At 46.8% G+C, this 283,110-nt stretch overlaps 7 protein-coding genes, 1 long non-coding RNA gene, 2 other non-coding genes and 1 pseudogene across 25 annotated transcripts; 3 read left to right on the top strand and 8 right to left on the bottom strand.

Moving 5' to 3' along the window:
* The first annotated feature begins 1,266 nt into the window (after window positions 1–1,266).
* OST4 (oligosaccharyltransferase complex subunit 4, non-catalytic) lies at window positions 1,267–2,587 on the top strand. Its single transcript, XM_025454416.3, has 3 exons — window positions 1,267–1,438; window positions 1,562–1,699; window positions 2,354–2,587. Exon 2 carries the CDS (start codon window positions 1,563–1,565, stop codon window positions 1,674–1,676), a length of 114 nt encoding a protein of 37 aa, XP_025310201.1. The 5' UTR covers window positions 1,267–1,438; window position 1,562; the 3' UTR covers window positions 1,677–1,699; window positions 2,354–2,587.
* On the bottom strand, window positions 2,454–20,570 carry AGBL5 (AGBL carboxypeptidase 5). 9 transcript variants are annotated; one of them, XM_035700268.2, is made up of 16 exons: window positions 20,419–20,566; window positions 18,643–18,905; window positions 18,223–18,394; window positions 17,758–17,921; window positions 17,028–17,205; window positions 16,586–16,764; window positions 15,706–16,162; window positions 15,024–15,193; window positions 14,560–14,695; window positions 13,740–13,942; window positions 12,930–13,144; window positions 5,421–5,576; window positions 4,233–4,339; window positions 3,889–3,935; window positions 3,349–3,479; window positions 2,838–2,977 (listed from the first exon to the last, which is right to left on the bottom strand). In XM_035700268.2, exons 1-15 carry the CDS (start codon window positions 20,452–20,454, stop codon window positions 3,431–3,433), a joined length of 2,532 nt encoding a protein of 843 aa, XP_035556161.1. In that variant the 5' UTR covers window positions 20,455–20,566; the 3' UTR covers window positions 2,838–2,977; window positions 3,349–3,430. The 9 variants fall into 9 exon arrangements, with proteins under 9 accessions (XP_025310186.3, XP_025310185.2, XP_025310188.1 ...); XM_025454401.3 differs by lacking the exon at window positions 3,889–3,935 and having other exon boundaries at window positions 2,454–2,977; window positions 16,586–16,632; window positions 20,419–20,570; XM_025454400.3 differs by lacking the exon at window positions 3,889–3,935 and having other exon boundaries at window positions 2,454–2,977; window positions 20,419–20,567.
* TRNAA-AGC (transfer RNA alanine (anticodon AGC)) lies at window positions 20,553–20,625 on the bottom strand. Its single transcript has one exon. It is a non-coding gene; the product is annotated as a tRNA-Ala (tRNA).
* A 341-nt stretch (window positions 20,626–20,966) lies between these two features.
* On the bottom strand, window positions 20,967–21,056 carry TRNAY-GUA (transfer RNA tyrosine (anticodon GUA)). Its single transcript is given in 2 exon segments — window positions 20,967–21,002; window positions 21,020–21,056. It is a non-coding gene; the product is annotated as a tRNA-Tyr (tRNA).
* Window positions 21,057–26,591: 5,535 nt separating this feature from the next.
* TMEM214 (transmembrane protein 214) lies at window positions 26,592–35,091 on the bottom strand. Its single transcript, XM_025454408.3, has 17 exons — window positions 34,902–35,091; window positions 33,803–34,002; window positions 33,107–33,257; window positions 32,675–32,809; window positions 32,123–32,205; window positions 31,572–31,677; window positions 31,378–31,459; window positions 30,981–31,082; window positions 30,452–30,593; window positions 29,976–30,067; window positions 29,651–29,699; window positions 29,343–29,456; window positions 29,008–29,125; window positions 28,354–28,450; window positions 27,992–28,160; window positions 27,730–27,875; window positions 26,592–27,527 (listed from the first exon to the last, which is right to left on the bottom strand). Exons 1-17 carry the CDS (start codon window positions 35,044–35,046, stop codon window positions 27,401–27,403), a joined length of 2,058 nt encoding a protein of 685 aa, XP_025310193.1. The 5' UTR covers window positions 35,047–35,091; the 3' UTR covers window positions 26,592–27,400.
* A 4,215-nt stretch (window positions 35,092–39,306) lies between these two features.
* Window positions 39,307–93,242, bottom strand: MAPRE3 (microtubule associated protein RP/EB family member 3). Of its 3 annotated transcripts, none has more exons than XM_025454412.3 (7): window positions 93,085–93,242; window positions 43,883–44,010; window positions 43,061–43,206; window positions 42,234–42,435; window positions 40,801–40,955; window positions 40,525–40,677; window positions 39,307–40,250 (listed from the first exon to the last, which is right to left on the bottom strand). In XM_025454412.3, exons 2-7 carry the CDS (start codon window positions 44,001–44,003, stop codon window positions 40,182–40,184), a joined length of 846 nt encoding a protein of 281 aa, XP_025310197.1. In that variant the 5' UTR covers window positions 44,004–44,010; window positions 93,085–93,242; the 3' UTR covers window positions 39,307–40,181. The 3 variants fall into 3 exon arrangements, with proteins under 3 accessions (XP_025310197.1, XP_025310196.1, XP_025310198.1); XM_025454411.3 differs by lacking the exon at window positions 93,085–93,242 and adding an exon at window positions 50,798–51,058; XM_025454413.3 differs by lacking the exon at window positions 93,085–93,242 and adding an exon at window positions 50,798–51,057 and having other exon boundaries at window positions 42,279–42,435.
* Window positions 93,243–112,980: 19,738 nt separating this feature from the next.
* LOC125752723 (tumor susceptibility gene 101 protein-like) lies at window positions 112,981–114,052 on the top strand (annotated as a pseudogene).
* A 2,009-nt stretch (window positions 114,053–116,061) lies between these two features.
* Window positions 116,062–212,806, bottom strand: DPYSL5 (dihydropyrimidinase like 5). 2 transcript variants are annotated; one of them, XM_025454409.3, is made up of 13 exons: window positions 212,461–212,806; window positions 170,056–170,320; window positions 142,490–142,648; window positions 139,987–140,166; window positions 139,055–139,123; window positions 137,073–137,117; window positions 135,045–135,120; window positions 133,992–134,148; window positions 128,790–128,931; window positions 127,449–127,591; window positions 126,390–126,597; window positions 120,988–121,156; window positions 116,062–119,096 (listed from the first exon to the last, which is right to left on the bottom strand). In XM_025454409.3, exons 2-13 carry the CDS (start codon window positions 170,314–170,316, stop codon window positions 119,011–119,013), a joined length of 1,695 nt encoding a protein of 564 aa, XP_025310194.1. In that variant the 5' UTR covers window positions 170,317–170,320; window positions 212,461–212,806; the 3' UTR covers window positions 116,062–119,010. The 2 variants fall into 2 exon arrangements, with proteins under 2 accessions (XP_025310194.1, XP_035556166.1); XM_035700273.2 differs by lacking the exon at window positions 212,461–212,806 and having other exon boundaries at window positions 170,056–170,452.
* A 79-nt stretch (window positions 212,807–212,885) lies between these two features.
* Window positions 212,886–245,425, top strand: LOC118351093 (uncharacterized). Its single transcript, XR_007403305.1, has 5 exons — window positions 212,886–213,183; window positions 216,189–216,279; window positions 219,316–219,374; window positions 233,273–233,337; window positions 245,286–245,425. It is a non-coding gene; the product is annotated as an uncharacterized LOC118351093 (long non-coding RNA).
* On the bottom strand, window positions 230,841–253,258 carry CENPA (centromere protein A). Of its 3 annotated transcripts, XR_003139867.3 has the most exons (6): window positions 252,955–253,246; window positions 247,210–247,319; window positions 246,368–246,445; window positions 245,915–246,066; window positions 231,664–231,834; window positions 230,841–230,993 (listed from the first exon to the last, which is right to left on the bottom strand). XR_003139867.3 is itself a non-coding variant. In XM_025454415.3 (5 exons), the coding sequence occupies exons 1-4, from the start codon at window positions 253,037–253,039 to the stop codon at window positions 245,932–245,934; spliced, it is 408 nt and encodes a 135-aa protein (XP_025310200.1). In that variant the 5' UTR covers window positions 253,040–253,243; the 3' UTR covers window positions 244,345–245,553; window positions 245,915–245,931. The 3 variants fall into 3 exon arrangements, 2 of the variants coding, with proteins under 2 accessions (XP_025310200.1, XP_048952038.1); XM_025454415.3 differs by lacking the exons at window positions 230,841–230,993; window positions 231,664–231,834 and adding an exon at window positions 244,345–245,553 and having other exon boundaries at window positions 252,955–253,243; XM_049096081.1 differs by lacking the exons at window positions 230,841–230,993; window positions 231,664–231,834; window positions 246,368–246,445 and adding an exon at window positions 244,345–245,553 and having other exon boundaries at window positions 252,955–253,258.
* On the bottom strand, window positions 244,345–270,940 carry SLC35F6 (solute carrier family 35 member F6). Of its 3 annotated transcripts, XR_007403304.1 has the most exons (10): window positions 270,719–270,939; window positions 262,041–262,113; window positions 261,128–261,299; window positions 260,661–260,873; window positions 259,748–259,858; window positions 254,757–258,453; window positions 247,210–247,319; window positions 246,368–246,445; window positions 245,915–245,982; window positions 244,345–245,553 (listed from the first exon to the last, which is right to left on the bottom strand). XR_007403304.1 is itself a non-coding variant. In XM_025454410.3 (6 exons), the coding sequence occupies exons 1-6, from the start codon at window positions 270,793–270,795 to the stop codon at window positions 257,984–257,986; spliced, it is 1,116 nt and encodes a 371-aa protein (XP_025310195.1). In that variant the 5' UTR covers window positions 270,796–270,939; the 3' UTR covers window positions 253,803–257,983. The 3 variants fall into 3 exon arrangements, 1 of the variants encoding a protein (XP_025310195.1); XR_007403303.1 differs by lacking the exons at window positions 244,345–245,553; window positions 245,915–245,982; window positions 246,368–246,445; window positions 247,210–247,319 and adding exons at window positions 253,803–253,941; window positions 267,736–267,852 and having other exon boundaries at window positions 270,719–270,940; XM_025454410.3 differs by lacking the exons at window positions 244,345–245,553; window positions 245,915–245,982; window positions 246,368–246,445; window positions 247,210–247,319 and having other exon boundaries at window positions 253,803–258,453.
* Window positions 270,941–283,110: the final 12,170 nt, after the last annotated feature.

Below are 283,110 nucleotides of genomic sequence, written 5' to 3'. Positions count from 1 at the left end.
ACTCTGTGAGGGACATGAGGAAGTACACGACTGGGGTTTCACTATTGTGTGGAGGGGACATGGGCTTGGGATTCTAAATAGGAAACTTCTGGGAAATACTGGGTGGAGGCTAGGGGGTGAAATGGGGGAGGCCAGGGGGATTACAGACTGCTGAGACTGAGCTTAGAAGTCTCTGGGCTGGAGCATGGACAAACTGTTGATGGTGTCAGGCCAGGGAAGCCAGCTCTGGGCTAGTGCACCCCTAGCTCATGGTGCACACAGGCAGCAAGACAGTCCCCTGCCCCAGCTGTTCCAGTCCCATAGCAGCTCCTGTAGTTGTCCTTGGCTCAGAGAAGCAGAGGCGTCCCCTGAGCCCTGGCCCCCCTCTACCGCAAAGCAACTGGCTTCCATTACCCCTGACAGCTCCAGAGCAACAGCCCAGCCCCCGGCCCCAGCCTGGCTCCGTGCCGTTCCCTTTTATGGTGAAGCTGAGGGAAAGTAAGCAGTGAGGGGGGGCGGGGGGGGGGAGTAGGATCTCCCTGGGGCAGAGGGCTGTAGAGCTCCAATACTTCTCCCCTCACCAGAGACCCTCAGACATCTACCCAGAGTTTTCTTTCTCCCCAGCGATCCACTCTGCTCAGAACCCACAACCCCTCTGGCTCGTCCCAGCCCTTCCCCCCTTGCCCCTCCCTCCCTGCCATCCGGGGGGTGATTTCCCACTTGGCTCAAGTCCCACGGTTTGGGTTTTGATTCCCGGAGGGTCCGCCCTATTTCCGACGCCCACCTCCGGGGGTGGGGTGGAGGGAGCGAGCCCGAGTTAGGGAGGCACCGGTCAGATCACAGGCGGGATCGTTCCACTTGGCGGATGTGGGGGCAAAAAGGGGCGCACCGAGGAGAGGAGCACCCAGCCGCCCCAGCTCTCTCCCGTCTGCACCTCCTCTCACCCCCCTCTCCGCTGCGGGAGTCAGGGAGGGGACCCTGAGGGCAGGGCCCAAAGGAAGCACCTGGCTGGGCCGAGCCGGGAAGCGGAGGGTGGGCAGCGGCGCGGGGGGCCAGGGCAGGAAGGGGGTCGGGCCGAGCGTCTCACGCGGCCACGCCGCCGCACCCTCGCCCTAGCCGGCCGCTGGGCTCCGGGGAGGCCGCCACTGGCCGGCTGCGTCCCCTGCCGCGCCAGCTGCAGCCAGCTGTGGCCAGCTGCGCTCCGCGGGCCCTAGACGCGCGTCCACGGCTCGCCCGCCCCCTACGGCGGGCCGTCCCTCCGCGGCCCCGCCCCTGGCCCCGCCCCTTGCGATGCGCCGCGGGGAGCAGGCGAGACGGCGGGGCTAGAGAGCCCGTTCCGGCCGAGCGGCACAGCCGGAAGTGCCTGGTTTGGGCTTGCGCTCGCGCTACCAACTTCCGGGCCGGGACTCTTACCTCGAGCTACTGCGCAGACCGCGTCGCCGGGAGCCCAGCCGGTCAGGTGAGAGGCACGCAAGCGCGCTCCGCGGCGCCTTGGCGGTGGCTGGTCCTGGGGGCGAGGACGGGCCCCGGCCTGGGCGAGGAGTGCGCCGGCTTCAGGCTCAGCCCCTCGTCTTCTTCGCAGGATGATCACAGACGTGCAGCTCGCCATCTTCGCCAACATGCTGGGCGTGTCGCTCTTCCTGCTTGTCGTTCTCTATCACTACGTGGCCGTCAACAATCCCAAGAAGCAGGAATGAAAGTGGCGCTTTCTCCGCCCCAGGTAACGGTCCGGGGCAGTAGCGCCCAGCCCCCGGAGAGTGGAGTGGCGAGGCCGCGCCAGGGCCTGCAGGGTTCGAAACTTCAAATCAGAAAGTGTCGGGCCAAGCATGATACAGTCCAGAACTGAGCCCCCTTATCCGCACACGGTAGGGAGTGCCTTTCAGTGCCCTGCCCTCTACCCGTTAAACTGCTCCCTGCTAGAACGGGGGCGAGTTTCCTAATCCTTCTCAGCCCCCGTCTTCATGGTACCCTGATGCCCAAGTTGGGGTTTGGATACAAGGAGGCACTGACACCAGTAGGAATAAAGGTGCTGAGGATGCTGTCTATCCAAGTATGAGGATTTGGGCTCTTCCCTTAAGTAGCCCTCACTTCTCTAAGGTTGTTTAGGCTTTTATTTAGGCAGAATGTGCGTGTGTGTGTGTGTGTGTGTGTGTGTGGTTGTAAAGATGGAGAATTCTGGGGCAAGAGGCACTGAGTGACGGGTTGGCTACTGTAGACCGAAGTCCTAGAGAGAGGCGGGGGTGTGGGGGAGCCTTAAGTGTGGGTCTGAAATGTAAAGGGGGAACAGGCTGGATGGGAGTTGATGCCTGAAGGATTTCTCCAGAGGAAAGTTGCAGTATTTTCCTTACCTTGGGTCTTTCCCCCTCTTTTCTAGGGTTCCAGGACATAGTCTGAGGCAAGATGGAGGGTATGAGGGGCCTTCCCACTTCACTTCATCCCTCTACCCATCACAACATACAAAGCAACTACACCTGGATTTTTCCAAACAACTTTTATTTCCTCAAAGTCTTCCTTAACCCTATGGAACAAGAAGCTGCCACTGAGTAGGGCCCAGTATAGGAGCTTTCTTTTCTACTCCCTACCCCCAATATAAAAATATAGATATATATTTTTTGTGGTCCCAAAATCTTGTGCTGTGGGGGGGATGGGGTAGCAGGTTCCTGCTTTGTCCTGTCTCAAGGTGATGCTCTGCGATGCCTCAGAACAGCGTGGCTGGCATCCAAGAAGTTATGGTTGTCACATGGAATCAACAGCTGAGGGAGGGGACTAGCACATTCCTCACTGCGTTCCCCATCTTGGGGCTATATCCTGGACATCAAGGTTGAGGCATCAGACCCGGGGGGAGACAGTGAGTGGAGGAGATTTAGGGACAAAACAAACCTCAGGTTGGGCCAAGGGCCCCCCGCTGTAACAAATCCGGGACTGGGAGTCAGATAGACTACAGGAAATAGAAAAGGCAGGGGCAGAGCGGGGCCGTGGGGGCCCAGTCTGAGGCAGCCTGCAACAGAGAAGAGAGAGGAATCAGGGTTGTGAAAACTCTGCCCCTCTTTTGGTCTGTTTGCCAGGGGATGGGAGAGATGAGATGGGTAAGGATAGAGAGATTGAGTACTGCACAGTGGGCTGATGCTGGAATGAGCCAGCTCCTAGGCCTTAGGCCCTAACAAGAAGTTGTTTTCTTGTCCGCTGGAGTGAAGACAGGCCATGATGGGAAAAAAAAAAAAAAATCAGGGACGAGATTCTTAACGAAAGTACCTTTAGTCTTTGGGGGGTTAGAGGGTGTAGGGAAGGAAGAAAATTATCCTGAATGGCAGAAATGGGAGTAAAGGGACAGAAGTGAGGTGGGGTGAGGGACTGGACCCGGGTGCTCACCCTGGTGCAGAGTGGGGTCCCGGCTCCGGCTCACTGCTCTCCCTGGTCCGGGGTATAGGGGATGTGGGGCCCGCAGAGCCGCTCATCCCTCTGCAAGTCGGCGGTGAGCCCCGGCCCAACCTGGGCCTAGCCTGTATGGATAGGGGGTGGGCTAAGAGGCTGTATTCTTCCTTTAACTGTTTTGCTTCTGAGTTTGCTTCTAGAATTTCCATGGGTAAGAGTGTAGTATAAGTGTCGACAGTCTGACTATTCACTCCAAGTCTTACTTAAGTAGGGGAGGCAGAAGATCCATCATTTAATCTCCACAGCTGTATCATGGCTAACATTTGGCTAGACAGAGAAGCAGTGTATGGAAAGAGGTTGGAGAATCGGTAGATGCTCCCTCAGAGCCTTGTGTCCCTCAGCCCCTGCCAGAGCAGCTTAGGCTTCACCCATCCGGCCTCTGCCTCTACCCAGCTTAAGCCAATTTAGCTTGGGGATATGGACTGAATTGGAGTTGATGGCACAGCTGTTCTTAGGAGCAGCAACCAGATGTGTTACCTGGGGAATCCGGGACCCCTCCTGGCGGGAACTCGCCTCGGGCAGGTCTGGGCAGAAAGAGAGGAGAAGCTAAGGGCAGGGGCAGGCAGAGCCAAAGCTAGCAGGCTGAGGTTGGGTTATATCTGGCAGGGACATGGGTGGAAGCAAGAGACCTGGCTGAAGGGACTGGGGACACTGGACAGACAGAGGCACTCAGGCAGCAAGGTAGCTTTCTGATATGGTTGAGGGGAGAGGTTGTAAAGCAGTGCTGAGCATTTTCCCTCCCACTACCCAGATGAACAGTGCCTTGCTAGGCTCTGCCAGAGTTGTTTTGCTGGGGGCTGGGGAAGACCCAAAGATGTTACCTGCAATCGTGTCCTGATACAGGGGATCCGAGGTCCCAGCAGCCCTTTCCCAATCACCATGACAGCCTCTGGCTTGTCCCCTGAGGACATGAATGAGCAGCTGCTCCCTAGGAAACAAAGGAAACTGCTATCATGGGTAGTGGACTGTGGAAAAGGAGAGGTAACTTCCTCTAGATCAGGGTCTCTCAGTCCTGGCAATATTGACATTTGGGCTGGATAATTCTTTATTGTGGGCGGCTGTCTTGTGCATTGTTGAATGTTTAGCAGCCTTCCTGGCCTCAACCCGCTAGATAGCATATCTTCTTCTCCTGCCTTGTCCCCATCAAAACAACCAGACATGTCTTTCAGACCTTGCCACATGTTCCCTAGTGGGTAAAAGGGCCCCTGGTTGAGAGCATGGCATGCTCTAGTCTGGTCCAAGGGCTGTAGTAGCAACTTGGAGCTTGAATCAGAGCCCACAGGGCTGAACTTCTCTGTGAATTTATAGACCTTAGAGCCTATCCCATCCAAATGAGTGTTTAAGGATCATATTAGTACCCAAGACTGGTGGATTGAGGGCTACCCATTGAAGACAGTTGACAGGTTGGGAGTAGCAGGCTCTGAGGGAATTAGAGGATGTTGGACTGGAGTCTTATGTCTCATTCCTTATCCAGTCCTTTACACAGCTAGGGGTATAACTTAAAAGGAGACCAGGCAGCCTAGGTTTTATGTGGATGATATGGTTACACAGCATTTGCCGTGACGACAGGTGAAAGGCCTATGCCTTTTTTCGTTCTTCTGTTTTGTCTAATGTTGCCCAACTCCTGGAGTCAGGAAGCTCAAAGTAGCAGGTAGTCAGGTTGTTCAACTTTGAAAATGAGGATTAAGTGAGGTAATGTGCTTAGAGCAGTGCCTGCCACATAGTAGACACTCAAGAAATGGTAACTATTATTTTATTATTCAAAGACAGTTCCAGCTTCCTGTACAAGGACATAGGTGCTTTAGGGGTTTAGGATAATCCAGGAGGCTAACTGATGCTCCTGGTGTGCAGAGGGCCACCTTACATCAAGTCAAGAAAGATGTCCAGGTCAGGTAGCAAAGGAGCTGAAGGGACTGATTTAAGCCTCGTAGAGAGACTGGTCTATACCCTTGGTGCTAGGGAAGGAAGGAGGCTGGTCAACCTAGATTTTGGTGGCAGTGGGTACAGACCTGATATGCTGAGTGAGCTGGGCAGCAGACAGGAGCCCATGCTGTGTGAGGAGACCGGGCTAAAGCTAGCAGGATTTGGGGATGGGGCCAGGCTGCTTGAAGTAGGGCGATGGGTCAGTGGCTGCTGCCGCCGTCTCCTGTCCTGGCTTCGGGGCTCTGAGCAGAAGGGACACAGGAGATAAAAGGGCAAATAGATGAGGCCCTGGCACTCCACTGCCCTGCTGGGGCCCCTGCTCAGAGGATATCGGCTCTCAAGCTTGTCCTCATACCAGCACCCCACTTCAGAAGTAAATCTAAGATGGGTAGAAAGACCTCTGACATTTATCCCAGTTATCCAGGCCACAGCCAGCTCTTACCCACCTCCTTGTGGCTAACCAGCCTACTCACTTGCCAGTTCATTCTTCTGGCAGAGAACTCCCTGAGCTTGGCTTCTGAAACATAGCTCCTCTAGGTTCTCCTGCCTCTTAATTGCCCCTCTTCATCTCTTCCTGTCCCCAAATGCCAGTGTGCCCCCGCCCCCACCCCTCTGCCTCAGCCCAGTCTACCCTTGGTCCCCTCCTGCTCTGGTATACTCTAAACTCCCAAACTGCTTTCTGGCCCTTTCCCTGGAAAGGTCAGAGGTCTACTGGCATTTCTACTAGGTAATCTCTCATGACTCCAGCAAAACTCATTTTCTCCCATCCTTTTTTCTGTTCTTATCTTGGTGAAAAATGAACTAGAAACCTTGTTCATCTTTTGACTCCTTGCTTACATTTAGATTTGTGTTTAACCAAATCTGGACAACACCACCTCTGCCTTTGCTTGGATTTCTTCTTCATTCTCCCTTGCCATGGCCAGTGTCCAGAAAGAGGTCTTTATCTCTCATTCAGGCTTTTAGGGAAAAAAAAAATTCCTGCTGGTTGCCCTACCTCTTTCCTTTTACAATCCATCTTTCACACAGGTGCCTGAATGAAAAATCATTTGGTTTCAGGGAAAGGGGAGATACTGAAGGTCTTTTAAAGGATAAATTCTCAACCTTTTCATTTTAACATGGCCTTTGGCCTTTAACATGGCTCCATCCATTGTGGATTCAGTGAACCCATCATTGGTAGGATGCTGACTTGATCCTTCATACCTTCCACTGTAGCTCCATGGCTGCTAGTTGTGTGGCTCATCTGCAATGTCTGTCCCCTCTTCTAGTCAAACTTTACACGTCCCATCTCAGATGTCACCTCTGTGAAACCTCCTTTACCATCACAGGTAGAATGAACTGTTCTCCCCCCTTCATTGTCCTTGGTTCACTTGGGTAGTAATTGTTTTATGGTTTTTGTTTCCTTAATGAAATAAGTTAGTACATGTAAAGTAGTTATGATAGTGCCTAGAAGTAGTACTCAATAAATCTTAAGTAGTATTCTACTTGGAGCTTGAACCTCTTGAGGATAGAGACTTTGTCTTTTCCAGTCTATATGTCCTGGTGCCTACAAAATTCTGCCTAGAGAACTAGAGACTTTAGTAAAGTCCTGAATAGCAAATACCCACTGTAGGCCACAGGCTGACTCAAGAATCTCTCTGAGTTTAAGGACATATGCTTATAACCTGTGTGGCAGCTCTCTCTGGTTCATATCTTGTGGCTAAAGTCTCACTGCCACAAGCTCTGAGAGCAGATGGTGGCTGGATGGGGTAGGGAGGCTTTCAGGTTTGGCAGGCCCTTCCTCATCACAGAGGGACAACAGATGCCAATTGCTCTCAGACCAGATGAGCTGTTAACCTTCATGGAGCTGAATTCAGTGGAGGTCCCAGGATGCCAGGTGGCCCCCAACAAAGCAACATGTATTGGACAGAAAATACCTCTAATTCAGAAAGTAGGTGACAATAACCATCTTGTCCAGCTATACTGTGCAGTAGCTAGCAGTGACAAGGCTACTTTTTGGAAATCCCCAACCGGATTTTTAAAGATTGATACTGAAATGAATAAGGAACAGAAGAAAGAAAGAGATTTTAGGAGAGAAGCTATTTTGGCTCTGAAAAGTTTGTTGAGATGCTGAGTCAAGAGTCAAAAGTAGAGCCAAGAGTCAAAATAACCAGACCTGTCAACTTTACATCAATAATAAACAAACCACAACAATAAACAGACTGTACGGTGCTAATAAGAGGTGACATAGCAGTGAAGGACAAGAGAAGTCAGAGATTCATGGCTTCAGGCAACCTGAAGCCTCTAATCACCACCAATGACTGAGAAATAATGTAGAACCCAGACCTGGGTAATTCTTTAGTAAAACAGTGATAATTAGGATAATGTCCAAATGACAGCGCATAATAGGCAGAAATGAACGTGAACTGGATGGAAATGTGGGTTTCTAGAGGGTCTGAGGAATACCTATACACAGAAGTATGCTGAAATTATGTTAAAGGATGAAGCCTCACCCACCCAGGAAAGGTAAGAAAGAGGGCAAGTAAGAAAGCAAGTGGAAGTTTTTGGAACATTTGTAGGTTGTAGCAAGAACTGAGTAGCGCTCTAGAAGTTAATGAAGCAAAACAGGCGTGATGTAAAAAATGTCCGCCTGAATGTAGGTATTCTGGGAAAGATACTATGGATACAACTCAAGAATCCTGCCCCTAATGAGAGTTTAAGGAAGGGAGACCAGTCTGGTTTAGGAGAGAGGCCTAATTTTGAAAGAATAAGGTATTTAAAGATAGCATTTTAACCCACACTTAGACTGTCTTAAAACCTGGCCGGGCCTGCCTGTAAATTTGGCAATGTGAGCACACAGCCTAATTTCTCATGTTTTGACTTTTGTCCCTGGTATAATCCAGGCCTACTCAGTCCTCAAGACTGTTTAAGGGAGGAGCCCTAGCTCTGTTTTATTTCTTGGTTCTAAGGTAAAGAGTCAGTGGCTTAAGGCTGAGTGCAGTGATATGTGAATCAGCTTTGCTTCCAGAGGTTGTGAGACTGTACTTTATTGTAATCAGCTAGAGATTCCATTTTGGAATAGTTCTAGGGTGAAGGTCTGAGGTAGAGGCAGACTGCCCTCACTGGTGCAGGAGTCAGAATCAATATTCTAAAAGTCTCATGACTTAGAAGAGTGGTTTTTCTGGCTTGGGCCTGGGTCTTGCATCATCATCCTGAGACATCTTTGGAACTGTCCCTACGTGTAGCACCTTAGATCTTCCCGAATTGCTGGGATGATCACAGACCTGATTTATGCTCTCTGAAGGGTGGAAAGGTGAGATAAGTATTTATTTGGCCCCCTGCTTCTTGCCTTTTATTCATTCAACATATATTTATTGATCATTTAATAAGTGCTAGGTGCTAAGGGAATAAACATGTTAGGAGACATTACCTGCCCTCAAATAAGCTTTAATCTGCTCTCTCCCATGAAACTAGTGATGGTGCTCAAGGCATTCTTCCTATGTCCTCTGAGTCACTTTTCAAAGGAACTTCCACTCCACGGTGGGACTTGAGCTGCTCTGCCAAGAGTGGCCTGGCAGCTGAGCCACGGCATGGAGGCGGCCAGGGAAGAGTTCTAGTAACTACAGTGGATGTGCCAGAGCTGAGAGGGAGGACAGTGGCGGTGGTAGGATGCCAACTGATGGCCTCCACTTTGACGTCATCCCTTGTCGTTTATACCAGGATCTCGCCAGGTAGGCCAGTTTCAGTTATTGAGTGAGACTTGGCCTGAATCCAGGGCCAGGACGAGAATAAAGTACCTGGGGTGCACGATCTGAGAAGGCCTTGGCCTGACCCTGATCCTTGGGCGACCCACTGGCCTCACCTTCATCCTATGCCCTGCATAACTGCTAGGAGAAGCTGGCTGACTTAGCTACTCTCTCTCCAGCATGCCTGCCTTCGAGCTCTGTTTGTGTCTCCTTTTGTACCAGTATCTTAGGGGCTTTTGGCTTCCCTGACTCAGTCATTGGACTAGCTATTCCTTTGCCCTTGCCCTCTTCTGCAGCAAGAGCTGCTGCTAGCTCCTGCTGGATGGAAGCCTGACTGCAGAGCCAGGAAGGTTGCTGCTCAGGACCTGTTGTGCAGCTGGGGGAACTAGGTAAAGAAGCTCCTGTCTCTGCGGTCAGAGGGTGGTGGGGGTCAAGGCTTCATCGGAGTCTCTTGCAGCCTACTGTCCCAGGAATATTCCCGTTCACCTGGAGTTCCCTTATACGTTGGCCTTCTAAAATGCCACTCTCCAGCTTTGAGGATAGGGCCTGAGATGATGAGACTAGTCTCCTGAACCTCTACCTTAAGCTTCTGGCTGCTTAGATCTTTTCGGAAATTTTCTGGATAGCCCAGTCTCACCCTCTGTTTTAGCCAATAAAGGACAGTCATGAATTAAATGTATAGTTAAGTGTGATATTATTTTTATACATTAGTGGAAAAAAATATACTAGTTTACAAGTCAGAAAAAAATTTTTGTTAAGTCACAATCTCAATTTTGGGTTTGGAAAGTATAGCTGCTTTATAGTTAGGTCTCAGAGATAACGGGAGTTGTGTTCTTCCTATCTTAGAAGACACAGTGCCTGGGTGTGGCAGGGGCTAAAGAGCCGGATATGTTGAACCAGGAAATAGTGTAAAGCTACAGGACTGATCAACTGGACAAAGTTGTTTTTCTGAGGGTTGGTTGAAGATGCCAAGTCCAAATACAGTCTGGTCCCTATCCTAAGCCAGGGCTAGTCTATTTTGGAGTCCTATTAGGGATTGTAGGAATTGAAGCAGCAAAAATTGTAGCACCTGAAGTCAAGATTCCAGCACTCTGACCTTTCACCTTCTTACAGTATTCCTGTTTGGTATCATTAGTAACCCCCTTTCCAACCCTCTATGACTTTAGACACATAGTTTGTCAGGTCTTACAAATATTTACGCAAGTCCCCACGTGTCTCTTATTCAAGCCAGCTCTTTTTTTCTGCTTCTTGGCTCACTGACCTGGGGGGACATTGCTTATCACTAGCTTTACTTGAGTTTGTTGATGATGCCTAGATCCAACCTTTTCTGCAGGCTGATTTTTCTGCCTGCAGGATATCTCCATATAGAAAGCCCACGACATCCAAGCATGTCTAAAATAGATAAACCTAGGGGCACCTGGGTGGCTCAGTGGCTGAGTGTCTGCCTTTGGCTCAGGTTGTGATCCTGGGGTCCTGGGACTAAGTCCCACATCAGGCTCCCCACAGGGAGCCTGCTTCTCCCTTTGCCTATGTCTCTGCCTCTCTCTGTGTCTCTCAGGAATAAATAAAATCCTTAAAAAATAGATAAGCCTCAGCACTTTATTTCCAATGTCCTAACATCACCATGATTCTTTCCTTTGGCCTGTAGCCTTGAAGCTTTTAGTTGGCCCTTCTTCCACCATCATTGAACCTTGCCGCCTCTATTTCTGATACGTATATTCACCTCCTTGCCCGTCCCTGGTACAGCCATTAGTCATCTCATATATGAACTATGGTGAGGATTCCCCTCCCCCTGCCTGCCTGATACATAGAGTTCACAGGCTGCTCTTCCATAAATCTTTTGTTCCCATCATCCTCTGAAGCACACAATCATTGCAGAATGTCTTAACTCATCATCTTTGTTTTCAAGACATTTCAACTTCTTCCTCCTACCTCTCTTCACCTACTTTCTGTGCTTGAAGGGCTTGGCCCTTTGAGCCAGCTAGGTATATTTGCTTCTTGTCCTCTCTATGTAGCAGTGCTGGTCCTGGCTACCATTCTCATCTCTGGAATGTTTTTATCAGGCTGTATACTACCACACATTCTTCAAAACCATTTCTCAACTGAATGCTCTTTGCCTGATTACTTTTGAGTTTATCTAGGATGGTGGCTCCTCAAGTCCCGTGTTATAATGAGTGTGTGCTTCTCTGTTCTGTATACTGTCTTGGGTCTGTTTCCTGTAAGGAAATACTTAGTCCCAAATATGCCACTTTCTCTTAGCTATTTGGGGGAAGTAAAAAAGACACGAATACATGTCCCTCACTGAAGGAGCTTCATACAGCACTCTGCATTGGGGTGGGGGTGGAGCTGATAATAAAATACTGATTAAAAACTGCCTAGAGTCCTCCGGTGAGGACCTGGACTTGGAGAGGACTCTTTCCTATTTCTCTTTTGTAGTCAGGGAAGGGGAATTTAGGATGCTGACATTCCTTACCAGGAACTATGAGTAGAGAGATATGAGAGATTGACAAAAAAGAAAAAAAAGAAAAAAGGACAAGAAATTAGAGGAAGTTTGAATAGTAAAAAGTATGAATAACTCAGCTACTGATAGCTGTGAAATCCTGGACAAGTGACCCTTCCACAGCCTCTGTTTTCTCACCAGAAAAATGGAAACACCATCCATACCACAGGTCCTTGTGAGGATCAAATGAAATATATACGTAATACTGTTTTGTTCACTGTTTAATGCTATTTAAATACAGGGCATTATTCTTTCATACTGTCCTTCAAACACAGTGGACAAAAGCATCCTCTCCCCATGGTGGGGAGAATCTCAAGGAATGGGGCTTGGAACATACGTGGGGGTAACTGCGTTGCTTATCAGGGCTAAAACGTCTTCCTGGTCAACGATGCTCAGGACCACTGCTCTCTCCCCTGTGGCTGCTCTAACCAGTGCAGTCAGATTGCCACGCCCACTGGCCCAATGTGTGCTTCTGGTCTGTACCAGGGGAAGTGCTAATGAGGACAAGTGCAGCCTGAAGACCCTGCAGGACTCTTAGCTCCAGCTTACAAAAACCTCCATGCTCTTGCAGGATTTCTCCAGCCTAGAGGCCATGTACAATACTGACTTGGGAGTTAGTGTTCTAGAAGTGGCACTACAATGATCTCGCTGCACCAAAGTCAGAGTCACTCCCAAGGAATGGTTCCATAGTCCTTCCTCTTCTTTTCCCCTAAGGCCCACCTGTTTCTGTTACACATTTGAACCCAGAATCTCTTATCAGGCAGGGTGTCCTCAAGCCAGGCCTAGGGGTACTGATACCCAGTTGAGTGGCTGTGGCCACTGCTGGATGAGGCCAGACTGTTGCTTTGTAAGCCTCAAACAGAAGCTGTCTGTAGTTGTTCCATTTTTCTGTGGAAGAGCTGGAATCCTCATACCGCTGAGTAGGCTCTGAAGCCAGGAACAGTTTCATCCCAGAGAGACCTTGAATCGGGGTCTCCGGCTCTATATCGCTGCAGTCTGCAGTGTGAGGACATTTCCTTATACTGCTCCCTACAAGACAGCCTTGGCACCATCCCTGATGTGGAGGCTCTGCACTGGAATGTGGCCCTACTTCAGCTTGTGTTTTGTCCCTGGGGATCCCCCTGCTCCCCAGCATGTGCCAAAGCCCGGGTGCCCAGGACTCCCGCCTGGGCTATGCACAGTACTGCTCTGGAGCTGGAGCTCATGGCGCAGGGAACACCAAGGTCGCAGGAGAGGCTGCAGGTTCTGCTATAAACTAATTTTATTGATTCACCCCTTGGTCCCAGCCAAGCGTATATCTTCAAGCTCTCACTTCCCCCAGCAGTGCCCCAAACAACTGAACACCTGTTGCAGGGGCTCCCAGACTGGCTTACCTCTGACGGGGCCCAGCACCCGGTGGCTGACCTTTTGAGTGCTAGAGCCCAGACCTGGCAGCCCTGTAGGCCGACTGCCATGAAAAGGAAAGCTGGGGGAGTTCTTCATCTGTGGAGAGTTCTGTTGGCTGCTGCTGCTGCCACCAGCACTTGTGCCAGTGCTAAAACTGCGTGCTCGGCTCAAGGGATTTTCAGAGCAGGAAACAGGCAAGCCGCTGCAAAGAAGCAGATGCCAGTTAACCCTGGGCCAGGGAGGTTGTGTCCCAAGGCTTTCCCCATGGTCTGATGCTCAGTAAAGCTTCACCCCTGGGGTAATAAGCATAGGGACTCACTGCAAGGGAGAAGGGAGAAATTTGTGTCCATGATAGTGTCTAACCTGGGGCATACCAGCTGATCTCAGAATGCCTCAGAGCCCTTGTTCACACATACCTGTTCTGCAGAAAGCGTTCTAAGAGCTATGGGGCTCTCTGGGCAGCTTTAACTCTCGGTGAGCTCCCCACCTTATTCCTTCAGTGTCAGCCCTTGGACCTGTCGTCACTCCCAACCGCTGGAAGCCAAGACCCGCCCCCACTTCCATCGCAATTAGATTTAATTCTGTGCAGGGCTCTGGAGCAGGAATCCCCTGACCTGGTTTTCAGATGCCTAGGAAGTATGTCGCTTGAGGTAAAAGGGAAGAGGATCCCAGTTTCAAAAAAAAATGCATTAATCTTACCAATTATAATTTACTCTGAAAATATTCCTTGGAACTCCTTGCTCTAGAGCCCTGTTCCACTTTCCTACCCTTTCCTCCTCCCGCCCTGCGGGTCTTACTTGGTACTTTTGGGTGGCGTGCGAGAGCCTCTCCTCTTGCTGACACTCACGTTCACAGTGCTGCTCAGGCCACGGCTGCTGCGCACGTGTTTCAGCATCCAGGCACGGAGGTTCGTGAGGCTGCTGTGCTCTGACAGTATGATTCGGGGCCACGGATTGCATTCAGCCATGTCCAGAGCTGCAATGGCCATAGCTCGTCCCACCTGTGGGGAGTCCCACATGGCTCAGTGTCCGGGCTCCCGCCCCAGGCCGCGGTGCTGGGGTGGGTCGCAGCGGAAGAGAAGGCCAGGCCAGGCCTCCATTGTTCTCAGTGGGTAACCTACATTTTTGTGCCAGTGCTGTTTATCTCAGCAGAGCGAAAGCTGCTTCCTGGACTACTGCTCGTTTTGGGCAAGAGCAGGTAGGTTTTCTGGCTGGTACCAGGAAGGGGTACTCCCAGCAGGAGAAGCCGTTTCCATCTCTTCTATAACCTGCAGCTCTTTCTACCTTTCTTGTGTGCCCCAGGACCCCAGAGGTCAAGGCCAGTGTAGAGGTGATGCTTGTAAGCCCAGGAAGCAGGAAGATAAGCTCAGAGGCAAAGAATCTGACTCAGATGTGCTGGGGGTTCTCTGTGGTATAGGGTGAGAAATAGTGCCTGCTTGTCCTCTCAGTACCGTACGGTCCAGGCCTGCCCCTTAGATTAGCTGAAGAAAGTTACTCAGTGGTGAGATGGTGACAGATGGGAAGCCTCTCTTCAGAGGACTGGAGTCAGGCCACAGGAGTAAATGCCCTTCTGGCCTTGGAGGTTCCCCCTTTCACCACGCACCCCACGTATCCATACCTGCTCGAACAGCTCCACAGTGTATCTGGAGGGGAAGGCCGGCGGGGGAGGGGGGCTGGCACGCCCGTTGTCATGGCAGGCGGCAGGGATGCTGTTCACGGAGCGCCCCGTGTTGTAGTTGCATTCAAGTGTGTAGCTAAGACACAGAGACTTTATTAGTGTCCTGCCTGGACAGAGTCAGAACAGAACCATCCATGGGGGACAGCCTAGGTGGTCTAAGAAGTAATCGCTTGGAAAAAAAAAATGCATACAAACAAAATGCTAAGCCCTAGCCTCAGCACTGTTATCACATACCCAGGAAGTCCCCAAAAGACCAGAGTCCCAGACTAAGGACAGTGATGCTAATGGCAAGCCTGGCTTTTGAGAAGGCTTGGGCTACACCCCTGCTCTTCAGACAGTCCAGACTGGGTGTTGTTTTCCTTAGGGAAGGGGCTTCATCAGCTGCATCCCAGCTTCCAGCCAACCTGTGGATTATCCCTGAGGCTTTGTAGATTGCAACTCGGCCACTTCCCTCCTTAGACTGGCCATCTCTGCGGTCTCGGGCATACATGTTCTTCTCTGAGAAATTGCAGCCCTGGAAGTCGAAGTGTGCTGAGTTCAAGGAGATGAGCTTTGGATACAGCATATTTTCCACCTGTTTGGGGGAGGAAAAAGGCAACTCAGGAGAGATGGACAGAAGGAAGAAATGGGCAAGGAAGAGATGGCAAGCAGGGGACCATGTGACTAAACCCACGGCGGATACCATTACAGCCACTGGCAGTCGGCAGTGTTCTTGGAATTCTCACTGTATGCCTGATGTTATTTCCAGGTGTTGGAAAGGTACAAGTCCACCTCCTTTTAAGCCCTTAGCTTCTTCTCTCCAATAGTGCAAATTTTTTCCTTTTCCCCTGGTTTCCTAAACTCTAGAATAAAGACTACAGCACTGATAGCTTGACCTTCGTTCAGAGGTCATGATGTAATACCTGAGACACAAAGCCCCACTGCCATCCCTTCTTGGCCCTTTGAAGCTTGTTCAGAGGCAAGAATACCTCTTGCAGCCGCAGGCCTTCCTGCCAAAAGGCCACCTTCCCTCTGTCCGTGGCCTAACCTTTATCTCTTGACGTGCAACAATCCCCACACTCACATGATACTCTGTGGACCCCCTACCTGGGTGCTCTCATCACTAAAGTTGTTTCCATACATGAAGCAGCCCCTTTTGGATGCATGTCCGTGCAGGTCCACATAGTAAGCGACACCACTCTCTTTAGGGGGGATGGTGTCGGGGGCTGGCTGCTCAAGCTCAGCAGACTGTTGTGGCATAATCCACACACCGCTGGGCTTCTGCTCTGCTGGCTTGGTCTGTGTCCAGGCTTCAGGGTTGTCCCCATCAGATGCATGGCCAAGGTGACCTTCGTTTTGGAGATTGTTGGCCTTCTCGAGGTCGGAAAGGTGAGCATCAGGAGGGAGCTGAGGACTGTGCTGGTGCTCAGAGGGACTCGGGGGGTTCAGACGGGAGTGCACGTGGTGGTAGAGAAGCACAGCTTTGGCCCCATAAATGGCTGGGTGCAGGACCGCATCAGGCTTCAGGTACTGACGGTTCAGATTCACTCCACGTGAGTCTGTGCTGTAGGAAGACAGGGACTAGAGCAGGGTCGAGCCAGATGGGCCAGGGGGGAGACGTGAGAGTGGATGAAACGGGGGCCATGGTAGACCAACTTACAGAATGAAGCTCAGGTTGCATTAGGAAGGAAAGAATTGAGGACAGGCCCTCTCCTTGATCTGCTGTCACCCCTCCCCTAGAGACCTAAGCACAGCTCCCTCTATGCAGGTGAACCTGCAGTTATTCTAATTCTACTCCTTCCAGAGAGTTCCTCATGTGCCACATTCCTTCTCTGGTCCCTGGACAACGAGATGGGCTTGTCCTTGTTTGGATGCAAGAAGATTGGGAATACAGAAGAAGTTAAAGAAGAGGCTGACAGTATTTCACTGAGATAGAGGACACGAGGAGGGCTGGGAACAATCCTGACGGGCTGGGGAGGCTTCTTACCGGTAGTGGCCCCGGACCACACCATCAGGGTTCAACATGGGAATCAGCTTAAAGACAAAGAGGCGACGCAGGGTTTGAGCCCGGGGGTCATCAGGTCGAAGGATGAAGTCCAGAAAGCCATTGAAGACAAAGCTAGATGGAGTCTCCCCAGGGTGTACCCTACTGCTTAAGAAGAATATCTGAGGTGGAGAGGAGAGCGGTCATTAGGCCAGTTACTCTATAGGTCCACTCTAACAGGATACTCTGGGCTGAGGGGAGGCAGGGGCGGGCAGGAATAGCCACTGGATTTCCAGCTGGCTGAGTCTGCAAGTGGAGTAGAAGCGGCCATGCTTGCCTCCCAAAGCAGACTAAGGATACCCAGAGATAACATGGCCTTAATCTATCAGCAGGGTCTGAAGCTAAGGAAAGGCCAAGGTACTATCTTTAGGCTATTCACACTCACCCTCTTGCCTGTGAAACAGAATGGTCGGGGGGTGCCGGTATCAGGAAATAGCTGCTCTAGGCGGGGCTCTCGATCTTCTTGAAGCCCATGGCAGGAAGTGATCGTTAGCAGATCTACACGAAGTCCATCCAGAGAATAGCAAAGGATCTCCCGATGGTAATAGATGGTATCCAGGGGGCTGTGGGGACAAAAATCATTAAGCCAGGAGAAGTCCCTAAAGTCCTAATGAGGTGAGCTTTATCACCAGCCTAGGCTTTGTAGGATCTGGTCTTTTACCCTACCCTTTGGGACCTTATAGTCCCTTGTGATGTTAAATGAAGCTGAGGATTCTGCGTTGCTAGAATGCAGAATACAGGACAGGATGAACTTATTGTTTTTTCCCCAGTTTATGGCTCCCTATGATAGATCACTTTGTGTAACAAGGGCTTGTCCTCTGTTGGGACAGAAAGAAAGGTGTGCTGAGCAATGGCAGTGCTGAGTTCTGGATAGCTGATGGAAGCTGGGATATTAATAGGCTTGAACTGGGCAGGTGGATGAGTAGAATGTAGGTAGTGATATGGTGAGATCAAGGTCATATACATATTTGTCAAAGGTACCCAAAGTCCCACATTCTGTACAGAAAATAGAACTGGTGATGTTTTGTTTTAGGGCTCCTGGGGAAAGTTCCAGAAGTAGTAGAGGTGCTGTCTGGTCTAGGACTGTATGGCATGAGTAAGGATGGGGTCGGCACCTGCTATGGGTAGGGTGGTTCTCCAGAAAGCGCTGGTCTAGCTGGTTTAGCAAATCCTGGCAGTCACTATAGGAGAAGGGGTAGCAGAAGGCGAAGAAGGTGGTGGCCCCACGGCCCTCCACGAAACGGTGTACAAAGGATAACACAAACTGCGTCTCTGTCATCTGAGAAGCAGAGAAGGAAGAGGGAGAGGCCATTGGTGTGAGAACGAAGATCCCACTGGGATCACCAGGAACTGATCTTACACCCTCAGCACAGTGACCAATTTCCCTCCCTCTGGGACTTTCCATATGACAGTTGGCTCCTTCTAGGCTTCCTGAGGCAGGGGCTTATCTTGGACTCCAGCAGATACCAAAACCTGGTGTGCCGTCTGCCTGGTACTCCGTATCGAGGCTCACTCCTCTTTCCTTTCCCTCCTCTACTTTTAGCACCCCAGTCTGCCTGTCCTCCTCATGGAGAACTTACCTCGAAGGTGGGCCGATCTCGAATGCGTTCCCAGCGCGGCCGGGTGGGCAGTGTGCGCACGAAGGGAGCCATGCCCTGGGAATACAGCTTGCTTTGCTTATTCATGTTCATAATGTTGATCTTGATGAGTTTCCCTGGAGTTCCTCCCCGGACACTGAAGTAGAACCAAGACCTGAGGGCCAGAGGAGGAGAAACGGGTTACTGTAGACTGAGGTTTGGAGTGAGGATATGTGGGACAGCTAGAGCAAACGAAATTGGGGAAGGCCTGTTCAGTTAAGGAGGAGGCAAGGAGAGAAGGAGTGTAGGGAGAGGGAGGGTAGCGATGGTGTAAGCTGTAAGAGAGCTAACTGAGCATGGAGTTGGGGGGACATGACATCCCCTCTTTTTTCCTCCTTCCACCCTTTACTGCTTTCTTCTTACCTGTTCCCATTCTCAAATTCTGTTTCAGCACAGTCTGGTCGGGTCCACACGTTGAACTCATAGTCAGGGGAAGAGGCAATGCTGCTGATGGGAGCTGATGCCCCCCCACCTGCTCCTCCTTCCCCATCGCTAGACACAGATTCCACCTTCTCCACGTGGGCTAGGTTCCCTGAATCAAAGCGAGAACTGAACAGCAATCCCCCACAGCGCAGCTCCATGGTGAGGCTGGGAAAGCATCCTCCTGCCCACTCTGGCCCTGAGAGCTGGGGGAAAATGGGGGGTGGCGTAGGAAGGAGAAGGAAGAAAAATGAAAACAAGTGTTTTGGGTCTCCCAATAAAGCTGTTCTTAGGGAGTGCCCTGAAAAGCAAGAGGCTCTTTCCACCTCAGAAAAGGGAGACGTGGCCTTCCAGCAAAGGCTAAGAGAAACCACTTTTCTGTCCTCACGCTAAGGGTTATAACTGACCTAAAAGGACCCCATTTTACTACAGCTTGGCTGTTCCAAAATGAACTACTCAGTGGCTTAACTATGTTGAGAAATGCTAGATTCGAAGCTTTTTGCAGCCCGAAGGTTAGAGAATAGTATTAGAGAGGTCAGATTTTCCAAACCTAGCCCAGATACACCCACCATAACCAATGGCCATCTTGAAAGTTGGGCCTTTCTGGATCTCTGGTTCCTAGAATGGCTCCTTGCTCTCCAGCAGCGTGGAGCGGAGAGAACCAAGTTCCAAGTCTCTCCACTCCATCCTCACAAGTACTGACCAGGCATTTGGTCTGTTGCTCCCCTGAGCCCTGGAAGGGCTGGTTCTTTCTTTTCTTTTGTTACTACCTTATGCCTATTATGGAAGAAAACTAGAGAACGGCGGCCTCTGCCAAGACAAAAGAAACCGGGCGGAAGGCACCTGCTCACCTGGAGACCGTAGCTCAATTCCAGTTAGGGCATGGGTCTGTTTCTAGCCCCCTCCCGCCCTGCAGAGCCCCGGAGTCCCTGAAAAAGCTACGAGGGCAGTAGCTGTGGGTGAATGATGGGTATTCTGAGCACCCCTAGAAAAGCGGCTGGCCGAGACCCACTTGGGGGCAACGGGTGAGTTCTCGCCCCTCGACCCCGACACACCCTCGCTTCACACTGACCGAGCTCGCCCAGGGCAGGGTGGGGCTCGGGGGCACGGAGGGGCGAGACAGACTCACACTCGAGGCGGGGAGCACCGGGGGCCAGGGCCGCGGCCGCGGGCGTGGGGGCGGGGTGGGGGTGGGGGTGGGGCCGGGGAGGCTGGGGCTCGGGGCGCGGGGCGGGGCGGGGCGGGGTGGCATTCCAGAGGGGCTCCGGGCTGAAAGGGGCTGACAAGGGGGCGGGGCCGCGGCCGGCGGGGCCCGCGCTCCACGCAGCGCCCCTCACCTCTCTCGGGGCCGGCGATCCCGCTCCCTCTCCCGCTAGCGAGGCGCCACCTCGGGCCCCGGCACCCGGGTCCTCCACCCAGGACCCAAACAAAACCCGAGCGCCGCGGTGCCGGGACCCCGCTCTGCCAGGAAACAAGAAGTCCCTCGCCTATTGGCCGTGGGTGCAGCTGGCTACCCGCCCAGTAAGGCTCGCTGCCATTGGTCAGCGCGCGGGGGTTCCCTCGCACGTTAGCGGGTACCTGAGCCAGTGGCGCTTGGGGGCTCGGCCGGCAGATTGGGCCGGAGGGTTCCATCGCATCTTCTCGGAAGACGGTTAACGGCCTGCCCGCCGGGAGGAGAAAAACACAAAGTGACCGGGAAATAAGTTGTAAAAGACTCACCTGCAAAATTAAGGGACAGCGTGCGAAGCTAATCATCGAGCACCGTGTTCCTCTGTGTATCACAAAACACCTTCCTGGGTCCGCTGATCTCCCACCGTTCAGCGATCCTCTGATGCACGGGGCAAAAACCTGAGTGGAGGATGCGGGCATCGATCCCGCTACCTCTCGCATGCTAAGCGAGCGCTCTACCATTTGAGCTAATCCCCCGCCTGCTGCCGGTCCTCTTCCCTTTGCCTTACAGGCTTCTCTGGGCTGGCCGCTGACCCAAGGATCGACCGGAATTCAAGACGTTCATACAGCAGAGTATAGTAGGATCATGGGCAAGATTTTTGCAACGCAGACATGTAATAATCACACGTAAGCAATAGTTATACACAACGTCGCATCTAACCCGCAGGAGCGCTGGATTGGATCCTGCCCACGTTACAACTGCACTTGGGCTTTACCGAACATCTGCAGTGCTTCTGCAAATGCACAGCGGGCCTTGGAGTGAAACTTTCTTCCTACGGGTAACTGAATTAAGCGGAAACTAAAAATATTGTACGAAGTCCTTCGAGCCGGAATCGAACCAGCGACCTAAGGATTGCCGCAACTCACACCACTACAGTCCTCCGCTCTACCAACTGAGCTATCGAAGGCTCCGCTGCTCTCGGCACCTGCCAGTTCCTCTCTAATGCTCACCAAGGCCGCACTATGACAAGCTCGGAACGTCTCTCGGCATAGCTGCCCCCCCGCCCCCCTTTATAAAGGAGCTCGCTCCGCGGAGCCCCTCCGCGCTGCACAGAACAAAGGAAGCCGGGAACTGAAGAGCGAGCGGAGGACCCGCTTCCCAACTCTGGACGAAGGAAATGGGCAATACACTTCCTTTCCATTTCCCTGCTTTTTACCAAACAAAAAAGCGAGCGCAGCGCCCTCCTGCACCTCCTCGCCCCCCCCCCCCCCCCCCGCCCGTGGCTTTTATAGGGTTGAGGACGTTTTGAGATCCCGCCCGCGCCCCCTGGCTGCTGGGCAGCCTTCGCCCTGCGCGGCGCGGGCGCAGTGTGCTCCCCGGTTGCAAGGCGCAAGCCCAGCTTCCAAAACCGAGGGCTTACTTTCGTTATTTGCTCTAATTTTCCCTTCGGGCGCCAATAAAATCCTGCTGCTCTCCTGCTGTGAAGGACATTCATTCGGTCAGTTAACCGCGTGTCGTCAGAATCTATTCGTTCTGGCTGGAGCCTGAGCCGTGTGAGCCGCCGAGCTGCGGGCGGCGCGCAGGCCCCGGGCGGCGGGGTCGGACTTGGCGGCCGGCGCCGAGCAGCCCCGAGCGAGATGCACCGGCGCCGCCGCCCCCCCACCCCCCGGCGCCCCTTCGCGCCTCTTTCCAGGGGCCTGGAAGGCCGGCCGACCCTCCTTTGCCCACCAAGTACCTAGGGGCTCTGAAACCTAACACCCCCACTCCCCCGTGGAGCCTTGCTTAGGGGTGCGGCGGAGTGGGTGTGCGGGGACCCGGGGCGTCTCCAGCCCTGCGGCCCGTGCCACCTGGAGCCACAGTCGCCCTGCGCAAATGCAGGTGGGCGGGGGATGGTTTCTGGCCCATTCGCAGCTCTGAGCCTTATCTCTCAGGCTCATCTTTAAATCCGAGGTCTCTGAGGTCACTGGGCACAGCTCGGCTTTCACCCTTGCGCCCACCCACAAAGCAGGAGGTTAACTTCTTCCCACCAATTTCCCCGTTTAACTTCGCTCTGTTGCTGCAAATGCCATCATTGTGTCCCAGAGCGTTAACTTGGGCAGTTTTCTTGGCTCGGTGTTTAGCGTGCTGGCTGGCTGGGTTTCTTGAGGGGAGGGGATGCTGGGAAAAGGAACATACTCAATTATGTTGCCATTTTTTTTTTTTAAGGCGAGATTCACAACGTACAATTTGCCATTTTAAAGTATGAACAAGTCAGTGGCACTTAGTGCATTCACAGTACTGTGCAAATTATCATTTCTCTCTAGTTTCCAAACTTTTTTTAAAAAGTTACCCCAGAAGAACACCCTGTACCCTTTACGCAATCATTCCCTGCCATCACTTCCCCCGTACCCAGGCAACCACTAATCTGCTTTCTCTCTATGGATTTGCCTATTCTGGAGATCTCATATAAAAGAAAAAATAAAATACGTGACCTTTTGTGTCTGATTTTTGTCACTTGTCATAGTATTGTTGCAACTCATCCATGTGACTCGGGATCAAGTCCCACATCAGGCTCCCTGCATGGAGCCTGCTTCTCCCTCTGCCTGTGTCTCTGCCCCTCTCTCTCTCTCTCTCTTTCTGTGTGTGTTTCATGAATAAATACAATAAAAAAAAAAAAAAACATGTTGTATCATGTGTCAGCACCTGCTCCCTTTTAATGGCTGAGTAATATTCCATGTACTAATACACCATTTTGTTTGTCCATTCATATGTTGATGGGCATTTGGGCTGTTTCCACCTTTTGGCTTTCATGAACTGAAGTGCTATTCTGTTCTATTCGTGTACAAATTTGTGTGGAATTGCTGGGGTTTCTGGTAACTGTTTTAACTCCTTGAGGAACCACCAAACTGTTTTCCACAATGGCTGAACCATTCTACATTCCCATTAGCAATGCAGGAGGGTTCCAATTTCTCCACATCCTTGCCAACACTCTTCTGTATTTTTTTATTATAGTCAATATTTCAACAAATTGAGCTCAGTTATAAGAATTTTTTTATGTCATTAAAAATTCTTTGAAAAAAAATAAAAAAATAAAAAAAATAAAAATTCTTTGAAACCGTCATTCAAATAGCCATTTTCCCATTTTGGTTGTAAAAGTGTTACAACAATTTTATTGTAATGTTCATCTTATTATTAGACACAGTTTACATCCAAATTTTAATTTATTCATACTACTATAATAAATGCTCTTGTACATAAATCTTTGTCCATATTTCTCTTCTCTAGTCTCTAGAACATATTTTCAGGAGTGGAATTCTTTGGTAAAATACTACAGAACTTTTAAACCTTTTGATGAATATTACCAAATTACTTCCCAGAAACATTACACTGATTTCTAGCACAACATTCACTGAGTATATTATCACTTAAAAATCTTTGTTAATAGGCAAAAGTAAGTGGTAACTTATTTGAAATTTGTACTTTACCAATGAAATGGACTTTATCGTTTATTTGCAGTTTTCAATGAATTGTCTTTTTTTTTTTTTTTTTTAAGTAATCTCTGTGCCCATGTAGGGCCTGAATTCACAACTATGAGATCAAGAGTCACATGCTCTACTCACTGAGCCAGCCAGGAGCCCCTTCAATGAATTGTCTTTTATCCATTTTTTTATTGTTATGTTGAGGCTTTTCTTGATTTGTAGGAGTTCTTTAACATTAAGGATGTTTATGTGATAAGCTCAGTAAGGAAATGGAGGCCTTGATCAATGCACCGAGACCGAACAGACAGGCACAGAACCTTCCACCCAACAATAGCAGAATACATATTCTTTTCCTGCACTCATGGAACATTCTCCTGGATGGGCCACATGCCAGGCTACAGAACAAGTCTCAATAAACTTAAAAAGACTAAAATCATACAAAGTATGTTTAATGTAAACTACAGACTTTGGGTGATAACAATGTGTCAGTGCCAGTTCACTGATGTTGACGGTGGAGGGCTGTGTGGGTGCACGGGACAAGGCATATGTACTTTTTGCTCAATTCTGATGTGAACCTAAAATTCTAAAGTCCATCAAAAAAGTAATAACTGATGTGCTAACATAATAAAAATACATATATCAAGGCACATCCAACAATGTGTCTGAATTCAGAGTTTTTATTAATAAGCAGATTATTCAATATTCAACAAGTATTCACTCATAGCCCGAATGGTGGAAGCTCCCCATATCTTGTCTCCAAATTCCTTCTTATATTTCAAGCTTGGGGTGATGGAATTGCCCAGTAAAATGGAATACCACATGGGGAAAAGCAAGCCTTCATCCCCTCCAACCCATTAGGGAGCAGACCCATGAAGAATATGTAGAAAAGGATGGATCACCTTACATGTTCACTTAAACCCAAAGTCCTTTAGGAGAGAGAAGATTAAGATGCTCAGAGGTCAGATAACCACTGACATTTCCATGTAATTGTCAACTGGGTCCTTCTGGAATGGGGCAGGGCAGGCCTGTTTGTCTCTGTGGGAAACCCTCCACCCCAAGGGTGATGGCATTTGAGAGTGTACTGGTAATGCGGCAGGTGAGTCTAGCAATGCTCTCAGTTCCTGGTAAGCAGATCACCCATCAAGCTGCCCGGCTGTAAAGCTGGAGCTGTAGACTGGGCTCAAATCCAGAAACGTGCTTTGACTTTTGGAAACAAGTGGTTCAAATGAGTCATGTGCTATGACTTGCAGGCCCATACAAGAGTCGGTCATAACTCAAGTTGGTAAGCGATAACCAGACTCAAACATGCCAGTTTTCTGTGGAACTCCAGCTGTGTGAAAAGTAAAGTTACAATGTCCAGATGTGACCCTCTGAGGTGTCAGGTTACTTCTGTTCCTCCAATCAAGAGTCCTACTGTGAGAGCACACCTGTCAGTAGGAGTCTACTCTACTGGTCCACATTGGCTCAACTCACTGGCTCAGCTTGGATTCCTGGGCTTTGACAGGTCTGCAAAACGTGAAACATCTGCTTTAAAGGGCAGCGGGTGCAATGTTGGGACTACTTCTCTGACCCAGGAAAAATTTTGGACAGTTCCAGTATTGAGTCAAACAACTGTTTATCAAATAAAGCCAATTAAGGTATTGGTGTCCCCGAAAGAGGCTGTAGAGACCCCAGCTGACCAAAGTTGATCAAATGTTGTACCCCAGGATTCTAGGTCAGAAGGTTGAAGGAACCCAAGGTAAACTTGCTACACACACTGGAAACCAGTGCACACGTTAGGCAACATTCTTGGAGTCACTGGATTGTAGCAGTCCAGCAGCCCTGGTGATTCAGTGTCATCAGGACAGGGTCCTCATTTTCCTTGTCCTGTGCTGTTGCCAACCAGACTCACTATTCCTAAGCACTGAACCTGTTTGTTCCTGATTGGGAAGAAGTGAGTTCTTGGGACCCTTGCAGTCCCACCCAGCAGCTCCAGACCTTAGTTGCCAGGTGGGATTTTTCATTTTTTTCCGGGACAATTGTCATGGTTACCTGCCACTAGGGGAGCCGGGGTTCAGTCCAATGTGCGCCGCTTAACTCTCAAGCGGTAACACGGTTCTAGCCTAACAAGGAAAGGGAACACAAATGTGAGACGCTATTGTACTCATGACCTCACTTTGGGTCAAGATTTTTCTACACTTGCTACTTTATAGTCTTCCCACTGAGAAGTCAAGGCAGTCTCAGGGTGACAAGCGAATGGGAAAGTGGTAGCTGGCCATCATCCTGCTGTCCCCTCAGGCATCTGCTAGAAGCAGGAAGTAACCTGTGGGAGCTGGAGTGGGCAGTGCACTGCCAGTACTGCTTAGATTTGAAACATTCAAGGAAAGAAACCTGAGGTGAGAGCTGAGTCTGTTCAGTTCTTAGAGTTTCAAGTCAAACACAAAAAGGGACTTTGGCCATAGACCTTAGACTCATGGGTCTCTTAGAGTCCTAAATCTTTCACTCATTGCCTTGTAAAACCAACTAACACATTAAGGTCCTGGCAAGGAAGAGGACACTATGGGTCACAGAACAAGTATTCCCTTGGTTGACTCCCTCCTCTTTCCAGCTTCAAATACTTAAGCTAGGGGAACCTGGGTGGCTCAGTGGTTGAGCATCTACCTTTAGCTCAGGGCGTGATCCCAGGGTCCTGGGATCAAGTCCCATGTCAGGCTCCCTACAGGGAATCTGCTTCTCCCTCTGCCCCGTGTCTCTGTCTCTTATGAATAAATAAAATCTTTAACAAGAAAATACTTCAGCTATCAAGGCAAACCTTGGGACATGAAGCACAGTGACAAGTGAAATGATAGGATTAGGGGAGCAAAAGGAGTGTCTGGAATCCTCAACAGGCCAGCATTTAGAATGATGGGTGTGAGCTTTCCCTGCCAGAAGCTCACCTGCAGCCAGTGGCTACAACCCCCAGAGGGCAGGGGGCCAAAGGAGAACATGTGTGTGCCCGATATTCTGTTGTCCTGTTTACAACTATGGGAATTCCTGCATGGGGATGCAGAGAGGAAAGCTAGCAATCAAATCTGTGTCCTTTATTCCACCCAGTAGGTGTACCAAGGAGCCATATGCTGAATCCTGTGTCAACAGGCTGCTGGAAGGTCCACTGGGCCCAAGGCACACAACTACTTGGGCTTTGCTCCCCAGACAGGTGGTAGGGGCAGGCGGCGGGGAGAAGCTGAACCCGGAGGGAAGGTCCCCAGGCACCGAAGGGGGAGAGGGGAGAGTAAAGAAGTAGGATGATGACGCAGAGGGCAGTGAAGCGCCTCAAAGGACAGATATTGGGCGTCCAGAGGTGAGAGGTCCTTTGGCCCAGCCCTCTGACAGGCCCATGCAGGCTGAGGGCCGAGGTGAAGTTGCCGTTGCCCACTATGATGCTATGTTCTTCTGGAGGCCTCTTCCCTTGTTCCACTGTGGCTAAAGTCTGGGAGCAGGAATCATTCATCAGAATGTAGCTGTCACTCAGTAGAACCCCACCTTCTGGGAGATGAGCTGTCTGGGGCTTTGGGAATGAGATGGAAAGAAGTGGAGAGCAGGAGATGAGAGGGGCCTACAGAAGGTTAGCAGCCTGAGGACAGAGGCTGGGAGCTACATGCAACAGGGCCCAAAAAGCGTTCAGTGGGATCAGGGGTAGGAGGAGGCTGATGTATCTCTGGGCTCAGTCCCCATTGGAGATGGAGGAACTGGGGCAGAGGTAACCGGTTACTCCCTAGGAGGCAGAACTTAGGCACCAGGTACAAGAAGACTTCTGCAGAATGGCTGCCCTCTGCCTGCCAGCAGTCTCAGATGGCCTGCCCCAAGACAGGCCTGGTGGCCAGGGAGGCAGGGCCTATTGCTGGGATATCATGGCAAGTGCCCAGTCCAAGAAAGCCACGGTGATGTCCTGTAGGCAGAGCCAGACCCAGCGGGCAGCCTCACTGAGCTGTGTCTTCACGCAGTCCCAGGTCACTTCACCCCTGGGAGGAAAGCAGAACATTTGTGGGAGTTGGGAAGCAGTGCTGGGTCAGGTCACAGGATTGCAGCTCAGACCCCTATCCCGCATCCCAGAGTGGCCGAGGGCTGGAGTAGGGCTTGGTGAGAGACTGGACAGAGCCTTGTCTCTGGGGAAGGGGCATGGGGCTCTCGGGCTCCTGCTGGAGCTTTGGAGGAGGGTCTCACCTGCATGCCTCATGGCAGTGCTCCTGGGCCCGGGCCAGGGCTTCCAGCAGTATGTGCCACAATGGCAGCAGCACATTCTGGTAAAGAAGCAGGAGCAGCTCCTGCAGAGACTGGAGCAGCTGGATCAGCGTATCAGGTACCTGTAGCTGGAGCACAGAGAGTGGAGAATGCATCCTGGCCCTGAGGACCTGTTCCATGTGAGGATGACATTCCAGCCCCTGGGGAGGCCAGCCCTTCTCTGACCTCCCTATCTCCAACTTACCCTCTGGGAGAGGCTAGCAAGGCTGTCACCAAACCAGGCAAGGTGGGAGGCACAGTGGGAAGAAAGAAAGCTGATTGTGGCATTGGTGTGGGCCCAGGCCAGCTGCAAACTGGGCCTCAGCATGGTCAGTAGGTGGGAGCCCCAGGCCGGCAAAGTCTCCTCTAGCCAGCTGTAAGAGGCAATCGGGCGGAGAGAGGGAGGCTGAGTTTCCTCAGATGGCTCAGCTCCCCAAGAACAGCTGTGGGGAAGGGAGGCCTTGAGAAGGGGAAAGTGTTATCATTTCCCACTGATGCCGTCACCACTCTGAAAACCTGGCCCTCTCCCTCCTGCCTCGCCCCGCCGCACCCCCTACGAGGGCTCACCTGTAGCCCTGCAGGCTGTAGGAGTAGATCTTGGCACACACTTGCTGGCCAGCAGGCAAGAACCCAGATGATCGAAGCAACCGGCCAGAAAGGGAGGCTGAGTAAAGGGGGCCTCTGGTGAGCTGGGGGGTGAGGGGGGGCAGGGAGAGACACTCCAGGCCCCAGAGCAGGTCCAGGGGAGCAGAACTCATGTGCTCGCAGGGCTGCAGAGCTGGCTCCGATCCGCTCCAGAGCGCGCTTGCTCAGAGGGAGGGATGCAGGCCCGTGGAGCTGAGCTCATTTCTCCTGCTGGGCCAGGTGTGAACTGGAGTGAGGTAGCCAGGTAAGTGTCAGGGAGCCTTGGGTCTGAGGGTCCACCCATCTACTTACCAGCTGTGATCTTAAGCTAACTACTAAATCTGACTCTCAATTTCCTCAGGAGTTAAAAAGGAGGTAACACTTACTCAAGCAAGACTATGACTATGCAAACATCTCTACGGCAAAGCAGCAGTCCAATCTGAAGTGGTAACGTCATAGTTGTGGACAGAAAAGCCTGTCTGAAAGAGTCTCTTCTGTAGTATCAGGGCAAAGCTATGTGTGAGGGCCAGGGGGTGCTACACCTAGCTCTGTGCCTCACCCTCACGTTATCTCCCTTGCCTGCCAATTCTCGCTTACCCTGGAAGGAGCTGTGTGACTGGAAGTCATGGCACAGGAAACCTATGGCAAAGATCAGCACCAATAGGAGTAGCCGTGTCCAGGGCAGCCGGTAGCCCTGTGCCTGCTGCAAAAGGCCCTGTGAGGAGAAGGGGCAGTGGAGGGGAGCAGTGGTCAGAAGGAGGGGGTGGTCCTTCATCCGGAAGGAAGGCCTCAAGCCAGGCCTTCCATTCCAGGAAGAGGATCAAGCCCTCACACGACCCCAGAGACAGGGCGGCTCCACGGACAGGGGGGCCAGGGGTGCTGGTCAGAGGTGTAGGCTGGTGTGTGGGTCAGGGAGGGCTGGGGGCTGGCACCTTGCAGGCTGTGTCGCAGGTGGCAGCATCCTGACTGTTGCAGCTGCCCTTCCTCAGCAGCTCCTGGTTGGTAAGCTTGAAGGATTGGATGGTTTCCTGCAAAGACTTCTGTGTCTGCAGGATAAGAAAGTCTGGGTTGAGAGGTTAACATTTAGTCTGTGAGGGAACTCTGAGCCTCCACCCTGCTTCACTGTCCACGCCAAATGCATGAGTACAGCGCCTTCTCAGCAAAGGGAGGGCAGTGGTTGAGGGGTACGAACCCAGAACCCGGACGAGGCTCAGCCTGCCATGTCCTCCCAGCTCCTCACCTTCTTGGGAATCTGCTCCCAGGACCTGAGCAGGTGTTCCAGCAGCAGGCTATGGGGAAAGCACAACCCCTTCCAATCAGGGGGCTCACTGGGCCCCTCCAATCCTCCTGGCCCCCATTAGGCCCTGGCTCCTTCACTTCCCTCCCACAATGAGCAGCCTCCTAGAGGCCAACCCAGAAATGTTCCCACTCAATTTGAGAGGCACAAACTCGAAGGACAGTGACAAATGTTCCCCTTCTGCTTCTAGGCCAGGGACAGGCTGGGAAGCATGGAATAAGGCATTTCCCTATGCATCAGAGGTGGGCAGCCCCCCACCCCCACCTGCCTGGACTGTGACAAGTGCTTGGGGTACAACTGCCTCCAGACACTGGCGCTGAGGGGGTCCACCGTCAGACACTCGGTCAGGCTGCTCAGGAGCTGCACAGGGGAGAGGGGACAGGAGAGGCTGCTGGGGCGGGGGGATGCTGGAGGGAGACAGTGCCTCCCAGGCAACACTCCCACCCCAGAGGACAGAGAAATTGTGCCAAGACCCCAGAAATCTGAGAGCCCACAAGGGGGAGGCTGCGGCTCTCAAGCTAGAGCTTGAGCTTGAAGATCATCTGTCAACAAGAGGCAGAACATCAGAGACCAGCCAGACGTGAACGTGCGTCCTTTTAGCTCTGTCCCTGTGAGGGTGGCCCATGAGTGGTCAGGTGGCTGTCAGGAATGTGCTAAGGAGAGGCCCAGGAAACGGGTTCTGTGAAGGCAGGGCCCCTGTCAGCAGGTAAGGACCTCTGCGGTGGCCTCCCATCATTTCCTCACCTCTTTCTTCATCTCAGGAGGGCAGCTAGGGGTGGCTCTGGACAGGAAGGAGGGGAAATACGTATGCAGGGTGGATTCCGGCTTCGCCCCAAATGCCAGCACCTTCAGTCGAGGGTAGAGCTGACACAGCTGCTCCTGCAGGCTGGGGTGGGGGTGGGAGGAGAGCCAGGCACCAGGTCTAAAAGGAGCTACGTGATATGTCCCTTTTGCTTGGCTGACTTTCTGCCCTGCCTGTGGGAGCAGAGTCACTAAGGGCCTTATAATGGCTCAGAGTCTTTTTAGACTCAACGACTCCTTGGAAAATCTGTTGGAAGTCATGGATCTTCTCCCCAGGAAAATGCCCATATGCCAATCACACCTGAGGGTCCATATAACTTCAGGGGGTTCACCGATCCCTTGAACGGTCAGGTTCAATGGGCAGGTTGAAAATCTCAGATTTTGGGTGGTTGGAGAACGGACAGGAAATATACAGCCTGCTCCAGCCTCTGCTGGGATCCTTCACAGCAGGTGTGCCCCAGGGTAGTCCTACCTGGGTGTCAGGGAGTTGTTGGGCATGTAGGCAAAGTCCAGAAGCGGGAAGAAGTCCTTGGGGCCAATCATGCCAAAGCCCTTGGTGAGGTTGGGGTGCATCCTACGGGGGAAAGCAGGAAACAGACTTGCGGAAGACTACCAGGCAGGCTGTGATCCCAGCTGAGACCAACATCTAAGAAAATGGGCATACACTCAGCCTCATCCCTACCCCTTAATGGTTTCCTCTCTTTCCTTCCTCACCATTGAGTTCTGACTGGGAGGAGCTGGTCCTGGTTTCCCCACAGCTATGGAGACCAGGACCACAGCATCTTGTTTTGCTCAAACAGCTACTGTGGACACCATGGGCCCTCCTGGCTGATCCCCTACCCCCACCCCACCCCCCACCAATTACTCACAGGAGCAGCCGATCCAGGTACGCGATGGCAAAGGGAGAAAGAGACTTGATGCCCAGCACAGGCAGCATGATCCCCAGCCACACTAAGGAAACAAAGGTCAGGGAGGGAGCCTCAGGCTTGGACCCACGGGGGATGTTAAAGAGGAGCTCCCTGCCCCCAAGGCCATCCCTTTTTCTCCCCTACATCTTTCTTACCTTTCAGTCCTTCAGCGAGGTTGGTAAAACCTGCTTGACCCAGGGCCCACATGATTGTCAGACACTTTGCCGGTCGGCTCTGGTGAGACCTTAGCAGTTCCAGGAACTGAGGAGACCAGTGGGAAAGGCAGGTTGTGACAAGGCAAAGCACCAGGAGCACCCCCAAAGCCAGGTAGGAAGAGATGCCAAAAGGGAGAGAAGGGACAGGCCATGGGGCGGTGCAGCACTGGGGTAGTACAGGGTAGTGATGCAGACCATGCGGTCCGGCACTGGGCTGTGGCCTGCACCCGTACTTGCCACTTAAACTAGTTCACTAATTAGGAAAGTTACTGAATCCCCCTGTAGCTCCATCTTCTCATCTATAAAGTAAGCATAACAGTAGCATCTACCTCATGCCTATATAAAGCAGACGCGGAGCAAGTGTCAGCAGTGTTACTGGTCTCACAGAGCTTCCACTGTCCCCTAATTAGGTTCAACGGTATAGAATCTGCCCAGCCTCCCCAGTCCCAGTGGCCCCCCTTCCGGCGTTCCCACCACCACCCTGAGCTCACCTTGCCCAGGTTCATGGTGGCAATCTTGGGCTTGTCTTGCAGAACGGCCTGGATACAGATGCGGTATCCATGTAGTGACTCCCCTGGAGAGACAGGTGTTCTCAGACCTACATATGTTACTTGGCATCCCAAAACCGAAATCTCCCTTCTAGCAGCGGTGAGCCCAGAATCCAGGGCCAATGACTCCTAACATCTTCCTCTCTTTCCTTTTTTTTTTTGAAGATTTTATTTATTTATTCATGAGAGACACACACACACAGAGAGAGAGAGAAGGAGGCAGAGACACAGGCAGAGGGAGAAGCAGGCTCCATGCAGGAAGCCCAATGTGGGACTCGATCCCGGGACTCCAGGATCACACCCTGGGCTGAAGGCAGTGCTAAACTGCTGAGCCACCCGGGCTGCCCTCTTCCTCTCTTTCCAAAAGAATATTGAGATTAGCACATTTCTTTGCTGGAATCAGAACTACCCTGGCAATCTGGAAGTAGGAAAAGGGAGTAGTAGGTTCCCAAGATGGGGTGGGGCTATCCCTCACAGGGGGGCACCCCCTCTCACCTGGTGTCTTATCCAGCTCTTGCAGCATAGTGAACAGACAGTGGTCAAAAAAGAGCTCCAGAGACCCCGCTGCCTTGGCCAGCAGCCCTCGGATGATCCCACGAAGCTCCCGGCTTACCAGGCTGTAGGGATAATCTGGGGCCGAAAGGTTCCACATGTGTCCTAGCATCAGAAGCCCCTGCCAGCTTTGAGAGCTCGGCTGCACTCCCTGAGATGGCGAATGCACGCAGAGGTCCCTGCGCTAGGCTGGCATCCTCCCTGTCCCAGTGAGGCCCACTTCCCCAGCTGTGACGATTTGAGAACAGCTTGCATGACGCACATAAATCAGGACAGTGGGGACACTGGGCTCTGTTGCTAACTAATGTGTTTACATATGGCCCTTTCAGTATTTTCTCAAACTTGTCTGATTTTGAGGGAGGTCGAAGAACTAACCATGTGTATGCTGGCTCAGCGTGGGCTCACTTAGAGGCGCCTGCAGTTTGTAGTTGAGATAGCTGGCCAGGTCCTTCAGCCACACGGAGGGGTTCCCAGAGAACACGCTCTGGCTCTTGTCCAGTTCCTTCTGCAGAGCTGCCACATCCAGCTGCCGGGACACAGGCCCCCACCGAGGTCAGTTACGAGTGAGTTTAGGGAAACAGGGTGGAGCTGGGAAAATGGGTGAAGGGTTGAAGGTAAAAGAGGATTTCTGCTTTTAAATGTGAAGTATGTGGAATGCCACAGTATCGCTGCATCCAGATATTTAGAAAACACAGCACAGCTGGGATTGCTGGTCTCAAGACCCTATACTCTCAAGCCCTTTACATGTGCAAGGGGACCAGATGGAAGATGAAAGATCGCAGCTTCCATGGGGCAAGGAACCACAGGTGTTTCTTTACCCCCACCCTGGTATCCCCGATCTTCGAGGCTCTCCTCGTACTAATCCAGGTTTCCCTACAGACTTATTTCCTGTCTGTCTCAAATGCAAACGTTCTATCCCTTGGGGTTTCTGCCCTTTCCCGAATGCCTCCTCCCAGTCAGTGGCATCCCAAATTCCACAGGCCCCCAGTGGCCATCCCCCACCTATGCCTTTCATCTTCTCTATACCTCATGCTACTCTTGTCTCCCCACCTCAGGTCTAGGGACACTCACAGCTTTCAGCGCCTCTTCCAGGCTGCGGAAGCGACCCTGCTTCTGGTTTTGGTTGGTGAGGGTCGCCACCTTCTTAGTCTGCTTCTTGTTTGCTGGTTTCTTGGGCTCTGCAGCAGGAGGTGGAACTTGCTCCTTATTCTGTCGCTTGAGGATTCTTTCAAAGCCCCGCTCATAGAGGGTGCTTGTCGTCTGGATTGGAGCTGGGGTAATGACAGGCAGACAATGGGCGGGGGGCGGGGGGCGGGGGGGGGTATCCTTGAGTCATGAGGGCCTCACAGGGACAGCGGTCCCTTCCCCCACATTGTCACCTTGTTCATCTTCAGTGAAGAACCTGCCTCAACACCCCTTCTAGCTGTCCTGCTCAAGGAGCAGGGCAGGGGAGCCCTCCTGCTTCTTTCAGTCATGGCAGCATCGGAGTTCACGGGCTCTTTCACAGAACCGGGCAGAGATTTCTTTAGATAAACCAGAGTATGTGGGAACTAGTGGAGATGCATACAGAGGGCTGGCTTCCTTGGTGAGTGGCTACCAGTTCTGGAGGGCAGGACTTTCCCATCTTGGCTCCAATGGGACAACTCTCTAATCAACAAGTGGCAAGCTTTCTGCAGTCCCCCAGGAGACTTTGGGGAAACAGGCCCCGCTTACGAGGCTTGGTGGGAGTCGGGAATGGAGAGTCAGCCTTCCCTCTGCCGGGCCTCTGGACGGCCTACCCGCACCCCACAACACTGCGGGTCACGCAAGGAGGCAGACGGTGTACCATGAAGGCGGTCTCTCCCCAGCTCGCAGACACCCGCCCTGACAGGCCAGGCTAGGGCCGGGGACAGCCGGTTGGAGCGTGTGTGCAGACCGCAGTCCGGTCCCCTCTGACATGGGATCCTGCGAAAGGCATCTGACACCCCTGGGCCTCAGTTTACTCCTCTGCTAGGCGAGGGCAGCCCCCCTCCCAGCGCTGTCCACCTCCTGTGAGGCTCAAGAGGCAGGGCGCGGTAGCCGGGCGGCAGGAGAGCCCGGGGCTCCGGGGGCTGCCCGCTACCTCTCCGGAGGGGCAGGCCCGGGGCCGGTGGCGGTGGCGGCGCGGGCGGCCGGCCGGGTGGGTACTCACGGGTCAGGTCGTACTTCCACACACCGTTCGCCTCCCCGAGAGCCCGGCGGTCCCCTCCGCCGCTTCTACCGCTGCCGCCGGCCCCGGGCCGCCGCCCCTTCTTCACCACCTCCCAGCGCCCCCCACCAGCCCCCTTGGCTGCCATGGCTCCGGCCCTCCCGCCACTGCCACCTCCCTGGGCTTTCCGGTCCGGCGCGGAGGCGCCGCGCTCTGCCACGTCTCCTCCCAGGACCTCGCGGCGCGTGTCGCCCACCGCAAGGCAGCCTGGGACTTGTAGTCTTTCGTTTTCGCCGGGTTATCCCTAGCGACGTCGCGTAGGGGCTCCTAGTGAAAAACATCCAGGCAGAGGTGCTGCGATGTGAGGCTATTACGTTGGGAAAATTTTACCTGAGCACCTACTGGGTGAATCACTGCATTAGGTGACTCGGAAATTAAACTGTTCTGGGGTTTCTTTTCTTTCCAGTGGTGCTGGAAAGATAGAATGGAAAGTTCTCCTTCCCTCCGGGGAGAGTTTGAAGATGAAATGCTTTTGTCCTGCCAGGAAAGTGCTAGCTTAGTTGTTGCTCACTAGTGGTTAAACTTTGAGTTATTGGGCTATAAAAAAATCTATTGTGGAAGAACAAGGAAGAGGACAGAGCTTGAGGGAAGGGGCAGTGTCCCAGGGCAGGAAATGGAGAGTGGGGACCCCCTTCTGATAGGAGACAGAGAAGTATGGGGTTCTGGGACAGCCAGGGCTGTTTCCCCTTCCAGGAAATGGGAAAGAATGGCTCTGACTTTCATTGCAAGAGGCAGTCAGTCCCAAGTCCCAGATGTGACCGGGAGAAATCAAGAGCTCCAGACCTGGGGAACCAAACAGGTTAGTGCTGACATTCACTATCCCTGGAGGGCCTTCCTTGTAGTACTCTGTGAAACCTCAAAATTTAGAGCATTCCAGCAGGGGAGGATGAGGGGAGGAGAAATGAAGGTACTTTATTACAATTAAGGAAATGTGTTATTTCATGTACGCTCCTACATTTGAGGATGAGATTCATACCTGCCACACTTAGAGGTGCAAGACAGACAAGCCCTTGTAGTAAGAACTAATAGAGGCCAAATTCCTACAGGATGAACAGCTTGAGGAGTGAGGAGTTCCTTAGAAAGGAGATTAGAGAAAGCGTCCTGAAAGAGGTGGCATTTGAGATGGGGAATGGGAGAATTTTCACTGTTTAGGGATCAGGACAGCTGGAGAGAACAGGCCAGTTGTGTGGATTTATTGATTTAAACGAAGACCTAGAGGTGAGACATGACAGGGTAAAGCTGGGAAACTGGATAGCAGTTCAGTGGGGGTGGTGCTTAATGGGATTTGGGAGGTGAAGAAGGTTAGAAAGGGATCAGAGCCCTTGTGCTGTGGTATGAGCCACTATTTTGGAAAGGTAAGGGGGACTATGTGAAGGAGGAGGTGGGGTGGGGGAAAGGCAGGAGATGGGAGGTGACCAGCTCTTGCTGCCTCCTGCCTGTCCTTATACCCCTTCTGGTCTGATTGTGTCTGACTTTGCCTCAGGTCACTCTGAGATGGAAGTGCTTTGCCACGGACCATAACTGAACTGGTTGTGATTCAATTCATTTTTCAGATCACGGGTTTACCTACTCAGAGTCACAACAATATCCCTTTGCTCAACCTTTCGGTGTCATGTGTATGGTCACAGAAGAGATGCTGTTTTCTGAAGAGAAACAGAACAAGCTTTCCATAGAGGCAAAGAAGGGGTCTGCTCCAGGAAGATATATAAAGGGTGGGAGGGACTTCCCTTGCTGGCTTTTCTTGCATTGGTCTGACAAGTCATTGGCTGTACCTTGGCATCTAGGGGATAGAACTAGCTCACTTGTTTCTCCTGCAGCATTTCCTAAACACCTTCTCTACCTAAGCACCTGGCTCTGGGCTAGGTAGAGCTGGAGTATTCGCCTCACTTGCTTGTGAGCAACTCTAAGCCTGTGTGAGAGACAAGTGTGTAAAGAGAAAATTACAGTTCACCATCCTAAGTGTTCTGTGAGAAAGACACACTTAATATGAGGGTCCTGGGAAGAGGTGGAGGCGGCTGCAGTGGCTTTATGTCTCTGAACTTTGGGTGTTCCAAGAGCAGCCTTAGACACTAGCCATGGATGCGGGCTGGGGCAGGTACCCACCCAAGTGGGGTCTGAGGGAAGAATCAAAAGACGTGGGGTCAAGGAGGACAGGTGGGTGTCTAGTGTGGGAGAAAGAAGGGCTTCAGTGAGCTCACTGAAGCACAGTTTGATCTACTGCATTAGCTGCTGTTAACAAATCACCATAAACTGAGTGGATTAAAACAATACAAATTTATTGTCTTACAGTTCTAGAAGGCGAGGGTGTGTCAGGGTCTCATTGTGCTAAAATGCCATGTCTGTAGGGCAGTGGCCCTTTCTCGAGCCTCCACGGGAGGCTGTTTTCTTGCCCTTTTCAGTATCTAGGGGCCACCTGTGTTTCTTTGCTCAGGCCCCTTCTATCCTTGAAGCCAGCAACACCTTATTGAGTACCTTTTCACATGGCATCACTCCGATCTCCTCTTCTGCACCCCCTCCTTCCACTTTTATGGACTCTGTGATTACATTGGGCTCATCTGGATAACCTACCATACTCTCCTAATTTTAAGGTCAACTGGTTAGAGACTTAATTCCATTTGGAATCTTAATTCCCCTTTGCCATGTAACCTAATATATTCCAAGTTGGGGGAATTACAATGTGGATACCTTTGGGGGGTGGCATTAGTCTGTCTACCATACCCACTTTGCTGGCAGGGTAAGGTCTTGGGCTGAAGATGAACTTTGGATAGCACAGAGTAACTACTTTATCCTCTTATAGTGTCTATGTGGACTAATGGAGGAAAGCCCTTTAAACGTAGGCAAGGGGGGCGGCCCGTGGCTCAGTGGGTGAAGCGTCTGACTCAGGTCATGATCTCAGGATTCTGGAATGGAGCCCCCACATCGAGTGGAATCGGGCTCTGAGCTCAGTGGGGAGTCTGCCTGGGATTCTCTGCCCCTTTCTCTCTCTCTTAAATAAATGTATAAGTCTTAAAAAAAATTAGGCAAGGGAATTAAAAATCATTAAGATCAATAAAAGCAGGCAAGGAACCGGTTGGGGGAGAAAAACAGAACAGGGGCAGAACTATCTATGTTAGGGTGGGAGTCAAAAGGAGGAGGTGAAGTGAATGAGAAATGAACAGACATGAATTACTTTTTAAGGCTTCTGTCTGGGGTCACCAGAGAAATGGTGGTAGTCTGGAGGCGGCGCCCACATGGAGCAGGGTCACGGAAGAAACACAGCCCCAATTCAGTCATATTCAGAATGGTGAGGAAACACCTACCAGGACTACCAGCCTGCAGCTAGAGAACATTCTGGAGGTCACACCTTTGTGGTCTTTGGGGATGAGCACTGAACCAGGAGGTCTGGATTCTAAACCAGATTTTTACCACCATGAGCAAGTCATGTCACATGCAGGCCTCGGTCCCTTCATCAGTAAATGAGGGGGCTGATCTAGATGATGGCTCTGTTTGAATGGGCCTGGTTCCCACATTCATTTCAGGGTCCTCGGTCTCTGCTGGGCTTCCTGTGGCCCTTTGCTGGGGCACACACCATGAACATAGGGCTGTGTGGGTCATGTGAAAGGCTCGCTGACTCCTGGCTCCCCTTAGAGCTTGTTGCCCAGAAGGAACCCCTCAGGCATTACTGTCCTGGGCTCCAGCACTCAGAGCTGCTTGCTCTTTGTAACCCACAGTTCTCCTTGTTCCCAGCTGGATCACGATTGTGAGGTATGTGAAATTTGACAACGGGTGGGGGGCAACACGTGGCCTCACTGGCCCAAAGGAGACTGAAAGAAAGCACCTCGGACGTCTGGGTGGCTCAGCGGTTAAGCGTCTGGCTTCAGTTCAGGGTGTAATCCTGGAGTCTCAGGGATTGAGTCCCACATCGGGCTCCCTGCAGGGAGCCTGTTTCTCCCTCTACCTATGTCTCTGCCTCTCTCTCTCTTTCTCTGTATCTCTCATGAATAAATAAATACAATCTTAAAAAAAAAAATGAAAGCACCTCTTGGCCAGGCCACCCTGATACTTCCCCCACCCCCAGTCACTTTACTGGGCAGCCCATCGTCACAGCCATGGCTCCAAACTTTGTTCCTCCACAGGGACTGGGGGCCTCCACAGCTTCCTTCCCTTAAAGCCTTCGTACCAGTGTGGAGAGATGGGGACGAGATCAGAGCTGGGCTCTGAGGCCAGGCGCCAATGGCAGTTTCTAGGCCTGATAGAGGGTGGTAGTGGTGCTGTGTGCTCTACACCATCTCCTCTAGAGAGGGGAGTGCTCAGGAGGAGAAAAGCATGGAGACCCAGGCTGTGGCTCAGTTGAGGGAGACCGGGCATGGACTTTTACCACACAAGTTTATTTAAATAAAAGTGAACACATATGCAGGCTAGGTGGCCCGAGGGGATAGAGGTCGGGTAGGAGGGCAGATGGGAGGCAGACGTACAGGAGGGTCCAAGCAGAGTCTGTGTGGTATGAACCAAGCTGCAGGAGGAGTGGAGGGGGCCTCGGGGCAGTGCTGGGCTTCAGTGCTGGGGGCAGGGGGCCAAGGGTGGGTGAACCTGGTGCCAGGAGGTCACTTTCATCCCTCACATGCTCCCCTCCTCCCTGACCACCAGGGCCTAAGGCACCACCCCCCTCGGTCCCCTTATCCCTCTCCTGACATCAGCCTTCCCCTCAACTACTGGAAAGTCAAAAGACAAAATAAATAAGAATGGGCGAGTCCTGCCACGGCTCCTGGCAGCGGGGAAGGGAAGCCAAGCCAGGCACACTGCCCCGGAGCCCCGTGCTGTCGGCCCTGGGAAAAGAACAGGTAAAGTGCAAGGAAAATCCAGTAAGTAAAAATATACCAATGACTTTGTCAAATATACAGCTGCTGGCTGTCAGGGGAGCAGGCGGCTGGCTGGGGCGGGTGGCAGCAGCGCCCTCCGGGGAAGTGTTGGCCGACACAGCGTAGAGACAACGGAAATAAATAGGGGTACGGAGGAGTGGACAGAGGCCTCACCCGCTGGGCCGGTGCCCACAGGACGGGGCCTCTGCCTGCGCACCTGCCCCATCCCCACGAGCCCCGCTCCTTGCCTGACTCCCCAGTGCTGTGGGCACTGACACAAAGCACCCGGCCGGCCGACAGGCTGTAAGGAAAGGATTATAATGTGGGATGGGAGCAGGGTGGGGGGCACGGGCAGCCGTGCAGTCAGCCAGGGCCCGAGCCGCCCTCAGTACTCGTCCTGGTCTTCCTGTTGGTGTTCCTCGATCTCATCGTCCTCAGGGGGTGCAAATCCTTCCTGGAGAGTGGGAAGGAGAGGGAAGCGGTGAGTCTGGCAGGCCAGGCAGAGGGGGAGACACTGTCAGGAGCTCGGGGGTGGGGGTGGGGTGGGGAGGTGAGGTCTAGTCCCACTTCCCCTGCTAATCTCTCTGTGGCCTTGGGCTCTGACTGCAGCTGGCTCTCCTCACCGTGTTCCTCCGGCCCCTCGGGTGCTACCCCTCGTGGTCTTCACGGGGCAGGATGGGGTGGGGCCCAGGCGGCCTGGGACGTGAGCGGGTGAAGGCAGGGCTCACCTCAGTGGCATAGAGAATGCCAATGATGCCCGAGATAACAGGGCTGTTCTCACTTTCGTGTTCCTGGCAGATGAGCTCAATGTCTCGAAGTTTGCTGAAGTAGAAGTCACGCTCCTTCTCCAGCCCATCCACGGTCAGCTTCAAATCCAATAGCTGCTTGGGGACACGGTGTTCAGGCCAGAGTCCTGACCTCAGACACCCCTTACTGCCCTGATGGCTCAAGGGCCTGGCTGTTTGTCAAGCGCTCTCTCAGCCACCATCACCCACCCTGCTCACCTGCTGGTTGAGTTCAAGAATCTGGGCATCAGTCTCATGACCGCCATTCCGGGCTGACGGGGGATTCTTCCGGAGGATGCAGGGTGGGGCCACATTGCTCAGCCGACCAGAGGTCTGCATATTTTTGGGGCCTGTGGGGGACGTCCTCTGTGGAACTGCCCAGGGGAGAAAAGCGGGATGGGACCATGTGAGCCCACAGCTCACCCGGCATGAGATGGCCTGGTGTGACGGCTGCGGGGGCAGGCCCATGCGAAAGGCAGGCACTCTTGCCCTCCCCTCTTCTCCCACTCAAGAGGCAGCTACATCTAGGCCTCAAGCCATGGCCACACTGACACCACAGCAGCTGGACAGCTCTTTGGCAAGCCTGGGAGAGCAGGGACTTCGGGGAAGTAAAGAAGGTATGAGGTATGGGGAGGGAGGAGAGCTGGCCTGAGGGAGAGGTGAGGGGAACTGGGAAGGCGAATTTGGGAAATGGGGCTGGAAGGGTTGGGCCTCTTGTACTGTCAGCCAGAGTCTGAAGAAAAGCAGCTGTTGCAGGGTCGCAGATCTGGCACTTGCTGGGTCTTTCCTACCAGAGGCCCCACCCTCCCCGTGGGTGACCTCAGAGTCTCAGGGCCCCTGCCTCAGGATGGGCTCTGTGTTCTCCGCTGGGCCTGACTCAGGGACCAGGGCTCCTCCCCCGCAGGCCGGGCATGCTGTGGCCACTTGTCTTCTAGCTATGGCCGCTCCCTAGTCAGAGCCGGCTGCTTCTAACGCAAGCAAGCAGGTGAATGGGGGGCAGGCCCAGGCGGGGCAGCAGCGCAAACGGAGGAGTGGCTCTGCTATGACGGGTTCAGATGCTGGGCTGCTCCTCTCTCTGCCTCTCCCCAACCCTTTCGCCCCCCAAAGGCCCTACTGCTTCTCTCCCTTCTCCTCTAGAACCTAGACAAAGCCTCCTTTCATAAGACTCATCTCTTGAGGACTTGGGGCTATGGGCCTTTGGAGTAGGGGAAGATGTGATCCCAATGGGGGAAAATGGGCAAACTCCTGTCCCCAGGTGTCCAGTGGGCAGGGGATAAGGAGGGTGTGTGGTGCTGGCACCAGGCCCTTGGCCTGGATGGACCTGGACAGATGAACCGTGCCACATGCCTCCCCGTCGTCTCGAGGCACACAAGTTAGCTCATGCTACCAAAGCAAGTGTTCTGGGCCTCCCACCGCCACTGCCCCCATGGCTGGTGCCGGTGTCTCTCCGTCTGTAGCCATGTCGGCAGCCCTGTCCTCCCTACTGTGACTCCCCCTGGTCTAGGCGGGCAGCAGGCGGCGTCATCTGAACTCCGTGATAACAGTCTCCTCTAGGCTGGCAGGGCCGGGCCGGTGGCCCAGGGGGCGCTCCTGGCTGTGGAGCCCTGCCGGCCCGGCCCCCCATACTCCCTCCCCCGGCTCGGGCACGTTACCTGCTGTGCCAATGAGTTTCTTGGATTTGTTGAAGATCTGATCACCTGGGTTAGGAGGTGGTGCTACGTCCTGGCCCTGCCGCGCCAGCAGAGGGTTGTAATCCTTTCCATCATAGTTTGCGTCAAAGAATTTCTTAAACCACTGAATAAACTCAAAATTATCTTGGAACTTTCCTTTCACTAATTTCTCTACGGGAATTATCTGAAATAGACCACACAAGCAGAGAACTTTAGCCACCTGCTGCTGTAGGGCTGCCTTCCTCTGTGAGAGGGCCACTGCTCTCAGGAAAGCCAGCCCCTGGGCTGCCACATCTTCCGCCTTCTCCATGGGAGGGGGCCCCCTCCCGGGGCACCGGAACGAGTGGACAGCTGGTTGGGGCCTGGGCCCGGGATCCAGAGACAGCCATCTCCTCCAGGTACAGGAGGCACCGAGGGAGGAGGTGTCCCTTGGTGCTGCTGTGTGCATGGGGGGCGGGAGCTGCTGGCACCAGGGCCTACAGGCCGCTGAGGCAGTATAGTGAGCCAGGAGACTTTTCTCAGGCCCTACAGAGAAGGAACTTAATAGAAGTGGTGGACTGAGCCTCAGGTTCTGAGACGGATAGGGTCTAGAGAGAAGGAAGGGGCAGGAAGGTAGTCAGGAGGGGATGTCAAGTGTGGGGGTTTGTACCATGCTTTGAGCTGGGGGGACATTCCCTCTGGAAGGAAGGTGGGTGGAGAGAGGCATGAGAGCTGGAATGACCCCAGCAGCCCCCAGCCCCGGCTGGCGGGCCATCTTCTTCCCCAGGGTCACAGAGCTCCTCAGGGCCCCCCGGAGCGCAGGCACCTACTTTATCAACACCCATCTTCTTGAAAGCTGCTTGCAGCACTTTGAAGTTGTGGATGTATTCATGTTCTAGTTTGGCCTGGAACTTCACCTTCCTCAGGTGCACACAGCCGGGGAAGAGCATGTCCATGAACTGACAGTAGGCTGCCCCTGTGGAGAAGCACAGCTGCCTGAGGGTGCCCGGTGGCGCCTCTGCCCAGGCACCTGCTTTCCCTTCCCAGGCCCTCTGCTGGCCCACTCCCCCAAACCAGCCAGTCTCTCCTCTCTCCTTGTCCTACGTGTAGGACAGACACAGCCAGGATGCCCCCAGCTCAGCTCTCCAGGAATAAGAGCAGTCACTCCCCATGGATGCGGTCACGTACCAGCACCATACCACACACTGCATATACAGCGTTCCATCCTGCCAACAACCCTAGTTTGAGAGGCCACAGGATCTCCATTTTATGGATGGGAAAACTGAGGCCTAGTGACATGCCCAGGGTGGCACTGCCAGGAGAGCCGAGGTTTGGGCTCAGTGGCTACACTGGACCTTGTGCTGTTGCCCTCTAGCTTCACTGCCTCTCCCAGCTCTGGATACCCCACTGCCCCTCCTGTCCCACAGCCCTTCCCTGAGCCTCTCTTCCTCTTTGCCTCTGAGTCTTTCTATGCCATGAGACCCTCATTTCCTTTACCTCCAAATGCTCTGACTGGTTAAGGGCTCCGCAGCTCTCCTCAATCCTAATTACAAACTACATTTTCTGCTGTGGCTGTTTGGCCTCCCCCCTGCCATCCTCTTCCCTCCCCTCCCCTTCAGCAGGGTCCACTCTCCCCACTCCCAGGCTCCTACCTGAACAGAGCTGTTCTATCTTGGTATAGTTGAGGTGCAGGGAGTCATTGACCCATGCAAGCATATCATGGCGACTCAGATTTTCACTGGTCACGGATGTGGAGTACACATTGACGGCCATTCCCCAGCTGCAGAGAAGGAAGACAGGCACGGTCAACACCTGGGGGCCTTGTGCTGTTCTTTAACTGTAGGGAGAGAAGGAGCCAGAGAAACCCTGGGGAGGTGGAAAGCATCTTCCTCTAGACCCCCTTTGCAGTCTTGCCTCCTGGAAAACTTCAGGTATTTCCCGAGTGGCCACTCTATGCCAGCCGTGTGCTGAGGAACTGGTGGCGCGGTAAGATGTGGTCTCTGCCTTCGAGGAGTTTACAGACAGGCAAACCCTTACCGGGCGGGTGAGAGGGCAGTAAAAGCACATGCCCTTATAGACAGCACAAAGGTGGGAGTGATCTCTTCAGCTTGACAAGGTCAGCGAAGACTTCGGGGCAGAGACGGCTGGAGTCTGGGAGAACTCAGAGTTTTCCAAATGTACAAGGGACAGGGTAGAAGGGTACCGCGGGCCCAGGGACTAGTGAAGACAAAGGCATGGCTGATTCTGGGACTCTGAGTTGTTCAGCAGGCCCGGGGAGCAAGTTTTTGTGTTGGGGTGTGGTACAGTGAGGCTGGCAGGGACAGCCTGCAAAGGGCTTTGTTTTCCAAGAGGAGTCCAGACTTTCTGTTCAGACAACAGGAAGAAGCCATGAGAAGATTTTAAGCAGGCGGTAACCTGACCAGATTTGTGTTTTAGAAAGATGATTAACCTTTGTCTCTCCTTTGACTTCCAACCCCGTATTTCTGTGGCAGGTGGCCTGCTGGTTGACCCCTAGGCACCTACATTCTGCTTATCTAGAACCTCCCCTCAATCCAGGCTTCTGCTCTTGTCTTCATTATCCCAGTGGACATGAGCACCAGTCACTTAGTCACACACTTAGGAACCTGGGGGCTGCTTCCCACCACCCTCCGATCCAATCAGTCATTGCGTCCTGTAGCTCTGCCTTCTTAGTAAGCCTGCTCTTCCTACCTCTCCTGCTGCCTGGGGGGTTTGCATGCAGGCTCTCTGGCCAAGGCCAAGGCCAGCAGTAACCTCCTATAGGCCTCCCAGCCTCCAGCCTCTCTCCTAGCGCCCCCCCCTCCCCACTGCTGCCAGCAGAAGCTACAGAAAAGCAGCCTGAGCCACACCACTATACAGAGCAGTCATGAACGAGACACCCACTGGCTGAATTTGCCTTGCAGATGCGAACTGCTCAGCCCTCACAGTGTTGGAAACATTTTTGAATTAGTGCCCAATATTTTAACGTGAGGACATTTCACACAAATGACTTGAGGTTTCTGGCTTCTTTTGGCAACCCTGGGCCTTTGTTTCCTCGCAGCAACCATGGTGGGATCTGGGTAGAGGCGCCCCCTTCTGGCCAGCAGGTGTGAGTGCCTCCTTACCCTGCCCCCAGAGGCACAGGGAGGCCAAGTGTCAGCTGCTGTTTATCACTGACTTGCACTGTTAGGAGGGAAATGTATCTTGTAACTAGGTCTTTATCAGAAGTGGAGAAATAGAAAATAGACAAAAGGACAGTGTATTTTGAGAATTCTGAGAGTGCTTATTTCCGGAGTGAATAATATTTCCCTAGGTTTAATACACAAAGTGTCTCTGTGAAGGAAAAATATGCCCAGACCATCCCCTGTGCCTGTAGGCATCTGCCTTTATCATGTGACCCTCCTCACCACTTATCAAACTCCTAAATGGGCCCCACCTCTCCAGCCCTCTCACTTTGCTCCCCAAGTTAGGAGCCACCAGCAGCTGTCTGGATTGCTGCCCCCTCCCCGAAATCCACTCATTCTCTGCTCCCATGGTTTTTAAACTCTGGTCCCTGGAGCAGCAGCAGTGGTGCTGTATGTGCTTTAGCTTGCTAGAAATTCCAATTCTTCAGTCCCACCCCAGACCTACTGAGTCAGAATCTGCACCTACCCAAGATGCCCAAAGAGTTTACAGGTGCAAATTGGTGAAGCCGCTTTAGAGAGGAGGCTTGGCTGGCATTCACCAGGCTGTGCTCCCCTGCACCCTCGACCCCAAGGATACATAGTAGAACCTCATTAGATGTGCATGTAACTTCAGTTTTTGAGAAAAATTGAGAGAGAAACAAAAATTATTGTCTTGGGACCTTCTGAGAAACATAGCCTGGCCCTTGAGGAGCTTACATTAGGTGGAAGGGACAGACCTATAAGTGATTTCAAGAGAATTGACAGGCTGTGACTGAGCATGCTCAGGGTGCTATAGGAACAGAGAGGGGCAGGGCATGTCTCCATGCACGGGGTTGAGAGACAGTGTCTGGAGGAAATGATGCCCAAGATGAAAGTTTGAGGGGGAGGAGGAGGCCAGGCCAGAGGTGATGAGAGATGATCAGGAAGAGGAGAGGCACATGAAGAAGCATCATTCATAAAATTGGCTGAGTACCTTGCCTGTGACAGGCCTGGAAACCCCATTCCTGGCCTCAAAGCTCCTACTGCCAGGGGGACAGGCATCTAAACAAATCCTGTGGTGAGAACAAGGGTCACAATACAGGGCACTGGGCTCAAAACCATTGTGTAAGAGGACACTCAGTGCAAGGAGACTCCCTCAAAATTACCCTCGGAAATCTCTGGAATTCCTAGCTTCTGAATCCTCAGAAGCTCCCAAGATGGTAATTTTTGTTTCTGTTGGCTTTTTGGCCTGCCTGGCCTCCCTTCCCCTGGGCAATGAAGGACAAAACAAGAGCGTTTCTCTCTCAATTTTTCATAATTGCAGAGACAGGGTTTAGGAGTTTCTAGGAAACTCACCTCAAGTAACATTGGTAAGTCAGTGGGAATAGATGGACACCAAACTTGACAAAGAGATAGAATGGATGGGGTGGAGAAAAGTACAATTTATTTTGATGAGTATTTAGTTAGTGAGAAATAGGAAAGATTTGCCCCTGTCCTTAGGGTGTTTGTAGTCTTACTGGGAAGACAAACACAAAGGAGAATCGTAGAACCAAATACCCCCAAAGTGTGTGGTGAAAACAGTAGGTGTGACAGGAAGTCAGAAAGGAGAGCATGTAGAGTTAGAAATGTGCTTGATTGGCCCCTATAGGAGTGGTCAGACCCTGCCAGACCCTAGGGGGCTTGCACAGTCCTGCTGGAGCTGAGTGCAGAGGGGACAAGCTATTATGGATACTGTTGGGGTGTATCCAACAGTATCCTTCCATGAGCTAGGAGGAGGATTATTTCTCCCTGAGGCCCCTGGGAGCAGGGTGATTTGGGGTTAGCAGGGGAGGGCTATGGCTTTGCATTCTGCTAGGTTTCAGAGGGTCTGAGTCGGTCAGGACTGGTTCTGGAAGGTAAAGGGGGAGGGGGTCTTAGGTTGGCCCTGGGAGTTCTGAGTCACTTTAGGGATTTTTTTTTCTGTTTAGCGTATATGAGTTTCAAGGATTGATTATTGATAAAAGCAGAGGCATTGGTCCAGGTCAACATTAGTCCTTCAGGTTTTCACTGAAATCATTTTAGCTTCAAGGGTCTTCCATCCTGAAGGCATCTTCTTGGGATTCCACAGGACTGAACAGGTGATGGTTCACATTCTTTACTAGAAAAGCACATCAGACTTTTGGGCAGAGACTTTCTAGTAGGCCAGAGTAAAGCCCAAGTGCATGTGTGTGTGTGTGTGTGTGTGTGTATAACTATATACATATTATACAGAACTATATTATATATTATGTGTATAACTATATATAAGGTACTACGTATAAAATTTATTAGTATGTGTTTATATGTAACATATAACATATGTAGTGTATTATATACAGTTGACCCTTGAACAATACAGGGTTAGGGGAACTGATCCCCTGCATAGTTGAAAATCTGTGTATAATTTTTGACTCCCTCCAAAACTTAATAGTCTACTGTTGACCAAAAGCCTTACTGATGACATAAACAGTTGATCAACATATATTTTGTATGTCATATGTATTATATATGTATTCTTACAGTAAAGTAAGCTAGAGAAAATAAAATGTTATTAAGAAAATCACAAGGAAGAGAAAATACAATTTCAGTACCGTATTGTATTTCTCAAAAAAAAAATCTACATATAAGGGGACCTATGTAGTTCAAACCTGTAGTGCTCAAGGCTCAACTGTATATGGTTACACACACACACATACACCCACACCCACACATACACTCCAGGTGATTCTGGTGCCTAGTACTAGAACACCATCCTCACCTGACATAGGTGGGTGCCTGGGACTGACTGGCCTACACTGCAGTGGCATAGGCTGGGATGTTGACATATTTTGCTACCTCCCTGGGGGGAAGTGTTAGCCATCTTCTTTCTTGATGCATAGGAAAAATTTCCAGTTTTCCTTCCAGAATACAACTAAAGACCTTGCCATCACGGTTCTAAGAGTCACCAGGAGCTACACAGGTATTTTAAAAATGCCAAAGTCTTCTCAGATGGGCTGGAAATTCCCAGTTCTGTCTGTGCCTCACGATGGGGGGCATTTTCCACACCTTTGATCACTCTGAATCTAGGGTTCCCCAAAGTGGCAATAGGGCATATAAGAAGGAAGTTGGGGAAAGAATGTCTCCTTTCAGGACAACAATCATGTTGTTACCTCTTATTGGGCTTTTTGGAAAATGGGTGGGGATGGGGTGGAGTGAGGTGGGAGGGTAGGGTGATTATGGGTGGCAGGCTGATATTAGGAACAAAGCCATTATCTCCACTCAGGACTGGCTACTCTCTGCCTTGGTTGGGTCCATTTTAGCTCAGGAGGACTCCTCTAAGGCACCCAGGGGTCGCTGCAAAGATTTTCTGTCACACTTGCTAGTGAGACACAAAGAAACAATCTCCTGGCTCCCTTATCTCATCTTTTTTTTTTTTTTTTTTTTAAAGTAAGATTTATCTATTTGACAGAGAAAGAGTGAGAGTACACAAGCAGGGGGAGTGGGAGAAGCAGGCTCCTCACTGAGGAGCCCAATGAGGGGTTCCATTCCAGGACCCTGGGATTAAGACCTGAGTTGAGGGCAGGCAGACACTTAACCTACTGAGCAATATTTCATTATCCTTTCCTAGATTTGGCTCTGTAAATACAACTAAATTATGGCCAGCAGGTGGCACCCAGGTCCTGAACAAAGCCTTCTCTTAAACATTTCCCGGTCCCCAAATCTCTCCCTAAATCAATTTAGAAAAAGAGCCCCTGCCTTTGATGTGGCCCTCCAAAGAGGAAGCCTGTTTTTGTCAAAAGTTCATGGTATCAGGGCACAGGGGGTGCTTAGTCCTGACCTGGACATCCTATAAGAGCTGGACCAGATGGAATGGCCTGGAACGTTAGGTCTAAGAATCTGGACTGAACTATACTACCCTCCCTATTCCTCAAAACCACACATTAAACTCATCAACTGATCCAACTTCTGATGACTTTTTGTACTGGGTGTTAACTCAGACCTAGACGCAAAGTGGACCAGCTTCTGGGGACAAAGATATATAAAGCATTTACCCAAGCATCCGGCTCTACATGGCCCAACTGCCTTCAGTTATAGCAGAGAAACAGTCTGAGAAAACTCTTTAAGTTAACACACCCATTACCAAGGGTTGCTTTCCCTCTTCCGAGACAATGGCAGGCAACCACACAAGGGGTCAGCTTCTGTTCCAGAAGCTACCATAGCGGGGTCTTTCCTATCCCTTTGTTCCTACCATCATCTTTGGCACATAGTAACCCTCAAGAGAAACAGTCCCTGACTGGATTTGTGGCATGTCCCTTGGAGTGACACCTGAGTCAGCTGAAGATCCTGTTCCAGGATCAGACTGAGAATGTGGCCTTGGGAAAAGCCTGCTCTTCAGAACCTTGACTCGGGCTACCAGGTTTGGAGTCATGGGATAGACAAGTTGAGGAGGTGTAATCTGGTGATTTTGCTAAATCACTTCCTGTGCTAGGACCATAAGGTTCAGGGTGCATTTACTGGCTATGGGAAAGGTGGTTACAGTTCTCATCAGGAGAGGCAGAGTTGCTGTCATTCTGTTGCCTAAGGCCTTGAAAGTGGTCAAGACTAAATCTTAATATCTCATGGTCAGAAGAGTTTCTAGAAACCATCCACTTCCTTCCCAGATACCTAGGACTACATTAAGTCTAGGGATTTATATTCTTAAATCATAAATAAGTCTGTATAACTCTGAAAGCTCACACACATTCCAGTATTTAATAATGGTATCACGAGCCTAAATCTGATTTTGGCTTTTTGTTTTCAGGTCTTCAGTGGGAATCTATCTTCCACAAATATATCTTAAAGATAATTAAGGGGTCTCCAGTTCTTTGGCCCCTAGGAGAACTCCCTGCAGTTCCCAGGACTCTGCCCTCTGTCCAGCACAGCTATGAAAGACTACCAGGTCTTCCAGTTCTGCAGGGTACTGGGCATGTCTTCAGCAGCCTCTAAAAAGATGCTATGTTAAGAATACTGATCTCCAGTCAGCACAATTGGATTCAAATCCTGGCCCTAACATCTCCTAGCAGCTTGGCTTCAGGCCTCAGTTTCCTCATCTATAAAATGGGGACAGTTCCCACTTCATAGAGCCTTTATGAGGATTAAGTGAACCACAGATACCAAGTGCTGTGCAGAACCTAGCATATCATACATTTTCAGTGTCACTGGGGCAGACAGTGAGAATCCAAGGGGGTTTGAGAAGGCAGGTACCCAACACATATCCAGCTTCAGATCTCCGAGCCCAAGAAAGGCAAGTCCAGGATGGGGAAAGACCACAGAATGCTCCCCTTTCTGTCTGGGGACAGCCATCTGGGCTTCCCGCAGCTGGGCCTCTGACCACAATCCCTCCCCAGCTCTGGATTTCCCATCTATTGGGCTTTGTAGATGCCATCCTACCGGCCAGGAGAACTGGAACAGATGCTGTGAGATCAGAGGACAACTCTGAGGAGTCTGCCAAAACGTTTCCCGCTCCTGATGTGGGGCTATGCCCATTGTCACTGGGCTAACCCTTCCTGCCCAGGCCCAGGGGGGCTGAAGTCATCTGTCTGGGGCTGAAATCTGCAAAATCGCTACCCCTTGTCCCCCTGGGTCACACATCCAGGTTATTCTGGGGTTGCATGGAGGCAATACATGCAGGCAAGCATGGAGGGTTCTGAGGGGGTGGAGGGGCTCTGCAGGCGGGTCACAAAGCCCTGGCAGACCCAGCCAATCACCTTCTCTCATGGGGAGGGGGGGCGGGGGACAAGGACCTGACTCATAGTGAGGCTCAGCCTCTCAAAGCTGAATTAGTCAAAGGTAAAGAGGGTGTAGGTGGCCTAGTCCCAGGGCTGGTGGGGACGAGCTCATGCCCACTCCAGCACACTGGGCCAGGGATCTGGATGGTGTTGGTTCTGGTAGGGACTGGAGCTTTTCCAGGGTTCTGTTCTTATAATACTTTTAGGTCATGTGGCTATTCTCTAAGGTCCTGAACCCTGCTGAGGTACCAGCTACTAGGACACATTGTACTGAACAATGATCTCAACTCTTAAAGAGGCTTCTCCAGGCTGGTCTGGGTAATGCTGTCATATGCCTCATAGCTACTGTTCAGCCTCCCTCTCCCTGGCCTACTCTGGAGGGGTGGACTGCTGGCCCCTCAGTGGCTAGCCTGAGGACAGAACAGGGAGCAGGGCTGCAGAGGCTGCTGTAATGTGTTAAGGGGAGAACATTTGTTTCTGCAGCCCTCGTGTGCCTGATGTTTCCTTAATGATTCTTCATGCTTCAAAAGCAGGTCTGTGTCTCAGAGGACACATATAAGCCATGTCATTTTATCTTCCTTCTTTAGGCTGTGTGGCTTGCCCTTGTCATTGGCCAAGTGGCATGTTCTCCCTACCTCTGGAACGAGTGGATCTGACCAGTTGTTTAGCTACTTTGCCTCAATCCCAAGCTCAGCCCTCCTCTGCTCTCATACCTCCTCCTGCCCCGCAGCCAATCCCTCTCAGAATCTTCCAGCTTCACTTCCTTGCCTTTTTGACAGACTGCTCATTTCATCCTCTAGCCTTGCCACCAGAAAGTCTACAACAAACTTGACATGCGTCGGTGTTGGGTTTTCTGTTTTCTCATGCAGACCATCACTCTTCAGGTCCCCTAGACTCTAGCTGCCTGCCCTATAGGAGACAATGGGCCTCTCAGTGGGATATGCACTAGAGAGTTATGATAAGGCCTACCTTCTTTCAAACAGCTTTCAAACCCTGGTCTACCAAGGTTCCTGAAATTCCCACCACAAATGACACTCTTATGGATTATAGCCTTCATCTCCAAAAAGCCTTAGTAATTCTCTCAATTTTGAATATGAGGAAATAAAGGCTCTGGGTTCAAGTGACTTGCTCAAGCTCAAGCTCAAGCACTGGCAAGACCAGAGCATGAGCCCACCTAAAGCCTATGCTCTGACTATGCCACCACACTGGCAGGAAAAGCTATTTGATCTTGCACAGCCCCAGTGTGCGACACCTTGCTCTGATTTGGGCCCCTGAGTATTGAAAGAAGGGAAAAGAAATTTCTTCTTTGTGTTTCTTTTTCCAAGCTACTGCAACACTGTCTTTTTAAAGATTTTATTTATTTATTCATGAGAGACATAGAAAGAGAGGCAGAGACAAAGGCGGAGAGAGAAGCAGGCTCCCTGTGGGGAACCCAATGTGGGACTCGATCCCAGGACTCCAGGACCATGGCCTGATCCAAAGGCAGACACTCAACCACTGAGCCTTCCACATGCCCCAGCAACACTGTCTTAGTTTCAGTCACCAAGGATTTACAGCCTGCTGACATATGGTGCTAAACACTGTGAGGCACCATAAGGGCACAGGATCATTTAAAGACAAGGATCTTGTCCTTAAGGAGCCTTTGTTTGACTGAAAAAGTAAGAGTAATTCATAAAACAATAAGAGATCCCACAAGCCAAAACATATGAAATGCTCAACTGTGAAAGTACATTTGGCTGTTAAATGCTCCAAGAGAGTGCAAAGGATGAGTGTGGGCTCAGTCAGATGATTTCTGGGGGAGGGTGGCACCTAACTTGGGCCTTTAAAGATGACACGATATCAAAAAGAAGTGAAGAGAAAATGGGAAATTAGAGCCGTGAGAAGTAAGTTTGTTGTTACTTTTATTTTTTTAAAATGGGCCGAAGACCAGTGATTGAATCTTAGAGTAATCTTAGGGGATGTGATCAAGAGAGGAGATAGGAGACATAGGTGATGTGTCAGGAGCCAAGGGTGGGACTGGTTTCAAGGAAGGGTTATCTGCCCTGTTTAATGAAGTTTCCAGACCTCTGATGGAGAAATGGTCATTAGATTGTGCAAGAAGACATGACGAAAGTCTGTGTCATCTTGCTGGAAGCTGGAAACAGAAGTTACACCTGAAGACAGTTACGGAGTCCCAGGTTATTTGCCCATGAGGATGCTGAGCGGGAAAATCAGGAGTCTGTCATCCAGGGCATTTGTGTCTGCTGCCACGGCAAGTGGGGTGGAGTAGCAAGTGACTTGCCTGCAAGGCGGGGACACTGTGCTGCTCTTAGTGAAAGCTGGAAATGGTATATATAAGATTTAACATAGACTTGTGCTCTTCATCTTTGCCAACCTGCCCATCCTCCTTCAGAAACCATATCCTGTTCTTAAGTCCTAGATGGTAGCTGTCCAAGGAGGCTCACAAGCACAACCTCGCGGTCTTTCTTTTTTTGTTCCTCGCGGTCTTTTTCTTTTCTTTTTTTTTTTTCAATATTTATTTATTCATAGAGATGCAGAAAGAGAGAAAGAGGCAGAGACACAGGCAGAGGGAGAAGCAGGGCCCATGCAGAGAGCCCGACATGAGACTCGATCCAGGGTCTCCAGGATCATGCCCTGGGCTGCAGGCGGCGCTAAACCGCTGCACCACCAGGGCTGCCCCCCTCACGGTCTTTCTAAAGCTTCTTACAACACTGTGTCATGAATGAAAAGAAAGAATGGTAAAAATTTTAAATATAATAATAAAATCTTAACCGAATTGAACGTTTGGAAAATATTTTAAGTATTCATTTGCCATTCCGTTTAACTGTAGCTAATTCAGAACCCTCTTTGATCTTTAGTTTCGTTGAAAATCTTGTTGAAAAGCACTCTATTGAGGCAGGATGGAATGCACAAAATTTATTACTAAGGACTTTCCAGAGCCTCTGATTCACTCACTTGCTTATCGCCATTTATGGAGTGTATGTTCTAGCACTAAACCCAGGTGCAGGGCCTATAGGAAGGAATGGGACCAGCTCTGGGTGTTCACGGACCGGGGTCCGAGCTAGGCCAGTGAACAAATAACCAAAGGGCTTTACATTATGCTACAACCCACACGAAGGAAGGCATGCTGTTGGAGCAATCCTGCTTCCTGGGCCAGGGAAGGCTTTGTAGAGGAAGCATAGTTTGATGTGGGTCTTGAAGGAGAAGGTAATCAAACAGAGAGTTAAGAGGAGAGAAGAATGGACTGGGAAGAGAGAGAAAATTACAAATAGCTCACCCCAGAATGCATGCTGGGAGCAGGAGATAAGGTTAAAAAGGTAGACAGAAGTTACACACCAGGAGCTCTGTAAAGAGGTTTAGAGGGGTATTTAATCCTGGGGGAAACCCAGCAAGGGATTTTTTCCCCCTCCTGGATATAATATATTTGTAACAATACAAAAATATTTATAACAATACTATAGTTAAAAAACTGAGTGTAATTTCCCAATCAAAATTACAGTAAATGAAATTACAGTGATTAGAAACTGCATTAAATTTATAATTTTTGAGGCTTTATTTTATATAATTTTCTCAGTAAAAACTGAAGAGATCCCCAAGTGCTGTTTGCAGAAATCAGTGCCCTGTAAATTTTTGGAAACTATTTTGAAATAATTTTAGACTCACAATTGCAAAATAGGACAAAGAATTCCCATGTATCCATATCCAGCTTCCCCAATAACATCTTACATAATAATTGTGAAGGCTGGGAAGTTGACATTGGTACATTATTAACTAAGCTACAGATGTTATTTGGATTTTTAAAAAAGATTTTATTTATTTATTCATGAGAGACACAGAGAGAGAGGCAGAGACACAGGCAGAGGGAGAAGCAGGCTCCATGCAGGGAGCCTGATGTGGGACTTGATCCCGGGACTCCAAGATCATGTCCTGGGCCAAAGGCAGGCGCTAAACCGCTGAGCCACCCAGGGATTCCCCCATCATTTAATCAGTTTTTATGTGCGCTTTTTTTTTTTTTTTTTTGGTGTACAGTCTGTGAAATTTCACCACATGTGTAGATTCATGTAATTACAACCCTACTAGGATGCAAAATTGTTCTATAACTTCAGGGAAACTCCCCTGTGTGGCCTCTCTGTTGCCACACTTTGTCCCCAACTCCAAACCCTGGCAAGCACAGATCTGTTTTCTATTGCTATAATTTTAAGAATGCTGTATAAATAGAATTATATAGTAATCTTTTGAGATGAGTTTTTCTCCCCCTCAGCATGATGCCTTTGGGTTCTATCCAAGTTGCTGCATGGATTAAGAGTCCTTTTTGCTGCTGAGTAGTATTTTCCAAGCAATGGTACAAATATGGATTACCACAGTTTATCCATTCACCCATTGAAGGATATCTGGGTGTTTCCAGTTTTTGGTGATTACAAAAAACCCTATGAGAACTTTCATCAGTCTTTTCTTGCTTTGTCTATGAAGGTCTGGCTCTGGGAGAGTTCTCTCTCTGTTTTTCTGTCCTCTGGAACCACAAAGCTGGTTGGGATTTGTAGCTGGGAGGCTCGGGCATTAGGTTCGAGGGAGAGTCTGAGACACAGGTGTACAAGCAAACTCTTTGGACTGATTGTTTCCCAAACTATGGGTTTGCTCGATCTAAAGCCAAGTCTGCCCCTGTAGGCCAATTTCTTGCTTCTTACATGCATTCTGTAACCCAAATTTGTGAACTTATTTCATTATAGCACAACTTTATCAAGGATAATTTAGCATTATAGTGGTCAATTTGGGGAACCTTCGATATGAACAAAGTTGAGAGTGCTTTAGAACAAAAAGGGGACAAAGTTTCAAACATTCAATTGTTTGCAGGATTATTGGGGCTGAATCCATTAAGGTCCAGAATGGCCTGTCTGAAGTTCTACCCAAACTTGCACAATACCTTCTTAAAGTTAAAGGAGGACTAAAATAGTTAAAAGCATAATACAGAAAGGACTCATCAGGCCTTGAGCAGTTCTTGTAACACTCCTATGCTTCAGTCAAAAAACTCAGTGGGTGAGGATATGGATTTACTGGGCCATAAACAGAATAGTTATTCCCTGACCAGAACCAAATACTCTCTTTTTAAAGATTTTATTTATTTGTGAGAGAGACACACACAGAGAGAGACAGAGAGAGTGTGTGTGTGGAGGGAGGAGCAGAGGGAGAGGGACAAGAAGACTCTATGCTGAGTGCAGAGCCTGATGTAGGCTCAATCCCAGGACCCTGAGATCATGACCTGAGCTGAAATCAAGAGTGGGATGCTTAACCGACTGAGCCCCCAGGTGCCCCCAGAACCAAATACTCTTTTATCTTTAGTGCCTCACAAAGCTGTATATATTACAGTTGCAGATAAATGTTCTGCTTTCTTTAGTGTTCCTTTAGACCAAAAGAGTCAACATTTGCTTGCCTTCTTCTGGAAAAATCAACAATATACCTGGACTGTTATGCTCTAAAGATTTTCTGAGGTAGCACCTACTTTTCACAGATCCTCAACCACAAACTCAAGGACCTTAAAGTTCCACATGATTGTTTATGTGGATGACCTTGTGTTGTGCTCTAAAGACACCTAAACTCTAAGACTGATTCCAGGGATCTACTGATTCCTGTCTTCTTTCAGAAAGGGCACAATGTTTTCAAAGAGAAGTTACAATTTGGCTAAAGTAAAGTTCATTACCCAGGACATGATTTATTCCAAGGAGGTAAATTCTATACTTTCGACAGACTATAGGCCAGTCACAACTTTCCAACATTTCTAAATCATCACATTTATAACCAAGTTCTCAGTATGCAGTTCTCTTCCTTAGGAATCTAAACATGAAGAGGCCTTTTTGTGGATTAAATTAGCCCTTCAACATCTTCCCACTCTGGGCTTACCTAATTATCATAACCTTCTCTACCTATTTGTACATGTGAGGTCTCGACAAACCTTTGGTGTTATGACTCAACCTCATGGGAATCATCAGACATCAACAGTCTACTGCCGTGTCTCTTCTCCTGTGGCAAAGCCTACTCACCTGTCCTAAGGGCAACAGCCCAGCATCTAGGCTAGTGGAGGTTTCTGCACACTTGGTTCTAGGGCCTCCTTTATATCTGATGGCCCTTCACGGTGTACAGATTTGTAGTTCACTAAAAATACACCACATTTCTCAGTAAGTAGGCTTACCACTAGTGAAATCTTATTATTTTCTCCCTTACAGATTTTTCTATTCATTGTGGTAATACTTTGAATCCTGCTACCCTATTTCTAGATATCATGTTTTCAATGAGGTGAATGGTTTCTGTGGTAGGAAAAAGAGATCGTTAGATAATTCAAGAAGGAGAAAAACTGAGCCTCGATTTAAGAACTAAAACCCTAGCCACTCAAGGGAAATCAGGATTGCTTTCTTTTCTCCTCAAACCTTTTCAGTTCATGCTTTACAAGAGGCCTGGAAAGTAGGGCAAATCTTACTGAAGGTGGAACTGACAAACTGCTGCAGGCCAGCTGTGGGATGTGAAAGAGAGAGGTCAAGGAGAACCCCACAGTTTCTTGCTGCAGCACTGGAAGGATGAAGAGAAGTACAGAGGAGCAGGTTTGAGGATGAAGTGAGACCATACACGGATACTGTGAAGAATACCGAAGGGTATTACAAAACGTCATCATTAATGGGGCATAATATTCCATGCTTTATTAAATCAATCTTCAGTAGGTGAACATTTCTGATATTGAGATAGGGCTAGAATTCATATCTGTGAACAATCTAGTTTTGTCTAAAGGTAATACTATCCTGTGGGGAGGGAATTACTATGTCAAGAGGAGTGACATCTTTTAAAGCCTAACAGCTTTCCAAAAAGATGGTTACCTTTGATTTTTCTTCCAGAAGCTTGAGAGCTCATTTCAACACACTGTCACCAACATGGAATATTATTATTTTTTAAAATATGTTGATCTAAAAAAATGTGTTGATCTAATAAAAAACTTTTTTTTTGTTCTTTTAAAAAGCATTGCTTTACTATTGAAGGAGAATATTATTTCTACATTTATTACCCACATAAAAGTATTTGTCTGTGAACTGTTTGGGCTGTAAAGTTTGAGGAACCCATAAGTCATCCATGTGGTTTAACAAACATCTGGAGACTTTTGATAGTAAATTCTCACTATTCACACCTTTACTGAAGATCTAGGGTCCTGGAATGCATTTTTCCTGGCCCCAGACATAGTTACTTTTTTAGTAAATGCCTGATATTCCATGTAATTTATTCTGAGCATGAGATATTAGACTATGTCCTTATATGAAGGTTTTGAAGATTCACTTAAGGAAATTATAAAATGAAAGAAAATTTTGTTGCTATACTGCACTTATGCTAAAATGTATTTTGATTTGGAAAAAGTGGAAGTTTGGTAACAATGAGAGAAAATGCATATCACCAGGGAACCAAGAGAAAGCTAGATATTACCTAATATATGTGCCCCTCATATTTTTGCCTCATACTTTGGGGAAAGAGGTTAAGAAAGGGAAAATGACTTAGGGTTTCCTAAGATTCTGCAAAAGTGGGAGAAATAGAGAATTAAGAAAGCACACTTTAACTGCACCACCAAACTAGGTAGCCTTATGGTGTATTTTCTAAGAAATATATTGGCATGTTTAGCCACATGTAGTCAGGCAGCATGTATACGTCAAAAGACTTGCCTTTCATAATCTTCTGGGCTCTGGGCAAAGGTTGGCGTCTCTAGGCCTTGGTTTCTTCTTATGAAATAGAAATGCCTTTTGGACATCACTATGTGTATGGCTTATGGGCACCCAAAACACAATGCTCCAAACAGACAATTCATGGAATAAGTGTAAATGGCTGGCATGAAATAGGAATAATGTTTAAGTTTACCAATGATTTTTACGTAGTTATGTTGCTGCCTTATCATGAAGATTGAGGCTAACCTACGTGGGGCACTCACACAGAACCTTTATAGTTAGAGCTATCGGTGAGAGGTTGGTAATGCAATTCTGACAGAATTTTTAAGTCTTTGACATAGAGCCAGTAACAATGGAATTTGGTAGGGAGAGGAGATTAGAGACTTTTCTACTATTAGATAGAGTAAGTTGTGAGTGGGATCTATATAGTAGTAGGTATCTTATGAGGCAGCATTCTGTAATCAGGAAAAGGGAGGGGCCTTTAGCAGTGACTGGGCCGGGTATCATGATCCTGGCTTTAGCTGGATTTGTAATAATGGGTGCTTCATAAATTTTAGTTTCTTTTCCTTTCTTTTCTCTTGTGGTGGTAATAACTGACAGTAGCTCTGAACTGTGCCCTATATGGAAGGCTCTCAGATAACTTTGTTTCCTTCAGATAGTGCTTCTCACATTTTAGCTGTCACCTCTCCAAAGGTCACGGTAAGGTCCTAGGACCACCAAAACAGAATCCTTATCATTTCCTTTCTGGAACCAGAATTCTGGCATTTTCTTTTTTTTTATTTTAGAGGAGTCATAGTGTGGTACTGAGATGTTCCTGCACTGAGCATGAGGGTTGCTTGGATTCATCATTTGGTCATTTATCCACATGTGAACATATGTCTATACACATGAATATTGAAGCATCTACTCTGTACAGAGATGATCAAGCCAGACGATTCTTCTCTCATACATGGATAGCTCCTTGTTTAATGAGTAGGACTGTTCATAGTAGCCAACTGCTGACTAGTCAAAAACTGTTTCAAAGGGTAATGATGTCTCAGATAATTTACTCTTTTGACCACCTCCCTAGAAAGTTGCGGCTTGTCACAAAAGCAGCTTAATATGATGAATATGCATCCTGAACCTACTGATACTGTATTCTCAACCTTCTCTCAGTTCCAGATTATGAAGTAGGCCTGTGAGGCTACCCTACTTGAGGTACATCAAGTAAGAGTGACGTGTGAGGATATAGGAGGGCTGTTTAAAAAGAGGCCAGATACCAGGTGCACCTCAATTCCAAGTAAGCCAGGATGGTGTTGACTTAGGACTAAGATGGGACCAGATGATGACTTCATAGTAGCAGAAAGGACGTTCAAAAAAGAGACAGATGAGTGAGGTATATGCTCACCAGAGACAATGCCTGGCAATGCCTATCAAGATGAGGGCCTGCAATGGAAGCCTGGGAGCACAGGACACCTTACAAACCCACATGTCCAGGCAGCAATGGAGGATGGGGAGCTGGCTAAAGCTCTCAGGGTCCCTGCTCTGGGCCCCCATAGGCTGCTGGGCACTTCAGAATCTGGTCAGAGCTAGCTCAAAGTTAAATCCACACAATGGTCATAGGATAATAGCTTGATGATGAACAAACAAACAGAAACTCATTGTTGAGAGTCCAGGGAAATGTACTCTTTTAGACACGGGTGGTAAGAGTGTAATTTAGTAGTCTTTCTGGAGGGCAATTTCATTTAAAAAAAAAGATATATATATATTTTTTTATGATAGTCACACACAGAGAGAGAGAGGCAGAGACATAGGCAGAGGGAGAAGCAGGCTCCATGCACCGGCAGAGGGAGAAGCAGGCTCCATGCACCGGGAGCCCGACGTGGGATTCGATCCCGGGTCTCCAGGATCGCGCCCTGGGCCAAAGGCAGGCACTAAACCGCTGCGCCACCCAGGGATCCCCCCCCCCAAAAAAAGATATTAAAAGCCTTTACATTTTGTATATTCTTTGACCTTATTTCAACTTCTAGGACTTTTGTACTAAAGCAGTAATTATGGGTACATGTAAAACTTTAGATATAAGCATATTTATAATGAAAAACTGGGAACATCCGAAATGATCAACAATAATGAACAGTTAAATAAATCATCGTCTAAACTACGTAGCTGCTTAAGAGAGCATGCTGCAGGAGAATATGTAATGACTCTGGCACCGCTGGCTGGCTAACTCAGCAACTATTCCCTGCACTCTTGTCCAACAGAGGGATGAGAAACATGAAATATTTGCTTCCCAGCTTCTCTTACAGCTCAGCCACGTTGAAACATGAGGTAACACTCGACAGGCTAAGGAGGTGGAGTGTCCTTGATGATGTCCTTGAGCCATTCTACCAGCCTGTATCTCCACTTTCAGACTCCTGTCATGTGAGAAAAATGCCCCTATTATTTGTTTAAGCCACTGTTAGTTTGGATTGGGGTTTGTGCTGTTAATCAACAGTGCTAGTTGTCCTCCGAGTTTACTTGTATCAAAACACATCCCAACTGATAAAAACATGGAAAGATGTTTACAATATATTAAGTGGGCAGTTTTATGGAGCAGAAATATACCAATAGGCTTAGAAGAATAATGTGAGGATATGTTCTAAAACAACCATTGTGCAGCGCCTGGGTGGCTCAGTCCGTTAAGCATCTGCCTTTGGCTCAGGTCATGATCCCAGAGTCCTGGGATTGAGTCTCGTCTGGCTCCCTGGTAGGCAGGGAGCCTGCTTCTCTCTCTCTCTCCCCTCCCCCCCCATAAATATATAAAATCTTAAAAGAAAATAACCATTGTGGTTTTTACCTGACAGTAAGGTCATAGGGGATTTTTATTTTCTTCTTCAGGTTTATCTGGACTTCCTAAATTATTTTACAATGAACGTATATGGCTTTTGTGACAAGGAAAAAAATTAAAAATATTTTTAAAAAACGGGAGAAAAGTATGGAGGAAAGCTGTGGTCAGGCAGTCAAAAGTTCTTGACAAAAGTTGCCAAAATAACCACTTAAAGGTTTCTGTTGCTTTTCGTCTGGGCGGTTCAGACTTCTTTGAAGTGGTGGTTCAATACCTTCATGCTAGTTTGTCTGGTTTTAAAAGGTCTGCGCTAGCTTCTCACCAGGCAGGGCACATCCTCTGGGATGCCCAGGAGGCCATGAGGGGCTCTGAGCTCTTCTCAGCTCATCTCTCCTCTCCACTGTGGGCCTTGCTTCCCATCTCCCCTCTGTCTCTCATTTTTTGCTTTCTCATAAGCTTCTTTGCAGAATCAATTAAGATAACCTATCTGAAAGCACTTCATACATTACAAAGTACAACAAAGGGTAAGGTATTTTTCTTTGTACTTCATCTTTATACTTTGTCCTTCCTCTCTTCCCTCACTGCTTTAAAATCTTTCACTCTTCTCCCTCCTCTTTCTTCTTCCCTCGTTCCTTTTTCCATTCCTCCTCCTGCCTCCTCTGGTCATGGCATAACAGGAACACGATAGGCCTCCACAGCCCTGTACCTGTGCTTTGGTCACAGTATACTTCTGGTGAACATTTGTCTGATACTGTGAAGTACATGTTTTATTATTTGGATATGATGCAGACACACACACTTATGTGTAAAATCAGCCATCCATATAAATGAATGGAAATGTGTTACTTGCATCTCAAAAATTAAGGTCTTGTGAAACCTTTATTTTTATGAATCAATAACTGAGGATTGGTAGAAAGATTAGTAGGTTGGAAAAATGGCTGGCTGATGGAGTCAGGATCCCAAACTGCTGTGATAGGTTGTGGCAAGAGGCTAAACCATTCAAAAGAAATACACATGAGGTTCTGCACTTGGATCTTAAAAACCAAATGGAAGGAAGACATGTGGCAGAAGACATAAGGATTTGCAATGGAGTATGCAAAGTACAGAAGGCTTTTAGATGGATAGGAGCTTCACATGAGTTATCTTTGTGGAGCTGACAGAGGCTGGGGAAGGGGCCACCACTGACTGAGCCCCTGGCATGCACCTGCCCCTCCTGTGCATTTTATTGATCTCATCTGCTCTTCACAACTTGGGGAGGTCTCACTGGCACCATTTTACAGGCTTTATGTCTACTTCTTTACAGACTACTGATAAACCAACCCCTGTTTCAGTGTCTTCCACTGCCCCTCATTAAACTTCCTGTGACTGGCACCCGCCTGCCTTTCCAGCCTCACTTCCCATTGCCTCACCCCCTTCCAACCTCATGTTCCAGCTATAAGACACCATACCAGCAGACTCAAACTTGAGAGATTTTTTTTTTGAAGATTTTATTTATCCATTCATGAGAGACACACAGAGAAGCAGAGACATAGGCAGAGGGAGAAGCAGGTTCCCTGCAGGAAGCCTGACGAAGGACTCGATCCCAGAGCTGAGCCAAATGCAGATGCTCAATCAGTGAGCCACCCAGGCACCAAAACTTGGGAGATTTTTATTCATACTTTTCTTCTTTGGAAACGCCTGCACTTCCTTGACACTAATCTTTATCTGAAAAATGCCACCTAATCTCAAGATTCATCTCAAGTGTCAACTCACCTGGAAAGTTTTCCTTAATTCCTACCTCTTTCTACTGGGCTGGGTTAGGTTGGCCTTCTAAGTATTTCTGTAATACTGTGTGGGCATATAGCTTATGCAGACAGTACTTACTACATTTATTTCTTCTACTTTTCTATGAGCTTTTTGAGGGCTGGCATTAAATCTTTGCATCCTCAATGTTTAGTATGGTGCCCAGCCCATGATATGCTTTCAAATGTTAGCAGAACAGAACTGGGGCTCAGAGAGATTAAGTAACCTGCCCAAAGTAACACAGTTGGTTAGAACTGGTTTGAAGCCTGATAATGGATTATAAAGTCCTTCTAGGATGAGGAGGGTGATAATATTCCCCCTTGGAATACTGAATTCAGTTTATGGGCAGCATACTTCTAGAATAACGAAGTGATCATGATGGTGAATGTAATGAATATACTCCTACTAGGTCCTGAGAGGATCTGCTGGAGAAACTGGGGGTTTAGCTTAGAGATGGAAGAAAAATTCAATGTGACCCGAGAACTATCCTTAATTACTTAAAGGGCTAACAGTGGAAAAGTAAGAATTAGACTTCTCTGTGGCACAAGGGGTAAAACTATGATCAAAATGTTGAAGGTACAGAAAGACATATTTTGATCCACTGAAGAAAAACTTCCTAGCATGCCTAGTTAAAGGCAGCAAGCCTATTCTAGGAAGGGGTGAGGTCCCATCATGGCAAGTTTTTAAGCTGAGCAACACCCAATGGGGATGTTCTAGTAATGTCAAGAACCAGCCTGAACACTGAACTAGGTGAGCTTCTGTTTTTCGGTGACCTCTTCAGGTCTCTTCCATTAGATGCTGATTCTATTACTGTTTTGTATGCCCTCTCTGGCCCTTGGCAATCTCTTACTCCTCTATATTAAGTGAATTTTAGGAGTGTACATAGTTCATTTGGTGATTAAGTATATATGTAGCCTGCTGCACAATATTTAAGTTACCAATTCTTTAAATTGTCATTTAATTTTTTTCCCCAACATATTCCCAAGCAGATACATGCCTCGAAGCCAGGGATCACATATTACATATTATAGATCTTTGGTCCTACATATTTACACTTGTTCAAAATAGAGTAAGACTGTTTTAAATGCTCACTTTGTAACTTGACTTTAATTTGTCTGTTAACAGGCTTGTCTTTTATCTCCTGAAAATTCCCTGGAAAGTAAGAATTAATTCTTCATTAGATACTTTTCCTCCAGGTATTTTGCTATTCCTTTCAAGAGCTTAAAAAGGAAACACTGCAGGGGGCAGTCTCTGCTAGTTAAGGAAACTCCTGTCCTTTAATGTCTTGTCTGTTTCTTATGGCTGCCCAAAGACCCTAGAGGCAGGAGCTCCTCCTTTTAGATCCACTAAGTTCCAAGAGGACCAAACACAGATAAGGAAAATAGAAGGAATAGAGGTGAGAAGCAGGAATGATTGGGCCAAGCAGGCTCAAGATACAACACTCCCATCTGCTGTCTTTTCATTATCTTCAGTGGCCCACATATCAGTGGTCCCCAAACAGGGAAGGCCTAGCAGTGTCTCCAGGGGAGCTTTTCTAACATACACAGATACATGTACACACACACACACACACACACACACACACACCCCTCTTAAAAAAGATGCAGATATGTGGAAAAGCTCACCAAATTTTTTTTTTAAGATTTTATTTATTATTTATTTGGCAGAGAGAGAGAGAGAGAGAACACAAGCAGGGGGAGCTGCAGGCAAAGGGAGAGGGAGAAGCAGGTTTCCCAGTGAGCAGGAGGCCTGATGTGGGGCTCAATCCCAGGACCCTGGGATCATGACCTGAGTCAAAGGCAGACACTTAACTGCTTAGCCAACTGAGCCACCACCCGGCACCCCTGCCCAAGTGGCTCTGATTACTCTCTAACCTGTTTGAGAAACACTTTTTTCTCCTAATCCTATCATTAAGGAAGAGCTTTCCCTTCCTACCCCATTAATTTTTTCATTTATTTCTTTCAATCAGTAAAAACTCAGATTATTTTATTCAATGGGTTATAATACATTACTCTCATTTGTTTTGAAGCTCAAATTGTCCTGGTATTGATCATTGGGAGCCGTTTCCCATGTATTTTTCACACATTCTCATCATTCTTGAAGTTCTTTACTTTCTGGAGGTATAAGATGTTCCAGGCTCAACTTGTACTTTCTCTGCCTCAGACTTGAAAGAAGCCATTTCTTTCTTCTTTCTTTCTTTCTTTCTTTCTTTCTTTCTTTCTTTCTTTCTTTCTTTCTTTCTTTCTTTCTTTCTTTCTTTCTTTCTTTCTTTCTTTCTTTCTTTCTTTCTTTCTTTCTTTCTTTCTTTCTTTCTTTCTGATAGTCACACAGAGAGAGAGAGAGAGAGAGGCAGAGACACAGGCAGAGGGAGAAGCAGGCTATAAGATGTTCCAGGCTCAACTTGTACTTTCTCTGCCTCAGACTTGAAAGAAGCCATTTCTTTCTTCTTTCTTTCTTTCTTTCTTTCTTTCTTTCTTTCTTTCTTTCTTTCTTTCTTTCTTTCTTTCTTTCTTTTTCTTCTTTCTTTCTTTCTTTCTTTCTTTCTTTCTTTCTTTCTTTCTTTCTTTCTTTCTTTCTTTCTGATAGTCACACAGAGAGAGAGAGAGAGAGAGGCAGAGACACAGGCAGAGGGAGAAGCAGGCTCCATGCACCGGGAGCCCGACGTGGGACTCAATCCTGGGTCTCCAGGATCGCGCCCTGGGCCAAAGGCAGGCGCCAAACCGCTGCGCCACCCAGGGATCCCAAGAAGCCATTTCTCTAAAGATTCCTGGTCCTCTTAGGGAGAGTGAAACAAACAACTTTTGAAGACTTAAGCATCATATTAATGACAAAAGAGGACCAAAGCAAGTCAAGAAAGGACAAGAAACAGCCTGCTCTGTGATTGTGACTAATAAGCAGGGATCAGCAATCACGAGTTAGAGCCCCCTCATTCTTTTTAAGTAAAGTTTCACTGGAATGCAGCGATGTTCATTCACTGATTATTATCTATGGCTGCTTTCATATTACAACAGCAGAGTTGAGTAATTTTGACTGAGATTGTATGGTTTGCAAAGTGTAAAATATTTACTATTTGGCCCTTGCACAAAAAATGTCTGCTGATCCTTGCTAGCAAGTATTTACATGCTATAGATAGGATACTTATCAAGAGGAATAGTGTGACTTGGAGATATTGTAAAAAGATTAATATCTTTCCTTATGTCTCTCTTAAGATGTCACCAGGCAGTACCTTTATCAATGCAAAGATAAAATACAAAGTTGGAAAAACTGTCATATGGCATGCTGTAGAATCTGGTTGTAAAGGCAATTATAAACATCAGGGTTGGTTATTATGGAATCTAGAAAAAATGATGGCTAGAAAGTAAAACTAGGGGTGCCTGGGTGGCTCAGTTGGTTAAGTGGCTGCCTTTGGCTCGGGTCATGATCTTGGGGTCCTGGGGTTGAGCCCCATGTCAGGCTCCCTGCTCCGTGGGGAGCCTGCTTCTCCCTCTTCCCCTCCCCCTACTTGCTTTCTCCCTCTCTCACAAATAAATAAATAAATAAAAATCTTTTTATTTTTATTTTTATTTTTTTATTTAAGAGGGATGCCTGGTGGCTCAGCGGTTGAGCGTCTGCCTTCAGCTCAGGGAGTGATCCCAGGGTCCAGGGATTGAGTCCTGCATCGGGCTTCTGGCAGGGAGTCTGCTAGTCCCTCCGCCTGGGTCTCTGGCTCTCTCTCTCTCTCTCTGCGTCAACGCAGGAAGACTGATGTGAGACTTGATACCAGGTCTCCAGGATCACGGCCTGGACTGAAGGTGGCGCTAAACTGCTGAACCACCCGGGCTGCCCTAAATAAAATCTTAAAAAAAAAAAAAAAAAAAAAAGAAAAAAGAAAGTAAAACTATTTTAGTGCAATTTTAACATTGTCCAATAAAGTGGCACTCTGTTTAGTTAACATTGGTATTCTGATCACTAGGACAGCGTGTCTTCTAGTGGAGAGAGGAGAATTAATCAAGCTTGACCATAGTGTGGATGATACATCATTTCTTAACATTTTCCAATTCTACTTGTTCTGATTTCATGTTCACAAAGCAAGCTTTGATTACCTTTCTGATTGTCAAGTCACCATGACAGGAAAGAAGTATATTCCTTCCTATATTAAATTCACTTTCTGGTAGAAATATGCCTGAGCAAAATGCGCGTTTTTTTTTTTTTTTTCAGGGATCAGTGATCTTAAGGAGAACTGATCATTAAAGTATCACATCTAGGGGCACGTGGGTGGCTCAGTCTGCTAAGCATCTGCCTTCAGCTCAGGTCATGATCCCAGGGTCCTGGGTTTAAGCCCTACATCAGGCTCAGTGGAGAGCTGCCTTTCCCTCTACCGCTCCCCCTGCTTGTGCTCTCTTGTTCTCTGTCAAATAAATAAATAAAATATTTTTATTTTATTCTTTTTAAAAAAGAATTAAAAAATATATCTAAAGACCTGAGAGGGTCTGGCTGGCTCAGTTGGTGGAGCGTGGTGGAGCGTGAGACTCTTGATCTTGGGATTGTAAGTTTGAGCCCCACGTTGAGTGTAGAGATAACTTAAAAATAAAATCTTAAAAAAATATCTGAAAGGCTAGATCCTGAACCGTGTCAGTTCCTTTAGAACAGGTACACAATAAAACAGCCAAACAGCCAGATCATTATTATATTTCTTTCAAAGTGGGCAGATGCCAAAGTATGCTGAAATGTTGGACAGCTCCCACCCACAAAGATTAGGGCTCCAGCCAAATCCTGGGGGTATCCTGGGAGGGTTCCTTAAAGTCAATGCTCCCAATAAGTCTCTGTCTTTTGGGGGAAGCCCATCTCCTAGTCATAAGAGCATGGTTCTCAAGATGTCCATTATAGTCCTGGCTTTCCTGCTAGACATGAACTTATGAACCTGACTAGTGGCCAGGACCAAGCTGGGCCTAGAGAAGTAGGATAAAGGACAGGAACTGCCTTATCTTCTAAATTCAGCAAATAGAGTTAGTAAGGCTGAGAAGGGAGCAGAGGGCTCACCAGCTGGTCCTCAACTTGGCCATCTCACTAGCCAGGGACTCACACCCACATGCACTGAGTAATTACAGCAGAATGTATTAACATAAATTCAGTGGCAGAGGCAGCGTCTCATATTTGTATTTTCAGTTCCAAAGCATGGTTCAAAATAGGTGCTTAATGTCTGTGAGATGACCTGTCCTCTTTTTCCCTCAAACAACCCATCCCCAACTCATAGAAAAGGTTCACATTAAAAAAAAAGAATCTGAAAATATTACTTTGTGAAAATAGTGTCCCGTTTCCCCTACATGACCTTAAAATCATATTTTTTGATAAAAGTGAATTACTGTGCAGCCCGGGTGGCTCAGTGGTTTAGCACTGCCTTCAGCCCAGGGCCTGATCCTAGAGACCCAGGATCAAGTTCTGAGTCGGGCTCCCTGCATGGAGCCTTCTTCTCCCTCTGCCTGTGTCTCTGCCTCTCTCTCTCTCTGCGTGTGTCTCTCATGAATAAATAAATAAAATCTTTTTTAAAAAATAAATTTCTATAACTTTAGATACAAATGTAATAAATACAAACATATCTCATTTATTCTCCCTTAATTATAGGAGGAATAGGTTTTTGATTTCTCAAAATATTGAGATTAAACAATTACTCATATCCACTTTCTCATAGGAAGTTGGCAGAAAGGAAGGATGTGTGTGGGATGGTGGTGGTAGTGAAGGATGAGGAACCAATTCTCACAAGTATAGCCTAAGAAGGTCAAGGTTAAAGACCAGCATGGCTTATGATAGTGAGTTGTTTCAATGAGGGAGGGAAGGGAAGAATGCCCACTAATTCTGGTGGAATGGAGAAAATATGGACACAGTTGTTACCTGTCTACATTTGGCCTAATTTAAAGTTTAAGAATCTGATCTAGAAGTATAAGACAGGGAGTGGACGCCTAGAAGTTGCCAAGGCCTCCCAGGGAGATTGTTTAGGCAATCTCATTATTGCAGGATTCTGAAGGGACAGAGGTAGAAAGGAGATACTGAGGACAATGTGTAAAAATTAACCCATTTCTTTTACTTCTGTAAGTTCTACAGGGTGAATGGGGAGTTTTATTGTTTTAAAAAACAGTAGAGGTTGCTTTGGAACTAGCGGACATGGATCATAACTATGGAGTAGTGACTTTTAATGAAGTGAATAGCAGTGACCCACAGACCTTTTGTAGCCAATTACCATGTCCAAAGTCCTCTTCTCCCTACCACCACTGTCAAGCTCTTTATATTTATAGTGATCAAGGCTGTAGGCAGTATTGGTTCAACCACCATTATCACTTCCATTTTGCTATTGTCCTTCTACTAGGACTAGACATGCCAACTGATAGGCTGAGCCTCAGCTGCAGACTTGACCATCTCTGAGGTTGATCAACTAAGCTTCCCTAGATTCTGTTTTTAGATCTCTTAAATTCAGTAAGTATGCACCATGCCTGCATTGAGTAGCAGGGACAGTGCTGGGCACTGGTGATAGGCAGATGAGTCCCCTACTATCAAGGACCTCACAGCTAACCTATGGAGAAAGACACACACAATGATAATGTCATATACAAGAGCTATAACATCAATCAATTCTTCCCTAGTAATTATTTGAGCAATTATTCTCTTGGTAATTACTTCAATTGTTATTGAATTTGAAACATTAAAGAAGTGATATTCAAACTCAAATAACATGGATGGGTACAAAATTTAAAAGTAGAGCTTCCTGATACCAAGTATATGTATTCTTCAGACTTTTGTCTTTTTTTTTAAGATTTTATTTATTTATTCATGACAGACGCACAGAGAGAGAGAGGCAGAGACACAGGCAGAGGAAAAAGCAGGCCTCATGCAGGGAGCCTGATGTGGGACTCGATCCGGGACTCAAGGATCACACCCTGGGCTGAAGGCAGGCGCTAAACCACTGAGCCACCCAGGGATCCCTCTTCAGATCTTTTAATATACATATCCAAACCATAAACATACATATTTATTCTATTGTTTAAATAAAATATTATTAAAATATTGTGATTTTTTTTCCTCTAAAAATACCATGGTTACTTTTCTATGCAGTGTACAGAGATTCACCTCATTCTCCTTGATGGTTGCCTACTCTTTTGTATTCAGGAATAGTTAATTTCTTTGAAAAGGTTAGGGAAAGTTTTGGACAAAAGGTGATTTATAATTGGGGCCTTGAAGGAGGAGTTGGAGTTCATTTAGTAGTAAGCAAAGCCAAGAAAAAAATGCTTGTGATAGATAAAAAGTGGTTCAGGGTGTCTGGACAGCCTGAACATATAAGAGAAGTTGGAAATACACAGTTTCTTTGGAGACCGCCAGTGGTCTGGTGAGGACATGTTGTCTCTCAGACTTTGGTGTGCATCAGGATTGCCTCGGGAATTTCTTAAAACTGTAGCTGCTCCATCCCCTACCTTGAGATTGTGATTCAGTAGGTTGATATCCCCAAAGTCTTTGTTCTTACCCACTACACTAGACTGCCTTTCCCTCCATGAGTGTGTATTCACCTCATCCCTCATAAGGCAAGGAAGACAACTGGAGGCCCAGAAAGTCCCCACAGTAGCAGAGTAGAAGATCCTTATATCCTTATATTGTTCTTTCACTTAGCCATCTCATTCTTAGTCTTGTAGCATCTTCTCCTACACCAACTCTTCACTTTGTAGTTTTATATCCTCTTTCATTTGAGAGTTCAAAGTATTCCCAATGCTAACTCCATGATTGGACAATGGGAACTGGTAATAACCTCATTTTATAGTAGGATAAGCAGAGGCACTAGGGGTACTCCTACCATGTTGAGTCAAAACTGAAGCTGAGAACAGAATTCAAACCTGTTTCCTCTCATTTTGTTCATGATATTACTGCCTTTTCCATTGAATTATGCAGACCCTGGATCACTTTTCTCATTAATCTAGGTGATGTATGAAAAGCATCCTACACAGTGCCCAGCTCATAGCCCAGCTCCTTGACCACAACCAAGCAGGGGCTGCCCAGGGGCTCTTGAGCTTAGTGGATGTTTCTTGATGTGCTGCAAAACAGCCATCAGAAATTCCACATAGGTTTTTCTTCTAAGGGTGTTAAGAAAAGCTTTCAAATGCCATCAAACAATGAAAAAGACAAAGATAGTTGCATTTCAAGGCTTCACTTCTGTGTCAGTTTGGGAGACAAGGATGCTGTAATTACAGAATTGTTTATAAAAAAAAAAGTTAAAGAGGTGAAGCTGTCTGCCTGGCACACAGCAAGAATGAATAATAAACCTGAGACTTCACCGTATGTGGTGGTGCTGAGCTAGAGCACAACTCTTCCCTAGGTCCAACGAGATGGAAAAAAAAGAGTAGGGTTATTCTGCTAAGGAGTGCCAGGGTCACATTTGGCTTTGTAGCCCTGAAAACCAAGATTGACCCCCATGCCTCAAGAAGGAAAACTCTCTAAAGCAGAGGTTCTCTGCTTTACAGTGCTCTTTACAGTGCTCTAAAGCAGAGGTTCTCTGCTTTACAATTTTACAGTGCAGAGGAATCATCTGACTGGTCTATTACTGATGCAAATTCTTGAGTCCATCCCCTGAGAGAGACAGGTGTGGGCTATGGCTCAGAAGCCTGCATTTTTCATAGGCTTTCCTTATGGGTCAGTGGCAGGACAACACTAGAGACCACTCTGCTCTAGACAACACATGCAAGATTTTTCCATTTACCAGTTCTGAGGCAGCACTGCTTTGTCACTGTGAACTATCAGTGGCCTGACCAGCATTAAGCTGAGTCATGGAAAAGCATAAATTTTTACACTGCAGTTTACCCTCATCTCCAAAAGCTTCAGTCTTTTTTCTCGTTGGATTCTAGAATGGTGTGATGGAATGAAGCAACTTTGGAAACAAATGTAAATATGCTGACTTCTATATGGATGCTGAAAAAAATTTCAGTGAAGGGTCACAGCTATTAATGTCCACTTAGCTAATTGGTTTCTTTTGCCAACATTTAAAAAGAAGCTTAATGTACACAATGTCCTTTCTTGAAGATCACATATACAAAGTTTTAGAAAGAGCTAGAGACTGGGACATATATTACCTCACAGCATCCCAGAATGCTGAGACACTGGAAGTCCTTGCATTAAAGAATCATCCAGGAGAAGCCTCCCTTTCCATCAAGTCAGGATGCTTGAAAGGTCCTATGAAAGACACTGCTGCCCCATCACTGTAGCTGCTCAGACCAGTGGGCCAAAAGACACACCACATAACAATGGCCTCAGTCATTAGAATCCAGCCTCCAGCTGGCCCACCTGCCCACAAGGTGGGAGTAGGGTTGATTACAGAGAGATGCTCTGGGATGATGGGCTCTTTTTGTCCCCTGCCTTGAGCTTTATGTTCTAAACTAGAGCAAGTAATCAACAGGCTACTGTTTTCTAAAGTGAAATTCATTAATTGGAGTCTCAGACCTCTGAGTTATAAAAAGAGGAGCTGAAGCAGACTTAAGCTACTAATTATTTGGCAAGGTTCCAAGGCATTCACCATAACTTCTCATCATGTTTTGCAAGTATGCAGGGCACCTCTGTCTAATGCCTTGTCCTAGAAATGAGTTTGAGTGGTTAGGAACACAAACATTTCTATCTTAAGAGATTCTCCCTTGGTCTCTTAATTGGTTGTCAAATTTTTTTAAAAAATTCTCTAACTTGGGATGCCTGGGTGGCTCAGTGGTTGAGTGTCTGCCTTCAGCTCAGGGCATGATCCCGGGGTCCTGGGATCAAGTACCACATCGGGCTCCCTGTAGAGAGCCTGCTTCTCCCTCTGCCTGTGTCTCTGCCTCTCTCTCTGAGTCTCTCATGAATAAATAAATAAAATCTTTTAAAAAATTCTCCAACTTTATGTTCAATCATGAAAAACTTTCAAAATAGTCACAAGTGTTTTCTAGTAGATAATTTTATTTTATTTTTTTTTTTAATTTTTATTTATTTATGATAGTCACACAGGGGGTGGGGGGCAGAGACACAGGCAGAAGGAGAAACAGGCTCCATGCACCAGGAGCCCGACATGGGACTCGATCCAGGGTCTCCCAGATCGCGCCCTGGGCCAAAGGCAGGCACCAAACCACTGCGCCACCCAGGGATCCCTAGTAGATAATTTTAATGCTGAGAATTAATTCTCTTCCTCAGTCCCAACTCTACTTCTTTGAAGTTGGCATGCCTTTCATCTGTAAATATGAAAATGAACATTAATAATTAATGCCTTCTCATCCTTTCCAAGTAGGAAGTTTTATTTACTTAGGAAGAAAGTATTCTTTCTCAGAGCTAGAGAGAGGCAGAAGCAGAATGCAGCTCTGCTCGTGATGGTCTTGATGTAGATTCAAACTGCCTCAAGTCACTCCATCAGCCTTCAAGAATAACTGCTGAACTGTTCTCTCCTGAATTCTTGCCTGTGGATGGAGACATGTTCCAAACAGTGGCTCTTCATCTCACTCTCCCTTCTGACCAACACCCTGCATGAAATGCTTCCATCTTTTATGACAGACCCATATATTTCTCACATGCCCTGTAACTCTCCCACTACAATGACCTTGCCCCATTACTTCTAATCCAAGTACCATGTACACTTCTTGTGACTCATTCTTTGGCTCATTTTCAGGGTGCTGTGTCTCCACAAGCTGATGGCTACATGAAATACCCTATAAACCCATTCAGCTTAGTCTGCCTGCTAAGCACCAAAGGTGGGTGCTATAGAAGACCACTCCCCAACACACACATCATCACCTTGAGAGCTTAAAGGGAGAAATTCATATTGCCTAGCTCACATCCATACCCCCCTTCTTTTTCTTTTTTTAAAGATTTTATTTATTCGGGTAGCCCCGGTGGCACAGCAGTTTAGCGCCGCCTGCAGCCCGGGGTGTGATCCTAGAGACCCAGGATCGAGTCCCACATCCAGCTTCCTGCATGGAGCCTGCTTCTCTCTCTGCCTGTGTCTCTGCCTCTCTCTTCGCTCTCTCTGAATAAATAAATAAATAAATAAATAAATAAATAAATAAATCTTTAAAAAAGAAAAAAAGATTTTATTTATTCATTCATGAGAGACACACAGAGAGGCAGAGACACAGGCAGAGGGAGAAGCAGGCTCCATGCAGGGAGCCTGATGTGGGAATCGATCCTGGGACTCCAGGATCACGCCTTGGGCCAAAGGCAGGCACCAAACCGCTGAGCCACCCAGGGATCCCCCATACCCCCTTCTTTTTCCTACAGTTGACCTCAGCCCTTTTACGATTTCTGCCTAGAAGAAACTATGGGGGGGTGATGCATTCCATATTTCTTACCTCTGCTCAAAGAAGCTTTCCTTGGATACTTTCTCACTTGAATGAGTTCATCCAATTTGAACACATGGGGATGTGGTGAATAGATCCACCATTCCTATTCACACCCTTTAGGATTATGTAGACTGTGGTAGGCCCTCAAAGATGTCCATGTCCTAAACTCTAGAACCTGGGAAGAGGTTACCTTAAGTGGCAAAAGCGCTTTGCAGATGTAATTAAGTTAAGGGTTTTGTGATGGGGAGATTATTTTGGATTATAGGTGGGCCTAATAAAATAAAAAAGGGTCTTTATAACAGGGGAGTGGGAAGGGTAGAGAGAAGATGTGATGATGGCAGTGGAGGTCAGAGGGATGCAGGGCCACAAGCCAAGATGTGCAGGCAGCTTCTAGAAGCTGGAAAAGGCGAGGAAATAAATTTTCTCCTAGAGCCTCCAGACAGAACACACCTTGATTTTAATTATTTTTTAAAAGATTTTATTTATTCATGAGAGACAGAGAGAGAGAGAGAGAGAGACAGAGAGAGAGAGGCAGAGACACAGGCAGAGGGAGAAGCAGGCTCCATGCAGGGAGCCTGACGTGGGACTTCATCCAGGATCACGCCCTGGGCTGAAGGTGGCGCTAAACCGCTGAGCCACCTGGACTGCCCCACACCTTGATTTTAGCCTACCATAGTAGTTTCCTATAGCTTCTGTAAAAATTACCACAAACTGAGTGGCTGAAAGCAACAGAAATGGATTTTCTCACTGTTCTGGAGGCCAGAAGTCCAAAATCAAGGTGTCAGTAATGCTGCAGTCCCTCCAAAGGCTCTTGGGGGAAATTTGTTTTTGCCTCTTCTAATTTCTGGTGGCTCCAGGCATTCCTTGGCTTGTGACCACATCATTCCAATCTCTGCCTCTAGTCACACCATCTTCTCCTCTTCTCTCTCAAAACTTCTTCTGCCTTCCTCTTATAAGGATACATGTGATTGCATTTAGGGCCCACCCAGATAATCCAGGATAAAGTACTCCTTTCAAGATCTTTAATCACACCTTCTGTCATAGAAGGTGATATTCATTCTTTTATCATATAAGGTAACATTCACAGGTTCTGGAGAGTAGGACTTTTTGGGAGCTACCATTCAGCCCACTACGCCACTGACACTGATTTTGGACTTCTGACCTCCAGAACTATACAACACATTTGAGCTGTTCTAAGCCACTAAGTTCATGGAAATTTGTTGCAGCAGCCTTAAGAACTTGTTCCACAGGCTGATCCTATCTGCCCTCACCTGCATTCTAAGCTGTGAGTCCCTCTTTTCTCTCACTGGTGGAGGTTTCTCTGGGTTATGTTGATTGCTCAGTGGTCTTGGCACTGGTCCTGGCCAAACCTGAGGTGGTGGAGTGGGCCTCCAGAGTCTACTTCTGCCAACTTCCTTCTATGAGAATGGCTTCACCACTCAGACCCACAGTCAGAACTCTCCTTGCCTGTGTTTGTATATGGAGAAATGAGATGTACAGAAGAGAATTGAGAACGAGAATATTGTAGAACATGTCATGAACTGGAAGGATGGCACAGGTGGGATTCTGATTCACTGAGGGAAGGCCAAGATCTTTCCCCAAGGGAGGAAAAGAGTTTCAATGGCACATGTCTAAACAACCTGTCTCAGGGCTGAAGTACATCAATCTAAATGGTACTAAGCAGCTGATATCCCGGCTGGCAAAGGAAGAATTCAGGACCTAGATGTGTCCCTTCTACTTCTTTCCAGAAGTTTCAGCAAATGCAGGCAGTTCAGCCAGTGATATAGGGGCATTTAGACACCTGTAAGTAAGTTGAGCTAAGCCAGAGATTTATCTTGATAAAAAACTAGTCATTGCCCCTATGTTTCCACTTCCCTACTAGCACGTGAGGGTGTCTTCCAGGGGAGAGTTCAAAACAAAGTTCCCCAACATGTTATGTCAGTGTCTTAGAAACAGTGTTACAGGGTCAAAAGCAAATGTAATGCTATCTGAAGCAATGGGAAGTGCTTTACATGTGTGTCCTGCACTGGGATTTAAAAATTACTGCTAGAAAAACTGCAAATGGACAGGATTCTAATTTAGTTAAAAACTGGGAGAAAAGGCAATGATACGGTCACTTTAGTGACAGCACCAAAGCGGGTGGCTGTAGCGGGTGGCTTAGGGCTGGTGGTCTGGTGGGAAGGGAGAGCTAGAAGAGGGTCTTAAAGCTGCCTTTGCAGAATCAGTACATCTTTACATTGGGGTTGTAGGTTTCCCCAGGGTGGCTTTGGGAGAACAGCAGTGCCTAAGCCACCCCGTGATGCCACTGCCATCTGAGTGGAAGAATTATTATTTTAAAAAATATTTTTTTTATTTACTCATGAGACACAGAGAGATAGAGAGAGGCAGAGATACAGGCAGAGGGAGAAGCAGGCTCCATGCAGGGAGCCCGACATGGGACTCGATCCTGGGTCTCCAGGATCACACCCTGGGCTGAAGGTAGGCGCCAAACTGCTGAACCACCCAGGGATCCCTGAGTAGAAGAATTATAAATGGCTTTCAGTTTCAATTGCTCTTTCCTATTTTTTCCAATTTTCTGGTATATGAAAAATAGCAAGATCCCATGTTTTTAAGAAGAAATAATATGTGTGTAGAAAAAAAGTTGGAATATTCAACAAGACAGCGGTAGTGATTATCTTTGGGGACAAGGTCATGGAAGATGTCTACTTTCTCTTAATGTGTTTCTGTAATGCTTTAATTAAAAAAAAAAAAAGTAGGCTCCACACCCAGCATGAGCCCAACATGGGGCTTGAAACACGACCCTGAGATCAAGACCTGAGCTAAGATTAAGAGTTGGATGCTCAGCCAACTGAGCTACTCAGGTGCCCCCGTAATGCTTTAATTTTAAAATACTTTTAAAGGCAATTTTGACTTATACTTGCTATTCAAAAAAGGCATTTTTGATGACTACTGTACACTAAAATTATGAATTAAATACACATTACTCTTAGAAGTTTCTCTGAATATAAGGGCAAGTTAATAGTGATTTTCAAGAATTATTTTCATTAATGGAAAAGCTAATGCATAAATACAAATGAGAATGTATGGATTATGAGAGTGAGAGTAGGACAAGCAATCTAAAATTCCTGAAAGCGGGGATCCCTGGGTGGCGCAGCAGTTTAGCGCCTGCCTTTGGCTCAGGGCGTGATCCTGGAGGCCCGGGATCGAATCCCACGTCGGGCTCCCGGTGCATGAAGCCTGCTTCTCCCTCTGCCTGTGTCTCTGCCTCTCTCTCTCTCTCTCTCTCTGTGTGTGTGTGTGACTATCATAAATAAATAAAAATTAAAAAAAAAATTCCTGAAAGCGTCCTCCAGAGAAATAGCTGGTGAGCCAGCAGTCATAGAGAGATGCCTGTCCAAGCCCCTGCATCCCTATGGGGAAGGGACAGGGGGTGAGAGGCTTCTTAGTTGTTTCTCTTAGCTGGCTTCCTGCCTTCAGCAACCCAACTGCAGCTCAGATACCTGGGAAAGCTTCTGAGAGAAGCTGACAGGCAGCCTCTTTGGAGAGGCAGTTAGAAGGGGCTGCCACTTCCAGAAAATCAAGCTGAATGCAATGTCTACATTAAGATGTTTCAGCTAACAGTTCTGGGAGTTCTAAAACAACTAGTTATTCCCTTGCCCCCACCCCCTATCCCCAGTCCTCAACCAAAAGAGATCATCTGTTCTAGGCAGCAAGTAATATAATTTTCACAAAACAGCTAGAGGATGGCAGGACCATCTGAGTTCCAATGATAAGCTTTAAAGATAAAGGGGCAAATTGGAGCCTCTTAAATACTCCTCACAGGGACTGTGTTATCACTGGGTTCCTAGCACCCTCAAGAATCACAAGTCCTCTTGAGTTATGACCTTTAGCATGTCTCAGAACAGCTCTGAGCAGAGCGGTGCCTGGCTGGGTCTTGCTAATGGAGGCTTCCTGGCCATTGGAAGCTCTTTGGGATACAATCAGAGGCTGTTGCATCAGGAAAAGCACAGTCTACCTGCTGTTAGACTGGCTAGCTTCAGAAAGATGCCCTGGGAAGTAGATCAGTTCTCTGGAAGCGTTGGTGGGCAGGGTAGAGGAGCTGCAGGGAGAAAAGGATTTCTGAAGCCTACCCTTGGAACCTACTGGACTCCTAGGTCAGGGTCCGGTCACCCCACACCCAGGAGAGCCAGAAATGCACCCTTGGGAGAGGAAGTGCTAGACCAGTCAATTTTCTTTTTATGTAAGCACAAATTATGTGGTGGGTTTTGCTCCCTAAATGTCTCTGTCTTTACCTTACTGGAAAGTTAACTCTGCCCAAGTGAGGTCATATTGAAGAGAGTGATGGTAGTGATATCTGCTACTTATTTCCCGCTGAGAGGAGCTGGTTTGAGCCTTCTTGGTTTCCAGTTCACTCCCAACCTAGAGAGGAGCACTCGGAGACCTGCTCTTTCCGATCCTCTTGTCCATTAGGGATGAACGCGAGGGTTTGTTAGTTTATCATTCTGGTCACTGTCTACTCACTCCTAGGAATGACTATGTAAAACTAAGAACTGCTGGCCACAAAACACACCTCAGAAAGCCACTCATTCAGTGATTACTTGTTGAGTCTCAACTATTTCTGGGTCTGATGGGAATGAGTAAGTCAGTCTTGGTCCTTGACTCATAGAGCTTGTTGTCGAGTGAAATGAACAAACAGTAATATAATAATCATACAAATAACTCTATAATTATAATCACATTAAATGCTGTAGAGGAAAAATACAAGACTAGAGAGCTTTGAAAGCAATGGCTTTCAACGTTTTAGTAAAAAAAGACATTTTATATTATAATCCAAGAAATATATATATGCATATAGACATGGTTAATAACAATTCTTGCTCTTACTATGAACAATGCAGTCTGACATTTTCTGGCTTATTCATTTACAAAATTCTGGTTACAACCCAATAAACTGATGTCACAACCAATTAGTTTGGGATCCACAATTTGAAAAAGCCTGCATGGGGGCCCCAGCTTGTAGTGGAGCTGGGGTGGAGGTCAGGAAAACACTTCCCTTAGGGAGTGACACTTAGGCCCAGACATGTGAGATTAAGGAGAGTTAGCCCAAAAAGGCCAGGAAAGAATGTTCCAGGGGAGATGGAACAGCATATGCAAAGACCTCTCATTTTACAGAAAAGGAAATGAGATCAGGAGAAATGTGATTTGCTCGAGGTCACATAACTCTAAACCCAGGTGTCCTAACTCTAGGTTCAAGGCTTTCTCATGTACTGCAGCTGATCAGTTGTCCTCTTCCTTTTCATTTAATAATTATAGGCCAAGGACTAATTATTCTCAACTAGGCTGCCTAGGAGAAAAGAGAAAAGAGGGTCGGCAGGAGGCTGTGTTTACAAAGAGCCCATTAAATTCTACATGCACACTCATTCCTACCCCACCTGGCTTGAGGCCTACACGGCAAGCTGTTGGTCCCTTTCTGGTGGGGACTGGCAGGGAGCCATACTCCTGCTCCGTCCTGGCTTTAACAAAACAGCATTTACAAAATGGCCAGGCAAAGTTGAGTCTTAGCTGAAGGCCCTGGAAAGAGTACAGAGCACTGCCCCCCCCCCCCACATCCCCCTGCTTTTCCACCTCCCTGGGTTGCTGCCAGCACCTGACTTTCCACGTGTGTTCCCTCCTTGCTCAGTTCCCTGCCATCAGCCCCTGTGACTGCTGTGTGCGGTGAGCTGTGTAAATGGCTAGGTTGTGCAGCCTGAAGGTAATGTGAATCTGGCAAGTAAAATACAGGCTGCAGTTATGGGTGTCAGTCAGGGTCAGGGTCAAAGTGGACAATCCAGGAGAATATGAGAAAAAGAGGGGTCAGGAGAGAAGGGTCTTTTTCAAAACAGGCAAGAAGAGAAACAGGGCTGCTGTATACAGATGTACGGTTTGTATACTGCAGAAAGCAACCGGGGTGGGGGGGGGGTCTGTGAAGATGACATGGAAGCCACACACCATTCACAAAACTGTGTTCCTGGCAAGGGGCTGGATCTGCCTAAAGGAAGGGCCCTCACTGACAGAGGCCAGACAGGAAGGGCTCTGTAGGGCACCTGGTCAGAGGGTTGGAAACAGCCAGAACTACACACACAACATCACACTGAAAATGCTGCCAGGCCTAGGGAAGGTTGATGTCCTCAGGTCTGAAACACTACTGACATGTTGGTGTTTACATGCTGGTGGCTGAGTGCCATTCAGTAGTGACGAGCTGTGACCACAGGAGCTCCTGACTGACAAGCAGAGACACCTCACAGTTTTAACACTTATCAAGTCAGACCCTGGGATCCTCCTCCATCTTCATTTCTCCTTCATCAATCTCAGAGTAGTCCAACCATACCCTGAAGGCACAGCTCTACTCCTGAGATTTTAAATTAGTTAAAAAAAAAAAAAGTTACTGAAGCAGTCATTGAGTGGCTCAGTCAGCAAAGTGTCCAACTCTTGGTTTTGGCTCAGGTCATGATTAAAGGGTCATGGGACTGATACCTGCATCAGGCTCCCTGCTCAGTGCAGAGTCTGCTGGACAGTCTCTCTCTCTCTCTCTCTCTGACCCATCCCCGCTCACTCTTGCTCTCTCTCTTTCAAATAAATAAATATTTTCAGAAATGTTACTAGTAATACATGCCCACACAAAAACACTGCAAACATTACACAAAGGTAAATAATTAAAAGTAAAAGCAGTCTCTTCCAAATTTTAAAACTTAAATCTTCTGTCAATAACCTCCTTACTACTTATCTCTCATACTCTAAACCTGCTTTCTGTTCTCACTTGAACCTGTAATTACTCTGCCCCTCCTTCTGCTGACAACCAGCATTTCTCTTAGATTTGTAGCACTTCCCTCCGCCTCTGACCTTAGGGCCAGCTGCTTCAATGCCATCTTAAATCCTGCCTCCTCAGAAACCTTCCCGAATATGCCCCCGGCCCTTGCTGCTTGCCACTCTGCTGCTTCCCCAGGCTAGAGACTCAGAGACTTCTTCCGCCCGTTAGGAATCCCTGGGTCCAAGTCAGCCCTTGGCCCTGAACAAGACATTTATTCATCTCTCATATGCTCAGGCTCATTTTTTACAGCAGTTAATTCAGACCTTCAAGACCTTATCCCCTACCTCAGCATGTGGGCTTGGCTCCATTTCACTGAGAAAAAAGTCTTTTCTTAGAAGGAACTCCAGTCACCTCCCCTGGGCTTCCCCCTGCAAGTCATGAGTAGAAAGAGCCATACTCTCTCCTCCTACCAGTCTCAAAGGCAGCCCTTGCCTCCTCTGTAAAGTGATCCCTACTGTGGTGTCCACAAGATCTTCCCCCGTTTTCTCCCTTTCTCTCTTGCATCCTAATTATTTTCCTCAAATAATTCCTTCTCCCTTTTACCATTACACATGTTCAGATCTCCTTATTATCAGGAATCATTCTAAGTCAATGGCAAACTCTTATTCTAATTGTAAGTTAGCTGGATCACCATGAAGAACAATGCATAATAAGACTAGTATAAATGCAACAACAACACAGAAGCAACCTAAATATTCACTGATGGATGAATGCATAAAGAAAATGTGATAATATATAGAATCAAATATTACTCATTCATAAAAAAGGAGATCCTGCCATTTGCAACAACATGGATGGAACTTGAGGGCATTATGCCAAATGAAATATGTCAGACAGAGAAAGACAAAGACTTCTGTGTGGAATCTAAAAACACCAAATTCATGGATACAGAGAACAGACTGATGGGTGCCAGAGATGGGGAATGGAGAGTGGGAGAAATGAGTGAAGGTCAGAAAGTACAAAAGAAGTCAGTCCTGGTGATATAATGTACAGTGTGGTAACTCTGTCATCTACTGCATTGTATATTTGAAAGTTGCTAAGAGAACAAATCTTAAAAGTTCTCATCACAACAAAAAACAATTTGTAACTATATGTGTGGTGATGGATGTTAACTGGACTTATTGTGGCGATCATTTCACAATACATACAAATATCAAATCACTATGTTGTACACTGGAAACCAATAGAATGTTATGAGTCAATTATATCTCAATTTAAAAACCCTGCAAGAAAAGACCTACAAATACAGAGAACAAACTGGTGGTTGCCAGAGGGAGAGGGGAGGGGGAGAGGGCCAAATGGGAAAAACAAAACAAAACAAAACAAAACAAAATCCAGCATTGTTTGTACTCTTCGCCTCTGTAATTCCACTTTATGGGATATACTCTGAAGAAATAACCCACAAAAGAATAATAGTGACTTGTACGGTGATGTTCAGAGCAGAAATATTTATACTTACAATTTGTAAAATGTTGGAAATACCCCAATTGCCCAATAATAGATTGGTGGTTTAGCATATTTTGCTATCAATATAATGGAACACCACAGAAGGAATGGGATATTTGTTTTTTTAATTTTAATTATTTATTTTTTAACTTTAATTCCAGTGTAGTTAACATAAAGTGTTATATTAGTTTCAGGTGTACAATATAGTGATTCAACAATTCCATGTGATTACTCAGTGCTCATCAAGATAAGTGTGTACTGAAATGGTATATTTGAAGTGACAAATACATGGATTATGCTGAAACAGAGAAATCTGCAAATGAAGCACATTTTATTTTTTTATTTTTTATTTTTTTAATTTTTATTTATTTATGATAGTCAGAGAGAGAGAGAGGGGCAGAGACACAGGCAGAGGGAGAAGCAGGCTCCATGCACCGGGAGCCCGATGTGGGATTCGATCCCGGGTCTCCAGGATCACGCCCTGGGCCAAAGGCAGGCGCCAAACCGCTGTGCCACCCAGGGATCCCGAAGCACATTTTAATACATAAAAATTATATAAACAAAAAGCACACACTCATTAAATTTTTACATACAATTGCTGATAAAGAAGAGAATTACAATAATAAAAAAATTGATCTTGCTGCTTCTTCTGGTATGACTTTTCTCCATTTTCCTGTTGCTGCTTTCTGGTGACCATCCATTGCCTCAGTTTTTTCTTTACTCAATTCCCTCTTTCACACTACCCAACCTGGCTTCCATCTCTAGTGTTTTACTAGACACCCTCAGCAATCATCATGATTTTTTTTCTGGATAGATCCTTGAGTCTAGATAAGCCAGCAGCACTGAAGCTCTCTTCTTGACATCTTCTCTTTTCTCTTCCCTTGCTGCTGAACCATCATAACTTCCCCACATCTCTTTGCCTTTCTCCTAATAGTGGACAATTCTTGAAGCCTATTATCTGGAGCACTGGTCTTCGTGCTCTGTACCCCAGACCTCTGGAGAGAGCCCCTTTCAGGGAAGCCATCCCTCCTGTGTCACTGACTCTCACATCTATAGTTCCATCCCAGCCTCACCCTTGGCTTCTGGTTCTAGGCTCCACTTGGGAGGCCTCCAGTTGTCACCTCTAGTTCTCCACGTCTGAAATAAAGCTTCTCTCCAAACTGTCTCTTCAACTTCCTAACTTCTGGCTAACGTCACCAACATTGTCCCAAACTGCCACACCATAAATATGGTAAGGGTGACCTGCTTATGGTCCCCATCACACTCACTCCTGGTCATTCTTTGGCAGACGCCTTGCCTCTTGGAAAGTCCTCTCTGCTGTCCTGATTCCTGAAAGCCTGCTTACCTTCAGGGCAGGCTCAGACTCTGCTTCCTTTACAGAGTCTTTTATAACTACTCCAGTTCAAAATGATTATTTTCCTCTCAGAATCCTTGTTGAATTTAGTTAGCCTCTATAGCACTAATGACACACAATGCACTGTTCTTTCATTTCTTTTACCTGAACTGTCTTACTCATCTGTCCTCTGGTGAACAGGTCCTGCATCTGCCTACTCAGCCAGCCCCAGTGCATCTCCCTCTCTGAAGCCCTCCCAGTTCTCACAGGCTCAGGGTCACTCTTCCTTCTGGATTGCCAAAGCAGCCCTTCCCATCACTGAGGGAGTTCCCATCTCCTTGTATTGTAGTGACTTGTATCATTTTTGTCCACCTCTCAGCAGAATATTAGCCAAGTTCCTTAAGGACAAAGACCACATTGTACAACAACAAGGCACCACAGATATGTTGCTGACATCTGATGTTGTCAAATATACCAGTCATTCCACACATGCATCTTATCTTCCAAACCAGACTACGATCTCCTCGTGGAGACAGGGGTTAAATCTCATTTCTTTTAAATCCCATAGTGACTAAGAATACAAAACAGAGAGGACCTGGGGGAGTATTTGTTCAGAGAATACTTAGAATAAAGCCTTGAGAAGACAACATATGAATTTATATGAATAACCTATAAACCTGGAAACTGTACTTTCTGGGGAATACAAGTCTTATCAAGTCTCAAAACACTGCACCTTGCTATTTTGGGGCCAGCATAACACATCTCTGTACTTAGCAGTGGTCCTGTCACTTAAAGGTGTTAATAGGATGCCCAAACTGAGAGCTTTCAGCTGTGAACTCTACCCATCTAAAATCAGAACAAATCAGAGACTAAATCAGAGTCCCTGATAAGTGGCAATAATCCGCAGGGAAGGGGGTGGGGGTGGCGGCTGTCTGCCAAGAGTCTGGTGCTGCAGAAAAGTCTGGCTACACAGCGCATATTACACCAGGGGAGATAAGCCTTCAGTGAAACACTCCTCACATGGGAGGAGATATTTAATTTCATCCAGTGGTCCAAGGCCTGCCCCTTTCACATGGCACACCACACGTTAGTTCAACTATGATCTTGCTGACTCAGAGCAGCTAAGATTTCATTTCCTACCAATCAGGAAATCCCATTTAAATGACAAGGTGACCAGGACAACCACACCCTCAAGGCGTGATGAATGCCTCTCTGACAATCACTCTCACCAAGTGGGGAGCGTCTTCAGCTAGCCATACCCAAAGACTTGCTCACTAATAATCCCAGGTGGCTAGGAAGGCTTCCACTTGTCTCCATCTGGGACAAGTGTTTGGGTAGTCGGAATCATCTGGAAGAAGAGGCAGATTCTGCTCAGCAAACATTTCTGGAAGCCCAGGCTGAGTGGTGTGACAGGCCACGTGGCCCCCAACTCTAAAACCTGGATCCCCAGTGCTCTGACATGAGCAGACACCACCACTGGTGGAGGGCAGGAATCGGTCCTCTGGGCTGGGCCACGGAGGCAGTGTACAATACGATGGGTGTGTGGATGGGAAAGATGAAGCGAGAGGACAGCTGCTGGGCCACCTCTCCCTTCACAGCCAGTTCTGTGAACCTGGTGTAGCAAAGAGGGCCCTGCCAGCATGTCCCTGCAGAGGGCTTCTGCCCATCAGGTGGCTACCAGCAGGCACCCAACCTTCTCTGTCCTTGGAAGAAAAAGGACCTCTGAGCTGACGGCTAAACAGAATACGGCCAAGGCAAAGAGAGCAAGGAGCCTGTAGCAGGCTTGAGCACAGTCTTCATATAGGTATACAACCACCAAAACATGAGAGCAAGCCTCACATAAGATCCCCAAGACACGGGGGAACTGGGAATCCAGAAAGTCTGAATAGACACAGGGGAAGAAAGCCCACTCAAAACAGTAAACCCTGCTATACAGGGTTTTACTGAAACCTTCTGATAAATTTAAACAGCAAAATGTAAGAGGCAAAGAAGACTATCTTAAGATACTTTCTTTTCATAATTTTTTTTACATCTCATTTGAGTCAAGAGAGATTACTTCTCTAGATGATGGATTTGGGCATTTCTAGGCCATGTTTTAAAGTTACACACCCACACAATAATACTCCAAGCATGTTCTCTGCCAAAGAAGAGATAAAGTAGTATCTAAAGAAACAGCTTCAAGAAGTGTTTTTCGCTAATCATGACAACAGTGAAAAATAATAATAAATAAATTAAATATTCTGTGATTTTCCTTAGAGATAACTCTACTACCTGGAATCCATAAACCACTGGTTTAAAAGTTTTATAATAGGGGCTCCTGGGTGGTTCAGTCAGTTAAGCATCTGCCTTTGGCTCATCAAGCCCCCTCAGGTTTCCTTTTTCTCCCTCATCCTCTGTCCCTCCCCCTACATCTGCCCCCTTGTGTGCACGCTCTCTCTCTCTCAAACAAATAAATAAAAATCTTTTTAAAAAGTTTTATAATAAAAGTTATAATTGCTTAACACAGAAAAATTGGGAAAATAGTGAAGAGCACTACCAAAAAACCCCATTCATTTATAATCCCATTACTTCAAGATGATCACTTATGGTTTGGCATATGCTCTTCTGGTACTTTTCCCACATTTTTCTTTATAAAAAATGGTATAATTCTTGACATACTATTTTGCATCGGTTTTTCGCTCATTATATGAAAAGTTTCTAGTATCAACAAATAGTCTTCTAGCAGATTTTTAATGTACATATAGACTGTGTGTGTGCACACACAGGTGCAGTATTTTATCTGGGTAAACCTGACCAAACCCTAATTGTTGATCCTTTGGTTGTTTTAACTGTTTGATATTATTAATAATCTTATATCAATAAAAATCCCTGTACAGTATTTTTATATATACTCTTGATTTTCTAAATATTCTTAGAATGACAATTTCTGATCTAAGGATGTGTGTCCTTTTAAGGCTTCTGACATACATTGTCAAAATTACTGGTTAGCTTTGAAGCAATGCTTCTTGCTCAGTTATTTTAAACATAACACATAGTGGTATGTATCTCCCATATATAGGAAATAGTTTCAGGAAAAGAAAATAATTTTACTTGGAATTGAAACATCTTAGATAGGTCAAGGTCAAGTGCTATTTACTTCAGGCAAATGAAGCATCCAGAGCTCAAATGCTAGTGTTCGATCATGACTGTTTAACAAAGCTGGGAGGCCACAATGCTAGTGAGAAGGATATAGGGCTTAGGCCAGTGTTGGCTGGTCAACTCAACACAGAGGAAAAACCATCCTTGGCAACAGGATTCCTCGCCAACCTTGGCCAACTGTCACAAATTTGTACTCTTGGCCAAAGGGAAGTTTAGGTGATGGAATGTGGATTACTCAACATAACCCTCACTCCTGGTTAAACAAGCCGAAGCACGTGTCCAAATGCTAGGTGTGTCTTCTTTCTATAATAAATAGGACATCAGGCTAGGAAACACAACTGACCAACTCATGAGATTAAAGCTCAATAATATGTAATTATTTTGTCAGAGTTTATCAGAAACTTCTAGGAGAAGCAGTTAATAAATCGCTGTGTGAAAGATGTACTCTATCGGCCAGGTTGATCTAGAACACAGCTGGTGCTACAGAGTGTGTCAGCACTTAAGGTGGGGGTCCTTTAAATGTTAAGCCTTCTTGCTGTAAAGTAAGGGGTGTGGGTTTTTCATAAAGGTCATCTATTCAGATGGCATTTTATCCACAGTTGAAAATGCAATTAGCATATTGGAATAGTAATGATGACTTCAATCAGGCAAGAGGAGGGGACTGTTCTTAAGAAGGGAAGGAAAACAGGAGGAAGAAGTGGGGAGGTAGCAGGTCAATGAGGCAATCCTGGGCTGCCAGGGAAGCAGTCACTTTGGAGTTTTGTGCCCTTGCTTATGAGGCTGGCTTGGTGCGAATGGGGTTAGCCTGCTGGAGCAAAGGCGTCTAACCCTATTTGCCTCGTGCTCTGAAGGCTCTAAGTGAAAGCAATGGCTTCTTTTATCAAAACGTACTCGCTGAAAAACAGCCACCACTAACTCTGCTGGTCTATGTAAAATGACAAAAACACACATGCTTCTTATAACAATTCACATTCAGAAGCATATAAAGTAAAATTTCCCCTTTGGGTCTCCCCTTCCCTCCTCCACACCTAGATTCTACTCCCAAAAAGTAAAACCTACTGTGTTTATCTTTTCAGGTTTTAGATGCCTGTATCTGGGTATTTTATTCCCAAATGAAATTTACAGGAATTTAAGTTCATTTGTGTTCTATCTGAACAGCTTGCCCTGGCTCCTGGATTACTTGGTAGTCTCTGCCTTGACCCCACCTGGAAATGCTGCCATCCAAAATGATCTCCCTTTACCTCTCCTCACTAGAAAGGAGGTTTCTTTTTTTAATTTTTTAATTTCCTTTTTTTTTTTTTTTTTTTTAGGGAGATAGGGAGATTTCTTTCCTAGGATGGATAGCTCCTTTCCCTGGTCCTCCAGATCTCCTGGACAAAGGCAGAAACTGATGCAAGCAAGGTCACAGATAAGAGCTACACCTCTAACAGTAAAGAAAGTGAGTAAAGGCCATAGGAGCTTTAGTCACAAGGAACAGCTCAGAAGCTTTTTCATTTCAAATTAAACTCGCTTTCCAGACTGGCCTCCCCAAATGGAGGACTGACTGCCCCCATGACACATACAAACACACCAAGTCTGTGCTTTCCTAGGCAAGTGCTCCTGCCCTGCTAGTCTTTCAGATAACCAGGTCAGCTGAATACATGGATACAAAGGGGCATTTCATATAGTCCTATTTAGGCAGTTGGAATAACACTGCAAGTACCAGGTCTTCATGGGACAACTCTTCTCTCTGTGCACGTCAAACATGATATAAGTGCTGCTGGGAGATGAGGGCTACTTGAATTGACGGTTGAAGATGGACTTCAGTCATGAAAAAAAAGTGTGCCATTTTTTTAATGTTATACCCTAGCAATAAAAATAGTGATTGCTATGTCTTATTAAGCAGGCACACTATATACTTTCTTTCATTTAACCCTCATGATCACCCTGCAAAACAGATGGTTATCATCCCAGGCTTGTGGGGAAGCAACTGACATGCAGAGGTTCCACAGCCCCACCCCCCATCCCACCCCCACTGAGGCCACATGGCCAGGAGGTGATAGGACCAGCATTTGAACTCAGGTCTGTCTGCTTCCAGAGGCCAGACTGTCTCACTTTCTCCAGGAGAGGGATCAGAAATCTCCCTGGGGCTTCTGGGAACTACAGAAGGTTCCAGTCTGGGAGCTGGAAGATAATCCAGTTTATTGCTCCTCTTGGCCCCTCTCAGTTCTCTGTCCCCTGCCTCCCAGGAGGCAGCAGCCTCACAGATGCCAAATGGAGAGGACGATAGGCACCCACCTTCACATTTGCTTTGTATCAGATGATGCAAAGTTTTGAAAGGAAAACCTTCCTCAATTCAGAGAGTGTGCGAGGCAAAATTATTATTTTTAAGGTAGCAAGAATAAATATTTAATTAGACAGTGTGACATTGGATTTGACCTAGCTCTGCAAAATCTCCAACATAAAACAAATCCTTGTCTACAGGACTAATTACAGACTACTAAATTATTTTTATTAAAACCCTCTGGAATATGAAACATGAGGGATGGGACAATGTAGTATCGTAGACTAGCTCTAGTCTAAAAATCTGGGTTCTAATCCTGATTCAGCCACTAATAACCACCAACATTCATTTGTATGGTGTACATAGTTTACGTAGTTTTCACATACTTTCTACATTAGTTGAGTGACTTTAGGCAAATCACTTAACTCTTGGTGTCTCATGCTAAAATCTGAAAATGAGAACATTGAGCTATATCATCTGAAGCTCCCTCAACTAATATCATAGAAGTTGGGGTGGGCATGTGCTTTAGGATCTTTACAAATATGTCTGTAAACAAATCAGGGAAGATTCATTCTGCTTGAAAAAATAGTATTTTTCTGTTTAGCTCCTGAAAGATGTTACTCAGCCAAATTCACGTATAGCTCATAAGTCATTTGCTGCCAGCTAGTTGGCTCAGCTTCTGGAAGGTACTATAATAAGGTCTTGGGTTGGATTCCCACATAGGAACTTTCCTCTGTTCAATAGCCAACTACTGTGGCTAATGGCAGTTGATCATCTTATACACATAACCCCATAAAGTGGGCTGGCTTGGGGGGAGGACTTGGAAGAAATCTGTCCTCACTATGCATGCACTCTCAGGAAGGTAAGTCAGTGATGACATCACACACCCAGAAATATCATATATATCACCCTTTCTCAGTTTTTTTTCCCTTTCTCAGTTCTAAAACACACAAATCCCTCCTTCAAGTCTTGCCACTTCCTGGCTATTTTACTGTTCCTGAGATTAGGATGTGCCTTAGAATCAACGTATATATTTTGATTTGGTATTAAATTGTTTTACTAAAAACTGTTGCTAAATTGCTGGTGTGTCTTAGAATAAATGGAATATAATGCTACAAAACCACAACATAGATTACATAGATTTAGGTCTAACTTCATTCAAATCGTCCCTCTCTCTGTTCTTAACAATTATATTCAGCAACAACTGTATAGGCAATGTGCAAGACACAGGTATTAGTGTGTTTCCCAACAGTAGCCATTTAAAAAGCATTCCATCATTACCTCATAAAACACTGGTATGGATTTCAAAGGCAAATTAACCCATATAAAAACCACTGTGATGCTCTGAAAATGTTCCGTCCCAGAGCAAACTGGAAAGGGAACATTTTACTCACACCCTCTTCATCTATCTAGCCTTGACACATTTTCTTGCTTCTTAATTCACAACCCTCCACCCCAGTAATATTGCTGATTCCCAAAATACACTCAACCCAGGAGGAGCAGCTCTCCGGCACAGCTGTCTGCTCCTGCCCTGCCCGGGTATTTCGGTGAGCTATGCAACACAGAGGACCACACAGAAGGAATGTAACTGTAACGCCCCACAGCTCCCATCGTCCCACAGGCAGGTGCATCCCGCCAAACCCCAGACTGGCATTTGAAACAGAAGAAACTGCACTGCTGCATGGGGGCTGTAGTTCTCCTGTACTTCATCTCTATGTTTAAAACTAGGGCGACAGCCGTCTTTGCTACTGTAAACTAATCTGATGGGCATGGGGGTGGGGAGTGGCTCTGAGAAGGCTGCCAATAGGCCATGATTGAGCAAAGTCAAGGAGCAAAATCATTATTCCTCACTGTTTGCAATCCCCCAAACTGCAAATTTAGTGGATCCTTCATCATGATTTTTAGGAACAAACTGTCTACTCCTTTGGCAGCCTGGAGTAAAAAAAATACAAAGCCTTTTGTAGGGTTTAACTGGCTGATATTTACACATATTTGCTAACAGTACACTGGAATCTGGAAGCCAAGAGAAAAAAAAAAGGATCAAAGGAAGTTGGCAGTGAGGTACATGCATAGTAGTTAGGAGTCCTCGAGTTGAGGCACGTTTATTAAGAGAGCTTCTGGCTGCGGGCACCAACTCTGACTTCAGCTTAATTTCTGCTGGAAAATGAAAACAATCTGGGATCCTCCAAGATAAGAGAATGCAGGGTGGGCAGGTGGATTGGTAGTAAACATAACCCAGGGACTTGTCCAAATATGCTAGAACCCCTATCAGTTGACAGCCACCACAAAGACTCACAGCTGCAGGAGGCTGAGGGTATAGGCCGCAGACCTATACCAGGGAAAAACCTGGGTTCTTTTTCTCTACTCTGCACATGTTCTGTTAAATCTCACTGTCACCAGTTGGTTACTACATGGAATTTACAGGTACCAGAGATTAAGTCCTGGCCACAACCCCTCAACACAGAAACAGTGTAAGCACTTGCTATGAATGATATCAGGTCTCACATTATACCGGGGTTGTACTGCAAAAAAATAAAAATAAAAGGCACACTTGCAGAGTTCTGCAAGATGCTTATTCACAACAACACACCGGAAGCACAGGAACTTCAGCTCCCCACTGCAACCTTCCCCCTCCCCGCCCGCCCTCCACTACCTCTAGTCCCTCTCCTGGCACCAGCCAAGGCAATAGCCCAGCCCACTGGAAGGCCACCGTGCACTAGCGGGTGTTCACTAAACAGTAGCTGATCATCATGCGGCTGAGTCCTTCTCAGCAAAATCTATTCTGAAAGCCCCACAAGCTCTTAGCAGCCAGTCAGAACTGTCCAGACCTGCTTCCTCACACCAGCCAGGGCAGAAGCATGTGGGTAAGGAACCCGAGGCCCCGAGGTTTGGGCAGGCCGATGCCCCCCCTCCCCCAAGTCTGCCCTCGCCCTCTCCCTTGTCACTCCTTTTCTGGCATATCACTGGGGAAAACCAGAGCCGCCGGAGGTGTCAGGCCCGGGAGGAGTACGGAGAAGCGACGAGGGCGGCCCGGAGGCAGCTTGGGGCGATGCGGGGGGATCGGCCCGGGGTGGAGGTGCGGCGGCGCCACATCTAGTGGGGAAGGGCCCCGAGGTGGGTCCGGAGGGAGGGCAGGGAGGGGGAGTGGCTCCAAGGCCTGCCGGCCGCCGCGGGGACCCCAGCAGACAGCGACGGAGCGGGGGAGGCGGCGGGGGTGAGGCGAGGTTGGGGGGCGGCGGCGCGGGTGGGGAGGCGAGGGGGGCAGCCCGGTTCCCCTCCCCCAGCCCGGGCCCGGGCCTCCCGCTGACTCAGCCCCACGGCGTCGGTCGCCTCGGCCTGGACTCACAGTGCGCGAGGCTGCTCCGGTGGAGGCGGCGGGGCGGGCGACAGGCGGCGGGGGCGCTGCGGCTGCGGCTGCGGCTGCGGCCGGCGGCTCCGGGGCGAAGGGTCCTAGCCGAGGCCGCCGCGGTCTCCGGCTTCAACGCACAGGGACTGCGGGGGAAGAGAGCACTGCGCAGGCGCGATGCGGCCAGCGCTGTCAGTCCGAGTGGGGCGGGGCCAGGCACCCGCCGTCTCCAAGGCAACCGGGCGGCGAGGGAAGGACAGCCCCAACCTCCACCTTGTCTTAGCGACGGCGGCGGGGGAGGGGTCGCGGGGGGCGACGGGAACAGTCCCTCTGCGTTGCCGTAGCAACAAGGAGACGAGACCGCCTCATAAATTTATGGTGGTACCGAGGGAACGCTCTCACCTTGTCACCATGGCAACCGGGAACAGCCCCTTCCTCTCCCCTTAGCAACAGGGTAACAATTCCTCCACCGCGTCTAACTAAGCTCAGAAGGAACAACCATTTACACCTGATTCCGTAGTAGCCAGATGACGGATTCCCATCTGCCTCACCGCTACCGCAAAGGAGAAACTGGAGCTTATTTCTTCTTTTTCGGCAACCCGAGAGAACGAAGGCTGAACATCTCCTCGCGGTTTATGGTTTTTAATCACAGCCGGTTCTTCCTATTTCCAGCTTCAATTTTTTCCCTACCTGTGTTAAACATACCTTTTCGTCTCCTACCAGAAGGTCCATACCTTTACCCCTAAATCGAGCTGACAAAATCCTCTATATACATATCACTTGAGTTTTTTTTAATCAACCCTTTTGTCTCTCTGCCAGTGTATTTGTAAGCAATTCTTGTTTCTTCATCTTGCCCATTAGTCGGTTGAGATTCTACTTCCTCATAACTAGTCCTTCTTCGATATTGTTCACTGGTGTTTCCAAATTCCCTACGGCAAGACTGCTTTTATGGCTCTCCCCAGTTCTTCTAGATTCCTCTTCTCCCTGTCCAGTGGATCTCCCCAGTTCTTCTAGATCCCTCTTCTCCCTGTCCACACCTGCTGTCTTTGTCCTTTAGTGCTCTACCCAGGGCTCCACTACCGTCACCCTCTTTGTGATTTCATCAGCTTGGTTCCCTTCCCGCAGATGATTTATGGCTCTCCCTCCCTCAGCCCTCACTCCTACAGATGTCTGAGGTCACCTCTGTACCCACCTTGAACATACCGCTTTTATTACACACATCCTAAAGTATTGTCTTTGACTTACATGTGGGGCTCTCCAATCAGGCTGTGTGTGCCCCTTATGGACAGGAATTCTCTTATTCATCAGCTCCCCTCAGTATCTAGTACAGAATGTGACACATAGTAGGGTTCCAGTAAGTGTTGCTGTGATCAAATCAAGTAAGGCAAGGATTTTCTTCAAAGATTCTTCAAGACTTTCTTTGACTCCAAAGAAATGGGTGAAGGGGGCCAAAAGGTAAAAAGGTAAATAGAAAAAAAAATGATTTTATTCTTTCTCACTTTCTCTGACCTAGCTGCCTCAGAGTCCCAATCAGCATTTTCTCTATGATCTTTGCACATATTTAATCTTTAATACTACTGCTATGATTATAACTTTATCACTCCCTTAGCTCTCCATCCTAATGCCAAAATTCTAGTCATTTATTATCTGAGACTCTGGCATTCTGTATTTCCTGAATCCTCGACTATATCTAGTCTCTCTTCTACACTATCCCAGATGTACCTACTAGAGTAAATTTCCTCACTGCGTACTGACCTACTGTCACTCTCTATAATCAGTGCAAGCTCTTCACACCTTACCATTCTATCATCTGCTGACCCAGCTTGGACTGAGCCTTCTAGGTGAACATCACTGGATTCTGCTGGGCTTGTTGACATACTAGAGATGCTGCATTCTCTTTGAATGACTCAGAAGTAAGAATTCATTCTTTTCCTAGTCTCCCTGTTTAGCTCCAAGAGATTCCATCCCAAGACTATTAGTGTCAGAGGACTCCAACTGAGCCCATTTTCTTGGGGGAGAAGGAGAAGGCAGCCCATCACAAATAGAATAAGAAAAGAGAGGGACACAGCAGGTGCTGAGTCAACACCTTCTCCTCCTATCCAAGGTAACTCTCAGAAAGGAGAGGGCTCCTTGTAGAGAATAATTCCCAGGATAAATCAAGGAGTTAGGAGAGTGAAAACCCAGGCTATACTTTTTCTAGCCACAGGGTTAGAGAATGGAAGTGGTTCCTAACTGTATCTGCCGGGTGTCTGCATGCTATAAAGATAAGGGGAAAATTTCAGGTTCAGTTTATTTTGCTTCCCCACTCTGAAGTTCCAGCTCAGCTGCATGGTTGTAGGTGTAGACCTGGGTGATGTAGACTGCTCTGAGTAATCCTGAGAAGAGATTATGTCCTTGAAGCCCCACCTGCTTGCCACACATGGGGTAGAGGATCACTGTACAAAGAGTTCCTGCATGCCCTTCACCCAGATTCTCCATGTTAACACTTTACTATATGCCAGTTATCTATTGCTACAGAACAAATCACTCCAACTTAGTGGTTTAAAATGGTAACCATTTCATCATCTCCGTTTCTGTAGGATGGAGATTCTAAAAGAGCTCAGCTGAGTGGTTCTGGCTGAGGGTTTCTCCTGCAAGTGCAGTCAGATGGTGACAGGAGCTTAAACAGCAGGAGGCCAGCTAGACAACCCTCTTTGTTCCTGTTGTCTCAGAGCTAGCCTTCTCACTACATGGTGGCTTCAGGGCAGTTGGACTCCTTATACGGTAAAGTTTTCAAGGATGAATATGATAGTGAATAAGAGAAACAATGCATCCCTTTTTATAACCTAGTCTCAGATATCACTTTTGACATATCCCTTTGTTTTGGAAAAAATCAAGAAGTCTATTTAAGATCAAGGGGAGGGAGCATAGACCTCATCTCTCAATGGGAAGAATGTCCAAGTCATATAATAAGAGAACGTGGATGGGAGACACTGTTGAAGTCATCTTTGGAAAATATAATCTGCCACACCCTACCCTCTGATGACAACAATCCACATCCCACTCGATGTGGAATACATTCATCCCTTCCCCCTCGTCCCCAAATCCCATTCCATGATAGTACCATCTTGAAGTCCAGGATCCCATCAGCTAAATTAGTCCCTGTGTGAGTATGGCTCCTCAGGTTCAGTTCCTTGAGTATAGCTCCTTAAGTATCAATTGTCTTGATCTGAAGACCTTGCAAAGTAAGGAAACCCACTGTGTGCCTCATGTACACTCAGCATACACTAGTGGCACAAGCCTGGGATTATTGCTATGAACATTATCATCTCAAAAATTTTGGAGAGGGACTCTTGGGTGGCTCAGCGGTTGAGCGTCTGCCTTCAGCCCAGGGCGTGATCCTGGAGTCCGGAATCAAGTCCTGCGTCGGGCTCCCTACATGGAGCCTGCTTCTCTCTCCCTCTGCCTATGTCTCTGCCTCTCTCTCTCTCTCTGTCTCTCTCTCTCTCTCTCTGTGTCTCAGGGATAAATAAATAGAATCTTTTTTAAAAATTTGGAGAAAAACAGATGGCAAACATCAGTTACTAGTTCATAGCAATTCTGAAATTCAGCTGGGCACATGTTGCCAGTTCCTGATTTAGGGCTCAGACCCACTTACTTACATTAGCTTTGACGTGGATCTTTCCCCCCAGTAGGTTATAATCTTTTCCTATGATTATTTGTTTTGATACCCAATTTGTCACAGACTTGGCCAGTGGAAGAAATTCCAAGTTGGCTCTTGTGCCCTTTGGATTTGTTTTCATCATTCTTTGAACATTTGCTTGCTTTCTGACACAAGATGTTCCAGGCTCATCTTGTACCTTTCCTGCCCCACCCCTGGAATTGGCCATTCACCAGGGAAGCATGGGTCCTCCTGACTTTTTGATGTTCCTTTTTCCATTCTCCCTTGCTTCCTAAATCTGCCCTTAGACATTGATGATTCCCTGGGTTCCCATCTCATTTTTTCCCTCTCCTTCTTCTATACATACTCCCCAGTGGTCTCATCTATTCTTGTGACTTCTGAGGCTGTATTTTCAGCCCAAGCAGCTCGCCTACTTATTAGACCTGTATATGTAATTGCCTTCTAGATATCTCCAACTCTCTATTCCATAGGCACCTCAAATTCAGTGGGCTTAAATTAAACTTATTTACCCTTCCCCCACCAAACCCACCCTTCCTATATTCCCTATCATTGTTGATGGCATCACTAAGAGAAACCTGAGGATGATCTTATCCTACATTTCTCCCCAACTCCTTATACCAGAACAATTTTCCAATCCTATCAACTCCACTTCTAAATGTCTTTCAGATATGACCCTTCTTTATCTCCATCAATTTTACTGTCTCTTTCCTGGGTTATTGCAAAGCCTCCCACCTGGTGTCTCTGCTTCCAACCTCTCCCATCTCTGACCCATCCTTAACACCACTGTTAAACGGCTCTTTCTAGAAGATAAATTTTATCACATACCTTCTCTGCTTAAATCCCTATGGCTGCCCTTCTCAAACTGGCTGAAGCAACCTCTGGCCATGGAGGATTCATGTAGGGAGTACAGAGGGGAGCAGCTATAGAATGGTCACATCTTCCTTGAGCGTAATTTTTATTTGGAGGTTCAGGAAAACATTTTAAAATATGAAGACAAACAGACATATGATGAAGGACAATGCAAGAATCACATGATTTTAAAAGATAAGACTTTTAAAGAGAGTTTGAACTCAAGATACTTTCATGCCTGTACTTTAGTAGAAAGTTTAAGAAACACTGGTGAGGATAAAAGGATGAAGTTCAGGGTCTTTCACATGGTGGACAAGCTGCATTATAATCTGGCCTTTACCAGCCACTTTCACTTCACCTCCCTCTTCTCTTATGCCCCCCAGCCTCATCACCTCTTGCCATATATGTCAGCCACAAAAAGCAACAACTTGCAGTTAACTGGGCAAGCAGTTCTGCTTTGTGGCCAAGCCCATGTTATGAGGTTCATCCTGTTTGGAGTCCCTCCTTTCTCTTTATTAGGCAAAGTCCTACTCATTCTCCCAGACCAGCTTTCGTGTCATGTCCTCTGGGACCGGCTTTAGTGTCATGTCCTCTGGAACACTATCATGGACCTCCCCTGGGAGAGCTGACATGTTCTCCTTGGTACCAGGCACATTCTTCATCACGGTCCCCTATCACCTTGTATTACCATGCTTGTTCACTTCTTTCACCACCTAAGATCCTCACACTCAAAGACCACATTTTATTTAGCTTTGTATTCTTAGCACCTAACACAAAATGAAAAACAGCCAAACAATCTGACCTTTCGGCACTCTTTCCAAGGTGACTGGGAAGGCAAGTAGTGGCAGGAATCTAGGTGAATGGATTAACTCTAACTGATGGGGGGCTAGATGTTGGGTAGGAACATGCAGGGCTGCTCTGCCTGGTGGTGAGGTGCAGGCAGGGAGCTATGGTGCTGGTAAGTGTTACCAACAGTGTTCATTATTTATTTGAAACTCGCTAAAAGTGGAACAGGCTCTCAAATAGGATTGATCCTCACATGTAGGAAATCCTTGACATGGTTTTAAAATTTACAACTGTAAATATCAAAGTTTGCTGAGGGATGAGTTCTAATCACATGACAATAAACAAATGAGTCCTTATCTAGAGAGTGACTCTAGCCCTCTACCCTAGGAGAGTTGCATAAGCATTAGGGCTGATACTTTCTGGCTATGTGACCCTGAGCCTTGGTTTTTCTCATCTATTGTTGTGATCGTTAAATGAGATAGTATATGAAAAATACCTAGCAATGACGCACACACAGTAAAATATTTACCCAAATAAATGGTAACTATGAGTAATAACTAAACTTTCACTAGGGTCAAGAGGTCACTTGATTCCTCCCTCAGTTATAACCTATTAAACTATATAGAAGCCTAAATAAATAAATAAATAAATAGGAGCCAATATGCAAATGTAGAATTTGCAAAGGTCTTAAGACAAACCTCCTGTGAACATTAATGATGTATTATACCCAGAATGAACAACAACTCTACACCAGTGGCTTAGATTGCAAGACGTTACCCTGCTTTTTGTGGAAAATGCCCACCATGACAATCAGATGGGTGATCAAGGCTGGGATTCATTGGATTAATTTTCTAGAACCTCCCTGATCACCTCCTGAGGTTGGTATCATTCCCATTTTCACGATAAACAACTGAGGCCCAGAGATTAATGAACTTGCCTAAGATTACACAGCTAGTGAACATCAGAAGCATGGTTTTAACCTAAAGCCAACTCCAAAATCTGAACTTCTTCCATTCCTTTCGCTTCCTACACTTTCTGTACTATAATTATTTGTCAATATGTCTTTTACCTAAGCTAATCTATAAATGCAAGAGCCACACTTGCTTCCTTTTTGTAGTATCTAGCACATACATGCCTGGCACATATTCCATAAGCATTCATGATGTGAAAGGTAGGATATGGTAAGCAAACCTAAACTAGAGTTGCCAGATAAATGCAAGATGCCTGGTTAAATTTGAATTTCAGTTAAACAACAATTACTTTTTTAGTATAAATAAGCCACACACACTACCTGAGACACATCTACATGAATGAAAACCTACAAATTGTCTGTTATCTGAAATTCAAATTTAATTGAACATCCTATATTTTTATTTGCTAAATCTGGTGACCTTAATGTAAACCTGGGATTGGCCCTGGGGATTCTCCTGGTAGAAGGGCTACTATGGCCCCTCACTCACACTCAAGACTGACCTGATCCCCAGCTGCTCTGGGGCCTGGGATGGAGGCCATGGTAACCTGGATCTGTCTGCCCTTTTAGGGTCTTACCTATTCTCCTAGGTTAGATCAGCTTGGCTCCTTTAAGAGGAAAAAGCAGCCACTGATGAGCTTAAAGCGCCACCTGGAGGCTTTTATGGGTACTACTGCGGCGATCAAGGGCCATCCCGAGGACCCAGGATTTTAGGGAGCCAGAAAAGGCCAAACAAGGCAGAGAGAGGGTCGAAAGTAGCCAGTCTAGCAGTGGAGAGGGGCAGATGAAGATATACTTTCTTGGCATTTTCAGTTTACAGCTGTCGCTTTGGCTGTCTAGGAACTGAAGCACTTGTCCTCCAAAGGAGGTCATTGCTTAGAGATTCACTTGCCCACCACCCTTTGCCTTTCAGTTATTCCTTGCTCCTTTCCTCCCCAGGCTGGAAATCATTGGCTTATGAGAAGCATCATAACCTCCATTGTGGAGGCTTTGTGCTACACTTTTAAGATGATGGTCAGCGGCTTGGAAAAACTGTCATGGGATAACAGCTGAGGGAATGGGAGCTGTTTGTCTAGCAGTGGTTCTCAGCACACCTAAAAACTTGTTAGAAACGCACTCTCAGGCCCCACAGCAGACATACTGAGTCAGAAACTCTGGGGATGAAGCCTGGTAAACTGTGTTTGAATAAAGCCTCCAGGTGATTCTGGCACATGCTGACGTTTGAGAACACTTACATGCGTAGGGTGGCAGGGAGAAGCCCACAAAAATGTGCAAATATTGGAAGAGATCTTCCATGAATGAAATGGCTATTGTTCTGTGAACTTCCAGAAGGAAGAGCTAGGGGAAAGGGGCACATGTTCCAGAGAGACAAAACTTTGTTTTTTAATTTAATTTTTTTTGAGAGAGAGAGTATGGGGGAGAGGGAGGAGCAGACTCCCCATTGATCAGGGAGTCCAACATATGGGGCTCAATCCCAGGACCCCGAGATCATGACCTGAGCCAAAGGCAGACGCTTAATTGACTGAGCTATCCAGGCGCCCCAGAACTTGGTTTTAATTAAGGAGGTACTATTGAACAAATAGAACTTTCGAGGAGTGTCATGCACACCTGGTGAAGGCACTTCTCTATCACTGGGCTGGATGATCAGTCAGGGATGGTGGTAGAAATCTCCAAACTGAGAATCCATGATGAATTCTTCTTGCAAATCCTCTCTTCTTCAGTTCTCTTTTATCAAGAGTGAGAGCAATGCCCTCTGGTCATTTCCAAGAACCACTTCCAGCTAAGTATTTAGAGCACATGGTAACCAAAGAGCAAATATGGGAGCAAATGGCTTTTCTTCTATCAGGATTTTCTCTGGACTGTTCCAACTGGACCAGTTGTTCTCTCGGCTGCTGCACATCTGCCTTCGAGAGGTTCTTCTTTTTTTTTAATTTTTATTTATTTATGAGAGAGAGAGAGAGAGAGAGAGAGAGAGAGAGAGAGGCAGAGACATAGGCAGAGGGAGAAGCAGGCTCCATGCACCGGGAGCCCGACGTGGGATTCGATCCCGGGTCTCCAGGATCGCGCCCTGGGCCAAAGGCAGGCACCAAACCGCTGCGCCACCCAGGGATCCCTCGAGGGGTTCTTCTACGACCATTCTTTATCCCATTACCTATGCAGAATCTGCTATTTCCTTCATCCCATATTTTTCCATTTTTTTATTATTAGTTTCTTATGTTGGGACACACCATCACAGACATTCCCAAGAAAGATTACAAGGAAAGTCAGTCTTTTCAAACTTGCATGTCTGAAAATGACTTTTCATTAACACTTGGTTGACAGATTGTTTGGCTATAGAACCCTAGGATGGAAATTATTTTCCCTCAGAATGTAGAAAACATGCTCCATGATCTTCCATCTCCTAATAGTTTGGCTGATAAATTAGGTGATATCCAATTTCTAATACTTCATATGCAGCTAGTGTTTCCTTCTCTTGCTAGCTCTCAAAGCATTACTCTCATTGTTTAGAAATGTCATGATGATGTCTCTTCAATCTGGAAACTCATCTTTCAGAAAATCTGGAAAATTTCTTCTATTATTTCTTCAATAAACTCCTTTCTTCCATTTTTCTGTACTCTTAGTTCTGGAACTAGTGTTAGATTGATCATCTAATCTTGTCTTTCCAATTTTTTTTTCTGGTCTTTTTTTTTTTTTTTTTTTAAGTCTGTACTCTCTGGGAGGGTTGTTTGTCTTGGACATTTTCATTTACTCCTTGATTCATCTCATTTTCCTCTGAGACAATTTGTTCTTATTTTGTATACTGTTTCTCTTTTGAGGGGTTTTCCTCATCTTCAAGACTAAGACATAAACAGGCTGACTGGAAGGTTTGAGCTCATAGATGGGGCATGTTGGCTGGGGTGTTTCACCACAGAATTGTATACAAATTGGCCAAATCATTGCAGGCCCCTCCAGATATCAGAATTTCGTTATTTTCTCCTTGGCCAACCAGCTTGCCCAGAATAATCGTCAGATTCCTTGCCTGGGGGTATACAATCTTCTACACTGGCTATAGGAGGCCACCTGGAAAGGAGAGGCTGGGGGAAGCTGATCTCACTAGGCAGAACTTTCCCCTGCACTAAATCCACTTAACTTTGTGCTCTCCCTTGGGCAGCCTGGAAGGGAGTGGGACAGTTTCTCATTGAGGCTGGAGAATCTATGGGTCTAATTGCTCCTTGTAGATGACTTTAGCCAATCTTCTTGCTTCCAGTCCTTGGCCTTTGGAGATCCTTAGAGCCTTTACTCTGGATTCTTTCCTGGGTTCTGGAATGTGAATTGGTGGTCCCCACCTAGGCAGAAATTTCAGCTTCCCTTACCTTGCAGTGTTAGCTACCATTTCTCCACACTTCTGTTGATAGCTTTCATTTGCTGTCATGTTATTTTCTGTCTCATTTTCTCTATAGCTTAACACCTCTTCTGAATGCCATTTTAGTGAGGATTTGAGAGGGGTAGATTTTGTTAATCTGCCATGTTCAACCATTTATCTACTCATTGCCTTTAAATTTCTTGTTTTGTTTTAAAAGTATATAAGATCATGAATTTAATTCTATATACCACTTTAGCTGAATACCACAATTTTAATATTTCATACTAAAACACTTATATTTTGCATAAACATAACTTACTTGTACTTTTCTCTTTAATGGATAAATTATTCAGCACCTTACAGCGGTTCCTAAACATCTGGGTTTATTGATATTGTAGTTTATTTCTAATTTAATTGCAATGTGGACAGAGAACAAGATTCGTGCAATATTGATGCTTTGGAATTTTTTGAATCTGCTTTGTGGCCTAGAAAATGGTCAATTCTTATAATGAATTTTCTTGTTTTTATTGTAGTAAAAGACATACCATAAAATTTACCATCTTAACTATGTTTAAGTGCACAGTTCAGTAGGGTTAAGTATATTTACATTGTTGTTAAATAGTTCTCTAGAACTTTGTCATCTCACCGAGCTGAAACTTTATTCCCATTAAACCTTTCTCCTTTTACTCATTCTTCAGCCCCTGGTACCTACCATTCTACTTCTCTTTCTATGAGTTTAACTATTTAGATACCTCATATAATATGTGGGATCATACTTGTCATTTTGTGACTGGCTTATTCCACTTGACATAACATTCTCAAGGCTCATCCAGGTTATAGCATTTGATAGAATTTCTTTCCTTCCATTAATTAATTAATAATTATTAATTAATAATTATTAATATTATTAATTAATTGTTTTTCTTCATTTTTAAAGCTGCATAGTATTCTACTATATACACATATTCACATTTTGTTAATCCCTTCATCTGTCAATGGACAGTTGGGTTGCTTTTACCTTTTGGCGACTGTGAATAATGCTTGATGAACATGAGAGTGTAATATATCCTCAAGATCTTTCTTTTACTTCTTTTGGAAATATACACAGAAGCAGGATTATTGGATCATATGCCCTAATTCATTTTTGCACACTTCCTTACTTTCTGGCATTACAAAATGTTTCATCATGTTCATCACAGGAGTGGAATTGCTGGATCATATGGTAACTGTTTAACTTTTTTTTTTAAGATTTTTTATTTATTTATTCAGAGAGACACACAGAGAGAGAGAGAGGCAGAGACACAGGCAGAGGGAGAAGCAGACACCATGCAAAGAGCCTGACGTGGGACTTGATCCAGGGTCTCCAGGATCACGCCCTAGGCTGCAGGCGGCGCTAAACCTCTGTGCCACCGGGGCTGCCCTCTGTTTAACTTTTTGAGGAACTGCCACAGTTTTCCAAAGTGGCTGCACCGTTTTATATTCCCACCAGCAGTGTGTGAGGATTCCAGTGTTTTATACATCCGTGTCAGCACTTATCTGACTCTGATTCTAGCCATCCTAGTGGGAGTGACGTGAAGTCTCATTGTGGTTTTGATTCGCATCTTCCTAATGATTAATGATGTTGAGTTTCTTTTCATGTGCTTATTTGCCATTTGTAGATCTTCTTTGGAAAAACATCTATTCTGATCTTTTGCCCATTTTTAAATTGAGTTACTTCGCTTTTTATTGTTGAGTTACAAAGGGTTCTTTATGTATTCCAGATATGTTTTTTTTATCAGATATATGATTTGTAAGTATTTTCCCTGTGTTGTTATTTCACTTTCTTGATAGTGTCCTTTTGAAACACAAACAGTTTTAATTTTGATGAACTCAAATATATCTATTTTTTTGTTACTCTTGCCTTTTAGTGTCATAGCTATGAATTCATTGGCAAATCCAAGTTCATGCAGATTTATTCCTTTATTTTTTTTCCCAAGAGTTTTATCATTCTAGCTCTCACATTGAAGTCTTTGATCCATTTTGTAAATTTTTACATTTGGTCTGAGGTAAATCCAATTACATTCTTTTACATGTGGATTTCCAGTTGTCCAAGCACCATTTGTTGAAAACACACTTTTCCTCCATTAAATCATCTTGGCATCCTCGTCAAAAATCAAGTGACCATTAGCACTGGTTTTCTTTTTCTTAATGGACTCTCAATATTCTACTCATTTGGTTTGTATGTTTATTCTTATGCCAGTACTGCTTAGTACTATCTTTTTTTTTTTTTTTTAATTTTATTTTGAGTAATCTCTACATCCAGTGTGTGGCCTGAAGTCACAACCCCAGGAACAAGAGCTGCATGGTCCACCAACCAAGCTAGCCAGGTGTCCCCTGCATAGTACTGTCTTGATTTCTGTTGCTTCATAGTAGTTTTTCCTTGAAAAAAATTGTTTTTAAATTCTGGTATAATTAGTGTACAGTATCATATTAGTTTCAGGTGAACAATATAGTGATTTAACACGTGTATGCATTACTCAGTGCTCATCACGGTAAAGTGTGCTCTTTAATCCCCTTTACCTATTTCATACATACTCCCACCTACCTCCCCTCTGGTAATCAGCAGTTAGCTTAGTAGTAGCTTTTAAAATCAGGAAGTGGGGGATCCCTGGGTGGCTCAGCGGTTTAGCGCCTGCCTTTGGCCCAGGGGGAGATCCTGGAGTCCCAGGATAGAGTCCCACGTCAGGCTCCCGGCATGGAGCCTGCTTCTCCCTCTCCCTGTGTCTCTGCCTCTCTCTCTCTCTCTCTCTCTCTACGTCTATCATAAATAAATGAATCTTTAAAAAAATAAAATAAAATAAGAAAGTGGAAAAAATTATGTATCAATTATATTCAAATTTTTAAAAATTAAAAATAACATTACAATTCCAGTATAAAAAAATAAAATCATGAAGTGGGATTCTTCCAACTTTATCCATCTCTCTCTCCAATCTTGGGGGCAGCAGTTTGCCCTCTGTCCTCCAAGAAGTGTTGTTGCCTTTTTAGTCTGTTCAGCTTTTTACCTGGTTAAGTTAGGATGGAGTGGCAACTTCTAGGCTCTTTACATGCAGCACGGGACACTGCCATGCTCTTTATTGTAAACCTGTTACACTCAAAGTAAAGCATTTTATTTAAGAAAAAAAAGTACACTCTTAAAGGTATGAGCACTGTGACCCTTTACAGATGTATATTTTGTCACTCCTTCAAATAGGCTTTTCCAATCTTGACTGTAACCATAATATCTACCTTCCCTTCTACAATTGAGTATCATGAGATCTTCTTTCCCCTTCCTGGGTTTTAAGAAGTCTCCTTCCTTTACTGGTCATAAGGCAATTCCTGGAGAGGGTCTTAGTTTATACCCATGGATCAAAGAAAGCCTATACCTTTGATTGTTAAGGAATTGAGGTATGATAGTCATTGCACTGTTACTTGGTAAGTGCTTAACTAACTTCCTTCTTGGGTGCAGAGTCTCAGTAAATGACAAAACCTAATTTTCAAATTTGTACCTGTCTCTTATTTCCTGCAACATTTTAATGTAGTCATGGCAGGATCTGGCACAACATGGACAGAGGGTGGCAGGCAGTTGCTAGATGAGGCCCGGGCATACACATGGTAAGACCCATTGAGGTCTTACTGTCTAGGCATCTTTCTTACCTCTCCTCTGCTGCCTCGGGATGCTGTATAGTTAAGCTCCACTCCTGGGGTGTTTTTAGTTAAAAAGCTTACCATGGGGTGCCTGGGTGGCTCAGTCTGTTAAGCATCTGCCTTTGGCTCAGATCATGATCTCAGGGTTTTGAGATTGAGCCCCGCATCAGGCTCCTTGCTCAGCAAGGAGTCTGCTTCTCCCTCTGCCTCTCCCTGCTTGTGTTCTCTCATGCTACCCCTTGCTTGTGTTCTGTCTCTCATGCTCTCTCTTTTGAATAAGTAAATAAAATCTTTAAAAAAAGATCTGCCATATAAGGTAAATATCATAAATGAAGCTACACTCCCCTTTTCTTAAAAATTTCCCACATGATTTTTAAAAATGACTGAATGCCTGTTATCACCTTTAGGCTAGAACAGGGTTTTTTTTTTTAATTTTTTTATTTATTTATGATAGTCACAGAGAGAGAGAGAGAGGCAGAGACATAGGCAGAGGGAGAAGCAGGCTCCATGCATCGGGAGCCTGATGTGGGATTCGATCCCGGGTCTCCAGGATCGTGCCCTGGGCCAAAGGCAGGCGCCAAACCGCTGCGCCACCCAGGGATCCCAGAACAGGGTTTTTTAAGCTTGGTGCTATTGATATTCTGGGTTAGACAATTCTTTTTTTTTTTTTTTTTTTTTTAAGATTTTATGTATGTATTTAACAGAAAGAGAGTGAGAGAGAGAGAGAAAGAGCACAAGCAGAGGGAGCAGCAGGCAGAGGGAGCCCCAGACATGGGGCTCAATCCCAGGACCCCAGGATCAGGATCTGAACCAAAGGCAGGCCCTTAATTGACTGAGCCACCCAAAGACCCCAGGGTTGGACAATTCTTAATCGTGGGCTGTCCTGGGGGACAAAATTGCCCCTGGTTGAGAACCAACCACTGAGCTAGACTGCCTTAATGGGTTACTTCAGCTCAACGGTTTGGAAGGGAGCCCTAGCCCTGATCAGATCATGTTAAACCATTATAAACCCCAACCTGTCCAATTTGTTTAAAAACTCTGCTGAACGGGTACGGCAGAATTATACAAAACTACAATTTCATTTCATTCTTCTGACTGTGATGTCAGATGAAACAGTGAGTTAAAATTAAGAAAGGCCAAATCCTTTCATAGCTTCCCACCCAGATACCTGGGAGAAATTACAAAACCATGTTATGGACATCAAGTAAAAACTATAAAGTGCTTCCAAGGCACATGCTTATGCCCTCACCACTTAGATAAGAGACAGGCCTTGATTGTCCATCAGCCCACAGTGGGAAAAGTTTAACTCTAAAAGCCTGGCCATTGGAAAAGTGAGTGAATAATTCTCAGCAACCCCCACAAGTGGTGCTTTGTCCTCAAACACCCTTGGTGGAGCTTCCAGATCTCTCCTTCTGTGAACATCAGGATTCTCTCATATAATGAGGCTTTAGATGTCCTGCCACTGATGTCTCCTTTTCCTTGGGTCCTCCTCAAAGACATTGTTCCCCAGAGACTTCTGCTCCCACAGCAGTAAAGGGATCAGAGACTAACTAGAGTCTAGTTTACTGAAAAGGATTGCCCCAGTGCCTTGAAACTTGGTGACTTTTGGAATTGATCAAAAGGGACCAATTCCCCTCAAGATAAGGGGACTGCAAAGCTTCAGAGGATAGTTTAAACCAAAGAATTCTAATAAAATGAGATGCACTGAGTAGCCAGTGAAATTTAAATATGCATCAATATAAGCAAGTGTTTTCCATTTTGAGGCAATCTTTAATTTACAGGTGAAGAATCTGTTTCCTCCCAAAGGGCCTTTGAGGGCTGTAATTCATATAACATGTTGTCGGTCTATGGAAAGAAAAATAATGTTCAGAAATCTCAGGGTCTCAAAAATGATCATTAACTTCTAATAGTAAAAATGTGAAGAATTTGCATTTCCAAGAAAATATTCAATGCATTTGTGTGATTCGAGCCAGAAAGGCAGTATGACAATGAGTGTGCAATTGCATAAAGCTAAAAATTATGAAAATCAAGATTTTAAAAATTTAAATTCAATCAGTCAACATATAATACTTCATTAGTTTCAGATGTAGTTTTTTTTTTAAAGATTTTATTATTTGTTTGAGAGAGAGAAAGCAAGAGAGTCAGAACTTAGTGTAGAGGAGAAGGGGCAGAGGGAGAGGGAGAAGCAGACTCCTTGCTGAGCAGAGAGCCTGATGTGGTGCTCAATCCCAGGACCCCAGGATCATGACCTGAGCCAAAGGCAGATGCTTAACAGCTGAGCCACCCAGGCGCCCCCGGATGTAGTTTCCAACAATTCATTAGTTGAGTATAACACTCAGTGCTCATCACATCATATGCCCTCCTTAATGCCCATCACCCAGTTACCCATCCCCCCCACCCAATTAAGATATTTTTAAGCCAAATTTTCAGCATAGTCTTAAACTCAAAAAGACAAGTTCCTGATAAGAACAGGTCATGGGGCAAAGAATAATTAAAAGGCAAAGACTTGTACAAAGTTGGTAGTTGACCCAGTGATCTCCAGTCCCTTTGTTGGTAAGAGAATCATTTGTAATTCTTATTGCTGTTTTAAAATGCTGTTTCAAATTTGGGAATTTAGGATTAACTGCCTCTCAAATTCAAAAGATAAAATATACTATATAATGGTTTCAGCTGGGAAATTCAATGAGTTCGGTTTTTTAAATGTAATTTTGCCTCTCCCACCCCATCTCCCATGCCCAGATGAGAATCTAGGATGTGAAATCAGGAATTTTGAATATGGCATAACTGATTTCAACATGAATTTGAATTTCTGTAGTAAAATGAAATAGCTAAAGCATTTTTTATAAATATGATGAAAGGCACAGAGTTTTGATAGTAGTGAAAGATATTGAGACTGAAATGTGCTACAACTGGAAAAATGTGTCTTTTATCAATTCATTCACTAAAATTCAGATAATCCAAAATTATGTAAATCCACAGAAAAGCTTCAACTTAACTTCCTGCATAGCATTAAAAGAATAATATATATTGGGGAGTCTGGGTGGCTCAGTTGGTTAAGCATCTGACTCTTCATTTTGGCCCAGGTCATGATCTCAGGGTCATGAGTTCAAACCCCAAGTCAGGCTCCATGCTCAGGGAGGAATCTGCTTGATTTTTTTCTCTCCTCTTTGTCTGCCCCTCACCCTCACCCCACCTTTAAAAATATGTATGTTTCCCCCAAATTAGCTTAACTTTATCTGCTTAGTGTCCCAGAATTTCTAACTGGATTTTGGAAGTTTGAATTCACATAGCATTGAGGTAACGGATACTTGTATTTATCCAAAGGCCTGATGAAGTTGGGATTATATAGTGAAAATAAAAATAGTGTGCTTGTGCGCATGTGCATGAGCATACACGCATGCGTTTGTATGGGTGTAAATGTCTACATTTTGACACAGGAGTCAGGAGTTCATATAAACCCTGAAGAGCCTGTGTTTAATGTGAATGTTAATGTGTACCATTCTAAGACACCAGTATCTTCTTGATCTCCCATAATCAAATTAAAGACTTTATAACTTAAACCCTGAAGAGCCTGTGTTTAATGTGAATGTTAATGTGTACCATTCTAAGACACCAATATCTTCTTGATCTCCCATAATCAAATAAGATTTTACAACTGACACCGAATAAAAAAGAAGTCATAGCTAGGAGAATCATTTAGCAAATGCCTACAAAATTTAGTACAATACATAGTATGCTATATGTATTTTGTTGCTTAAGAAATTTGCATTTTGTAAAAAGAGAAGCTTGGAAGTCTTAAAAGGGAACAGTGTGAATTTAAAAGGTGATGCCAGACTTTACTCTGGTGGTCAAGGTCAACATCAATAGCGATAAATCATGCCAACAGTATTGCCATCGATATGATGTGATAAAAAACACACGTTTATTTCTGTAGTCCTCCCCAAAAAAACCCATAACACCAGCCTGACCACTTATTTGAGAAAAACAGCAGACCAATTTTAATGGAGGAGCCTTCTACAAAACACCTGACCAATATTCCTCAAAACTGTTGAGATCATCAAAAAGAAAGTCTGAGAAATCGTCACAGCCAAAAGGAGACAGGGTTGTGTCCTAGATGGGATTCTGAAACAGAATAAGGACATCAGATAGAAACTAAGGAAATCTGAATAAAGTACGGGTTTTAGTTAATGAGAATGTATCAATATTGGCTCATTTATTGTGACAAAAGTGCCACATTGGGGTGTCTGGGTGGCTTAGTCAGTTAAGTGTCTGCCTTGGGCTCAGGTCATGATTCCAGGTCCTGGGATGGAGCCCGCACTGGGCTCCCCACTGAGCAGGGAGCCTACTTCTCCCTTTCCCTCTGCCTACTGCTCCCCCTGCTTGTGATCTCTCTCTGTCAAATAAATAAATAAAATCTTTTTTAAAAAGTGCCACACTAATATAAGATGTTAATAATAGGGAAAGCTGCATGTTAGGGTATGCAGGAACTCACTGTGTTATCTTTTCCATTTTTCTGTAAATCAAAAACTGTTCTAAAAAATAAAGTCTATTTTTAAAAGAAAGCTATAGAAGGACAGAATTTGTTAAGTTAAAATTTAAGGAAGCCTTAAAATACAAAGGCTCTAATGTATTCAAAAAAATTTAAAAGGAGGCAGGAAATTCATTTGGCTGGAATCTACGTATAAATCTTGCACTAATAACTATGTGGTTGGTGTAGATGGACCAGATAGAGGCAAAGTGAAAATCTGGTACATAATTTTGGAACTCTGAGCCACTTGAGTGGAGCGAGGAAGCAGGCCTCCTCACATCCTGTAGATGCCAAGACTCCCATCCAAAAAGCTCAGTGGGAACTTAGACTTGCCACAAGGATAGAATTGAGAAAATAAAGATTTTAATGAATCCAAACCATAGTATCAACAATTTTGTGTTGAGAGAATCTGTATGTATTCGGTGTTTTGTGTACTCATAAAAAATAATGTGGGCCTGTTGAAGTGAGCACCTCATAACTAATTTAAAATATGTACCTTAAGACTTAGGCTTTGAGATGAAATCTATGTTTAGCAGCAAAACCTCTAAGTTCACTGTATTTATGGGTCTAATTGGTTAGATTGACAATAAGTATTTAGCACTCAGGAAAGTTTCTTTTTTTTTTTTTTCTTAAGATTTTATTTATTTATTCATGAGAGACACACACAGAGAGAGGCAGAGGGAGAAGCAGTTTCCACGCAGGGAGCCAGATGTGGGACCCGTGTCTCCAGGATCATACCCTGGGCTGAAGGCGGCGCTAAACTGCTGAGCCACCTGGGGTGCCCTCAGGAAAGTTTCTTAAAAAGGAAATAGAGGGATGCCTGGTTGCCTTTGGCTCAGGGCGTGGTCCTGGGGTTCCGGGATCAAGTCCCACATCAGGCTCCCTGCAGGGAGCCTGATTCTCCCTCTGCCTGTGTCTCTGTGTCTCTCTCATGATTAAATAAATAAAATCTTAAAAAAAAAAAGGAAATAGAATTTCAAATGTAGTTAGAAATGTTATAAAGTGTTCAATTAAGTGGATCAATGGGACCAAAGTCCTCTTAAAATGATAAAGTCCCCTCACATGATAAGAGTTGGTAGACTTACAATTTTTAATGAATAATGTCTATAAGCTAAACTGAAACACTTAGGAAAGTGCCCTAGACCTTCACCACTCTGCTGTATCCATAGCCCCACTGAGACTTCATGAAACTTCCCACACTGTGAAGGCTCAGGGATTGTCACAGGAAACCGTTATCCCTACCCCCTGCAGAAGGACCCTTTTTCCCCACCTCCCATGACGCCCTGCCCCTCAACTTTTATTGGTAGAAAACTTTTAAACTCCTGGACAGGCATATGAATGGCCTAAGGAATATATAAGCATGCATGAGGTGGCCATATAATTTACTGCCCCAATCATGACATATATGAAAGGGGGCACTATGCATAATTATTCTGGACCACGAGACTTAACCCAGAACGGTTCTGGGACAGCCAGGACAAGATCCCTGCAGGTATAAATGTGTGTCTTGTGAATATACCAGGGGAAGAAATGAAGAATTCGGCTTCCATTGTAAGACACTATCAAGTCTCAACAGCATCGAGTCTCAACAGAATGTTAGATCCTGGGGGACGGGAGTCGTGAGGTGGCCGCCATGGCGGTGTCAGAGAGCCAGCTCAAGAAGATGGCATCCAAGTACAAATACAGAGACCTAACTGTATGTGAAACTGTCAATGTTATTACTTTATACAAAGATCTCAAACCTGTATTGGATTCATGTTTCTAATGATGGCAGTTCCAGGGAACTCATGAACCTCGCTGGAACAATGCCTTATAAAGGTAATATATATATTCCAATATGCCTCTGGCTGCTGGACACATACCCATATGATCCCCTTATCTGTTTCATTAAGCCTATTAGTTCAATGACTATTAAAACGGGAAAACAGGGGATCCCTGGGTGGCTCAGCGGTTTGGCGCCTGCCTTTGGCCTAGGGCATGGTTCTGGAGTCCCATGATCGAGTCCAGAATCAGGCTCCCTACATGGAGCCTGCTTCTCCCTCTGCTTGTGTCTCTGCCTCTCTGCCTTTCTCTCTCTCTCTCTCTCTGTCTCATGAATAAATAAATAAAATCTTAAAAAAATAAAATGGGAAAGCATGTTGATGCAAATGGGAAGATATATCTTCCTTATCTACATGAGTGGAAACATCCTCAGTCAGACTTGTTGGGGCTTATTCAGGTCATGATTGTGGTGTTTGGAGATGAACCCCCAGTCTTCTCTCGTCCCACTATTTTGGCATCTTATCCACTGTACCAGGCAACAGGGCCACCAAATACTTCCTATATGCCAAGCATGCCAAGTGGAATCTCTGCATATCCATCTGGATATCCTCCCAAACCCAGTGGTTATCCAGGCTGTCCTTACCCACCTGGTGGTCAGTATCCTGCCACAACAAGTTCTCAGTACCCTTCCCAGCCTCCTGTGGCCACTGTCGGCCCCAGTAGAGACCGCACCATCAGCGAGGACACCATCTGAGCCTCTGTCATCTCAGCGGTCAGTGACAAGCTGAGATGGTGGATGAAAGAGGAAATGGATCATGCCCAGGCAGAGCTCAATGCCTTGAAATGAACAGAGGAAGACCTGAAAAAAAGGTCATCAGAAACTGGAAGAGATGGTTACCCGTTTATTTTTATTTTTTTTAAATTTTTATTTATTTATGATAGTCACACACAGAGAGAGAGAGAGAGAGAGAGAGAGAGAGGGAGGCAGAGACATAGGGAGAAGCAGGCTCCATGCACCGGGAGCCCGACGTGGGACTCGATCCCAGGTCTCCAGGATCGTGCCCTGGGCCAAAGGCAGGCGCCAAACCGCTGCGCCACCCAGGGATCCCTGGTTACCCGTTTAGATCAAGAAGTGGCTGAGGTCGATAAAAACATAGAACTTTTGAGAAAGAAGGATGAACTCAGTTCTGCTCTGGAGAAAATGGAAAATCAGTCTGAAAACAATGTTATTGATGAAGTTATCATTCCCACAGCCCCACTATACAAACATCCTAAATCTGTATGCAGAGGAAAATGCTATTGAAGACACTATCTTTTACCTGGGAGAAGCCTTGAGGCGGGGAGTAATAGATCTGGATGTCTTCCTGAAGCATGTGCGTTGTCTGTCCCGTAAACAGTTCCAGCTGAAGGCACTAATGCAAAAAGCAAGAAAGACTGCCGGTCTCAGTGACCTCTACTGAATTCTCTGATATCAGCCTGAGATTGGGCTCTTCTTAAAGCATTCTTTTCTTCTCTTTCTCTTATCAGTAGGTGCCCAGAATAAGTTATTGCAGTTTATCATTCAAGTGTAAAATATTTTGAATCGATACTATATTTTCTGTTTTCTTTTGGTCAAGACTGGCTTTTGTTAATGAACTTTCTATCCTCTGTAAACTTTTTGTGCTGAATGTTGGGACTGACTATGCTAAATAAAATTTGTTGCATTAAAAAAAAAAAAAGGATGTTAGATCCTTTAAGGTTTTAGTGGGAAAGCTCTAAAACCCTTTCAAATGTGTTATCAGAGACATATCAAATAGTCTTTTATTAACCTAGCACTATAAGGTCTACCCTGTCTGTGTATCATGAAGTTTCTTCTTCATACCTGGGGTGTCATGAGACTCTTTCGTCACCACTGACTACAAGGCAATTATTAGTGTTAGGTTATACCCTTGTAAAAAAGTCCTCCTGTAATTCGGATAGAGAGATGGAGGGTGAAGTTTGCCCTGTCACTGGCTGGAGAGGTTTTCCAGAATGCGGGTAATCTTATAAACGATCTTCACAGATTACCTTAGGTTCAAGTCTGTGGTCATTTATTTTCCAATTACATACACACAAAGGCGTGCTGTGTGTTTCTGGGTATTTTATTTTTTTCTCTCCAAACCACCCAATACCATGCACATGGCCCGCCAAACATATAGCCATATAATTTTTCATCCAAACATTTAAAACAATGGATTTTTGGCAGTTAGTCAAATTCTGGTATGCTCTCCCGTTATGGGAAATCAGGGTAACACAGACACTTTGGCCCAATCCCATCCTAAGGAGTTGGCATCCTTCACAGGCCAGGTAATAGTGTTTCCACGTGGTTCAGAAACCCCATCAGAGGGATGCCTGGGTGGCTCAGTGGCTGAGCGTCTGCCTTCGGCTCAGGGCGTGATCCTGGGGTCCAGGATTGAGTCCTGCAAAGGGCTTCCTGCATGAGTCTTCTTCTCCCTCTGCCTATGTGTCTCTCATGAATAAATAAAATCTTAAAAAATAACAGCAAACCCACCAGAGTTGGTCCAGGCAACTCATTGCATTACAGCCAAGTGCTTTGCCCCAGCAGCAACACCCCAAGTGTTTCTCTCAGTTGTGGCCTTATTTGCTGAGTTGTTTATTTGGTGAAAGGTGGGCAAATTCCTTTGCTGTCAACTATTTCATTCACTGCCTTAAATTCCCTTACTAGGGTTTTGTCTTCGGGGGGCTAATAAATACAAGTGGCCCTATTGTATGGAAGCAACGATTTCACTCTTCGATGTGGAAGACTTTGATACAGTAATCCCTTCCAACATCTGGCTGAGATCTAGAGAGAAGGTAGGAGTCTTGGTGCAGGTGGAATGGGTTGGAAGGTACAGTAGACCAATCCAAAAGGTGGGGTTCTGGAGAACCAGAGAACAGCCTGAAGGTCCTTCAGAGACACGCTGGCCTTGGTACAGCCTTCTGTCCTGTGATCTTATGAGGCTGTAGCTCCATCGGCCAAGAGTGCCACCATGTAAAGAGGGGGCTATGGGTTTCCAAAGTGGTAGCCAAGAAAAGGCAACAAAGGGTAAATGGGTTAAGCCTAGTTTCCCCACCTTTTGTATGTAATACTTCCCCCAATTATCCCTGTTTTACTTCACTCAGCAACCTTGCCCTGGGAATCTAGCACCATAAGTCTTGGTTTTGTTCCCACTAGGAGGAGGACTGAGCACCAAGTGTTGGGTACTGAGGCTCCCACCTCCCAGCTGCTCTTCTCTGCAGACTCCGCTCAGGCCTCCCAGTGAGAGGCTACCTGCCCCACAACATGAGTGAAGAACCGAAGCTGAGTTTTCTTAGCACGAGAAGCTTTGCCCCTGCCACCGTGGAGGACATCCCCTGCCAAACTCCCCTTTCTCTGAAGAAATACCACTGAGACCAAGTGAGAAGTAGCTACAGTTTAATACAAACCTGCACCAGAACACAATGTGCCGGGCTGTTTTGTCTTTGCCTCAAACAGGTGGCCAGAGCACAGGACCATGTGTCGTCTTGGGTTGACACAATCTTAGCACCATGACGTTTACAGAGGAGTGAGAAGTCACTTGGGTGCCGGAGGCTCCATCCCGACCCCAGGCTGTGCCTGCCGCCTGGGCAGCTGGAGGGGGTTTGGGTTTTCGCGTGGTTCTGTGATTTCTGGGTCAGTACTGGAAAAGCCCTCATCACGGCATTGGCTTGACAGACCTGCTGTGGACTCCTAGCACTACACACGCGCACACACACACACACACACACGGTAGCACAATTTTCTGGTAACTTAGTCCCACAAACCTAGAGAGCAGCTAAGGCAAGAACAACAGTATTTATTCAGCAAGTACAAGACCAATTTGAGAGCTGCATTCAGTGCAACCAGAGACCCTTTTTGTTCCAGCCAGGAGCAGTGGGGCTGCTGATGGAGCTGGCTGGAGTTCTGCACAGGGGCAAGGAGTGGGGAGTGGGGGCTGACCGTTCATTGGGTCCCTTGAACCTCCTTCTGATTTTCATCTAGAAGCTCCTGGGCAAGGGTGGGGACTATGTAAGGATCGGGGGTGAGGGTAGGGGTGGGGGAAGGTGAGATGGAGGGGAAGGCCTAGGGCGGACCACTCCAAGATGTGGTCTCCCAGAGCCATCCCATGGACCATGCATCTCTCGGGTGGAGGCACTCAGAGAAGGTAAAGCTTTCCTAGCCCAAGCAGGGATGCTCTGCCCACTGGCTACCACCACTGCTCAGCTCTTTGGCATCTGCCCAAGGCCCATGACCCAGCAGAGGGCTGGGATGAAGAGGATGATGTGCGTTGTATCATGTCACGGTTTCCCAGGCCCAGAGCCCTACCTACTGTCCCTGTGGCTGCCCCCCTCCATGAGTGTCTTTCTTCCCTTGCTCCCTGGGGTACTATCTCTGTCCTTTCAGCTCCTAAGTGAGGAGGATGAGCATGGAGGGGGAAGTGAGGATGTGGAGGCAGCTGAAATCACATGGCAAGGCCCCCACTATTTAACTAGTTCTGGCTCAGACAGTGAATATGCATTAGCTTGTTTATAAGAAAAATCTATCTACCTGTGCGAAACAAAGCAGAACACCTACCAAGGGTGTAAGTCTTCTGGAGGGTTAAATTCTCAGGTGGGATCTGCAAGAGACGTCACCCCACTCTTCCTTTCCACAGCTAGGGTAGACAGCCACGCTCTTTAAGGGTCATCACGGGCACTTCTGGGGTCAGAAGGCCTACTCTTTCTGGGCCTCGTCTGTGAAATGGGGAGAACAACGAATGCTCTGTCATGTGGAGCAGTTGAGGGCTCGTGTATGGAAGCGCTTTGAAAATATGTAAAGCACTGAAGAAATGTGCAGGGTGTGACCACTAGCCCAAGAGCCCTGGCACAAGCCCCGGGTGCGCAAAGCAAATGTGCAACATGAAATCACTCCTGTGATGGGGAGGTCGCGGGGGTGGGGGCAAGGCTTAAGAAGAGCAGGCGGTCGAGTTGCTTCCCAGTTCACTCAGGGTGGACGGAGATCACCCAGCCTCTAGTGTTTCCATGGAAACCTCCTGGAGCTTCTGAGGCAGGGAGAGCCCAACTGGACGTGGGAGAAGCAGGTACAGGTGAGGTGCTGACCACAGGGGCCACAGTACCTGTGCAGCAATGTGGGCTCTCCAGCTGGGTCTGCCCAGGCCTGGCCTCCCTCCCCCGCCTCTAGCCCACTCACTCCCTAGTTCCGCTCCCCCTCTCTTAGCAGGCATGAGGCCTCTTGCCAATCACACAGGAGGAGCAGCAGGGCCTCTGTCCAGTGGGGGGAGTTTCCAGGAAGCTGGGTGTTTGGGGGTGTTAGTGCTGGAAGTGGTCAGAGCCAGATATGGGAAAGGCTCCCCAGAGGCCCCCAGGGTTGGCGTACTGGGCATCCCCTAGGAATGCAGGAAACTAACCAGGAGGGGCAGGGACAGGAGGAGGGCCTGGGATGGGGCTGCGGCGGCCTGGAAGCCTCCAGGTGGGGAGGAGAGGGGCCCGTGAGGCCAGCACCTCGCCCTGCTCCTGGTCTGTGCCCTCGGCTGTCTGGTCGGTGTCGAGTGCAGCGTCTCTTAAGATCCACATCTACTCCTGTTTCTATGCTATGCTAGTGACACGAAGCACCGTTATTCTTCACAGGATGCACAAACAAGTCAAACCAAACCACTGCGCAAACCAAACGTGCAAAACAAAATCATGTACACGCGCCTGGCACCAGCCCCGTGCCCCGCCCGGCTAGCCCCTCGGGGCCTGTGACTCCCAGGGGGTGGGGTGGGAGGAGGAAGAAGCTGGCGAAGGGTGCAGAGTGTCCCAACCGCACCCACACAGGGGCCAGGGCCACGTTGGGAAACACGGGACACGCTGGGCGCGGCTGGGAAGCCGACACCTGTCTGACTGGGGAAAAGTGACCACAGAGCCTCCTTAGAGGGAGGGGGCCTTTCCCTCCAACGCGCATCTGCTAAAGTGCTCCGGACAGCTGGCGGTCAGCCAGGGGGCAGGGCACTAAAGTCTGGGCTTTCCCAAAGCCAGCACATGGAGGCGGCTGTAGGAGGAGGGGCTGGGCCGGGCTCTATGCATTGGGCTCTGTGCATAGTGTGGGTTTCCTGGGCTCCCCAAGAGCCTGCCGAGGTCAAGGCAGGAAAGGACTGCGGCGGCAGGAACACATCTCAAAGTGCCTGTTAGGGTTGGCTCGAAGCACAGTGAATCACGTGGCAGACATGGGGAGCTGCTCCCCGGTCCCGTGGCCCCCTCAGGTGGTGCGCTGCCCGGCCCAGCCTCTCCCGCCCCCTGCAGCAGTGGCCGGAGGGTGTGCGGGCTGGTGGCGGCGGTGCGTCCTCACTTGCGGGGGCTGGTCAGTGCCTTTACCAAATGCCGCTTGACCTGCCTCCGGGGGGAGCGAGGATCCGAGCCGAAGCTCGCTTTGGAACATGGTCATCAATTTGAGAACCTGCAGGGAAGGAAGCAGAGGGTGAGCCCGGCTGCTCACTGGGTGATAACCGCGCCGTCACCATCTCCTGGTGGAAGCTGGTAAGCCCTGTGTGGGTGTGATCTAGCCGAATCCTCCTAACTCCATCCCAGTTTTACAGATGAGGAAACCGAGGCTCAGGGAAGTTAAGTGACTTGCCCAGGGTTACAGAGTGTGTAAGTGGTAGAACTGGATTTGAACCCAGGTCTTTCTGATTCAGGGCCTCTGCCATTCACTGCCCTACGCTGCCACCTCTGCTGCTCCCAAGCCTGGACATGTGGTCTCCTGTGGTGCAGAGACCATGAATCAGTCCATTAGCATGTGGGCCTTTGTATGCATGCCTCAGTGAGCAAGAGACGGAGAAGGCTGGGCATTGTTCCTCCATTGTTCTGAAAAACCAAAGAACCACACCTCATAGGCCCAGCATCTTGAAATCTCAAGACTTAGGAGGCTTGGTGTCCCAGAGAGTTAATGGAATATTCTTCAGTCCAGCCCATCCAGAACAGACAAGGTGGGGTGGAAGAAAGGTGGGAGGATGCCTGATTTTGCTGAATTTGAGAGAAGTCCTGCGCTGAGATGTGGCAAGAACAGAAGCCACCAGCCAGAGAGCCCACAGCTCTGAGGGCCTCGTGGCTTCCCATGGGATTGGCTGCGGCAGGAGGGACCATGCCCAGGCAGGCATGGGAACCGACCCCTCCTGGAGTGGCAAGGCCTGAGTGCCCACTGACACTCCAACCACGGATTCCTTTCTGACTCCCAACACATGGGTCTTGTCGCTAGTAGGAGTGGCAGTGGCTTTCAGGGTGGGGGAAGAGTAATCTTGGCAATGAGATTGGCTCTGAGGATGGAGAGAGTGGTGGAGAGGACTCCTCCCCACAGACTACAAGGTCCTCAAAACAGGAAGCATGTGTCTTTTGACCCAGGCTGCCCCCAGCACATTGGGGGGGCACAGAGGGAGCTCAGTGGACAGACCTGCTCCCTTGGTACCCCTCGGCCTCTTGTGTTAGGACAGCTTGTGTAAGCCAGTAGTCAATATGCGCTGTGTGGAAGGATTTGGATCTTGCTTCTTTTACTGTTCAGGTCCCAGTGTGGCTCTTGTAGAGGGATGACAGGCCTCCGTCTGGTCTTGTTCTGAAGGCCGCTCAACGTGTTCACAGAGACCCAACCTTGCCCCTTTCGAGTGGATCCATCAAAGCTGCCTGCAGGACCAGGCCACCTTACAGCTTCTGCTTGTGCTCCAGGAGGGCTACCGTGTTTGTGGCCATGACCACCGCCTTTCACTACTGCAGGGCACCTGGGATAAATAAAGTCCCAGAGCACAGACACACCCCATACATTATTATATATGGTATTACCCATATTAAAATTGCTGGCAAAAAGAGAAGGTGCTGGAGGGTCAAACATGGGGTTGAGATGAGGGAGGAAAGGGAGTAAGGGAATCCCCTCTCTCAGAGGCTGGTGAGGAGCAGGGATGGGGACACAGAGACTACAACGGGGCGCAGTCCCATGTAGCACAGAGTGTTAACCCTTCTGAGCTCTGATCACCCCTGGGGCCACCCACTGTGTACAGAGCCCTCAACATGTTTCAAGGGAAAAAAATATCAGGACTTAGAAACAGGGGGAGAATACCAGACAAGCCATGGCCTCTTGGAGTGGCTGGTGCCCAGGGACCGGGAGAGCCCTCTTGCCCCTCCTAATATTTGTGTGTCTCTAACGTGGGACCCAGCACTCATCTCCAAATGTGGGATAGGAGAGAGAGGGAGAAGATGCAGAGGAAGAGCTGCGGAAGTCCCTCTGCCTGGGCGGGGCTCTGCTCTGGCTACCCCTCTGGGGCAGAGACGCAGGTGGCAATCAGAGCGGCCCCTGATCTTACCAGAGAGGCTGAAGCTGGATTCATGAAGATCCCTCATGCCCCCGTGTCGGGTGACAGGCCGGGTAGGGGTGTCGGCGAGCGGTGTTCCCATCTCTTTCTTCCCAGGATGCACGACGATAGCTACATCCCCCAGGTAGGGAGTGCGGTCCACTCCCTTAACCTTTAAGGTCTAGTGAAGGATGAAGGAGAAAATGGGAAAAGATGACGCCATCAGAGCCCGGGCACCAGAGCCTCCTGGATGGATGACAGGAGGTTGGCTGCTGCCACTCTTCTCAGGACCCAGATGACTATATGTGACAAAAGTTTCTTACATCTGGAGCTCAGGGAGTGGAGGATTCTTTTTTTTTTTTTTCTTTAAAGATTTTATTTATTTATTCATGAGAGACACACAGAGAGAGGCAGGGACATAGGCAGAGGGAGAAGCAGGCTCCCTGTGGGGAGCTCGATGCTGGATTTGATCCTAGAGTCCCGGGATCACGACCTGAGCTGAAGGCAGGCGCTCAACCACTCAACCACTGAGCCACCCAGGTGCCCTGCAGAGGATTCTTTTAACTCCTAATCCAGGTGTGTGTGCATGCATATGGAGGCCCCTGATGGCTCCCCCTCAATATTAGTGGAATCCTTTCCAAGGCAGCAGGCAGATTTCTGAGCAATGCTATCCCCTCACTGGCCAGGCTCCCAAGAGGCCATGCCTTTTGCTGTGATCTGACAACTTTGTGGGGATACAAGGAAAATATAGCTGATTTGAAGATGAGAATCCCCCAATGGCAATACTAGTTAATTCTGTACTCACAAAGGCAATAAAGTTGAGCCTATGTTCTGCATCCAGATAGTTTGGGTTCCAATCCCAGCTCTGCTTATACTTGGAAGCTCTGTGACCTTATGCAAGTTATCTAATTTCTCTGTGCCTGTTTCCTTAGGATAATAATAGTACCTATTAATATTACATCTAGAACTGTTATGAGATCAAATGAATTAATAAACATAAAGCTCTTAGAACTGTTCTGGCGCATGGCAAGTGACATAAAGGATCAGCAGCTCTAATTATGGCAGAGGTCACTGACATGTGCTTTCTCGTGTTAAAAGGTGCTACTTCCAGGAGGACTCAAAGTGAGTTTGAGCATGCACATAAGATCTGAAGGAGCAGTGTAGATGATCTACACCCCAGGCACTTGTCAGGGACATCACCTCAACCTCCTTGCTGCTTGCTGTTTACTGAAAATCTTGCTGAAACAATACACATGGGGAATTTCTTGAAGGATCTTCAGCCTACAAATTCCTTTATCTTCTCCAACAACAGATCTATCTTTTAGCTCAACCCTTTTGGTCTGAACTATTTTGGCCTTTACCGGGCTGCACTTTGGCATCCTTGCTTTGGCGGCTGGGGTCCTGGGGGGTGATAGGTTGGCACAGGCTGGCTGGTGACCCTGGCAGGCCACAGTTTCTGGCAGCCCCCTCACTACTAGGTGCACACCCAACACTCTACCAGAGATACTTTCTTCCCCGAGGCCCATGCTCTCTAGGGGTTGATCATACACAGTTTCTGGAAAATGAGTTTTGTTAGCTTTCTTTTTCTGCTTATATACATTCTTTTACATAAAGACTGTGACAGAACAACAACTCAACAGGTTTTTTTCCTGGGAACCTTATATTGTCATTGTAATAAGTGCTTGAGATAAAGACCCTCTGGGTTGGATTTACATCAGTCCTGGAGCTACTGCTCTTCCACGGTGGCTGGCCCTGAGGAGTGGTGCTGTGAATTGGTATCCACCTCACACTTTTATGAGGCTGGCTTTTAGAAGGGCTTAAAATAAAAAATAAATAAAATAAATAAATAAAAATTAAAAAAAGAAGAAGGGCTTAAAATACCTCCTCTGCTCTCTGTTGACCTTATTTCTTGACTAAAATGTCTGTTTTGGAAGGACCACAAAACTGTCATCAGATATTCTTTTTTTTTTTTTTTTTTAATTGCAATAGAATTCACGTACCATGAAACTTGCTATTTTAAAGTATACAATTCAGGGGCGCCTGGGTGGCTCAGTCAGTTAAACATTGGACTCTTGATTTAGGCTCAGGTCATGATCTTGGGGTCATGAGATCGACTCCACAGAGAGCTCTGTGCTCAGCACTGAGTCTGCTTAAGATTGCCCTCCCCCCACTTGCACTCTCTCACTCTTCCTGAAAAAAAAAATTAATAAAGTATACAATTTAGTGGTGTTTCAGTGGTGTATATTCACAACACTGAGCCACCACCTCTACCATCTCATTCACAAACATTTTCATCACCCAGAAGCAACCTCACACCCATTCCCCCACCCTCTAGTCCTGAGTAACCACTGATGGATTTTCTGTCTATGGGCTTTCTTGCTTCCGGACATTTCATATAAATGGAGTCATAAAATTGGTGATCTTTTGTGACTTGATTCTTTCACTTAGCATCTTTTTCTCAGGCTCAGGTATGCAGCATGTAGTATCTGTAAGAACTCCATTTCCTTTTCTGCCTGAATAATCTTCTACCATATGAATATGCCTCATTCTGCTTATCCATTCAACAGCAGAGAGACATTTGAGTTGTATCTACTTCTTGGCCTCTATGAATAATGCTGCTATGAACATTATGTACAGGCTTTTGTGTAGACATATATTTGTATTTCCCTTGAGGACATACCCAAGAGTAGAACTGCTGGCTCATTTGGTAACCCTAATATATAGCTTTTGGGGAACTGCCCAACTGTTTTCCAAAGTGGCTGCACCATTTTACATTCCCGCTGGCAATGATTCAGGGTTCCAGTTTCTCCACATCCTAACCAACAAATGTTATTTTCCAGTTTGGTTTTTAAAATGACAGCCACACTTTGCCAGATGTTCAGGTGTATGAATGCCTCACTCTTACTGCTCCTGCCAGTACCCCCTCCAGAAGCTGGCTGAGGCCACCCGCCATTGTCCACATCCAGGGAGTAGACTGGAGATGGCCCCATTCATCTTGCAACAGACCCCGAGTTTTGAATTAAACACTGATAACTGAAGTCATGTGTGTTTTTTTTTTTTTTTTCAGGTAACCCAAGTCTGCTCCCCCACAGCAGATTTGGTCTTCGGGAGAGAAGGGTCTTTACGTCATTCTGAGCACTCTGGGCTGTCACACAGGGAAAGCCAGCAGAATTGATCTTTTGGTGTTAACATGCCCTGCTTACTCTTACACTTTAGAGCATTACATCTCAAATATCAGGCTTACATGCCCTCACTTCATCAAGACTGGGAATGAACCAGGCAATGGTAGGACCTCAAGGGCTCCTAAGCCAACGAATCAAGAGTGACTCAGTGGTCACAGACTGGTTCACGCTTCCCTCTTGTGCCTTCAGGAACCCAGAACTCTTGTTTGTCTGGCTACTTAAAATTGGATCTGAAAATTAGGAGTCCTGGCTGGCTTGGTCAGAGGAGCATGTGACTCTTAATCTTGGGGTTGTGAGTTTGACTCCCATGTGGGGTGTAGAGATTACTGAAGTAAATAAAACTTAAAAAAATTATATTTGATAGTCAAAGATGGGGAATTAAAACTGGTAGTACCCGGCCCTAGCATTCCCCTTGTCCCAACACACATCCCCCCTTCCAGCCCAGGAAAGCTGGACTGTATTTGTGAAAGCTGTGGTTTTTGTCAGTGAACTTGTACAGTGGGGCTCTATGGAGGACCACACTCAGGGTGAAACAAGGTCTTGGTTAGAGGTCTGAGGAGAGCAGGAAGGCCTGTGCTAGCCTCCCATCCCACCTGGTGGAATCTTCCTTCCAGGACTGGGGCCTTACAGGCCAGCCAGAGTAGTGGGTGTTCAGAGAACAGCTGGTAAGGCACAGGCTGAAGCAGCTGCTCCTGAAAGCCTTTGGGTGGTTCCAGGAAGGAACAAGAATGGGAACAAGGAGGGGAGGCCTGAGGGACTGAGTCAGGAAGTCTGGCCTTTGCATAAAGACTAGAGAACCAAGAGTTTGGCTGAAGACAAGAGGTCATGTAATCATTTCATGGTAAGTGTGCCAAGCCACAGGCAGCTCTTAAAAGGCCTATTCTTGGGATACTATTGAGCAGATTTCTAGAGCTCAGCAACATGGCAACTGAGTCTTTTTCGGTCAGGGTCCTTTATATTTCTGGTCCCTGCCGGAAGTCAGAGCTGATGGTGAGTAGAGAACACAGCACCTAAGAGTAGGAAGCTGATGCTGGTCTGGGACAGTGACTATGATATGGGGGGTGAGGTGGGGGTGGGGAGGTGACCTGGAAGAATCTAGAAAGGGTGCCCCCACCAGCTGCTACTTCGGGCCTCTGGCCAAAAAACACACACCCCATTTTACTGAGTCTCATCCCTGCACAGACAAGTGGCTGACTGATGAGGCTGAGCTGGGCAGCTTACCAGAAACTTTGCTGAACTACTTTCAGAACACATAGTGAGTAGGTGCTGTGTACAGAGGATTGGGAGGGACTGGACAAAAGGAACAGAAGAATAGAACACAGGAGAAGATGAATGAGGAAATTAAAAAAAAAAAAAAAAAAAAGGATTGACATCTCTTAAGTGTGCCATGATTCCAACCACAGCATCCCAGAGCCTAGGCAAGAGAGCTGCTGGACCAGTGAGGCACGGGTTGCGGGGCTCTCGGTGATAGAAGAACACTTCTAGAATATTGCCTTTTGCCACAAAGAAGGGGAAGGGAAACAGCATGATGCTGTCCCTGTATCAGATTTGCTCTTTGCTGATGATCTGGGACATCCACCCAGAGGCCAGGGCTGCAGTTCCCAGCACCTGGAGTTGTCAGCAAGAACTCAGGCCTGATTCTCCGGGACAGCTCTCAGTGATAAGGCTGGACCATCAATTCCCAAGCAATGAGGGAACAGACAGTCTTCTTTTGGGTGACTTGTCTACTCAGAGGACAGAAGCCCTGGGGATGAGATGAAGCCCAAAGATTTAGTGAACAGGTGTTTATGGAATCCAAGGACTGGGTGGGACCCCTAAAATATGCACTATTACAGACGTGGTAAATCCCACCCACCTTACTACAGTCACAGGGAAAAGGGAGGTTTCAGGGAAAGAGAAACTCCAGGGCAAATATGATAACCCAGGCCAAGCCAGGAATCCTATCAGAGGGCTGCCAAGAGTCCTCCTAGAGAGTAGACTTTGGGGACATCTCTGAGCATCTCGTGGTATTCCCCTAGCTGCAGGGGAATTAGCAACGGTTCTCACGACATTTTACTGTTATAGGTACCCCTTTCTGTTCTTCCGATTATTCCCAAGGTAGCCATTCCAGGCAATAGGATGCAGTGGGAAAAACAGAGAACATCTTTGAGATTTAAAATAGCCATTCTAGAATTCCCCAACAGGGGGTTTTAACTTCTTTCCATATACCTTCTTCCCCTTTCCTCCTCTTACCTTTTCTCTCTGGACTAGCTTCTTGTAGACAGTATCTGGGAAGGACCTCAGGGGGTAGAACTTGCCAGTGCCCTCCGCACACATGAAGACACCATTCTCGTACACGACTCGCCCCCGGCTGATGGTGACCAGTGGTACGCCATGGCAGCGCATGTTCTCATACAGGTTGAAGTCTCCTCCCTGTACCTGGGTGCTGGCTGAGATGGTCCTGGCGGAAAGGGAGTGGTGGGAGAGAAAGCTCTGAGAAGAGGTAAAGATAATTCATCTCAGTGGGAAGAGGAGATGCTCAGTGGGATGGGATGATGCTCAGTGACAAGGGGTGATGTTTAGTGGGAAGGGAGGATGCTCTGTGGGAAGGAATAATCCCTAAAAACTGGTTGTTGCCGACTGAATTGTTATCATCTCCCAAATTTATACACCCCCAGTCTCTGAATGTGCCTGCATTTAGAGATAGGGTTTTTAAAGAGCTAATTTAAGTAAAATGAGGTCATAGGGTGGACCCTAATCCAATCTGACTGATGTCTTTATAAGAAGAGGAAACTGAGACACCAGACATGGACACTCATAGAGGAAAGACCATGTGAAGATGGAGGGGAAAGACAGCCATTGACAACCCAAGGAGAGAGGCCTCAGATGAAACCAGCCCTGGTGAGCCCTGCTGATGCCTTGATCTTGGACTTCTAGCCTCCAGAACTGTGAGAAAATCCATTTCTGCTGTATAAGCCCCCCAGTCTGTGGTAGGGCTAGGGCAGCCCCAGGAAATTAATCAACTGGGCTAAACTCTAGTGTTTATTTGCCTGTTTATTTAGATTTATTTATTTTTGAGAGAGAAGGAGAAAGCTCAGGCAGGAGGGACAAAAGGAGAGAGACTTTCAAGTAGACTCTGCGCTGCCCAGACCATGCAGGCCTTCAAATATTTGTTGAACTGAACCACACCTCAGGGTCATACTTCTCTATGCTAGATGCAATGCAAAGATGATAAGCTTGTGGAGTTTTGTAAGATAAGTTCCTTAAATACCCCATATCCCTCTAGCCCTGGAAACAAGCAGCAGGTTTTACTTTGTGGCTTCTGGATCCCACACCACCACGTCAGCATCAGCTCCAGGGATGATGCGGCCTTTGCGGGGATACAGGTTGAGAATCTTCGCTGCATTGGAACTGGTAACAGCCACAAAACGGTTCTCATCCATCTTTCCTCCAACCTGAAGCATTGCAAAAGTGTCAAGTCAACCAAACCCTATGTGTGCCTCAAACCCTTGGTCACCCTTGACTCTGGCCTGTGGCCTTTCAGTTGATCAGAACAATGGTGCCGAGAAGGACAATGATGTGGGGACCATCTCAGATAAGCCAACCTGGTTGGCTTGGTTCCCAGGCTTGCTCACTCCTTACTCCTTCATCAAGCAACAGTGGTGAGTGGGCACTTTGCATAAGGCTGTCTACCTGGTGGAAATTTACCTCCTGTTTGTACAAAAAGCTCTACTTATGTGCCCCCTATGGATGGGTCAGGAGCCTCCCTCCATCCACAAAGGAACATATATTTTGTTCTCTTGAAAAACATCTTACTGCCTCACCTACCAGTGAGAGCACCATGGACATCCCTCAAGGGGGACTCCTCAGCTACTCATGGGCCCCCGTGAGCTGGTGGCTTAGTCTTCAGGACTTCAAATTCTCCTTAGGTTCATACTTTGCTGTGTCTAATCTGTGATAGGTCAAGACCAAAAATACTTATTCTTCATGGGGAGAACAGGTGGTATTCAAATGAAGTCCTAGTCCTTATCTTTTTTGAAAAGCAATTAGACAAAATATATAAAGAACCTTAAAAATGTTCATATCCTTTGGCTCAGAAATCTGCTTCTAGGAATCTGTCCTAAAGAAATAATTAGAATGCTGACATATATATATTTACTCATGAACAAAGAAATTCTCTGCAGCAGTATTTGTAAGTGCAAAAATTTAAAACAGCTAAAAGTTCCAAACATCAGGGAAGGATGAACAAATGTGGTACTACCATTGGAGGAAATGTTATTAGGCTGGTAAAAAAGATGTTTTAAAAGAATTTTTACTGATACAGGCAAACACTCAGGATATACTGCTATATGAAAAAAAAAAAAAGATGAGCCCAGTTATTATAATAACATATAGTATACACATAGAACCTGAAGGAAATATATCAAAATATTAATAATTTAATTTCTCAATATGGAATTATGGGGATTTTCTTTCCTAATATTTTTCCATACTTTCCAAATTTCTATAGTAGGCCGTACTACCTTTCTGACTGGGGGGAAAAATGACCTTTTTGGTTTTGTTTTTAAGTGAAACAAGGAGCCATTGATGCAGGCTTCCAAAGAGTGAAAACTCTTGCTAGGACTTGAGCAGAGAGGGGTCCCTAGAACGTACCACTCCTCTCTCCCAGATGACGCTCATGCGGTCCTGCACGCCACTCACTCCATGCGGAATCTTGGTGAAGTCCTCCTTGCCCATAGCTTTCTGCTTCGTAGTGAAAGGCCGGTGATCTGATGCCACAATGTTCAGAGTATCACTGGATAGAGAGAAGGATGTGACTAGTAAGGGAGGGAGGCCAGGGTTCCAAAGAGTGGGGACAGATGCAGCAGAAAAGCCTTCTCTTGGGATCCAGGCAAAGCTGATCTCTAAAGTATGACCCCTGACAAGTTATTTCATCTGTGTGAACCTCAGTTGGCTCATCTGCAGAATGGGCATATGGGCTGAGTGTGACACCAACTGCCAGCGTCAGCCTTTGGGATGTCAACTTTTAAGGGTTAAGACGGAGGGCAGAGAAAAATTGAACTTAGAATTTTGATCATTGAGGGGGGGTTTATAGCCATAAGCCCCCATACCAACTTCCCCTCATCTTCCTCAACCCCTACCAGTCCCTGTTGGTGATAAGCATGTGCTGGGCAAAACATTTACAGGTTCAATGTTTTCGAAATGTTATTTAGCTGTTAAAAAAGATGTTTTAAAAGAATTTTTACTGATACAGGCAAACAGGATACACTGCTATATGAAAAAAAGAGATGAACCCAGTTATTATAATAACATATAGTACACACATAGAACCAGAAGGAAATATATCAAAATATTAATAATTTAATTTCTCAATATGGAATTATGGGGATTTTCTTTCCTAATATTTTTCAATGCTTTGCTAAATAACTTGCAGTCATAGCCTTTCTTGGATGTGGAGTTCTACTGGCAGAAGGGGAAAGCAGGGCCAAGACAGAAGTCTGTCTTCATAAACCAGTCATGACATTCAAGTCAACTAGTTCATCACCCCTGCCCACCATGACCATCAGGCGGTCACTGAGGCTGGTGTCTGTGCAAGGTTGCGGGTGGCTTCAGCTCTCCGGGTGTTCTAGGCTAGCTAGGAACTTAGGGCAGAGACTCAGGAGGGTGAGACCATGCATGAGACGGCAGAGAACTTGGCCTTGTTCAGAGATCTCTGTAGACTGAGGACTCAGAGGTGGGGAGGGGCAGAGGGGGAAGGATGTCCACGTTGCCCAGGCTGGGGCAACGTCAGGAGAGAACACTGTTGGAGGGCACAGAGGGTCCAGGCTGCAGCATGGGGTCATGTGGGAGAGGGGGACGATTGCTGGGACTACACAGCAGGAGCCCTAAGAGTCTAATCTATTTGTAGGAGGTGCTAAAGCCTTGGGAATGCCTGCGGGCCATCCAAGCTGCCCACATCAGAAGGGGAATTTGGGAGCAGAAGGCATTCACTGAGTTGGTGACCAGGCATATTTGTCAAGCCCTCAGACGATTCAGGGTCAGGCTGCACATTGGGCTGATTACTGGGGGCCTGGCAGGGCTCGTCAGTCACAAATGGTGCCAAATGACTGATGTCCTTGGCCAAATCCACAGTGAGATGACTTAGCTCTCCCTGTAGCATGGGCTGATGTCCTCATTAGCCAAAGATGCTGCTCTGGGCCTTCTCAAAGATTGCAGGAGGGACTCTCCACAGAGTAGAGGGTTTGCTCTAGGGTGCCCCAGGGATGCCCACATACCCTGGGCCTGCAGAACCCAACAGAGTTTCACCTTCTTCTCAGAGGTCCTCCAGAAGCCCGAGGAAGGTTTTATTTTTTTTTTTATTTTTTATTTTTTTTAATTTTTTTTTTAATTTTTATTTATTTATGATAGTTACAGAGAGAGAGAGAGGCAGAGACACAGGCAGAGGGAGAAGCAGGCTCCATGCACCGGGAGCCCGATGTGGGATTCGATCCCGGGTCTCCAGAATCGCGCCCTGGGCCAAAGGCAGGCGCCAAACCGCTGCGCCACCCAGGGATCCCCCGAGGAAGGTTTTAGATTGGAAGATGTGCCTTTAAGAGTCATGGGCTGAGTATTAGGGACCTCAGCTCCAATTCTTTAACCAAGTCTTACTGAGCAGCCACCTTCAAAAAAGACTCCTAGGTGCCCTTGGGTTAGGTGTGAATGAATGTGGTCACATTCCAAAAGGAATTTTTTTTTTTAAGATTTTTTATTTGTTTGTTTGAGAGTGAGAGTGCAAGCATGAGTGGGGGGAGGAGGCGCAGAAGGAGAAGGAGAAGCATACTCCCCGCTAGCTGGGAACCTGATGTGGGGTTCAATCCCAGGAGCATGAGATCACCACCTGAGCTGAAGGCAGACACCTAATGGCTGAGCCACCCAGGCGCCCTTTCCAGAAGGGCTTTAGAGGTCACCTAATGCTGCCCTGAATCTAGGAGATAGGACACACCAAACCATACTCTTTAAAGTTTAAAACATGACCGGCTTTCTTAAGTACTTTAACATTTTACATATTCAGATGAAAAAACTTCTGGCCCCTCTAATAAATTAGATTTTTTACACAGAGAACAAACTGATGGTTGCCAAGAGGGAGGGGGTGGAGGGATAGGCAAAATGGGTGAAGGGGAGGGGGCAGTACCGGTTTCCAGTCACTGCCTGAGTAAGTCACTGGGATGAAAGGCACAGATAGGGAATACTGTCAATGGCACCGCAGTAGTGTTGTATGGTGACAGATAGGAGCTACACTGGTGAGCCTAGCATAACCCATAGAGCTGTCAAATCATTGTTGCACGCCTAAAACTAATGTCACATCGTGGGTCAACTAGACTTCAATTAAAAAAGAAAACAAGAAAGGAAAAAGAAACTAGATTTTAAGTAAAGGATAAACTCTTACATCTGTAGATTGTGCTTTTTACCCTGATCTGATATATAAGAAATCATATCTGAAGGTAGATCATGATGAAGCAGCACACATTTTCTTACAAGAATATGGTAATTGGTGTCTGGGTTTTCTATCAAGTATTTTGTGTAATATCAATTATCACCAACAATGCGTCCTAAAGACAAAATGATAGTGACCATAAATTCCTGTAAATAATGTAAATGTTAAACAATGCTCCAAATTCTATAAAATTGCACACTTTCACAATATGCACTGATTTTAAAAAGGAATTCAAACTCTTCTCATAATAGCTCACATGAAATTACAATTCAACTTGAGTGAATTTATTTACATAATTTAAACTAAAAATAGGCTAGATATAAAAACTTAAATCATTCAATTAATAATACTCCCCCCACCCCCAGCCTATTTGAATTTGGGTAGGTGGAGGCCTTTACCACCCTTCTGTTCTTTCCATGGAATTGCCTGTGGCAAGCAGAGTGGTTTCAAAAAATTCTTTGACCTTGGAACTGAGCCCAAAGTATTACAGTGGGCTCTTGACACTTGTTTGTTTTTGTTATGTTGATAATGATGATAAGGAGGCTGGTTTTTCCCAATGAGAAGCTTTTTTTTTTTTTTTTTTAAAGTAGACCCCGCACCCAGCAAGGAGTCCAACGTGGGGCTTGAACTCACAACTCTGAGATCAAGACCTGAGCTGCGATCAAGAGACGGATGCTTCAGCGACTGGACCGCCCAGATGCCCCTGAGAAACATTTTTATAAGTAAGAGCTGACCTGACATTTTTCCTCTCTCATACTCCCTAATTCATTTCAGTCTGTAAGGGCCGCTGCTGCTCAGTGTCACAGCAATACTGTGGGAGGGGAAATAATCACGGCACTGTGCTGCACATACACTGCCCCTCCAGGGGCCTCCTCCCTCTGAGACCTGATTGACTGCGCCCCACACCCCACTTTAAGGTGTTAACACAGCAGGATGTCTGGTGGGGATTCTCCAGTTGGTGGCAACCAGGATGGAAACGTAAGGACATGCATGGATAGAGTAAGTGCCTGGTTATCTAAAGACAGTCCCCTTTAGTTGGGGCTGGCCACTTCTCTCAATCATTCTCCTCATCATCCTAGGAGAGAGAGGTCAATCACCATCCCCAGGGGTATGGAAGCAGAAGACAGGCAGGGAGACTGAAATGTTGCAGAATGGATAGCCCTGTAATCTTTCCTTCCTTCTTCTTTTTTGTGGTTTGCGTGGGCTTCCCTACTCTTTCCTAGCAGTTAAGGAGGGCACATCTCAATAGGTTCACCCATGGAGAACAGAGGTGATGGCAGTGGGCATCTGTCTGAGAGGTGGACTGGTGGACTGGCCCTGGGGCTCTGGGCAAGGAGAGCCAGTGGGGTGGGGACAACCTGCCCTCCCACCATAGACAATGGCAAAGCTGTGAGAGCTTTCACTGGGGCCCAGACACTCCAGAAGGCAGTCAGGCTTGAGCTGCCTTCCAGGATCTTTGTTTATGGGGATGCTGCTGGTTCTGGAAGCTAGAAGGTAAGGAAGGAAGAGGTCAAGCTGAAATCTATCTCCTGGAGCTGGGGATGGTGTAAGGAAGGCACAAGAGAGCCCACACTGGGCCTGTGCCCTGCATGATGCTTGGGTGTGGAGAAGAATCCCCCGGCCCTGAATTGGGCATGGGGAAGGGAGGACGCTGATGTTTAAACTAGACTGGACTTTAATGACCAGAAGGGAGAGAAAGCAATGGATTCCACCCAAAATGTCATTAAAGGAAATAAAGAAACTGCAAGCAGTTTGGGAACAGAACAAAAGCTATTCATTCAGACTGTTTGTTAAATCTGTGCCTTTTCTATTTGGATCAGATGGGGAAAAGTAGTGTTAAAAAGAGAGGGGGCTGGAGAAAAGGAGATCTGGAAGGAAGGATGAAGGGAAAGCGGGAGAGAGGGCAGAAGGAAAAGAGTAAAGAGGAAAGAAAGAAGGGAGGAACACACAGGAGAGAAACCGCACGCGAAGCAACGAGAGGAGGCAGAGGTGAACCCAGAGATAGAAAGGTCCACCTATATTCCAGGACACGTCAGAGGCCACAACCTATAGCCCTGCAAGGGTCTTCAGGGTAAGGAAGCAATGTCCTTTGAAATTCCGAATCGGCACTGTTCACACTGATAAGCTCTTGACTCTTACACTTCAGAAGCTCTCACTCCAACTCAAGTGGTCAGAGAAGCCCCATGGGATGGCAATTAGCTGACAGGCTCTGGAGAAGGGAACCGGAGCTAAGTCTTTCCACGGGCACAAGGGAATCAACCCCAGGTCAGATCTGGGGCCTCTACGACATCACCTTGAAGATCTATCAATCCCCGGGGAGGCACATATTACGAGTCAGCGATGTGCTCCGGGGGCCCCAGCATTCTGCCGGGGTGCCTTACTTGGCCAGCAGGCTCATGAGGTAGGTTGAGGTGTTGGTGTCCAGTCTCAGGGGAGGCACCGTGACATAGGCCGCCGCGTGGGACCAGTCCTGGTGGTAGTAGTGTAAGCCCGTCAGTGTGGCATGCGCAGTGGTGGTCTCAGCCAGCACAACCTTCCCTGGAAGAAGGAAGGTCAGACCATAACTGGGAAGCCACTGAACTGAGAGCTCACTGGTCTGACTGGCCACAGGTGGAGGAGCCGAAGTCAGGGGGAGGGAGGGACTTGCCCACGCTCACGCAGACGTTTGAGAACACAGAGGGGTTCGAGGCCAGGGCACTCCACATGGCTACTGCTGGCTCCAGACAAGGAGGACAGAAGGGCAGGGGTGCCGAGGAGGGGCGCTTGGAGGAGCTCCCTTTGGCTGGAGCACTGGGGCTGTAGGGCACGGACAGGAGGAGGGAGAGGCACCGGTGCAGGTGAGACACACAAGGGGCTGCCCCTAGGGGAGAGGTGAGGGGCCAGATCTCGAGGCCATACTGCCAGAAGGCTGGAAGCCCTTGCTCTGATTTATATCCCCAGGTCTGTGACCATGACTTTGTTTCTCCTGTTACCAGGACCTCACTGGCACCCTGAGCCAGGCCATGACCCACAGGTGCCCTGGGGCTCGGACATGGAGCCAGGTGGCTGTGAGGGAGGTTGGGCTCCTACCTGTTATTTCTCCAGGGCCTTCTCAGGCACCCCTTGAAAGGCCCATTGGAACTGGTCCAGTATTTTATGTTGGTTACCAAGGCAACCACTAGTAAAACCCAAGAGGCCAAAAAGATAGCAATGAACAAGTTGCCTGAAAACTTGGAAAATTTTACCAGACCCAGGAGAGGTGACAGACACGCCTGTAAAGCTGTTAGGCAGACAAGCGTGCAGAGGAAACACTGGTTCTGAACACGGAGGTCGGGTTAGGGCAGAAGGCTTCTGAGGGTGACAGTGGAGAACAGGGCGGACACCGGGCTGGTGGGCCCCATAGGGCTGCGACCCCACCATGCACGCGCACTGTCCATTCCAGCCCCAGGACTCACCTTGCATCTTAGCAGCTGCGATAACATCGCCGGCCGAGATGCTGGACACGTTGACCAGGTAGATCGGGCAGTGAGTCTAAAGGAAAACCCAGTGGGAAGAGAGTGCATCAACCCCAGGAACCGGCTAGGCACTAGCCCAGCCCTGGGCAAACCAATCCTGGCCCCAGTGCCAACCCCTGCGTCTCTCAGCCCCCACTCTCGGGAATGCGGGGCAGCCCGAGCCCAGACCGCGTGAAGCGAGGAGGAGGCAGGCAGCACCCAGCACCAGAGCCCAGGGGCAATGCCAGGGCAAGATGTTGAGGGCTGAACCTCCCATCCTCTACCAGCCCAAATCAAGATGATTGATAACTTAATACAAGGGCCTATTTTCGTTCATGAGTGTGATGACCTAGAGACAGTCGAGGATTATACTGTATGAGGGCTGCTTTATCAGTAGATAGAATGCACCCTGGAGAAGAAACGAAATACAGGAGGTTCAGGGTTCGGAGTCTGAGTCAGACAGGATTGGTCTTGCAAGTAGACACCTGGATTGTAGTATCGATGAGCTTCTCCTCTCTTCACTTCTCTGGGCATATGTTTGAACTAAAAAACAGGAAGCTGGGAGTGCCTGGGGGGCTCAGTGGGTGAGCATCTGCCTTTGGTTTAGGACGTGATCCTGGGGTCCTGGGATCGAGTCCTGTATCAGGCTCCCCACAGGGAGCCTTTTTCTCCCTCTGCCTAGGTCTCTGCCTCTCTCTCTCTGTCTCTCATGAAAGAATAAATAAAATCTTAAAAAAAAAAAAAAAAAAAAACCCAAAACCCAGGAATCTGGCCTTCTGTTGTTCAGATCTTTCTTTATTCTGGGGCAAGTTTCCATCAGGAAGTAACTGATATCATAACTACTATCATGCCAGTAAAACAACGTCCTTGTCCAGTGCCCAGACTTGTAGATTGCTAATCGGAAAATTTTCCCAAATGTTATTGTGATGCCTTCTCTACTTATCAAAATGAGAGGACAGAGAGCCTAGGAAAAGGCCCAACATGTCATGTGCTTGGCACAACTTTACTAATTCTGAGATCCGCTGGACCTCCAACCTCTTGTGTTTTCTCTGGTGTTCCTAACACCACCCCTGAGGCTTACATCCTTCAGGGGCAGTCCATGTCTTTTCAGAAGAGAGGTTCTCTGAGCAGGAGTGCCCACTAGAATCGGGGGTGGGCTATTTAAAACTGATGGCTGGGCATCATTCCCACATTCCTGATTCAATAGGTCTGCGAGGGCCTGAGAATTTGCATTCTTAAACTTCTAACAAATGTCGATGCTCCCAGTCCAGGCACCACACTGAGAAAACCCGTGTTCTAGAGGCGACAGTTCAGATTATCTGAGCAAATTGAACTCTTTAATGATCATTTAGAAGGAGAAATAACCTTGGTCTAGTGCTCTGCTGTTTATAAAGTGCCTTTCCTTCTCTGCCTCCTTTGATCCTCACAACCATCCGTGAGAAGTGTTATTACTATACCAATTTCAGACAACAAAAGAGTCTATCAGAGTGGTTGAGTGACCTGCATACGTGGAGAGCTTATATTTGGTGAAGCCCTCACATCTCTTGCTCATTTCCCACCACCACACTGCATCTGCACCCCCTGACCCTGAGCGATACCAAGGAAAACTTCTAAGTGGTCCAGAGGCAGAGGCTTAAATCTCAGTTCTCAAAGCAAACATCTACCAAATTCCTCTACAGAAGACAGAGTTTGGTTGCAGGGAGGCTCTGTGGCCTCCAAACCCATCCTCCTCCCGTGGGAACCACTTCCACTTGAGCAGTGAAGCCAGACTCAGCAAGCTCAAGGGGGTGGAAGAGAGAGCAGACAGCAAGGACCTCCGCCAGGTCTATGGGAACAGCAGCATTCACCCAGCAAGCAGTTTTGGGGTCCTGCGAGTCAGGGATGATGTTGGCAGCCAGGACAGAATGGGACTCCACTGTGTAGACAGAAGATTCTGGTTTCTGAACCCAGAGTCGAGAACAGGTTCAGGGGCAGGTGGGGTCTACTTACCCTGTTTGCAATGGTGATGACTCGGTGAGTGGCTTCAGCTTCCAGCTGTTAGAAACAAAGGACAGGAAGAAAACAAGCCTCACCATTTCTTCCAAGCAAGCCCACATCTGCTCGGGAGCCCACTTTGTCGAAAGTGTTGGTACATCGAACACAGAGTTGGAAGGGTCAACAGCACCCATAGAGGCTGCATCACAGGAGCACCAAGCTCCAAGCACTCTGCTCGCCCTGAGGGAATCCGAGAACTTAGTATCCCCAGCATATCCTTTTGGGATGCTACTCGGGCCTTAAATAAAAGGCAAGGAAACAAAAGCAAAGGGAAATCTAGAGTCCCATCTCTCCATGCTTTCTGGTGTATTGTCTCCACAGCCACACAGCGCGGTAGCAAAGAACAATCCTAATATCAGGCTGGAAATTAGCCTAGACCAGGGTTTCTGAACCTCAGCACTATAAACATTCTGAGTCCAGTAATTCTTGGAGGTAGGGGCTCTCTGGGCATCCTGGGATCCTCAAGCAGCATCCCTCACCTCTACCCACTAGATGCCAGCAGTACCATCCCCAGGTGGGACAACCAAAAACGTCACTAGGCATTGCCGAGTGTCCTCTGGAGAGCAAAATCTCCCCCGGCGTGGAGACTTTAACCAGCAGATGATGTCAGTGATGGCTCATGCTATTAATACCCTACAGTCAAAGCCTTGCTCTTGCCCTCCTATAAGTGAACAAAGCCCAGTCCTGTGACCACCGCCCACTCCTGTTCTCACAGGCACACTCAGGGCCTTGCCCGACTGATGGCAGTGCCATCACGTCCTGTCTCTGGATCCTTGTGCCTCGTGAACATCCAGCCAGCATTCTGCACGGAAGGCTTTGAAGAAATGGGAAATAGCTTTCTCCTCACGAATGGCAGAGGATATCTGAATAGGGTCACAGGACAAGAAGGCACTATTTGTCCAATGTGATCCCGCCAGAGCAGAATTCTTTAGCGGGGGGGCTATGGGGGATGTGGGTGGATGCCCTGCAAAACTGCACAAGGACAAAACCACAGGGCAGAAGGATGGTGGGGCTTTTCATTACCATTGCCGTGGGTCATGGGGTAATAAGGGGCAGGGAGCATGGACACCTGTGTGCCTCTGGTTGTTGGTGGGAAGCATCTGAAGTTTTCCTCAGATGCTCAAAAGGATCTCATTCCAAAAACGTTGACTCACTCACTGGCTTATAGCCTGGAATTTCTTTTAAAACATGAAGGTCCGGGCAGCCCGGGTGGCTCAGTGGTTTAGCACCGCTTTTAACGCAGGGCGTGATCCTGGGGACTCGGGATTGAGTCCCACATCAGGCTCCCTGCATGGAGCCTGCTTCTCCCTCTGCCTATGTCTCTGCCTCTCTCTCTCTCTCTCTCTCATGAATAAATAAATAAAATCTTTAAAAAAAAAAAACTCATGAAGGTCCTTTCACTCTGTCTCCCCACTGCCCATTCAATTTTGGGGAAAGCAGCCCCTGCTGTGCTCACATTGTCTCCCTCAGATCCCTGAAATCAGAATCAAATCAGATGGGTCTGGTTTCCCCCCAAATGTCATTCCCAAGGAAGCCCAAGGCCTTTGGCTCAGGGCATGATCCCAGGGTCCTGGGATCGAGTCCTACATCGGGCTCCCCACAGGGAGCCTGCTTCTCTGTCTGCCTATGTCTCTGCTTCTCTCTGTGTGCTCTCATGAGTAAATAAATAAAATCTTAGAAAAAAAAGATTCTATGAATCCAGGGATGTCTGGGTGGCTCAGTGGTTGAGCATCTGCCTTTGGCTCAGGGCATGATCCTGGAGTCTGGATTGAGTCCCACATCAGGTTCCCTGCAGGGAGCCTGCTTCTCTCTCTGTCTATATCTCTGCCTCTCTCTCTGTGTGTCTCTCATGAATAAATAAATAAATTTAAAAAAAAGAAAGATTCTATGAACCCATAGGAAAGAAGCTGACAAAAGGCACAGAAAGTTTTCCTCACCTCCTCTGGGCGGCTGATTTCGATTCCTTCTGGGCCCGTGATACCCAAATCTAGCGCTTCCTTGGCACCCTGAATAAAAGACAGAAAATTGAATGATACAAGAAAATCACAAACCCCAGGGACTCTCAAATATGTTGGACAGAGCCCATTGCAATAGACTTGCTACTTTTCTCACCTCTGTAGTATTCATCTCCCAAAGAGGGCAGAATCAGTACAGGGCTCCCTTGCAGTAAGGGGGCAGTAAGACTCTCCTAGGTCTCACCTCCATAAGGATGGAATATATTTTTTCCTCTTAAAATTACAGTTCTGTATCTAACCAGCAAGTTTGGGACATGAAAGACGATCGGACTGAAAGTCAGAACTGCCCCACTGAAGTCTAGTCAAGTCTCTAGCTTCCAGCCACATCTAGATGATGTGGCTTTCCTTTCCAAGTATCCTTTTCCAAGTATCCTATTTAAGATCCAGGAGCACAAAGGGACTCATCTATCAGTGAGTAGACCGCTAATAATATCCCAGCTCTTCTGGAGGGCGGATGGTAACAGGAAAGCAGAGAGCTGACTCTCATTTATTCTGATGTCAAATCTCCTTAAAATATTTCTTAGAGGTGCTTCAAATTCTTTTGCTATAATGGAATTTAAATATCATATTAGAACTAAGACATTATCTAAGACTTAAAAACCATTTTGTACTGTGAAGAGTTTTTTTTGTTGTTGTTTTTTTACAGATAGTAGACAAGTTTGGATTTTCTGATTAAGATTTGTCATCTGTGGGGTTGTCAACATCTTGCACTTTCTTTTATAACTTATTTTGTCTGAACAAAATTGTGAGATGGGTGATGGGTGGTCAGGAATCTCCCCCCGACCCAGACCCAGTTATCTGTATTGGCACCCCAGCACCCCCTCCCCCATATTCTCTATTCTCTATTGCCTTGCCTCGGCCACGAGCTCCCCATTCTCAGCATGGACTCGGGGGATCGCTCCAATGTCCTTGCAAGCATGCAACACTTGATACAGCTCGCTGTCCCGAAGCATATACAAGTCTTTGTAGGTCATGAACATCTGGAAGGAGTTGACACCCTTCTCCCTTACCAGTGTCTCCATTTCTGCTTTCACCTGGAGAGCAAAATGCAAAGGCAATGCCACGTGAGTACAGATGTTCAAGAGGCTGGCTGGCAGATGCTGGCTCAGGATGGAGATGTGGGCCATATGACCACCAGCAACCTCACAGTATCATCTCACTTTTCACCCACCCCACAGGCTGCTGTGAGGTCATGTGAGCAAGCAGATGCAGAAGTACTTTGAAAATTGTCAAGTATGACACACATACAGGAACTTTATTGTTACTGTCCAGGAATGTTTCTGCTATTCCGTAGGCTTGTCCTATGTTTCTGACTCCAAGTTAGCCTTATTCATAAATGCACTAACACCTTTTTACTCTCAGGGCTTGTGCCCTCTGCCCCCTTAATAAATATGCACAATTCAGTAGAATAATGCTAAAAATCCTGAGACCCAAGGCGCCTGGCTGGCTCAGTCAGTGGAGCGTGCAACTCTTCTTGATCTTGGGGTTGTGGGTTCGAGCCCCAGGTCGGGCTTGGAGATTGCCTAAAAGTAAAATTAAAACAAACAAAGAAACCCAATCCTGAGACTCTGGGGAAAATCTAATTTAGGAATATGATCAAAGCTACATGAATAAGGAGTTTCATCCCAACGTTACCTACATTAGGAAAAAACTGGAAGCAACATTGGTCTGACAATAGGAATATAAATTGAGGTTTATTTCGTTGATAGGACATTAGGTAGCCACCACACTGATGGTCATGAAGACCATGCAGCCAAACCAAAAATGCTCACATTGAGTAAAAGAGTTACTATGTAAAAAAGCACATATGAAGAAAAGACTGGAAGGAAATAAGCTAAAACAATAGTGGTTGTGTTGGAGTGACCAGATGATGGGCTTCTTTTCTATTTTTAAAATCTTCAGTTAGAAAGAAATTATTTGATAATAACAAAAAAAAGAATTTGAAATTCTAGATGCGTGGAAGTCCCCATAACCTCTGGGGACCTAAGGATGGCTGGCCTGGCTTCAGTGTGGCTGAGAACTGGAATGGATGCTCTATTCCAGGCCAACTCCAGGTGGAGGGAATAGAGAGGCTCCAGGTAGGGTCATCCACCCAGGAGGGTGTCCAAAATAAACAAAACCCTCACCTGAGATAAGGGCTGACTGACATTTAGGGTGGTCTGTGCCTTTACCCAATACCAGGAGGGAGGTCTTCATGGTGTGAGGCTTGGAGGGGTCCGAGCTTTTCAGAAGGACCAGGTGAGAAATAACAGAGGAGACTGGGTGAGCCCCACACTCACAGCTAAAACCCAAGGGCAGTAGTACCTGAGGCTTTTAATTACCATCTGAGAAGGGAGTCAGGCCCTGTAGACCAGTCTCTAGAGCTGAAGAACTTTGTAAAATGTCTTAATGCTTGTTGTTTTTGTTTTTTGTTTTTTTAAAAGTAGACGATGTTATGCGCAAAGCGGGGTATGAACTCAGGATCCTGAGATCAAGAGCCACACGCTCTATTGACTGGGCCAGCCAGGTGCCCCAGTGCTTATTTATTTTTCTGATTCTAGGGCACCCACGGAGTACCGGCACATGGTGATTAACACGGAATTGATAAAAGAATGAGCATCCAGGCTGCTTCCCTGGGATAACAAGCAGTAAAAGTCCAGAAGTGAAACAAAATCTAAACGCTCGTCTATCTGTTTTGGGGAAGAGCAAAGAAGTGGGAATCGGGGAGAGGGGACTGGACTCTGGCCCTGAGGCCTGGAGCAGTGGAAGGACAGGAAAGCCAGAGGGCCACAGAGGCTGAAGCGAGAAACGGCTCAGTGGGAGCCAGCCTCAGCATGTGCCAGGAGCAGCCTCACGGCTCTCAGAGCAGGAGCTGGGCCCCCCAGGAAAGAAGTAGCCCAGTCCATTTGTACCAGGCAGCAATAACCAGTCAGTATGGGACCTTCTGTTCTGTTCTGAGCCCTCAGGACCAAGCTGTCACTTCCAGCATGACAATGAGCCTGACTCTTGCCAAGCCCACTATTCAGCAGCAGCCACTTTAGGAGTCAGCAGCGCTCACCATAAAGTATTCTGTCAAATGCTTAAAAGAGTTGCTGCTGTGGTCTGAGCAAGGACTCAGCGCTCTCCACACCTCTGGTCTTAGGCCCTCTGTGTCTGCTGGAAAACTGGCCCTTTAAATTAAGCAGAATGAGCCTTCTGGTCCTCTTGCGGAACCATGTGTTTTTTCTCTTGGCATTTGGGGGAGTTGGGATGGTGGTGGTGCGGGTCCCACACCTGTGGGAGAGCACCCCACCCTAGCTGACTCTGACCAAATGGTCCCTCTGCCTGTTCTAAAAAGAACATTCATTCTTCTTTTGGGATTCCACCCAGCACCATTACCTTGGGTGCCCACCAGGTGATCCCCACGTGCAGGGCATAGTCACAGCAGACCTTGGGGTCCGCCAGACCCCGGCACTTCTCATAGGCATCCACGAGGGAGGTTTCCTTATCAGGCAGGACGTGGCCGATGACCATGGTGGTGCCTCCAACTAGTGCTGCCTGCAGGAGACGGGAAAAGCAGTCTCATTACATCCCTTCCCACAGCCAAGTCACCAATGCAAAGACACACAGAGCCCTTGGATGGACATTCAGGACAACCACAGACCCTATCAAGCAAGAGGCTGTGAGTCTCCAGTGCAGCAATGCTTGGGAAATTGTAAGGAGCTGGACATACAGGAGCCAGTAACCTTTATCACCACTGTGGATCCAGCACAAACCCACTTCTTCCTTGTCATGGGTTCTAGCTCGGTGCTTTGGAAAAAACACTTAGTGTGTTACCCCAGCCTGAGGCCAGCCTTTCTTTTCCAGACTCCCCTCCTCCCACACCCAATGATTTTAGCCAATGTGAATATAGAGACAACACAACCAAATGTTTGAGGTAACAAAATGTCTATTTATAATTATTTAGTTATCCAGATGTATTTAAATCCTAATATAAAATGTTAATTTGGATATATCATTTTGTTTTATTCACTCATATTTCATGAAACGATTTTATTCCAAGTTTTCATGTGCACCTTCTGCATGGGAGTTCTTTGTCTTCAGTTTTTCCAAGCACGTTGAGTTCATTTCCATTTATCTTGTTTGAGATCGAGTACTTTTTAGGTCCCTGTATGATTTATCAATGAAAAATTACCCTATTCACAATCTCCACAAGATACCACTTAAAAAGAAATCATTAAGAAGCCTCATTTGTGATAAAAAAAAAAAAAGCATAGCTCCAGGAATAATTACTAAATCTTTTTTTTTTAATATTTTTTTAAATTTTTTTATTTATTTATGATAGTCACAGAGAGAGAAAGAGAGGCAGAGACACAGGCAGAGAGAAGCAGGCTCCATGCACCGGGAGCCCGACGTGGGAATCGATCCCGGGTTTCCAGGATCGCGCCCTGGGCCAAAGGCAGGCGCCAAACCGCTGCGCCACCCAGGGATCCCAATAATTACTAAATCTGTATTAAAGATTCACCTCGCCCATGCATACTTTTTTAACAACCAATTTGGTCGGCTGACCTGCACAAACTTCCAGAATGAGCATTGACCAAAGACTATTCCTGGCTAATGTTGTTCCCAAACAAAACTTCATCAAAACAGAATAATCAAGAGAGGGCTCTGCTACTTTCTGTATGCTCTGATAGAGGGTGACTCTTTTTTTTCCAATGAGTAGAAGTTTAGACAAAACCCATCCTTCTATTTGGGTCCTGACAGTAATTTGGATCAGCCTAAGTTTGAGTCCTCGTTCACCACCTCCCAGCTGGATAGCCTCAGCCACATTACTTAACGTCTCTGAGATGCTTTACCTATAATAGCTATTATAATAGTTACTTAACCTCTCTAAGCTTTACCTAAATTAGTTCCCTGGCTGGTTAGTTGGGAAAATCAAGTGAAATGTCTTTAATAAAGTGGACTGAGTGAAGTCTGTCCTTATGTGTGCATTTAATTATCCAGACTTTGGCTGTTTATCTCTGTTTTCTGTAGAGGAAGAAAACGGGACAGTGAAATTTTCTTAATGATTTCATGCTTCTCCAGTCACAGTCAAATCCTAAATCACAAATCAGAAACACTGCTGGGGGTTGGGGAACTGAAAAACGTTAATTTAGTGGTCAAAGAATTAAAATGAAAACTCTTGCAGCATGGATTTCCCACGCTGATGTTGGCTGGGCCATGTCGGGAGGGCAGGAGTCCGACTTCTTGCATGGCTTAAAGCCACCAACAGAGGGCGGTGGTTCTGCGGTACACAGCGAGGGAAATGGGATAGGGGGTGCAGGGAAATGAGAAGAGGAAGAGCAGCAGATTGTAGCTTTACTCGCTGGTTTCTATTTGTGATCTGGCTGGATGTGCCGGGCTGATTCATCCTTACAGCAGGTGGTTGTACTCTATTCTTCCCTGAAATGCATTTCTTGCCTTTACATGTAGACACAGGGGGTATCAGATATTGATATTTCATACACTAAATTGTTTATATTTTATACACTTGTTTTACTGGTTCTAGATTGTCTTCCTCTACATCCCACTCAGTAGGTCTCTAGCCTTGGATAGAAAAAGAGGGACCTGGAAACAGCTGGAAACAGGATAATCAGAGAGCTGATACTGTTCTTAAGATCTGTGGGTCCCAGAGCAAGAGGAGAAAAGGAGGTCCCTATGCTGAATCTCTAAGTGGTTAAAAGTTACAGATCAAGCTAACTGTCAAACAGAATACATTCTATCCTCCTACTACTCTAACAAATATATGGCCGAGAAGGCCAGGCCTGAATTTAGAGCTCTTGGAGTCTGCAGCTCTGAGCTACATTATATGGGATGTTAACCTTCAGCCTTTGCAGCTGCCCCCTGCCCACATCCCTGATCTTGGGTTCATCCTGCAGCCTGCAGGTCTAAGATCTGCTCACTCCCTGCAAAATGCTACCCTTGGACCCAGGCATGCACACACAGGTAGTCTGGTTCCCAGCAGAAGAGATTCAAGCTTGCATAGGACCTGGAAGTGCTCAGGACCATTTACTAAGAAAGTCCAGGGACCCTGAGTCTAGAAGAGGACAGTGGGCTCTGGGTAGACACGACCCCTCTTGCCTGAGCCTAAGGACAGTAACTGAAGAGTTCTGGTAGGTGTCACTGGATGGTGGTGCTGACTTTCTCACTTATTGGCTGGAACCCAGGGCCAACTGTGTGCTCACTCTACACCTCACCTCCTGGGGGCCCAGAGAAGATCTGGTAGCAATGGATGTGAGAGCACCTGTAAGCTGGGAAGAGCCACATAAATATCTGGACTAATTATATCTGCTATTACCTCAGGCCTCAAAGCACAAGTTTAACAGGATCAGCAAAGATTCAGGAGCCCAGACCAAATGCTGGATGTACAAGTATGTACGAGGACTTGTTGCCTCTCAGGCAAGATATAAACAGAGCTGGCTTTTTTTTTTTTTTTAAGATTTTATTTATTTATTCATGAGAAACACAAAGAGAGGCAGAGATAGAGGCAGAGTGAGAAGCAGGTTCCATGTGGGGAGCCCGGTGCGGGACTTGATCCCAGAATCTCGGGATCACTCCCCGAGCCAAAGGCAGATGCTCAACCGCTGAGCCATCCAGGCATCCCCAGAGCTGGCTTTTAAAATATATACAGTTCCAACCCACGGGATGAATGCCGACAAGCTCTGTCTTCCTTGGAGTGTGATATCACAGATGTGACAGACCTTTTTACTGTCATCCCACACAGAAACAGCCTTGTAGAAATCAACAGAGAGCATGACCCAATCCTGTTCCTGAGGCTTTCAAAAGGATTATGTTTACAAGTATGGGACTGCGTGACTGCTGAACGTTCCTGGTTTTATGCAAAAATGGTGTTGGTTAAGCAAGCTGTGGACAATGTTTAATGGAAGTCAACAGAAATGATGTTCATGGAGTCTAAGTCATAACATGGAAAAAGGGTGATACTATAATGAGCGAAAAAGGCAGGATTCAATATGTGTGCCCAAGATGCTGAGAAGTATGTTTAAACACACAGGCACCCACACAAGGAAAAACATGGGAGGAAATATACCAAAACATTAACAAGGACTGTTTTGAGTGATGAGAATCTGAGTTATTTAGTTTCTCTAGTTTTCCAAAATCTATTTAATAGACATTATTTATAATATCTATTTTAAACAGAAATTGAGAAAAAGCTAAAAATTATTTAAAATTTAGTTAACCACGTGGGGCGCCTGGGTGGCTTAGTTGGTTATGTGTCTGACTCTTGGTTTCAGCTCGGATCATGATCTCAGGGTCCTGGGGTCAAGCCCCATTGGGCTCCCCACTCAGTGGGGAGTCTGCTTGAGAGTGTCTCTCTCTCTCTCTCTGTCCTTCTGCCCCTCCTTGCAGCCCCCCACATGTTCTCTCTCTCAAAACAAATAATAAATCCTTAAAAAAATTTAGTTAACCATGCTTATGTGTTCAAAATACTTTCTTCTGAAAATTATGAAATATTTCAACCATACAGTAAAATTATAGAAAATACTACAACACATAGCATGAACTCACTAGTCAAACATAACAGATTTAACATTTTTCGCTGTTTTTTAAAAAAAAAACATTAAAAAAAAAGGGGGGGGCACCTGGGTGGCTCAGTTGGTTGAGTGTCTGCTTTTGGCGTCCTGGGATGGAGCCCCACATCTGGCTCTCTGCTCAGTGGAGAGCCTGCTTCTCCCTCTCCCTCTGCCTGCTGCTCTGCCTACTTATGTGCACTCTCTCTCAAATAAATAAAAATCTTAAAAAAAAAAAAAAGAAATACAAGCAATCCAACCAAAGCCCTCCGTCCTGTTCTCTATCCCCCTCCCCAGAGGTTGACATATAAATTGCCTTAAAAATATATAAATCTATATTTTTATGCTTTTACTATGGTTTGTCTTGTTAATTTAAAAAATCTACACAAACGGTATCCTACTGTCCATACTTTTTTGCAACTTGCTTTTTTTTTTTTTAATTTTTATTTATTTATGATAGTCACACAGAGAGAGAGAGGCAGAGACACAGGCAAAGAGAGAAGCAGGCTCCATGCACCGGGAGCCTGACGTGGGATTTGATCCCGGGTCTCCAGGATCGCACCCTGGGCCAAAGGCAGGCGCTAAACCGCTGCACCACCCAGGGATCCCTGCAACTTGCTTTTTTAAAAAACTCAATATCTTTAAGATCTATTTCATTCATTTAATTAATTAATTAATTAATTAATTATATGAATGCTCTTCCACGTAGGTGTTTAGCTCTGAGTTCATGGACATTTATTTACCACCACACATGGTGCTTGAGTATTCCTGCTCATATGTGTACAGTCCCCATATGGAGGTAGAAGTTGCCAGGAAGTGGATGTGTAGCTTAGTGGTGCATGCACACCTCCAACTCTTACTACATGAGCCCAGGAGTTAACTACAGAGTTAATAGTGGATAACTTAATAGTGGATAAATGGACATTGGGACCATCTGTTTAATCAACAGACACAGCATTATTATACACATTTGGCAGGAGATGAAACATAACTTGAGTATTTCAAAGGGTTACCATGATTTGTTTTTGACATTTGTGATCTTCTGCTGGGTGAATCTGGATTTATTTGATGCCCAGTAACGTCACCTCCACTTGCTTCCTAATACAACCCAATATACTTATTGGTAATCCACTTTCCAGGCATAAACTTGGGCAGAACTTGTATTGAAACTCAACCTACACCTGATAGAAATGTCACCTTCATGCTTTAGAAGTTCAGACCACTGCGGGGCACACAGGGTCTCCATAGGGACCAGGGCCATGCTCAGAAAGTTGGAAAGAAATTTCAGAAAAATATGATTTATTTGCTGACATCACAGTGTTGGAGAGAACAGTGTATTGGCCCTTCCTGCCTCTGTCAAGACAAGGCTCTCTGGAGAATCACTTACCATCTTCTGCCTTGCTGCAGCTTGAATCACATTTTGCTGGGTTCCCAGTAGCAATGGTTTTTAAAAATCTTCCAATTCCACACTCTTCATCCCTTGCCCCTGCCCTGCAACCCTTCCCCCAAAGCAGCAGCTTGTTCCAAGGTGGAACAACAGGTCAAGGCACAAACTTCGTGCTCTGCTATTGAGAAGGCACTTGAGCCAGAGGGAATCTGTGGGGTTTCTCACTGGGGAAGAGGGAGGGGCTTCCTGGAGCATATTTTCCTACAGGGCATAAACAAGGGGGTTTGTGTTGGGGGAGGTGATGGGAATAAAAAAGCAGGATCTGCTACTACCTAGGCCTATCAACCAGGGGCAACTCAATCTTTAAGAATGGAATGCTCTAGCACTGAGAATCAAATAACAAGTATTTGGATGTGTTTTGTAGACTAGTGAGCGCGATGCAAACATTTCCACATTTTCTAATGCAGCTGGGAAAGGCAACACTGGTTCAGCTAGATCTGCTTCTCTTGGAATTGCTGAACTAGTTCTTTTGCTTTGCACATTAAAATTATCTTCTATCTTTTATTCACAATCTCCCAAAGTACAAGAGAAAAAAAAATCACTAGCTCGGTGGTTTCTCTCTTGCTCCGAATAACTTCCTTCACCATCAAGGATCTGTTGGCTTCTTAAAGGCCCTCTGGAGAGCCAGCTCTGAAGCACCACGGTGTCTTGGGACTTGAGAAACTTACCAAAACAAGGACCTGAGCATTTCATCAAATAGGATGACATATGTATGGTGCTTAGAGCCATGCCTGGCACTCGGTCAGTATCTTTCTCATCCTGAAACACAAGTTCACCAGCCATAGGCAGCTTTTTGGGCACCTGGTCTGTGGGGTCCCCCAGTTCCCTGCATGTAGAGAGGCTCTCCTGCTTGGGATTTAATGTTTTGCTGTCATCATGTTAAAATTCTTCATAATTTTTTAACAAGGAGTCCCACATTTTTATTGACTGGCTACACTTGCCTAATCGAGGGTGATCTGGCTCTTAACAGGCTTACACTGAACTTCACCACCAATTCAGAAAGCTCACACTGGGGGCTCAGGACACTGACTCTCTGACAATTCCCTTCCAGGCAAGTTGAGTGCAGACCACTGCTCCAGCCTCCTTTGGAGTCACTCCCATTCCTGTCTATCAATTGCCTCCTTTCTCTGAGGAAAACAAGAACAAAAACAAAACAAACAAAAAATTTAAAAATCACCCCTAATATTTCTGCAGGGTATCCCACTGCTGTGTGATCAGCTCCCTGGGGCCACCCTTTCTGTCCCTGTGGCTATACAGACAGCTCTCAAGTCTTTTCTTGACCCAAAATTTACAGCCTATTGAGCTCATCATGCAGCTGACTGGCTTTCTCTAAATTGTATATTTGCAATTAATTGCACTCCCAAACTTCCTTTTACTTTCCACTCTTACCTTCTGAGTCCATGGCCTCTCCCATATCATCTGGAGGCCTGGTCGCCCGTCTGACCTCACCATGCTCTTACTCTTAGCATTACCAACATAGCTAAAACACACTGCATTCTTTGAATTTTCTTTCTTTCTCTCCCTTTCTTTTTTAAACTATTTTATTTATTTATTCATGAGAGGCACAGAGAGAGAGAGAGAGACAGAGACACAGGCAGAGGGAGAAGCAGGCTCCATGCAGGGAGCCCGACATGGGACTCGATCCTGGGTCTCCAGGATCAGGCCCTGGGCTGAAGGCGGCGCTAAACCGCTGAGCCACCCGGGCTGCCCTCTCTTTTTCTTTTTAAAGATTTTATCCATCTATTTGACAGAGAGAGAAAAAGAGGGAGAGAGCACAAGCAGGGGGAGGGGCAGGAAGAGGGAGAGGGAGCAGCAGACTCCCTGCCGAGCAGGCAGCCCAACTCAGAACTCATCCCAAGATCTCGGAACCATGACCTGAGCTGAAGGCAGACGCTCAACCTACTGAGCCACCCAGGCACCCCGATTTTTTAAATTTTCTGCAGAGGAAAACAGGCAACCTTCAGTCCACAATATATTTTGGGAAAAGGACATTTTCCTCAACTTACCCTGCCCGCCATTTGCAAGCATAGTAATGTTATATTTAGAGGCAAAATAGTATAGTGACAAGAATCAGACCTTAGGGCAGGCAGATCCAGATTTAAATTCTAACTCCATCACTTACTTGTAAGAACGTGGGCAAGTTGTTTAATCTTTGAGCTCCATTTCCTCATTTGTAAGATGAGGATAATAATATATACCCATGGCGTTACTCTAACTACATGAGATAATAATGCATGTAAAGCACTTAGCACAGTGCCTGCACATAGTAGGAGCCCAATAAATAGTAGTGTTTATTGGCAATACGTATAGTCTGTAGGTAGCATTAATGTACACACCATGTGCCCTCTACTACATGTACCAGATGCTCTCCAGAAGAAGCAAGAAATACAAACATCTTAGGTACTGAGAGTGATTGGCAAACAGGACAAGAAAAAGGTTCATTTGTAATAGAAATGACTTCAACGTACTATGAGAGTATAAGGCATCAAAAGTGACGTTCCTCTTGGGGTGCCTGGGTGGCTTGATCGGTTAAGTATCTGCCTTTGGCTCAGGCTATGATCTCAGGGGTCCTGGGTGGGCTCCCGCTCAGCAGGGAGCCTGCTTCTCTCTCTCCCTCTACCCCTCCCCCTGCTCATGAGCTCATGCCCTCTCAGATAAATAGATAAAATCTTAAAAAAGGCCAAAGGAAGAGAAGGACATACTGGATAGGCAGCTTAAGAGCTGGCAGGTGGGCAGGACAGTGTGGGCAAAGTCAGGAGCACAGCAGATCTGTTTAGTTTGGGCTGAGGCAGGTCTAATTAGGACCAAACTCTGAGGACCTTACTGAACACGGATTGCATCTGGTTGGCAAAGGTTTGCAACTTGTGTGCTACGGAGATGGTGGTCCTGATGGAGGGGCACAGTTCCAGAGGGGACGTGGGGCCTCACCCCCCTCCCTGGACTAGTCGGTAGTCACAGCAGGCTCCGGAGCAGAGGAAGAATGTGAAGGCTGACTTCCGATACCCTGGCTCTGGAGTGCCAGCTGCACTGTGACGGCCCTGCATTTGGGGCCAGGGATGGGAGGGACAAGTGTGAAAGCTGTTTCTCAGGAGAAGCAGCAGCAGCCAGGTTTGATGCTGGAAGGGAAGGTGGTGTAAATAATGAGGGAGGTTTCATGCTTGCGTGGCTGAGAAGGGAGGAGAGGGAAAGGAGTTTTTGTTCGTGCTAAGAGAGCTGATCGGGGGCCATCCAAATGGAGATGAGTGTGATTAATGATAACCAACACCCACTGAGCCTGTGCTCTGTGCCCCTTGAACTGCTACAACGACCCTGTGAAATAGGTACATTACTGTCCCCGTTGTTCCCATGAGGCAACTGAGGGTTGATCTTCATATCTCTCAGGCTGGGAGGGACCCCTCTTCCCATCCATTCAAGAGGGGTGAAGAATCAAGAAAGGAGGAGATGATCAGAGGGTGCCCGGACCCTTGGTTCCAGACCTCTTAGCAAAACAGGAAATGGAGTCAAATTCCCAGGGGCAAGGTTTGGAAAAATTAGAAGTGTGGCACTAAGCCCACACTCCTACGGGAGTTGCATGCAGAATCAGCTAGAGAGGGCTGGGCTCAGGAAGCTGGCAGAGGGCGTGCAGAGGAAGCAGCCCGGGAGAGCTGAGGGAGTGGGGAGTCCAGAGGGCAGGGACGGCTGATGAAGGGTCCAGGCAGAGATCCAGCATGCCAATAAAGGGGGAGGCATCTCAGGGCTGGCCCAGAGTTTGGCTGGAGCTTAGAGTGACATTTGCATTTTTCTGTTTGTTAGCAGTGTGGGGGGACAATATCTCCCAGTGGGAGAAGCTGGGACTCTGCAGCCTGGCAGACCCAGATCCGAGTTCTTCCTGTATCGCCCGTGGCCTTGGGCGAGCCAGCTCTGGCCTGAGAGGATGGGGGTGCCATTCCTGGGGGGAGGGATCGCTGAGCGGGAAGAAGGGTTGTGGTGGACGTGCTGAGTTTGGGGGAGGCACACTGAGGTGTCTGAGCTGTAGCTCTAACGGAGGGAATCATGGGTAACAGGTCACCTGGGGAGGCAAGGTGAGTAGGAGGTGACCTGGGATAGGGCTCTGAGCTGCACACAGAGGATTGAGACAAGATAAGATGAGGAAGAACTCTGGGAAGGATAGCCAAGAGGTGGGAGGAAGACCAGGCTGGCCGGAGATTATGGGAGAAGCCAGCCCTCCTACCAGGGCAAGAAACTCCCCGGCTCACTGGCTTCTAGAGGATGGGAGCTGCCCTAAAGGCTAAATGCCACCCCCATCCCAACCCTGGGAGGCCTGAATGCCCCCTCCCCAGAAGCGAACAAACCAGGGCAGTTTGGGGGGTCTCAGGGACAGTGAGCAAACATCTGCTCAGGAAGCCCTGACGTAAGCCTGTCTGGCGCTGGCTCAACAGGTAGACTCGGGGCGCGCATAGCACCACCACCAGCGGGAGCGCTAGGCGAAGGGCCAGAGGGTCTGAGGTTCCGTGTGAAGTCCTCATCTCCCCGCCTCCCTTCAGCCTCAGCAATAAAGAGCAGGCCTCCCTCCCCCCCCCTTTGCAAGGAGCAGGTGGGTCATGCACAGGTCAGGAGGCTGGCAACAGCTTTTCTCCTCCTTCCCCTTCTGTCTCAAATTCCTAAGTATAAAGGGGGTGCTGATTCTCTCGGTGGGGAGGGGGTGCTGCTCATGCAGCAGTGCTGGCAGCAGAACCCAGCACCAGAACCATGTGCAGGGAAGGACAGTTCCTGAGCTCTGGGATTCTCACCCCTGGAGGTACCCAAGGCAGCAGAGAGTCACCCCTATTAGAGGGCCTTTGGATGAAACTAGACCCAGAGAGAATCTCCCAGAGAGCTGCACCCCTGCCCAAGGACTTGGTCCCTTCCTCCCTCAATGCAGGATGTGCTCCAGGAGAGGGTCAGCTGCACAGCAAAGTACTTCCCTCAACAAGTCTTCACAACAGGGGCACCTGGGTGGCTCAGGTTGTGATTCCAGGATCCTGGGATTGAGTCCCGCATTGGGATCCCCACAGGGAGCCTGCTTCTCCCTCTGCCTATGTCTCTGCCTCTGTGTGTGTGTCTGTCTCTCATGAATAAATAAATAAAATCTTAGAAAAAAAAAAAAAGTCTTCACAACCACCTCTTGCCACAGAGGTTTTTATACCTTAGTTTCTTAGAGCTGGGCCAAGACTGGGAACTAGGTATTTTTACTCCAAATCACATACTCTTCTGTAAATGCTAAGAACACATCTGATACCTATAAAACAGTAACTAAGCCCAAAACCTCATAGCCTGGGGTGATCTCACCATGCCTCAGGGTTTCCTAGAGGGAATACTTAAAATAGACAACTGATAAGGAAGTATATACATCAGCCCTAACATTTTCTGGCTTCCGGAACTAGGAATACGTGGATACCAACTGGAGGGAGAATGTAAAAGCATGCATGAGATGATGCACATTTTCATGGTTAAGACATTTCCTTTAAACCATGAAATGAATTGTGTTAATTCCCAGACATGGCAGATGGGCGTGTTGCAGGGATACAGAAGCAGCTTGCTCAGTACAAAGTGACATCACTCTTGCCGAAGCCAGCAGGCTCCTGTGGCAGTTACCTCCTGGGCTGAGCTCACTTTCAGGAGAGAGAATAATATTTACTGATCACCTACTACGTGCTGTGCTCTTAACATTATTATCTTATTTGATCCTTAAGATGAGCCTGCAATTGAAAGCAAGGACTCAGACAGATATATGTGCCCATAGCAGCATTATTCCTAAAAGCCAAAAAGTAGAAGCAACCCAAGGGTCGAGGGATGCGTAGATAGAGAAATAAATTGTGATATATATGAATGTCACCTAGTCTTAAAAAATAGGAAATTCGTACCCATGTTACAATGCAATTGAAAGTGGAGAATGTTATGCTAAATGAAATAAGCCAGTCACAAGTGAACAAATACTGTATGAATCCACATAGATGAAGTACCTAGGGTAGTCAAGGTCACAGTGCCAGAAAGTGGAATGGTGGTTGCCAGGGGTTGGGGGGTAAAGGGGAATGAGGTCATATTAATGGGTACAGAGTTTCAGCTAGTGAAGATGAAAAAATTCTGGGGATGGATTTTTTTTTTAATCTTTTTAAAGGGCAGCCCGGGTGGCTCAGTGGTTTGGTGCCTGCCTTCGGCCCAGGGCGTGATCCTGGAGACCCAGGATCGAGTCCCATGTCGGGCTCCCTGCGTGGAACCTGCTTCTCCCTCTGCCTGTGTCTCTGCCTCTCTCTCTCTCTCTGTCTCTCAAAATAAATAAATAAAATCTTTAAAAAGATTTTTTTTAAAGATTTTATTTATTTGAGAGAGAGAATGAGCATGGGGAGGGACAGAAGCAAAGTGAGAAAGCAGAGTCCCGGCTGAGTGCAGAGCCCGACTCAAGGCTCGATCCCAGAACTCTCGGATCATGATCTGAGCAGAAGGCAGATGTTTAATCGACTGAGCCCCACAGGTGCCCCTGGAGATGGATTATTACAGCGATAACATTGTGTATGTACTTAATGTCACCGACTTACACACTTAAAAATGGTTAAAACGGCAAATTTTATGTTATATTTTAGCACAATAAAGACTTTAAAAAATATGATTCTATAGGGTAGAGGTTACTCAACTCCTTTTATAGATAAGAAAGCAGACTCAGAGGAAATCGCACAGCCAGACTGAATGAGGGTCCATCTGATTCTAGAGCCCCCACGTTTCCTTTACATTATGCTGTCCCTCCTAGAGCTCAGGATAGCCCTAGCCTGACTGAGGGGGCTCCCTGGCCCCAAGATTCCTCTGTGAAAAGATGGAGAAAAGCCCAAGTGAAATTGGACCTAACTGCAGTTTAGGAACAGAGGGGTAGGTGTGGCTTGAGCTTGAATTACAGGGCTAACTCTGAGAATTGTGCCAACATCCAAAATTATGAAATGAGGAGCTCCGGGCTTCTCTCTAATCCAGAATGATTATCTTCACTGCCGAGCATCCAATTTAAATTCATTGTGTCTAATACAAAGCCACAGTACAGAGCAGGCTGTCTCCCGACATGCAGTTACCATGGAGACTGGAGATGATCCTCAAAGGGAGTTATGTGGTGGAGAGAACGTGGCTGCCAGCTTCTAAGAAGCCAAGGGGCCTGGGGAAACCATTCTAAAATAGAGCTGCACAGAGAGGCCCTTTGTCATCCTCCTGCTTAGCAAAGCCCCTTCTAATCCCAAAGCAGGAAAGTTTACAGGCAAGCAGGGCGCGACCATATTTATTAAAAGTCCAGGCTGCCCACGGATGCCAGAGAGGAGGGCTTTATCCACCATCCACAAATCAACCACACGTAACCCAACTTGCTCTCCTGCCCCACGTCTACCCTGACGTGGGCGAGTCCTCAATCTGGTCCCAAAGCTAAGGATAACAATACCATCAAACTGCTGAGGGAGGCTGCCCTGGGGCCTCCCTGGATACATGGTGCTCAGGAATGGGGCTGGAGTCAAGACTGGGAGGCAGGCACACCTGTCCCTGCACTGATAAGCATGGCAAATATTTCACTTTCTGAGACTCCGCTTCCTCACCTGGGAAGAAAGGATACTGAGATAATAACAAGACCTGTCTGAGGTGGGGGAGAGGGGGCTTTAAAGATCAAAATAAGTGAATATTGGATATAACAGGTACTCTGACAAATGGGCCTGGACAGCTCGACACGTCCCTCTTGTAGGAGGGCAGGGGACGGAAGCTCATCAGTGGAGAGCCATGCGCCGCCAGGAGCCACCCCGGGGCCTGGGATCCCACAGTCCATCAGAGGCCCACCATGCTTCATTCTGAACCCTGTATTTTCCACACAGCAGGGAAAATATACTCTTTGATGGGCCATTAAGCCTAGGGCATAGAGATTTGGAGCTAGTATGCTTTCCCAAATGTGAGTTCTAGAGTATCTTAAACCAAGCAAGTGACTCAGGCCATCAACCCAGAAAAGAGAAGCTACAGCCCAAGCCTGGCAGTAACAAGGGATACCAAAAAGAATGGAAACAGGGCAGAGGGACAAGGAAAGGGTGGCAATGGCTCAGTGGTTAGAATTTCAGTCCACAAAACTTTTGTTTTTTATAGATTTTTTTATTTGCTCATGAGAGAGAGAGGCAGAGACATAGGCAGAGGGAGAAGCAGGCTCCCTGTGGGAAACCTGACGCGGGACTCAATCCTGGGACCCCAGGATCATGACCTGAGCCAAAAGCAAACGCTCAAACATTGAGTCATGCAGGTGCCCCAGTCCACAAAACTTTTATCTTCCTCTAGTTCCCTCAGTCCTCCCCAGCCTCCCCGTATTTGCCACTGACTAAGGCAGAGAGGGAGCAAAATGGGCTCTTCCCCATGATGTCATTACAGCTTACTGTAGGGTAAGATCCAAGTCACTTGAAGATACTAGATCTCCATCGGTATGTAGCCCAGTGTCATGAGGACAACATCCTCAAGGCCCTCACCTGGACCCCCAATACCCAGTAACATTTCTTTTAACACACACTATACACACACACACACACACACACACTCTCACACACACACACACAGTCATAGCTTTTCCCCCCCTCCAAATAACTTGAGAAAAACGTAAAGAAAAGTCTTAGCTTTTAGCTAACAGAAAGGGACCATGCTAAGGGCAGAGGATGTTTATCAAGTATTTGGTATTAACCAAATACCAAACTGAGTGCATTAGCACTCAGTTTACTGTTCTCTTAAGTTTTTGGTTTATAGCCTGCACTAAAAAAGTTTGCTCCCAAAGATGAAACAACCAAGACAACTTTGAAAAAGAAGAACAGGGGCACCTGGGTGACTCACTTGGTTGAACGTCTGACTTTTGATTTTGGCTCGGGTCATGACCTCAGGGTTGTGAGATCTAGCCACACTTTGGGCTCTGTCCTTAGCACGGAGTCGGCTTAAGATGCTCTTTCTCCTTCCCCTCTGCCCCTTCCCACCGCTTGTGCCTTTACCCCAAGGAAATAAATAAATAAAATCTTTAAAAGAAGAAAAAAAGCAGAACAAAGTTGGAGGACTTACACTATCTGCATTCAAGTCTTATCGTAAAGATATAAAAATCAAGACAGGGTTGTATTGGTGTAAAGACAGACAAATAGATCAAAAGACTAGAAAAGTAAGTCCAGAAATAGATCCATACATAGTCAACTGCTTTATGACAAGGGATAATCTTGTCAACAAATGGTGTTGGAACAACTGGACAGTCAACACAAAAAACTGAACCTCAACCTCTACCATACACCATACACAAAAACTAACTTAAAATGGATCATAGAGGGGCGCCTGGGTGGCTTAGTTGGTTAAGCCTTTGGCTCAGGTCATGATCCCAGGGATCTGGGATGGAGTACCAAGTCTCAAGCTCCCTGCTCAGCTGGGAGTATGCTTTTCCCTCTGCCTCTGCAATCTCTCTTGCTCTCACTCTCTCTCAAATAAATAAATAAATAAATAAATAAATAAATAATAATATCTTTAAAGAAACACCTCACAATGGAGAACTTCCATGTTGGTGAACACATGGACATGTGGGGACAGTGGTGCATCTGGAGAGGGCATGGAGGCTCCAGGTCTCATGCCCCACCTCACCCTATGCATCTCTTCCATCTGGTTGTTCCTGAGTTATATCCTTTTATAATAAACCAGTAATCTAGTGGGAAAAAAAACACAAGGTACCACTACACACCTGTTAGAATGGCTAAAATTAAAAAGACTGGGGGCACCTGGGTGGCTCAGTGGTTGAGAGTCTGCCTTCAGCTCAGGTTGTGATGCTGGAGTCTTGGAATCGAGTCCTGCATCAGGCTCCCAGCATTATTTTAAATAATAATCTTTAATAAGATTTTAAATCTTAAAAAATAATAAAAAATAAAAAGACTGATCATAACAAGTAACGGCAAAGATGTGGAAACCGAAAGGATACAAAACATTGCAACCACTTTGGAAACCAGTTTGACAATTTCTTAAAAAGTTAAATATACATCTACTGTATGACCTAGACACTCTATTGCTAGGTGATTAAGTAAGGGAAATAAGCACACGTCTGCACAAACACTTGTACCCAAATGTTCATAGTAGTTTTATCTATAAGAACCGAAAACTTAATAATGCTGAGTGGAAGAAACCAGGCCAAAATAGGAATTATTCTTTGGATAATTATTCTTTGGATAATTCCTGGATTATTTGGATAATTACTGGATTATTCCATTTATATAAAAATGTGAGAAAATGCAAATTAATCTATGTGATAGAAAATAGATCAGTGGTCATTAAGGGCAGAGAAAGGATTACAGGGACACAAATAAACCTTTGGGGTGATGAATATGTTTATTTATTATTAATATGTTTATGTTTATGATATTAATGGTGATGGCTTTACAGTGTATACAAACTATGCATTTTAAAATTTTATTTAAGGAAAAATTTTTAAGCTTTTATTTATTTATTCATGAGAGACACACACACACACAGAAGCAGAGACACAGGCAGAGGGAGAAGCAGGCTTTATGCACGGAGCCTGATGCGGGACTTGATCCCAGGACTCCAGGATCACGCTCTGAGCTGAAGGCAGACGCCAAACCACTGAGCCATCCAGGGATCCCTATTTTATTTTTTAAAGATTTTATTTTATCACAGGACCCTGGGATCACAACCTGAGCCAAAGGCAGACGTTCAACCACTGAGCCATCCAGGTGCCCCAAGATTTTATTTAAGTAATCTCTATACCCAACATGGGCCTAGAACTTACAACCCTGAGATCACTGACTGAGCCAGCCAGGCGTCCCTCAAACTATACACTTTTTAAAATGTCTTATTTTATGTCAATTTGTTGAAAAAAAAAAAAAAAAACCCACATGGATTAAAACAAAAAAAGGTGGTTTCCTAGGTTATCTAATCATGATCTTCTTCATTCTATTCAGATTCCTCTCCAAAATAGAGTTCACAATATATATTATCTATTTTTTAAAAGATTTATTTATTTGAGACAGAAAAAGAGTGTGCATGCACGAACACGGAGGGGAGAGGTAGAGGGAGAGAGAGAAGCAGGCACCCCGCTGAGCAGGGAAGCCAATGCAGGGCTCAATCCCGAGACCCTGGGATCATGACCTGAGCCAAAGGCAGATGCTTAACCGACTGAGCCACCCAGGCGCCCCTAATTTTATTTCTAAATATTAATTGAAAATACTGTGGAGAGTTTAAATCTAAACATGAAAGTTATTATTTATGCATTAGGGGTTGGATTCATTAATCTTTAACGGTATTTCCAGCTCTAAAATTGTGTGTGAGGGGCAGCCCGGGTGGCTCAGCGGTTTAGTGCTGCCTTCGGCCCAGGGCCTTATCCTGGAGACCCAGGATCGAGTCCCACGTCGGGTTCCCTGCATGGAGCCTGCTTCTCCCTCTGCCTGTGTCTGTTCCTCTATGTGTATGTCTTTCATGAATAAGCAAATAAAATCTTAAAAAAAAAAATGTGTGTGTGACTGAGCATGTGTGAGTGTGAGAATGTGAAAGTGTATGAAGGGGAGTATGAGAGAGAAAAAGTGATCAGTGAGAAAGTTCTTACTATAGTTGGTCCATAGTTTTATCTTCATATAGTCACTAATTAAGGATCATTACAGCTCCTAATTTTTAATTAACAAGAAATAAATAAGGATCAGAAGGAGAAATAAATGTGCTTGGCTGCACTGATCACTTGAGGGAATGATGAGGCTGAAATCATCAGGGGAAAAGATCTACACACATTTCTACCTGCCAGTCAGTGCATCATTCTAAGACCTGCACCTTACATGCAATGTAATCCGATGACCACCTCACATCAGAGGCAACTACAGCAAGGTTTGGGAAAAGAGATACTTCAGTTAAGATTTTTGAGGCTTTCCATAAAGCTATGTTCAAATATTTCAAACTATTAAAAAATATGCAAGCTTTAAGACAAGAAAAAGAAGAAAGAAAAGGAAGAAAAATACATCCTTCACGTACTATATGTATCACTGAAATATACAGACAGCACATGATGTATTTTTCTTCTCTATTTTCTTTTTTTAAATCCCAAAGGATGAGAATATAAAAGCAGAACTTCTTGTATGAGGTATGAAAGGTTTCCAGCATGTTTGGGATCACAGAGGGAGCATTTATTTCTATTCTGGAACCAAAGGTTTTGAAATGCAATAATCTCTGTATAGATAAATTCTTTGGAAACCCTATTCTAGAAATTGAGGAACTGCTTGGTCACCACAGGAGATTTTTTTCCAATACCAGATGTAAAATTTATAAGAAACAATAGACCTCCTCTTACACTTGTTCTAAGTAGGGTCAACCTGGCCTACATTTTGCCTGGCCAATTAATGTAGATATAGAATGAAATTTGCTGGCAAGGTTTTGTTAAGCAAGGTAACTGATTTGAAGCAGGGCATCTTTTATAGCTCCTGATGCCTGCAGGGTTTATGACAGGTTATTTCTGCTTTTAAGAGAAAGAAGAGAGAAAATCATCTAGAATTCATCACTGTTACTATTAGACTCCATTTGAAATCTAAAACACACATAGTTAAACTAACAGTAGAAACAGAATCCAACTTTTTAGTTCCTATTGGATGCCTAACAGTTTAATATGTAGCTCATGAGAAAGCTGTACAGATTTTCCAGGTGTTGGTCCTCGATTAGAACGACTGGGTGATTGAGTGATTGATTTAATGGAGCCCCATATAATGCTTGGTAAGCACCAAGTATTATTTTAAGTTCTTTACAAAGAGCAACTCGACTAACACACATAAAATAATATTATATTCTCCATTTCCCAGAGAAGGAAATTGAGAAACAGAGAGAGATTAATTTGTCCAAATCATACAGCCAGTAAATATGGAGCTGAAAATCAGATTCCAATGGTCTACTCCAATTTGTGCTTATTAGTACCACACTGTGCTGACATCCATACAAAAGATGTTTCTTGAACATCTATTCTATGTTTCAAGCTATGTAGCTCTATGGTGGGTCATGGGTTAAATATAAATTGTGGTCTCTGTCCCTCAAATACTCTTCGATTTAACTGGAGGACAAAACTATGCAGGAAACAATTTGAAAACCCCAAGAAGACAAATTATGTCAGCCAGGGAGGAGAAAGTGGGATCCTGGATCTGAATTAGGTGGAAGAAAAATGTGACATAGGCTTGGTAGGCCTCGAAGGGTTCCCTGGACAGTGGGAAGGGACGGCAGTGGGGAGCATGGGATGTTCACAGGAAGAGAAAAAACCCCTGGCCGACATATGGGAATGTGCTGCTAATGAAGACTGGAGGGAGAGGCAAGATCAGATGGAGAGCTGCCCAGGGTGAAGGCCCAGAAATCTAAACTTGACATCTTAGACAATAGGGAGCCGTGGCAGGTTCTTCAGCAGAAACATGACATGAGGCACAGAGGACTGTGAAGTGAAGGGGGGCCAGGTGATTTTCTGATTTAAAAAATGTAAATGTGGGGGGATCCCTGGGTGGTGCAGCGGTTTAGCGCCTGCCTTTGGCCCAGGGTGTGATCCTGGAGACCTGGGATTGAGTCCCACGTCGGGCTCCCTGTATGCATGCTTCTCCCTCTGCTTGTGTCTCTGCCTCTATTTACATATATATCTATCATGAATAAATAAATAAAATCTTTAAAAAAATGTAAATGTGGAACCTTAAAAAGATTTAAGTAGTGGGACACCTGGGTGGCTCAGTGGTTGAGTGTCTGCCTTCAGCTCAGGTCATGATACTGGGGTCCTGGGATCAAGTCCTGCATCGGGCTCCCCAGAGGGAGCCTGCTTTTCCCTCTGCCTATGTCTCTGCCTCTCTGTGTCTCTCATGAATACATTAAAAAAAAAAATCTTAAAAAAAAAAAAAAGAGATTTAAGTAGTTGAAGCAAAATCAGTGGAGTGGAGATGGGCCAGGGCAAAATGCCTATAGGATGGCCATGGTTTTGCATGTGATTCCCCCACCACCACGGTAGGCAAATGACTCCCAGTGAAACATGCCCTGTACAGGCCCCTCCCATGAGTATGGAAGGGGCCCGGTGAATAAGATGAGACACCATTACCCATGTGTTATATGGTACAGCTGACTTTTTCTTTTTAAGATTTTATTTATTTATTCACGAGAGACAGAGAGAGAAGCAGGCTCCTCACAGGGAGCCCAATGCGGGACTCGATCCCGGAATACCGGGATCACGTCCTGGGCCAAAGACAGATGCTCAACAGCTGAGCCACCCAGGCGTCCCATGGTACAGCTGACTTTAAGAAAGGGAGATGCTGGGGGGGGGGGGGGGGGACCTGAGGCTAATCAGGTGAGTTCTTAAAGGGGCAGGGTTCTTTCTGGCAAAAGAGATTCTAAGTCAGAGGGATTTGATAGAAAAGGGATTCAAAGTGATAGAGTCTCTGTTGCTGGCTTTGAAGACGAAGGGGTGCACAGGGCAAGGAACGGTGCCAGGCTTGAGTTGCTGAGATGGGCCCTCAGCTGATAGCCAGTAGGGAATTGGGGACCTCAGCCCCCAAGCTGCAAGCAACTGAATTCTGCTACAAGCACATGAGCTGGGCAGAGGACTCTGAATGCCCGGAGAAAGCAGCAGGCCAGGCGACAACTTGATTGTATCCTTTTGAGACCCTGAGCAGAGAACCCAGTTACATTGTGCTTGGACTTCCGACCTACAGAACTGTGAGCTAGTAAGTGGGCATTGTTTTAATTTGTTATGAAGCAATAGAAAACTAATGCAACCCTGCATGGGTGCCAGGTCCCGCTGGGAGAGGCAGGAGAAGGGATGACCTCCAGGTGGCTTAGAGGGGGAAGCCACTTCATGAGGCACTCATGGAGATCTTCTTTGAGACTGTGCGGATTCAGAAAAGGAAGACGAGCCCTGCTGTGCTGATCCCAACCAGCACAGCCGCACCAGAGGGCCACAGGACTGCAGGAAGATCAGGCATGGTGTGGTGGCAGCTGGCCCAGGAAAACCAGCTGGGAGGAGAGTGGATTCTGAGAGAAGACTCGTCAGTGTGGCCTGCTGGCAAATCCAAGGACACAGGCAGCACGGGCTCTAGATGGACAGTAGGACAATTTCTTTTTTTTTTTTTTAAAGATTTTATTTATTTATCCACGACACACACACACACACACACATACACACACACACACACAGAGGCAGAGACACAGGCAGAGGGAAAAGCAGGCTCCACGCAAAGAGCCCGATGTGGGACTCGATCCCGGGTCTCCAGGATCATGCCCTTGAAACCGCTGTGCCACCGGGGCTGCCCAGTAGGGCACTTTCTTTGCAAAGCTGGATCTGAGAGACTGGAGACAGAGTCTACGCCAGGCCTAGGGTGGATGCAGGTAGTCACCACCTGGGAACTGACATTTATCATATGTAACTCTGTGCCGGGCACAGTGGGAAGTGTTTCTCATGCGTCCTCATTTAATCCTCACAACACCCATTTGTAAATGGCAAAAAACTGTCAGCATCTAAGAAGGATGTTATTCCTCCAGGGACAAGTGGTGATTTCAAAAGCCACCATTTCAGGCAGGCAAGAGCTCACTCTGCTGTCTGCCCAATACACGTCAGTTCTGGGATGACTTCATCTGGTCCAGGCAAAATTAGAGCCATCATGTCAAGGAAACCCCGTGTGCAGCTCGCCAAAAGCGAGGTGAAAAGGGGTGACTACCTTGCTCTGGGGTTTCAGAAGAGCCCCCGAGTGACATGGGAAAAAGACCCTCAGACTGAGAAACCTGCATTGTGGTCTAGTTACCTCTGGCACTTGGGGGCAACTCATTGATTTTTCCATCAATGGGAGGGTGGAACTAGATTTCTAAGGTCCCTTACAGCTTTTGGCAGCAATGAGGATCCAAGTGAACTTGGGAACATCAATTAAATAAGCAAGACCATAGGGGCATCTGGGTGGCTCAGTCAGTTAAGCATTGGACTCTTGGTCTCGGCTCAGGCTATAATCTCAGGACCTGATGACCTGATCTTCAGGGAGCCTACTTAAAAAAAAAAGCAAGACCATAGGAGTCTGGGTCCTGATAAGCAAGAAGTGCTACTGCAGAGCTAAAAGACTGGAAAGACATTTTGGCCAGAATTAAACAGAAATGGAGAGTACCAGAGTTAAAAAAAAGAAAAAAGAAAAAAAGGAAGTGAGCAGCATTTAAAGGTTTAATTCCAAAACAGCAAAGTAGAAGGCAAAGTAGAAAAACAGTCTGCTGGATGGATAAATGGGCTCCTTGGTAAGGAAGTTGGACACATCCTAGCCAGATGACATCCTAGCCTGTCATATCTCAGGACTCTGCCAGATAGGGCCCAGTCCTCTGTAGTGAGAGAAGGGGAGGGAGGGTCAGGACCCTCCACTGGGGGTAGGATGAGGCAGGCTATCCAAACCTATGCCACTGAACAGCCCCTTGGCTGATCTCATGTTGGCCAAGCACTCTTCTTGGATTTGGCTTCCTTGAAGGGAAGAATAGATGTCCTGCTGATGCTGATTTTGAGTTAATGGGAGGTTGTCTCTGTGACCAGATGGCCCTGGCACAGATGAGAGAGAATCTCTGAGCCCTCAAAGAAGAGGGAGAGACCCAGCTGGACTTCCATTTGATGACATCTCTACCATGGCCAGCTTCTCACTCTCTGGTGATGTCAATGGGATATAGAAAGGAGGGGAGAACATGGGGCCAGGGAAATCTAGGAAGTTCAAAGGCACTTGGACCCAGGCTGGGATTTGGGAGCCCATTGATCTGACCCTGGAATGTGAATAGGAGAGAAGCAAATAAATAAGACTGGCAAGGGCAAGGCAAAGCAGGCCCAAGCTTTCAAAGGGGATTCCAGTGTCAGCCTGACACACAAGGTGCGGGTCAGACCGGTAGGACTAACAGCCAGGACAATGTGCTATTCAAGAATGGAGAAAGTTCCTTATTAATCCACCTGCCGATGTTAGACATCACGGATGCTTTAGATAAAATACTGATGGAGGGGCACCTGGGATGCTCAGTCGATTGAGCATCCAGTTCTTGGTTTCAGCTCAGGTCATGATCTCAGGATCGTGGGATCAAGCCCTGTGTCTGGCTCCGTGCTCAGCCGGAAGTCTGGTTGGGATTCTCTCTCTCTCCTCCCTCTGCCTCTGCCCCCGCTTGCTCCCTCTCTCTCTAAAATAAATAAATAAATCTTAAAAAAAAAATACTGATGGGAAAGAGGCAGACCTAGAGACACAGATTTCAGTGATCTGGCCTGGGGCCTGCATACTGGTGTCATAAAAAAAATTCCCCAAGTCGCTCTGATGTAACTTGTTTCCAAGGGTTGAAAACCACTTGCCTAGCCAGTCGTTCTTAATGTTTTTGGAGGAGCGGGAAGCAGAAAAGGCACCTGGGAGGTTTTTCCCCATTGCCCATGCCTGCCCCCTCTATCAACATCTTAGTGAAGGGGCTGTGCCTTTAGGTTAAAAAGCCTGATTCTGTTATTCTCACCCCACAGTGGAGAGCCATTGGTGGGGTGGAGCTCAAGAGCCTGCATTAACGTTCTTTATTATGTAACATTAGCTTTACACAAGAGAATAAATATAATTTATGAGTAAGTTAAGCAGAATAATAATAAAAGACCTCATGACCCATCTGAAATCCTGGACCTTGAGAAACACAGTTGGTATCACTTGTTCTCTCTCCTCCCTCTGCCCCCTGCCTCCCCACGGGAGATAACCTCCTTCTTCAATGGGGTCTGCATGATTAACTAGCATGTGGTCTTGGCGCTTTGCTTCCAGGAAACCCAGATTCTGGGCCTGGGGAGGGCAGGGCCTGCAGGTTGGGAGGGTGGGAGGAGGTGGGGAGGAGGATCATAAGCACTGGAGGCAGAGCCAGGGGAGCCAGGCAGAGCCTGCCACGGCCTCTGAAAGCAGGCAAAGCATTTGTTAAAGTACTAGAGAAATCCCTTTAGACCCAGTACAATGGAGACCCAGATGCTCTCGGAAAAGCCAGGCTTTCAACTGTTTTGTTTTCCCAGCCCTGGCTGCCACCGCCAAACTGACAGGCACGACATAGCTTAGGGGGTGCAGAGTTCAAGGCCCCGCAGATCCTTTGGGCAAGAACAAAAAGATGCAACTTGATCTCTCTTTCTCTCTAGGCTAATCACTCGTGAGCCTTTCCTTAGGATTATTATTCTATTATAAACCCAGATGCTTAGAGCGAATCAACTGCTATCTTCCTTAGAATGTACAAAGTAGGTCAGTGTCGGTGTACCAGGGAGCACCGCCTCTGAACGAGTGCCACAGACCGTGTGAATAATTAAATCGACATGTCCCCCAGAGCAACGCTGCAATAGGAGAGCATTTTCTCTCTCCGGGGATCGTCAACCCCCTGAGGAAAGAGGAAGCCCAAGTACCCAGCTGTAGGATCACCAAGGGGAAGGGGAAGGCGGGAGAGCAGGGGTGGGAGTACCAGGACAGGAAATCAGCTCTTGGGAGGCTGAGACAGAACGTGGGGCAGGGTCTATGGATGGGATCCAGGGGAAATTGAGTCAGGGGCTGTGTTAGGAGACAGATGCTCAACATGAGGGCTGGTGCAGAAGGATGTCAATATTCAATATTGCTTAGGGGATGGAGAGAGAACAAAAGGTTGATTTAGGTGACATGGGTAGCCAGGGTGGCTTTAGGATCTGTGGGCCTTTAAACACTCCACAACTAGGGCCTGACATGGACTGGGGGGCCTTAAATCACATAAGGGCTTTTATGTGTTTTCTAGAGGCAGCTGCTCCCGTGGATGAGAAGCCCGGAAAAGATCAAGAGTTACCCACCACCTTGCACAAAGATGCGTGTGCTGAGTTTTTCACTGGCTATAAAGAGCTAAAGACTCTCAGGGGAAAAGCTGTCACTCCTGGATAATGAGGTCCTGGCAGATGACAATGTGAAAAATAAGACAAAGAAGGCCAGCCTGCCCTCTGAGAGGCTGGTAGACAGCATGGTGACAGTGTGGCATCCAACCTTGGACTAAAGATCTCCTTGGTGGGGGTAGGAGCCAGAAAGCTACAATTTTGGGTGCAAGGCCTGAGCATACTACAGAATAGACCCCAGCAGGGATCTGAGGGGGTAATCACAGTTATGTTGATGGTAAATACTATGGCCTCTTTTACATTGCTGCTGGGAGTAGACATTGTTACAACCAGTGTGGAAAACAATTTTTGGCATCTCCTAAATCTGAGCACATGTGCACCCTACAACCCAGCAATTCCACTCCCAGGAATGTGCCCAGCAGAACTGTGTGCATACATTTGCTCAAAGATGTATAAGAACATCCATAGCAACAGTATAACTGGCAACCACCTAAATACCCATTGATAAGTACCGTGTGGTATGTCAAACTACAAAGCAGTAAAAGTGAATAAAGTACAACATGAACGAATTTCACAAAAATAATGTTGATATAAGGAAGATAATGTGAAGGTACAAACTACTTAATTTCATTTATATAAAATAGCACCAATCTATGAGGAGTACACCAAAAACTAAAAACCATTAACTTCTACACTTTAAATGGGTCAATTGTATGGTGTGTGAATTTCAATTAAGCTTTTTTTTTTTTTTTAAACTATGATATTAGAAGTCAGGATAGTAGTTACCCTCGGTAATGAATAATGACTGGGAGGGGGTTCAGGAGGGACTTTGATGCAGGCAATGTCTGGTTTCTTGATTTGGGTACTGATTACAAGGGTGTGTTCAGTTGTGACAGTTCTATATACTTACAATTTGTGCACTTCTTAGTATTTATGCTATGCTTCAACAAAAATAGCAACAACAATGACCACAAACCAAACAGGCCTGGCCTGGCCTGGCTCCAGTACATGGGGATTGGGAATGAGATATGCTCAGCTCACTCGCTCCAGAAAGGTCCTGCCACTAGTGTACACTGCAAGAGGACCCAGCAAGGTTATGGAGTGGGGCTCCCTATTTCATCAGTGAAGCATTACCCACAAGTCCTGGAGGAATTTTCAGAAGAGAAAGTAGGGAGGCTCTGCCTATGGCCTCTCTTCTCTGAGCTCACCAGAGTAGGAAGATTCGGTCCCAGATGCTAAAGTATTAGTCTTGGGAGCATTCTTGCCTCAGAACAGGCTAGACCATGGCTACTGTGACTCCTCACAGCCCAGCTTTGTGGGGGTCCACTCTGTTGCTCCTGGACTGGAAAGGGAGCATATCTTCAGGGAGACCTACAGGGCCAACTGCCTGAGGTGGGCAGAACTGCCTCGAATTGTGGCCCCAAGGTCAGCCTCTGTCTGCCCCAGCCAGGCTCCTCAGGGATGGGTTTGGAGAGCCATGTCAGTCACTGCCTAGTGGGGGCATCTGAACCTCTAGGAAAGTGGATACTAGGGGGAGACACTGGAGCATGGGAAAAGGCTCCCTGAGAACCCCTTGTAGAACAGAGGTAGGATTTTAGGGTGCAGGGCCATTGGGGATCTGAGGCTGCGGGCCAAAATAGGAGAGAGGACTGATTGTAGCCCTTGGGCCAGTAGCTAGTGGGGACCCCTTCCAAGTCCTTTGGAAGTCACACAGTGTAAGGGGCTGCCTCCAGGGTCAGGGACTTGAAATCCTGAAATTCTGACTCAATTCTGCATTTAAGAAAACCTTCCGGGGTGCCTGGGTGGCTCAGTCAGTTGAATGTCTGACTTTGGCTCGGGTCATGATCTTGGGATCCTGGGATCGAGCTCCACATTGGGCTTCCTGCTTGGCAGGGAGTCTGCTTGTCCCTTTCCCTCTTGCATCCCCCCCAGCTTGTTCTCTCTCTCTCTCTCAAATAAATAAATAAAATCTTTTTTTTTTCAAGGATTTTGTTTATTTATTCATGAGAGACACAGATAGAGAGAGAGAGGCAGAGAAAAAGACAGAGGAGAAGCAGGCTCCACACAGGGAGCCCGACGCAGGACCCGATCCAGGGTCACACCCTGGGCCTAAGGCAGGTGCCAAACCGCTGAGCCACCCAGAGATCCCCTCAAATAAATAAATAAAATCTTAAAAAAAAAAAATCCTCATAGGTGACTGAAGCATAGCTGGGTCCAGAGACCCACATAGATAAGCACCATTCACTTCTTCATTCAACAAACATTTACTGGGTCGCTACTCTGGTTCCTCTGGTCAGTGCCAGGCTGTCAAACCTTAAGGAGCCCAGGGTCTGGTGTTCATGGAGAGGCTGACATGTGACAGATAATTATAACGGGAGGGATGACAGTGATGACAGAGGTTCTGGAACACAAAAAAAGGCTAAAAGAACCCACATGCAATTCTTTTTGCAAATTGTAATATCCTCCTAATTCATTCATTTCACAGGCCTGAATTTTTGTATTTTGCATTCAGGAAGGTCCAGCACCTCAGGCCCAGCTCAACAATTATAAATATTGTCCATTGCAACTCCCTCTGGAAGGAGAGCGTTTATTCACCTGTTTTTAAAAATAATGAAGAAGCTAGAAGAGATAATACAAGATAGCTAGCTATGTCTGTTTCATAATTACTGCCACTAAAATAATCTAGAAGAGGCATATCTATTTGTCACAATCTTTAGGGAATGGGTTTAGTTTATCATACACAAAGGAGTCCATCGGATCAATACCTCACTCCCCATCATGTACATGCACAATAACAAACACCAGCTAATTCTCTTCTTCTAGGTAGGTCTGCATTATATGACACAGAAATGTAAACATAAATCAGTGTCTGGCCTCAGTACATAGGTAAGTGATATGATCTATAAGACTGGCCTACTATGTACCTCCTTTTCAGTAGTCATGGGGATCTATGACATCCAGCCTGGAATTTCCTATGTCAGTTGCCACCATGGCCCCATGAGAGTACCCTTCTTTCAGCAAACAGTGAGGGCATCCTGTTCACATGGGCCTACTCTGGAGCAGCCCCACAAACAGAAGAAGCCAAAGGGAAGGCATTTTCAGCAAACAGGAGCCTTACCTTGGTCCCATGGTAGAAGTCATCCACACACGTAGCATTCATGAAGGTCTGATGGAAGTGGGTGCTGGTGTCAATGCCTCCAGGGATCACCAGCTTCCCAGTGGCATCAATCACCTTGGCCCCTCCGGGGATCATCAGCTCACGGCCCACCTGCTGGATGATGCCATTCTCAATGTAGACATCAGCCTCGTGGGTGCAATCATCGTTCACCACCTTGCCTCCCTTGATGAGAATCCTCACGCTGCCTGAATTGGCAAGCATGTTCCTATGGAAGGTGAGAAGAAGGGCACCAGTTAACGTCAAAGTCCTTTTCCACTGTAACCAAGGTCCCACTTGTTCCTATCAGAGTGCAAACTCCATGGGCAGAGTAAGTGAGCAGGGAAGAAAAGGAAGTTTCTCCACAGCCTGAGAACACTGGTCCTACAACCAGCTGGAGTCACAAACCTTCCACTGACCTCATAGTGGGACTTACTGGGAATCATGACACAGTGGCAGTAAGGATGATTCTGGGGCTCAAAGAAACATCAATGTCTACCTTTCTGAAATGTTGGGTAGGCCTGAAAGCATTTTAATATCTACTGTGTGGTTTCATTCCCAAAACATTCTGAGGAGTGGCATTTTACCAAGAAACTGAAATTGCAAGTAAGGAACTCACGGCTTCTAAACAGCCAAGTTAAACCCAGATGCCTTATATGACCAATGTCCCCATTAAACCATATGCTCCCAAAGATATCACAGGCTCCTGGGGCATGTCTCAGAGAGCCAAATTCCCTAAGCCACCCTGTTGCTTAATTTATGTCATTCTTCAGATAGATTCTGTTTCAGCTAGCCCTCCCATGCTTGCCTCAAGGCCAATACCACACCAAAGCTCCACAGCTGGCTGTACAGTAAATAAGCTCATCTGCAGAGCTTTGGATAAGCACCTTCACTCAAGCTCCATCCCCAGAGATTCAGCTTTATTTGCTCCAGATTGGGTCCCCCAGAACCACTATTTTTAAAAGCTAGAGAATTTTACCATATGCTTAAAGAATTAATGCCAATCTCTTGCAGAAAGGAAAGGAGAAGGAAACGTTCCCAACTCATTTTATGAAACTCATTTTATTACTCTGATACCAAAGCCAAAGACAGTAACAAAAAAAGAAAACTATAGAATAATATCCCTCATGAGTATAGATACAGAAATTCTTAACAAAATATTAGCAAGTAGAATTCAGCAATACATAAAAAGAATTCTACAGCATGCAAAGGGGATTTATTTCAGGGATGCAATGTTGGTTCAATAATCAATGTAATCCACCATGTTAAAAGGCTAAAGAAGAAGCATCACATAATCATATCATTTGATGCAGAAAAAGCATTTGACAAAATTCAACATCTATTCATGACAAAAGCTCTTGGAAAAGTAGGAATAAAAGTTAACTTTCTCAACTTAATAAAGAACATCTACGAAAAACGTATAGCTAACATCAGACTTAAGCTTAAAAGACTCAGTGCTTTCCCCTGTACAACTGGGAATAAGGCAAGGATGTCCACTATTTTCATTGCTGTTCAACAAAGGGAGTTCTAGCCAGCTATTAAAAAATGAAATGAAGGGCAGCCCAGGTGGCTCAGTGGTTTAACACTGCCTTTGGCCCAGGGTGTGACCCTGGAGACCCGGGACTGAGTCCCTTGTCGGGCTCCCTGCATAGAGCCTGCTACTCCCTCTGCCTGTGTCTCTGCCTCTCTCTCTGTGTGTGTATCTCTCATGAATAAATAAATAATAAAGTCTAAAAAAATGAAATAAAAGGCATATAGATCAAAAAGGAAAAAATAAAACCACCTCTATTTGTAGATGACATGATGGTCTGTGGAGAAAATCCCAAAGAATCTTTTTTTTTTTTAAATTCCAAACAAATCTTCAAAAAAAAAAAAAAAATCTGGGATCCCTGGGTGGCGCAGTGGTTTGGCGCCTGCCTTTGGCCCAGGGCGCGACCCTGAAGACCCGGGATCGAATCCCACGTCGGGTTCCCGGTTCATGGAGCCTGCTTCTCCCTCTGCCTGTGTCTCTGCCTCTCTCTCTCTCTCTGTGTGACTATCATAAATAAATAAAGAAAAAAAAAATCTCCTAAACAAATAAGTGAATTCAGCAAGAATGCAAGATACAAGACCAACATACAGAAAGTTAGTTCTCTATATACTAGCAATGAACACATGTACATGCAAAAGAATCGAAATGCTTAGGCATAAATCTAAGAAAACATATACAGGATTTATATGCTAAAACCCACAAAATGTTGATGAAAGAAATCAAAGATCTAAGTGAGTGGAGAAACATACTATATTCATGGATAGAAACACCCAGCATAGTAAAGATGTCAATTGAAAAATTGATATATACGTTTAACGCAGTTTCTGTCTCAGCAAAAATCTTTTGTAGATAGAGGCTAGCTTATTGTCAAAGTTTATGTGAAATGACAAAGCTAAAATAATTTTGACAAAAAAGATAAAGAAGGAGGAATTAGTCTACCTGATTTCAAGACTTATTAAATATTATTAAATAGCTACAGTAATCAAAACTGGGTGGTATGGATAGAGGGATAACACAAAATCAGTGGAACAGAAATAGCCCACGTAAGTATGGTCAACTGATTTTTGGTAAAGGTGCAATAAAAGAATTCAATGAAGATAGTGTTTTTAGCAAATGATGTTGGGTATCCATAGGCAAAAAATAAACTTGATTTAAATCTCAGATCTTATACAAAAAATCAACTCAAAATGGATTATACACTGAGTGGCCACATTTGACCACTAACCATTCTTTTCCTCTTGGAGCTCCCTTCCCTTAGCATTAAATATGCCCATGCCATGGAGGGGGATAAGGACTACAGAGAGATCTTGACCACTGCTTTGGAGGGGAGCAAGTCTTTGATAAATGGTGGTTGAAGGCAAGTTTGTGGAAACTTGTTAAGATCTTTGTGAGTAAAGGAAGCCATAAAATGGGCTGAGGACAGCATGCCTGAAGGAAGATATCAATTTAGGACAGATCTAAGATTTTTCAAACAGCTAGGAGAGTCAAAGGAGAGATTAAAGATATACGAAGACAAGGGATTACTTGTGATATAAGTTCTTGCAGAGTGGAAAAATGATGGCCATCATTAATGGAAGCCAGATCCCTGTCAACTTACATGGTTTATTTTATTTGATCCTTCTAGCAAACCTGTGAGGAAGATATTATGCCCATCCACAGAAGAGGAAACAGACCCAAGAGAGGTTAAGGTCAAGGCTTGTAGGAAGGAGATCTGTGAAGATGCAGAAGAGGTGGGAATACCCAGGAATCTGTTGTCTCTCTGCTCTGAACAGCTGGGGGAGGGGAGCTCCTGGGAGCAGTGAAGAACAAGAGGATGTGAGCAGAATGGGGAGATGTGGTGGAGCCACTGTGGGGCCCGAGATGTGAAGCAGAGTGGACACAGGGAAAGGGGTCGGTGCTCAGACAGTTACCATGATGGTGAGCTGATAATCAGATTCCCATCCAGGAAGCACACTCCGATTGGATCAGCAACCCTTCTGACCCTTAAGTATCTGAACAGAAATGATTTTCATTTAGACTTAGAAAAGATGGGACACAGTCTGACCAGGGGGAAGGAGACTTCACCATTGTAGGGTCTCCCTAGGCATGGATGAAGCCCACTTTTCTCCTTGGTAAACTTCTCATTCTTCAGGACCTAATTTGATTGTCCCCCTTTCTGAGAAGCCTTCCCTGGCTCTCTGGCCCTTCCCAGACTTCATGACCCTGGAATCTATCTGCACCTCTGAACTAAGGTTCTCAAAGTCAAGAGCATTATCAGTGATCATTGTTTCTGCTCCCTCTTCAGCCCCAGCCTCCTGTATAGGATATTCAAAACCAGTAAACGAATGAATGGGCTCATCCACTTGTTGAATCCCAACACAATCGAATGGGTTAAAGCAATGAGTGGTAGTTCATTCCATATTTATTTTCTGGGATATCTGGCAACTCTATGTCCAGGACAATGCTCAGCTTTTATCCCTATTCCAATACAGCAATTACTGTGGACAGAACAAAGAAAGCAATGGATTTCCTCTTATTCTTGTCATTTTGTTGCCTGCCACTTGCTAAGTTGGGAGGAGGCTGTGTCCCAGGATGAAAAGGCCTTAGACCCCGTTGAAAGAATACCCTCTGTAAGGAGATAGGTCAGCTCTCTGGAGATCTTAGCCCGCTCTCCTGGACACACTTGGTTAAGCAGTTTGTTTTTGTCAACCTGACCATACTGGAGTGCGTGGAATCTCCACACCCCGAAAGTTTGCTGTGCCTATTTAGGTTCAACCACAAGGCTCTCCTACTGTTAGGAGAGGCCGGCCCTTTGTGGGGCTGCTGCTGGGGAACAAGTTCTGTTCCCTTGCACAGCAACAGCTATTACCCAAGAACATCTGCTCCCCACCAGGTATGGGTCCAACCTCTGGGGAGAAGTGGCCCTTCCCCTAGTGAGAAAGGTACTAGGCAAAGAAGTGGCGGGGAGTAGTCAGGCTGGAGAGATGGGAAGATGGGACAGTCCTAGCCACAAGCTTATTGTCTAAAGCTGGGATAGGGCAGCCCAGGTGGCTCAGCGGTTTAGCGCCGCCTTCAGCCCAGGGCGTGATCCTGGAGACCCGGGATCGAGTCCCACGTTGGGTTCCCTGCGTGGAGCCTGCTTCTCCCTCTGCCTGTGCCTCTGCCTCTCTCTGTGTGTGTCTCTCATGAATAAATAAATAAAATAAAAATAATAAAGCCGAGATAAAGCTGAGTAGATTTGATCTTTTTGTCCTAAAATCTGAAAACTGGAGTTTTCATTTAAGATGTAATTAGGAAATGAGTTTGCACTCAGGTGAGGGACACAACCACCCTGGTCAAAGGAAGCCCGGAACATCTGACAGATGCAATCTCCCTCTCTCTCATTACGAAGCCGAGGCCAAGTGTGACCATGAAAGGAGAGATGCGACTTCTCAGTTTGCACTAGGAGAGGGAAGTGGTGGTGGTAGTAGGAGTGGCCCAAAAGACACTCCCCTAAGCCCCTGTGCAAATCTATAATTCTCATCTTTTTTTAAAAAAAGATTTTATTTATTTATTCATTCATGAGAGACACAGAGAGGCAGAGACATAGGCAGAGGGAGAAGTAGGCTCCCTGTGGGGAGCCTGATGCGGGATTTGATCCCAGGATCCTGGGATCACGCCCTGAGCCAAAAGCAGATGCTTAACCACTGAGCCACCCAGGCGTCCTTAATCCTTACTTTTAAAGCTGCTTTAGGGCAAGAGGGAAAATAGGAATACTTATGCTGGGAAACTGCTTATTGTTTGTTACTGTTGTAACACTGTTACAGAGAATATTGATTTGCTTATTAATCTAGAATACATGCTCCAGAGTCCACACCTGGAGGGTGGGGGACCTGGGAGGGTGATGTGATAATGAATTACTGGGGATTCCTGTCTGAGCTTTGTGGCTGGTATCAAAAGGCAAGGGTGTCTTCTTCAATTAGAAATGAGAGCAATCGCTCTTAGTAAGCCATCACCCCGTGCCTGGCACTTCACATGTGTTCAACTACACAGCAACTCTGACAAGTAGGAACAAGGCCAGAACCTTAGTCCCCTTTTTAAGAGGAGGAAACAGAAGTATTGCAAAGTAAAGGTCACACAATTCTGGAAGAAGGATCGGGTTCATATTCAGGTCTGTCTGAGTTAAAGGAAAGGTTGAGACTTAGTTCTAGGTAGAAGGGTTACAGGTGATTTTTACATTCTTCACAGGCCCCCAGGATTATGACCTGAGCTGAAGGCAGATGCTCAACCACTGAGCCACCCAGGCGTCCCCTCTAAAGAAGGTTTTAAGGTTAAATGAGGTCATAGGGTGGGGCCCTGATCTAAGGATTAGTACAGAGGGCTCCCTCCCCCACCTACCATTGCTATGGTCTTTGCCAAAGCACTGAGAAAAAGGCCTTGTAAGAAAGGAGCTATCTATCAGCCAGGAGAGTTCTCACCGGAAACCTACCGCATTGACACTCTTGTGTCAGACTTCCAGGCTCAGGATGTGAGAAAATAAATTTTGTTGTATAAGCCACCCTACCAGTCTATGGTATTTTGAACACCCCACCCCCCAGTCTGTGGTATTTTGTTATGGTAGCCTGAGCAGACTAATACAAGAGCCTACAGTACTGGCCTGGAGCCATAATGCCAACATGTTGGGGGTGTGACCCAGAACCTGGATGGATCTCAAGCCGCCTGGTGGAGCCACGTAAGTGAATGCTGTGAGCTCCACTCCCACCCTCTGGCAGATGTCCAGCTTCAGACTAGGGGCTGCTGTCATCAAAACTGCCTGTAGGCCTTCAGCCTTTTGAGGTGACTAAGTCCTCAGAACATGCAAGACTATGCTGGTGTGTTTGGATAATATCATAGTAAGGCTGCTTAATATACTCCCTCCTTGCTCGTGATGGTTTTGGAGAATATCTGTTTAAAATAAACATTTGTGGGGCATCTAGGTAACTCAGTGGTTGAGCATCTGCCTTTGACTCAGGTCATGATCCTGGCGTCCTGGGATTGAGTCCTGTATCAGGCTCACTGCAGGGAGCCTGCTTCTCCTTCTGCCTATGTCTCTGCCTCTCTCTGGCTCTATGAATAAATAAAATTTTTAAAAAACAAATAAATAGAATGAACATTTGTGTGCACTAAATACTCTGTAACCTCACTCTCTTCAGCATTAAGCATTGAGACAACCCTGAAGATGACACACAGCCCTTGCTCTCTAGAGTTTTGGTCTAGTGGGCGACAAAGCCCCAGACTATGTTACGAAGTGACTAAATGGGTAAGGGGGACATTTCTTGCCTGAAAGCCTGAAAACTAAATTACCAGGTATTGGCTTAAACTGGGTGTCTCTCATGGAGTACCAGAGACCAGACCTGTGAATGAGTGAGAAGAGCTGTTTGGTGATGGTGAGAGGGTCTTGGGACCCAGTATCTCTTTTCTAGATTTCCAAATTGTCTGGGTGGCCAAGATGTCTCATCCCACCTAGTCCCCCCTCACCACCGAGGGTTGACATTCATTATGCTTCTCACCTCCCCCAGTAACCTCATTAGTACCACATTCCTCCAGCTTTTCCTGCTAGTCTTTGCTAAACTAAACGAAGAAAAGATATTCCTGGCATCTTTTTCTGCAGGAAGCCTTCTGTCTGTGTACATACGAGTTTGTGAACATAATGGGGTGAGGGGGTGGGTGAGTGGGGAAGATACCTGGCCCTCTTAGGAGAGTCCCTTTGAAGGGAAAAGATTTGAGCACAATTGTTGAAATACATGCTCTTAAGCTCCGCAAATGCCACTGGCTATGACTGTCTTTCCCTCTATATTTAGAAACCATTCTTCTCAGTGGTCACGATTGGTATCACTTTTACTAATTCATGATACTTCAAATTACTCATTTATTTCAAACAGTTACCGTGTAGACAGAGCCAATATCTGGCCTACTGGTTTACTGTACAGCCTGTGGACTAACATTTGTATCACTGCCAAAATTCATATGTTGAAGCCCCAATCCTAGTGTGATAGTATTTGGAACTGGAATTAGGTCATGCGGGGGGCGGGGGGGAGGAATCTTCCTAAGTGGGATTAGTGCCCTTACAGGAAGAAACAGGAGATCTGTTTCACACTCCCCCATTCCTCCCCCCCCTCTATCTCTCCACCCTCCCCTTGGTGCCCCCATCTCATGTGAGGATACAGAGAAAAGGTAGTCATCTGCAAGCCAGGAGGAGAGTCCTCACCAGGAAATGAATTGGCGGACACCTTGATCTTGGGACTTCTCAGACTCCGGAGCTGCGAGGAGTCATTTTCCATTGTTTAAGTCCCCCGGTCTATAGTTTTATTTATTTATTTATTTATTTATTTATTTATTTATTTATTTATTTATTCAGAAGAGACACAGAGATAGGCAGAGACACAGAAAGAGGGAGAAGCAGGCTCCTCACAGGGAGCCCGATGCGGAACTTGATCCCAAGACCCTGGGAACACGCTCTGAGCCGAAGGCAGATGCTCGACTGTTGAACCAACCAGGTATCCCTATGGTATTTTTATTATAGCAGCGAGAGCTAAGATATTATATTAGACAGAAATAAACATTACAATCAAATCATCATTAAGTGACAATTGTGCCTTAAAATAAATGTCACCTCCTTTAAGGACTTCCGGCTGTATCCCACATTCCCACTTGTCTAACCAAAAACTTTGATCACCCAGCTATTTCGTCTCTGCACATGAAAGAATTCAAATCACATGGCTGTCCTCCCAGTCAGAAATGGAAACATGCCAGATAGTTTAATGGTATTAGAAGGAATAAATCAGAACTGTGGAATTCTAGGGCTGCAGGGATTCACCGAGTCTACCCTGACTTTCCCTTCAGTCCCTGGACTTTACCAACAGTGACCTTGAACAGAAGGGAAGCAGTCCACGACAGCAGGGTACTGGCCGGTGCACTGCAAATGTGCAGATCTTAAGAATTCTACAATTTATTTGGGGAAGCAATGATGCCTTCCACAGCAAGATGGTGGATATCTTTCACATGCCAAGATTTATCCAACTGTACGCAGCTTGTATTCCCTAATTTTCTAATTCTGTGGCATGAATTCCTTATGTTCCTGAACCCATGCTGGGTGAGAGCCAAGGTGATTTGCAAGCTGGGGAAACAGCACTGTATATAGTGCAGTCTTCCTACGAAAGGCTCTTTATGTTTAAAACAGTGACAATTACTGCTATTTGCTGTCTAATAACTGTCTTGCCAGATAAAGGAAATGTCCCGACCGCCCACCCTCCTGCTTCTTACTGCTGTGAGCCGTTCCAATGCAGAACCGCACAGGGGGGCATCTTGCCGAGTGGGCAGCCAAGGTTATAGCAGCTGCTGCTTCCCGTTCATGAAATGCACACAGCCCCATGCTCCTCGAAGGCACGCAGTGCGGTCCTGCCAAGGAAATGCCAACCCCAACACTGTGTCTTGCAATCGCCTGCTTCTGTCATCACCTTCCCCAGCTCCCCTGTGCCTGCAGACGGAGGTGTGAGACACGGAGAGCCTGCACAGTCTGTCCTGCACAGCTGCCTCCTGCCAGCAGCTCAGCTGGAGGATGCCCGGGGGACTCTGGAGCTCAACAAAGCCTCGTGGGGCCAGAATGATGCAGAGGGGACCCTTCCTGCATAAAGACCTTAAACTAACTTGATAGGAACTGGTGTCTATGGTGTATATGGTGTGTATTTCCTTTTTAATAGGCATTGGTTTAAGACTTACATTTCCTCTTTTGGTCCAACCCACAGAAGAACGTGTGATTTTACAATCAGTCACTGTGATATATCAAGGCACGTGCACAGCAAGAGCTACACAACTGCCCTGTGACTTGAAGGACCTACAGCATGTAAGCCAACCCTAACAGCAAATGGGGTGCTAACGGGAAGGGTAAGGGAAGCCAGTTCTGGTCGCTGGGGACACACTGAATGATGTGGCTTTTCCTTTGCTCCAAGCAGATAAAATGTGCCAAAGGATCAAAAGGCAATATATATGGCGGTGGTTAGGAAAAGAAAACAAAAATATGCAGCTGTTTTTCTCCTTCTGATCAGCACATAGAAAAGAGAAACAGAAGAACGGGAACGCCGACCCTAGCAAAGATTGGGGGGCGGGGAGATGGGGGTGCGTGTGAGTATAGTGTCCTGGGATGATCCTAAAAGGGATTCTCTTTGAGATGAAAAATGAGAAAAAATAAAAGTTTGGCTAGAACACAACAACCAAAAAGGAAAGTTTGAGATGAGTGGGAAACAGCTAAGGCTTTAAGTTAATACATTTAATTTTTTGATAAAGTGAACCGCCTTTCTAAACAAACAGTAAAGCACCAAACAATTCTTAACTAATATTACAGGAAGTATAATTTTATAATTCTTAATTGGCTTTACCAACTCTTGAGTTAATTTAAAATGGTATTTATAACATCCATGGGAGCAGGTATAAGGAAAAATGACAAAATACCTGTGAACTCACACCATTGACATTACCCTTGACATCCCTGCACCTCTTTTGTTCCACCCCACTCCCAGCCTCAGACATAACCACTTCCCTAGTCAATTTGTATGAACTAAAGAAAATAGCAATTAGGCAACAAGTAAAAATAAAAAAGACAAGCTCATAGCTGTTTCCGCCGCACCACCTCCTCTCCATGATCCATGATCCACATCCATGATCACACCTTACCTGCCTTATGGCTGACTTCTTCAACACCTAGTACCCTGCCACTTTCCAGGGTAAACAGGAATCTGGAACCTATTCTATGTGAATAATGAGAGTGTGAGGCATTTAACATCCAAATGCCATGGACCATTCCACTGGAATGTTCCACAGGCACATACACTCAACCTGTCCAAAACCAGCTGCACCATCCCCAATCACCCACCCAGAAACCTGAGCCTCTCCAGCCAGGGGAGTCTCAGTATTGGGGGCTGGTCTGCGAGGTCGGCCTGTTTTGGGTCACGTAGGAGTTTCATGCAAAATGTTTTGAGAGATTCTGGAGGTAGAATCATGTGGGGCTCAGGTGTCTCCTAGGGGACCTGGAGGCAGAAAGGAGGGCCGATCACGCCAAAGTGTAGCACATGGACAGCAGAGGCTCCACAGGCTGTGGCCGATGTTATGTTCCCCTCTGAGACACACTGGACCTTTCATCCGGTAGTCATAAGCCATAAGAGCCCAGCACCAGTCATGCTAAGAGGACAGGCAGGCAAAGATGACCCGATATGTCCATGGGATGGACATGAATGTGGAGAACAAGAGCTTCTTCTTGGAGAAGCTTAAACAAGGACAAGTGGGCTGAGTCCTCAGGCTAAGATCGAGTAAGAAGTCTTCATTCCACGGCTTCATCTGGCCTGGCCTGGCCCAGCACAGGTCAGACTTCACACACCAGCACCACCAGGGCGCATAGGGCGAAAGTGAAATTCCAAGGGATTAGCCCAAGAGGGTGGTAAGAAATGGAGCTGCAGAACACTTGTTTGAGATTAGCCATGAGAGAAACCGGACAGTTGTGGGAAGGCGAAGCTGACAGCACATACAAGCGTGTGTGGCACTGGGACAGAAGAGGCTGGCCTGCATGGTGACACCCACATGTGCCTCGGTGGGCATCACTGCCCATGGGTGCAGTCTTTGCATCTCCTTTCAAGTGTTTGCTCAATGAGGTCAGGGGGCTTAACGTCTGAGGTTGAGGGAGACCGAGTACCAGCAAAAAAACAGAAAATCTCCTTCCCTGAACCCAGCTGCTCTAGGGCCCTGGAAGATGGGCAGCGAGGTGTACAGACACTGGGGACAAGAATCTCTGCCTCCTGACCGAGGCCTTGGCCAGAAAATACCAGGCTTTTGTGGCCAGTCGTCACCGCCACCATCGTAGCCCTTCCCCAGGCAGACCTTCTGGCAGATTCCTCAGCCCTGCTGTGCTTTCCAGGCTCTCGCCAGCTGTCTCCAGACCCCAGAAATAATTCCATCAGCTCTCTTGGAAGGCTAGCAGCTGCGGTGCAAGGGCCTCCAGCGGCCCACACCGGCTTCTTCCTAGAACCCCAGCCAGAGGGCGGAGGGGCTGGCGCCCACTGCCAGAAAGAGGGAGGAGGACAACAACTCTTCCTGGTCTGAGACCCCCCACTCTCGGGCATGGGGTGGGAAAAAGTCACAAACAAGGGGAAGGAACGCATTTTCCTAACTACTGAAGTGTCCCAGGAGTGCCTGGCAGGCTCAGTCATAGAGCACGAGACTCTTGATCTCAGGGTTGTTAAGTCCGAGTCCCATATTAGGTACAGATTACTTAAAAATAAAACCAAGGGGGGCAGCCTGGGTGGCTTAGCGGTTTAGCGCCGCCTGCAGCCCAGGGCGTGATCCTGGAGCCCTGGGATCTGGATCGAGTCCCACGTCGGGCTCCCTGCATGGAGCCTGCTTCTCCCTCTGCCTGTGTCTCTGCCTCTCTCTCTGGTCTCTCATGAACAAATAAATAAAATCTTTAGGGATCCCTGGGTGGTGCAGTGGTTTAGCGCCTGCCTTTGGCTCAGGGCGGGATCCTGGAGATCCAGGATCGAATCCCACGTCGGGCTCCCGGTGCATGGAGCCTGCTTCTCCCTCTGCCTATGTCTCTGCCTCTCTCTCTCTCTCTCTCTCTGTGTGACTATCATAAATAAATAAAAATTAAAAAATAATAATAATAAAATAAAATCTTAAAAAAAATAAATCAAAATAAAATAAAAGTGTCTCAAACCCTGGGCTACCTGATAAAGTCCAGATTTGGGATAAATACTGAGTGGAAATACATAAAAATTCTACTTTTTCTCTTTTAAACTAAAAATTAGTATGAACTAACTACAGCCATATATATCAACTCACAAACAGTAATTGAAGGAAAGAGTAAGGCACAAAATAGTAAATATAGCCCAGGTCCCCATAACATTCAAAACCAGGCAAAAACTGAACTACAGTGTGTAGGCATATATAGTCATAGAAGGAAAAAACCCAAGAAACAATGATCAGAATATTCAGGGTGGTTGGCTAGCTCTGGGGGGTCAGGGAGGGGCTGTGTTTGGGAAGAGGCACACGGTGAGAAGCTTCTTGAGAGCTGAAAATATTCAAGTTTCTTACTTGGAAAGGGTGGGAATTACACAGGTGTTTGCTTTAAATTACTCTTTAAATTAGACATATTTTCTGCACTCTTCTGTATGTATCTCATAAAACATTTGAAAATTTTTTAAAAAGCTGCATGTCAATATATGAAAATGACACGCCACATGTTACTACAATTATGTAAAAATGTTGCACACAAAAACAGACCAGGTGAGAATAACAAGATCTGTGTTGATGGGATTATAGGAGATTTTACTTCTCTAATTTTAAATTTTTCTATATAATATTATATTGATTTTATAATGAAAAAAAATAACTACAGTAATTTAAAACCACATAAATAGCTTTATCCTATTTGGAAAAAAATGAAATAAGATGGAAAGATCCATCTCTTCCTTTCAGGAAATCTTGCCATCATCCTGCCACCTCCTGGAAAGTTTCCTAAAAGGACTGTGCTTTAGGATAAACCAATCTCCTTCCTTATTTTGACACAAATAGATTTCAGAAGGACACAGGCTTTTTCCCCCCAGTGATGTAAGACTCCTTCAAAGAGGTACCGGATACTTCATCTTGTGCTGAAAATGTGTTTTCCATCTCTCCCTCCCAAATGCAGTGCTTTTACCTGCCATTGACTTCCCATGCAGAACACTTCCGCCAGGTCAATGACATCCCCCTTCCTGTGCTTCTGCCAGCTGACTTCTTATGAACCTGGCTCACGCCCATCACTAAGGCAAATAGGTATTTTTACCTTAACCCGGAATTCTGGAGCCTGAAGAACAAAACCTCACCAGTGCATGTAGCAATACCTGCCTAATGGAACCCAACTTTGGGGAGATGGACAGCAAGGTGCAGGGCGGGGGGAGGGGACACTATGCACTCCATCACCTCCTGTGGGGGACAAGTTCTCATGGGTGACCCTTCCAGAGACATGTGGAAAGCACTCTGCCTGCTGGGACTGGCAGCCAAGCAGGCACTCTCAAGAGACTTGAAGGTTGGCCTGGGGTGAAAATGATCAGCTTCCCTCAACTGGGGAGTGAGGCCACTAGCCTGCCTGTGTCTATATTCCGGTGGCTTATTTTAGAGCAGCAAAAAGGAGTACACAAGGCAGCAAAGAGTGCAAGGGGGTAAGAGGAGGAAATGGAGTGGGCGATGGGTAGAACGGGGGCAGGTGCACTGAACTTGGCTTTGCCCTCTAGCCACATGACTAACTGTTCCACGCCCATCTTCTCAGCTGTAAAGTGGGTGTCAACACAGCCAGCACCATGTTATCACCACAGAGCTCTTTATGTGTCAGGCTCACTCACAATTTCAAAAAATCTTACAACACCCCTATGAGGCAGTTAGACGTGATTATCCCCATTTTATGGATGAAGAAACTGGGTTGGAATTCCTCCATTCTAGACTGGAGCTCCTTGACAGCATATCTCAGGCTTCATTTTATCCTTCTAAGGGCTTGGCACGTAGACAAGCTCATTAAATGCTCGTTGAAGGAAGCGAGGACTGGCCAAAAGCGATAGTGGGGTAAAAGCACTCTGTGTGTATAAAATATTAGCCACAGCAATGGGCTGTTAGCAATGGGAAGAAAGGCTTCTCCACAGAGAGTTCCATGCTGGTTGTGAGTGTGTCTGGTACAAAGGAACAAAGCTGGCGTTGTCTGGGTTGAAAAAAAAAAAGAGGCAAAATAAGCAGGTATAGGTCAAGAGTGGTCAGCAGATGAACTGCCTCAGGACCAAGAGGCTACACTGGGCTGGGCAAGCAGCTTGGGGAGTCAGGGTATGAGGTCTAGGAGTACAGAGCAAGAGGCCCAGACTTCTGAATGAGATCCACTGGGTACAGGATGACCTGGAGCACCAGAGAGGGATCCTGAGTCTGGCCAGGGGATGGACACATGATTTGGGGTGCTCGTCCCCTTTTCTGATCTTCCTGCTTCTTTACCTGGCACAGGTGGAGTGGAGGCTGGGAGAACGGTGACTATGGTAATCCAGGCAGGGATCCCTGGGTGGCCCAGCGGTTTAGCGCCTGCCTTCGGCCCGGGGCGTGATCCTGGAGACCCGGAATCGAGTCCCATGTCAGGCTCCCTGCGTGGAGCCTGCTTCTCCCTCTGGCTGTGTCTCTGCCTCTCTCTCTCTCTCTCTCTGTGTCTCATGAATAAATAAATAAAATCTTAAAAAAAAAAATCCAGGCATGAGGATGGAGTGGGTTACACTGGTGGTGCCGATGGAATAGAAAAGGAAGGGGCAGGGCTGAGAAAGGACTGAATGTTGGTGGATTCTCTAGAGGAAAGGGAAAACAGACTGAGGAAGACAATAAGAATAGAAGCATGGGCAAGCAGAGCAGAGCAGAGAGCTGGAGTGGACAGATGGAGCCCAGCTGTCAGGGCATGCCTGCAGTTTATGGAAACCCAGTGATGAAAGCCAATTTCAGCTTCTCTCTCTAGGAACCCTTCAGATCAGTCAGAAGATGACAACTGACCCAGTCACCCAAGGTATGGAGATGGCAGGACCAGTGAGCTACACCTACTAAATGCCAGTAAGTGCCAGGGGTTGTGAAGGCTCTTAACACATGACATTTAATTGAAACAACCTCACAATTGCCCTTGGAGATGATGGGCCATCTCTACTTGACAGACGATGACTGGAGGTAATGACTAGCCAAGGTCACACAGCTTCATGGAAAGGAACAGGAGTAGAGGTTAATTCTAAATGCCAAATAATACAAGGATCAAAAGGTCTGGACTGTGCTAATGGGCTAACATTCTGATTTCCTCATGTGTTGAACATTCAGGAGATGTTTCAGACAAAACACTGTACTCAAGCATGATCTGTTCTACCTACTAAATTGGTTTATCTCTGTTCTCTTTTCTCTGAACCGACTGCCTCAGCTCTGGCCCTATCATCTACCTGCATTAAGATATCACTATTACCTGGATACTTCTAATGGGTCCCCCTGAGCTTCCACAGTGTTAGCATATTGAGCTTGCTAAGATGCCCATTGGATCACAGAAGCAGGCTTGGCACCTACACAATACTATACTAAGTGCCAGATACAATGGAACCAACCCCAAAGTAGTCACAAGTTTGGAGTGGAAAGAAATGCATAAACAAAAATCTCAATATGAGTTAAGAGAAGGGTTATGTCACTACAAGGAAGGGGGTAGAGGGAAGCACTTAGCATTGGCTGGGATAGAGGACTTCTTCTCAGAGGAAGTGCCCTAAGAGGAGTCTGACCCTTGAAAGGAGTCTGAGGGTTGTTTATGAGTTCACCATGCAATGGGTGAAGGTGGGGAGCCAAACCTGAACATTCCAGACAGAATGCAGAGCAGCATGGTCTAGCTGGGTGCCTTCAGGATGGCTGGTGTATGTGATGAGCTGAAGGGAGCCACACCATTCAAGGGCTGGTGGGATGTGCTCAGAGTATGGACTATAAGGCTTGCTGAGAGGGCAAGTAAAGACGGAACATCATCAGATATGCATTTTACATAAAAATTCAAAGTGTAAACTACTAGAAGAAAACACAGAAATATATGTTTGTAAATTTGGATGGGTTATGGCTTTTTAAGTGTAATCCAAAGCAGAAACCAGAAAAAAAAAAAAGATCGATGCAGGTATGACTATGTAACAATGAAAAATTGTAATATATCAAAGGCGCTGCAAAATACTTTTAATAAAGACAAAAACCAGTTATGACATGTTTGCAACATAAAACTTAGGATGAATATCTGTAATATGTAAGAGTGTTTATAAATCTTAAGAGAAAGACAAGTACTCCAGTAGAAAAAATAGGCAACGGATATAAACAGGCAACCCGCAGGGATGAAGAACACATAAATAGCTAATAAACAATGAAAAGATGTTTGTCTTTCTTAATAATCAAAGAAATGCAAATGAAAACAATGAGATTACATTTTTCACCTACCCTAATGACACAGAAAAAGAGAACAATGCCCAGCAGGAGAAAAGCAAGCACTCAAATACACTGTTCATAGGAGTTCAAACTGATAAAGCCTTACCAGAAGGAAATCTAAAAATTTCCTTAAAAACTTAAAATGTAGGTTTTACATCTAGGAATTTCTTCTAGGAAATAATTGGACCATTGCACAAAAATGTATTATGAGGGTATTTTGTCGCATTATTGTTTATAATAGCAAATACTTTGAGAACAAGCTTAAGGTGTGCCAATGTGAGGACTATTTAAATAAATAATGGCATATTAACACAACAGAAGGCTATGCAGCTATTGAAAAGGATCATGTAGATCTTCAAGTATTGACAGGACGTTATCCACGATATAGTCCTAAATAAAGAAAACAGATTACAGAATAGTACCCCATGGTATGTGTATCTACTTCTGTATATATGAGATATCATATATGTTTGAATATATATGAATATGAAAGCTCACTTATACAAAAACCTTTCATTTATATATGAAAACTCCCTTACATATAAATGAACTTTTTGCATAAAACACTGGGAAGATGATTCACTAAACTATTTTTATTGTATTTTTATTTTTTTAAATATTTTTATTTATTTATTCATGAGAGACACAGACAGAGAGAGGCAGAGACATAGGCAGAGGGAGAAGCAAGCTCCATGCCGGGAGCCCGATGTGGGACTTGATCCCAGGACTCCAGGATCACACCCTGAGCCAAAGGTAGACATTCAACCACTGAGCCACTCAGGTGCCCCGATTCACTAAACTATTAACTGCAGTTGTTTCAGAGAAAGGAATTGCAAATTACAGCAGGACTCAATCTCTCTGCACTATTTGATTGTAAAAATATCTGTATAATAAACCAGCTGTAGAGTCGACAATTACCCAAGTCAAGGAGGCAGGAGCACCAGAGTACACTAGAGAATACTCTGTGGAAGTCTATGCTGGGGCAGGCAACTCACTAGCAAGTCAAAATCTCTTGCACATTTATCTAACCACTATCAATGTGTACGTATAATGGCCTATTAGATCCTTCTGCTTTATTTTTTTAAGATTTTATTTATTTATTTGAGACAGAGAGAGCACAAACGGGGCAGGGGGGAGTATGGGAGGGGCAGAGGGAGAAGCAGACTCCCTACTGAGCAGGGAGCCCAACATGGGGCTCGATCCCAGAATCCTGGGATCATGACCTGAGCCATAGGCAGATGCTTAACCAACTGAGCCACCCAGGTGCCCCACAAGGGCATCATTTTCAATGAGGAGAGCAAGTGATAGCTCCACAGATGAGAGCCCATAGCCCCAGTTAAGGCAGTGTCTTCTCAAATGGCTGCATAAAGGAGAACATCCCCTTTAACACTGCCCATCTGGCTGCTGCTTTCCTGGAATGAATGGTTGGAGAGATGGAACAATTGACTGATTAGGTTCAAGAGGCTTTACTGGGCAGTTGGGTCTGAAAATGTGGAGATACTTTCATTCACTTAAACAAAAAGAGGTAATGAGCCCTTCCCTGGAGCCCTTGCTAGGCAGGGAGCACCTGCCAGAGTAACTGCCAACAAAAGGGATGAAGTCTACATCTCTTGAAACAAGTAGACAGGAGTAAATGGTTGTCTGCCCACCTAATTCATCCTGAATGCCAGAATTTCCTTTTTTTTCTTGTTCACCTGCTTTTGCTAGAAGCGAGGCATTGGAACTGATGACAGACACCAATTACTTTTATAAATACCGTTTTTTCCCTTTCTGCATTTCAGAAAAGCTGGCCCGATTCCCTTGGTCCCCAGTCCCTGGCAGCCTCCTCCCCACCCCCAGCCCAGGCCAAGGACATAACCCTGAAGGCCAACAAATCTCAAGACTAGAGTCCACCATGCTGAAGCTTCAGGTTGGGATACCTGGCGCCGAACAAGCCCTGACTGTGCTCCAAACCTTCTGTGGCTGAGGGTCAGACCCCAGACTCCATATCAGGTTCCCGACTCCCTGCACCCACACCCTGTTTGGTAAAGGGCCTACTATCCCATTGCCAGTAGGCTGGCACACCCTTCCTGGTTGTTGCCTATTACCTTCTCCAGAGAGTGGAGGCCTGCCCATCCACGTCTGAGGCCTCTCCACCTGCTGGCACACTCTCCTGACACCAGTTGCCCCCCTCTGATCACCTGTGCCCACACTCCTATCACCGAATTACTCAGGTATATAAGCATGTCCAAGCCCTTTGAAATGTACATTGAAAAGGGTGGTGTTTATTGTTTGTAAATGGCACCCCAACAAAGCTGACTTAAAAACAAACAAAAAACAAATAAAAGGGGTACCTGGCTGGCTCAGTCCATAGGGCATGCGACTTGATCTTGTGGTTGTGAGTTCAAGCCCACATAGTGCATAGAGGCTACTTATCAACGCCCCCCCCCCCCAAAAAAAACTAAAACACATTTAAAAGAGAATTGCTAGGGCAGCCCCAGTGGCCCAGCAGTTTAGCGTCACCTTCAGCCTAGGGCGTGATAGAGACCCCAGATCAAGTCCCACGTTGGGGTCCCTGCGTGGAGCCTGCTTCTCCCCCTGCTTATGTCTCTGCCTCTCTCTCTCTCTCTCTCTGTCTCTCATGAATAAATAAGTAAAATCTTTAACCAAAAAAAAAAAAAAAAAAAAGAGAGAGAGAGAGAGAGAGAATTGCTAAAAGGAGATCAGAAAAAAAAAAAAGAGATAGAACTTAATAGGAATTACATTTAGTGCTAAGCTTCCTGGCAGTCCAAACAGAAGAGAAGATGATTTGGGAAGGAAAAACTTTCTATTGCTGGATAAAAGGGAGGCTCTGATTTACCCAGTAGGAAAAGCTTTCTGAATCCCAAATAATTCACTGCTCTCCTCCCTCCAACTGCACATTTAAGAGAAAGTATTGGTCAGAATGTTTTAGAGAAAGCAGGTCTGCTCTCTAGATAATTCTAGAAGGAATTCCTTGGACTACTTTCTAAGGAGTAAGAAACATGATGGATATATTTGACTGCAGTTTTGCAGAAGGTGCAGAAATGCTTTCCAGGGCAGCCCCGGTGGCGCAGCGGTTTAGCGCCGCCTGCAGCCCAGGGTGTGATCCTGGGGACCGGGGATCCAGTCCCACGTCGGGCTCCCTGCATGGAGCCTGCTTTTCTCTCTGCCTGTGTCTCTCTGCCTCTCTCTCTCTGTGTCTCTCACGAATAAATAAATAAAGTCTTAAAAAAAAAAAGGAATAACAAACTTTTTAAAAAAATGCTTTCCAATGGCCATGTTTCATATAGAGCAAGTATCAATAAAAGGTTAAGGAAATACCACTAAATTTTTACTTAGTGATGACATTTCTATGGGGTGTTAAAATAATATAGTCCAATGATCAGTTTATATACAGTGTTCTAATCTATACTATAAAGAGAATGCAGGGATCCCTGGGTGGCGCAGCGGTTTGGCGCCTGCCTTTGGCCCAGGGCGCGATCCTGGAGACCCGGGATCGAATCCCACGTCGGGCTCCCAGTGCATGGAGCCTGCTTCTCCCTCTGCCTGTGTCTCTGCCTCTCTCTCTCTCTCTCTCTCTGTGACTATCATAAATAAATAAAAAATTAAAAAAAAATAAAGAGAATGCAAATATGTCTTGTCTGTCCCTTAAGTGGTAATGGTAAAAAAAAAAAAAAAAGGTGTCTAAACATTACTCCTCTAGAGGCACCTGGATAGCTCAGTTGGAAGAATGTGCACCTCTTGATCTCGGGGTTGGGAGTTTGAATTCCATGATAAGTATAGAGGTTACTTAAAAATAAAACCTTAAAAAATATATTGCTCCTCTAGTGGGGCCATTGCAACTCTAGCCATCACCTAAGCCAAATTCATGCTCCTTGATTTCCTCTTCCCTCAGTTTAGTGTTCCAAAATTGAGGAAAATGTGACAGGTGACTTTAGGACATAAACAGCACTGATTCATGAGCTCTCTTTTTATACTTCTGATTACATCAAGGAAAACATCTCAGTGGGTGGGTGTGCATCAGCTAATACCTAGCACTTGTGAATTTCCTTTCCTTTTTTTTTTTTTTTTTTTTTTTAACAAAGGGAAGAGCAAAGTCTAGTTTGCTACCGGAATTTAATAACATCGGCTTTCATTGTATTTCTTTTTCTAGCTATTTACGGCAAATGTTCCCATTTATGGTGTTAATACAGTGTTTCACTTAAACATTTAAGCAAAAATGTGAGCTATTTAAAGAAAAATATTAAGCATCAGCTCACAAATGGCATCATGAAAAATGGAAGGAAGGTATATGCACATGACTCAGGGGAGGAGACAACCAGTGTTCACCAAACTTTTCCTGTGAAAGGCCAGAAATTAAATGTTTTAGGCTTTGTGGGCTACGTTCAGGGTATGCCCACCATGTGTTAGAGCTGAGCTGTCAGATGAGGTGGCCACTAGCCCTGTGTGGCTACTGAGCACTTGAAACATAGCTAGTGGGGGATCCCTGGTGGCTCAGCATTTTGGTGCCTGACTTCGGCCCAGGGTGTGATTCTGGAGACCCGGGATCAAGTCCCACATCAGGCTCCCTGCATGGAGCCTGCTTCTCCCTCTGCCTGTGTCTCTGCCTCTTGCACTCTCTGTGTCTCTCATGAATAAATAAATAAAATCTTAGAAAGAAAGACAGAAAGAAAGAAAGAAAGAAAGAAAGAAAGAAAGAAAGAAAGAAAGCTAGTATGACTAAGGAACTAAAATTTTAATTTATTTTTATTTATTTTTAAGTGGGTAAGGCACTACACAGTGCAGCTCCAGCCCATCATTAAGGAAGTGTATATTCCATTCTAGGCTTAAAAGATAAATATCAATGGAAAGATAACTTCCCCTTCAACCTTCTTTTGACTTTCTCTGCCTCTACCAGTTCATCAAGAGTGCCAATAAATTACATTTTGATGGCAAGTCATTGTCATTATAATCAGAAATAAAGCAGGGATGACTTTTCTGACCATGATTATTAAACAGTATTTTCAATTTCCTTAAAAAATGGAATAACAAAATTAAATCCTAGGATAAAAACATGGAGGAAAAAGAGACAAATTGTGTTATGGTGGTATACCTAGAAAACCTAAAAAAAATTGGAAAGGTAACAAATAATAAGATAAATGTAATAAAATTTGTAATTTTTTTTCTACACACTAGCAACCAGTTAGAAATAGCAACAGAAAAAAATGTTGTGTTCACAATAGTAAAAAACACTGTGAAACACTTAAGCATAAAAAGTAAAACACTGGGCAGCCAGGGTGGCTCAGCGGTTTAGCGCCACCATCGGCTCAAGGTGTGATCCTGGAGTCCCGGGATCGAGTCCCACGTAGGGCTCCTTGCAGGGAGCTGGCTTCTCCCTCTGCCTATGTCTCTGCCTCTCTGTGTGTCTCTCGTGAATAAATAAATAAGATCTTAAAAAAAAAAGAGTTAAACACTAAGAAGGGTTCAGAAAAGGCAAACCTAAATATAAAGTATTTTCTCTATTTTGATAGATTCTGCTTAGCAGCTGCTCAGAACTGGGGATGGGAATGCAAGTGACTGCAAATGGGCTTGAGTTTTCTTTTTGGGGTGATGGAAATTTTCTAAAATTAAATTGCATGATTAAATTGCACAACTCTAAATAAACCATTGATCAGTGAATTGTATAAAGTGGGTGAATTTTACTGTATGTAAATTACTCCTCAATACAGCCACACACACACACACACACACACACACACACACAGAGTTAAGGAAGGCACAGATTCTTCTAGAGCTACTCAAAGTACATAAAATGGGATCTAAACAAATGAAACAAATATATTCCTAGATGGGAAAAGCTAATATAAAATTCTTCCAAAATTAATATATAAATGTAATACAATTCTTATTAGAGTTCTTTTTTTTTTTTTTAATTTTTTATTTATTTATGATAGTCACAGAGAGAGAGAGAGAGGCAGAGGGAGAAGCAGGCTCCATGCACCGGGAGCCCGACGTGGGATTCGATCCCGGGTCTCCAGGATCACGCCCTGGGCCAAAGGCAGGCGCCAAACCGCTGGGCCACCCAGGGATCCCCTTATTAGAGTTCTTAATGCATTTATTTTGAAATAGATGATAATGGAATTGAGAAGAGTCAAGAAAATTATGAAAAGGAATACTATAGGTTATGGAAAGGACTGTCCTAGGAATATTAAAAGATGCTATATGCAATTACTATAATTAAATCTATGGTGCCAGCATATGACTAGACAAATAGATGAAAGGAACAGAATAAGGTGCTTGGTAGCAGATTTCAATTAAATCTAACAAAAGTGATACTTCAATTCAGTGGAGATGAAATGATTCACTTAATAGATGGGGCTGACATCACTGGCGATTTGTCTGGAGGAAAATTAAGTCAGCTCCCTACCTTACAACATATATTCAAATCCATAATCCATCTGGAATTTTTTTAAATGTAAAACATAAAGCAATAAAAATATTAGAAGCAAGCCCAGGAAACAGTGTGTACAATTTAGGAATGGGGGAGCCCTTTTAACTCAATCTGGAAATGCAGAAGCTATAAAAGAAGAGTCACTTTTCTGTCTTTATACACATCAAAAATTTTGGTAAAGTAAATGGTATCATAGAAATAGAAAAAGTCAATAGACAATAAATATCCTGAGAAAACATATGCAGTGCATAAGACAGCTATGAACTCCTATAAATTGATGGGAAAAATACAGCCAAGAAAAAGATGGGCTCAGGATATCACTAAGTGTTATACAGAAGAGCAAGTCGAAAGGACCAACAACATATGAAAAGATGTCCAACCTCTCCAGTGATCAAGAAGATGCAAATGAAAGTCATAATGAGGTGTCATTCCACATCCATCAAACTGGCAACAATTCCAGGGTGACATGTGACCTTTGGCAGGACTGGGGGTGTGGGAATAGTTGTGAGGGTGTTGCTAACGAATACATGAATTATCCAATGCTAAAAAAAAAAAAAAAATTAGCCAATGCTTTTAGAGAACAGTCTGAGAATTTCTCTATTAAAATTTTAAAAAGCTCTCTGACTTGGCAATTCCACTCCCAGGACTCTATGCATAGGAATAGAAGCAAGAGAAAGAAGGAGATGGGTATAGAGACCCACAGCAGCAACGTGGGTAGGACAAAACGCCACCAAAATCCTGCAAACAAACCGAATGCCCATCAATAGGGAATGGTACTATCTAAAGGAAAACTGTTCCTCTACCCACAACACTTCCAATGCTGACCACCAGGAGTTAGTGCAGACCCCCTTGGCTGGGGCTCAGTCCCACAAGACTGCTCCCACTGCAGATGCCAGTCACAAGGACCACGTTGTCACCTGTAATTCTGACGACCTGACTATAAATCAGGGGTTCCTGTGAACCCCTCCTCAAGTCTGATAATTTGTTAGAACAGTTCACAAAGCTCAGGGAAACTATTTATTACTACTGGAGACAAGTCAGGAACATCCAAATGGAAGAGATGCATGGGGGCCAGTAAGGACAGGGGACAAGAAGCTTCCATACCCTCCCCAGGCGCACCACCCTCCCAGCACTTTGCTGTGTTCACCAACCTGCAAGCTCTTCTAACACCTCTCTTTGGGGTTTTTATGGAGGTTCCATTACGGAGACATGATTGATTCAATAACTGCCCATTGGTGATTAACTCAAATCTCCAGCCCTTTTCTATCCCAGGAGGGATCGGGGATGGGGGCCCTCTTATCACCTGGCTGGTTCCCAAGGCAATCAGCATCTCATTAGCATAACTCAGGTTTCGGGAAGGGGGCTTATAATGAAACAAGATGCCCCTCTTACCCCTGTCACTCGGGAAATTACAAGGGTTTTAGGAGCTCTATGCCAGGAACTGGGGATGAAGACCGAATACAGATTTCTTATTATATCACAATATTGCATTATCCATGCCATAGAATATCATGCAATTCTTTAAAAGTCAGATCTATCTGCCTTAAAGCTTCTCCCAGGGGTGAGGTGCCTGGGTGGCTCAGTTGATTAAGCATTCGACTCCTGGTTTTGGCTCTTGGTTTCTGCTCAGGTCATGATCTCAGGGCTGTAGGATTGAACCCCTGAACCCTGAGTGGGCACAGTGGGGCTCTGTGCCCAGTGCAGAGTCTGCTTTTCCCTCTCCCTCCCCTTCTGTCCTTCCCCCTGCTGGAGCTCACCCTTGCCCAGCGAGCTCTCAAATAAATAAATAAATAAATAAATAAATAAATAAATAAATTTTAAAAGCTTCTTCCAGGGGTGCCTGGTGGGCTCCGTCAGTAAAGCATGTGACTCTTGATCTTGGAGTTGTAAATTCAAGCTCCATGTTGGGTGGAGAGATTACTTAAAAATATAATCCTTACCAAAAAAACCAATAAAACTTCTTCTAAGTTGCAGTGATAAGAAAGACAGGTTGTAGAGAATATGTTTTACCAAAATGGTACTCCAATATACTTTTCCATGTCATCCACACACAGACATAATAGGATCTTATTCTGATAAAACATATAAGGACAGAAAATATCCTTCTATCTTATTTATACACAATAATGTGTAGGATGCAAAATATGGGTGAAAACATGCCTGTTTGTTTATACCGATTACCAGAGCGTGAGGAGGTGGCATTTAGTTGAAGAGCAGTGGGAAAGAGAGGGGAAAGTCTCTGTAACAAGAATTAGAAAGAGAAAAATGCAAAACAGGATGGATGAAGGGATGTGTGTGTGATGAAGATGGTCACCAAAATGTGAACGGTGGCTGTCTCCAGGTAGGGAGATTTCAGGTGACTTTTACTTTATTTCATTTACACTTAAATATTGTTTAAAATTTTCACAGTGAATATGCATTATTTATAAAGCCAGGGGAGGGGAAAGCAATTACATCATTTTCACTGGAGCAAAACCTATCTGAGCTTTAAGGCCAAGTCAAAGTCACTGATCCTTTGTCCTGTTGCCCTGCATTCTACAAAATGTGCTTTGTTTCTAAATCCTAGAAGCCACACTGCAAGGCTTCAGGACAAGAGGGCTCAGATAGGCTAGGCAGCTTGCCTGGCATCACACAGAGGATCAGCCAGTCTGGAAGGCAAGATCAGCACCCAGACTTAACTCCCATTCTCTTTCCTGCCTCTGCACTGTACTCTCACGATATGGGCTGTACTGGTCACAGGGTATTTACCTTCAGTCTGGCCAACCCTATGTGTCTGCCCCCCACCCCTGCCCCAGCTGTCCCTCACTGTCCTTGACTGCTGGAGGGGAGAGAACAGGGCATCACAGATGTATCTCCATGTGAACTACTGGACCCCTACCGGACACAGCCTTGTCAATGTTCACTACTGCTTAAGAGTTGAAAAACACAAACAGGGGAGCCCTGAGCTATGTTTTCTAGGCTCTTGAGGTTCTCTTCCCCCATAGAGTCTTTTACATGGGTCATATTACTCATTACTTTAAATTCTTTTTTTCTAGGGTGCCTGGGTGCCTCAGTGGTTTAGTGTCTGCCTTTGGCTCAGGTCGTGATCCCCAGTCCTGTATCCCGCATCGGGCTCCCCACAAGGAGCCTGCTTCTCCGTCTGCTTCTTTCTCTGTGTCTCTCATGAATAAATAAATAAAATCTTTAAATAAATTCTTTTTCTCTTTTTTAAGTAGGCTTCACGCTTGACATGGGGCTTGAACTCACGACAATGAGATCAAGAGTCGCATTCTCTGCCAACTGAGCCAGCCAGGCACCCCTACCTTAAATTCTTTTCTTTTTTAAAAAGATTTTATTTATTTATTCATGAGAGACAGAGAGAGAGAGGCAGAGACATAGGCCGAGAGAGAAGCAGGCTCCATGCAGGAGGCCTGATGTGGGACTCGATCCCGGGACTCTGGGATTATGCCCTGAGCCAAAGGCAGATGCTTCAACTGCTAAGCCACCCAGGCGTCCCCTTACCTTAAATTCTTATACAAGAAAATACATGGATTACTCCAAGCTCACCATAAACTTAAAAGGAAAAACACAAACCTATTTACACAACTTAGCTGAGAACAAAGGATTCTACAACTGGGAGGAAAGAGGGCATTTTCTGTGCTATTTATTGGCTATTTGGAGCATGAAGGAAGGATGTGCACAAAAGGTCCATCGAAGAAAGGAGAAACGAGACATTTTTAACACAACTTTAAGAGAAGAAAAAGCATGCATTTCTACACACGGTTTTCTTAAACACAAGCACCCTAAGCATAATATATTTTCAAACTTGTCATTGCATTGTCATTGGTTTTCATTAGGAAAGAAGAATCGTCGAGGGTGGTCTGGAAGCCCAGGGAACGGTCAGTCTGTGTAAACTCAGGCAGATAAAGACAGGGCCTCATTTTCCATCTCTGGGTCCCCTCTTTGTCACTCCCCTGAGCACACAGACCCCCCAGAGGGGAAGAGCCCGGAAGGGACAGAAGTGTGGGGGTAGGGATGGGCTCAGTTGCTCCTGACAACCTTCAGTCTGCCCCTCCCCCTGCTGCCCAAACCTCCTCCCTCTGACACCAGCCAGGCACATCCCCTCTACCTCCTAGGCCCCATCCTGTAGCTTCACACCCAACCTTGTGCCTGAAAGTTCTCTTCCCCACATCCTGCCCTAACACCTTATAAGAAAAGGCCTTTGATGTATCCTATGGCCTGATCATTCTCTCAGCCTCAGGGCGACATTAGCTATATTCTGACTGTCACTCAGGCAGATCCACAATTTGGAAGGCCTGGCCTCCCTCCACCCTCTTCTTCCCACAGTACTTAGCATGCCCCTGGCTAGGGGCAGAGGCACAGGCAATGTTAATCATCTTCCCCTTTAAGCATCTACTCAAATAATTCAACTTTTGGATTTTTATCTGCTCTAGACAGAAAGAGCTAGATGCTGCCAGAATTACCTATGCCTGCTCTTTCAAATCAGGGCCCAAAGAGTGTGGCATGAATGAGCCTGGGAACTCTCTGGAGCACTTTCTGGAGCACGTTGGTGGGGGTAAACATTTTAACAGCATGTAATTTCCAAAATTCTTTTTTTTGTTGTTTTTTGTTAAAGATTTTATTTATTTATTCATGAGAGACAGAGAGAGAAGCAGAGACATAGGCAGAGGGAGAGGCAGGCTCCATGCAGGGAGCCCGATGTGGGACTTGATCTCGGATCTCCAGGATCACACCCTGGAACGAAGGCAGGTGCCAAACTGCTGAGCCACCCAGGATGCCCCAATTTCCAAAATTCTTGATAGCTTCATGTCAACACACACAAAAAGGGTATATTGTGAATTACAGTGTAGACACCACATTCATTCTTTTAAGATTTAAAAATGAGAACAGGGATCCCTGGGTGGCGCAGCGGTTTGGCGCCTGCCTTTGGCCCAGGGCGCGATCCTGGAGACCCGGGATCGAATCCCACGTCGGGCTCCCGGTGCATGGAGCCTGCTTCTCCCTCTGCCTGTGTCTCTGCGCCTCTCTCTCTCTCTCTCTCTGTGTAACTATCATAAATAAATAAAAATTAAAAAAAATAAAAATAAAAATGAGAACAGTCACTAAAGACTATACATGATTTTTTTCTTTTTTCTATACATGATTCCATTCATATGAAACATCTGGAACAGACAAGCCTGTAGAAAGTGGGTTAGTGGTTGTCAGGAGCTGGGGGTGGAGTGGTGGGGGGAGGCAGTAGGGGAGTGACTGCTGATGGGCAAGGGGTTTCTTCCTGGGGTGATGAAAATGTTCTAAGATTAGAGCATAGTGATAGGTATATAACTCTGTGAATACACAAAAACCACCACGTATCCTTTCCAGGGGTGAACTTTATGGTATGTAAATAACACCTCAATAAAGCTGTCAATTAGGCTTCAAAGATTTCCTACAAGCATCAGGGTGCTTCAGGCTAAGACCACAGGACAAGCTTCAAGAAGCAGTAATAGGGAAAAATGGAAATCCCAGGCTGGTCTGCAAGTCAAGAATCAGGTTCCCAGGAGGGCATTTAGAATACAGGGATCAAGACATGTTCCTCCTGTTCTGATCAGCAGCTGAAACTGAACTAGTGTAAACCAAGGAAGGTACCAAAGGCACAGAAGCCAGTTTCTGGAGGCCGATCTGTAGCCTGTGTCAGAGCTGTACCACACGGCGTAAAGGGGGATGTGGCTTTCCAGAGCTGAGCACCAAAGGCATGGGATAGGCCAAGGGCAATGCAGGTGGCTGGCTTGGTGTGAGCATAAAAGGACACTCAGGTGACATGCCTCAAGCTCCCTCAGATTGTTAACAGAGTTCATTTCCTTCTGGTCATAGGCTTTCAGCTGAAGGCCACTCTCTGCTCTGAGAGGGCACCCAATTTCTTGCCAAGTGGGTTTCCCCAACACAGCCCCTTACTTCGTCAGGTGAACAAGGAGAGTCTCCACAGCAAGTATGCTAGCAAGACAGCATATTGTATCACATAGTTGTGGGAATGACATCATCACCTTTGCCATCTTCTATTGGTTAAACGCAAGTCACAGGAAAGGATTACACAAAGGTATGAGCCCCAGGAGTTGGGGATCCTGGCAAGGGACACAGGAAGAGTCTGTCTTCATGGTCCTTACAGAGAGAACATGCCCATGAGTAAGCAGAATATTAAGCAGAATTCTACAAGATGACTTGGGGGTTCCTTAACCTGTCATCTGAAACCAAAGAGGGCAAAAATCACCAGACACTTTCTCTGTACTAGTAACAGCTCACTGGAAGCTAAACTGTCCTGGAGGTTGCTCCCTTTATGAAATGATAAAATGCTTGTAGAAAGTTCTTTGCTCTCATGTCCTATGATGCCACCTGGCCCAGTGCAGTTCAACAGCACCTGTCCCATAAAGGAAGGGATGGAAGAATGAGCCCTTGCACACATTATGGTGGGGGGTTCGTGAGGCCGAGTTAGTGCTTCTCATCTTCTGTATCCTAAGATTTACACCAAATTTTCCTGAATAAAAATATTAGAAATTCTACTTGTTGATTACAGGAATGGGTCATCTTTACTTCTGGTCCCAGCACCTTTCTTTTTTTGAATGGGTTACACATTCTTGTCTCTTCAGTGGCTCAAAACCCCTATTCTGCATGCTTGTGTCTTATTTTGGAGGGGTCCTCCAAGTGGGGGCCCATTTGAGAACAGAAGTCATGGGCATGGTGCCAAGAATTAAACCCTTCTCAAGTTTTCTTGAGTCCCTAACAGGGTGAGCCAGAGCCAGTGAGGGCTGCCAAATTAGTGTTATTATTGTTGGTGAGTGGGTAAAATGTATACATGACAAACATTTAAGTCATATAAATAGTCTTCTCTAGAGATCAGCACCTCATAGGTTTTGCTGTATTTCTTTGCATGGACAGTCTTATGTATATTTAAGCATATGTTTATCTATTTTGTATTGCACAAAAAAGCACGCTTTAAAGATTGCTCTGCCTTTCTTTCTTTCCATTGCGATATAAATTGGAAGTTGTTATATATCAGAACAGAAACATCCGCCTTATTTTTTAATGGCTGCATAATATTTCTTGGTCAAGATGTATCAGAATGGATGCCTGGGTGGGCTCAGCAGTTGAGCGTCTGCCTTTGGCTAAGGGCATGATCCCAGGGTCCTAGGATTGAGTCCCACATCAGGCTCCCTGCGAGGAGTCTGCTTCTCCCTCTGTCTGTGTCTCTGCCTCTCTCTCTGTGTGTCTCTCATGAATAGATAAAATCTTTAGAAAAAAAAAAAGATGTATCAGAATGTACTGAACTAGCTCTCGAATGATGGGAATTTAGGTTTGGTCTAATTTTTTGCTAGTTTAAATAATGCTGCAATAATGGCCATTTGTATTTTTCATTGTGCACATATGCTTGCAGATCTTTAGGATAAATTCGTAGAGGTGGTATTGCTGTGTGAAAGGATGTGTGCAGTTTTAATTTTGATAGGTAGTGGCCAACTGCAGTCTGCAGGTTTCTACTGGTAAAACATCGTGACACTCCCAGCAGAGACACAGCATGACTGTCACAGAACATCAAAGTGGTGGGATAACATCTAGTCTACATTTCCTCATCATACAGAGGGAACGAAACCATTTTGACCGAATCTCTTATGTGATCTCTATTACCTCTGCACCAGCGATCATATTGTCCAGCCCATTCATTTGACAATCATATACCTTTGAGCATATTTTTACATATCTTTACAGATCTCAAAGCACCTAACTTAGCACCTAGAGAACACCATTAGCTCTGCTTACTGAGTGCTTACCATGCACCCACCAGGCTCCATGCATGTATGCCACTAGTCCTCCTCACAAACATTCTTTTGAATCACAAGAAAATCAAGGCTTGGAGAGATTGACTTTGCCCGAGGTCTCTTACCCCTAGAAAGTAGCAGAGTCAGAATTCAAATCCACCTCTCTCCCATGAGCAAGCTCTCTAGGAAATTGCTCTGTGCCTTACAGGCACTCAGGAAATATGGGATGTTCAAGCTTATTTCTAATAACACCTCGGTGCAAGTCGAGTCCAGTTATTGCATGGTTATTAAACCTCTCACTTGCCAGGCTGCTCCAACATCCATCCTGGCGACTTGCATTCTATTCCCAAATATTTAGAACTTAACTAACTACTGAGTGTTCCTGATAACTTTGTGATCCCTCCACAATTTGGAGACCATTTCATGTCTTTTAAATGGCCAACTTTGGGTGCTACTTGCTATTAAGAAATAGTACAGTTTTACAGAATTGATAAAAATTGACTTTACTTGGGGTACTCTGCCTTCCAACTATTACTGCAGTCCTGTTTTTGATGACCAATCATCTCAGACCATTTTATACCTACATTTACACAAATTCTTTGATGACCACCTTGCAAGACTCATTAGAAAACCACAGGGAACTTTGTGAAGTTGGTCCGTAAGTCAAGGAATTAACATACATTTATGCATTTGTCTTTATGTGCAAACTATCAGCTATTATGATTAAAATTGTATTATGATAAAATTGTACACCAAAAACTCATTTTAAGGGAATCTCAATTCTCAAAAACATATTACCAGCTGGGTGGTAAAATCAAGTATGTGATTTCACAAAGATGTGAATAGTATTTAAAATAATTGAAAAGAGGGGCACCTGGGTAGCTCAGTTGGTTGGGTGTCTGCTTTCAGCTCAGGTCATGATCCCAGGGTCCTGGGATGGAGCCTCGTGTAGGACTCCTGGCTCAGTGGGGAGCTTAGTTCTCTCTCTCCCCAACCCTCTACTTGTGCTCTCTCTTGCTATCTCTCTCAAATAAATACAATCTTAAAAAAAAAAAAAAAGAATTGGATGCATTCTAAGTATTCATCTATAAGTAAATGTTTAAATATAACAGTGTAGGGCAACCCTGGTGGCGCAGTGGTTTAGCGCCGCCTGCAGCCCGGGGTGTGATCCTGGAGACCCGGGATCGAGTCCCACATCTGGCTTCCTGCCTGGAGCCTGGTTCTGTCTCTGCCTCTCTCTCTCTCTCTCTGAATAAATAAATCTTTAAAATAAATAAATAAATAAATAAACAGTGTACCTTCTAATGGAATGGTAGGTAGCCATTTAAAAGTTTACGTTTCTAAAATAAAATAAAATAAAAGTTTATGTTTCTAAATTAGGTAGGGACATAAAAATCTTTTTTTAATGTCAAATGAGAAAACAGAATATGAAATAATATGCATGTTGTAGTTACAGCTCTGTAAAAATTATGTGAGCATTATGGACAAAGGCTTGATGGAACAAGCAATCATTACATTAGCTGTATCAGTGAAACAGTCTATAGGTGCTTTGTAATTGATTAAATATTGGAATATTATACATTTTATTAAATATTTTACTTATTTATTTACTTGACACACAGAAAGAGAGAGCACAAGCAGAGGGAGTGGCAGGTAGAGGGAGAGGGAAAAGCAGGCTCCCCACTGGGCAGAAAGTCCAATGTGGGGACTCCATCCCAGGACCCTGGGATCATGACCTGAGCCAAAGACAGACACCTAACTGACTGAGCCACCCAGGCGCCCCGGAATATTATACATTTTAGTTGTACAAATTAAGTCCTACATTATATCTAAGTGCTTTAAGGGATACAGAGTCCAAGCAGTAAACCCAGGTTTTAAAGAAATGATAAATCTTATCTCGATCACTTGCTTGTATGAGGACTTTGACAAACATGGCAGGCCACGTGACAGAAAGAAGTCTTTCTTAGGAAGAACTGGGGCTCTGAATGAGTCCCCTCTATGGAAAAACCTGCAGAGTTAGGAATTCATGTTCTGTGGGTGGCCCAGGTTTCATTGCCATCGTCCTGTCATCATCACATCTACACTGCTGCCCTTGATCTACAAGGGCCATGTTTTCTGCTGCCATCTCTCTGCCAACAATGAAAACCAGCAGTGAGATGGGTTTGCCTTATATCCACAATCTGAAGGCTACCGCTCTATCTTTGTGCCTCGTCTATCCTGCTTTTCAGTAGTTGCAGAGGCTTTTTTCCATTATAATCCAGTTGTAAAAATCATGTCCATTTTAAATCTTTTTAGAAACCTGCAAAAAAAAAAAAAAAAAGGATCTATGCTATAATTCTAATTCCCAAATAACAAGTCTGAACTCTGTGATTCCAAGCCGCCACATTTTAAGGGATTTCTTAAACCACCGAAATTACACAATTTAAAATTGCTATTTGACTTGATATAAGAAATGCAAAATAGTTATCAGAAGAAAAAATACTTGTTAATCTTGTTCAAGGCTGATAAGACATCTCCGGAATGATCTTTGGACCCATTTTGCAATTATAATCTGATTCTCATCTTTTCCTTAAGGAACAGGAGTAAGGAAATTGCTGTGGCAAGACTAAGGCTGAACCACAACCATTAGCTTAAAAAGGTGCACTTGAGCTACTGTGGAATGAGACACAGCTTCAAGTTCTATTTTTTGCTGAAGAATAAGAATTGGAAACCAAACTCTGATCAAGCCACGACATTATGCCAGCCTCTCGGGTTTCTAAAAATAGTTTAATCACAGCAGTGCATCCCTCAAAGTGTTTTTAAAAAAAATCTTTAAAAAAATGTTTTAAAATCACCATTAATCTTGCTATTTGGCACAGTCTCCTAAAAAATAACATATGCAAACCCTTGACCCAGCAATTCTACTCCTAAGGATATACCCAACAGAAACACACATGTTTACGAACAAAATATGTACTAGAATATTCACAATAGCACTATTCATGATAACCCCAAACTGGAAACCACCCAAATACCCATTAACAATATAATGGGAAGGGGTGCCTGGGTGGCTTAGCCAGTTAAGCGGCTGCCTTTGGCTCAGGTAATTTTCTCGGGGTCCTGGGATTAAGACCCACATTGGGCTTCCTGCTCAGGGGGGAGCCGGCTTCTCCCTCTCCCTTCATCCTTCCCCACTGCTTGTTCTCTCTTTCCGTCTCTAATAAATAAACAAAATCTTCAAAAAAAAAAAAAAGCAACATAATGGATAAATAAACATGGTACATTTATAGGATAGACTGATACATAGCAATGAAAATTAGCAAATGAAATCCAAGAGCAAGCAATGAAAATTAGCAAATGAAATCCAAGAGCAAGCAATGAAAATTAGCAAATGAAATCCAAGAGCAATGAGCAAAAGAAGCCACTCATTAAAGAGTATCCACCATAATGATTCCACCTGTGAAAAGCTGAAAAACAGGCATGGCTTATCTATACTCTTAAGAAGTCATGATGGTGGTTAGTGACGCAGGAGGAAGAGTGACTAGAAGGGGACTTATGGGGGGTGGGGGGCTGTGAGGGGGCACCTGGGTGGGTGGTGTGTGCGACTCTTGATCTCAGGGTTGTAAATTCGAGGTTCATGGTGAGTGTAGAGATTATTTTAAAAAGTGTGTGTGTGTGGGAGGTGCCTGGGTGGCTCATTTGGCAAAGCATCTGCCTTTGGCTCAGGTCATGATCTCAGGATCCTGGGATGGAGCCCCACGTCAGGCTCGCTGCTCAATAGTGAGCCTGCTTCTCCCTCTCCTCCCCACTCATGCTCTCCTATCTCTGTCTCTCTCTCTCTTAAATAAATAAAATCTGAAACAAAAAACAAAAAAACTCTTTAAAAAAAGGGGGTAAGGGGAAGACTTGGGGGTACTGCTAATATATTTCTTCATCTGGTGTTGATTACATGGACATGTTTAGTTTGCAAAAATTCATTAAACCATACACGTATAATTTGTATATTTTCTGTATTTCTGTTATATTTCACTGAAGAATTTAAAAATAAAAAAATTTTAAAAATACACTCTCACCTACCCCACCCTCCAAAAATCACCATCTTATGCATATGTATTGCCCACACACTTGGCAATAGGGCAAGCTTAGAACAATCCAAGTAACTTCAATAAAGTCGAGCTTCACATGCATTGGAAACAGACCTTAAAAAACATTTAATGAAAAAATTGGGAGGCTGTGTTTGAATTTTATAACAGAATGAACCTATCAATCCACAAAGACAGAAATCTGAATGAAACCATAAAAATGAGAAAGGAGAGAGCTTCTCTGTCAATAGTGGGTCATGCATGCTCTGCAGAGAGACAAAGGCAAGAACAGGACCAGACAAAAGCTGGAAGAATAAAGACCCAAAGCCTGAGAAACTAGAGTGAGCCCATGGTGGATTTGAAATCAACAAAGGGGCTGCCTGTCAATGGACACGGAAATGACACGAAGATGGTGTGGCCGAGTACTGGGCACTGCTGATGTGTGGGAGACACAAGGAGCTGCGGCAGTAACAGACCCAAAAATTTTTGCTGAGCCAATGAAAATGGATAGGTGTTGGGGTTGGGGAGTGACAGCACTCAATGCAGAACGCAGATACTCTTCTTTTTCCCAGAGAATCTAGTCATTCATAAAACCTCAACTGCACTTGAGCCAAATGATTTTAAAATTTAAATGGGGAGCCAGAGGTCTCAATGGTTGGAAGATCCTGAAAAATATCATCGAAATCATTCAGTCATTCTTTCAATATTATTTTTTTAAGATTTTTTAATTATTCATTTGAGAGAGAGGAAGAACAGCAGAGGGAGAGGAAGAAGCAGACTCCCCACAGAGCGGGAGCCCCATGCGGGGCTTGATCCCAGAACTCGGAAATCATGACCTGAGCTGAAGACAGATGCTTGCTTAACCAACTGAGCCACCCAGTCTGTATTCTTTCAATATTATTGACTGCTTACTTACTCTGAGCAGTATTTCATCCTGGAAGTTACATGGATGAAAAAAGAGGTCTAAAATTTGAAACAAGGTGAGGAGAACCATTTTGTAATGGACTAGCCCATTGATAAATTCTTTAGTTTACTGTCAACTTTACATCCACCAGGGAAGGTTCTTACTTTGGTGTAGTGTTCCAAAGCATGGACTCTGTGATAGTACCTTTTTTTATGTCAACTTGGCTAGGCTATCATACCTAGTTATTCAAACACTCACCTATAGATGTTGCTGAGAAGGTATTTTGTAGATGAGGTTAACATCTACAATCAGTTGGCTTTAATTAAAGGAGCTTTTCCTTACTAATATGTGTGGGCCTCATACAATCAGTTGAAAGGCCTTAAGAGAAAAACTGAGGTTTCCCCAAGGAAGAAAAAATTCTGCTTTAAGACCTCAACAATCAGGAGTGCCTGGGTGGCCCAGTTGGTTAACTGTCTGACTCTTGATTTCAGCTCAGGTCATGATCTCAGGGTCAGGAGATCAAGCCCCATGGTGGGCTTTGTACTGACCATGGAGCACACTTAAGATTCTCTTTTTCCATCTGACCCACCCCCCTTCTCTCTCTCTTTAAAAAAAAAAAAAAAAAGACACCTCAACATCAGCTCCTGGCTGAGAGTTCCAGCCTGTTGGCTTACCCTATACATATTAGATTTGCTAGACTCCACAATCACATAAGCCAATCCTAATCGGTTGTTTCCCTGGAGAATCCCAACTTATACAGACTACACAGACTCCTTGGGTTTGAAACTTGGCTCTGCCATGTATCTAACTGGGTCATTTCTATACCTCTGTTATTTCAACTGTAAACTTGGGATAATAACAGTACTTAACTCATAGGAACTAGAACAACCCCTAGCACCGAGTAAATGCTTTGAAAGTGTTTGTTAAATACATAATTCTGTGGTGCCAAGTTCATTTCTTAGCTGAAAAACCTGAGATATTTTTATTTCCAACAAGCTGCCATCAACCAAACATGATCGCTCTTCCTCATACCAAGATCAGAACAACCTCGGAGCAGCAGCACCTCACCAGTTACAGGTGTTTAGTTGTTCTTTTAGATGGTATAGGAGCAGGTGAGATGCCAGGCCAGTTCCACACATGGTGATGATTTGGCAAAGCTGGTATCAGAGCACTTCTGGAACATTCTTAACTACAAGTTCTCAGCTGCTGACAACAGCTGTGCTTCAAGAGACTCAGACTCAGCACAGAGCTATTCCTACTATTTGCAAGGGTGGGAGTTCATAAAGGGGGTCCTAATCGTTTTTTCTGTTCCCACGGTTGATACTGCACAGCAGCCTGCCCTGGCCCCTGGCAATTAAATATTAAATGAAGAAAAGAAATTCACAAAAAAAGGGGGCACCTGGCTGGCTCAGTCAGTAGAGCATGCAACTCTTGATCTCAGGGTTGTGAGCTAAGCCTGACATTGGGCACAGAGATGACTTAAAAAAGAAAATCAGAAAAAAAGAGAAAGATTAAATGGGGAATCAAAATGTTTTTGTGGGCCTATTCTGGGGGAGATTGTGACAACAGTGATAACCAACATTTGTTGAGCACTTACTAGGTGCCAGGCACTACTCTCAATACTATTTAAACATTGTATAGATGAAAAAACTGAGTCCTCAAGAGAAAAGTAATTCAACTAAGGATAGGCAGAGTAGCAGAGTGGGGATCTGACACCTGGCTTTCTGGCTTAGGTGCAGGCTCTCCCTCCTGGGAACACTGCCTTTGAGTCTGGATTGGGAAGAGGGGGTCCAGGCAGGCGCACGAGAACAAGCATCAAACTAGGCTATGACTGATAGGAGGGCACAAGGGGAGCGCCTGGGTGGCTCAGGCCCTTAACTGCCTGACTTCAGGTCAGGCCATGATCTCAGGGTCCTGGGGTCGAGCCCTGCTTAGGGGCTCTGCACTCAGTAGGAAGTCTGCTCCTCCCTCTCCCTTTGCCCTTCCCCTCGCCCACTCTGGCTCACACTTTCTCTCTCTCAAATAAATAAATAAAATATTTTTTTAAAAAATGGAGGGTCCGAGGGCTCAGAGGATTCTACAGTGAAGTGTATTTAAGTTAAACAAGTTTCAAAGGCTGAAATAGAAGCCATCATAAACAATATTCCTTTTTTTATAAACAATATTCCTTCATGAATTTCTTTTGTTAGAGTATATAATGTGTCCACTTTATACAATAATACCAAATTTCATTGAAGATTTCTACCTTAGTGTTTGAACCTTTCTTTCATCTTCATATAAAAAATTTAAGGCAAGGGCACCTGGGTGGCTCAGTCAGTTGAGTGTCTGACTCTTGGTTTCTGCTCAGGTCATGACCTCAGGGTCCTGAGAGTCAGCCACTTACTGGGACTCCACTCTCAGTGGGGAGCTGACTTGAAGATTCCTTCCCTCTGCCCCTCCCCCCACTCATGCTCAAGCTGGCTCTCCCTCTCTCTCCCTGAAATAAATCAATCCTTAAAAAAAAATTTTTAAGGCAAAGTGATCCTGAAATTATTTCTCATTTATTCACTAGCAGTGCAATGAAATCAAATATGTTACTTATTATTCTCATTTGATTTCATATTACATCAACTTCTTCCTACAGGTTTTCACAAGGACAAAGATTTTCTGTATTGTTCTCCTACAGGATCCAGTGAACTAAGTCTTAGAGGACTTTTCTGAAATTATTTTCTTATAGCTCAGGAAATAAGAAAGGACAGGATCAGATTCTATCAGAATTTGGTTAATTTTTATACCAGCAAGATAGAGAGGATCTTAGATTTTTTAAGTAATCTCTATACCCCAAGCAGGGCTTGAATTTACCACCCTGAGATCAAGAGTCACATGTGCTACTGACTGAGCCAGCCAGACACCCTGGGGTCTTAGATATTGTTTTCTAGTAATACCAACTTCTCTGGCTCTGTGTAATTATCTAAATCCTAATTGACTTCAGTGATGTGTTCAGTTATGATGGCCACTGGCCTACAATTCCCTAGAGCTAATGCAGGATCATGCTGAATCCTGGATGAGAGGAGCTGTTACCAAAGAGGGAAATTTTCCAGAGAGGCATGGCTGGAGGACAGAGGTGTGTACACTAAGTCTCCAAACTTAACTTTGACCAATTGTGTACTCTTGCCTTGCTGTGTAACTGTTCCCACAGGTGGAAATACACAGTGCATTGAGCATATTGAAACTATGGTGGCTTACATCTCCATCTGGGAGAGGCTATGCCGAAAATAGCTAGGTCTTCATGGCCTATGAGCACCTTGTATATACCTAGCTGAGGTCCTCAAGGTCAAGGAGACGAGAATTAAGAATGGCACCCCAGAATTCTGGGACTCAGCTGCCTCTCCCTTCTGGGCCCCGTCTCTCAGACATTTTCTTTTCTTTTCTTTTTTTAAAAAACATTTATTTATTCATGAGAAACACAGGAAGAGAGAGAGAGAGGCAGAGACACAGGCAGAGGGAGAAGCAGGTTCCATGCAGGGAGCTTGATGTGGGACTTGATCCCAGGACTCCAGGATCATACCTTGGGCGGAAGGCAGGTGCTAAACCGCTGAGCTACCCAGGGATCCCCCTCTCAGACATTTTCATAGGAGATAGGAGGGGGATGCTGCTTTCTCTCCATCTTCCCTTTAGAAATGGGCTGATCATACTGGTATTCCTCATCTCTGGACTCCCCAGGAGGAAAATACTAGTATGGATGTTCACACAGCGCTTGGTAGCATTATACCCTTAAACAAATCCATAAAATTCTTTCAAAAAGAATAAACCAATAAAACATTCCCTCCTGAAACTTTTCCCTTGGGATAATGATGTGAAAACACATTTCCTACTGAAGCTTTTTCATAAGAAAAAAACCTTCATGTCAGATTTTAGGTTTTCTAATATTGAGATTCCTGGTTTTCATCTACTCCAGAGATAGATAGGTCTATTCGCTTAGCTTAAAACATCCAGTGAACAACATTCCAGCTAATCCTTTCAGACCAGTTTTGTAAATTCTGAGAGGCACCACCTCAAAACACCATCCTTGAAAAGCAGTAAGATACAGTCTACTGCTGTTTTCCTGTGGCCGCTCAGTATACTCCAGATAGGAGGCCTTCAGGTTGGCAACTATCAAATGTTCTGGACAAGAGCCAACAGTGACATCACAGCCTTATGCATCAACCTGGTTAAGAAAGAAAATCCTGGGGTTTCACGACAGAGCCAAAGGCTCGTCAGTTAACTTAATGGCAAATATAAGTCTCAATGATTAGTCCCTATGATGCTCTCTTTTATCCTTGCTTCCTTCACTCTTGGAATAAAAATGCTTCTGCCTTGCCCTCCCTTCCCACCTTTTTATTAAATGAATGACAATTTAAAAGTATAAACCCTATGCTTAAGAGTCACCTTTAATATAAGCTAAACAATGATCAAGGGAAATCTCTAAAACAGAATTTTAGGATTGGGCAGTCCTTTCACATGTCAAGATGCTGCAGCCTGACATGAAAGATGCTTACACCGCCAGCAAGACTATGAGTGCATGGAAAGCTGTGTTGAATCCTTGTTTTGTGTTTCCATTTCTGTTCATCTGCTTTCCCATGGGCAAGCAGCCACCTCCTATCACAGAGCCATCCCCATCTTAGGTCAGCAGGCAATATGGGCAAAATATGCAAAAGGATGGACACACTGGTTTGGGTGTGGTCACTGGCAATGGGAAGCTTTGGTCCCCTGGCTGCAGGCTCTAAAAGCCAGGAGCCGCACCCTTGGCGGGTAATCAATCTCCAAAACCACTTCTCCCGATTTCACCGCAATCCCCACCAACCCTGACTGCTCCCTCTGTGAATAACAGCAGACCTTAGACGTGGCCGGCCTCAGCAGACAAAGCCAACCGCCCGAGGGAACTCGCCCTGCACGGAGGCAATCACCAGGTCGCCGCGGGGCCACCACGCCGTCTGGGCTGCTGGTCAACAGCAGGAGGCAGGAGGCGACGCGGAGGCCAGCAGGCATCAAAGCCGGTGGCGGCGGCTTCCTGCCCGACCCACAGTCTGGGGGGACGCGCGACTCACACCAGGGAATTAATGCAGGGGTTGGTGCTCCAAGATAAACCCCCAAAGACGAGGGCTTGCCCAGAGATTTCTACGGGAGCATTTTCTGCACCAGAAAACTGCACACTTGAGTTCGGGGGAGGGGGGGCCTAGTGCGGGATCCGGAGGATACCAGGGGCGGCTATTGTTCTCCAGGTCTCTCGGGCGGGAGACGTCCCCCATCCCGCCTCCCAGCCAGCATCTGCCACTGGACCAAGCCTTTCAGCCCCGAGAAGAAAAGGGTGTGCCTGCGGCGCTGCGGATTATCGCAAAACCTGAAGCGAGTCCCCACGGGCTGTGTCAGGCCGGGAGACAAAGCTCCTGGTGGGGACAGCTCAGCCCCGTCTCGGATCCGCCATCCTGGGTCTGTCGCCTGTCCAAGGGCCACGCCCAGCTGGCCACCTGGACCGCCAGGCTGCACGCCTGGAGCTTAGGGTCTTCAGGCCCGGGACTCGCCTCCCAGCCGCCCGCGCCTCCTCCCTCCCCCGGGAGACCTCCCTCCCCAGAGGGACCCTCCCCCTGCCCGCGCGGATCTCCTCCCCCCAGGCGTCTACCCTCCGCAAACCCCGGCGGTCTCCACCCTCCAGCATCTCTCCTCCCATCCCATCCTCATTCTTCATCAGCCCCAGACTCGCCCCGCCTCGCGCCACCTGCACCGCACTCCTTCCCTCCCTCTTCAGGCCCGCCCCCCGCCCCCTCTCTTTGCTCCTCAAACCCTGGTCTCCACTTGCCTCTCTCCCCGGACTCGGTCCACCTGTCCCCACCCAGCTTTCCCATCTCCCCATCTTTGCTCAGACTGAGGCCTGGCGTCCGCCTCTCTCCGTCCCAGCTTCTGTCTGGCTCCGGCTCTTGCCCCTCCCCGGCCTGGGGCGTCGATGTCGGTCGCCCGCCAAGACCGCTGCTGCGGGGAGAGCTCCCGCACTGGGCTCCAGCGAAGGCACCCGGCGAAGGCACCCGGCGAAGGCACCCAGCTCGGCGCTCGCTCTGGGCCGGGCAGCCACAGGCGGCCTTTGTGGTTCGGGCAGGTGCCTCGGAGGCAGCAGGCGAATTGTCCTTAGGCACCGCCGCGTTGGCCAGACGGGTGGAACGGGCCGTCGGGTCCGGTCCAGGCTGGGCAAATCCCAACCCGGAGGCGAAATGGACGCAGGGTGTGTGCACCGGTGGTAGCGGGGGGCCACGGGCAGCGACCATCCAGGGATTCGGGCAGGACGGGCCCGTAGCCAGAGAAGCCCCCGCCCAGGCTTCCAGCCATTCAGTGCACCTCGACGAGCGAGGCTGGGCGCCTACTGTGTGCTAAGAGTGAAAGCCCTTCAACCAAGCCGTCTTCTCACCCCAGTTCTTTGCAATCCCACGAGCACGCTCGAAACGCCTACTATGAGCAAGGCACTGCACGGAGCTCTGTGGGCGTACAAAGAGGGCCCGATCTCGACCCCAGTTTAGCCCCGATGGCCGCCCCAATCCCAAACCACACCTCCCGCCGCGTCCCCTGAGGCCGGGTCCCTGGGTGCACCCCTATCCCTGCCCTTTTGTGCGCCTCCCAGAGAAACGGAGGCCGTGAGAAGGATGTCCCAGCCCGGGGAAAATGAGCCCACCGCCCGCCCCGCCATCACGCACTCCTCCGGGATGCTGCGGCTGCGAGGGTCCGTCGGTCGGTCCGTCTCTCCTCGGTCTCGCCGCGGCGCGGGAGCTGCGGGTGCTCAGGGCGGCGGCGGCTGCACGCGCGCTCGCTCGATCGCCGCCTTGGAGCGCGCGGCGCTGGAGTCGGAAGCCGGGAGCTGGGGAGGGGACGTGGGTGGGGGCTGGAGGCGGCCTCGGCCAATCACCGACCCGACGCCTCCTCTCCAGCGCTCCCCACCTCGCGCTAGCAGGTTAGGGGGAGGCGGGCACAGGCGGCGCCCCGCATCTTCGCCGCCGCGCGCGGCCGCCGCCTTGGGACTACAACTCCCGACAGGCCCTGCTGCAGGGCCGGGGTCCGAGAGGGGAAGGAGAGTGAGGCCCGAGAACCCGCCGACCCCCCTCGCGCCCTCCTCCGCGTGCCTTTGGGTTTCCATGGTGACCCACGGCCCTTCACAAAGCCCCGGCGCTGAGACGCGCTGATGCACGAGTCCCCTGGGAGGGCTCTGGGGCGGGTCCCGAAGACACAGCACCTCCCCTCCCCCTGCACGACCCCACCCGAGGGGCTGAAACAATGCCCCGGCCGCCTCACCCGGTGGCTGCCGGGCCTGCCCTTTGCCGCCGGCTTCCCTCCCGGACCCAGTACGACGCCTTCGAAGCGGGCGCTCGGCGAGGTCGCACGCTGGAGCGGGCGGGGTGGACGTTAGAGAAAAATATCCTCACGTAGGTACAGTACACAGTGGACGGCCACTCAGGGCCAACCAAGTTCGCATCTGCCCCCGCCGGGGACTCGAACCCCGGGTTCATTCTCTGGGCTGCTCTGAGCTAGAGCTGCTCCATCCAGAGCTCTCAGGTCCAGCCACCTGTCCTGTTTCTGACACCTTCTTTCAGGACATAGTGAAGTGTTTGGAAATGTTTTATGACTCAATTTACACTCACCTTTTTTTCTTCACGTTTTAAACATAAATTAACTAAATCAACAAATCTAGAAAAGGAGAGGGAGGATTATCAGGCCTTAGTACCACCTCCCTAAACCCCTCTTAAGCCTTTACTGTAATCTTTTATGTAGTTGTAATAATAGCTTAGCTGTGATTTAGTAATTTGCTTCTTTTCACTTAATGTCACTTCAAAGCCGTTTCTATTGATTAAAATGCACCAATGAGTTCTCACCTCCAACCCCATCCAGAGTCCCTCCCGGGAACCCCAATGGGTTACTGCAGAAACCGTCTCCTCCCAGCTTGAGAGACGAGGTGAAGTTGAGGGAGTTCCCAGCCACCTTGCCTGCGCAGCCACAGCCAGAGAGGTAGTTCACACCTCTCTACAAGTTATTTTCAACCAAAATGGTGCTTTACTTCTCCGGAGGATGCCCCACTCCTCTTCTCAACAAAACCCACAGGGGCGGCATGGTGGCAGAGCCTGCAAAGTGAGGTGTCTACGGACCACTTTCACTGCCATCCTTTGCCAAGGGCTCAGGGCCTGGAGCAGGCCAGGCTGGCATTTGGGGAGTGCCCTGCTGGATTATTCACACTGAGTCTGCTTCTCCAAGGAGGAAGGTTTACTATTCAGCCCCCTGCCCCACACATCCTGAGTTTATGAAAGGAGCCCCCAGATGAACCTAGGGCCTACACCAAAGCATCCCTAATCCAGGGAGCCCAGGATGTGGCTGTGAAAACTTGGAGAGAGGGGCTTGTCCTCCCACTGCTTCAGTTTAGGGCACTGCCCTAGGGATTCACAGGCTGGCCAGGCTCTGCAGGGACCTAGGGATTTAGGCAAAATGGATTGAGCCTCAGGGAGGTGGAGTGAAGCCGCCCTCCTTACAGGCTGTCAATAGCTGGATCCCTTGGAAGCTGCACTTTTTGCCTCGGGGGAGGGAGTCCTCTAGTGGAGGAAACGTTTTTTGCAACATTTAATGGACCTCAAATTTGGACTCCCTCCTTTGCTCTTCCTGGACCTAACTTCCCTTGTAAGAGAAAGAGCAGCCTTGAGGTCATCTGTCTGCTAGGAACATTGTTGAACGTCTCATCTAAACCTGAGGCGGTAAATGTCCCCAGTATTTGATTTTAGCTTTATTTGCTTACTTTCAATCTAGGTTATCTCTCCTGGAAAATAGAAAGGGCATAGGTCTTGGAGTCATACATCCCTAGGTTGAAATTGTTGCTATACTTTATGGAAAATTGACCTTGGGAAAGTTACTTATGTCATCTGAACTTTAGCTCCCTACATAACTAGAGGATCATAGCACGTTTTTTATTTTTTTATTTTTATTTTTTTTAAAGATTTTATTTATTTATTCATGAGAGACACACACACATAGAGAGAGAGAGAGACAGGCAGAGACATAGGCAGAGGGAGAAGCAGGCCCCATTCAGGGAGCCTGACGTGGGACTCGATCCCAGGTCTCCAGGATCACGTCCTGGGCTGAAGGCGGTGCTAAACCGCTGAGCCACCCGGGCTGCCCCATAGCACATTTTTTTAAAACTGCCATGATGATTGCATAAGGAAATACATATAAAGGGCATAGCACACACACACACACACACACACACACACACACACAAAGGGCATAGCACACTGCCTGGCATATAGCACACACTCAACAAATGTAGCTATAATCATTCATTTATTCAATAACAAATGGTTATGGAATAGTGTGAGGAATATAAAAATATGACATTGCTGGGACACCTGGGTGGCTCAGTCAGTTAAGCATCCAACTCTTGATTTTGGCTCAGGTCATGATCTCAGGGTCATGAGATCGAGCTCAACCTCTTACTCTGCACTAGGCACCAAGCCTGCTTAAGATTTTTCCTCTCCCTCTTCCTGCCCCCACCACCCCCACACTCCTGTACATGCTCTCTCTCTTTAAAAAAAATGATAATCCCATTATAACAGCTACAAAAAGCAGTATGTTGTGACTTTTACTATGAGGCTCATATGACCAGCTTGGATGAAGTAAAATAGGAATTCAGATGAGAGATAAATCAGTTCTGAACAAATCATCAGGAAATGGAGGAGCTTGATTTGGATTTCACCTGGATATTGATGTGCTGGATGATTCTAAGCAGAGGTCTGAGATTCCAGGATGAAGAAGTAAAAATTTGTGGTTGGGGGAGCTGGGAAGTGTTTGGAAGACAGCAGAGGAACCCATCATGACTTGAAAATCAAGTCTTTGAAGACAAAGAGGATAGTAGATAGACTGGTGTTGGGGCCAGACTTCTCAAAGCTGAGGGCTACTGGCTCTTACGAGTAAATGTGTTTAGGGTTCCAAATCACCTTAAAAACAAGCTTCTGAATAATGGGTAAATGAAGAGTTATCATAAGAGGGGAATGAGTGTAGGAATAGTGGGTGTTTTGGAAACACATTGGATCCTTACAACTTCACAGGGCAGATAGCACTGGTCATTTCTTACAGATGAGGAGGTCCAAACTTAATAGAAGTCAAGTGACTTGCCCCAAAAGTCACCCCAAATAAGCATTATCAGGGCTCCAAAACACATCTGCCTGATACAGAGCAGAGCCTTCTTGCCCCAGCAGAGAAAGCTGACTCTCCAGTGCAGAGACTATGGTGACCATGAATGACTCTCAAGGAGTCATGTTCCTTTCTCTGCAGTTCCAACCTGTTACTTCTCGAAGTGTCCTCTGAGAAAGGGTATTCTCCAACATTCCCAAGGAGGTTTGTATTAGATTTCTTCCTTGGCCTTCTCTTTTCACCTTTTCCCCCCTCATAGGTCAATGACAACCCTAGCATGGAGAACACATTGTGAAGTCTACTTAGCCACTAAAACAATTGTGAGCCAGCAGTCAAACTTCTATATTCCGGTCAGTGCCACGGGGCAGGAACCAAAAACGAGACGGGAGATGGATAAATGGACATTGAGAGAGAAAGACAAGAGAGGATGCTTGTAGAAGATCTAAAGGCATAGAGCTAGGGGGGCCAGGTTGGCTCAGTTGGTAGAGTGTACTACTCTTGATCTCAGGGTTTTGGGTTCAAGCCTCATGTTGGGTGTAGAGATCACTTAAAAATAAAAGCTTTAAAAAAACAAAAAAAAATTTTTAAAGAAATGCATAGGGCTAAACAGATACACAAACAAGAGCAGTGGGAAATGAGACTAAAAGACTTTCAGGTCCCAGAGCTCTGGCCACCCAGCACAACACTGAGACACAGGAGGGGACGGGGTGGGGGGGGGGGGGGGTGGGGGGGGGGGGGGGGGTGGGGGGTGGGGGTGGGGGTGGACGGGGGGGGGGGGGTGGCTGTGCTTGAGCTGAAAACATCAAAGTAAATGCCAGTGGCTTATCATTGCTCTTGAAATGCTGATGAGGTCTCCAAAAATTTAAATCATTCCTTTTGGCCTAGGAAACTTGTCCCCCCACTTTTATTTTTAAGTTTCAAAGTTTAATTTTAAAATAAAGCGTGTCTTGTCTTGGAACTAGAATAGCCACAAGCCAACATAAAGCAAGAATCGCTGGATGACTCTAGCTATCCTAGCCCCATAGCGGAAATCTATAATTTGAAATTTGCATTTATTTCACACCCACATGGAACCTATGAACTGCATGGTCTCACAATGCCAACATTATTCAGATAAGGATAAAGAGGTTTTGTTTTAAGCTGTTTTCTCCCTTAACAAGTCAACTTCATCTGGGCATTAGCAAGAATAATAGTGACAACAAGGAACAACTTAAATATATACAACCACCTTCAGAGAACAAAACTGTTACTCTAAGAGTCAGATCTTTTTTTTTTTTTTTAAGATTTTATTTATTTATTCATAAGAGACACACACACAGAGAGAGGCAGAGACATAGGCAGAAGCAGGTTCCATGCAGGGAACCCGATGTGGGACTCAAGATCTTTTTTTTTTTTTAAGATTTTTTATTTATTCAGAAGACACACACACTCAGAGAGAGAGAGAGAGAGAGACAATGAGAGAGGCAGAGACACAGGCAGTGAAAGAAGCAGGCTCCATGCAGGGAGCCTGACATGGGATTCGATCCTGGGTCTACAGGATCAGGCCCTGGGCTGAAAGCAGGCTCTAAACCACTGAGCCACCCAGGGATACCCAGAGCCAGATCTTTGATCATCTTTTTGTTCCCTACCAGTCACACTCCACAGCACAATGCTTTATTAAACCCCTGATGAGTGCTGATGAGCTGAAATTGGAAAGAATTCCCTCATCCTGCCACCAAGTTGGATTTTCATTTATAAGATGAGGCCAGGGGCACCTGGGTGGCTCAGTTGGTTAAGTGTCTGTCTTCAGCTGGGGTCATGATCCTGGGGTCCTGGGATGGAGCCCCCCGCATTGGGCTCCCTACTCAGAGGAAAGCCTGTTTTTTTTTTTTTTTTTTTTTTTTTTGAGAGCCTGTTTTTCTCTCTTCCTCTCCATTTGTGCTATCTCGGTTTCTCTCTCTCAAATAAATAAATCATAATCATAAGTAAATAAATAAAATGGGTCCAAAGAAATACAACACTAAAAAATACCCATCACTGCCTCTACCTGATTTTTTCTGATATTATTTTATGAAGCCAACAGAAGAGTTGGCTATTTTTTTCTCTTTAGTTGCATTACTCAAAACTTAATAAGAATTAAAGTGAATCTTTATTGAACATTTCCTGTATGCTTTATGTACATGATTCATTTAATCCCTGCAGCAAACCAGTGAGAAAAGTATCACGATACTCACTTTATGAAAGAAGGAAACATGGGGTGCCGGGTGGCTCAGTTAGTTGAGTGTCTGACTTAAGCTCGGGTCATGATCCCAGGGTCCTGGGATCCAGCCCTACCTCAGGCTCCCTGCTCAGCGAGAAGCCTGCTTCTCCCTCTCCTCTCCTGCTTGTGCCCTCTCGCTATCTCTGTCTCTCAAATAAATAAAATATTTTTTAAAAAAAGAGGGAAACAGAATCTCAAAGGCAAGTGACTTGCCTAAGGTCCAACAGCTCAAAGGAGTAGAGCCCAGACCAAAACCTAGGTCTAACTCAGGGTCTGTATTTGTTCCATTAGACCACACTGCCTATTATCAAACATTTTATTTACATTTGCCCTTTTCTCAAATCTATAGTGGTTTTTGGGGATTCGTAGTGTAATTTTCAGAGTGGCACCATCCCGTCTAGCTTGGTGATTATGTTGACCTTGACTAGTTTGCCTCCTTACCTTCACAATGAAAAGCCCCCAGGTGGGTGTTCTGTGAGGTCCCCAGAGAGCCATGCGTCCTGCTCTTCAAAGTTACATTGTCTCCAGTGTCTGGGCATGCCTGGGTGGCTCAGCAGTTGAGCATTTGCCTCAGGGCATGATCCCCCCAAGTCCCTGGATTGAGTCCCACAGGGAGCCTGCTTCTCCCTCTGCCTCTCTCTCTGGGTCTCTCATGAATGGATAAATAAAAATATTAAAAAAAAAAAAAAAGTTAGTGTCTCAGAGCACTTGGAATTGTCCCACATGCTTGCATATTCTCTGTTGTTTTTTCATTTTTTTCTCCCTGCATTTAGTTTGAGAAATTGCTATTGGCATCTTTTCAAGCACACTGATTTTTCCTCAGCTGTGTTAGTTAGGTCTACTGATGAGCCCATCAAAGATATTCTTCACTTCTGTTACGCTGTTTCTTCCTAGTACTTCTTTTTGATTCTTTCTTAGAGTTTCTATCTCTCTGCTTGCAGTCCCCATCTGTTCTTGTTTGTTGTCTATTTATCCATTAGAGCCTTAACATAACAATCATTATTATTTTAAATTCCCTATCTCATCATTCTATATCATAGCTGAGTGTGGTTCTGATGCTTCCTTTGTCTCTTCAGATGATATTCTTTCATGCTTTTTTAAAAAGTTTTATTTATTTAAGTAATCTCTACACACCCACCCAACACAGGGCTTGAATTCACAACCCCGAGATCAGGAGTCACGTGCTCCACCCACTGAGCCAGCCAGGTATCCTTCTTTCATGCTTTTTAAAACATGGCTTGTAAATTTTTGTTGAAAGCCAGACATGATGAATCAGGTAAGAGAAACTGAGGTAAGTAGGTTTTTAGTCTAAGGCTTTGTGTTAATCTGGGCAGGAGATGGGCTGTATTTAGTAATTGCTATGGCTGTGAGTGCCACAGGCTTGTTTCCTCTAGTTTCCTTGTTTTTTCTTCCCCTTTTATCTTTGGGTTTCCCTGAGAATTGCTTCTTGAACAGACTCTGTGATTTGCAACTTTCCCAATTATAATCTACTGTTACTATCCTGAAGTCTGTTGATGTGGCGGAAAGGTGTTGGGAAGGGAAGCGTTCCATAATATTAGGATTAAATCTCATTTTTTTAGTATCCCTGAGTCCCTGGGCTGTGGCCTTCAGAAGCATTTCTCAGCCTTTTTTCCTCCCCTCTCTTACATGAGACAGGGAGGATAGACAGGGTCAGAGCTGGCTAATTGCTCTTCCTTCAGGTAAGAGAAGAACTCTGGGAAGGTTTCCCTTGTATGGCTCTTATTATGAAGAACTCTCTGGGCTTATTTCCACATGATTACCATGCCAGAAACATAAAGGGGATCTTCTCCAGTCTTTACCATGAGAACCTGGTGGGGTTCCTGGAAGTAAAATCCATGAAAGGATCTTTCTAAGCCTGGGTTCTGCTATAGGCTGAATGTTTGCATCCCCAATCCCTCAATTTCATATTTTGAAATCCTAATGCCGGGATCCCTGGGTGGCGCAGCGGTTTGGCGCCTGCCTTTGGCCCAGGGTGCAATCCTGGAGACCCGGGATTGAATCCCGCGTCGGGCTCCCGGTGCATGGAGCCTGCTTCTCCCTCTGCCTGTGTCTTTGCCTCTCTCTCTCTCTCTCTCTCTGTGTGACTATCATAAATAAATAAAAATTTATATTAAAAAAAAAAGAAATCCTAATGCCTCATAAGGGAGAAATTTAGACACAGATACACAGGGAGAATGCCATGTGATGATGGAGGCTGAGTGATGCCTATAAACCAATGACCACCAAGGATTGCCAGGAACCACAAGAGGCAAGGAAAAAGTCTTCCCTAGTTTCTTTCTTTTCTTTTCTTTTCTTTTCTTTTCTTTTCTTTTCTTTTCTTTTCTTTTCTTTTCTTTTCTTTTCTTTTCTTTTCTTTCTTTCTTTCTTTCTTTCTTTCTTTCTTTTTCTTTTGACAGAGAGAGAGATAGAGAGAGTGCCAGACAGCACAAGCAGGGGGAACAGTGGAGGGAGAGAGAGAAGCAGGCTCCTTGCTTAGCCTGCTTCTTTCTTTCTTTCTTTCTTTCTTTCTTTCTTTCTTTCTTTCTTTCTTTCTTTCCTTTTGACAGAGAGAGAGATAGAGAGAGTGCCAGACAGCACAAGCAGGGGGAACAGTGGAGGGAGAGAGAGAAGCAGGCTCCTTGCTTAGCCTGCCTAGGATCCCAGGATCCTAGGATCATGACCTGAGCTGAAGGCAGACCTTAACCAACTGAGCCACCCAGGTGCTCCTAAAGTGACCTTAAAAGACCCAACTGCTATACTTCATAAAAGACAATACCCCCCAAGACCTGAGGCAAAGATTGGATTACAACCACTCACTGTTAAGTTTTTCAAACATGGTATTTTAAAACCATGTCAATCTCTTTTACCAGTAAAAAACCCAAGTGGAGAATATGGAATTGTGTAAGATCTAAGGGCCATAAATGAAGCAGTTGTACCTATTCATCCCATAGTACCAAGTCCATATACTATTCTCAGCCAGGTCCCTGGGGATGCTAACTGGTTTATGACCCTTGATTTAAAAAACACCTTCTTTTGCATCCCTTTAGTGGGGGAAGGGCAGCCATGATTTGCCTTTGAATGGGCCTGACCTTCAAGCCCTCACAATTAATGTGGACAGTCTTGCCACAGAGATTTAGAGACAGTCCTCACTTATTGAGGGTGGAGGGTGGGGAGGGGGGCTGCACTTAGCAAAGACCTCTGCGATATCACTTCACCTCAAGGGACTATAATTCAATATGTGGATGACATTTTAATCTGTAGTCCTACAAAGGAAACGTCTGATAAAAATTCTGTAACCTTACTTAATTGCTTGGCAGACAGAGGCTATCATGTCTCCCCTAAAAAGGCACAAATATCTAAGCAGAAAGTAAAATATTTGGGATGTGAACTAACACCAGGCCGCTGTATTCTATCTACTAATATTTAAAAAAAAAAACAAAACAAAACTATCTTATTATTCTTTTTATTTTTTTTAAGATTTTATTTTATTTATTTATTCATGAGAGACACACACAGAGAGAGGCAGAGACACAGGCAGAGGAAGAAGCAGGCTCCATTCAGGGAGCCCAACGTGGGACTCGATCCCGAGTCTCCAGCATCACACCCCTGGCTACAGGCAGTGCTAAACCGCTACGCCACCAGGGCTGCCCTATTCTTTTTATTTTTAAAGATTTTACTTATTTATTCATGAGAGACACACAGAGAGGCAGAGACATAGGCAGAGGGAGAAGCAGGCTCCCCGCGGAAACCTGATCCCAGGACCCCAGGATCATGACCTAAGCCAGAAGCAGATGCTCAACTACTGAGCCACTCAGGTGCCCTGAAGAAAGTCTATATTAGATCTTGAGCCCTCAAATACTAAGAAACAACTCCGAACTTTCCAAGCCATGGCAGGCTTTTGCCACCTCTGGATTCCTGGATTTGGGCTCATAGTCAAGCCATTGTATGATTCAGCTAAAGGTCCTGATGAAGAACCTTTACTCTGTACTAAATCCCAGCGGATGGCTTTCAGAACCTTAAAAACTAAGCTCCTATCAGTCCCAGCCTTGGATCTACCAAATTTAGAAAAACCTTTCACTTTATATAGGGCAGAGAAACAGGGCCAAGCTTTGGGAGTTCTTACCCAAATATTAGGAAATGAAACAAGACCAGCGGGCTATTTTTCTAAGCCACCTGACAATATAGCCCAAGTGTGGCCGGCTCACCTCTGAGCAGTGGCTGCAACTGCCTTCCTGACAGAGGAAGCTTCAAAACTTACTATGGGACAGTCCCTAACTGTGATGACCTCACACCAGGTCCAAAATGTTTTAGAGTCTAAAGACCATCAATGGATAACAGGGGTGGGGGTGGAGTGTGTGGAGGGCAAATTACTAAATACGAGGCTATGCTTTTAAACACACCTAAAGTGGTTCTTAATATCTGCCAGATTTAGGGGCACCTGGGTGGCTCAGTCGGTTAAGCACCTGCCTTTGGCTCAGGTCATGATCCCAGAGTCCTGGGATGGAGCCCTGAATCCAGCTCTCTGCTCAGCAGGGAGCAGAGCTCTCCTTCTGCTCCTCCCCGCTGCTCATGCACTCTCTCAAATAAATAAATAAAATCTTAAAAAATAAAAATAAAAAAATATCAGACCCAGCTACCCTTATGCTTGGAACTGGCCATCATACTTCTTTTAATTACTTCATTTTTTAAAAATGATTTATTTATCTATTCATGATAGACATAGAGAGAGAGAGGCAGAGACACAGGCAGAGGAAGAAGCAGGCTCCACGCAGGGAGCCCAACGCGGGACTTGATCCCGGGACTCCAGGATCCCGCCCCGGGCCAAAGGCAGGCGCTAAACCATTGAGCCACCCAGGGATCCCCCTGGCCATCATACTTCTATAGAACATAACTCTTCAGAGATTATTGATCTTGTTTATTCTAGCCCATCACACTTAAAAAGATTCTCCTATTGATATCACAGATGACAGCTGGTTTACTGATGGCAGTAGTTTCATGGAAAAGGGGATAAGAAAAGCTTGGTATACAATAGTCAGTCTAACTCAGACTATTGAAGCTAAAGCTCTTCCAGCAAATGCATCTTCCCTGAAAGCAGAGTTAACAGCTCTCACTTGTGCTTTACAATTGGCAAAGGGCCTCAGAATCAATATCTATCCTGACTCTAAATATGCCTTCCTAGTCCTACATGTGCATGGGTCAATCTGGAAAGAGAGGGGGCTATTATAAAGTCATAACTCTCCCCTTAAATATGGGCCTAAAATAGTAGATTTCTTATGGGCTGTACATGAACCCAACAAGGTGGCTGTAATTCATCTCAGGAGACATCAAAAGGACAGGGCCATAGAATCTAAAGAGAATAACCTCACAGACTATGCAGTGAGGCAGGCTGCTCAAAGCCTGCATATACTGAGTCTCATACCAGTCTTGACACCAATAAAAGATACATCCCCAGTCTATTCAGATCAAGAGACCTGAGTAGCCCTGGAATGGGGATTTTCAAAAAAAAAAAAAAAAAAATGCACAGGACTGGTTTATAAATGATAGAGGAAAAATCTTTATACCTGAAGGTACCCAATGGAAACATAGGCAGCGCATGCACCAGACTACTCATTTGGATAAAAAGGCCCTGGAATAAAGCATTAAAAACCCCCTCAATGGGAGTGACTAGGTGGCTTAGTAGTTGTGTGTCTGCCTGGCCCTGGGATCAAGTCCTTGGTCAGACTCCCCACAGGGAGACTGCTTCTCCGTCTGCCTATGTCTCTGCCTCCCTCTCTGTGTCTCTCATGAACAAATAAATAAAATCTTTAAAAAAACAAACAAACAAACAACCCTTCATTGAATTAACTTAATCACTACCAGAGGGTGCTATTCACATACCTCCCCCACTTTTAAGGCTAATCCAAAGGTGGGGGACATATCCTGGGGAGTACTGGAAATTAGATTTTATGCAAATGTCATCATGTAACAGATATAAATACTTACTGGTTTATGTAGACACTTTTTACTGGATGGATGGAGACTTTCCCTTGTAGAACAGAAAAGGCCACTGAGGTAACAAAGACTTTGCTAAGGGAAATTGTCCCTAGATTGGGACTCCCTTGGTCCCTACAAAGTGACAACAGACCATCTTTTATTGCACAAATAACTCAGCAAATAGCTCGGGCCTTAAAAATTAATTACTATTGGGAGACAAACCAAGGAAACACACTGAAGATTGCTGGAGGGGAGGAGGGTGGAGGGAGTAACTGGGTGATGGGCATTAAGGAGGGCACTTCAGGTAATGAGCACTGGGTGTTACATGCAACTGATGATTTGCTAAACTCTACCTCTGAAACTAATATACACTGTATGTTAATTGATTTTAAATAAAAATTTTTTTTAATTTTTATTTATTTATGATAGTCACACACAGAGAGAGAGAGAGGCAGAGACACAGGCAGAGGGAGAAGCAGGCTCCATGCACCGGGAGCCCGACGTGGGATTCGATCCCGGTTCTCCAGGATCGCGCCCTGGGCCAAAGGCAGGCGCCAAACCGCTGCGCCACCCAGGGATCCCTAAATAAAAAAAATTAATTACTATTGACATTCGGCCTGGCACCTACAATCCTCTGTAAAGGTGGAAAAGGCTAACCACATCTTAAAGCAGCATCTTACCAACTAAGCATTTAGACTTAAGAAAACTGGATTACTCTTTTACTGGCTTCTCCAAATGAGGATTGCCTCCAAACAACCAACAGGGTTAAGTCCCTTTAAGTTATCATGTGGAAAACCTTTTTTCATTGCAGACCTGTCAATAGATGGAGAGACTATAATGCTCTATTAAATTATTCACTTGAGGCCGAGTTAATTCATAAATCTCTAAATGAATATGCAAACCATATCCTCCTTCAACCTGATCTGACAGTCACTAGCAACCCACCCCGTGTAAACCCTGGAGACATGGTTTATTTAAAGGATTGAAAGTCTGATACAGCAGGGGATTTAATTCCAAGACAGAAGGGTCCCACCAGGTCATATTATGTACTCCCTCTAAGTAAAATTAGAGGGATGCTCTTTATAGGCTCCTATATCTAGAATAAAAACCTGTATCCCCTTCACAGGAAACCAATGAGCAGACTAATGTGTCTTCTTATTCCTGTGAACCATGGAAGATCTCAAATTTCTCTCCAAACCACAATAAAGAACTGGAGAAAAATTTTAGTTCACTATCAAAGGTCTTTTTTATTCAGAGGTCTCTATCTTATTATAATACTAACCTTTTTCTGTTATCTTTTCTGGTGTCTCCCTGGCTGGTGCCAAGATTCTTTCATTACCCTAACTTCCAGATGAACATCAAGGGGGTTCATATATGTTGTCTACCTTAGATTGGCTGCCTCTGCCTTTGGTAACTCCTAGATATAAATTCCCCAGCTGACCAATTTTGACCCAAAGGTATGGACATCTCTATGCCTTTGTCCAGCAGGAAGAAGTTAGAGAAGATGAGGCCTCCCACACTCAACGATCTTAAAGATTTAAGGGTCAAAATTGTTGAGGGTGGGGGGGGGGGGATAATGTGGGAAACAAAGGAGAAGGAAATGTATATAAAATTAAATGTCCTTAAAACCTGCAGCCCATTGACAAATAGTTGAGATAGGCAGATCACAACATTTCCTCCAGGAACCCAAGTCTTCTCTAACATATGAAAGTCCTTTTGGAACTTCCTTTATCTTTAAAGGAAGTATACCCCACCCCACCCCAAGGTATATAATCAGTTGCTCCTCACAATCTCAGGGCAGCAGGAGGCAGCAACGGCAGCAGCTCTTTCTGTCCACGGGTCCTATTCCTGTGCTTTAATAAAACCACCTCTATGCACCAAAGACATCTCAAGAATTTTTTCTTGGCCGGTGGCTCTTGACCCCACCAACACACCAGCATTCAAAACACTACATCAAAAATCACATCAAGGGGCATCTGGGTGGCTCAGTGGTTGAGTGTCTGTCTTTGGCTCAGGGCATGATCTGAGGGTCCTGGGATCGAGTCCCGTATTGGGCTCCCCTCTGCCTATGCCTCTGCCTCTCTCTGTGTGACTCTCATGAATAAATAAAATCTTAAAAAAAAAAAATCACATCAAGCTGAAGCCTGGGAGAGTGTAGGAATGAGTGCAGAGGGACAAAGGAGGGCACCTTGGGACACTTGGGGCAGGGGAGCTGGGGAGGGGAGGCTGCCAAGGGTAGGGAGAGGCCCAACCTGAGGGGCTGTGGCAGAAAGGGGAGCTCCAGCTTCAGGGTCTTCAGAGTCTCGCTGTTAGGAGCTCCAACCCCAACGCTGAGTGAGTCTTGGCTGCCTTGCCTGTAACGGGGTGCTGACGGTACCCTTCTCTCAAGGTGAGTTCAAGGATGGCCGGCACAGCACCTGCAGTGGGAGACACCCCAGAATGAGACTGGTGTGCGGCGAGCAGTTGCAGGAAAGGGAGAAGGTGGAGGTCCGCTTGCCGGCTCAGGAGTAGCGCTGGGTGGAGGCCAGGGGAAGCCTGGCAGGGAGAGGAGGGGGCCCAGGCAGGTGGACAGGGGCTAAGAGGAGGACTGGCAGGATCCGAGAAGGTTTCTTCCAGCTTCAGGACATAGCCCCGGCCAAGTTTGTAGATGAGGAGAAATGTCCCATGAAGGGCAAGCAGCTGAAAGCAGAGGGGTGATGGGGGTGTAGGATTGGAAAAGGTGGGTCCTGGGGGAAGGGAGAGGGAAGGGAGAGGGCATTGAGAACACAGAGGAATCTGGGGGCCACCCTGCCAAGGAGAAAATACCTGACATGGCAATGTATGGAGGACAGCCTCAGTCTGGGGAGGGCTGGGGTCCCAGAGCCCCTAGGCCAGGACAGCCCTGGCCCTCCATCCCCACCCACACTGCAGGGGGCCGCTTCCATTGTGGTCAGCACTGGCTCCTTGGGATTCGGAGAGAAAGTGCTTGTGGAATCCTCAGAGCTGCTTGATACAAAGGCCTTGGGGACTGGGCCCTGCCGGGGGTCTGTGCAGAACTAACACCGCATGCAGCGATGCCCTCACTTTGGAGAGGCACTCAAGCTCCCTGGGCTCCCATTTACCCATCCGTAACATGGGGTCAATCTCACCTGTCCACTTCCTGGCATGCCCCTGGGGAGATATGCAAAAGCCTTTTGTAAATCGTAAAGAATTATATAATTCCAGAGATTATGACTGATGTCATCATGGCTCCTAGGGGAAATGGGTTCTTTCTCCACTGGCTTCTTTCTCAGAAAGGTTTGTAGAAATTGTTTTGATGTGCTGTGATCTCCTTGGCAGAAAAGCCCCGAATAAATTCAAGATGTCACGGCAGATTCGTCTCTCTGCTGTGGAACTGAGGGTGACCAATTTTACTCAATAGCTTGTGACAACCTTTCGGAATTGCTTAAACCCCTGAGCCCCACCGCGTCCTGGCCCCCGAGACTGCTGTCCCCCGAGCCATCCTCACGTAGCCCAGGGCTAGCTGGGAAGACCTTTCCAAGGCCAACACTCTGTTTCGTGGCTGTGCTCCTTGCTTGGTGATGTGGAGAACAGAGGCAAAAGGAAATGTAGACAAAATGAAATTTCTTTACAACTTACAGCCCATTGACAAATACTTGAGACAGGCAGAGTATGGCATTCCTCCAGGAACCCCCGACACTCTTAATGCTAATGCTTTGCTAGAGGCAGAAAAACCTTAGTTTGACCATAGCTAGGCCTCTGGGATCCTGTAAGTCTTCTTTGATGTATGGAAATCTTTTTGGAAACTTCCTTTGTCTGTCACTCCACAACTTAAAAGTATACAACCAATGGCTCCTCACAATCCCAGTGCAGCTCTTTCTGCCCATGGGTCCTGTCCCTGTGCTTTAATAAAACCACCTTTTTTGGGGCACCTGGGTGGCTCAGTCAGTTAAGCGTCTGCCTTTTGCTCAGGTCATGATCATGGAGTCCTACATCGGGCTTCCTGCTCATCGGGGAGTTTGCTTTTCCCTCTGATCCTCCCCCCTCATTCTCTCTCTCTCTCAAATAAATAAATAAAATCCAAAAAAAAAAATTAAAAATAAAATTTAAAAAACCCAACCTTTTTTGCACCAAAAACATCTCAAGAATTCTTTTTTGACCATTCACGCCTGGACCCCACATCACATCAGTTGGAAGCAGAGTGTCCACTCCTGGTGCTGGTCGTTCCAGTGATTTGGGTCTGTCTACTGCTCAAGCTCCCTTTCTGCTGCGGCTCCTCAGCCTCCCTGAACACATGGCTGTGGAACCATAAGGATAATAGCAGCTGTCACTTTGGGGTGGCAGGTGTGTCCCCCACACCAATGTGTTCGGCCCTCACAATATCCAGTGAGAAGTTTCTCCTACCCCTAGATGCTGACTATGTGGCTTAGAGGAAATGAGCAACTTGCCTGCATCACTGAGCTACAGTCAGAGTTGGGGTTCAGACCTGAGGCTGTCCCACACCAGGCTTACTTTCCTTCCTACTGGTAACGGACTACCTGGTATGGAAGATGGAGATCCTGACACCTCTCAGACCTGTCAGGAGGAATAGGTGCATATCTGCTCACATGAAAGCCCTTGGAACATAGAAGATTCCTTATCAATATGGTCTTTCTTTTTATGTTTTATTTATTTGTTTTTGTATATTTTTTATTGGAGTTCGATTTGCCAACATATAGCATAACACTCAGTGCTCATCCCGTCAAGTTCTCCCCTCAGTGCCCGTCACCCAGTCACCTCAACCCCCACCCCCCGCCCACCTCCCTTTCCACCACCCCTTGTTCGTTTCCCAGAGTTAGGAGTCTCTCATGTTCTGTCTCCCTCCCTGATATTTCCCACTCATTTTCTCTCCTTTCCCCTTTATTCCCTTTCACTATTTTTTATACTCCCCAAATGAATGAGCATATAATGTTTGTCCTTTTACGATTGACTTATTTCAATCAGCATAATACCCTCCAGTTCCATCCACATTGAAGCAGATGGTGGGTATTTGTCATTTCTAATGGCTGAGGAATATTCCATTGTATACATAGACCACAGCTTCTTTATCCATTCATCTTTTGACGGACACGGAGGCCCCTTCCACAGTTTGGCTATTGTGGACATTGCTGCTAGAAACATCGGGGTGCAGGTGTCTTAGTCTTTCACTGCATCTGTATCTTTGGGGTAAATCCCCAGCAACACAATTGCTGGGTCATAGAGTAGCTCTATTTTTAACTCTTTGAGGAATCTCCACAGTTTTCCAGAGTGGCTGTAGCAGTTCACATTCCCACCAACAGTGCAAGAGGGTTCCCCTTTCTCCACATCCTCTCCAACATTTGTGGTTTCCTGTCTTGTTAATTTTCACCATTCTTACTGGTGTGAGGTGGTATCTCATTGTGGTTTTGATGTTCTTTCTTTTTATAATCATTTTTTTTAATTTATTTTTTTAAAGATTTATTTATTTTCAAGAATAAAGATTTATTTATTTATTTTCAAGAAAAAGTGCTCTGTGTGCACAAGCAGGGGGAGGGGCAGAGAGAGAGAGAGAGAGAGAGAGAGAGAGAGAGAATCTCAATCTGATTTCTTGCTGAGTGCAGAGCCCTACATGGGGCTTGATCCCACAGTCCTGGGATCATGAACTGAGCTGAAACCAAGAGTCGGACGCTCGACAGACTGAGCCACGCAGGCGCCCTTTTACAATCATTTTCTATTTTTTTAAAAGATTTTATTTATTCATGAGAGACAGAGAGAGAGAGAGAGAGGCAGAGACACAGGCAGAGGGAGAAGCAGGCTCCACACAGGGAGCCTGATGTGGGACTCGATCCTGGGACTCTAGAATCACGCCCTGGGCTGAAGGCAGGTGCTAAACCACTGAGACACCCAGGGATTCCCTACAATCATTTTCTAATTTAAATGCCTGTACAGATGTTGCCTGTGTGGTGGTCTAATCTGGTTTATTTTCCTTCAGATTTCTTGCTGGGCCCATGGCCTGCTGTTCTTGCCACCTGAGAAGGTGGGCATGAGCTGTGAGGTTGCAGGCCTCTCTTCCTACCATGAATCCTACAGTTCCTCCTACTCAAGATTCTCTGCCTGGGGGTTCCAGTGGAAAAGGCCCCAGATGAGCCTGGGACTCCCTCCCAACACATAGGGATCCATTCCTTCTACTTAGGACACACTGCTTCTACTGCTGCTCTGAATAGCTCATGCCACATGTCTGCCGAGATGACAATTTGCCTTCTCACACCACACCTTCTCCAGAGTGGGCCCAAGACCTCTTTCCTTTTTTTTTTTTAATTAATTTTTTATTCATGAGAGACACAGAGACATAAGCAGAGGGAGAAGCAGGCTCCCTGTAGATAGCCTGACATGGGACTTGATTCCAGGACCCCTGGATCATGACCTGAGCCAAAAGCACTCAACCACTGAGCCACCCAGACATCCTCTACGGCCCTTTCCATTGTCACAGCTGGCTTGTCTTTTTGTGGAAACCCTTGTAACAGCAAGATCTGGGTGGTACCCGAGGGCTGGATTCGGGTGCCAGGGCTGACATAAAAATTCCACAGATTGGGGGCACCTGGCTGGCTCAGTAGATAGAGCATGTGACTTGATCTTGAGGTTGTGAGTTCAAGTCCCACACTGGTGTAGCAATTACTTAAAAAAAATTATTTAAAAAAACCAACAAAGACGAAGTACCATAGATTGGGGTATAACAAATTTATTCTCTCACAGTCTGGAGGTTGGAAGTTCAAGATCAAGGCGCTGGCAGGGCTGTTTCTTCTGAAGTCTCTCTCTGTGGCTTGCAGATGGCCATCTTCTCCCTGCGTCTCCACATGATCTGTCCTCTAGACCCATCTGTGTCCAAATGTTTTCTTCTTATGAGGAGACCAGGCATATTGCATTGGGGCCCACCCTCATGACTTCATTTTACTTTGATCACCTCTCTAAAGACCCTTTCTCCCATTATGGGCGTATTCCAAGGTACTGGGGTTAGGACCTGAACAAAGCCCGTGACAAGGGCCAAAGGCATATTTTAGCGGAGATCTCCGAAGTCAGAATCCTGCAGAGTGAGGGCAGGACTGCAGGGAGGGAGGGAGGGGGCAAAGATCCCTTGACTCCTGCCTTGTTCTGAAGTGCCTGGCTCTGGTGATCACTAGGGCTTCAGCCCTTTTTTTGCCTCGCAGAAAGGAAGGAGCTGGGGTCCCAGGAGAGTTGGACTCTGCTTTTCGTGGGAACAGGTTTGGGGAGTACAAGAACAAGGGGACCTAGGGCCCCCTAGGATCTTGGGGGTGACTTGGTGCTTACTCATGTCATAGTCCAATGCTGTGTCTTTTCTCTGTCACTTCTCTCCCCTCCTTGTCTTCCGGGCTGGTCATCCCCATCCCCATTGCTGAGGTGGGACTAAGGAATCCCCAACCTCCCCCCCCCCCAACCCCACCCCCACCCCATCCCTCTGCCCCACCTCAGGCCTGCAAAATCTCCTTTACCTCAGGAGGGGAGTCTCTTTGCCCAATAATTCACTTACCCTTCCTGGGCTTCTGTTTCCTTGGCTGTGGAATGGCGCTGGGAGGGACCCCAGGGGGAGAGCCTAGTGAGCCCCAGGCCAATGGGAGCCCCTAGAAATCTCTTGGGGGTTCTTTTTTTTTTCTTTTTGGGGGATTCTTGCTGGACAGTCCTCTCCTTGTTGATGTAGGTTCTGGGAGAGATTGAGAGACACTGGTTATCGCTAACCACCCCCGGGGCTGGGTGTACAGACCCATCTAGCTGCTCCCCCTTCTCCAGTACACCCTGTGGGGCTGGTGACCTTGGCTTTGGTGTGCCATAATCCTGGTCCATCAGCTAGCATGGGAGTCACCCACGTAGGGCCTGCTCATCACCGCGCCGAATTACCAGGCTGTCTCTTAACTGTCACACATACTTCTAATGTGCCTGGTACACCTTCCTGTAAGTTTTATTTTTAAAATTTTTTACAAGATTTTATTTATTTATTCATGAGAAACACACAGAGAGAGGCAGAGACAGGCAGGAGGAAAGCAGGCTCTTTGTGGGGAGCCTGATGTGGGACTCCAACCCAGGACTCTGGGGTCATGACCTGAGCCAAAGGGAGATGCTCAACCACTGAGCCCCCCAGGTGCCCCTGTAAGTTTCAGCTGAATTGTTTTTCTATACTCAGTCTTTCAAGTCCGTAGTTTACATAGTAAATTCAACTGCTCACAGCTTTACACATTTAGTGAAAAAACCCAGTGGTTCAGTCTCAGAGAAGAAAAGAGGACATGGGGGTGGGGAAAGAGCTGAAGTGGTTGCCAAAGCATCTTGGTGCTGGGTGTGGGAGAGCCCAGAGAGAAGCTGAAGAAACAGCAGGGCGGGAAATGAAGGTATGGCTGCCTTGGCTGGGGCGTGCCTCTTCCTTGAGATTTTACACAGCCTGGCTTTAGGAGTTGATTGTGAACAGCTCTGCTCACATAGAATTCCTCAGAGAACTGGAAAGCCTGGGGTGGTCCTGGGAAGTCGGCTCCCTCCACCCTCACCGTGGTCCTTATCCTACCCCTCCCCCAAGACCCATGAGGCCTGGGGACAAGAAGCTCCCTTGGGGGAGAGAAGTGCCTTTGAGAGAGGGGCTTTGTGTCTACATGAAACCTTTTTCTTTCCTGATTTGAATGGCATAATCATAAATACTTCCAAACCAAGGAGATGGAATCTCTGATATTATAGTCAAGATGGATAACCCAGTGGTGACATTGGAACTGGTCTCATGACTGTCTTTTTACAAGAAAGCCTGTCATGTTAGGGAGGGGTGGGGTCTGACCTGTACAGCCCCAATAGGGGGAATTTAGAAATAGTTGGTGGAAATGACAGTTTTTTCTGGAGTGAGAGGTGACAGGGATGGCAGAGGCTGCCTTGGGAGGTAACAAGCTCCTGGCCACTAGAGGAATCTAAGGAGAAGCCAGAGGGCTTTGCAGGGGGCTAGCAGGGAAGAGGTTGTTGGAGAGAAGATTCAGGCACAGGAGTATGGATAGATTGGCTGGATACTACACATATTCCAGAAGCTGAGTCTTTGATTCTCAGAAAAGGCTTTAAAAAAACAAATTTTATTTTGAGGCACTAACCACTATGCCTCTTGTGTCTTGTGGTAGGATCTGGGTCCCTCTGAAGCTGGCTGCTCCTGTTCCTTGCTGCTTTTCCTGAGGGGACGTTCCAGGTGAGTGTCATGCTATCATCATTTTAAGTAAGCTTTATGCCCAACGTGGGGCTTGAATTCACAACCCTGAGATCAAGAGTCACATGCTCTACCAACTAAACCAGCCAGGCATCCCAAGTGTCATGCTTTTTTTTTTTTTTTTAAAGATTTTATTTATTTATTCATGACAGACACAGAGAGAGAGGCAGAGACAGGCAGAGACAGGCAGAGGGAGAAGCAGGCTCCATGCAGGGAGCCTGATGTGGGACTCGATCCCTGGTCTCCAGGTTCACGCCCCGGGCCCAAGGTGGCGCCAAACCGCTAGGCCATCAGGGCTGCCCAAGTGTCATGCTTTTAATTAACAGCATAGTTGGGTTTTCAGTTCTCTGGGTGTCTAAACATTATCTGATAAAATGGAGTGTGTACCATGTGCATGTACTTGTACATTGGGGAAACTGAGGAAGCTTGAAAGGCTGAAGAGACTTGGAGAGATACTTGTTATGTGCAGGGATGGTTTCGTATGACAGAGGACTGAATTACATTCTCTCACCACAGCCTTGGCTGGCATTTCAGGATATGGCCCTCTGCCTTGTACTCTGATAAGCCCTGCCTCCATGCAGGCTGACAGACACCTGGGGCTGGAGTGGCGTAGGGACTGTCCGGAACATAATGAATGTACAGTGAGAGCCACCTTGTGAATGCTCTTCAGCTCAGATGGAGACTCTGAAATGAAAGTCTCTCGTCTCTCTACTGGATCGAGCTGCATTTGGTTCTGTCTAAATGCCTCTACAGGCTGGGGATTTGGAATCGGTTGTACATTCTCATCAGTTTAGCCAGTGAGAACAATAGCTGTTATCAGCAGGGATTCAAATATATAAACATTGAGGCCCACATCTGTTTTCTTTTTTCCCCAATTGGAAAGATGTGAAATTACATAATTTGAAAAACAATTTTATTGAATGTTTAAAATGACAAAACTAGCATTCTCTTTGCAAAATATTTAACGATACAGAGGTGCACGACGGAAAGTTAATGATCTCTCCTTCCTTTCCCAATCCCATGCCCATATAGACAGCTTGGGTTGGATCTTTCTACCCTTCTCTCTATATGCTTGCAGACATACACAAACACAAACTTAAAGTTACTTTGAAAGATAACAGCTATTTATTTATTTGAGAGAGAGACAGAGAATGAGCAGTGGGGAGAGGCAGAGGGGGAGAGAGAGAGAGAGAGAGAGAGAGAGAGAGAGAGAGAGAGAGAGAGAGAAGCAGACTCCCTACTGAGCAGGGAGTCCAATGTGGGGATCGATCCCAGGATGCCAGGATCATGACCTGAGCCAAAAGCAGGTGCTTAACCAACTGAGCCACCCAGGTGCCCCTATAATTTTCCTTTTTAATTATTTTTTTTAAATGTATACATAGAGAGGGGAGGGGAGGGGCAGAGAAAGGGAGGGAGAAACCCAAGTAGAGTCCACACTGAGCATGAAGCTCAATGCAGGGCTTGATCCCACAAAGATGAGATCAGACCTGAGCCAAAACTAAGTCAGACACGTAAGTGACTATACCGCCCAGGCGCCCCCCCCAGTTTTCCTTTTTTACTTATTATATCATGAAAGTCCCTCCAGACCAAAGATATAGATTTTATTTTTATTTGTTATTATTTTTTTGTAGCGGGAAGAACGGGCAGAAGTAAAGGGAGAGAGAGAATCTTAAGTAGGCTCCACGGCTAGCATGACGGAGCCTAAGGCGGGGCTCAATCTCAGGACGCTGAGATCACAACCTGAGCCAAAATCAGGAGTCCAACACTTAACCAACTGAGCCACCCAGGTGCCCAGATATAGCTTTTATTTGTTAGTTTTATTTTATTTTATTATTTTAAAAAGATTTTATTTATTTATTCATGAGAGGTACAGAGAGAGAGGTAGAGAGAGAAGCAGGCTCCGTGCAGAGAGCTTGATGTTGGACTTGATCCCGGGACTCCAGGATCACACCCTGGGCCGAAGGCAGGCGCTAAACCACTGATCCACCCAGGGATCCCCTATATGTTAGTTTTAATAGCTATGTAATGTAATATGGGTATGCCATATTTCATTGTGTGGATATACTATAGTCGGCTTAACCATTCAGGTAACTTCCCATTTTTTGTAATAACAGAAGAATAAGGAGTGAGCAAAAATAGATACAAGTGTCTATGAGAACTTAATGTATAGTATAAAGGAGGCCTTTTCATTCTATAGAGGAAAATTCAATAGGCACTTTACTTAATAAATAATGCAGGCATATTTTGCTGGTCATCTGGAAGAAATTAGACTCCTATATCATACCATATATATGAATACATTTCTCCCAGAAGTAAAAAAATATTTGCAATATATTTGACTTAATAAGGTTAATATCTAATATATAAAACTTTCTAGGGGTGCCTGGGTGGCTCAGTTGGTTAAACTAACTCTTGATTTCAGCTCAGGTCATGATCTCAGAGTTGTGTGATTGAGCCCCACATCAAGCCCTATGTTGGGCTCAGCACTCATCTGGGAGTCTGTTTCTCCCTCTCCTTTTTGCCTCTCCATCCGCTTGAGCTCTCTCTTTCTCAAATAAATAAATATTAAAAAAAGTTTCTACAAATTGATAAAGAAAAGTAGGTAAAAGATATGTAGGATTGGGGCAGCCCCGGTGGCTCAGTGGTTTAGCGCCGCCTTCAGCCCAGGGCCTGATCCTGGAGACCCGGGATCGAGTCCCACATTGGACTCCCTGCATGGAGCCTGCTTCTCCCTCTGCCTGTGTCTCTGCCTCTCTGTGTCTCTCATGAATAAATAAATAAAATCTTAAAAAAAAAAAGATATGTAGGATTTACAAGAATGGAAGGTAAATGACCAATAAACACACATGTAGCCTCTCTGGTGGTTAGGGAAAATATGAATTAAAAAAAGATACTAGGGATCCCTGGGTGGCGCAGCGGTTTGGCGCCTGCCTTTGGCCCAGGGCGCGGTCCTGGAGACCCGGGATCGAATCCCACATCGGGCTTCCGGTGCATGGAGCCTGCTTCTCCCTCTGCCTGTGTCTCTGCCCACCCCCCCCTCTCTCTGTGACTATCATAAATAAATAAAAATTAAAAAAAAAAAAGATACTATTTTTTTTTCTTATTCACATCTATGGCTCAGGTGTCTTCCTGTTCCAGTTGGGAGCCTCAGGGTCCACCACCCAGGGCCACAGAGCCACAGTCTACAGGGGACTCTCCAGAAGCTGGTTTATGGACCAGCCAGACAGTAACAGGAGCTAACTGAATTCTTGGGGGCAGGTCATAAGTGAGATGGTACAAAAGTGAGGGGAGGGTACTAATCCAATGAAGATGATGAGAGATATCTCTCAAACTCATCAAAGAACAGTAGATCTATAAGTATGAGCAAACTCACAGAGCTGCATGGGGATGTACCTGGGGTGATGTGGAGATGGGTGAGGATAAAGGAACTTCATGGAGGCAGTGAGTGGGAAGTGAGTGGGGAGAGGAAGAACTGGCTGTGGGCTTCCCTTTGGTTATCCAGTCTACTTTCACTGTTGATTGTTGATATTCCCAACAAGGAATACTCAACAGTATTTCTTTCTTCCAAGCTATGATCTGGGTCCCTCTGCTTATGGTTTTTCTGTTATGGGTGACTTGCTTGACCATAGCAGCAGGAAGTAAGGATGGTTGTCTACACCCATCTCTTCAGTGCCCTCTTGGTTACTTTGGTTTCTAGATATTATAATTATAATTTAGAAGCAAAGCTGCCTAGTTTACTTAAAAAAAAATATTTTTTAATGTAATTTCTACACCCAACATGGGGGTCAAACTCAGAATCCTGAGAACAAGAGTTGTATGCTCCAACAACTGAGCCAGCCGGGCACCCAAGAATCTGCCTAGTTTAAACCTCTTGGACTTTGAAGAAGTTTCCAGAGGCTGACAGATGACTGAACATGTAGTACCTCAAAATTTCTAACATGGGTAGTATACTATGGAGTCCAGTCACAATTCATTCCTTCACCCACTCATTCATTTGTTCACCCGGTAAGTAGTTCTTCTGAGCTGAGACCTGGGCTCAGAAATGGGGACATGGGGCAGCCTGGGTGGCTCAGCGTTTAGCACCGCCTTCAGCCCAGGGCATGATCCTGGAGACCCTGGATCAAGTCCTACATTGGGCTCCCTGCGTGGAGCCTGCTTCTCCCTCTGCCGGTGTCTCTGCCTGTGTGTGTGTGTCTCATGAATAAATAAAAAATCTTAAAAAAAAAAAAAAAAAGAAATGGGGACACGGAGACAAGGATGACACAGTTTCTGCTCTCCTGGAGCTCAGGGCAGCGTTGCTTACCAGCCAGCTTTGTGAGTGAAGAAAAGCCTTTCTTCTCTCTGTGGTTCAGTTTCTGATTTTTAAGAGAAAGGCTGTGCGGGGTGGCTCCTAGGGTCCAATTATGAAGATTCTAAAATTCTGCATTTACTGAAGTTAGAGCTTCCAGGGCACAGTTATTACCTAGCTCTTTTGGTGAAGAGTGGCAAACGTGGTCTCTTTGTCACCTGTGACTGCCTCCAGCTTAGCACCATGCCAGTGGGGTGGCATTCTGCTGGCATCCCTGAAGCATGATCCCACCGCTGCAGACAGCTCACAGTTGGCGTTAGCCCAGGCAAGCCACACAGCCTCATCCGTCAGCAGCGGGTCTCCTCCGGTGCCTGGCGCCCTCTGCTGGATGGAGACTCTGGGTTCATGTTTACAATATAAACTGGTTCATGGATATTAAAAAAACTTTTTTTTTTAATTGTGGTAAGATACACATAGCATAAAATTTACTATTTTAATAATTTTAAAGTGTACTGCTCAGTGTTAAGTATATTCAGATTGTTGTGCATCCATCACCACTATCCATCTCCAGATCTCTTTTCCTCTTGTAAACTTGTACCCATTAAATTTTAACTCCCCTTCCATTCTCCCCCAAGCCTTAAGCCCCTGCCAATCACCATTCTACCTTTGACTTTATGTTTTTGAGTGTTCTAAGTACTTCATATAAGTGGAATCGTAGGGTATTTGTCTCATCGTGACTGGCTTATTTTGTTGAGCGTGGTATCCTCAAGTTCCATCCATGAGCATGTGGGAATTTCCTTCCCTTTTAAGGCTGGATAATATTACATTGTATGTATATGCCACATTTTACTTATCCATTCATCTGTTAATGGACACAAGTTGCTTCACATTTTAGTTACCGTGAATAGTGCTGCAATGAATGTGGGTGTACAAATCTCTATGGGATCTCGGTTTCAATTCTTTTGGGTATTGCTGGATCATATGGTAAATCTATTTTTAATCTTTCTAGGAGCCACTATACTGTTTTTCACCATTTTGCCTTCCCACCAGTAGTGAACAAGTGTTCCGATTTCTCCACATCTAACGCTTGTTATTTTCTGCCTTTTTTTTTTTTTTTTCTAAGATTTATTCATGAGAGACAGGGAGAGAGAGAGAGAGGCAGAAACATAGGGAGAGAGAGAAGCAGGCTCCATGAAGGGAGCCGGATGTGGGACTTGATCCCGGGACTTCAGGGTCTTGCCCTAGGCCAAAGGCAGGCGCTTAACCACTGAGCTACCCAGGCGTCCCTATTTTCTGCTTTTGTTTTGTTTTACTAATAGCCATGCTAACAGACGTGAGGTAGTATCTCATTGTGGTTTTCGCTGGCACATTCCTAATAATTAGTGACATAGAGCATCTTTTCATGGGCTTATTGGCCATTTGTAGTATCTCCTTTGGAGAAATGTCTATTCAAGTCTTTTACCCTTTTTTGAATAAGTTGTTTATTTTATTGTTTTTGAGTTTTAGTTCCCTATATGTTCTGCTATTAATCCATTATCAATTATGATTTGCAAATATTTTCTCTTTCTGGAAGTTGCCTTTTGCTCTGTTGATAGGGCCCTTTGATGCACAAAAGTTGTGAATTTTCATGAAGTCTAATTTGTCTATTTTTTTCTTTTGTTGCCTGTGCCTTTGATGTCATATTCAAGAAATCACTGCAAAATCCAATGTTGTGAAGATTTTATCCTATGTTTTCTTTTTTTTTTTAATCTTTTTTTTTATCCTATATTTTCTTCTAAGAGTTTTATAATTGTTGCTCTTACATTTAGGTGTTTGGTCCATTTTGAGTTGACTTTTCTATATAGTGTGAGGTAAAGGTCCAACTTAATTTCTTTGCATGGGAATATTCAGTTTTTCCAGTAATATTTGTCAAAGTGACTGTCTTTCCCCTACTGTCAGCCATTTGGCCATATATGCAAGGGTTTATTTCTGGGCTTTTTATTCTATTCCATTGGCCTGCCCGTCTTTACGTCAGTGGTCATTTGGACCGCTGTCCTACTGAAGACAACTGAAAAAGCTGGACAAATATATATTTTTTTCCCCAAAAAGTATTAAAATGCTAAAAAGATAGTGATTGCTTATTAGTAATTACTGATCCAAGAGCAAAGAAAGGATGGATATCTAGAGATGAGCTCTTTAAAATTATTTTTTAAAAAATATTTTACTTATTTATTCATGAAAGACACAGAGAGGCAGAGACATAGGCAGAGGGAGAAGCAGGCTCTACGCAGGGAGCCCAATGTGGGACTCGATCCCAGGACTCCAGGATCATGTCCTGGGCCAAAGGCAGATGCTTAACCGCTCAGCCACACAACCATCCGAGCTTTATTTTATTTTATTTTAATATTTTATTTATTTATTCATGAGAGACACAGAGAGAGAGGCAGAGACACAGGTAGAGGAAGAAGCAGGCTCCATTCAGGGAGCCCAACATGGGACCTGATCCCAGGTCTCCAGGATCATGCCCTGGGCTGAAAGCGGCGCTAAACCGCTGAGCCACCAGAGCTGCCCCCTAGAGATGAGCTTAACAGCAGATTCAACCTAACATTTTCTCTTGGGAGTTTGCCAGTCCTGAAGAAGTAGTCAAGAAATGAGCCATGTTTTTGGCAGCCTTGTAGGATTAGAGAGAAAAAGGTTGAAGTACAAGGCCTCCAAGGTAAGCAGGATAAGCGTATTGGCTGTACCTTAGGAATAAGGTGAATGAGAGGAAATTCAGACCTGAGGCAGACCTTGGCTTTGAAATCATCTGGGTGGCTCAGAAAATCTCAAGCTCTGAAGTTGAATTAAGTTGGTTCTAAATTTTAGTGCCTCCAGGCACCTGGTAGAAACAACAACAACAACAACAATGCTCTCTAGAGAAAGAAATCATTCTATTCAAGCTATTTCGCATGGATGTGTCAGGCATACTATCAAACGTAATCAAGCACCAAAGAGAAAAGAAAACCGAGGAGTGTGAATCAACAGAAAACATGAATAGAAACAGATCCACAGGGACTCTAAATATAAGACTCATCAGACACAGCCTGCAAAGTACTGTGCTTACTATGCTAAAAGATTTAACAACCAAGCTCAACATTTTCAGCAGGAAACTGGGAACTATAAAAAGTGACATGACAGGGGTGCCTGGCTAGCTCTGTCGGTAGAGCCGGCAACTCTTAATCTTGGGATTGTAAGTTTGAGCCCCACACTAAGTGCAGAGCTTTTTTTAAAAAAAAAAAAAAAAAAAAAAGTGACATGACAATTTTGGCAACAGTCAAATAGAAATTCTAAAACAACAACAAAATGCAGTAACTGAAATTAAGATTCAGACAGGTTTTTTTTTTTTAAAGATTTGAGAGAGTAAGAGCATGTGTTGCAATATGTGGGGGAAGGGCAGAGGGAGAGAGAGAATCTCAAGCAGACTCCATGCTCAGCATGGAGCCTGATGTGGGGCTCCATCTCACAGCCCTGAGGTCATGACCAGAGCCAAAATCAAGAGTTGGACACTCAACTGACTGAACCAGCCAGGTGCCCCTTGGTCAGGTTTAAAAGTGGATCATACATAGCTGAAAGAAAATCAAATAATTCCAAGGCAGGGCAGAAGAAACAATTGGGTGTGCAGCAAGGGATAGACAAAAGGATGGAATACAGAAGAGGGAAAGAAGCATTATCAAGGATTTGGTAGTAAGACGGAAAATCAGCAACCCAGAAAGAGGAGAGAGAATAGCGGGAGGCATTATTTGAAGAGATGATGGTTGAGGACTTTCCAAAATTGATGAAAAGACATCGTTCCCTATTCAGAAAGCCCAATAAATACCATTAAGATAAGTAAAAAGCAAGATAAACAAAAATAAATCCACACATGAGAGGTCATAATGACATTGTATGACACCAAAAATGAAGACAAATCTTTTAAGGAGAGATAACCAGAAAAATAATGTTAGCTTCAAGGGGGCAACTGTTGGCCTGACGGCTGACTTCTCATCAGCAATCACAGAACCCAGAAAATAGTGGAATCCGCTTTCTCTCGTGAAGAAAGAAAACAGCTGCCAATCTGCAATTCTCTACAGTTAGAGCCTGGACATGGATTTGCAGGGATGGGGAGATGAGGAGACGGGCCAAGAGTAATGAGGTCCTGAAAGCCAAGGCTGATGGACAACAGGTGCTGATCCCACAGACCCACGAGAGCAGGATCCTCAGCTTGCAGTGGGGAAAGGGAGGAGCACCATGACCCACGCAGCCAGATCTTCACAAGCCAAGGCAACTAGGAGCCTCGAGTCCCTCTGCCACCAGCTGTGCCCAGGGCAGGCTGACGGAGGACCAGTTGCACTGTTGAGGTGGCAGCTCCCTCAGTGCTCCTTCCGTAGCACTCGAGTCTCTTCCCCATCCCAGTACAAGTCTGGACACTTGGGTCTCTGCACTCTGGGGTTGTGGGGTGAGGTGGGGGAGCAAAGCCAGGGAGAGTAAGGAAGTTTATGCTTCCTAATAAGTGGATCTTATTTTTTTAATTTTTAAAAAGGTCTTAAGAGAGAGAGTACAAATAGGGGGAGCGGTAGGCAGAGGGAGAGGGAGAAGCAGGCTCCTTGCTAAGCAGGGAGCCTGATGTGGGGCTCGATCCCAGGATCCTGGGATAATGACCTGAGCTGAAGGCAGATACTTAACCGACTGAGCCACCCAGGTGGCCCTGCAGAGTGGATTTTAAATATGGATTTCCTCAGCTCTCTCCAGCAACTAGACCCAGCCAGGCCTGTCTCCTCCCAGCAGGCTGGAGGACTCTCTGCAGGGGAGCTGGCTAGACTGAGAATGGGCCTCTCCAGCAAAGGTCTCAGCCGACCATTCCCCAGCAGGCTCCTGGGCAAGTCCCATCAGTGCAGACTCCCCAGGACCTTCCCTGTCTGCCACTTTTCATTGTAAGAGTTGTTAAACATTAAAGGAAAACCTCGTGAGAAAATCAGCTTGGAAAACAGAGACTGTGGTAAAAACAAAAACCATAACAAAAAAATATTATAAACATCCTTAAAAAGGCATTACATCCATGAGACTGGGACTTGTGTCTTTAGGCTCCAAGCTCCTTTCTCGCCCTATGAGATCTCTGTAACATGAGGGGTTAGAAGGCGGCCAATTGTTTTCCCAGACTCTCCTGCAGCTGCTTCTGGTTAGGTCCTGCCAGTGGAAAATGCTGGTGGGGCCTGGAAAATGGGAGGAAAAAGGAGACATTTGTCTTTTGTGGTCTGGCGGGGCCTGTGGCAGCAGAAGCAGCAGAGGACGAGGGCATCCTTGGGTCATTGGTGGCCTCGGGAACACTGGTTGGAACAGTGGCTCCAAGTTCCTGCTCAGAAGCAACTGTGCGGCTCTAAGGCGGTGCTGGTGGAGGCCACACTTGCAGCAGAGCAGCTGTGGTGAGGGCCGCGGGCACTGGAGGCTTCCCAATCTCTGGGTAGCACCTTCTCTTCCCATTTGCTCTTCTAGCCCTAATATTATTTAGTCAATATTTTCCATTAAATTCTTCTTTGATTGAAATATCTAGGCTGGTTTCTGTTTTTTTCAATAAACACTGACTGATTGGGATACTATCATAAATATTCCAAAACTAAGAGTTCCTAGCTATTAAAAATGTGAAAGCAGAAATAAAAGAACAACAACAACAAAAAGAAATAAAAGAACAAATGGAAAAATAATGTTGATGGAATCATCCAGAAAAACAAACACAAAATTCCCAACAAGGTAAGTACTCAAAGTTTACAGTAAACTGTAACAGAACATAATTATGATGTGAGTTACTTATTCTCATGCTTCCCCGTAAATACCAGCTGGTGGATCCTGCCAGACATGTGACATCTGTTACATGTGTCCTGGGTAGTACAATTTAATTTACTTATTTAAAAAAAAATTTTTTTTTTTTTTTTTAAAGTAGGCTCCATGCCCAACCTGGGGCTTGAACTCACAACCCTAAGGTTGAGTTGCATACTGTAGAGACTGAGCCAGCCAGGCACCACTGGTTAGTACAATTTTAAGAGAGCAGAGATGTCAATTAAAAAAAAAAACAAAACAACAGGGGATCCCTGGGTGGCCCAGCGGTTTGGCACCTGCCTTTGGCCCAGGGTGTGATCCTGGGGTCCCAGGATCGAGTCCCGTGTTGGGCTCCCGGCATGGAGCCTGCTTCTCCCTCCTCCTGTATCTCTGCCTCTCTTTCTATGTCTATCAAAAATAAATAAATAAATCTACAAACAAACAAAAAAACAAAACTAAAGACAGGGTAGCCCGGGTGGCTCAATGGTTTAGCGCCGCCTGCAGCCCAGGGTGTGATCCTAGAAACGGGGGATCGAGTCCCATGTCGGGCTCCCTGCATGGAGCCCGCTTCTCCCTCTGCCTGTGTCTCTGCCTCTCTCTCTGTGTCTCTCATGAATAAATAAATAAAATCTTAAAAAAAAAAAACCCAAACGACTAAAGACAGACTATAACCTTCTAATTAAAGTACTCTGAGGGATCCCTGGGTGGCGCAGCGGTTTAGCGCCTGCCTTTGGCCCAGGGCGCGATCCTGGAGACCCGGGATCGAATCCCGCGTCGGGCTCCCGGTGCATGGAGCCTGCTTCTCCCTCTGCCTGTGTCTCTGCCTCTCTCTCTCTGTGTGACTATCATAAATAAATAAAAATAAAATAAAAAAAAAGTACTCTGACAAGAACTTTAAATATATTCATAAAGTAAATATAGTTTATTTGATGTCTGTATAAATAGGACTTGTTATGGAACAGGAAGAGGTTTTTCCAAAGGGTTAAAATTTATTCAACAACAGAACTTGGTCCTTCCTTTCAGTTTGTCTCAGAATGTGGTTGCCTGAGGTATCACTGTCAGAAGTGATTTCCATCACATGCAAAGTCTGAAAGTCTTTTAGTGGCACTTTCCGTTTCTCTAGAAAACACTTTAACTGCTTTTGGATGGAACAGGAGGCAAGGTTTTTATCTGCTCACACTCTACTCTATGGGAGCCCAAACACACCCCGCCATTCTCTTGTTTGAATGGTGGCCGCTTGGAAAACAGCGTACAGATGGAGAACTCAACATTAACACACACAAAAAAATGTAGTATCTCTATACGCGCTAACTGTAATTTTGCTTTACAGTTTTTTCATTAAAGAATTCTTATTTTTATTATCGCTCCACAAAGAAGTTCTAAAAAACACCTGTAAAAACTTTGAAAAGGCACTCTAAAACTCCAGAATGAAAAATTCTAAAGTATAAATCATGATACGTCTTCTATGATTTATAAATAAGAATAAGTTCTACAAGCTAGAATTTCTGAATGACTTTGACAGGAATTTACTCAAAGGAACCAGAACACCAGTACTTAAAAGATTTTCTATTTTAACCCCAACTGAGTTTTTAAAAAGCTACACGTGTGTTGACAAGCAGGGCCCACACATCACTTGCTGCCACCACTCATGATGAGGTTAACAGAGGGACAGGGATTTGTGCCTGGAATGTGCCAGGCTCCTCCATGCAGCTGACAGAAGGGGTCGCGTTTTGTTTTGTTCCCTGGTATTTTACAGAAAATATACATATGGTAAAAAAATTTAAACGGTACAGGAAGATCTCGAATAATAAAACAATATCCTTTTTTCCCACAGCCCAGAAAATCTGATAACTTCAAAATGATTCCGCAGTCATGTGACCAATTTGCATTATGAAGTGAACCTTGGAGACTCAGTTCTCTGGAATGACGCTGATTTTCTCATGTATTACCTCTGTTACAGAGGAAAGCCATGCAGTCTTCTCCTTCTTAAATAAACCAATTACACAAGCAACATGCACACTGCTCAGAGATGGCCAGTCCGGGCACCTCCTTGGGTTCCACGGGTCTGTTCCTGGCTCTGGACAGTGTCCCTGGCGTCATCCCTGCAAGTCAGGTATCACATTTACTATCAAGGCAATTTCAAAAGTAAGAAAACTTCTCTTAATCAAAATGAGTCATCTGGTCCTTGTAAAACAGAGGCTGAACTCTGCCAGGTTCGTGTTGTCTGGTCGTTAGTAAATAGATAAATATTTTTATTTAACATTGTACAAAAGGACAGGAACCATAGACTCCTAAGCATTCAAGCTAAAACCAAGTCAAACCTTTCCTAGATAACAAAGGGAAGGTGAGACAGCAGGGACCACGGATGGAAATTCCTCCACATAAATGCCCATCCCAGTGATGGGCAGCTGGGTGCTTCTTCCCCCAGGGGTGCTCTCTCTCTGGCGAGCAGGAAAGGCTTACAGAGATGGGGCCAGGGCTCAGCCAAGCCCTTCCTGAATGCCTCGGATCCTCCTGGCCAGCTGTACATCCTTCGGGAAGAGAGTAACACGGCCAGCATGTAAGGAGAGAAGATAGGCGTCCTCAAAGAGATGAACTAGAAATGCTTCTGCAGCCTGGGGGCAGATAGAAGAGTCCAAGGATTGACACCCGAGGGGGCATGAGCTACTTTCTTCTCTCAGAGCCCGCGGTGCTTAGTCCCTGAGGGTTTCTGGGACTGTCTGCAAGACTGCCCACAGAGTGAAGGGGAGCCTGGGAATTCTGCTACCACCCAACAGGGATCTGGCCTCCACACCCTGGGTGTTCCTTGATGCTCTAAGGAGGCAAGAATCCCGTGTGGCATGCCTGTCAGCCCTGTGCAATTCCGGAATGCCTTTCCCCCGTTCTCACCCAACTGTACCTGGGCCCCCTTCTTACCTCTTGCAGGGCCAACAGGGCCTGGGCTTGCCAAGAGAAGTCCACACCGCGTGTGAATTTAACACATATCTCTCTCACCTGTGAAGGAGTGGGGATGGGGAGCCAAGGGGAGTGGAGTGGGGAGGAGTGGACAGTAAAAGAAGAGAGATTCAAGGGGGGGATCCCTGGGTGGCACAGTGGTTTAGTGCCTGCCTTTGGCCCAGGGTGCGATCCTGGAGACCCGGGATCGAATCCCACATCGGGCTCCCGGTGCATGGAGACTGCTTCTCCCTCTGCCTGTGTCTCTGCCTCTCTCTCTCTCTGTGACTATCATAAATAAATTAATTAATTAAAAAAAATTAAAAAAAAAAAAGAGAGATTCAAGGGAAGGTCGACTCTTTCTATGAGTCTCCAAGAATCTTCATTTCTGTGATACCTCCGTGGTTCTTAATCTTAGGACCTAACTAGTAGCTGATGTCCATTCCCTGGAGCTTAGGAATTGGCATGTCTCCCCTATTGGTGGTGGGGAGAGAAGGAGGCAATCTCCTAGGGTAGGAAGACGGATGATAGCATGGATGGATGAGATGGTTCCTATTTATATAATCAAAGAGTACAGTTTCAGAGGTGGTAGGGTTTAGAAATTAATTCCATAAAGAACCAGAAGGTGTCCTTGGTGGGCTCATGGTTTCCAAAGATGGAGAGTCCTCTGCCAGGTTAGAGAAGAGGTCCCTTAGCATTTTGGGCAAGAGATGACAGGGTCCCCACCACCTGGGAGATTTAAAGAAAGGAGGTAGTAAAAAAAAAAAAAGAAGAAGAAAAAAAAAGAAAGGAAAGGAGGTAGCATGGGGGCGGGTGGAACTCACCAGGCGGCTGAAGGGGTTCTTCCTTAACAACAGGTTTGTACTCATCTGAAGCTTTCGGATCTCCTTCATAACCAGATGTTTTCGGGAACCAGGGTGACGGGAAGAAGTGCCTGAGCAGAAGAGTTGGGTCATCAAGTACAGTGGTCAATGGGAGATGCCTCACAGCTTGGCTGAGATAGACAAACTGTCAAATCACTAGTCTCTGTTAAGTTGCACAAAAGCAGATTTCAGTCTATCGTTTACTATCATTATCTTCAGCAACTGTTGAACAGCAGAGAGTTGCTAAATAAATATTGGTTGAATGAATGAGTCATCCTTTGAGGATCTTACCCTCAATAATGATCCTTTAAGGGTATTATCTTAAATGCCAATTCTTCATGAAGGCTTTCCTGATTCCCAATTGCTTCTAAATTGATTCATGAAGGCTTTCCTGATTCTCAATTGCGTCCAAACTGATAGGTCACCTCCCTGCTCTGAGCCCCACAGTACTTTGGGCATCTCTCCTATCTTTCCCATCTAGATTGGAAACTCAGTTATTTTGTGTTTAAGTCTTTCTTTTCTTTTTTTTAAAGAGCTGGAACGAATCTGTAAGGTTTTCAAGCACAGTTCCCTGTCTCAGTTATCCTGAGGCCCAAAGAGGTGAAGACAATTGGCCAGAGCTTATTTGTGGCCAAGGAGATGTGCATAATTTGGTGCCCGTGTTGGGTCACCAGGCTATGGAGCCAGAGCCTTTGGCTCAAAGCCTGGTTCCAAAAACAACAAAAAAGAAAAAAAAAATCTTAAAAATACCTCCCAAAGTATAGGTCAAAGAAGCCAAACTCTGATCTGAGATTAAAAACACAAGAATACAAAACAAAGTCGAAGAGGAAACTTAATGGATATTGACTATTAGAAATGAATCAAAAGTCTACATCTCAAAACTTATAGCTAAATGGTACTAGAAGAAAACATACAGGCTAGAGATTGATTCTCCATTAGAAAAGGAAAGCATTAAAAGACACCTAAATATTCAACTCAAGTGTTAGGAAGAGAATTATTAAATTAAACCAAAAGCAGATAACCAAATATTCAAGATAATAAGCCAAACTAATGAAAAAGAGAGTAAAACAAAGAATAGTTCTCTTGCTGGATAATTAAAACCAAGGACCCAAAAAAATGAACCTCTCATAAGCTGAGCAAAGAATAAAAAAAGAACTACATGAAAACTTACATTTTTTTTTAAAAGATTTTATTTATTTATTCATGAGAGAGAGAGAGAGAGAGAGAGAGAGGGGCAGAGGGAGAAGCAGGCTCCATGCAGGGAGCCTGATGTCAGACTCGATCCCGGGACTCCGGGATCACGCACTGGGCCGAAGGGAGAGGCTCAACCGCTGAGCTGCCCAGGCATCCCGAAAACTTACATTTTGAAGAAGAAAATTAATTTCAGAAATGTTATTCAAGGTCCAGCCAAGGAAAAAGGAGCCACACCAAGTAGTAAATCCACGTTGGGGGTGGGGGATTTATTAGTGAACTAATTACAGACTCTTAGAAGAGCTGCACAAGTAAACAGGTGACAGGGAGGCAACCCAGAGATGCCTGTGCTCTGCAGCTGGCACTGAAGACATTATCTCTGGGTAGGGAATGTGGGCCAGAGAAACAGGCCAGTGTCCAGGGGACTGGTGACATTGAGGAGAAAGGAGGTGGCCCCACACTCAGGAGCCATGCTCCCCCCACCACTGGTCGGCAATCCACCGTCACTAGGAGGCAGCCTTTAATAGACAGACATGGCAGTCACAGAAAATGGAAGGATGACCACAACCCAATCTCCCCAATGTGAGAAGGACAATGCCATGAAAGGAAGGAACCAAACTCAATAAACAAAATGACCAACACTGGAGGAATCGGAGTTAACAGGGAAAAAAGAGACTCTGAGAAAAACGTGTAATAAATAACCTCAGAGGAGTAGGAGATGTGAAACCCAGGCCACAGAATAAGCAGTAATGAATGTAACCAACCAGAGATCATGGGGAAGAACTGGGGTTAGATGTTCAAGAGTTGGGTCTTGCAGTGTCAACATAAGGAATTGGTATTTTTAATCCCAAATGTCATGGGAAACTGGGAGAGTTTTAAGCAAGACAGAGAGGAGATCTGCTCACCTTTTATTTACTTATTTTTTAAAGATTTATTTATTGGGGCTCCTAGGTGTCTCAGTTGGTTAAGCATCTGACTTCGGCTCAGGTCATGATCTCAGATGGAGCCCCCTATGGGGCTCCCTGCTCAGGAGGGAGTCTGCTTCTCCCTCTCCCTCTCCTCTGTCCCTCCTCCTGCTCGTTCTCTCTCTCTCTCTCAAATAAATAGGGAGAGAGCAGAGGGAGAGGGAGAATCTTAGGCAGACACAATGTTGAGCACAGAGCCCACCCATTGTGGGGCTCCATCTCACAAGCTTAGGATCAGGATCTGAGCCGAAACCAAGAGTCAGATAGTCAACCGGCTGTGCCACCCAGACACCCCAATCTACTTACATTTTAACAAGGAGTCCAGCTGCAGAGTGAGGAAAGAACTGAAAGGGACAAGAGTAGAAGTGAAGCAGCAGCCAGGCCAGGATACTGGTGGTGGGGACTGGTGGGTGGGAGTAGAGCTGACAAGTGGGCTGATTCAGGTTTTGACTTGGAGGCAGAACTGCCTGGACCTACTTGTGTATGGGGATATGAGAAAAGAATGTCTCACAGGTTTCTGGCTTGCACAACTAGACAGTGCTGTGCCAGTCACTAAAGTGGGGGAAACTGGGCACGAAGAGGTTGGAGGGAGTAACCCAAAGTTTGGTTTTATTTATTTTTTAAAAATTTTAAAAGATTTTATTTATTCATTTATGAGAGACACACAGAGAGAGGCAGAGACACAGGCAGAGGGCGAAGGAGGCTCCCTACCGGGAGCCCAATGTGGGACTCCATCCCAGGACCCTGGGATCACAGTCTGAGCTGAAGGCCGACCCTCAACCACTGAGTCACCCAGGTGCCCCCAAAGTGTGGTTTTAGACGTGCTCCACTGACATACCCCAGAGCCCACAGGTAGAAAGGCAGCTAGGTATGGGGGGATCTGGAGTCAGAGGAGAAATCTGGGCTAGAGATACAAATGTGAGCACTGTTTATGCAGGAGTGGTATGCAGAGTCCTGGGAAGGGACGAGACCAACCAGGGAATGAAAGGAGGAGGAGGACAGCAAGAAGTCCAACGTCAAGTTGTTGCGGGGAGGTGGCACAGGCAGTAAAGGACACTAGACTGGAACCGCAGTGTGTGACAAGGGGATAGAATGTTTCTAGCAGGAAGTGGCCCCCTGTGTCAAATGCTTCTCAGAGCAAGAAGAGGACATGGACAGGTCTATTGGATTTAGCAACATTAAAGTAGCTAGTGACCTTGACAAGAGTACTTCGAGTGCACTAGAAGGAGGGGAAGTAGTTGTGGGGAGCCAGACTAGATTCACCCAGGCTCCAGGGAAGCCTGGGAAGAGGGGAAACACACACGTGTGGTCTTAAGTCTGGCTGTTTAAAAAAAGGTAGCTATGAAGGGCACTAGAGAAATGGGGAGTATGAGAGACAGAGATGTGGGGACAAGAAGCACCCCTGCTCTTTGTCTCTGGATCAGAAAGAGCGGAGCACATTTGTGGAATGACAATGTAAAGAGCACGAACTGAATTCCAAGCGCAAGTGGAGAGGACAACAGAAAGCCCAGTGAAGGTGAGAGAAAAATAGGACCAAGAGCCCATGTAGGAGGAGTGAGTGGCTTTTGATAGGAAGGGAAGACCAGGGGTCTCTGCTGTGAGAAAATAAGGAGAATCCAGTCTGGGGGCTTCCTTAAGTGAAACAAGCACATGACAAGGTCATTATCAACTGAGAGTGAGTTGGGAAGCTGGAGTTGTAGGAATTTGAAGAAAAAGGTATGAATAGTCAATGGGGAGAATGGAAAAGCAAGACTGCCAGACAAGCACAGGAGGACTGCCAGGAAGTGCCGAGTGTCCATCTGAGATAAAACCTTTAATTTAACCAGGAATAGAAGGATGCTTCTACATTGAAGAGTAACAGCAATGGCGTACTTAACAATATTCATGTTAAAATTAGAAACAGGGGGGCAGCCACGGTGGCGCAGCGGTTTGGCACTGCCTGCAGCACAGGGTGTGATCCTGGAGACCCGGGATCGAGTCCCGCATTGGGCTCCTTGCATGGAGCCTGCTTCTCCCTCTGCCTGTGTCTCTGCCTCTGTGTGTGTGTCTCTCATGAGTAAATAAAAAAAAAAATCTAAAAAAAAAAAAAAAATTAGAAACAGGGGTGGAGGGCAGCCCCTGTGGCGCAGCGGTTTAGCGCCGCCTGCAGCCTGGAGTGTGATCCTGGAGACCTAGATCGAGTCCCACGTCGGGCTCCCTGCATGGAGCCTGCTTCTCCCTCTGCCTGTGTCTCTGCTTCTCTCTCTCTCTCTCTGTGTCTCTATGAATAAATAAATAAAATCTTTAAAAAAAATTAAAAAAAAAAAAAAAGAAAGAAACAGGGGTTGAGGTCGCCTGGGTGGCTCAGTTGGTTAAGTGTGGGACTCCTGATCTCAGTTCAGGTCTTGATCTCAGGACTGAGAGTTCAAGCTTGACGTTGGGCTCCACACTAGGCATGGAGTTCACAATTAAAAAAGAAAGAAAAGAAATGGGCCAAGGGTGGCCAAACCACTTCTCTTATTTCAATACTAATCTCAGAGCTTCACTAATCCAACACACTAAGAAATAAAATATAGAAAAGTGAAAAAGATTCGAAAGTCCTTATTTGCAGACAATAGCCTATTTAACCATTTCAGTTGAAGCAATTGAACAATAAGTTAACAAGAGAATTCAGCAAGCTAGCTGGCTGGATGCAAAGGTTCTTAATCTTTAGGGAAGAAAATAACCCATAATACGCTTTTTTCCCACCCTGCTCATAACTACATTGCAGGAGACAAGTAAAGCAGTTGTTGCCAGAACAATTCTTGCTTGAGTGGGCCTCCCATCCACCAGACCACAGAGCGCAGAAACCGAAGACCACAAACTAGTCTTCTTTCCGGACCCATAAATAACCTCAGGAAGGGAACAAGGTGAGAGCGCTCTACTTGAGGCCCAACACCACCACTCACTGAAGAAACATACACACACCCCAACACCTGGAAAGGCAACTTCTGAAAGTAGAACTGTTTGAAATTGTCACAAAAAGCTGCCAATAATTCTGCAGTTAAAAAAAAAAAAAAAAAGAAAGCACAAACACTTAAAAAAAAAAAAAATCCTGTCTGCTGGAGCAAGCTGTGTGACCTTAAGTTACTTGGTCTGCCTGCGCATCAGTTTTCTCATCTGAAAAATGGGCACAATGTAAAGTTGAGCTAAATCACCCAAGCAGCGGAACGCAATGCCTGGTAGGGGTTAGTACTCGATAAACGCTACTAGTAGTAAGACTTAGTATTAGGTGCCAGGCCGCCTGGGCCGTCCTTTCTGCTCCTCTAATTGCTTTCCCGGGTCCCTTGCGGGGCCTGGAACTTGGGCCGGGCCGAGCAGGTGCTGTAGGCGGCCCGGCTTTGCCCGCCAGCAGGGGAGCGCCGGCCGGAAGTCGGCAGATTCGGACCCGGGGTCCGCGCGCGAGCTCGGTCTTCTGGTCCGTGGAATGGGCACCTGGATGCGGCCGTGCCCACCTCACGGCCAGGGAGGCCAGGGAGGCCAGGGAGGCCAGGGAGGCCAGGGAGCGGGGGGGCCGGCTGCGGCCGGTTACCTAAGGAGGGGCCCCGCCGGGGGGCGCTGGGGGCCGGGCTCGCGGGGCGCCTCTTCGGGACTTCGGGCTTGCGGCGCGGGCCCATGGCGGGCGCCGGGCGTGGTGGCCCTGCGGCTCCTTCTCGGCCTTTGGGGTCCGGGGACCGAGGCTGGCGTCCTGCGGGAGCCCAGGACCAGGAGACTGCTCCGCCGGCCCCGGCGCCGCCTCGGTTCCAAGGACCCGCTCTGTCGATTACACTCGCGGCGTTTTTTAAAACCCGAATTCGGCAACTCTCAGTGGCTGCTTCTGGAACGACCCTGGCGCAGAGCGACTGCGCGGGGGACCAATGAGAGCACAGGCCGGAGGCCCGGCGCGCGCGGCGATTGGAGGAGAGAACGGGGACGTCGCGGACGGCGGTATGAACCAGCCAATGGGAACTTGGAGAAGTGAAAGGAGGCGGGAGCTTGCGGCCGTGCTGTTTCGAGGGCTCGGACGGTCGCCCTCGGTGCCTCGTGGTTGACAAAAGGAAGCACTGTCCTGAAGACGTCGGTGCGCTTGCAGAGCGCGTTCCTCAAGACAAATCACTGTTCGGACATTTTATGTTTTGTCCTATCAGCCCTGACGTGGCTTTTAAAGACGAGGAGACAGACTTACAGAGAATGTGGCCCTTCCAGGGACACCCCACGAATACGGCTCAGAAGCCAGTCTGACTGCATGAACGTTATCCATGACTAGGGTCGTGGCACGGCCAGGATCTGACGCTGTCGTCTGGGATCACACTCCCCAGCAGTGCAGTAGGAGCCCTGTAGGGAAACCACCCCTTCCCTTCCTGTTGGAGGTCACACACATTCCGGTCAAATGTACATCTGTGTAGTTAGAATAAAGATTTATTTTCTGCACTTGGTTCTCTTGCGTTTTCTAAATGTTCTCCAGTTAACGTGTATTGTAGTCAAGGAAGATGTCATTACAAAATCAGTGATTTCATGGAACCCTTCCTCACTGGTGCAACTAGAGTGGAAAACAGTATGTTGATCAGCCAAATACATTAAATGTAGAATTACCACACGACCCAGCAATTCTGCTTCTGGGTATACAAAGAACTAGAAGCAGGGACTTGAACCTATTTGTATTTGTACGCTAATGCTCACAGTGATGTTATTCACAACTGAGCCCCAAATGAATAAATAAAATGTGGTGCATACCAGGAATGAAATATTATTCAGCCTATTATTCAGAAAGTTAATTCTGACATGTTACAACAAGGAAAAACCTTGAAGGCATTGAGGTAGGTAACATACAAGACACAAAAGGAGAACTACTGTAGGATCCCACTTACATTAGGTGCATAGCCAAATTCACAGAAAGTACGACGGTGGTTGTCAGGGGCTCAGGGGAAAGGGTTAGTGTTGCATGTTGAATGGCTATAGAGTTTGGGAAGATAAAAAAGTTCTGGGAATGGATGGTGGGACAACAATGTGAATGTATTTAATGCCACCAGACACTTAATAATGGTCAAGATGGTTTTCTGTTGTATTTTACAACTTTTAAAAAGAGGGAAAAAAGAATGAAGGAAGAAGGAAAGAAAAGGGAAGCAGCTGTATGGGGGGATACTCCGTGGGTCCACTGTGATGAGGGGTGGGGTGAGAAGTCCGGTACTCTACTGTCTACAAATAGAGTTCTCACGCCTTAACAGTCTAAAAGGCACAGCACCATATGGGTGCCTGCCCACCTCTCTGACCTTGTCTCTGGCCACCTTTAGCACAGCATGCTTATTGCCAGGCATACCGGTCTAGTTACCTGCAGTTCTCGAATACATCACTTACATGTTTCTGTGCTTCTTACAAGCTGTTCCTTTTTCCTGGAATACCCCTACTATCCCATCCTGCCAGCCTGGGAGACTCCTGCCCATTCTCTACCAACCAGCTCCAGTGGCGCTCTCAGAGTTCTAGTTCTAGAGTTCCCTGTAAGGCCTCCTTTGTATCTCATACAAAGGGCCTCTTATGCACATCACGCTGTGCTGGAATTTTCTTTACACATTTGTCTCCTGTTTTTCTTTCATGGATTCACAGCCCTTGGAGCACATCCGTTCTCAATACAGTTGGCTAAATTCTGGGATTGTAATCCTTTACCAAAGATTTTTTGACAAGTGTTCTTGATGAAGATGGGTGATTTATAAACTTTTACAACTAGGGGAAATCCCCTGCTGACCTTAAGGTTGGAAAGCACATAGTCAACAAAAAGGCCAAAGGGGCTCTTGGCCAAGGTGAATATGAAAGAATGAGGTTAACCTGTAAGCCGGTCAGGGAGGTGTACATATTTAGTAATGCTCAGAACTTCTCCTTTTTATAGGTAGCTTAGGCCTTGAGAGATAAAATGACTTGTCCAAGGTCACCCAAAGTAGAAGTGGGGCTGAGAACACAGCTGACTTCCGATTCTACCTTTTCTATACCAGGTGGCCCTTTGCTCCACTTCTGACCTCATCAGGAGTCAGAGCTCTGACCTCTTCGAGTGCGGTTTGTTAAACCAGCAGAGACCTTTGGACAAAGTGAAGGCAGATGGAATTACCTGGTAAGGTCCTAAATTTCTGCCTTGTGGGCAGATTTCTGGTGGAGGAGTCCCAGGGCTACCCCGGGTTCTGGATGGCAGTCCTACAGGAAGCCCCTGCCCCAAGACCACTCTGCAAGGGACAGGGACTGAGCAATCCACTCTGATGCACGTGCTTTAAATTATAGTCTTTGAACTGATGTTTACAGAAGCTCGCAATCAGTTGGTTCTGATTTTACAGAGGTTCAGAACCTCCCCACCAAACTTCCACAATTCAGAACCCTCTTACTCCACTGAAAACATCCTCCACAACCTTCCAGCCTCAGCGAGAGTGGGGGTGCTTACTTTCTCATCCACATGACCAGCAAGGCCTCTCGGACCCACCCTCCAAAGCATCCCTCAAATGACAGGAGAGCGAACACACCTCTAGGGGCTGGGAAGGCACCTCCTGTCAGCACAAAGTATTTTTGAGGCATCTAGTTTTGTCTTAAAATAGATGTGAATTTTACATTCTCCTCAATGATGGTATAGTTTTTCTTTCCATGATGGTGTATTTTAATAAAACATTTCCTTCCCTCTGAGTAAAACTGATGCTCTGTGCTGTGCCTCTGCTGGGACTTCCACGCCCTTGGCAGACCGCCCTGGTGGCCAGTGCAGTCTTCCACAACACTCCTGTGTGTTGGCATTTACAGGCACCTTCAATTTATTATCTTATGTAATTTTCAAGCTCACCCTGCAAGATGGAGGCTGGCTTTCCCATTTTAGAGATGTGAAGACCCAAAGCTCCAGAGGTAAAATGATTTGCCTGATTTGGTGGCAGGCCTGATATATTTAACCCTTGTGCAACTTCCCTCTCATTTAAGGGGGTGGGGGAGGAAAGGCCACGCTCCCAATTTCCCTTTTGTCTTAATGACATTTTAAGGCCCCAGTTTTTTTGGACAAGGCAGCTATAGTCCCCACCACGCTTACCCTCCATTTCCCTCTTCTGTGGCACACACTGTGGCCCACAGAAGCTCAGGGGCCCCTGAGACGCAGAGCTGGAGGCATGGAGAGGCCCTCTTCTCCCAACAAACTGTAATAACCTGCTGATTCCCACACAGCCTAAGGGCTTTGCGTGTCAAAGATCCCTTCCCCCAGAATCTATTTTAAGGAAGGCATTTGGTGTTTTGTTTTATGATTGAGCTGCCCAGAAAAATGGACTGAGGCTCCAGAAACTGCCACGGAGTGAGGAACTCCGTAAGGAAGGACTGCTTCACTCCCTGGGGCCCCCCAATGCCAGTCCCCTCTCTTCAGGGTGGGGAGGACAACAGCACATGAAGCTTTTATTCCGGCCTTGGGAAATGTACCCCAAAGACCCCAGGGAGACCTGTACGGTGGGTGGGGCTGGAGGTCTGGAATCAGGCAAACCTAGCTTGAAATCCTGGTTCTGTGAGGAAGTCAGTTAACACCTCTGGGCCATGGCTTCCTCATCTACACCCACCTGTGCAGGTTGTTACACCAGAGGATTAGTGTTAAGCATTTAGCTCATGTCTAGGAGACCAGAATTCCTCTAAATGGTGGAGTCCTGGCAAATTCATTACCCCGGAGGGATATCTATGGAGTCAGGTTGCTGGGAGTACGGCTGAAGTCCAGATGTGCTCTGGATCCCAGCCTGCAGCAGATCACGAGGCTGCTCAGCCAGAGTCCACTGCAGGAGTGCACTCTCGTAAAACCACTTACATCTCTGGGCCTCAGTCTTTTCATCTTTAAAATGGAAGGTGAAGAGTTCATCAAAGCTGCTCTGAAGAGCTGCTTGGAATTCCCCGTCATCTGTCCCAGGCAGGGAGGCCTTCAGAGTGTGGCAGCCAGGACACCAATGGGGAGGAGGCACAGAGGGTAGAGGAGCCTTTGCAAAGAATGGGCTCCTCCTTTCCCACAGGATGGGCCCAGCAGAGGCTGGGAGGCACCGAAGCCACAACATCTGTATCTTCTGCTTTCTAGACAAGGACTCCAAGGCCCAGGGCCACTAGGTAAGGGGCTGGGGGACATCTGCTGAGTTTGTGCACAATCCAGCTAAGACTTAGGTCTCCAAGACAGGGTTGGCGAATAACTTGTAGTTTTAGAAAACATGGCGCTTAGGTCTGGTTTGAATTTGCTCACTGACCTCTCTTCTCTGGAGAACCAAAGTTAGCTTATGTTTTAGGAGGAAACCTTACAGTTGTTAGTTCCTGCAATTCCACTTCATGATTTAGTGCTAGTGCTGCAGGAGGGGCTTTGGGGGTTGAGGGGAGCCTGGCAAGGGTCGGTCACTGTGCTCAGGCCTGTGGGGGTTGCAGGGGGTGGTAACAAAGGAGGACCCGGGTGTCTGGTCCTGTGGCAGCAGCTGCCCTGGGAGGGGAAAGGGGCGTTGGGGAGGGGTGGGGTGAGGCCTTTGGGAACAGGACACGGGAGGCTCACCAGCCTATGTGGCCTCGGCCTCAGGGTGGACAAGGTGCATCCAGGTAGCAGCGGAGAACCCACGAGAGGCTCAACTAGCATCATTGATGGGAGTCCGGGAGCCACCGAGCAGTCTCTCGTGCTCACCCTCTTCTGCCGGGGGCCGGCCCCTGGCCAGGCGGGTGAGCAGTGGGCGGTGCAGCCCATTGTAGAGGGCGGTGCCTGTCAGCAGGATGAGGAAGCCCAGGATCTGCAGAGGGTGGAAGGCCTCCCAGCCCAGCGCCAGGCTCAGCGCCCAAATGACAATGGTACGCAGGCTGTCCAGCACCATGCGGGTCGTGGCGCTCAGTTCCTTGGTGACGCTGATGCCCGCGAAGTTGAAGAAGGCGATGCTGCTGATGTTGCCCAGCAGCGCCAGGGCGATGAGCGGTTGTCGGCCCACCTGGCAGAAGGCGTCCAGCGCGTCCTCCAGCGTCCCTCGGGGGCTTCCACTGAAGGAGCCGGCAGGGATATAGTACATGGGCACCAGCAGCAGGGAGAGGATCACGAAGCCAAAGAGGCCTGTGGGAGTGGAAGAAGCATGCTGCACCTTCTGTTCGGCCCCCAAGCCCCCACCCCCCCACCGGCAGCTCAGCCTGCCCAGCAGGGGCTCCACTGATCTCCCTCCCAGCCAGCGCCCCCGTCCTGGGGCACCTCACGCCAGCTCCTCCCTGTTGGGCCCTGGAGCTACCTGTTCATCTGGAACTCACCGTGGCCTACTGAGGGGGCTCCAGCTGCCCTGCTCCACTATAATCATATTTTATAATCGGAGCAAGGATAAAAACTACATTTTATATAATGACCTGTATATGTATGCACAGGCACATACACACATGCACACTTTCACAATACAGTGGCTATCTTTACAATGTTCTCTGGCACTTTTAAATTCCATTGTATTCATTTACAAAAGAATGGCAGCTGTGATGGCGACGCTGCTCTCACAAGCGTGGAGAAACATGGTTTTCTAATCCAGGGTCGCTGGTCTGTGACCAGGAGTGGACTAGAATGTAAATCAATGCACTGCTTCATTAAGAAAGTCTTGCTAGGGAAAAAAAGAGTGGATGCAAACAATGTGCTTGATGACATAGTGGATCGAGATGATTAACGCTGTGCCAGAAGCCCGTGGCGCGCACACGGCTCCCTGATTGATCCACAGGCCATGCTTGGCTAGTGCTGCTCTAATCTGCCTGCTGGTTTCATATTTTTAAATGGGTAGTTAAAGGTTTGGTAGTTACCTTAAAGGCTTGGGTAGTTACCTTCCTGCTCACAAACTTGTGGTGGTTCCTCCCTGTCTGTCATTGACAATCTAAATCCGTTTGACATTCAAGGTTCTCCATAAGACCCTGACCTATTCAATTCCTGATCATTGTCCCAACGTCAAATCTGTAAGTCACCCAACTACTCCTTACTGGTTTCGATACTCATGGCCAGCTCCCCACATCCGTTCCTTCCTTCCCACTCTTGTTGCAGCTCGAACATACCTTCCCTCTCCTGAAGACCCTCAGACGTGCTTGGCAAGTGAAGCAACCCTTGAGCATAAGTGGTCTGAGCTCAAACGCACCATCTGGTCCTTCCTTGCTGGCCAACTCCTCTAGAGTGGGGTGCTCATTCCCTTCATCCTCTACCTCATCCCCCCCAGCTCCTGGGTCAGAGTCTCTGTCAGCACACAGGTGAAGGGATGAGCCCCTCCCCCTCTCCCTATGGGTGAGGGCACCTTGCCCTGCATTCTTACTTGTGCATCTCCTCCACATGCTAGCATTGTGTGGGTGCCCTCGCAGCAGTACCTTGCTCCCCAGCCCCTGTGCTCACATACCCTCAGTGCCAACTGCCCGCAGTGGGTGAACATTATGCCTGTAGACGAACTTCTCCTCGAGCACCATCTGGATGGAGACAATGATCTGGGCCATGATGATCAGCAGGTCCCCTGGGGGGAAATGAGAACCATGGTGAGATTGGGCCGCATGGGGTGGGGGTGGGGGGAAGGGATGGAGCACGGCCACAGAGCTGTTGGCAGGGTGGTGGGCTCCATGCTGGAGTAGATGGCTCCTACAGGGACATGGTCACCCCGAGCCCCTGACTTTTGTAGGGCACCACATGGTTCACGAGACAGTCATGACAGCCCCATGCCTGGTCTCCTGGCTCCTGGGGGGTGGGGCAGGCCAGCAGAGCAAGCACTATTACCACCCTGGGCCAAGCCTCCAGAAGATCCAGGGGCCCACCTGGGCCTGTGACTGGAACAACAGGGTTATAAGCATGTCTTCTGAGGTGCACAAGACTTTGCGATAGACATTTCTGGTTTAGTCCATCCTCAGGACCAGAGAGATCCTGTCATTATAGAACAGGCTGCCAGGCTTCCTTTCTGGGACAGTGGGGATGATGCCAAGCTGGGTACATAGTAGACACTCAACAGATACTCATTCCCTCCCTCTCCCAGATCCAGGAGTATGTGTACCCAGCAGTATGTGTGTGTTTCTTATGGCACAAACGTCCCTCCTCTGACCTCCCGCTCCTTAACTATCCCTTTCTCATGGTGTGTGTGCCTTTCTGTGCTCTATCTGGCACCTCAAGAGCAGATGTATGCCCAAGTCCACTGGTCCCCCATACTCCCTCACCCAGGGCCTGGCATAGAGAAGAGTTGGCAGAAGTCTGCTGACTGTGCTGGGTTCCCTGACTGACTGAGGACAGGAGAGGACGGGCAGCCCCTGCGTCCCCAGCCCTCATCGCACCTGTGATCACTTCGCTGAGTTTGTGCTGATCATCATGCTTGCTCAGAAGGTCGGCCAGGCCCACAACCACCAGCCCTGCGATGGTGGCAAGGATGCCCAGCCACTGGCTCAGTGCCAGCCTCCGCCCCAGGAAGGCCACTGAGAACAGGCCTGTGAATATGATCACTGCTCCCCGCAGCATCTGGAAGCTGGAGGCACTCGTCATGTTCAGGGCTAGGAGAGAAGAGACACACGATGTTAGCTGCTGAGGGCCAAGGCTATCTATTCACTGAGGTGCCCTCATGGCTGAAGACCAGCCTTGCACATAGTATGTGCTCAGTAAATCTTGTGTGTGTGTGTACACGTGTACGTCTGGGAGGGGGGCAGGGGTGAGGTGAGCCAGGGGAGGGGTGAGGCGCGCCGGGGCAGGGGTGGCTGTTTCATTAGTGCCCCTGTGGGGCCCTTCTCAGCGTGGCCTGGCTACTTACCCACATACATGATGCTGGTCCCCGTCATGTCGCACAGGGCAGGGGGCAGGAAAAGAAGGGGATTGAAGGGCTGCTGGGGATCCATGCTGGCGTCTGGGTGCCTTGCCGCTCGGCACCGAAGCAGGTAGAAGGCAGCCAGGCAGGAGAACTCTCCCAGGAACATGCCCACCGCCTGCAGGGACAGAACCCTAGAAGTTTACAGCTGGTAGGAGAATCACCTTTGATGAAATCTTAACACAGCCTTTCTTCAGAGGGAAGCTTACCTGTAACTTGACACATAAACCAGACAAAAGCAGAGCTGCTGTGTGTGGAAGACCAGAGACTACCTCCTAGGTAAGGCCTAAACACCAAAAACATGTGGACAGAAACACTATAAAACCGCATAAAGCCTGGTCTGAAAACCAACGATCTAGGCTAATCTGTGGTCAAGTTCCAGATGGAGAAACGGAGGTCCAGAGAGGCTCAAGAACTGACTTCAGGTCACAGAGCAAGTGGCTGGGAGGGCAGGGGCTGAAATATAGGCCTCTGCTTCCCAGTCTGGCAAGAAATTGCCTTCCATTTACCTTGTCTGCCCTATCCCAGTGGAGTCTGGGCTTCCCATGTTTGCAGAGCAGGTTTTGTTACTGGGGTTGATGTTTTCATCATCCCCAGGGCTGGCCTTACAGCGTCAGGGCGTGGCTGCCCACCGGGACTGCCATAGCCCTCCCAGAGAGGGCTGTGCCCTCTGCCCTCTTCCGTGGGCTCTCACACCCTGGTCTCTGTTCTGGTAAGGGAGGGAGGGAAGTGGACAGTTCTTCCCGGTTCTTCCTGAGAGCTGGGAAAGGCTCTGCCCCAGGTCAGGAAGCAGCAGGGTCTGGAGGGGGACACCTGACCCTGGGGGCAGCAGGAGGTGGGGGTGGGATAGGGCAGATACCTGGAGGAAGGGATGCTGGAAGCTGTGCTCCTTGCTTCCTCCACAGCCCTGCGCCACGAAGTTGTCTGCCCACCTGCAGTGGAGAGAGAAGTCAAACCTTTGGCAGTGTGCAAGCTCTGCAGCCCCGGACCCTGTGTCTGAGGACATTGCTCCTCTCAATGCCAAGAGGCCACACTTAAGGGACTTGGACAAGTGTGAGACTCCCTTGCCAAGGGGCCCATTTCTGCAGCACAAAGCCTTCATCTGGGATTGAGGACAGAAAGTGGGGACCTAGATGCCTTTAGCAGAAACGTAGCATTTCTTCACATTGTGAATGTGGCCCCATAGGACCTGTGACTTTGCCACACACACAAGCCACTGCTACTGTTATCAGCGCAGACACCAGGAAGTGGCATTTACACTCGTCGCCTCTACAAAATTACAGTAATTAGACCTGCTGCTAATAATTTTTTTGTGTTAAGAAGCATATACACATGCGTTACGGCATCACAAATTGGCTTTTTCAGTGTTTTGATAACTTTATTTTGACATAAGTGGCTTTTTCTGTAATCTGATCCCTTAATCACACATTTAAAAACAATATTCTAGGTTTTTACCAGACCGTCAAATGGACCCATAGCACAAAAAATATCAGAAGTCTGTGGTTTACAAGGGCCTTTGGGCCCTTGGGAAATGACTGGCTGACAAAGATCACCCGGTCACCTTCATAGAACCTGAAAGGTTTGGAGGGTCTTTCTAGCACTGACTGTAAAGCAGGTGGCAAGTCCATGGCACTAGTGGAGTGGCCTCCCCGCCAGCACCCTGGCAGATGGCATAACAGAATGGGATGCTTCCCCAGCAACCTGACACAAGCCCAGAATTCTTCATGGCATAGTGCCCTGGGCAGCTACCACCAATCCTCCTGCACTGTCTGCCACCCATGAACTAAAAGCTCCTGCTCCCCAAATTTCATGTTTGCTGGGCTTTGTTGGGTTCCTGGGGTCTGGTCTAATCTCTTTTATTTAAAAGTCCTTTATTTATTTTTTAAAAAATATTTTATTTATTTATTCAAGAGAGACACAGGCAGAGGGAGAAGTAGGCTCCATGCAGGGAGCCCAACGTCCTGGGTCCCCAGGATCATACCCTGGGCCGAAGGTGGTGCCAAACCACTGAGCCACCTGGGCCACCCCTAAAAGTCCTTTAGAGGGGCACCTGGGTGGCTCAGTGGTTGAGTATCTGCCTTTGGCTCAGGTCCTGATCCTGGGGTCCCGGGATCGAGTCCTGCATCGGGCTCCTCAGAGGGAGCCTGCTTGTTCTGCCTTTCTCTGTGTCTCTCATGAATAAATATGTAAGATTTTAAAGAAAAAAAAAAGTCCTTTAGATATTTGGAGATTCCCCCCCCCCCTTTTTTTTAAAGATTTTATTTATTCATGTTGTGTTGAGTCAAGGCAGACCCAGGGCAGTATCTTGTGGGCCTTGGGGCCCTTCCTTCTGCAGCACCCCATGCATAGGTGGTAGCTGTGTCTAAAATACAAGACTCAGGACTTCTTTTTATTTTTTAACTTATTCATGGAGAGAGAGAGAGAGAGAGAGAGAGAGAGAGAGTGAGTCAGGGGCAGAGACACAGGCAGAGGGAGAAGCAGGCTCCATGCAGGGAGCCTGACATGGGACTCGATCCTGGGTCTCCAGGATCACACCCTGGGCTGCAGGCGGCGCTAAACTGCTGCGCCACCAGGGCTGCCCAGGACTTCTTTTTCTTAAATGACTTTCCTTGCAAAGTCTGTCAAGAGCAGCCACATGGTAGTACCCAGCCCTACTCTGTTGGCTCATTTCTGCAACAAGCCTGAGGTTTCAAAAGGCAAGTGGAAGCCTTTTATTTCCTGTGCCCCGCACAGTGATGCAAGCCTGGGACACTGGTTGGGGCCTACGTTTGACAAAGATCCTGGCCAGCCCTGGCTTCTCCGTGGCCTGAGTTTGGGGAGGGGAACAGGGAGCTCTCTGCCACAGCCCGGGCATGGGCATAACGCCTGGACACTGGCAGCAGGAAGGGCAGGCTGAATGGCGAGAGAATTCCTCATCAGCCATGGGGAGGGGGTGGGGGGAGACCACTTCTACTCATTGATCTGAACATACCCCGGGGCCAGTGAACAAAACAGGTCTATGGCAAATTTAGTTCACAGTGAGTGAGCTCACAGCCGGAGACCTCACCCACCCCAAAGATGCCAAGAAGGGCAGTTAGGAGGGCTTGTGGTTCTAGAGAATGGTGAGAATCAAAGGAGAGTTGAAGGGTGGGGAGGTCTCATGGGTCAGGGGACCAGGCTGTAACCAGTCCCAGTACCAATGGGGCAAAGAAAGCCCGCCCTACAGAAACCACCTGCTCTCTGGGGTCTCATTTCTGTCCAATCTGCTGCAAGTTCTGGCTCTTGGATCCCCAGGCTGGACAGGGATGCAGGTGAGGGCCACAGACCAGTGGTATCTGCTCTCCAACTCAGGCTTGCTTTTGCAGAAAGAACACTTTGGGAGGGCCTGGGTGAGGCAACTGAGTGTAACAGAGGAGCATCAAGGAAGAGTAAAGAGGTCATGCCTTACCAGAGTGCAGAGCCAACTGCCCCAGAGCAAGTCAGAGATGGAAATTCCGGGAGCTGGAGCCAGGGCTCTTCCAGGAGGAAAGAGGGAGGGCCTGCCAAGCCCATTAAGGTCAACTAGAAGCTTAGGGCGAGGGCATGTGTGGAAGCCCCTTCCTCATCATGGCACTATAGCCAGAGTACATGGCAGGCTCCAGTAGACGCCCAGATCTAATGGTCGAGCCGTCTCCTGGAACTTCCCCTGGGCTACTCCCCACACAGCTTACAGTAACGATAACTCACATCGGATCACCGTGTGTGTTCTAGAGTCATTATCACTTGAGAGGGTGGAAGCCCAGCATCCAGCAATTTCTCTATCTCTGGATCGCCAGCTCCTGGCATACCGAAGCTCAAACATTTTTTTGTTGAATAAGTGGGATTTCCAGACTCCACCTTGCATATAGGCAAGTACTAGAGTTCAGACAATGTCTGCATGAAGCAAGGTGCCACCTGCTGGTGGGACCAGCTGGGCTTGTCCCCAGGAGTGGGCCCCACGTGCAGAGCTGACCCTAAGGCTGATTGATGCTGCACTCCCTCTCCTGCCGCTAGGGCCTTCTCTGCTTTCACCAAGGTGTGGGTATGCCTCAACAAGTTGGGGCTGGCTGTGTTCCCAGCCTGGGAAATGGAGTCTTTTTGTATCTGGATACCTGGGGCAGGCTTGCAGTCCAAAGGATTGGGTGTCAGCAGGCCCAGCCTTCCTTTAGGCAGGGAGGAGTTCAGGCCTGCAGAGATTTGGGGCTGGAGTCAGGCTAAGAATACTGGTCTTGAAATAGGCTTCAGCTCATTGCATAGGCACAAATAGACCCCAGATAGCATGGAACAAGAGCCAAAATCCAGCCTCAGTTGACTGGTTGATGACAGGCTCCTAAGGTGGGACAGCTGTTTGCAAAAATACTTCACTACATGTTTTTATAAACGCACACTTCACTGCATACTGACTTCATGCCAGGCCTGTGCTGGGCACTTCATGTTCTTCATTTTACATATGGGGACTTGATGGCTTGGGGCAGAGGAGGGGAGAGGATGGGGTTCAGATTCCTATAGTTAACAACGGGCATGTCTAGGGCCCAATCCATCTGCTCAAATTTACATTCAGAAAAGGCAGCAGGATACAAGGAAAGCTCATGACTTTTACGTCTCACAGGTTGGACAAGTTAATAGTTTTATCTATAAAATGAGGATAATAATGCCAACACTGATGAACCATCAAAAGTAATAAATAATATAAGATACAGAAGAGCTGGTGCATGGCAGGTAGTCAGTGAAAGTCTTTTCCTCCCCCTTCTCCCTCCTTCCCCTCTATGAAGCAGGAGTCTCTCCCCTTGTTTTGGGTCAATATGGCCTAGCTCTGCTCCAGCCTGAAAGCTTCTGGGAGTGCATCCATGCTATGGGCTGAAGCAGAGGTGGCTGGAGGGCCACAGAGCCACAGAATGCTGACACAGAAGAAACTCAACCATCATCTCAGAAAGCTCCTTATTTGACAGACAAAAAGCCAAAGGACACAGGGCTCATCTGGTGCCGAGAAGGGCTAGTCCCCAGGGGTCTCTACGTCCAGTTCCATGCCCCTTCTTCAACACCTGAATTTCTCCCATCACTTTCTTATTCCAAATTCTTCCCATTCCCTTGGCTGCGTTGGAGAGGGGCCAGGTCTGCAGATGGGCCTTCCCTTCTTTCTAGATACTGTTTTCTAAAGAAAAGCCATGGTCTTATGGGCAGAAGGAGGCCTGTGGGGACCCATGAGGGTCAGGCCGATGCTACATCAAGAGATGCTTTCTGCTGGCAGAGACCAGTTTATGACTTTTTTATTAAATTAAAAAAAAATTTTTAAGTAATCTCTGCACCTAATGCAAGGCTTGAACTCACAATCCTAAGATCAAGAGTTGCACGCTCTACTGACTGAGCCAGGAGACCAGCTTCTTCGAGAAGGGGCTTTGGCAGGCTGGGGGTGAGCTCCCCTCGCTGGGGGTAAGTCACTCTGGACCCGCCAAACTCAAAGCTCAGCATTCGGAGTGGCACGTGCGGCCACGTGAGAGGGGAAAGGGTGTGGATGGACAGAGGAAGTGGCTGATGTGGCTGCCTCAGAGTGACAGCTGCATGTCCAGCTCCCTGCAGAATCTCTGCTACTTCCTCTGGCGCCCCAGGCTTATCAAGCCCAGTGAATCAGCTTCTTTCGCCTGCCTGGGATCTTCAGGAAGGCTGCAGGGTGGCTCCACTCTTTGGGTGTCACAGCAGTTGGTGATAAAGGATCACGAGGCCTGTCCTCAAAGTCTTACCAAGTCCTCCTCAGTAGATCCTACCTTGTGTCTGGGTAGAAGGAAGGGAAGTCACGGCCATTTTACAGATGAACCTGAGGCTTCGAGAGGCCCAGTGACTCATCTACTCCCATAGCTTCCAAGCCTTGTACTCTTTTCACTCTACATACTACCTCCTGGTTTAAGGCTTTCTGTGGCTGGTGCAGGAACCCCTGTGAAGCAATCACCCCCTGCCAGCTCATGGAACCTAAGGGTGGGGGCAGCCACCAAGGCAAAAGTTAGAGCTGACACAGGAAGGAGAGGGACAGTCCTCCTCTACTAGAGGCCCAGAGGTCCCAGGCCTCCTGCTACTTTCCTGGCAGTGTCCCCACATCAGGGGCCAGACCGTTGGAGAAGTCACCCCCTGGCCCTGCTCTGGTGGCATGGGCTTCACAGCCTGCAGCGTTTAGAAGGGCATCAGAGCCACACTTGGTGAGCATCTGCTTGACCCTGGCTCTTTATGTGCAGAACCCCAGGAGAATGGGGCTCTCAAATGGGCAGGACCCCAAACAGGCACTAGTTCAGGCAGACTGCCTGCCCTAAGCAGTGCCAGGGGGCGGGGGGGCGGGGAGAGGAAGATGTTTGATATGCAGGAGATGTATTAGAATCATAAGTAGGTCCTGGCAAGGGGTGAGAAAGCAGCCACTGAAAGGAGAAACAGCCCCTTCACTGTGAAGGGCCCTTTGCCAACTCCTAGAGCCAGGACCAAAGGGCCAGCCTGCCAGGTGGCTTTCTCCTCTGAGTATGTGATGGACCCTTGCCCCCATCCCAGCAAGGACAGGTCTGTCTCCTGCAGCCTACCTGAACCTGCTGAGCAGGCACAGTGGCCGCCTCCAGGGGAGAGCTGCCCTGTGGTCCCAGCACAGCAGGTAGCACGTGCTCACCCACTTCCTCCTCCACCAAGTTTCTTCCCTCGACCTGGGGATGGAAACACATTCCTTTTACAGGCTGGGGAACTGAAAGAGGCTACTGGAGAGGCTAAATGAGAACCTGAACGGCACCCTGACTCCAGTGGGAAAATAAGTAGGATGACAGCGGGATCTTTTGGGCCAGGACAGAGCTTTGCTGCCCAGCCCCAGAGGGAGGGCACTCTGGTGAGATCCCCAGGGAAGCGGGATTTTGGGTACTGCCAATGTAAAAGGATCGGACTAAAATGCTGAGACCTAGGTTCTGGTCCTCACTTTGACACCAGCCAGCTGGTCACAAGAAGAAACTTCTAATGGATCCTTAAGTATAAATTGTGGGGATTAGGATGGGTGACTTCTATATTTCTAACAGCTTTAAATGCCCCCCAAAATGACTAGAGGAGCCCTAGCTCATATCATATTGATGGTTAAGAGCCTGGATTCTCGAGCCAGATTACTTTGGCTCACATATAGACTCTGCCACTTAATGGCTGAGTTGAAATCAGGCAGGCAATTCCATCTCTCCATACCTCGGTTTCCTGATCGAGGACAAGGAGTTTATCTCCCTCATAGGCTGGTTATGAGAGTTCATTAAACTAACACACAAAAGGTGGCCGCAGCAGGGGCAGGCACTGGTTATGGCAGCTGCTTAGCATATGCTGTGGTCATGTCTTAGTTTGTTGGTCCCTGCCAGAAACTGCAGGTCAGGGTGTGACTTCAAATCGATAATTCCTACCAGAATGTACACAGCCGCTGTCTCATGTTTTCTCTCCGAGGGCATCCTTCTCATAGTCTGGCTGAGAGGATCCTGCTGTTGAGGATCCAATTCTGGGGCCCACCTGAGATAGGGAGGCTCCCAAGAGGCCCCACATCAGACAACCTGGCAGTGGACGGGGCCCACATGGGGATCTCCTTCCTGCTTCTCAGGTGGCCTCTGAGGACAAGGCCTCCTGGGGCCCTGGATTCCCCTGGCCTCCTCCCTGACAAAGGAGGAGATGAGTCAGCACAGCTGACCCCAGTGACAACTGACAATCTTGACTCTCCGTGGGGACAGAAGCCCTGGCCGACCTACAGCCACTTTCTAAGCACTTGACTGAGGCCTTGGCTGGTATGACAGATGGACAGACAGATGACTTGTTCTGTTGCATTCAGATCCTGAGATGGGAGCTCTTGTGTTGAATCTCCTTTATAGTTAACGGCTCAGCAAAAGCAGTGACCTTTAGGAGGCCACAGGGCTCAGGAGACCAGCTCAAGATAGCTCAAGGCAGAACCCAACTAGAGACAGGGGGCGGGGGGGGGGGGTGGTGGTGTCCACCCAGAGCTCCACTTCCTGTGAAGGAGAACACTGTGGTTGTCAAGTGTGTATGTTCTGTCCCCTTCACCTTTGATTTTAAGCATCTTAAATCTTCTCTTGGTTACTTCAAACCTGAGTCCAGTCAGTGCTTCAAACCCTGCAGGTACCTTACACATGTTTGATGAATTGAACAGGATACCTCTCTCCCAGACCTCTCCTCTGGAGCATGTGATCAAACACCTTAAGGAAGAATAAGACATGACTAGTCCCCCGCTCCCCAGGGGGCCTGGAGCACAGCCCAGAGGGTGACTGTGACTCCCCCTTGCTGTGGAGCCTGGCAGGGCCCAGCGAGAAGTTAGGTCTGGCTGGGAGAGGGCCATTATCAACTCTTCTCCATATGCATCTTGGAATCGGTTCAGAGAAAGGTCAGGATCTGGGTACTGGGGGTTCTGAGATGGTAAACAGAGAGGGCAGAGCAAAAGACAAAGCACTGCCAAGCCAAGGGGCTGCCTCCTGGGTCTCCTGTACATTACACAGAGGAGACGATGCTCAACCCCTCAGCCTCATGACAGCCCGGGGTCCTCAATCCCCAAGCTCCTGGGGCCTGTCTTCATAGTCCCACAAAACACCTCACTGTCATGCATCAGAGTTGAGCTGCTCACCTGCCCTCCCTGTCTGGATTAATGAGGCTTCTGTTCTCCCAGGCAGAAATCCTGGAGGGGTCACTGTCTCTTGATCCTGTGGGTCAGGCCTTATAGCTTTATTCTGCACCTGGTCTCTCCCACCTGGTCTCTCCCACCTTTCCTGCCTCACTGCCCCACCTGCTATGCAGTAGCAGCTTTGCAATAGTCTTCCCTGCACTAAACTACTCTTCAACCTGACCACCAGGTTCATCATAACCATTCCCTGCTCAAAAGCTCTTCTTTGATTGTGGGATAAAATCTGGCCTGGGCATTTGGTGCTGGTTACAATACACTTCGATGTAGACTTGCTGTTCCCTGTCTCCACCAAAGTCCACATGTAGAAATCCCACCAAAACGTCAAGGCCCAGCTGTGACCTCTCCTCCACGAGGAGCCCATGGGGGTGGGGGTAGCCCCTTCTCTATCCACAGCCTTCCCCGCTCACCGGTTCCTCGGCCTGCATGGCTTCTATTGCAGCGTGTGCACAAGTGCGGGACTGCCCCTTCACCCCACCCCTGCCCACAGCCCCTGGAGGGCCCGGGCTCCAACGCCAGCGTTGAAAGGGGCCGGAGAGGAACTGCTCCAACCCTCCCGTCTAAAGATGAGGAAACTGAGGCGTGGAGACGTGAGGTGACTCGCTGGGATCAAGCACATGGCCATTAAAGCCCGGGCTCGGGTCCTCCGGCCAGGGACGCGGCCATGGTCCGTATTTCCTCGGGCCTCGCGCCCCTTGGGGGCCCCAAGACCGCGTGAACCGACCAGAGAAACCGGGCGAGCCGGTGAAGCCGGGACAGGAGAGCCGAGGAGGGGTAGGGCGAGGAAGGTGCGCGGGGTCACCGACGCCCTCGCGGGCCGCGGCAGGTCCGGCTGAGCCCCCTCCCCTCCCGGCCGGGCCCGGACTCACTTGGCCGAGAGCGTGTTGATGGAGCCGGTGACGAGCATGAGCCCGGCCAGGAACAGCTGGTACTTGGTCCAGGCCATGGCGGCGGATGAGGGGAGCGGGAAACTGCAGGGATCCCCGCGACCTCGACCTCCGCGCTGGCTCCGGGCGGCAGCTCCCGACCCCGTCACCTGGGGGGTCTCGGGAGCGAGCGCTTCCGGGCCGGGCGTCACGTGACGCGCGCCGGCCCCGCCCCGCGCCGTGGCCCCGCCCCCCGGGAGCGCGCCGGGCACCCGAGCTGCGTCTGGGCACGGGCCGATCCCGCGCGCTGGCCCCCGCCCGGGTCTTCCCGTCTGTGAAAGCGGCTGATGGGGAGGTGCCGCGAGCGTGCATCGTGGATGTCGGAGCGTTCTGTAGACTGTCTAAAGAGATCCAGCCGGATGATGTCAGAGAGAACCACAAAGTGGAAACGTCCCCACGGGAAATCTCTTTTGCCCAGGGAACCCCCGGGGAGGCCTGGAACGTGTCCCTGGATGAGCTGCTCACGTCTTCCGGAAAAGTGCAGGAATCTAGTTCCAGCTCCCCGGGAGACCATTTTATAGCTGAAGAAACTAAACTGAGGGAAGCCAACTGATTTGCTTGTGATTATGCTAGTGAGTGATACAGTGGGGTTTTGCATGGAGGCTCTCCATTCTCCCCCAGATCCGTACCTATGGCACAGGCCCCTCACCGGTGCTCCTTCGTGGATTCCCGGCATGCTGCCCTGAGGCATCCATGGTAGAAAGACCTACTCTTCTTCGCTGAAGATTTATGGCTTCTAAAACCCTCGTTCTCAGCTTCCCAGCTGTCCTCTATCCTCCTCCCCAGGCCTGTAGTCTGCATCCCAGGCCCTGTCACACCACGACGTGCTGGAGTGCAAAGCCTTGGAGCAACTACTTCAGACCCAGTGGACACATTTTCCCCATTACTGCAGATCTTGTTACTACTTGAGGTGCAGATATAGGACCTGCTTGCCAACTCCTCCTTCTCACCCTAAGACTGCTTTGAACTTGTGAAAATTACCAGCGTTGAATCAGAAAAACTGAAGGGATCTGACCTGACAGAGGTCCCTTGCAGGAAGACCTGACAGAGAAGGTGCACATGTGGGATCCTGGACAAAATGTAGAAGGTTACTAGGGGAAAGGCTTGTCTTGAGGAGGGAGCGCCAGTGGGATGGCACAGAGGCATCAGCAAGCGTAGGGTGTGTCTGGAACCCACATACCTTCCAGGAACTTTTTGTTCCTTCACTGGAGCCTGCTCTCTTCAATCAGTGGGAGAGATGAGGATACAGACAAAGTTTCTTCTAAGCTTCTTGTCCTCGATAGTGTAACTAGTTTCATATGATTTAAAAGGAACCCCTGCGGTTATTAAAAAAATATTTACTGAGGAACGCCTGGGTGGCCCAGTAGTTGAGCATCTGCCTTCGGCTCAGGGTGTGGTCCTGGGGTCCCAGGATGGAGTCCCACAGCAGGCTCTCCGCAGGGAGCCTTCTTCTCCCTTTGCCTATGTCTCTGCCTCTCTCTCTGTGTCCCTCATGAATAAATAAATAAAAACTTAAAAAAAATATTTACTGAGCCACTGGGGCTGTAGAGATGCATGAGAGCAGACAGGGCAGACCACACTGGCTGGATAGCGCCGTCCCTATCAGAGACGCTTCCTACAGACCACAGTGACACACTTGGTGGGGCCCAGGACCATCTTCCCCACAAGCCAAGGGTTCTGTCTTGAACTAAACATTCCTAATGACTAGTGTTGTCACCAGCCCGACATGATGTCACTAGCAACACAATCTTTGTCTGTGTCCACATCGCACAATGAATTTTAATTTATCACAGGGTTCTGACCATTTGTCAAATTGCCATCCCTGGAGTCCAGGAGACAGGAGGATTTATTGGCAAATATACATGGAACCCCTAAGTGCCAGGTGCAGAGCCAGATATGGGGCCCCCAAAACGAAGCAAGATAAGATCCTTGCCCTCCAGGAGTTTAGGATTTTAGGGAGAAGAGGGATGAGCACATCTGTAGTAAGCACACAGCAGCATGAATAGGAGGCAGAGGGGATTGGGAAGGGGTTGGATTTCTCAAGAGAAGCAGGAGCAAAGGCATGACAGTGACAGTGGTGTCCTGGCTCAGGGTTCCTGTCTATGTCCACCTGTACTTTACCTCAGTTCTCAGAGTAGCCTCATGAAGCTGGAATTCTGGGGAGATTTGAGCAAGGACTTGAAGGAGAAGCAGGATTGCTCCAGGTAGAAAAGGAGACATTGCAGGCAGAGACAACCATGTAGATGCCACGCGGGTGGCCAGTCAGCTTCACGCTGAGGAGTGACCTGGAGTGAGGCTCTCTACCAGCCTGGCCAGGCTTTACAGGTGAAAACTAGGGTTGAAGTTAGTGTTCATAGGTGGCAGTGAGCCTGCGGTTACAGCACTGGAAACTCAGGAGATGGAAATTCTGAGAAAAGTAGAGAGGAATCTGGGAGGCAATGTTTGCAAAATCCTCCAGATTCTTATTTGATGAAATTCAGGGATAGAGCTTAATGCGTATGCTGGATACTAATTTGCCTCATAATTTTGAATCCTTGGTTTCCTGGGTTAAGTAACATGTCCACAAACTCAACCTCAAAACTTTCTGAGCCTGTGGAAAGTCAAAGGTGGGCCAGTCTTCTCTGTGTGGTGCTCCTGGCCATCAGAGGAGCGGTTGTCTTATAATTAGTCAGATTTGGTTATCCTGATTAAAGACATCATTTTCCATGAATATTGGAGTTGTATGAAAGGTAGCAAATTTAGTGAATTTTTAGCAAAGGAAAGATATTTACTATGTGTTAGGGGTGCCCCTCCCACAAAATCCTGCATGTGGATAGGCCAGTGGAGGGAGACAGGGTTATTCTTCATGTTTCTCTCCAAGTGTAGAATCATCAGGAATGCAGTGACATCTGTGCAAGTTGTCCTAGACTAGAAGAGAGAGAGTGGTTTCCAGCTGGCTCTGCCCCTTAGACAAAGTGACCATGATTTAGTTGCTTAATCACTCAGAGCCCTACTTTCCTGTCTGCAAAATGGGAACACTGACATTTGGCGCTTATGTGCAAAGGGAAGAGGACAGATATGGAAGAGCAGTGGGAGGCCCCATGGAGAGAATCAGTATAGCTGCTCTGAGGGTGGGGCTGTCCCAGCAGAGAGGTACACACAAGGACATAAGGCTGTGCATTGAAAAGCATTTCTCATGATTTGCATAAGTGCATGATCCAGTTTTTTTTCTGGCTAGGGACATTTTGAACAAATTTGCATGCTACCTTCAAAGAGCCTCTAATTTCCAGAGTCAAATATAAAATGCGTCACTGCAGACTCCTGCATTTGTATTCAAAGCTTACTGCCTGCCTGTATCTTGTCTGAAAGATTGAACATTTCCCCAATCAATTTAATCACATTTTGGATTAGGAGAGTTACTTTACCCAGGGAGGGTCAGACCTGTTTTGTTCTGAACAAGCTTTTCCTGTATGTCCTTGGGCCATTTCCCTCCTGTGTACTGTTCCCCTGCTAGAATGTGACCTCCTCGTGGACAGGTGACAAAGGTTTTTTGGCTTGGCCAAATGTGAGTCGAGCTCCCGAATCTTCTCCTACGGGCACTTCTAGATAAAATCCAGTTTTGGCAAGAACCTTGCTAAGTTAGTTTAACCAGAAACCCCTAGCCTCCATATCTTATCTCCCTCCATATCTTACTAGGTTCTTCATCTTCCACCATCTCCCAGGTGATGTCTGACCTCTTGGGCCTGTCTTCAGAAAGAATCCTGTTAGGTCGGTTTAGCCAGAATCCCCATTATCCCTCTTAGTTATTTTCCACCCACTGACACTCCCACCCCCACCCCACTCCTTGGTTATACATTCCCACTTGCCCATGCTATATTTGGAATGGAGCCCTATTCTACACCAAGATCTCTCTTGCAATTGTCTGGAATAAGGGCAATTTATATTGATTTGACTACTATTTGGCTCTGATTTTTCTGTGACACGGGGCTAGGTATCCAGTTGCTATCTCTCCCAATAGGATAGGTGTTGCAGGGCAGCGACCTGAGGCTGCAGCTGGCAGGAGGAGGAAGGGCTTGGGAGGTAGAGGGAAGGATCAGGTCCTTGGGAGAGAAGCTGGGACAGTAGGACCAGGCACGACCAAACCTATCCTGGGAGGGGAATGTCAATGATCTATACTGGTGGAGAGGCAGTTGATGTTGGAGTTCACCAGTTTTTCCCATCGGACTTTGGTGGTTTCTATGGTGACGGGAGATGATTAGATTAGGAGTCACAAGCTCCTTCCAGCTTCAGACTCTCACAAGGTCACTCTCAAACCTTCTCTTTGCCTTTCTTTCTTAACATCTTTTGGATGTTAAGACCAGCTTCTTTTGGAGCAGGTCACTAGATCCTGGAAGCTGGTGTTTGGCCTTGGTCCTCTGGGAACACAATCAAGTCAGATCCAGATGAAGTACTGACTTCCAGTTACATTTGATTTCAGATAAGCAATGAGTCATTTTTTAAAATAAGCATATCACCAGTATTGTTTGAGGGGGTACACTTACACTAAAAAAATGATTCATTATTTATTTGAAATTCAAATGTAACCGGGCATCCCATATTTCATTTGCTCAAACTGGCAATCCTGCTGGTCTGGCACCCAGCTCAGCTCCTTTGCTCAGAGAGAATGAACCATGATAATGGCTGAATTGAATTGGTGTGTCATTAGGCAAATATCTTCCTTTGAGTATGCTGTTGAGTAAGCCAACAATGTTTTCCTTCTCTGACTCTGTTGAGTCTCTAAATTTACCCCAGCCTCTGGGATGTGGCGCTCGCAAAGGAAAACCCCAGGCTCCTGTATTTAATGCCCTTCTGACTAGAAGTGAGGGCATCTGTAGGGGATTTTAAGGCACAGCTCTAGAAAAAGGAAAAAAGAAACAAACCAAAAAACAAGACAGGAAACACGAATGGCAGAAAGTTGATGGTTGTTGAAGCTAAGCTCTGGAGACACGGGGCTCTTGTACTATTTAAAAATTTTTCTGCATGTTTGAAGTTTTCCACAATAAAAACTGAAATACATAATGTTTTCTAGAAGTTTTAGAAAAGTTTTAATTGAGTTATAATTGACATTTAATATTATATTAGTTTCAGAGGTATGACATAGTCATTCAATAATTATATGTATTACACAATGCTCACCTCAATAAGTGTAGTTACCATCTCTCACCAAAGAAAGTTATTATAATATTATTGATGACATTCCCTATGCTGTACTTTCTATCTCTGTGACTTATTTATTTTATAACTGGATTAATTCCCTCTTAATCCACTTCGCCTATTTTGGCTATTCCCTCCTTCTCCTCCCTTCTGGCAGCCACCAGTTTGTTCTCTGTATTTATGAGTCTTGAACATGCAATCTCTAAGGCACTGACACATGAATAGATATATAAGTAAAGGGAAAATAATAAGATGTCTAAAAATACACCCAAATATATGTAGGAATCTAGTAAATAAAAACGTGGCATTTCAAATCAGTAGGGATTATTTAAATGGTATTGGGACACTTGGTTGGATATCTGGAAAAAATTTGGATTCCTCCCTCTCACCTTACACCAAAATTAATTCCAATTTGATAAACGATTTGATTAGCTAGAGAAAATTTAAACCACAGAATTGCCAGAAGCAAACATGGAAAGCCATTTAAAAAATTGTGATAGTTCTGGAGGCAGAAAGGCCTTTCTGAGTGTGATATAAGACCTTGCATGGAGGAAAAAAAGCATAAGTAAAATCAAAGATATTGACTGAGAAAAAATATTTGCAACCCATACCACAAAGGGCTAATTTCCGTGGCATTTAAAGAGGTCTTAAAAATCAATGTGATAGGCGTTTCTCCAAGGAGGGTACACGGATGGCTAATAAGCACAGGAAAAGGTGCTCAGCTCTGCTTAGCTATTAAGGGAATGCAGATCAAATGCACAGTGAGATACCATTGCACACTTACTAGAATGGCTATAAAAAAGTGGGGCAGAGAGGGGGAGATAACAAGTATTAGAGAGGATATGGAGTAACTGGCACCCTCATACACTGTTGATAGGAATGTAAAATGGTGTAGCTATTTTGCAAAACAGTTTGGCTATTTCTCAGAAGGTTAAGCATAGAATTACCATAAGACCAAGCAATCCACTCTGAGGTATTTGTCAAAGATAAGTGAAAACATATATTCACCCAAGAACTGACACATGAATGCTTTATAGCAGCATTATTTTTATTTTATTTATGTATTTTTAGATTTTTATTTATTCATTCATGTGAGACACACAGAAAGAGGCAGAGACATAGGCAGAGGGAGAAACATGTTCCCTGCAGGAAGCCCGATGTGGGACTCGATCCCAGGACCTCAGGATCACGACCTGAGCCAAAGGCAGATGCTCGACCACTGAGCCACCCAGGTGCTCTATAAGCAGCATTATTTATGATAGTTAAGAAGTGAGAACAACCCCGTGGTGCCTGAGTGGCTCTGTTGGCTGAGCATCCAACTCCTGGTTTCGACTCAGGTTGTGATCTCATGGTCCTGGAATCAAGCCCTCTGTTGGGCTCCCTGCTCAGCAGGGAGTCTGCTTTCCCCCTCTGCCCCTCTTCTGGTCATGCTCTCTCTCTCTTTCAAATAAATAAATAAAATCTAAAAATAGTACAAAATGAGGTACCTTCACACAATGGAATATTATTCAACAATAAAAGGAAGGAAATACTGCTGCACATTGTACATGGATGAACCTTGAAAATAATGTGTTGAGTGCAAGAAGTCAGCCATATGATTTTATTTATGTGAAATGTGCAGAATAGGCAAAACTATGGAGAAAATACATTAGTGGTTGCTTTAGTTTGGCAGGGGATAGTGAGGACTGGGTTTGGGGAGCAGTGGCAATCTGGGTACACTGTGTTATTTTAAAGGTATTTTTTTAAGTAATTTCTACACCCAACATGAGGCTCGAACTCACAACCCTGAAATCAAGAGTCACATGCTCTAGTGGCTAAGCAAGCCAGGTACTTGGGAAATTTTATTTATTTATTTATTTAGAGAGGGAGGAAGTGAGAGAGAGAGATAGAGAGGGGGAGAGAGAGAGAAAGGGGAGCAGAGAGAGAGAATCTTTTTTTTTTAACTGTATTTTCTTTTTAAAATGTATTTATTTATTTATTCATGAAAGACACACAGAGAGAGAGAGAGAGAGAGAGGCAGAGACACAGGCAGAGGGAGAAGCAGGCTCCAGGCAGGGAGCTCGATGACGTGGGACTCAATCCTGGGTCTCCAGGATCAGGCCCTGGGCTGCAGGCAGCGCTAAACCGCTGAGCCACCCGGGGTGCCTGAGAGAGAGAGAGAGAGAGAGAGAGAGAGAGAGAGAGAGAGAATCTTAAGCAGGCTCCAGGCTCAGTGCAGAGCCCCATGCAGGGCTCGATCTCACCACCCTGAGATCATGACCTGAGCTGAAATCAAGAGTAGGATTCTTGACCTACTGAGACACCCAGGATCCCCTTGATTGAGAAATTTTAAACAAAGTATGACAATGTGATGTGGGACTGCAGGGAAACAGTTCCACACTGATGGTGGAAATAAAGACATAGAGTTTCTGAGGAAGGCAGTTTGGTGATGTCTATCAAATTTATGCAGGCACACCTTTTGCCCCTGCATAGGGCTGCCTGTGCCTCTGGACCATCTACCTCTAAATAGATGTTTTTTGTTTTAAAGATTTTATTTGTTTATTCATGACACACACACACACACACACACACACACACACACACACACAGCAGACACAGGCAGAGACACAGGCAGAGGGAGAAGCAGGCTCCATGCAGGAACCCAATGTGGGACTCGATCTTGGGTCTCCAGGATCAGGGCCTGGGCTGATGGCGGTGCTAAAGTGCTGAGCCACTTGGGCTGCCCTAAATAGATGTTTTACGGAAGAGGCCTTCAGTATTTAAGCTCTTGTGAGGTTGGGTTTTCCAGTGTATGAGATCAAATGAGTCATAACTGATAATCCTGGCCAAACTACCTCAAGGAATTTATTCTAAAGGTTGTCTGATATGTGTGCTTTAGCAGTAAGATGCAACCACTTAAATGTCCATGAAAAGGAAAGTGGTTAAATATATGATGATCCCCTCATCCACTCCCCATAGGGAGCGCAGTGTGGCTTCCCACAGGAACCAGGGTGCTCTCTATGTGCCAATGTTCAATGATCTCTGAGACACTTTGTTAAGTTCCCTGTGTAGGAAATTTTACCATTTGTGTAAAAAGTCTTAAAAAATACACCCTTGTAAAGAGACAGACAATTTCTGGACAGATGTGTAGAAATCGCTAATGCTGTGGTGGGAACTGTGTGGGGGGCGGCTGGGGTAAAAGACTCACTTTTCACCACATACCCTTTATATATCTTTACCTATTCAAAAGTGATAAACAGAATAAAGGATGCAGTACGAGGAAGATGCTTCTGGGAATAAGACCCTTTCCTTCACATTAACAACTACCAGGATTGTGAGCTGCCTCCAGATGCACAGCTTCCCCAGAACACCAGGGAAGCTGGGATGTACAGTCTTGCCGCCCAAGAGCTGGGTTACAGTCCTGGAGACACTGGATTCTAACTTGCTGTGTGTCTTTAGGCTGGTCACTTCCCCACTCTGAACCTCAGCTGGACCACCTGACAACCTAAGGACCTTCCAGATCCCAGGCTCTGCTCTAGCAGGTGGGCCATTCCGAGGTTCACCACACAGCCACTAGATGGCGTGCTGCCCCTGCTGCTGAGAGATGCCATGGCTGAGGCCCACCCCAGTTTTTAAGAACAATCAAGTCACCTGAGAGAATTCTCACGTCAAAAGCAAACCCCCATGTTGAGGATCATAGGGTGAGTGATTCAGAGAGATGCAGAATGACAAAACTGAAGGCCTGAGGGCTCAGGTGGGGGAGATAGTCAACTGTCCTCAACCAGGATGTTGGGGGCCAGGGCCAGGGAGAGTGGGGATGGTGGTACTGGCTAAAGGAGGTGATGGGACCCCAGTCCTGGCTTGAGGTTTCAGACTTCCTGTCTGTTCAGGAACATCTTGGCGGAGGCAGGGAGCCTTGAAGTGAAATCAATGATGGGCAGGTCTGTTGACTCTGAGCCTCTGTTTCCCATCTGTAAAATGGGAATAATAGTAATAATCATAGCTACCCCTATAGAGCTGGTGTGGCAAATAAAATAATATGTGTAGTTCTCTTAGTAGTCTCTGCCCTTGACACGTCGGAAGGGTAAGTGTAGCTGTCGTGTGGAGAAGCTGCTTCTACAAGGGATACCCTCTCCTAGGGATTGATGTCTGTCTCCTGGAGCCCATATGAGAGGTGGGAGGGCTTCTCTGAGGAAGGAGGTCCCCCGTTTGAGGCAGCAGTCTTCCAGAATGATTTTACAGAAGGAGCTAATCATTGCTGGGCTCCGAAGGCATTCCCTAGCTATCCAATGTAGACGTTTCCCAGATTTTACTTTTTATGGGGCCATGAGAGGAAAGTATTGCATATCTTTGCTTAAAAGTGGTTCTGTTTAAATGTTATAAAATGTAAACGCTATGGAATAAGAAGGGAGGATGGCCTTTTTAAGAAGTTTTTGGCCAAAGCCAGCATTTGAAACTGCTGGAAATCAGTAGGGCCGTTAATGTGCAATTTTGAGCGACTCTGGGGAAAGTGACCTTTTTCCCCTCCCCCGCAGCAGAGCTAGGCTTTAGCGGGGAGTGGGTGGGCAAGAAAACGTGTCAGGGGGTGACAGTCTTCTCCTGGCTGCAAAGTCACCGTACAAGAGGGGCCTCCTGACTCCTCGCCCCAGAGGAGCATCTCCCCACCCTCTGTGCCTGAGGAGGGGGCATCCTTTCTGCCACACAAAAGGGGCTCTTTGCTCACCGCATGAGGTTGTCCTTCCTGGAAGAGGCTTGTTTTCCTTTCCCCCAGGAAGGCATCCCTGCTTGCTTTAGGCCTCAGAGGGTAGAGTAGAAACTGGTGTTCCCTGTTCCAACAGAGAGAGACCCAAGGAGTGGCAGATCCCAGGCTTTTTTCGCTTTCTTTCTTCAAAAGGGTGTTCCAGAACAGCCCTGTTAGGATGTAGATTCCTAGGTGGTTTACCTAGAGGTTCTCAAAGGGCAGGTCTGGTGAGTTGCTCTTGGCAGGCCTTGGGTTGCCCCAGCACTGTCTGATGAGAGGAGTCTTATGTGAGGGGTCCTGGAGCAGGGCCTGGAGGGTGGTACAGAGTGATCCAGAAGCATGCGCTGGGGAGAGCCAGTTGAAGGACCAGAGAGGCCCAATCTCAGGGATGCTGCCTGAGTAGGCTATTCTATCCCAAAGCAAAGAGTGGCCCAGTAGCCCAGGCTGAGGGCAATGAAGTAGAGGGGGATGAACACTGTATTTTCACTCTGGGCTCTGCTCCTTTGCACCTGTGTGAACTTGGGCAAGTCATTCAACCTCCCTGAGCCTTGACCTCATCTGTAAAATGGGGAGAGTGAGTTCTGTCTTGCATGGTGCTGGCATCTGGTAGGTACTCAACAGTGGCATTTGATCTCTTTGCTGTAATAGATCATTTTGACTTGGCTCATGGGTCCCTGGGGCAGGCTTCAGAGTGTCTGCTTGTGCTATGGGAATAGGGGACATGGTTGGCTAAGCCTGTGCCCCTCAGAACTCTGCCCATACACATCCTTCCCCTTCCAAGGACCCCCTACCCCAGGCCAACCTGGCCCGGCTTCTCCCCAACTCAGTCTCTCAGCAGAGCAGCTGGAAGTGTAGATTCCCATGACTACTTCCTTCTTATTGCCTCAGTTTTCTGATGAGTGAAATGAGGCAGGTTAAGATGCCTTTGGGGTTCCTTCCAGCTGTGGCCAAACCTGTGCAATGATTAGTCCTGCGCTATGCTAGCTGAGACAGGTGAAGGCAAGACACTTTGCAGCCCTGCTGTCCATGCACGCTGGGGCCCTCGCTGCCTCCACGCAACCCTCAGTGCAGCCTCAGTGATATGGGGCAGTGTCTGGGTGCCAGGGTTACATTTTTGACCCTGAACTGACAGGAAGAAAGGGGACAAGCACTCTCCATGACTGTTAAAATCCAGGAGGCCTTTCAGCTAGAGTCTGGCTCTGCTACTTCCCTTGTATGACTTTGGACATGTTATTTCAGCATTCTACATTGAGGCTCCTGACTCACAAATGGTGGGGGGCAGAATCAGGTGGCCCCTGGGGAGCCTTTCAGTATTGGCAGACCCACACGGCTGGGACAGCTTGCTCTGAACCTGAGCTGTAACGTTTCCCCATGAAGATCCATTTGGGCCTCATTGTTTCTGTGTGTGGAAGTGAAAGCTCCTGCTTCCCAGGTGTTTTAGCCGTGGGACTTTGGATAAGTCCACCGACCTAGCTGAAGCATGGGGCCTTTACCTGGAGGGTGGGCACGATTTTAGCTGCTTCATAGGTTCAGGAAGCAGAAGAAAGGGTTAACTGTAAAGTGGAGGGCTGAGTTTGGTGGATTACAAGGCCCATTTTAACACCTCAGAGCAGAGTGGAATGAAGGCAACTGATTTTTTTTTTTTTAAGATTTATTTATTTATTTGAGAGAGAGAAAGAGAGCAAGAACACACTGAGTGCAGGGGGAGGGACAGAAGGAGAGGGAGAAGTGGGCTCCCCACTGACCAGGGAGCCTGACTCAGGGCTTGATCTCAGGACCCTGGGACCATGACCTGAGCCAAAGGTGGATGCTTAACCAACTGAGCCATCCAATTGCCCTTGATATTCCCTTTTGGAGCTCGAAGAGGGAATAATATGACAGCAGTATGGTTCAGGGAGAACACTGGCCCCAATATTTGGAGAACCTATTCAATTGCCTATCCCTACTCCCAGCCCAAAGCTGGCTCTGAGAGCATGGTGCCCATTGAGGAGGGACCTGGCTTTCCTGAGTTTCCTCAACGTTGGTGGCAGAGGAGCCAGGTGGACTTGTGGCGCTCACCCCTCCTGTCCTCAGCAGACTACTGCAGGCCTCTGCTCCTCCTCCCTGTCCTCGAGGCGGGGCTCTGGGGCTGCTGCTGCCAGGGGTTGATCTGTGGGCTGGAAGCTCCTGTGAAACGTGAGGCCAAGGAGAGCCAGGGAGATTCTATCACAGGGTTTTAAAAATCTTCTCCCTTCTGGGCTGTGCTAAAGGCCCTCCTTGGCCTCCCTGGCAGGCATTGGAGGGGCGGTGAGTAGCTTGTTTTTGGCTCTGGAAGCAGCAGCTGAGCATCTCAGGCCCCCCCAGCTCTTGGAGCAGGGACTGCTGTGTGCTCCCTGGCACTCCTCTGTCTAGGCTGTATGGAGAGGGAGCCTGTCCCCCTCCCCCTTCTAGGGAGCAGGTGCAT

The sequence above is a fragment of the Canis lupus genome, chromosome 17 (assembly GCF_003254725.2).
Source record: "Canis lupus dingo isolate Sandy chromosome 17, ASM325472v2, whole genome shotgun sequence".
In the NCBI taxonomy this organism is placed as follows: domain Eukaryota; kingdom Metazoa; phylum Chordata; class Mammalia; order Carnivora; family Canidae; genus Canis; species Canis lupus.
The sequence above is the reverse complement of the archived record's forward strand: the minus strand, read 5'-3'. Positions and strand labels throughout refer to the sequence as shown.

What these genes read in the sequence shown, in the direction of transcription:
- OST4 (XM_025454416.3), top strand. Translation starts at nt 1,563, where the DNA reads ATGATCACAGACGTGCAGCTCGCCATCTTCGCCAACATGCTGGGCGTG.
- AGBL5 (XM_025454400.3), bottom strand. Translation starts at nt 20,454, where the DNA reads ATGATTAGCTTCGCACGCTGTCCCTTAATTTTGCAG. An exon ending in AACCACCCTACCCATAGCAG is followed by an intron (nt 17,206 to 17,757) that starts GTGCCGACCCCA and finishes TTGTCCCCACAG; the next exon opens with CCCCCTGGATACCATCTATT. An exon ending in CTGTGGAGCTGTTCGAGCAG is followed by an intron (nt 13,943 to 14,559) that starts GTATGGATACGT and finishes GACTCCCCACAG; the next exon opens with GTGGGACGAGCTATGGCCAT.
- TMEM214 (XM_025454408.3), bottom strand. Translation starts at nt 35,046, where the DNA reads ATGGCAGCCAAGGGGGCTGGTGGGGGGCGCTGGGAGGTGGTGAAGAAG. An exon ending in TACCTGGATCGGCTGCTCCT is followed by an intron (nt 31,083 to 31,377) that starts GTGAGTAATTGG and finishes TTTCCCCCGTAG; the next exon opens with GATGCACCCCAACCTCACCA. An exon ending in AAGCACTTGTCACAGTCCAG is followed by an intron (nt 29,700 to 29,975) that starts GCAGGTGGGGGT and finishes CTTTCCCCATAG; the next exon opens with CCTGCTGCTGGAACACCTGC.
- MAPRE3 (XM_025454412.3), bottom strand. Translation starts at nt 44,003, where the DNA reads ATGGCCGTCAATGTGTACTCCACATCCGTGACCAGTGAAAATCTGAGT. An exon ending in AGAAGATGGGTGTTGATAAA is followed by an intron (nt 42,436 to 43,060) that starts GTAGGTGCCTGC and finishes GGTCTATTTCAG; the next exon opens with ATAATTCCCGTAGAGAAATT. An exon ending in TTCTTGAACTCAACCAGCAG is followed by an intron (nt 40,678 to 40,800) that starts GTGAGCAGGGTG and finishes GTCCCCAAGCAG; the next exon opens with CTATTGGATTTGAAGCTGAC.
- DPYSL5 (XM_025454409.3), bottom strand. Translation starts at nt 170,316, where the DNA reads ATGCTTGCCAATTCAGGCAGCGTGAGGATTCTCATCAAGGGAGGCAAG. An exon ending in TCACCTGGTGGGCACCCAAG is followed by an intron (nt 140,167 to 142,489) that starts GTAATGGTGCTG and finishes TTTGCTCTCCAG; the next exon opens with GTGAAAGCAGAAATGGAGAC. An exon ending in TCATCACCATTGCAAACAGG is followed by an intron (nt 135,121 to 137,072) that starts GTAAGTAGACCC and finishes GTTTTCCTTTAG; the next exon opens with ACTCACTGCCCGATCTACCT.
- CENPA (XM_025454415.3), bottom strand. Translation starts at nt 253,039, where the DNA reads ATGGGCCCGCGCCGCAAGCCCGAAGTCCCGAAGAGGCGCCCCGCGAGC. An exon ending in AGAACCCCTTCAGCCGCCTG is followed by an intron (nt 246,446 to 247,209) that starts GTGAGTTCCACC and finishes ACTCCTTCACAG; the next exon opens with GTGAGAGAGATATGTGTTAA. An exon ending in CCCTGTTGGCCCTGCAAGAG is followed by an intron (nt 246,067 to 246,367) that starts GTAAGAAGGGGG and finishes ATCTGCCCCCAG; the next exon opens with GCTGCAGAAGCATTTCTAGT.
- SLC35F6 (XM_025454410.3), bottom strand. Translation starts at nt 270,795, where the DNA reads ATGGCCTGGACCAAGTACCAGCTGTTCCTGGCCGGGCTCATGCTCGTC. An exon ending in ATCAACACGCTCTCGGCCAA is followed by an intron (nt 262,114 to 270,718) that starts GTGAGTCCGGGC and finishes TCTCCACTGCAG; the next exon opens with GTGGGCAGACAACTTCGTGG. An exon ending in GCGGGCAGTTGGCACTGAGG is followed by an intron (nt 258,454 to 259,747) that starts GTATGTGAGCAC and finishes CCACTCCCACAG; the next exon opens with GCCTCTTTGGCTTCGTGATC.